Genomic DNA, 279,512 nt, shown 5'->3' with positions numbered 1-279,512 from the left:
CAGCCTTTCCCCTTGGGAATGTGCCTAGCAGAAGCCAGATCCCAGCACTCATCTTGTTGAATGCTGTTTGTTGATGTTTAGAACCAGATTGGTCTTGGAAGGCCTACCAAGAAGATCACCTTTGTTGCCAATGGACTGGTCAACAACCTCAGTTCTTACGGAGCAGACATCTTCTCTATGTGCAGTGGACTCACCACCTACATGGCTTACGAAGTTCACGGTGAGTGCAAGCATTGGCAGTTCCGCCTCAAAGTCACCTGGCCTTAGTTTCCCGTGGGGAATGACGGACGCACAATTGCTGCTCTTCCACTTTGAGACACACAGAAACCAAGGGCTTCAGCACAAATTGTTTGGCACCTCCACCAATCAGAACTGGAAGAGGGTGGTGTCAGTGCCACCATAAATGATCCAAACCCAACCCTGACAGAGCCTTTCAAGGAAGCTTCAGGAGGCTTCAATATAGGCCCAGAGTATTTGAGCTCCCACAGAGCAGCCCTGTAATGCGCAGTCAAGGAAAAGGGTCATCCTAAGAACTGCTGTGCCAGAGCTCAGAGCTTGCTGAGGCGTTGAATGGCAGCCAAGGTCTTAGGCATAAGCTCACAGGGTTTTGTTTCTTCCTTTCTTGTTTTCCAAGGAGTCCAAGTGAACCTGGGATCATGCATTACCCTCAATGTCCTGAGAGTCGTGGATCTGAAGTACTGCAGTGGCAATGGCAATGGACAAGTAAGAAAAGCTTAGCCCTTACCTTTCTTGAACCACAGGGGAGGGCCTTCAGAGCTGCTTTCCAAAGCCAACCCTGATGCTCTTTGTGCCTGGCATCTCGTGTTTTGAGAGGTTCCTGCTTGAGGGTGCAGATGCCGAAACAGAGCAATGGGTCAGCCGATGTTTATGTCCAGGGCTTTAAGCACGGATTAACTGTGGCCTGTCCTCTTGCACGCATCAACCTCTAAAGGCACCCGATGACAGCTGATCAGATGCGGCAATGATCCACTACTGAATGCGGGAAAAGAATTCCTACGGTCTTTGCCCAAAACCACAGCCGTGCTTCGGGGTCCTTTGGAAAAGACTGAGGGCAGGGCTGGCACTTCCCGTGGGGCAGCACTTCTTCTGGTTTAGCAGGGATTTTTCCAAAGCTTTGGGACTTCACTGTCTCCCTTCAAAGGCAAAATGTCTTCTTTCCCTTGGCTTTTTAAGTCTCAGCAGATTCCCGGCGACATCGGCAACCACACGTCACAACAGGTCATCATTGCTGGCCAGTCCCAAATTGTGACCATCAACAGGCAATGGCACGTGGCAATCATTGAGAAAACCACCGGCAGCGGGTCCTGGAAAACCATCTGGAACTACAACACGGTGAGTGGCACACAAGGTGCTTCTTGGCAGAGCATCTGAGGAGACTGCCTCCAGGCAGATGTGGCCCAGAGATGGGGCTTCTTTCCTTTTTCTGACCGTGTTGAGTGCACGATTTGGGGCAGCACCTCTCGGAATTGGTTCCTGTTTTAGCAAAGGGTTTTCCCCAGTGCCAGGGCTTGAAAGAATGAAGTGCGAGTGCTCAATAACTTTCTTTTACAGGGTGTCATTGCAACCAGAGTCACGCAACAGAACGCCTGCTACATTTCCATCATGAACAGAAATGAGATGCCCAGCTTCAATAATCTGGCCCGCCTGGCACAGGAGAGCAGGGTAAGACTCCCAAGGAGAGAGCAGCAGAGCCATGACGCTGGAGATCATTGGCCGGTTTCTTCATGCGCTTTTTCTTTCTGGATTTGTCCCAAGTTTGTCCCAAGTGGCAGGATTGTCTTTCTCTCAACGGTAGTGGGGCTTGGGGAGTTTTCCATAGGAATGCTTGACTGAAAGAAGAACGGGACTGCACCATTGCCTTCCTCGTCTTTGATTTTTGGGAGGCTTTAGAGCTCTGCAGTTTGCCGGGAAAAGCCGTTCTCTGAGAAGCCCTTCAAGGGCCGCGATTCTCTTGGCATGCCAAGATCTCAAAGCCCTAAGCAGACTATTGACTATTCAGTATCAAAGGGAATTGGCCAGCTCAGAACTCGGCATTGCAGCTGCTCTTGGCTAGACCTGTGTTCCCTTTGGGGGGCAAGACAGCTACTCCCTATTCCACAGCCTTTCCCCTTGGGAATGTGCCTAGCAGAAGCCAGATCCCAGCACTCATCTTGGTGAATGCTGTTTGTTGATGTTTAGAACCAGATTGGTCTTGGAAGGCCTACCAAGAAGATCACCTTTGTTGCCAATGGACTGGTCAACAACCTCAGTTCTTACGGAGCAGACATCTTCTCTATGTGCAGTGGAGTCACCACCTACATGGCTTACGAAGTTCACGGTGAGTGCAAGCATTGGCAGTTCCGCCTCAAAGTCACCTGGCCTTAGTTTCCCGTGGGGAATGACGGACGCACAATTGCTGCTCTTCCACTTTGAGACACACAGAAACCAAGGGCTTCAGCACAAATTGTTTGGCACCTCCGCCAATCAGAACTGGAAGAGGGTGGTGTCAGTGCCACCATAAATGATCCAAACCCAACCCTGACAGAGCCTTTCAAGGAAGCTTCAGGAGGCTTCAATATGGGCCCAGAGTGTTTGAGCTCCCACAGAGCAGCCCTGTAATGCGCAGTCAAGGAAAAGGGTCATCCTAAGAACTGCTGTGCCAGAGCTCAGAGCTTGCTGAGGCGTTGAATGGCAGCCAAGGTCTTAGGCATAAGCTCACAGGGTTTTGTTTCTTCCTTTCTTGCTTTCCAAGGAGTCCAAGTGAACCTGGGATCATGCATTACCCTCAATGTCCTGAGAGTCGTGGATCTGAAGTACTGCAGTGGCAATGGCAATGGACAAGTAAGAAAAGCTTAGCCCTTACCTTTCTTGAACCACAGGGGAGGGCCTTCAGAGCTGCTTTCCAAAGCCAACCCTGATGCTCTTTGTGCCTGGCATCTCGTGTTTTGAGAGGTTCCTGCTTGAGGGTGCAGATGCTGAAACAGAGCAATGGGTCAGCCGATGTTTATGTCCAGGGCTTTAAGCACGGATTAACTGTGGCCTGTCCTCTTGCACGCATCAACCTCTAAAGGCACCCGATGACAGCTGATCAGATGCGGCAATGATCCACTACTGAATGCGGGAAAAGAATTCCTACGGTCTTTGCCCAAAACCACAGCCGTGCTTCGGGGTCCTTTGGAAAAGACTGAGGGCAGGGCTTGCACTTCCTGTGGGGCAGCACTTCTTCTGGTTTAGCAGGGATTTTTCCAAAGCTTTGGGACTTCACTGTCTCCCTTCAAAGGCAAAATGTCTTCTTTCCCTTGGCTTTTTAAGTCTCAGCAGATTCCCGGCGACATCGGCAACCACACGTCACAACAGGTCATCATTGCTGGCCAGTCCCAAATTGTGACCATCAACAGGCAATGGCAGGTGGCAATCATTGAGAAAACCACCGGCAGCGGGTCCTGGAAAACCATCTGGAACTACAACACGGTGAGTGGCACACAAGGTGCTTCTTGGCAAAGCTTCTGAGGAGACTGCCTCCGGGCAGATGTGGCCCAGAGATGGGGCTTCTTTCCTTTTTCTGACCGTGTTGAGTGCACAGTTTGGGGCAGCACCTCTCGGAATTGGTTCCTGTTTTAGCAAAGGGTTTTCCCCAGTGCCAGGGCTTGAAAGAATGAAGTGCGAGTGCTCAATAACTTTCTTTTACAGGGTGTCATTGCAACCAGAGTCATGCAACAGAACGCCTGCTACATTTCCATCATGAACAGAAATGAGATGCCGAGCTTCAATAATCTGGCCCGCCTGGCACAGGAGAGCAGGGTAAGACTCCCAAGGAGAGAGCAGCAGAGCCATGACGCTGGAGATCATTGGCCTGTTTCTTCATGCGCTTTTTCTTTCTGGATTTGTCCCTAGTTTGTCCCAAGTGGCAGGATTGTCTTTCTCTCAACGGTAGTGGGGCTTGGGGAGTTTTCCATAGGAATGCTTGACTGAAAGAAGAACGGGACTGCACCATTGCCTTCCTCGTCTTTGATTTTTGGGAGGCTTTAGAGCTCTGCAGTTTGCCGGGAAAAGCCTTTCTCTGAGAAGCCCTTCAAGGGCCGCGATTCTCTTGGCGTGCCAAGATCTCAAAGCCCTAAGCAGACTATTGACTATTCAGTATCAAAGGGAATTGGCCAGCTCAGAACTCGGCATTGCAGCTGCTCTTGGCTAGACCTGTGTTCCCTTTGGGGGGCAAGACAGCTACTCCCTATTCCACAGCCTTTCCCCTTGGGAATGTGCCTAGCAGAAGCCAGATCCCAGCACTCATCTTGGTGAATGCTGTTTGTTGATGTTTAGAACCAGATTGGTCTTGGAAGGCCTACCAAGAAGATCACCTTTGTTGCCAATGGACTGGTCAACAACCTCAGTTCTTACGGAGCAGACATCTTCTCTATGTGCAGTGGACTCACCACCTACATGGCTTACGAAGTTCACGGTGAGTGCAAGCATTGGCAGTTCCGCCTCAAAGTCACCTGGCCTTAGTTTCCCGTGGGGAATGACGGACGCACAATTGCTGCTCTTCCACTTTGAGACACACAGAAACCAAGGGCTTCAGCACAAATTGTTTGGCACCTCCGCCAATCAGAACTGGAAGAGGGTGGTGTCAGTGCCACCATAAATGATCCAAACCCAACCCTGACAGAGCCTTTCAAGGAAGCTTCAGGAGGCTTCAATATGGGCCCAGAGTGTTTGAGCTCCCACAGAGCAGCCCTGTAATGCGCAGTCAAGGAAAAGGGTCATCCTAAGAACTGCTGTGCCAGAGCTCAGAGCTTGCTGAGGCGTTGAATGGCAGCCAAGGTCTTAGGCATAAGCTCACAGGGTTTTGTTTCTTCCTTTCTTGTTTTCCAAGGAGTCCAAGTGAACCTGGGATCATGCATTACCCTCAATGTCCTGAGAGTCGTGGATCTGAAGTACTGCAGTGGCAATGGCAATGGACAAGTAAGAAAAGCTTAGCTCTTACCTTTCTTGAACCACAGGGGAGGGCCTTCAGAGCTGCTTTCCAAAGCCAACCCTGACGCTCTTTGTGCCTGGCATCTCGTGTTTTGAGAGGTTCCTGCTTGAGGGTGCAGATGCCGAAACAGAGCAATGGGTCAGCCGATGTTTATGTCCAGGGCTTTAAGCACGGATTAACTGTGGCCTGTCCTCTTGCACGCATCAACCTCTAAAGGCACCCGAAGACAGCTGATCAGATGCGGCAATGATCCACTACTGAATGCGGGAAAAGAATTCCTACGGTCTTTGCCCAAAACCACAGCCGTGCTTCGGGGTCCTTTGGAAAAGACTGAGGGCAGGGCTTGCACTTCCTGTGGGGCAGCACTTCTTCTGGTTTAGCAGGGATTTTTCCAAAGCTTTGGGACTTCACTGTCTCCCTTCAAAGGCAAAACGTCTTCTTTCCCTTGGCTTTTTAAGTCTCAGCAGATTCCCGGCGACATCGGCAACCACACGTCACAGCAGGTCATCATTGCTGGCCAGTCCCAAATTGTGACCATCAACAGGCAATGGCAGGTGGCAATCATTGAGAAAACCACCGGCAGCGGGTCCTGGAAAACCATCTGGAACTACAACACGGTGAGTGGCACACAAGGTGCTTCTTGGCAGAGCATCTGAGGAGACTGCCTCCGGGCAGATGTGGCCCAGAGATGGGGCTTCTTTCCTTTTTCTGACCGTGTTGAGTGCACAGTTTGGGGCAGCACCTCTCGGAATTGGTTCCTGTTTTAGCAAAGGGTTTTCCCCAGTGCCAGGGCTTGAAAGAATGAAGTGCGAGTGCTCAATAACTTTCTTTTACAGGGTGTCATTGCAACCAGAGTCACGCAACAGAACGCCTGCTACATTTCCATCATGAACAGAAATGAGATGCCCAGCTTCAATAATCTGGCCCGCCTGGCACAGGAGAGCAGGGTAAGACTCCCAAGGAGAGAGCAGCAGAGCCATGACGCTGGAGATCATTGGCCGGTTTCTTCGTGCGCTTTTTCTTTCTGGATTTGTCCCAAGTTTGTCCCAAGTGGCAGGATTGTCTTTCTCTCAACGGTAGTGGGGCTTGGGGAGTTTTCCATAGGAATGCTTGACTGAAAGAAGAACGGGACTGCACCATTGCCTTCCTCGTCTTTGATTTTTGGGAGGCTTTAGAGCTCTGCAGTTTGCCGGGAAAAGCCTTTCTCTGAGAAGCCCTTCAAGGGCCGCGATTCTCTTGGCGTGCCAAGATCTCAAAGCCCTAAGCAGACTATTGACTATTCAGTATCAAAGGGAATTGGCCAGCTCAGAACTCGGCATTGCAGCTGCTCTTGGCTAGACCTGTGTTCCCTTTGGGGGGCAAGACAGCTACTCCCTATTCCACAGCCTTTCCCCTTGGGAATGTGCCTAGCAGAAGCCAGATCCCAGCACTCATCTTGTTGAATGCTGTTTGTTGATGTTTAGAACCAGATTGGTCTTGGAAGGCCTACCAAGAAGATCACCTTTGTTGCCAATGGACTGGTCAACAACCTCAGTTCTTACGGAGCAGACATCTTCTCTATGTGCAGTGGACTCACCACCTACATGGCTTACGAAGTTCACGGTGAGTGCAAGCATTGGCAGTTCCGCCTCAAAGTCACCTGGCCTTAGTTTCCCGTGGGGAATGACGGACGCACAATTGCTGCTCTTCCACTTTGAGACACACAGAAACCAAGGGCTTCAGCACAAATTGTTTGGCACCTCCGCCAATCAGAACTGGAAGAGGGTGGTGTCAGTGCCACCATAAATGATCCAAACCCAACCCTGACAGAGCCTTTCAAGGAAGCTTCAGGAGGCTTCAATATGGGCTCAGAGTGTTTGAGCTCCCACAGAGCAGCCCTGTAATGCGCAGTCAAGGAAAAGGGTCATCCTAAGAACTGCTGTGCCAGAGCTCAGAGCTTGCTGAGGAGTTGAATGGCAGCCAAGGTCTTAGGCATAAGCTCACAGGGTTTTGTTTCTTCCTTTCTTGCTTTCCAAGGAGTCCAAGTGAACCTGGGATCATGCATTACCCTCAATGTCCTGAGAGTCGTGGATCTGAAGTACTGCAGTGGCAATGGCAATGGACAAGTAAGAAAAGCTTAGCCCTTACCTTTCTTGAACCACAGGGGAGGGCCTTCAGAGCTGCTTTCCAAAGCCAACCCTGATGCTCTTTGTGCCTGGCATCTCGTGTTTTGAGAGGTTCCTGCTTGAGGGTGCAGATGCTGAAACAGAGCAATGGGTCAGCCGATGTTTATGTCCAGGGCTTTAAGCACGGATTAACTGTGGCCTGTCCTCTTGCACGCATCAACCTCTAAAGGCACCCGATGACAGCTGATCAGATGCGGCAATGATCCACTACTGAATGCGGGAAAAGAATTCCTACGGTCTTTGCCCAAAACCACAGCCGTGCTTCGGGGTCCTTTGGAAAAGACTGAGGGCAGGGCTGGCACTTCCCGTGGGGCAGCACTTCTTCTGGTTTAGCAGGGATTTTTCCAAAGCTTTGGGACTTCACTGTCTCCCTTCAAAGGCAAAATGTCTTCTTTCCCTTGGCTTTTTAAGTCTCAGCAGATTCCCGGCGACATCGGCAACCACACGTCACAGCAGGTCATCATTGCTGGCCAGTCCCAAATTGTGACCATCAACAGGCAATGGCAGGTGGCAATCATTGAGAAAACCACCGGCAGCGGGTCCTGGAAAACCATCTGGAACTACAACACGGTGAGTGGCACACAAGGTGCTTCTTGGCAAAGCTTCTGAGGAGACTGCCTCCGGGCAGATGTGGCCCAGAGATGGGGCTTCTTTCCTTTTTCTGACCGTGTTGAGTGCACGATTTGGGGCAGCACCTCTCGGAATTGGTTCCTGTTTTAGCAAAGGGTTTTCCCCAGTGCCAGGGCTTGAAAGAATGAAGTGCGAGTGCTCAATAACTTTCTTTTACAGGGTGTCATTGCAACCAGAGTCATGCAACAGAACGCCTGCTACATTTCCATCATGAACAGAAATGAGATGCCCAGCTTCAATAATCTGGCCCGCCTGGCACAGGAGAGCAGGGTAAGACTCCCAAGGAGAGAGCAGCAGAGCCATGACGCTGGAGATCATTGGCCTGTTTCTTCATGCGCTTTTTCTTTCTGGATTTGTCCCAAGTTTGTCCCAAGTGGCAGGATTGTCTTTCTCTCAACGGTAGTGGGGCTTGGGGAGTTTTCCATAGGAATGCTTGACTGAAAGAAGAACGGGACTGCACCATTGCCTTCCTCGTCTTTGATTTTTGGGAGGCTTTAGAGCTCTGCAGTTTGCCGGGAAAAGCCTTTCTCTGAGAAGCCCTTCAAGGGCCGCGATTCTCTTGGCGTGCCAAGATCTCAAAGCCCTAAGCAGACTATTGACTATTCAGTATCAAAGGGAATTGGCCAGCTCAGAACTCGGCATTGCAGCTGCTCTTGGCTAGACCTGTGTTCCCTTTGGGGGGCAAGACAGCGACTCCCTATTCCACAGCCTTTCCCCTTGGGAATGTGCCTAGCAGAAGCCAGATCCCAGCACTCATCTTGGTGAATGCTGTTTGTTGATGTTTAGAACCAGATTGGTCTTGGAAGGCCTACCAAGAAGATCACCTTTGTTGCCAATGGACTGGTCAACAACCTCAGTTCTTACGGAGCAGACATCTTCTCTATGTGCAGTGGACTCACCACCTACATGGCTTACGAAGTTCACGGTGAGTGCAAGCATTGGCAGTTCTGCCTCAAAGTCACCTGGCCTTAATTTCCCGTGGGGAATGACGGACGCACAATTGCTGCTCTTCCACTTTGAGACACACAGAAACCAAGGGCTTCAGCACAAATTGTTTGGCACCTCCGCCAATCAGAACTGGAAGAGGGTGGTGTCAGTGCCACCATAAATGATCCAAACCCAACCCTGACAGAGCCTTTCAAGGAAGCTTCAGGAGGCTTCAATATGGGCCCAGAGTGTTTGAGCTCCCACATAGCAGCCCTGTAATGCGCAGTCAAGGAAAAGGGTCATCCTAAGAACTGCTGTGCCAGAGCTCAGAGCTTGCTGAGGCGTTGAATGGCAGCCAAGGTTTTAGGCATAAGCTCACAGGGTTTTGTTTCTTCCTTTCTTGTTTTCCAAGGAGTCCAAGTGAACCTGGGATCATGCATTACCCTCAATGTCCTGAGAGTCGTGGATCTGAAGTACTGCAGTGGCAATGGCAATGGACAAGTAAGAAAAGCTTAGCTCTTACCTTTCTTGAACCACAGGGGAGGGCCTTCAGAGCTGCTTTCCAAAGCCAACCCTGATGCTCTTTGTGCCTGGCATCTCGTGTTTTGAGAGGTTCCTGCTTGAGGGTGCAGATGCCGAAACAGAGCAATGGGTCAGCCGATGTTTATGTCCAGGGCTTTAAGCACGGATTAACTGTGGCCTGTCCTCTTGCACGCATCAACCTCTAAAGGCACCCGAAGACAGCTGATCAGATGCGGCAATGATCCACTACTGAATGCGGGAAAAGAATTCCTACGGTCTTTGCCCAAAACCACAGCCGTGCTTCGGGGTCCTTTGGAAAAGACTGAGGGCAGGGCTTGCACTTCCTGTGGGGCAGCACTTCTTCTGGTTTAGCAGGGATTTTTCCAAAGCTTTGGGACTTCACTGTCTCCCTTCAAAGGCAAAACGTCTTCTTTCCCTTGGCTTTTTAAGTCTCAGCAGATTCCCGGCGACATCGGCAACCACACGTCACAGCAGGTCATCATTGCTGGCCAGTCCCAAATTGTGACCATCAACAGGCAATGGCAGGTGGCAATCATTGAGAAAACCACCGGCAGCGGGTCCTGGAAAACCATCTGGAACTACAACACGGTGAGTGGCACACAAGGTGCTTCTTGGCAGAGCATCTGAGGAGACTGCCTCCGGGCAGATGTGGCCCAGAGATGGGGCTTCTTTCCTTTTTCTGACCGTGTTGAGTGCACAGTTTGGGGCAGCACCTCTCGGAATTGGTTCCTGTTTTAGCAAAGGGTTTTCCCCAGTGCCAGGGCTTGAAAGAATGAAGTGCGAGTGCTCAATAACTTTCTTTTACAGGGTGTCATTGCAACCAGAGTCACGCAACAGAACGCCTGCTACATTTCCATCATGAACAGAAATGAGATGCCCAGCTTCAATAATCTGGCCCGCCTGGCACAGGAGAGCAGGGTAAGACTCCCAAGGAGAGAGCAGCAGAGCCATGACGCTGGAGATCATTGGCCGGTTTCTTCGTGCGCTTTTTCTTTCTGGATTTGTCCCAAGTTTGTCCCAAGTGGCAGGATTGTCTTTCTCTCAACGGTAGTGGGGCTTGGGGAGTTTTCCATAGGAATGCTTGACTGAAAGAAGAACGGGACTGCACCATTGCCTTCCTCGTCTTTGATTTTTGGGAGGCTTTAGAGCTCTGCAGTTTGCCGGGAAAAGCCTTTCTCTGAGAAGCCCTTCAAGGGCCGCGATTCTCTTGGCGTGCCAAGATCTCAAAGCCCTAAGCAGACTATTGACTATTCAGTATCAAAGGGAATTGGCCAGCTCAGAACTCGGCATTGCAGCTGCTCTTGGCTAGACCTGTGTTCCCTTTGGGGGGCAAGACAGCTACTCCCTATTCCACAGCCTTTCCCCTTGGGAATGTGCCTAGCAGAAGCCAGATCCCAGCACTCATCTTGTTGAATGCTGTTTGTTGATGTTTAGAACCAGATTGGTCTTGGAAGGCCTACCAAGAAGATCACCTTTGTTGCCAATGGACTGGTCAACAACCTCAGTTCTTACGGAGCAGACATCTTCTCTATGTGCAGTGGAGTCACCACCTACATGGCTTACGAAGTTCACGGTGAGTGCAAGCATTGGCAGTTCCGCCTCAAAGTCACCTGGCCTTAGTTTCCCGTGGGGAATGACGGACGCACAATTGCTGCTCTTCCACTTTGAGACACACAGAAACCAAGGGCTTCAGCACAAATTGTTTGGCACCTCCGCCAATCAGAACTGGAAGAGGGTGGTGTCAGTGCCACCATAAATGATCCAAACCCAACCCTGACAGAGCCTTTCAAGGAAGCTTCAGGAGGCTTCAATATGGGCCCAGAGTGTTTGAGCTCCCACAGAGCAGCCCTGTAATGCGCAGTCAAGGAAAAGGGTCATCCTAAGAACTGCTGTGCCAGAGCTCAGAGCTTGCTGAGGCGTTGAATGGCAGCCAAGGTCTTAGGCATAAGCTCACAGGGTTTTGTTTCTTCCTTTCTTGTTTTCCAAGGAGTCCAAGTGAACCTGGGATCATGCATTACCCTCAATGTCCTGAGAGTCGTGGATCTGAAGTACTGCAGTGGCAATGGCAATGGACAAGTAAGAAAAGCTTAGCTCTTACCTTTCTTGAACCACAGGGGAGGGCCTTCAGAGCTGCTTTCCAAAGCCAACCCTGACGCTCTTTGTGCCTGGCATCTCGTGTTTTGAGAGGTTCCTGCTTGAGGGTGCAGATGCCGAAACAGAGCAATGGGTCAGCCGATGTTTATGTCCAGGGCTTTAAGCACGGATTAACTGTGGCCTGTCCTCTTGCACGCATCAACCTCTAAAGGCACCCGAAGACAGCTGATCAGATGCGGCAATGATCCACTACTGAATGCGGGAAAAGAATTCCTACGGCCTTTGCCCAAAACCACAGCCGTGCTTCGGGGTCCTTTGGAAAAGACTGAGGGCAGGGCTGGCACTTCCTGTGGGGCAGCACTTCTTCTGGTTTAGCAGGGATTTTTCCAAAGCTTTGGGACTTCACTGTCTCCCTTCAAAGGCAAAACGTCTTCTTTCCCTTGGCTTTTTAAGTCTCAGCAGATTCCCGGCGACATCGGCAACCACACGTCACAGCAGGTCATCATTGCTGGCCAGTCCCAAATTGTGACCATCAACAGGCAATGGCAGGTGGCAATCATTGAGAAAACCACCGGCAGCGGGTCCTGGAAAACCATCTGGAACTACAACACGGTGAGTGGCACACAAGGTGCTTCTTGGCAGAGCATCTGAGGAGACTGCCTCCGGGCAGATGTGGCCCAGAGATGGGGCTTCTTTCCTTTTTCTGACCGTGTTGAGTGCACAGTTTGGGGCAGCACCTCTCGGAATTGGTTCCTGTTTTAGCAAAGGGTTTTCCCCAGTGCCAGGGCTTGAAAGAATGAAGTGCGAGTGCTCAATAACTTTCTTTTACAGGGTGTCATTGCAACCAGAGTCACGCAACAGAACGCCTGCTACATTTCCATCATGAACAGAAATGAGATGCCCAGCTTCAATAATCTGGCCCGCCTGGCACAGGAGAGCAGGGTAAGACTCCCAAGGAGAGAGCAGCAGAGCCATGACGCTGGAGATCATTGGCCGGTTTCTTCGTGCGCTTTTTCTTTCTGGATTTGTCCCAAGTTTGTCCCAAGTGGCAGGATTGTCTTTCTCTCAACGGTAGTGGGGCTTGGGGAGTTTTCCATAGGAATGCTTGACTGAAAGAAGAACGGGACTGCACCATTGCCTTCCTCGTCTTTGATTTTTGGGAGGCTTTAGAGCTCTGCAGTTTGCCGGGAAAAGCCTTTCTCTGAGAAGCCCTTCAAGGGCCGCGATTCTCTTGGCGTGCCAAGATCTCAAAGCCCTAAGCAGACTATTGACTATTCAGTATCAAAGGGAATTGGCCAGCTCAGAACTCGGCATTGCAGCTGCTCTTGGCTAGACCTGTGTTCCCTTTGGGGGGCAAGACAGCTACTCCCTATTCCACAGCCTTTCCCCTTGGGAATGTGCCTAGCAGAAGCCAGATCCCAGCACTCATCTTGTTGAATGCTGTTTGTTGATGTTTAGAACCAGATTGGTCTTGGAAGGCCTACCAAGAAGATCACCTTTGTTGCCAATGGACTGGTCAACAACCTCAGTTCTTACGGAGCAGACATCTTCTCTATGTGCAGTGGACTCACCACCTACATGGCTTACGAAGTTCACGGTGAGTGCAAGCATTGGCAGTTCCGCCTCAAAGTCACCTGGCCTTAGTTTCCCGTGGGGAATGACGGACGCACAATTGCTGCTCTTCCACTTTGAGACACACAGAAACCAAGGGCTTCAGCACAAATTGTTTGGCACCTCCGCCAATCAGAACTGGAAGAGGGTGGTGTCAGTGCCACCATAAATGATCCAAACCCAACCCTGACAGAGCCTTTCAAGGAAGCTTCAGGAGGCTTCAATATGGGCCCAGAGTGTTTGAGCTCCCACAGAGCAGCCCTGTAATGCGCAGTCAAGGAAAAGGGTCATCCTAAGAACTGCTGTGCCAGAGCTCAGAGCTTGCTGAGGAGTTGAATGGCAGCCAAGGTCTTAGGCATAAGCTCACAGGGTTTTGTTTCTTCCTTTCTTGCTTTCCAAGGAGTCCAAGTGAACCTGGGATCATGCATTACCCTCAATGTCCTGAGAGTCGTGGATCTGAAGTACTGCAGTGGCAATGGCAATGGACAAGTAAGAAAAGCTTAGCCCTTTCCTTTCTTGAACCACAGGGGAGGGCCTTCAGAGCTGCTTTCCAAAGCCAACCCTGATGCTCTTTGTGCCTGGCATCTCGTGTTTTGAGAGGTTCCTGCTTGAGGGTGCAGATGCTGAAACAGAGCAATGGGTCAGCCGATGTTTATGTCCAGGGCTTTAAGCACGGATTAACTGTGGCCTGTCCTCTTGCACGCATCAACCTCTAAAGGCACCCGATGACAGCTGATCAGATGCGGCAATGATCCACTACTGAATGCGGGAAAAGAATTCCTACGGCCTTTGCCCAAAACCACAGCCGTGCTTCGGGGTCCTTTGGAAAAGACTGAGGGCAGGGCTGGCACTTCCCGCGGGGCAGCACTTCTTCTGGTTTAGCATGGATTTTTCCAAAGCTTTGGGACTTCACTGTCTCCCTTCAAAGGCAAAATGTCTTCTTTCCCTTGGCTTTTTAAGTCTCAGCAGATTCCCGGCGACATCGGCAACCACACGTCACAGCAGGTCATCATTGCTGGCCAGTCCCAAATTGTGACCATCAACAGGCAATGGCAGGTGGCAATCATTGAGAAAACCACCGGCAGCGGGTCCTGGAAAACCATCTGGAACTACAACACGGTGAGTGGCACACAAGGTGCTTCTTGGCAGAGCATCTGAGGAGACTGCCTCCGGGCAGATGTGGCCCAGAGATGGGGCTTCTTTCCTTTTTCTGACCGTGTTGAGTGCACAGTTTGGGGCAGCACCTCTCGGAATTGGTTCCTGTTTTAGCAAAGGGTTTTCCCCAGTGCCAGGGCTTGAAAGAATGAAGTGCGAGTGCTCAATAACTTTCTTTTACAGGGTGTCATTGCAACCAGAGTCACGCAACAGAACGCCTGCTACATTTCCATCATGAACAGAAATGAGATGCCCAGCTTCAATAATCTGGCCCGCCTGGCACAGGAGAGCAGGGTAAGACTCCCAAGGAGAGAGCAGCAGAGCCATGACGCTGGAGATCATTGGCCGGTTTCTTCGTGCGCTTTTTCTTTCTGGATTTGTCCCAAGTTTGTCCCAAGTGGCAGGATTGTCTTTCTCTCAACGGTAGTGGGGCTTGGGGAGTTTTCCATAGGAATGCTTGACTGAAAGAAGAACGGGACTGCACCATTGCCTTCCTCGTCTTTGATTTTTGGGAGGCTTTAGAGCTCTGCAGTTTGCCGGGAAAAGCCTTTCTCTGAGAAGCCCTTCAAGGGCCGCGATTCTCTTGGCGTGCCAAGATCTCAAAGCCCTAAGCAGACTATTGACTATTCAGTATCAAAGGGAATTGGCCAGCTCAGAACTCGGCATTGCAGCTGCTCTTGGCTAGACCTGTGTTCCCTTTGGGGGGCAAGACAGCTACTCCCTATTCCACAGCCTTTCCCCTTGGGAATGTGCCTAGCAGAAGCCAGATCCCAGCACTCATCTTGTTGAATGCTGTTTGTTGATGTTTAGAACCAGATTGGTCTTGGAAGGCCTACCAAGAAGATCACCTTTGTTGCCAATGGACTGGTCAACAACCTCAGTTCTTACGGAGCAGACATCTTCTCTATGTGCAGTGGAGTCACCACCTACATGGCTTACGAAGTTCACGGTGAGTGCAAGCATTGGCAGTTCCGCCTCAAAGTCACCTGGCCTTAGTTTCCCGTGGGGAATGACGGACGCACAATTGCTGCTCTTCCACTTTGAGACACACAGAAACCAAGGGCTTCAGCACAAATTGTTTGGCACCTCCGCCAATCAGAACTGGAAGAGGGTGGTGTCAGTGCCACCATAAATGATCCAAACCCAACCCTGACAGAGCCTTTCAAGGAAGCTTCAGGAGGCTTCAATATGGGCCCAGAGTGTTTGAGCTCCCACAGAGCAGCCCTGTAATGCGCAGTCAAGGAAAAGGGTCATCCTAAGAACTGCTGTGCCAGAGCTCAGAGCTTGCTGAGGCGTTGAATGGCAGCCAAGGTCTTAGGCATAAGCTCACAGGGTTTTGTTTCTTCCTTTCTTGTTTTCCAAGGAGTCCAAGTGAACCTGGGATCATGCATTACCCTCAATGTCCTGAGAGTCGTGGATCTGAAGTACTGCAGTGGCAATGGCAATGGACAAGTAAGAAAAGCTTAGCTCTTACCTTTCTTGAACCACAGGGGAGGGCCTTCAGAGCTGCTTTCCAAAGCCAACCCTGACGCTCTTTGTGCCTGGCATCTCGTGTTTTGAGAGGTTCCTGCTTGAGGGTGCAGATGCCGAAACAGAGCAATGGGTCAGCCGATGTTTATGTCCAGGGCTTTAAGCACGGATTAACTGTGGCCTGTCCTCTTGCACGCATCAACCTCTAAAGGCACCCGAAGACAGCTGATCAGATGCGGCAATGATCCACTACTGAATGCGGGAAAAGAATTCCTACGGCCTTTGCCCAAAACCACAGCCGTGCTTCGGGGTCCTTTGGAAAAGACTGAGGGCAGGGCTGGCACTTCCTGTGGGGCAGCACTTCTTCTGGTTTAGCAGGGATTTTTCCAAAGCTTTGGGACTTCACTGTCTCCCTTCAAAGGCAAAACGTCTTCTTTCCCTTGGCTTTTTAAGTCTCAGCAGATTCCCGGCGACATCGGCAACCACACGTCACAGCAGGTCATCATTGCTGGCCAGTCCCAAATTGTGACCATCAACAGGCAATGGCAGGTGGCAATCATTGAGAAAACCACCGGCAGCGGGTCCTGGAAAACCATCTGGAACTACAACACGGTGAGTGGCACACAAGGTGCTTCTTGGCAGAGCATCTGAGGAGACTGCCTCCGGGCAGATGTGGCCCAGAGATGGGGCTTCTTTCCTTTTTCTGACCGTGTTGAGTGCACAGTTTGGGGCAGCACCTCTCGGAATTGGTTCCTGTTTTAGCAAAGGGTTTTCCCCAGTGCCAGGGCTTGAAAGAATGAAGTGCGAGTGCTCAATAACTTTCTTTTACAGGGTGTCATTGCAACCAGAGTCACGCAACAGAACGCCTGCTACATTTCCATCATGAACAGAAATGAGATGCCCAGCTTCAATAATCTGGCCCGCCTGGCACAGGAGAGCAGGGTAAGACTCCCAAGGAGAGAGCAGCAGAGCCATGACGCTGGAGATCATTGGCCGGTTTCTTCGTGCGCTTTTTCTTTCTGGATTTGTCCCAAGTTTGTCCCAAGTGGCAGGATTGTCTTTCTCTCAACGGTAGTGGGGCTTGGGGAGTTTTCCATAGGAATGCTTGACTGAAAGAAGAACGGGACTGCACCATTGCCTTCCTCGTCTTTGATTTTTGGGAGGCTTTAGAGCTCTGCAGTTTGCCGGGAAAAGCCTTTCTCTGAGAAGCCCTTCAAGGGCCGCGATTCTCTTGGCGTGCCAAGATCTCAAAGCCCTAAGCAGACTATTGACTATTCAGTATCAAAGGGAATTGGCCAGCTCAGAACTCGGCATTGCAGCTGCTCTTGGCTAGACCTGTGTTCCCTTTGGGGGGCAAGACAGCTACTCCCTATTCCACAGCCTTTCCCCTTGGGAATGTGCCTAGCAGAAGCCAGATCCCAGCACTCATCTTGTTGAATGCTGTTTGTTGATGTTTAGAACCAGATTGGTCTTGGAAGGCCTACCAAGAAGATCACCTTTGTTGCCAATGGACTGGTCAACAACCTCAGTTCTTACGGAGCAGACATCTTCTCTATGTGCAGTGGACTCACCACCTACATGGCTTACGAAGTTCACGGTGAGTGCAAGCATTGGCAGTTCCGCCTCAAAGTCACCTGGCCTTAGTTTCCCGTGGGGAATGACGGACGCACAATTGCTGCTCTTCCACTTTGAGACACACAGAAACCAAGGGCTTCAGCACAAATTGTTTGGCACCTCCGCCAATCAGAACTGGAAGAGGGTGGTGTCAGTGCCACCATAAATGATCCAAACCCAACCCTGACAGAGCCTTTCAAGGAAGCTTCAGGAGGCTTCAATATGGGCCCAGAGTGTTTGAGCTCCCACAGAGCAGCCCTGTAATGCGCAGTCAAGGAAAAGGGTCATCCTAAGAACTGCTGTGCCAGAGCTCAGAGCTTGCTGAGGAGTTGAATGGCAGCCAAGGTCTTAGGCATAAGCTCACAGGGTTTTGTTTCTTCCTTTCTTGCTTTCCAAGGAGTCCAAGTGAACCTGGGATCATGCATTACCCTCAATGTCCTGAGAGTCGTGGATCTGAAGTACTGCAGTGGCAATGGCAATGGACAAGTAAGAAAAGCTTAGCCCTTTCCTTTCTTGAACCACAGGGGAGGGCCTTCAGAGCTGCTTTCCAAAGCCAACCCTGATGCTCTTTGTGCCTGGCATCTCGTGTTTTGAGAGGTTCCTGCTTGAGGGTGCAGATGCTGAAACAGAGCAATGGGTCAGCCGATGTTTATGTCCAGGGCTTTAAGCACGGATTAACTGTGGCCTGTCCTCTTGCACGCATCAACCTCTAAAGGCACCCGATGACAGCTGATCAGATGCGGCAATGATCCACTACTGAATGCGGGAAAAGAATTCCTACGGCCTTTGCCCAAAACCACAGCCGTGCTTCGGGGTCCTTTGGAAAAGACTGAGGGCAGGGCTGGCACTTCCCGCGGGGCAGCACTTCTTCTGGTTTAGCATGGATTTTTCCAAAGCTTTGGGACTTCACTGTCTCCCTTCAAAGGCAAAATGTCTTCTTTCCCTTGGCTTTTTAAGTCTCAGCAGATTCCCGGCGACATCGGCAACCACACGTCACAGCAGGTCATCATTGCTGGCCAGTCCCAAATTGTGACCATCAACAGGCAATGGCAGGTGGCAATCATTGAGAAAACCACCGGCAGCGGGTCCTGGAAAACCATCTGGAACTACAACACGGTGAGTGGCACACAAGGTGCTTCTTGGCAGAGCATCTGAGGAGACTGCCTCCGGGCAGATGTGGCCCAGAGATGGGGCTTCTTTCCTTTTTCTGACCGTGTTGAGTGCACAGTTTGGGGCAGCACCTCTCGGAATTGGTTCCTGTTTTAGCAAAGGGTTTTCCCCAGTGCCAGGGCTTGAAAGAATGAAGTGCGAGTGCTCAATAACTTTCTTTTACAGGGTGTCATTGCAACCAGAGTCACGCAACAGAACGCCTGCTACATTTCCATCATGAACAGAAATGAGATGCCCAGCTTCAATAATCTGGCCCGCCTGGCACAGGAGAGCAGGGTAAGACTCCCAAGGAGAGAGCAGCAGAGCCATGACGCTGGAGATCATTGGCCTGTTTCTTCGTGCGCTTTTTCTTTCTGGATTTGTCCCAAGTTTGTCCCAAGTGGCAGGATTGTCTTTCTCTCAACGGTAGTGGGGCTTGGGGAGTTTTCCATAGGAATGCTTGACTGAAAGAAGAACGGGACTGCACCATTGCCTTCCTCGTCTTTGATTTTTGGGAGGCTTTAGAGCTCTGCAGTTTGCCGGGAAAAGCCTTTCTCTTGAGAAGCCCTTCAAGGGCCGCGATTCTCTTGGCGTGCCAAGATCTCAAAGCCCTAAGCAGACTATTGACTATTCAGTATCAAAGGGAATTGGCCAGCTCAGAACTCGGCATTGCAGCTGCTCTTGGCTAGACCTATGTTCCCTTTGGGGGGCAAGACAGCAACTCCCTATTCCACAGCCTTTCCCCTTGGGAATGTGCCTAGCAGAAGCCAGATCCCAGCACTCATCTTGGTGTATGCTGTTTGTTGATGTTTAGAACCAGATTGGTCTTGGAAGGCCTACCAAGAAGATCACCTTTGTTGCCAATGGACTGGTCAACAACCTCAGTTCTTACGGAGCAGACATCTTCTCTATGTGCAGTGGAGTCACCACCTACATGGCTTACGAAGTTCACGGTGAGTGCAAGCATTGGCAGTTCCGCCTCAAAGTCACCTGGCCTTAGTTTCCCGTGGGGAATGACGGACGCACAATTGCTGCTCTTCCACTTTGAGACACACAGAAACCAAGGGCTTCAGCACAAATTGTTTGGCACCTCCGCCAATCAGAACTGGAAGAGGGTGGTGTCAGTGCCACCATAAATGATCCAAACCCAACCCTGACAGAGCCTTTCAAGGAAGCTTCAGGAGGCTTCAATATGGGCCCAGAGTATTTGAGCTCCCACAGAGCAGCCCTGTAATGCGCAGTCAAGGAAAAGGGTCATCCTAAGAACTGCTGTGCCAGAGCTCAGAGCTTGCTGAGGAGTTGAATGGCAGCCAAGGTCTTAGGCATAAGCTCACAGGGTTTTGTTTCTTCCTTTCTTGCTTTCCAAGGAGTCCAAGTGAACCTGGGATCATGCATTACCCTCAATGTCCTGAGAGTCGTGGATCTGAAGTACTGCAGTGGCAATGGCAATGGACAAGTAAGAAAAGCTTAGCCCTTTCCTTTCTTGAACCACAGGGGAGGGCCTTCAGAGCTGCTTTCCAAAGCCAACCCTGATGCTCTTTGTGCCTGGCATCTCGTGTTTTGAGAGGTTCCTGCTTGAGGGTGCAGATGCTGAAACAGAGCAATGGGTCAGCCGATGTTTATGTCCAGGGCTTTAAGCACGGATTACCTGTGGCCTGTCCTCTTGCACGCATCAACCTCTAAAGGCACCCGATGACAGCTGATCAGATGCGGCAATGATCCACTACTGAATGCGGGAAAAGAATTCCTACGGCCTTTGCCCAAAACCACAGCCGTGCTTCGGGGTCCTTTGGAAAAGACTGAGGGAGGGCTGGCACTTCCCGCGGGGCAGCACTTCTTCTGGTTTAGCAGGGATTTTTCCAAAGCTTTGGGACTTCACTGTCTCCCTTCAAAGGCAAAATGTCTTCTTTCCCTTGGCTTTTTAAGTCTCAGCAGATTCCCGGCGACATCGGCAACCACACGTCACAGCAGGTCATCATTGCTGGCCAGTCCCAAATTGTGACCATCAACAGGCAATGGCAGGTGGCAATCATTGAGAAAACCACCGGCAGCGGGTCCTGGAAAACCATCTGGAACTACAACACGGTGAGTGGCACACAAGGTGCTTCTTGGCAGAGCATCTGAGGAGACTGCCTCCGGGCAGATGTGGCCCAGAGATGGGGCTTCTTTCCTTTTTCTGACCGTGTTGAGTGCACAGTTTGGGGCAGCACCTCTCGGAATTGGTTCCTGTTTTAGCAAAGGGTTTTCCCCAGTGCCAGGGCTTGAAAGAATGAAGTGCGAGTGCTCAATAACTTTCTTTTACAGGGTGTCATTGCAACCAGAGTCATGCAACAGAACGCCTGCTACATTTCCATCATGAACAGAAATGAGATGCCCAGCTTCAATAATCTGGCCCGCCTGGCACAGGAGAGCAGGGTAAGACTCCCAAGGAGAGAGCAGCAGAGCCATGACGCTGGAGATCATTGGCCTGTTTCTTCATGCGCTTTTTCTTTCTGGATTTGTCCCAAGTTTGTCCCAAGTGGCAGGATTGTCTTTCTCTCAACGGTAGTGGGGCTTGGGGAGTTTTCCATAGGAATGCTTGACTGAAAGAAGAACGGGACTGCACCATTGCCTTCCTCGTCTTTGATTTTTGGGAGGCTTTAGAGCTCTGCAGTTTGCCGGGAAAAGCCTTTCTCTTGAGAAGCCCTTCAAGGGCCGCGATTCTCTTGGCGTGCCAAGATCTCAAAGCCCTAAGCAGACTATTCAGTATCAAAGGGAATTGGCCAGCTCAGAACTCGGCATTGCAGCTGCTCTTGGCTAGACCTATGTTCCCTTTGGGGGGCAAGACAGCGACTCCCTATTCCACAGCCTTTCTCCTTGGGATTGTGCCTAGCAGAAGCCAGATCCCAGCACTCATCTTGGTGAATGCTGTTTGTTGATGTTTAGAACCAGATTGGTCTTGGAAGACCTACCAAGAAGATCACCTTTGTTGCCAATGGACTGGTCAACAACCTCAGTTCTTATGGAGCAGACATCTTCTCTATGTGCAGTGGAGTCACCACCTACATGGCTTACGAAGTTCACGGTGAGTGCAAGCATTGGCAGTTCCGCCTCAAAGTCACCTGGCCTTAGTTTCCCGTGGGGAATGACGGACGCACAATTGCTGCTCTTCCACTTTAAGACACGCAGAAACCAAGGGCTTCAGCACAAATTGTTTGGCACCTCCGCCAATCAGAACTGGAAGAGGGTGGTGTCAGTGCCGCCATCAATCATCTGAATCAAACCCTGACAACTCCTTTCCTGGATGCTTCAGGGGCCTTAGCCCATGATCTGGCATCCTCCTCACAGTGTAATACCCAGCCACTGGGACTCAAAGTATCTAGCAACAGAGCCTCGATTTCTGCATAGGAAATCCCAAAAGGTTTTCCAGAACATGTTTTTGGAACATTCCTTGCAGAACCACAGAGTTTGTGTGGTTTAGCAACTCCAGGAGAATCTGTCCCTCACACAGCTCAAACATTTCCAGTGCAGAAATTCTTCTGAACCTGGCTGGCTCTTAGCAACAACAGTACCCTCCTGTAGAAAGGCAGCCAATGTTTTAGGCATTACCTCATGTAGTTTTGTATCTTCCTTTCTTGCTTTTTAAGGACCCCAGGTGAATCTCGGTTCATGCATTACCCTCAGTGTCCTGAGTGTTGTTGATCTGAAGTACTGCAGTGGTAATTTCAATGGCACTGGACAGGTGAGAAAACCTTATTCCTTACCTGCTTGAATTAGTTTGGGGGTTCCAAAGCTGCTGCCAAAGTCTACCCTGATGCCTTTCTTTGCTGGCATCTCCTCTATCGAGCGTTTGCTGCTTGAGGGTTCAGATGTTTTAGAAACGCAAGGTGTAAGCAGAGGTTTCTGTCCAGGACCTTGAGCATGGATTAACTGTGGCCAGTGGTCTTGCGTACTACAACCTCTAAAGGCACCCGATGACAGGTGTCAGATGCAGCAATGATTCAGTGAATCCATGAAAAAGAATTCCTGCAGCCTTTCCCCAAGGCCACATCCTTGATCCTGGGTCCTTTGGAAGTGACTCAGGGATATGCTGGTACCTCCCTTGGGCAGCACTTCTGCACTTGTAGCTGTGATTTTCCTAATGCTTTGGGGACATCACTGTCTCTCTTCAAAGGCTAAACATATTCTTTCCCTTGGCTTTTCAGTCTCAGCAGACGGATAACAACTGCCATTTCTCTGGTGCGTGTGTTTTCCAAAATATGACCCTCACACCCTCACATGTGGCGATTATAGAGCAAAGGAGCAACCGCTTCTCATGGAAAACCGTCTGGAACTACAACACGGTTAGTGGCAGGGAGGGTGCTCATTCAAAAAGTTTACATGGAAACCAACTCATGGTATAGCTGTCCCAGGAACAGGGCGTGTTTCTACATTCTGAGCATTCTTGGTCCATCATTAGGGATTAGAAACTCTCAGCATTTTTTACTCTTGTTAGTCAGATTCTATCCCATCATTTAAGTGGAAAACCAAACTGTGAGCGCTCAACAACTTTTTGTTACAGGGCATCATTGGAACCAAAGTGGTGCAAGAGAGAACTTGCTACATTTCCACCATGAACAGAAATGAGATGCCCAGCTTTGATGCTCTTGTCAGATACGCTCCAGAGAACAAGGTAAGATTCAAAGTCAGCAATTGCTTGGACTATTCTAGTGTATTTGAAATGCCTTTTTTTTTTTTTTAAACACTGCTGTTTTCAAAACCCTGTTAACCAACTGAGAAATTAAAAGTCATTTTAATGGTTATTTTCGTGGATATTTTCAGTGATATTTTTCAGGTACATAATTTGAAAGCTTTCAAGTATTACAATATCGTCGTTTGGATGCCTTTAGTGCAGGTTCATCATGTTAAGTCTAAGTCCCAGATTAGTTAGATTATTTTTACAATGATTTAAGTCACTATTTCAATTGACTTTTTTTACTACCTTAGTAACCAAGACTTTCAATTCTTTGCTAAATCCATTTCATAAAGTCTCGTTCTAAAAGTCTGGAAAAATATATTTTCTTCAGAAGATCTAATTGAGGAAGAAAAAAAAATTCAATTTTATAGAAAAAATATTTTGGTAAACTTTCAAACTTTTTGAAGAGGACTGTATACCATGTTTCTTTAGTTCAGCTATCTAAAATAGCACAGACATTAAAAAAGTGATCTCAGCATTCAGCATATTCACCTTTGCTAAACACAGGCTTCCTTTGGAATATGAAAAACCCATGCTTTAAATAGCAGGAAGACTTGTAGGGCAGAAAGAAATCAGGAGATTCTCCTGCCAGCCAACAGCCCGAGTGCCTCTGGGGCAGGCAGAGGGCAGGGGTGAGGGCAGAGACTGAGCAAAGGCTTTGGAAGGAGCTTTGGCTCTGCAAAGCGGGCAAACTCCTCTTCTTCAGCGCTTACCTTGCACTGCCACTTCCCCTCCGGCTCCCTGCACCTTGACTCCCTTAGAACAAGCTCTGCCTTTGCTGCTGCCTTCAAGGCTTGCCAGTGCTCCCACAGGCCCCCAGGGCATGGAAAGGTGTCCCTAAAGGCACTTGGGACTCAAACATCCAGGCCCGAGTCATTCTTCCAGAGCTAGGAATAGGCCCAGAAGCAGCTCCTGACACTGAGCTTGCTGAATGTGCTATTTGTTGTTTAGAACCAGGTCAGTCTTGGAAGACCTACCAAGAAGATCACCTTTGTCACCAATGGATTGGTCAACAACCTCAGTTCTTACGGAGCAGACATCTTCTCTATGTGCAGTGGACTCACCACCTACATGGCTTATGAAGTTCACGGTGAGTGCAAGCATTGGCGGTTCTGCCTCAAAGTCACCTGGCCTTAGTTTCCCTTGGGGAATGACCAATACACAATTGCTACTCTTCCACCTTGAGATTGACTCAAAGTAAGCAACAAACATGCATCACTGTAGAACAGCAGCCATTGTTCTGGAGATGTGTATAAATCTGCTGAGTTGCTGTCAGTTTCTTCATCACAGAAATTCTTGTATTGAGGTCAAAACCTATATTTTTTTGAAATATATTCAAATTTTTTTTTACTCAGAGGAGTTAATCCTGAAGCACCATCAAAGTCTTCTGAGCCTTTCTCCAAACTGATTGTCTCCAACCCTCTTTTGGAAAACACTTGTCCTGGTTTAAGGCAAATTTGGGAGAAAACCTCCGAATTGTGTCCTTCTGGGAATCTAACCCAAACAGCCCCTCTCCCCACTCAGTCCAGGAGAAAAATCTCATTGGAGGAAAGTGGAAAAAGATATTTATTTAACAAAGTGCCCACAAGCATAAAAAATTAATAATATGAAAAAATAAAACCTCTTGCTGCTCTGAAGAGAGAGAATTTGAGACAGTCCTTGCTGTGGGTGTAGCTCAGCTCGCTCAGTCTCTTATCAGTCTCTCTGGCACTACTAAATGCCATCCTGTGCCCGGCTGGGCCACAGGTACGAGCTCCCGGTGCTCTTCTGGGTTTTCAGTCCAGAGCAGGTTTAAACAGTCCCAAGAAAAAGGGAAAAAAACCCCACAGTCCAGGGAGCTTCTCTGCCACAGCTAAATCTGACTAAAAGCAATGGAGCTCTCTGTCCCGCTGTCTGTCTGTGCTTCAGCTGACACAGTCCAGGAGCAGAAGGCAGAGGAGTGAGCAGTTTCTCCAAAACAAACTGCTCCTTTCTACTTTCCCTGCCTTCGCTCTCAGAACCAGTCTTAAAGGTACAGAACTTAACATACAGCATAAACAGATCAGACAATTGGGGATACAAGCATCGAAAAGTCACCCATGACAACACCCTATTGCTTAGCTCCAGCTGTTGCAGTCTGGCTTAGCAGTAGTTCCATGTACTCACTGCTTGCTTTGCTTTAAGCTTGCTTTGGCAGCTGAAAGGGCTCAAATGTGGTTGAAAAGGCAGGTGATATGTGCCAGATATTAAGGGCTGTCAACAAATGCACAGAGCACTTAACAGCATCTAAGCCAGTGCCTCTTTTTGTTTGTTTGTGTGTATTTGTTTGTGTTTGTGTTTGTTTGTTTTGTTTGTTTTGGTTTTTTGATGTTGTTTACGTAGGACCCCAACTGCACCAAGGATCATGTATCTCGCTTGATGTCTTCACACTTGTGAACCTGAATTATTGTGGTAGCAGTATCAAGGCCTGAAAACCTTACCTTTCTTCAATTAAGTACAGAGGCTCTAAACCCTGATGCCATTCTTTGCTTACATCTCCTCTGGGAGAGGTTCTTGGGAATTTAGATGCTGACACAGATCAGCTGGTGACCAGATCTTTCAAATAAAGTCCTTCATTGTAGAATAACTCCAGCTTATTGGTCATTACTCTTTTTCGTCTATGAACATCTCCACAAAAACATTTTTATTGTCTCCCTTCTGCCTCACTTGAGCCCTTCAAATGCCCTTTTCATTGCCAGCTCTCAACACAAGGCACACCCAGAGAGCTGGACAAGCCCCAGGGTGTGCATGGCACAAACAAGGCATTCACAGTTAGGATCTTCCTTCTCTGTTTGGGGAAAGATGCCTCACATTAAAATTCTTGATTCAGGGGGCACAAAAGGCAGAAGGAAAGAAGGGCAAAGGAGTGAGTTTGCCTTTTTTAGGGGAAGGGAAGTCTCCTTTGAGGGATTTAGAGTTGTTTTGTTCCTAAAATAAAGCAAGGTTGGGATTTCTGTTGCTCAAAACTTTAAAATCAAGATGGAGTATTTCCTCTTCTCTAACAAAATGGCAGGATGCCCCAGGTTATCTGGGTGAATACAAATCTGTCTTTAGTACCAGTCATGCAACATCCCTCAGTTTCTGGCATACTGAAATCAGTCCTGAGTCCATAATCAGGTGCTACTCTCCTGAGGAAGCTCTGTAAAGATTCAGGGCCATGTCTGACAAGAAGAAAGCAGATCCTGAATGAGCTCAGAAAGGAAGGTCAGCAAAACAGCTCAGCAATTTCTATGATTTAGAACCAACCTCACCATGTCTAGGGACTCAACATTTTTAGCATAGCAAGATTACTACCCCCTTGGTTTGAATGGTGCTTTTGGTTAGAGGCACAACTTCAGACTTTTGCCACATTGGCACAAAGCATCAATACAAGTTTACTGGGAATCTGTGCTCTGCTTCCTATAATCATTGTTTTCCATTTAAAAGTGACTGCTAAATACACTGAGTTTACCATGACCACTTTTCCCCGACTTCCCTGTATGCAATGAATTCAATCAGGCAGGTATCAAAACCTCTTATCAGAGCACTTCCCCAGGAAACTCGTCATGCTTCTGTGAACACAGGGCACCTGCCAATAAGGTAAACCCATTTTCAGATTTAACTTTGGGATATTATGTATAAAAAGTAAGAGTACACATCAATTAGCAGCAGAGCTGGCCTGGCCTCCCATCCAAATGAAGTTCCCTGTAAGTATACCTATCACTGTCTCATAAAACTCTTAAAGCTGGGCAGCTTTTAAATGGTTTTGAGCTTTTCTTGGCACTGAGCAAACTCTCAGTGATTTCAGCAGGGCTCACAAAGTGAAAATGCCAAAGGGGTGGGGACTGCAAGGGTGAAATCTCCCTTTTGGCAAGGATGGAATTCCAGATGCCTGCTCAAACATGAAAGAGAGAAGTGCTCTGTTCCAGGGGAGACACACACTTGTGCAATGTCCACAGGACAATATTCTCTCCTTCACGACCCAGAGGCAAATCAACAGTCTCAGCAAGTCACATAAAGTAAGGGCTCAGCTGTTTGCTGAGAGCATAGGAGAACCTCGAGAGAACCATGTGCACTCAGATCCTTCTCATCAAAACCCTTTAAAATGAAAGTTTGGACCAATTTTGTGTTCAAGGGAATGTCTCCATGATAATAATCGTTCACAATAGTTAACACAAATGAATTTATCAAAACATATCATTCTCCTGCATATATAAATCCTCTTCAGCTGCAAAAAGTGCTGAGCCTGTACACAAAGTAAACTGGAAGTCAGAATTATTTTAGGACAGAAAACAATTTGATGCAAGATAAGCAGTCACGATGTTAAAATGTTGTGAATTTCAAATGCTCCTTTCAGACTGATTGCTTCTCTTCTTGGTGGTTTCCTGGCTCTAGCTCTTGCCAATAGGGTGTTGTGAATGAGTGGTTTCAGTCACTTAAGGAATCAGCATAACAAGTATTGGCAAAAGCCGGTTTCAACATGAGTTTGTGAAAGTACAAGTTAGCAGAATTCAATGGCAAGTCTATTGCTTACTGCATGGATGAAACCTGCAAAGGAAAATCAAATTAAAATCACTTTAGAATGGCATACACAGCGTCCAGGGGTGCAAAGGGTGAGGGTATAAAGGGTTTAAGATTATTTAATCACTGACTCATTTACAAGGTGATTCAATAGTGTTTACTACAATTATAACAAAGACTGAAATACAGATTCAAGATAGCAACATTCATACCCTTATCACTCCTCATGCACACACACAGGCCCAGAGCTGTCCACATCTTTATCTATGTGTGCAAAAGTACCTGTTAAAAATTCCCCTTGAATTCACTGAAACAGGTCAAATGCCTTTGCATTTCTCAGTGGGTGAGGGTTGAGTCTCGAGGAGTGGGGGAATACCAGCCCAGTCTTCAGAAAGAGTCTGTTGAGTATTGCAAACCTGAGGCTTTGCAAGCTCCAGGAGATATCCCACTCCAGTGGAGATGCCTGTGGATCCCACTGCAGTCCAGGGCAGCTCCAAGGCCCCTCTTAGCGCTGGTGTTCATGGAGTCAAGAGATGATTGTCCTTAGTCCCCAGGAGATTTCCGCCCTGGCCTACTCCATGTTGGTAACAATGGTCCCGTTCTACTCAGGCTGTGAAACAGGTAAATAATGTTCCAAGGCTGTCAGGGGATGAGTGATTATCCCTTGTTCCCTGCCTGGGTCAGGTAACCAATATTCTTGAAATAATCAGTGTCACGCCCACGTTTCCCTCTAAGAGTTCCCAGTAAGGTCCTGGATACCAGGTCGGGGTAAAGCCTGAATGTAAAGTCTGACACAACAGCACTGATGGCTTCCCAGGCTCCTCACTGAGGCCAGAAATCATCTCCCTTTTAAGCTGATCTCCAAGAACAATAATTCCCCAAAACATGGCTACTGGAGCTAATGCTTTATTGAGTGAAACACTGCTGGAAATCCACAAAGCTAAATCCTTACTTCCTTTAATCTATTCCAAAAATTGGAACATCAAAAACAGCTCAAAGGAGCACCACAATAAAAGTTCACACCACTCTAGCGGCGGGGTTATGCTTGAGCAGGAGACCACATCATACAAGTGGCATTGCTGGAGGAGGCAATAAAACTTTTTTTGTTGGTTTTCTTTTTTTTTTGCCTACCAACAGATTCCACCTCATAATCATCAGACTCCAGCAGGTCAAAAATTCCAAAAGTACAATCCCCATGTTTATCAAGTAGTTACACCAGGAAATAATTTTCAGGGACAAGTGAAAAGGAAACAAATGACAAAATAATTTTATTGCAGCATTCAGCCCTTCCACACCTAATTCTGAAAACAAATAAAAGGTGGGAGGTTCACATCATTTATTCTGCCTTCAGCAACATCAGCTCTGCAGTCAGGATGAATCTCCCTGTAAGTATGCATGCTTTTCTTCCTTATAAACTGAAATCTTGATTCAAACCCCCTCCTTTATCCCTCAGAAGGGCTTCTGCCTCTCTAGAGCACTAAAGCTTTCTCTGGGGACATTTTGCTCCTCCAGAATGAGCAACTCAGCCCCTGTTCCCCAGAGGAGCTGAGGAGGTAAGGATTTTTTCACGGCTTGGCTGTAGTTACTCAGAAAACAGGAAGCCTAATCCATGTCCACTATTGTCAGTGCTTTTGCCCAGCTGGAGCACTGCACTAGTGGATCAAGCCCTTCCCTGTAATGCCAGAGCAGAAGGAATGGAAAAGCTTTCTCCTCACTCTTGTAAAATACCTGTGTGTGCCTGCACAGGTCTGAGAAACAGCTTGAGATTCAGCTCTTGAAAGAGCAAGTGTGAAATGTGTCTACTTTGCAGCACCCTGGGGCAAAAGCAAGGGTGACCCTTTTGGGGCACTGATGCAATCCCAGGATGAAAGCAAAAAAGCATCCAAGGAGGACCCTTAAACATCAGATTAAGAAAATGGAAGGAGGATTAGATTTGTCTGCCAGAGCTGCAGTTACACTTTTGTGTTTGATTTTCATTTCAGATTTTGACTGCAGTCCTTCTTGGACTTGTCCTGACTCCAGCCCTTGCTGATTACGTGAGTACAAGTGAACAATTTCCACATGAATGGCAGCTCTTTCTATGTTCCCTGCTTCATGAGATCTCCTTGAACCTTTCATTTTTCTAAAGCCTTGGGGAGATAATAACTTGAAAGCCTAAGTATTCTCTCATTTGTTTTTCTAGCATCAGCAGACTGAAGTAAGCAAGAAAATCTCCATTAGTGGAGGCTATCAAATTATGACCATCAATAGGAAATGGCTTGTGGCAAGTATTGAGCAAAAGACCAACCGTGGGTCCTGGAAAACCATCTGGAACTATGACACAGTGAGTGCAGGGAGGGGGCTTGTTCAGAGACTGGCTCATACATTCAGTAAAAATGGTTTATTACTTTTTTTAATATGTGTGAAATTCCAATATTAATTATTAAATTCCAAGTGGTCAATAACTTTACTTTACAGGGCTTTATGGCAACCAAAGTGCTGCCAGAGAGAGCTTGCTACCTTTCCATAATGAACAGAACAGAGATGCCCAGCTTTGATGCACTCCCTCAACTGGCTGCAGACATCAGGGTAAGATTGAAAAGGGGCAGTTACTTGAAAAATTGTACTTAATTCTAAGTAAACTGATATATGAGACCTTGCTATTTTCAAAATGAACAAGTACTTTAAAGACCAGGTTCATCACACCATTAATTAGATATTTTTTAAATTTCAATGGCATTTTAAAATAATGTGAGTTTAAACTCTTGAAAATTGGAATACCCTTCTTCCCATGCTTCCAGTGGAGGGTTTACATATTTGGCCAATGTTGTAGCTCAGTTAGAGTATCCTTAAAATGTTCATAACAAGTAAAACTAGGAATATGCCTGCAGTTAAATGGATCAGGGCACCGATCTTGCTGAATGCTGTTTTTTGATGCTTAGAACCACAATCGTCCAAGACCCCCTATAAAGGAGATCACATTCACCCTCGTCAAGAGAGTTATTCGTGACCTTGAATCATATGGACCAGACACCTTCTCTATGTGCAGAGGACTCACAACTTATGTGGCTTATGAAGTTCATGGTGAGTGCAGGCAAAGGAATTCTGTCTCTAAATGACCTGGCCTTTGTTTCTCTTGGGGCTTGACTAAGGCACAATTGCTGCTCTACCACGTCGAGTCAGACTGAAACCAAAGGCTTCAGCAGTTGCACAAAGAGTTGCACCTCCACAGATCAGGACAGGAACAGGGTGGTGTCACAGCCCCCATAAATGACCCGAACAAAACCCTTACAGCTCCTCTCAGGGATGCTTAATGGGCCTTCAATTTGGGCCCAGAGTGTTTTGGCTGACACTGCACTCCCCTGCAATCCCTAGAGTAAAGAGGAGGGGTCAGTCTACAAACCACTGTCCTTCAGGTGACAAGTTGACACAGGCAGCCAAGAAACTCCTGTGCTTCACAACACTAAGCCAAGTGGCTTTGATCCCTATAGGTTTTTCCCAGGGTTTTAATGACCTACGCTTGGTCCGATTCTTTCTCAATGTCACAGCCCATGCGACTGGGCCCATGAACTGGCAGCAGCCTCACCATGTCATGCCCAGCCCTTGCGACTCACACCAGCCAGTGCATAGAGCTGTGATTTCTGCAGGGGAAAGCCCAAAGGGTGCTCAAGAGCATGTCTTTGTCAGCATTCCTTGCTGAGGCACAGAGCTGGTGATCTTTGGCGACTCCAAGAGAATCTGTCCCTCACACAGCTCCAACAGTCCCAGCGCAGCAATTCTTCAGAACCTGGCTGGCTCTGAGCAACAGCACCACCCTCCTGTAGAAAGGCAGCCATTGCTATGGAGATGGGCATAAATTAGCTGAGTTGCTGTAAATGCCTTAATTGTAATTTGATCACTTGCAATAGAATTTCTTGTACTAATGGGAAAAAACACGTTTGTTTTAAATATATCCAAGGAAACTTAGTTTTATTCAGAAAGCACTGTCAAAGTATTCTGAACCTTCCTGCCAGGTGATTGTCTCCAGCCTTGTCATGGAAAGATGCTTTACAGCTCAGGATCTTACATTCTGGCATAGCAGGAATGCACCTGCTCACTGCTTGCTTTGCTTTAGGCATTGACTGACACCTGGGAGGGTTCCACAGGATTGAAAAGGGTACCTTAATACCTGGCAATATGCACCTTAGTCTGTGTCTCATGGTAACTGTTTTTCTTTTCTTGTTTTTGAAGGACCACAATTCAATCTTGGATCATGCATCAAACTTGATGTCCTTCAATATTTGGCCCTCACGTACTGCCATAACGATAACTTTGTGTAAATCACACCTTTCTTGAACCTTGTGTGGATGCTCCAGCAGCAGCCTTGTAGCTGCTGTCCAAAGCCAGCCATGATGGAGTTCTTTCCTGGCATCTCTTCTTTCAAGATATTCATTTGTGAGGTTTGAGTACTGAAACAGATCAACTGGTGAGCAGAGCTATCAATTAAATCCCTTCATGATGGAATAACTGCAGCCTGTGTGTCTCTACCCTTTTTCATCTAAGAACACCCCCACAAAAATATTTTGCCCCACTTGAGCCCTTTCATTGCTCTTTTCATCTCAGCACACCCAGAGAGTTGGACAAGCCCCGCGGTGTGCATGGCACAAACAAGGCATTCACAGTTAGGATCTTCCTTCTCTGTTTGGGGAAAGATGCCTCACATTAAAACTCTTGATTCAGGTAGCACAAAAGGCAGAAGGAAAGAAGTGCACAGCAATAAATTTGCCTTTTTTAGGGGAAGGGAAGTCTCCTTTGTGGGATTTACAGAGTTGTGCTGTTCCTAACATTAAAGCAAGGCTGGGATTCTTATCACATCTTGCTCAATTCTTTACAATCAAGATTATTTCCTCTTCTCTAACAAAAATGACAGCATGCCCTGAGCTGAGCCACTCAGCCTCTGCTGTGCTGCCTCACATCATGGTATCATCAATGTACTGGGGGTGTTGAGGAGCCTCATCATTGTTATAAATGTTCAGCCAATTCCAAATTAATAAATACTTTTATTAATTAAAGAATTAACAAAACAAAATTTAGGACAAGCCAGCAATTGAAAGTTCAGTGTTGAGTCCCGGGATCAGCACTGGGTGAACCTCAGCTACGGCCTCTAGCGCACCATAACTGCTCTGTTCACAAAGTCCAGTCTTTTAGGGATCTCCTTATATACAGTTTATTTAACTGGGGGCAGAGTATTTCTCCATAGTTCTTTGTCCTCCGTCTTCTTCTTCATATTCATAGGAGTCTCTTTCTGCTGTCAGGTCTGTTGAATGGTTCTTCTGAAGGAAATTGAACAGTAATTCAGTTTCTCGGAAGCCTGAATGGGGAGGTGGAATCGTGAATGGAGAGGCATTTTCCCCAATATTGATGCGAGATCCATACCCAAGGGGGCCAATCTGTCTCCCAGCCCATCTTATTTTCTGTTGTAAATTTTGTATTTCCCGGGTTCCAGCAGGGGTATTGTTCATCCTGGATTCCTGGCAAAGGCTGTTGTTCATCCTAAAATTCATTTGTCTCAAGCCCGACTAGCTTTCTCATTTTATTTTACAGAACATATCTTAAATCACATTTTATATACACAATAACGTGAATTATTTCATGTCATTTATTACATCACCTTCTGGGGAGGTCTGGATCAGCCTAGGGAAGTCACTGGAGACGTTTCCCCCCTCAGGGAGCTCTTGATCCCTTGAAAAATTAGAGCAGTCCGGCAAAGAAAGAAATCCTCTTGGCCACTGAGTGTCAGCCTCGAGTTGCACAGCTGAGATGGAAAAGGCACCCGATTCCCATGCAGGGGAGTGTGCTGTCCCACAGCACCAGGAGAGTGCAGTGGTGCCAGTACCAGCACAGCTGTGCTGGGTTACAGCACTGGAGATACAGCCAGGTGTCGGGAAGGATGAAATAGGAAAGCCTTATAAATATGATTGCTTGGCAAAAGATTTTAAGAATGTGAAACCTATAATCGAAGTAGAAATGAAGGTGAGCTTTGAGATGTAAGATGCCAAGCCATTAGTTACTGAACAACTGGAAAACAATGTTTGAGTTGGCTGAAGGAGAATCTCTCTTTATTGAACAATACCCTTGGCACATAAAGGGATGCCAAGGGTCCAAAGGTTGGGGAGACCCTGCCGATGTGGCAGGGAAGAAAAAAGGAGTCTAGAAACCAGCTTTTAAAGTTTAAAATGTAACACAATATGGTAATGTAGTAAGTCTTATAGGTTGTATGTAAATTCTATAAGATTTGTGTCTTTTACTGGTTGGATGATTGTAAATTAGCATATTCAAGAAAAACATATAATGTAATGTAACAAGAACTTACTCATCATTTTCCTTCTCTCTCTCTCTCTTGCTCTCTCTCTCCTGGGCATGCCTCTAGCTGTGGCTGGCAGCTTTAAGCAGAGCTCTTGTACTCACGACCCCGTGCAATAAACCGCATGTTTCAAGAACTGCCCAGACTCCAGAGATATCTCATGACCACCCCCGAATCTCCTACAGCCAGGGACTCTAAGGATGTGTCTGCACCGGACAGGAATTCCTGTGCAGTGATAATTTAATTGTGAGAATAACACTGGGGAGTGTAGGGAGCTTCCACACGGTGCTGTAACAGCTTCCTCGAGTCCCCTGAAAAACAGGGAATGTGATTTTTGGATCTTGACAAAAGCCATCACCCATCACCCATCACCCATCACCCATCACCCAGGTCAGACACCTGGAAGCCAAAAGGAACCACCCACGGAGTCACCCAAAGGTGCTCCCAAACAGAAGGGCACCAGCTGGAGCTTAATTACCCTTTGAACAGCTGTGTGCAATTAAAACACCTCGTTATTGTCCCTCACACAAAGACTCACATACACTCAGTCCTCCCAAGCACTGGTAGGTCTCTCACACACAACCTGCAATCTTCATAATGTTTTTGTTTCTGGCATTTTTAGTGAGGGGGAGGGCAGGCAAATTCCAACACCCCTCCTGTGTCCCACAATGAGCTCGAGTGTTGGTGCTGCTCTTAGCAGATCATAAACAAAAATACACACTCTCAAGGCAGCCATATGAAGAGGATTAGTCCTCAAGAAATTCAGAATTTCAGGATAAAGCTCTTTGTTCCACTTTTTCAGCAGCTCCCTCCATCTCAGAGCACTCACAGCTTCATCTGACGCTTCATTCCTTGGCTTTTCCCCAAGCTTTCCTGAGCCTTGTGTCAGTCTGAATCCACAGCTACACAAAGAATCTGGTGACCTCCTCCAGCCTTTATTAAGCATGTTTTAAAGACAAATGTAATGCTTTAAGCAGTGCAGGGCAGCTGGAAAGCCTGAGTTAGATGCATTGCATCCCCTGAAACCCCCAGTGAGGCTGCTCCACTCACCAGCTGTTGGCCCTTAGGAGATTGGGTTTGTTAATGTGGCCTGAGGGTTTCCAAGGTAAGTTTGAGAGCTCCTGGTACCTCCAGTTTAGCTTTTACTGGTACAGGGGCTCCCTCACTGGGGAATGGGGTTCCTTTTGAGCTGTCCTGCTCTGCTTTTAGAGCCTGTGGTGCTGTTTGTGGAAGGAAATAAGAGAGGGGAGCATAGCTTAATTTACATTTTCTATTGAGTTTCTTTGGAAGAGGGAGAGTTTAGGCTTTAGAGGCTGAACCAAGTTTGGTGAGGGTGGTGAGTTGGGGCCGACTTTCATAAGCACTGCTGAGTACTCCTCAGGACTGGGAAAGTGCAAGGCATGAAACCTGGTCTGGCTTTTCACTTTTATGAAGCTGCCTTAAGTTTTTAAAGGTCTTTAAACTCAGATGTTACCTATGTGGGAAGAAAAGATCTTTCTGCACATCTCTTGTGTCTGTGTGGGAAACAAAGGTGTAGTGAGAGAACAAGGGGGAATGGCCTTAGGATGGAGGGTTAGATGAGATCTTGGGAAGGAATTCTTCTCTGTGAGGGTGGGATGGGGCTGGGGTGGAATTGCCAGAGAAGCTGTGAATGCTCCTGGAATGCTCCTGGAAGTGCCCAAGGCCAGGCTGGCCAGATCACCCTGAGATAGTGGAAGGTGTCCCTGCTCACGGCAGGGCTGGGCTGGGATGGGACAGGCTCTAGGTCCATCCCAGCGCTGTGATTCCGTGCCCAGAGCTGGGTCCTGCTGAGGGCACTCAGCCTCTGTCCCTGTACCTGGGGCTGCTCTGGGCTGTTCATGTGCTCAGTGCTCAAATCTGCTGCAAACCAGACTCAGAGTTCTGGCCACGAGATGGCATTCTCCGAGCTTCTTTTGCTAAGGAAAAGCAGAGCTTGCCATTTTTAATAATAACAATAATAATTAAGGGAGGGGGGGAAGCCACAAACCCTCCCTGTATTTTCTGAAGTCTGTGTCAAAGCAAGATTTGTGAGGCGGTTGCTTCTGCTCATGGCAAACAATGATGCTGCTTTCTGAGAGCTGCAAGGGAAACTGAGGGTCAAGTCCCTTTAAAAAAAAAAAAGTGAAATACAGTATTGTGCATCTTGAAATCTGAAACCAAGAAACAGAAGTGCGAGGGAAACAAGGGGGAAAGTCTTGCAATTCCTGTGGACAACTGTTGCAAGTGGAGTTTTAAGGAATACAGTATACATCTATACATTTTAAAGGTCACTGAATGGCTTTTGTGCAGAAACCTGTAAAATAAAGGAACCTTGGAAGAAGAGATTTCTTTTTCTCCTCCTCTCTGGATATAATGGCCATTGCAAAGCAAAGCATCTTGAGATTTGGCTTCAAGTGTGTCTTCCTAGCAATTTTTACACTCACCTGTGATGGACACGGTGGAAAGAGAGAGAATGGTGGTCCTGCTTGCTACGGAGGATTTGATTTGTATTTCATTCTGGACAAGTAAGTCAGCCCTACTTTGTTCTTTTTCACAGCGTTCTTTCAATAGGCATGAACTGGAACGGCACACACTGATACCAAGGAGGTTTTCTTTGGATTTGGGTTTTGTAGAAGTCACTGTCCCCAAGGGACCTCTGCAACTCCTGACTGCTTGATTTGTTATTGTTGTGGTAACTTCTTTGGTAGGTCTAGTGCATGAATCTTGTTGTGCTCTCTAATCACATCATTATAAATTTTCCCGAGACGGGAGCTTTGTGTGTACTCAAACTTGAGTGTGCACTCGAGTTTCTTAAAACAGCAGCTGGGAGCAGGGCAGCACCCTGGTCCCGTCTGGTTTCCCCGTGAGCCAGGGAGGTTGAGGCTCTCACGAGAGCAGGGAGTGCAGAATTATTCCTGCAGCACCAGTTCCAGGGCTGAGAACGTGCAGGGAGCGCTCACCCGCAGCTCTGCTCGTGCCCTGCTGCCCCCGAGCTGTGTCCCTGCTCCTCTGTCCCTCACCTCTCTGCCCAGATGAGCAATTCCAGGTATAAACCAGCCCAGAGAGGGGCTATTCCCTGCGGAAGGGGCTGAATTCAGCTGCTAGGATGGAGAACAGCTCGAGTGCCTCATTTAAAGAGCTTGATTTTCCCTAGCTGAGTCACACTTTCTTTGTTTCTTCTATTAATCAAACCCGTATTTTGCCTGTTTAGCTGTTTGTGCTGAAGATAACTCCCTAGCTCACTTTTTCATCACCAATTGTGGCGGTGTCATCTCCTTGGCACTGTAGGAGTGCTGCTTTTTTCAGATGTGGATGGAACAATGTGAAATCATTTTGTGCTGAGCTTTGGAAAGCTTCATATTAAAACAATACAACAAAATTTTTTAAAAAAACCAAACCAAAACAAAAAAATTTCAAAAATACTAGCTGAAGTGATTGTCCTGATTTTCTTGATCAAGAGTAGTTATTTTGAACGAAAGGCTTGGAAATGCTGGAGGTGATGCCTGCCAGAGCCATGGCACCGACAATAACCATAAATTTCAGAGACAGGAAAGTATTTGCAAGTTGCCAAAAGCGCTCACAGATGAAGTTTCTGACTGATCCTCTGGAGTGTTTTGCAGTAGCTCCCACATTCCATTAGTATAAATGACTTGGAATTACATAACCCTTTATTACAAAATACTGGGTAAAACCAAAGACTGAGACACTGGCTGCTTCAGTGTGCCAGTTGTCCTGATGCTCCAGGGGAAAGATTTATTTATTTTATTCAGTGGAAAGTTCTACCTGGCTTATTCATTTTGCTGCTCTTCAGTCATTAGTTGGAATAACTCTGTTGCTACAAATGGAAAAACCTCAAACCCAAACAAACCCAGGGCATGATTTGCAGAGAGCTTTTGTCAACTGCATTTCCCTGGAAGCTGAAGCAGGATTGAAGGTTTTCTCAAATCTCATGGATGTGGTGTGTTACACCTCTGAGCTAATGTAACTTCAGCAGGCCCTTAATTCAAGTTCTGTGCCATTCCCTCACTAAAATCCATGACTTCTGAGCCTCGCTGATGGGATTATGGATTTGGGTGGAAACACAAGCCTTGGCACAAGCTTTAAAGCAGGCAGGCTGGCTCTGGTGTACGTATCAAGGTATCCAGTAAAAATCCTGCTTTGTCAGCTGCAGAATTCCTATTCCTGGGATTTTTGGTGCAGAAATGAAAAGGATCTGATGTAAAAATTTCCTTGGTCTCCAGTGGAATTTTGGAGGAGCATTGTGGCTTTTCAGCTGTTCCTGAGTACATTACATCCCTTAACTTCTGATGAGAGATTTACTGTGGTGGAGTTGGTCATCACATCTCCTTTAATGCAATCACAGAATGGTTTGAGTTGGGAGGTCTTTAAAGATCATCTGGTTCCACCCCAAGTGGTGGTGAGGGACCTTGCACAGACCATGCTTCTTTGCAAAATCTCAAACTGTGTCTATTTTCTCAATTTAGTCTCAAACTGCATGTTCTTTAGAGTAGCTTTATGTCATTTAGGGTAGCTATTTGCTGTTTGGAGTTGCTTCTTGCTCTTTGGAGTAGCTGTTTGCTGTTCAGGGTTCCTTGTGTTTGGGTCTTTGCTGTTTGGGTCCTGTGCAGGTGCTAAGCACCTCAGGGTGAGGGTCACACCAAGATAAGCCCAGTGCTGTGGGAAGTAGGCCTGGCTTACTTTGGGAGAGCTGGTCTATGGTGGCCTCTCTTTTTCTGTTCCTGTGGTGCTGAGAGGGTTTGTGGATTCAGGCTCCCACACACTGGAGGAGTTGGTGCCAAGGCATTAACAGCCTGGTGCTAATTAAGATACACAGCCTTCATTAAGAATGAAGAATGAGGAAGCAGTGAGATGTTGCTAAAAAACCCAGACATTTGTCTTTGCTGACAAATTGCCTAATTATTCTAAAAATATTCTATAATATTTTTCTAAAAATATTCTAAAATATTCTAATAATATGTGATTAACTAATGCTGACTGTGACCACCCCAAACTGACATGGTGCCCAAACACTTCCCACCAGCACAGCTGGAACATGTGGGGGCAGCTCCCAAATCAATTTATTTGCAGGTAGGGAGGAAGGAATAACACCTGAGTCTTCTGAGCAGCCTTTTGCTGCAGCCTATGTGTGTCACAGGGATTATTCTGTGGCGTTCAGATAATGGGGGATTTCTACCCAAGTGCAGAAAACACACAGGGAACTGTCCATGTGTGAAAGGAATGGCTCTGAGAGATCCTTGGCAAAATGAAACAAGGAATGCAAGCTCTGGATCCCTTCCTCACGCAGCCAGACAAAGGATGTTTTAACCAGTTGCATTGAAGTGAAGCTCCTGCTCTGGAGAGGGTGATGTTTGTTTCTTTGAGTGGAGCTTGAGTAGCTGTAATTACTGTGATTTAAGCAGGATTCCAAGTCCAGACTTGTACTCAGAGTGTGGAAGGCACAGGGCCACAACGGGATGGGAACAGGCAGAGCCTGAGCCTCAGGATCAGCTCCTTCCCCTGGGAAGGTGAGCCCTGGAGCAGAGCTCACCACAGCACTCAGAGCTGCAGAATGTTCCAGCTGCTCTCAGAGGAATGAACATGAGCCTGAGGTAGGGAATGGTGACACTGAGGGTCTGCAGAAGGAAATTCCATCCCTGCTCCTTGTTGACCTAGGGAGTGATTCCCTGGGATTTTCCAGGATCACAGGCCTGCATCCAGAGCAAGGTGTGCCTTTTGTTGGGATGGCAGGAGCTTACAAGGATGTGGAGGGGTGATTTTCCTCTGTGTTAGCATGGGGGCTGAGGGATGCCAGCAAGGCAGGGTGGAGAAATTTGTGCAGTTTCGGTGTCTTTTTGCTTGTTGCCTGAAGGAATGTAATTAACTCCCAGTTCTGCCAAGGGCAGGCTACTGCAGTGAGCTGAGCTCATGTGTGAAATCCTTGCCAGTCAGGGCCTGTGGATGTGCTTTGTACCCAGTGATGCATCTTAGATAACCATTCCTTGGTAAAAGGAATGGGCAGGAGCTCCCTTCCAGCCAGGACTGAGTGTGTGCCTGCAGCACTCTGCAGTTTATCTGCTGATTGATGTACATTAAGTCCATAGCTACTTGTTTATTAGTTGTTTTTTTGCATGCCCCCTGCCAGCCAGGAGGAGAAGAATGTTCTTGGACTGAGACTGAGCTTAGAGGCTTGTCCTGCTCTGACCTGAGCCTCTGTGGACCCTGTGACCTGCAGTGTTTGGCAGTGTCCCCGTGAGCTGTCTGGTGTGAAGCATGGCATAAGATAACAGCATTCCCTCAAAGAATTGCATCACCACTCAGATGCCTTTGTTCCATGGAGGGCTTTCAGAATTGCTCCTGAAGTCTTTGGAAAGACAAAGGATGCTTTTGGGCTCATTTGTGTCATTTTTGAAGAGCTCAATAAAGAGATGCTGCACAACTTTGTAGATAAATGCCATCTCTGAGAGTCATGAGACTCCTGGGATTTGGTCCAAACCCAGGAAAGCTTAAGGAGATTTTTGGATCAACATCGTCCTCTGAACCAAGTGTCTTTATGTCCTCCTGTCAGCTGCAGAGCACATAACTCAGGTGAGGTCTTTGTGTAAGAGCGTGGCCTTGATTCTGTGACTCTTCCGGTCTCTGAAGTGAATAAACCCACGGGCATTCTGAGAAGGTGCAACAGCAGAAATGGAAAAGTGGAGTCTAAAAAGTGCGAGAAAGACCAAGTCTAGGGAACTTTGAGCTGCTGCAGCTTTGGATTCTGGAGCAGCTTGTCCCAGTGAGGAGGAGGAAGGCACCTGCTGAAGGGCAGGGCTTGGCTGGAGCCACAGAGCCACTGCAGTGTCTCTCAACACTTGCATTCCCTTTAGAGGTACAAAATGCCAGGGGAGCTGACCACAGAATGTATCTTTCTCTTGTTAAGAGAAAGGTTTACTTAGGCTTAATTTCCATTTATTGGGCCCTGCTCCAGAGGAGATTTTGGCATCCTCACGATGAGCCTTTTCTTAAACTGCAAGTTTATAGCATCAACCATTCAGCTGCCAAGCGTTGGCTTGCTGATCATCGTGTTTCTTTTGGGAATATAAAGAGAGAACTATTTGAAAATTGGCTTTTCTTATCTTACAGTTGGACTTTAGAAATACTTGTCCTACTCAGAGTTCTTGGCCTGCCTCACTGTACAAAGGCAGTGTGGCTGCTGAATGACACAGCTCAAAGAGGTGGGCACTGTGACGTGGTTTTGTAAACTTTCTTCTGGCTGCAGAAAGGTTGGTTGTATTGGGTTTGTCCATTTTATGCCAAGTGAAGAACGTAAGAAGTGTGAAGTGTGTTTCAGAAAATGCATTTTATTTACAAGGAGTGCTTTTCTTAAGTGCAGACCTGGGCATTTCTGGCCCCGGACACCAGAGGGAGATATGAACTCCAGGCAGACTGAGCTGTCTGCCTCAGGTGGGAATTGCAGTGCAGGGAGGACAATGTGTGCTCAGCAAAAGTGAGAGCCTTCATTTTGGGCCCCTGTTACAGCTTCCTCTGGTAGAGATGGGGAGAAACTGGATTGCAGACTGTTCCCATGATCCCACTCCTGAAACTGAGCAGAAACCATCCTCCCTTTGTGGAGAGAGTGGCTTTGGTTTAATGACTGTAGCAGTGAAAGAACTTTCCTTAAAAGTTGTTTTAGCTGATGGCTGGGAGGAGGTTGGGCAGGGGCTGCTGGTCCCAGCTCCATGTATCCCAGATGGGTCAGGAGATGTGGGAATCTTCACTGAGGTGTGGTTTGGGGAGGTGAATATATGGTCTGAAGTAACATTTGTTTCACTGAAACAAGGACTAATTGGTTTATGATTAACAAAGCCTTGGCTTTCCATGTCTTCTGGAGACTGATGCAACCTTTGCTATAAAGTCAAGGGTTTCTTTTATGCCTCACCATCTAAACACAATAAATACTTCTTTTCCAGGCCAGTTCTAGGAAATTATTTGGGTCATTTGGCACTGTTGGGATTGGAGTGCCTGTGGAATTCAAGGTCTCAGAGCTATCCCATACATCCAAGGGGAATTTGCACCTGGGGCTGAGCTTTGTGTGTCTCTGTTCTATCAATTTAGGGTTTGGATGCAGCAGGATTTAAATTTCCTGTCTGAGAGCAAGTCCTGATGTGTGTCACCCCTCATCTCTTACAATACCAATTTTCCCACTGTCTGTGGCTTAATTGGTTTATCAAGAGCTTTGCTATTGGTGTTCCTTTGGTCCTCTTTGAGACACATTTGTGTGGAAAAGAAGCCACCATGTCATGTCCTGGTCTGAAAGAAAGAAATAATTCAGGACTAAGAGCATTTGCTGATGATCCCTGCTGCTCTGCCATCTGCCCTGCAGTCATGCCCCAAGCAGGGTGTCTATGAGGCCATCCTTGAACTGATGCTGAACTGATGCTTTTGGGGTCGTGTCCTTTGTGCAGCAGGAGCTGGCAGGTCACAGTTTCTGCACAGGGCCTGGATGTTTTTGTACCTGAGCAAAGCTCCTCAGTGCATGGACAGGTGGTTGCTGCACAGAGAAGGAGAAGCTGCAGGAATCAGGGAGCAGGAGGGAGAGGCCAAGGCTCTCCCTGAATGGCTGAGAATGAAAAACAGGTGTGGGGAAAGGGGGCAGAAGATGTCTGTGACCCACAGGACGAGCTCTGTGTGCTCCTCGTGCCTCTACAGGTGAGGCAGTGCCCTGAGCAGCCAGGCTGGAACCTGCTCTGGCTCTCCACTGGCATACCCAGCGCTGAGGTACAACAGCTCATTTGCCTTTTCTTCCTGTGGAGTGAAAAACCATCTCAAACATTCATCTTTCTTCCTCAGGCTGCAGATCAATGCAGTTTCTGTTAAAGCTGGAATGGTTATTTCCCCTATAAAGATTTCTAATTGTACTCAATGAATTAAATAAGTGATGACACATTTATTTTCCAACTCTAGGAAAGAATTTTTTTCCAATATTAATATTCCAGTGTTCACAGAAGTGTTTATGCCAGTAAGGGGCATTTTGTGCTGAAAGATTCTGATTAACCTAATTTTTGACTTGTTCTTACAACATAAAGATGAATAATCCAACCCCATTATAGCCTATGGTTTATTCTCCTGAGGAGAAAAATTAGTTTGTTTTGTCTTTAACTGAGGGGTGAAAGAATTAACCAGAGCAGTTGAGATGTGGACTAAGGTGTTTTACTTGTCATAGTCTCTGGCACAGTAGAAACTCTGGAGAAGTTTAATAATCTGTTCCTCCAACTGCATGTAGTTCTCAGAATAGGCTTGAGCTAAAAGCTCTGTATAATGGTTTGGAAGTGAGTGGGTGGAATTAAACTAAAACATTGTGCAGAGAGACAGTTCCTCACTCACATAGGGTTTATTTGGTTAAGGCTGTGTTAAAGTCCAGCCTAACTGCCATGAGCTACTGCCAAGGGCAGCCTCAAACACTTGCATGGAATGGGAATTGTTCTTGCTTTTTAAAGCTGAGTAGGAAAAGTCAATTACAGTTTGATCTCCCTTTAAAGGAAGAGCATGGGCAGTGAATATTGAACAAAACAGAAGCAAATGCCTCACTGAGCAGAGTGGGACAGAACTTATGGCTGGGAAAACTTAAACTGATGTGTCCTGTAACCATTGTGTCCCTAGATCAGGAAGTGTTCTGCATCACTGGAATGAGATCTATCACTTCGTGGAGCACTTGGCCCGCAAGTTCATAAGGTAAGGAGGGCTGAGGTCCCTGGGTGGGATCTGGGGGGTACCAGTGGCTCCCAGTCCCAGCATGTGCTGCTTCCCAAGGGGGGATGTGCTGGAGAAAGGGCTCTTGATGCTTTCCTCAGATCTTCCATTGACTGCTCTTCCCCGTGTCCCTGTTCTGTGGGAAATGGGGAGAGATAAAACAATTCCATTTATTCCTGCCTGCCTTCCATGGATCAGATCTGTGGGGGAGGAATCCTTCTGTCTCTGAGCTGCTGCCTGAGGTACAGGAGTTTGGGGCTGCAGGGAGAGCCTGTGGCTGTGGCTTTCAGGCCCCGAATGACCTGAGCTTTGATGAGGAATCTCTCGGGATAGGGAAAGGAATGTGCTGTGACAAACACTTCTCCCTTGTCTCCGTGGTGACACCAGGATGCATTTAAGCCTGTCTTGCTTTAGCAATCCTAAGGTTGTGATACAAGAGTTCTCTTTTACAAGGATTCCCCAAGGTTTCCCTGGACTAAGAAGGCCCAGGGCAAAATACATTTTTATGCTGTTGAGCTGTAACTGGGATGGCAATGTCCTGTGTGATTGTGTTACACACTCAGAGCTCTGCTCTGGACCACCAAACTAATTCACTTTTTTTTCTCCCCTCCAGCCCTCAGCTGAGGATGTCCTTCATTGTTTTTTCAACCAGAGGAACAATTCTAATGAGGTTAACAGAAGACAGGTAAGAAGAGGTTTAAAGGTCAACAGCAGCTGCTGTGTCCTTGTAGCTTCCTTTGCCTTCCTCAGTGATTTCCATCCCCCTGGGAATGGCGTTGTGGCACCTCTGTGCTTCTCAATTTAATTGGTAGAATCATGTGCCCATTCTCACCTACTAGAATGCACTAAGGCCTCTCAAGGCAGAGGTTCCCTGCTTAATTTCAGCTTCTAAATGTCTTTGTCAGCTGTCAGGGTTTTAGCTCACGTTAGTTTCCTCGAGGGAGCCTGCACTCCCCAGAGATTCAGGATTTTGTCAGAGACTCAGTGCCTGTGAAACATCCTTTGGGAGTTTCTTCTGCAAACAAATAGGTGAAACTCCCTTCCTATACAAGCAGGCTTAGAAGCCACAGGTGACACCCACACCCCTGGGGCAGAAGGGAACATGATTTCCTGGAAGGTCTGAAGGTGTGTCTCAGACAAACAGTGTTTGGGATGGATTGCAGGGGTGTGGATGTTTTGGCAATAACAGATTGCCTTGTTTGTGAAGTGTGTTCCTGCCACCCCCTTACAGACCCCAAAGTTAATCCCAGTAAAATCTACAGGATGGAATTTTTTTTATTATTTTGTTCTGACTTCCAAGGAGAGCTGGATGAGCTCCTTAAATCGCTCTCGCTTCCTCTGTTAACTTCATTGCCACGTGGAGCAAAAATATATGTACCACATGTGTGGAGTGTATAAGTCAGCATGTGTTTTACATATTGGATGTCTGAAATCACATACCAGAGCAGCTGCCACAGGGAGGAAGCTGGCTGCCTTCCTACAGAGCAGTGCACACTCACACCAGCCTTGAAAATGTCCTTAAACCCAGCCAGTCTGAGCATCTCCTGCCCCTTACTGCAGCAACAGGGATAAAGAGAATGAGCCACATTTATTTAACTGGGTGCCAAAGGAAAACTTGTTCCCTGCCTCTTGCTGTGTCCCACCCTAGGAACAAACCCCAGTGCAGAGTCCTCCTTTCTGCTCAGGCTCTGAGCTACGAGACTGAAATGTTTCCCGTGTGGGAATGGATTCCATATTGACCCAGCTGTCTGTACTGGTTTGAAAGCAAAACCAGTGAGACTCCAAGTCAGAAATTTAATAGAGGGAAAGGAAAAGAGAAAGGAAAAGAAAAAGGAAAAGAAAAAGGACAGTAGTACAAAGGACCACTGACAGAGTCAGAATGCGACCTGACACCCTGTTGGTCAGGGTGTTGGGAGCAGTCCAAGATAAGTCCTCCTGGAGTGACAGATGTGGCTCGATTGGAGTGGAGATGATCCTCAGGAAAGGGTCCAGTCATCCTCTGGGAATCCAGTGGGAACAGGCTCCCTTGGTGTTTGGGATTGCTGTTTTATCCTGTGGAAAGGCTTTGGCTCCTCCCACTGGGTGGAGCATCCCACAATGGGATGAGGTGATGTTATCAGTCATGTGAGAGGCCTTCAATGGCCCATTCACAGGGGATGTCCCTCGGAGGAGGATGGGTGGAGGAAGAGATAAGGAGGCCCTGCCTTATCTGCTGTTATCAGGTGTCCCATTAACAGAAGGCATCCGCCCTCTTTCCCCCCTAGAGTTACAAGAGATAAAGAACAATACCTCCCAACTGGCTTCAGTAGATGAAAATAGAATACACATTTTTGGTTACATTTTCAACCCCAGGCACTGTCCCAGAAACACTGGCGGGGAGCAGGATGTGGATGTGGAGTTGGTGTCAGAGCCAGCTGACTGCTGGGTTTTACTGGGCACTGACAAACAAGGTGTGTGCTCTGCTTTGGCTCACACTGGCCTCTCTCAACTGGGAGAACTTCCCCTGCCTCATCCCTGCCTCTGTGTGGTGTTTCAGCACCTGCATGGGAGAGCTGAGGGTGTTGAGCATTCCTTTTGGGAAAACTCTGTGTATCTGATGGGGCTGGATTGACACATTTTAATGACTTTTGCTGCGTATTTTAAGATGTCAGTATTAACCTCTGAAAAATAGTTTTGATCACAGGAAATGCTCCATTTTGTACCCATGTGTATGAGTGCCTGGGTATGTGCATTGGTGCTTGAGAAGAGGAACCTTGTGAGAGTGTCTAACTAGTTTGGGATATCACAGGTACAAAATGGGTTCTTGGAAGTTTGGTAATTCAGCCCTTGAAAAAAGCAGACTTTGCTCCCTAGGGAGTCTCTGCTGTGCAGACTGAGCAGTGTCAATGCTCACAGTGTGAGCTCTGAGTACGTGATCACACCAACTGGCCTTTCTGAAATGGTTAAAAATGTAGAGACAGAAGTGGCCCTGGCCCTGCCTGCAGTGACTTCATCCCTTTCCCATGGAGACTGTGCAGTTTGCTCAGATACACCCCACATTCTGCGGGGTTTTATCTTGTGTTAAAGACTCCTGGCCTCTGCTTGGCTTCCAGAGTTTGGTGTCTGCCACTCAGAGGAACCACAATTCACTGCCCACCCCACAGAGCCTGCAGCTGATCTGTCACTGCACCTGGCACTCCTGAAAAGAACTAAATCACATACCCTGAGTCACAATAAGCATTGGGAAAGACTTCAGTTTTCCAGTCAGCTTAACCAGGAACTGAAGATGTAGCCCCACATAAACTGAGTTGCCAGGATGGTCTGAGTGCCATTTTGTGTAACTGTTTAATTATGTTTGTATAGTCAAGTCAGCAAGTGTGTGAGGAAAGTGAGCCAGGTGCAAGTCAGCTGCTGAGGTTTGAGCAGGGAATATTTATTTAGGAAGAAATGTATGAAATGTGTGGCTACTGACCTCGGGGATGGTGCTGTTGTGATGCTTTCCCCAGGCAGTGGGTACACTGGGAGCATAACTGTGTGTTCCACATCCTTGGAGAGGCATCTACCCTGTGCAAACTCTGGGTTAACTCCTTTTCCCCTCTCTCTGTGCCTGGCTCTGCCCTGCACGTCCCCACCTGGCTGTCAGGACATGCTGGTGGCTTTGCTCCCGGGTCTAACAGAGTGCCTGCCTTATTGCAGGGAGCAGATCCGCCAGGGCCTGGAGGAGCTGCAGAAGGTGCTGCCAGGAGGGGACACGTACATGCACGAAGGATTTGAGAGGGTAACTGGTGCACACTGAACACTGAGCAGTGTCTATGCTCCTCAGGAGCTGTAGAACACAGGGGGCTGGTTGAGAACTCTCTGGTGGGTGAGTGGGACCCTGTCTCTTTGCTGCAACGAGCACAGGGAGTGCAAGGGTTCAGTGCTGGAGCTGCAAACTCTACTAATTCTCTTTATTTCTGCCTTCAGCTTTATGGGCAGAGCTGCCTCTTCTGCTTAGGAGAAGGCAGTTGCATTGAGTTTCCCCTGGCTCTGTGTCCAGGAAGGTGGGAAGCTGTCAGTCCTACCTGTGCTGAGTGGGGTGAGGTCACAGTTCACACCTGGCATGGCTGCAGACCTTATTGCCTGCTCAGACTTTCTCCTTCTGGGCATAATTTTATATATTTTACAAGCTCAGGAGTTTCTCTAAACCTGCATTCCCTCCCTGTCCTATGTGGGTATTTGGGACCGGTTTGAACTGTCTGCCTGCTGAAGGTGCTGCCCCATCATCGAAATGGGAACACAGCAAAAACTCAGGTGACCTGATAGAGCTATTGGTTTGTTTGCAATTGGAATAGTTGATCTGGAGGTGCTGAGGAATATTTTGCATTGGGCCTAGGATGTTTCTCAAGGATGAAAGTGAGTAGGATCTTCAGAGAGCAGAACAGTGGGAGACAACACTGGGCTTGGTTTGGCTGATGGGACCTTGCAGCAGTGCAGTCAAAACCCCAGGCAAGAACCTTGCTCTGTTTATCAGGTCTGAAAGCAGAGCTCATGTGTGAACTGCAAATGTGACATCCTCACTGCCCTTGTCCCTCCCTTTCTGCTGCACAAGTAGAAGTTCACAAGGTCTTATTATTGATTTATTGCTAATAATCTTCTGATTTGATTTCAGGCAAGTGAACAGATTTACTACGAAAATGTTCACGGTGAGAGGCCTTCTTGATCCATTGGATGTTTTTCTCTTTCTTTTTGACTGATCTTTAACAGATCTAAAATGCAGCTTCACTGTGGGAAGGGTGGGGGTGGCTTCTATTCTTGCAGGGATGTGGTGCTAGTCAGGGAAGTATTCCTGAAAGGGAAAAAGAACAAGTGGAGCTTTAAGGAGCTGGAATTAAAGTGTTTCAGGCCAAAAGAGAGAAGCCAGTCTGGCTGCAGGTACCCACCCTCACCAAAACTGTCTGGTACCTTACTTTTGCTGGAGGGCTCAGGCAACCATTTCTTCTTCCTTTTGAAACCCAAGTACATGGAGAAGATGTTAGGTAAAAGATTTTTTTAACCAGCAATTATTAAAACCAGTGGTAAGTGCAGACAACTGGAAAAATGTTTGTCCTTTCCTTCCCTGTAATTGATGTAAAACTTTTTGGTTTGGAAGGGAAGGCTGCAAAGTTTAATGATGTTCCTGAAATGTTACTTAGGAATCTTGAAGATTTTAGGCCTTTTTCCCACCATCTTAATTTAAATTCCAATTCAGCTTTTTATCACAAGCTGAAAAAAATCCCTCTGGATTTCTTGAATTGACAGCATTAATAAAATCAGGAGCTAACTAGGAACAAATTGGTTTTTCGATGGCTGCACTCTCATTTACTGATGTGAAATACCACCACAGTTATGCCCTCTGAGTATGCTCACAGGCAGGATGTTTTCTGAGGTGGTTTGACAAACACAGCCAACGCCAAGGGACTAAAGAGGTTTGTGTGTTCAGGTTACAGAACTGCCAGTGTCATCATCGCGTTGACAGATGGAGAGCTCCACGAAGATCTATTTTTCTACTCTGAGAGGGAGGTAAGTGACTTACACATTTGTAGTCAGGGAGACAGTGAAATGTCTGGGCCTGCTGCTCTGAATGCAAAAGATAAAGAAAACCTTTTTCCCTGGTGAAAAAACTCCACTTTGGTGCCAAGACATGAATCTAAAGAACAGCCACTGACAGCAGCAGCCTCTGACTCAGTGCAGCTGAGGCTGTTCAGGGGAAAGGAGAGGGGTTAAAACTTCCAATTAAAAATGACCACTGGAAGAAGGAATTGTTCACAGCTGAAAAGTTTCAGTATTTACTGCATTGCTCTGGGAAATGCTGAATAGTCTCACTTTCACTATTTTTTCTCTCACAAAAAGTAACAACTGCAGAAAGAGGGTGGCCTCTGTCGCATCAGAAAATCTTTCAGATCATCCAGTCGAACATTTCCACAAATATCTCCAAGATTCAAGCACATGTTCTCAACATCCTCATTAAGTTAGTGAACTGTGCAAAATGTTAAACAGTGGGATGAGCATTGAGAGCTTTGTTGCAGAATGTTCCTGCTGCTGTCGTTTGGACATTCTCCCTGGAGAGATGAACAACTGGCACTTGTCAGTCAAAGCAGGATGGTCTAAACTGCAAATATGGTATTTCTACATGAATTTACTATGGACAGAATTGTTCCTCTCAGTCTGCCCAAAGTGCAGCATTAAATCCAATAACAACAAAAAGAATGGGTTTGTAGAGTAAAACCAATATTGCTCCAGTAAACGTCCTGAATCCACAGCTTCCCTCCTTACAGTTCATCTCTTTTTATTTCACTTCTGAAATAAAAAATCCACAAGAAAAACAAGTTTGTTTTTAGAGGTGAATGAACAAGTTGAAAGGTCAGAAGTGTTATATTTGTTTTGGTTTGGGGAGGAACAGTTATGGGCTGGTGGAAGGAGATCCTGAACTCAGTCCTTGCTCTGCGAGTTGCTCCAGTTGTTTGGGTTGAAGCTTCCCAGAGTAAAACTGGAATGGTGCTTTTCTGCTAAAAAAGCTTCGCTGTTGAACATCTTGCATTGCTGGAGTCCTCCCATTCAGTCTGACTCACCAGCATCTCCTCTGGGAAGGAGTTTTCAGTCAGGTCAGGTATTCTTGTTCTGCTGAAATACAATTAAATTGCTTTTGGAACAGTAAATGCAACTTCAATGAAGCAGCCTGGGAAAATCAAACCTGTGGATGGTGTCCCTTTAGTTCAGAATGCTGTGCAAGCACTGGGAGTGATGCAGTTTTGGGGCAGATGGAATGGGGGGTCTCTCTGGATATCGGGAGGCCAGGCACACCTGTCTGAAACAAAACACACAAAAGCATTTTAGGTTACTGTGATACTGGGATGTGCCCTAAAGGATGAAAAGAAAACTGACTTAGGCCAACATCTTTTGGGAAGCTGGAGGAGCTAGAACGGTGAACTAATTAGGTTTTTAAAATCCACCAAATACATTGGGAGTTCCTTTTCTAAGCAATAGCAGCTCTAGCAGCAGATAAAACCTGATTTTACAGAATCGGGAAGGAAAACTTTTCGAGTCCTCTTTTGCTAAGCTCCCCCTTTGCTCATTTTACAGAAAAAGAGTGAATTTATGATTAAGAGCTCTGAGGAGGCTGTATCCCCCCCCCGCCCTGTTGGTAACCGTGTCTTGCCTGCTCTCCTCCTTGCAGGCGAATCGCTCGCGGGACCTGGGAGCCACTGTGTATTGTGTGGGTGTGAAGGACTTCAACGAGACCCAGGTGAGGGAGCCTCGTGGTGCCTGAGTGCCTGCCAAAGCTTGGACAGCCCTGGATCCCCTGCTCCAAGCTTCTCCAGGGCTTTTCCTCTCCTTCTGTTGCCTGGCTGAAGTGAGCACCTGACGTGGCTGGGTCTGGCTGTTGGCTTTTGGTTCCTTTCTGCTTGAATCTGCCCCTCTGCCTGCCCCAGCTACTCTTGCTAATGCTGGAGAAAAGCAGGGGAAAGACACAGGGAGAACAGCAAACTGTCTGGCCTGAGCTGCAGGCAGGAAAAAGTTGTGGGGATATTTTTCCCCAGAAAAGTGAAGTATTGCCATATAACCCTTCAGTGCAGCTTTTCTTTCAGGGGAAAAATATGCTGTAAAAAGCAAACAGCTTTGTTAGGGACAAATATTTCACAGTGTTTCATCTGACTTCTAAATTTCTCATTTGATTGTTATTATGCCCATGAATTATATTTCACACAGTAACAGTTGACATTTTTCTGACAAGAGTGAAGCACTTACATAGCCCCATTGCACACAAGTAGAGGCTGGAAGACTTTTTCCAGGTTTTTCAGCTTTCAGAAAAGGAGTCAAACCACACTTGGTTTAGAACAATCTCCTTTGAATCAACCCCAGAGACTGGTGTAACCCAAAGGAAGTCACAGAAAAAGCAAAGAGGGAGTAAAAATGGCACAGAGACCAGACCTGAAGCAGACCTCAGAGAGCTGCTCCTTGAAGGCATTTAGATGGTGAAAAAATTAACTGGAATTAGATGGCTGTGCCTGAAGTCCTGGATGAGGAGGACTGAGGGGAATGAACTGAGGGAGCTGTGAACACCCAGGTTTTTTCCAGCAGCCTCTGCAGCTCTGGCAGCCAGCAATGAGCTGCTTCCCTGTCCTCCTGGAGCAGCAGGGCAAAGCTGCCCCAGGATGGCTCTGGATGCAGAGCAGGGCTTGGGAGCTGGGGGCTCTGAGTGACAGGAAGTGGACAGGGCCAGCCCGTGGGGTTTGGGAGGAATTTATGGCTGCTCTGCTGCCTCCAGGAAGCTCCAGAGAGGCTGCTGGTAGCTCTGCCAGGGGAGATTTACTGGAACAAACCTTGGCCTTGCAGCACTCAAATTGAGTCTGCTCCAGCAGATGCATGGAGAGCTCATTACTGCTGATCTGGGCTTAGAGTTCTGCCTTAACCCTTGGTGTGCTCTTGGCAGATGAACCTGCAGGCAGCTCTTTGCAGGTGATGTCCTGAATTCACCACCACCTCAGGAAGGCACCTCCTCCTCGTCACAGAGGTTTCTGAATGCTCCTCTGAGACTTTCCAATCTCCACTCAGAAAGTATCCCCTGGTATCTCCCTGGCTCCTTCTTTTTGCCTCTCTGATGGTTGAACATAGGCCCAGTAGTCAAATCTCTGTCCTGACAGGAAAGGTGAATCAGGACTGTATCTCCATGTGGGATATCATTTTGAAGAATTGTGCATGAAAAGAGTTAAGGTTGGAAAAGGCCTCCATGATTATGGAGTCCAATCTTTTTTGGGTTCAGCCTTTGCCCTGAAGGTCATTAGCCCCCAGACACCAGTGAAAACCATGTTCTGTCTTGTCTCCAGGTCCTTTCTGATCCCTGATACAGAGCTTTATAAAGTCAATCAGGCTAACAAGATAAACATTTTACTGCTCAATAAGCCAGAATACAGTGGCAATTCACAGAGTAGTTGAGTATTTGAGGGTTTTATTTGCAAGCGAGTTAATCTGGAGAAGTCTTAATTTGCTGCCTGCTGGCTAATTGATCTCGTTCTTTGCATTTCTGTTTCATTTCCTCTCCCTGCTGTGTCAGCTGGCCCGGATTGCTGACAGCAAAGATCACGTCTTCCCCGTGAACGATGGGTTTGAAGCCCTGCAGGGGATCATAGACTCTGTGAGTATTTTCCCCCCAGTGTTTGCACTCATGCACGTTGGTGTTACCCTGCACAGATCGAGTTTTGGGTTTCCCATGCTCGCAAGAACCTGCTGGAAAAAAAATCACTGAGTCATTTAGTCCAAGGGAACCAACCTTGGTTTGTACTCAAGTGCTGCTTCAAGGTCGAGTTTATCAATAGATCCTTGGGTTTCCCTGTTCCCAGTTCCTGGCATTTCCTGCAGGGATTGGGGTGCAGCATGTGAAAGCTTCAGTGATGGGCTGATTCGAGTATTTCCCCTGCCTCCAAAGCATGGGAAATCTGTTTGGGGCCCGTGTGTTCTCATTTTGGTGCAGGCTGCTTGGGTGACAACCCTGATGAAAGCTACAACGTGGAGCTGGGGGGGCATTCACTGAGGGGCTCAGATTTCTTTGTTTGCAGTGGTTACACACTATTTGGACAGTTCAATTCCAGCAAAACTGTTCCCTCAGCACAGGCTCAATTTTCCCTGGTGCTCTCGCATGGACATGGAATACAATCCCTGGTTTACTGGTTTTCCTGGCACTGTCTAAGCGTGGATCTACTGCCTCAGCTCTCTTGGACAATCAGGTGCTGCATGTCATTTAAGAAAGCAACAAAACAACAACAAAGCAATCGTTTGCTTCCCAGCCCTGCATTCCCTTTGCAGCTGTTTTTAATGAATTCCAGCAGCAGCTCTGACTCCCCTTCCAGTTGTACTGAGCAGAGTGGGAAGATTTCAGCCTCCAGGCAGCCAGTCAAGAACTGCTCCAGCTGAGTGGTGCAAGATTTCCCAGCTTGGGAAGGAGGGTCACAGGGAAATGCAACTGCAGTGATGAATCTGTGACCTGAGCACTTGCACTGGAGTCATTGCAGTAGCCTGGCAAGAAGGGAAGTGGTTTTGTGTGTGAAAGGAATGACAGGGAGGACATTAATCACTCCAGAGAATAACAATCTGTAGATTCCTGTGCTAGCTGGAAAATCAGGTTCCTCTTCCCTACTTTTTTCATCCTTGCCAAAAGCACCCCTGTGCTGGAGCAGACGGAGCATCTGTGGTCACAGGGAATGTTCATGGTGAAAGGGCCCTGGGGTTTGGAAACTTCCTTCAGTTCCTGTGTAAGAGCTGGCACAGCAAGGATGCTCAGCCACGTGGAGGGAGGATGGATCAGGCTGATGTCACAGGGGAAGGAAAGATCCAGCGATGAGTCTGGGGAGATGAGTGTTTGAATTAACTCTGGAGATGTGAATACCTGCGTTTGTGTGGGTCTGCAGGGATTTAGTGTGAGCTGCCATGGCTTTCCCCTCCTGACTTGTCCTGAGTGGGTCTTTCCTGGCCCTCTGCGAGTGCAGAGCTGGTGGACTTGGAATTCCCTCTGGAATAGGAAAGAGGAGGGAGCTCAGGGCTGGCCTCAGCTGGATCTGCTGACATAGATGTTCAGGGTGGTGGGGCTGGGAATGTTCCTGAGCACCTGCCCTTCCTTTTCTGTGGGAGCCAGAGGGTTTGGAGTGAGCAGCTGCAGGAGATCTGCTCCCAGCGTTCCAGGAGGGATTGCCTCCTCCAAGCCTTGGAAATGAGAGGAAAATCCAATCCCACACTGAGGTCATGCCTAAAAACATGATTCTTAAAGTGGGAGCTGAGGGTGTTCAGTGCACTGTGGGGTATGGGCCTTTCCCTGCCATGAGTTCCAGTGTGACTTTTTTATTAAGAAAACCAATTTTTTTTTCTTCCTCATCATGCAAAAGCCACTGCTAAAACTCCAGCTTCCCCCATTAATGACTGAGGGGTTTGAGTTTGTCAGGAGGAAACAATCTGGAGCAGAAGCAGATTTGACTGATTGCTGCAGGCTTGGAGACTAATGGAAGGAACTGAATTATTTTATTAAATTTTCCTTTGCTATGAAAAATTTCTGCGGATCATGATGTGTCAATTTAAAGCAAATGAAGCAAGTCTTAGAAGAAAACCTGAAATTCAACTTCATCTCCTGTCCAGTAGGGCTTTGGTAGGAGTGCTGGAGGCAAGGAACATGAAGCAATGGGAAAGTCAGGATGGGATCCTGTCATCACCTTGCTTTGGGCCTGTAACAGGAGCAGCTCTTGGAACAGGAAAACTCCCTGATCCTTGCCATGTGTTAAACCATGGCACCAGCTTGGAGCTTCTCTCAGAGCTCTAACCCTTAGCAAGGGGTCTGAGAGCTGCAGGGAGCAGTTGTGATGGATGAGAAATGAAGCAGCATGAAGTAGTCTGTGGGACTGTCTCATGTCTGTAGGAATTGCACAGATGGTTCATCCTTTCAAGCTGAATTTCTGTCAGCTCCTTTTGGATCGTCTTGCAGCTGCTCTCAGTGTTTTTCAGGTCCTATATCAGCTCTTAGGATTGATGCAGCAGCTCAACTGATGTGGCAGTTCAAGGTGCTCCTTCACCCCAGGAAGTTTTAGCTTGGGAATATACTGAATTTTTCTGTTACACAGATGTTTCCTGGGGCAAACTGCAGTGCTGGATGTGTGCAGTGTGGGGAATTTGGAGTGAACTCGATGTGAGCATCAGTGAGGCACTGTGAGAAATGTGGTGGTGGCTTTGTGTATCCATCCTAAGCTGTCTGTCCAGATTGCATTGGCAGATGAGTCCCTGCAGATTCCCTGGAGCAGGGAGAGTGGTGAGACCCCCTGAGTGGGGATAGGGATGAGAGAAAGTTAATTCCAGGCATGTCCTGCAAGTGCAGACTCCATAACAGGCACAGAACATGCTTATCAGCTGATACCCCCCAGTCTCAGCTCCACTGTGTTCCTTGTTAATTTTAATGGTGTATGATCAGCTTTCTACTTCTTTCTTTCCCCAAATGCATCTTTAAGAAGGACTTTAATATATTTATTTTACTTAGCTCACGTACATATTATCGGACAGGAAACAATAAATAAACGGCTGTTTTGTAATTGGCAACAGGCTTTGGCATTCAGTAATTGAACAGAGCTTGCTAATGAGCACCTGGCATCAGGCTGCAGGTCATTTCCACTGACACTGATTAGGCAGTAACTTTCTATTACACTTCAGCATCCTGTTTGCTAATTAGAATTCCCAGATTTGGTGGAAGGAATGTCTAAGGAATGTGCAGCCTCTGTGGTGAAGTGATCTGGCTGTGTGCTCACTGTGAGCAGAATATCAAGTGAAAACTTCCAGCAGCTGCAGAGTTTCACTCCCCTTCTTCCCTTGGTTTCCAAAAGGGCCCAGGACCTGGGCCTCTCCTGGCTCTGGGCCCTTGGTGCCTCACCTGGCAGAAAGGGAAATGAGTCAGGAGATGGCATCACCACCCTTCCTTGGGATTTGCTTCCCTGGGAAGTTGGACCACAAGGATGAGCTGCACCTCCAGCCCAGCAAGGCTGTGCACTCAGAAAACGACAGATCCTGTGGAATCTTCTACAATGAAGACATCGAATCCTTTTTGAATGTGTTTTTTAATGAGGAAGAGACATGAAGGAATTTTTTTTTTTTGCAATAGTTCTGCCATTTGCAGTAATCTGCCTGATGTTCACTTTAAGTAAGGGTGTGTGCTTTTGGAGCGTTGGAATCTTAATCTAAATCAAAATAAATATTGCAATTGGCACCGTAAAAGTGTTTGAGGCCAGGTTTTATAGTCATGTAAAGGGATTTGACTGGACTGGGAGATCTGCATCATCTAATTGAGACACCTGCTATTCCCTCCTCTGATCTGCCTTACAGCAGCAGTGTTTGCAAATACTGAGTAGAAGTCATTAATCTCACATTTAGCCACGTGAGGGTTTGCTTCATTAAAAAAAGTACTGATTTTATTTTACATTCTCTGTAAAGAGAAATTATTCTGTCTATTTTAAAGTCTTCTGCTTCTCAGTTCTGTTCTCAACTGTTGACTTTATCTTTTTTTTCCACTTGACAGTTCCTGTAAAACCTTGTTCCTGCAAATCTTCTCTCTCCTCACCTGTCAGGCTGCCACCAGCTCAGACCATCCTGCCTCCTTCAATCCCTTGGTACTTTCATCCCTGCTTTCTGAGTAACTCAAACTTCTGTTTAAGTGTTTTTAAAAACAAAGCCTGGCTCTATGAGTAGCTTTTGCAATTAGGTATTTGAGGCAGGGAGCTGTGACTGTGGAGAAAAAAAAAGTTATATTTTTCTTACACGGTTTATTGTGTTGGTTGCTGTTCTTTCCTTACAGATGTTTCAATTTAAAGTTGGGAAAATAGTTTTCATGTTGGATTTGAGTCATCAAATGATGCTTGGCTGACATTTGCTTGCCTCTTCGAGCTGAGCTGGATTTTGATCAGTGTTACCTCGTGCTGGGGCTGAACCCCCCAAGCTCTCTGCCCCAGGGTGCCAGGCACTGGCACAGCTCTGGCTGTGCAGGAGGAGCAGGGCAGAGGCTGGTGCTTGCAGGGAGCAACCTGAGGAAATTTAGCACCATCAGGGAATAAAGAGTGTCCAGCCCCAGCCTGCTCCTCTGCCTCGAGCCCTTGCCAAGCCCTCACCTAAGCGTTTGTGTAAATCACTGCAATAGCCCTGTCTCGGTTTGGAAAGACAGGTATCCGTCAGGGAAAACTGGAGTTTCCCCTGGAACGGAGACTGTAAAACCCCCCTCCCTCCAAATTCTTACAATTTTGCAATTAGGAACTTTCAGGCAAAAATATGGGAATAGGAATAACAGTTCTTTACTAGGAATATTAAAAAAAAAATAAAAAGGCAGTAGTACAAAAAACAAACAAGCAAACAAACAAAAGTCCTAGAAAACCCTGACAGAGTCAGAGATACAACCTGACACCCTGTTATCAGGGTGTTGGAAGTCCAAATAAGTCCTCCTGGAGTAGCAGATGTTGTTCTGTGAAGTAGAGGTGATTGTGTAGAAAAAAGGGTCCAGTGCTAGTGAGATGAGTCCAATCTTTCTTCCAAGGGTTCAGTAGTAAAACCCATCTCCTCTAGTGTTTGGGATTGCAGGTTTTATCCCGGTGGAAAGGCTTTGGCTCCTCCCACTGGGTGGAGCATCTCACAGTGGAATGAGGTGATGTTATCAGTCATGTGAGAGGCCTTAAATGGCCCATTCACAGGAGATATCCCCCGGAGGAGGATGGGTGGAGGAGGAGGATGGGTGGAGGAGGAGAGAGCAATATCTCCCAATAGGTTTCAACAGATGAAAATAGAATACACATTTTTGGTTACATTTTTCAACCCAAGACAAGTGCTTAAAGCCAGGGGCAGTCCTCCAAAGACACTCTGCTTTGGTTAAGCCTGGCTTAAATGGAGAAGAATTTTGTCTGAAGTTGCAGAGCAGCCTAGAGCAGCCTTGGGGATGCCCTCAGGTGAGCTTGCATAAATCAGGTTAGAAACAGAAATTGCAGCCCCTCGGTGAGAGTTGGAAGTGGTTCTGTCAGTATTTCTGGGATGTTTTAGTGCAAAGCTAAACAGTTTATCTTAAACTTGTGATGTTTGATTTGGAGCTTTGGATCCAGAGTGACTTTGGAGAGGGAGGTGTGGCTGCAAAGGGAGGACAATGATGGTGCCTCCACAGCCCTTTGAATGCCCTGTGGGTTTGTAGATCATGAACAACTTCAGATCATGGGGTGCAGAATCCAGGGCACAAAGCCAGGATTGCCCTGGGACAGGGGAGAGCCAGGCATCCCTCACCTTGGCATCCCTCACCTTCCAACCAGCAACAGCTCAGGGAGGGCAGTGACACCTGCTGGGATGGCTCCGAGTGGAAAGTCAAGAGCTGTAATTGTGCCACGAATGCAAAATGCTTTGATGAGTTAAATGTTTGTCTGAAAACTGTGCACACTCACTCACCTTTCACATCCCTGTTTCTATGGAAACACACCTGAGGTACTTCACTTTGTCTTTTTTAGATTTTGAAGAAGTCCTGTATAGAAATCCTGGCAGCAGAGCCTTCCAGTATCTGTGCAGGGGGTAAGTGTGAAAGGGGCCACGGTTCTTCATGTTGCCTAAAATACAATTTTCAGTTCATCTCTAATTGCTGGAGAGTGCAAGATTCACTGATTACTGGGGGCTGAATATTTCATCTTTTTGGGGGGTGAATTTCTTTTTCACCTTAGGGTAATTTGCACGTGTCCCACTTCTGCCAAGTGATGTCAAATGGGATTTTCTTACAGAAAAGGCCTGAATTCAGAAGTTTGGCATAAATGTTCTTCTGTCGACCAGTCTGTCCTACTGGCTGTGCCAGACTTGAAGTAGATGCACTGCACTTAAAAAGATATTTACATACTTATTCAAGTGATAAACAATGATGCTTATAGTCATGGGCCAGAAATGGCTTATAATCATCATTTATAGACATCTTTAACACTTTCGAAGTGCTTGATATTATCATTCCCAGTCATTGTGCCATAATGGGAGGACAGGGTAGGAACAGCTGTGCCCAGCAGAGCAGCTGAGAGGAAATGCAGAGGGGTTTATAAAAAATGTTTGCATCAGAATTTGGCCAGAACTTCACAAGAGGAGCAATCCTTGGAAAATGCCATCAGTCACTTGGATCCTCAGTTCAGGGCTTCATCTCCAATTTTGGGCAAAATTGGAGATGAATCCCTTGCTCTTGGCCTGCAGGTAGTTTAATCACTTAGGGCTTTGAGACTGATGAAAGTGCCATTAACTACACAAATTATGTGCATTAGTGTCCTTAAAATCAATGTTTGCAGGTATGGCTGTGACACTTTGAGTTTTCATGTTGCTGTGCACATCCTTGAAGGATGGTGGCCGTTTTTTCCTTGATGTTTGGTTTTTGGTGGGGTTTTTTTTGTTTTGTTTTTTGGGGTTGTTGGTTGGTTGGTTGGTGTTTTTTGGGTTTTTTTTTTTTTTGGGGGGGGGGATTGGTTTTGTTTGTTTGTTGGTTTTGTGTTGTGTTTTGTTGTGTTTTGTTGTGTTTTGTTGTGTTTTGTTGGAGCAAACCTGAGGGCTCTGTGTTACCTGAGGCCCCTCTTGCACTTGTCCAAGACACTGCAGGGATGGATTTCAGCAGCGCCATCATTCTGAAATGGCAGTTTCTGGGTGCCTTGGCCAAGCGCTGGGCTGTTCAGTCCAGCCCCAAGCAGAGCTGGGTCCTTGTGGTCTTGCTGATATCTCTGATTTCTATTCTTTGATTGTATTTGAACCCTCATCCCCCAGAGTTTGATACTTCTGTGATTTCCCTGTGAGCTCTTGTGCTCTTCCCAAGCTGTCCCCCAGTACGAAGTGGGCCTGGAGCAGCTTCCCTGGATGTGCTGGGATGATTTGCAGCTTGGCTGCAAACGAGTGGGACCTGGAAGGGAGCCCAGATTCCAGAGCAAATCTGCTTTTCTTGACAAGTACAGTGTGCAGGTCCTCAGGGGAGATGAGAGAAGATGGGGGGCTGTAAAATGAACAGGGAAAGATCTGAACCTGCAAAAAACGAGGTTCCGTGTTGCTCCTGGGGATTTTAAATCTGGTGTGGTGTCCCTGATGCATGGAAGTTATTCCTAGTTTGTCTTGGACAATTTTGTGTTCAAATCACGTTCCTCAGCCAAAGTGTGGTGGGGATGAGCTGACTGTCCCCCCCACAGAGAGTTACAGGAGTAGTGGGGGCTGCTTCCTTTGCAGTTACCTGGGAAAGGAACACTTAAACTTCTCCAAATTATCTGTCACTAGAAGATTTTTTTTCCCCTTTTCACCCAAAACTTTCTGCCATTTAAAAGGGCACTAGGAGAGGGCAAAGCTGAGTGTCCCTGAAGCGTCACATTTCCACTGCAGGCCAGTTAAAATGTGTATGTGGTGAATTGTTTCCTGCTCCTAAAAATTCAAGTTGAACTTGGGTAGGGAGAGTGTGGAAGTTACATTTTCAACAGGTTTTTAAACTAAATTGTGAAACTTCTAATTTTAGCAGTTGAAAACCTAAGTGACCATTCCCTGACTTGCTCTGCATCAATAATAACCCAGTGCCTGTTTTGGCAGAGTCCTTCCAGGTGGTGGTGAGGGGAAATGGCTTTCGCCACGCCCGCAACGTCGACCGGGTGCTCTGCAGCTTCAGGATCAACGACACAGTCACCCTCAGTAAGCTCCTTGGATTTACTTTCTTTTCCTTTCTGGCTCTGCACTGGCAGGCATTTGGATCTTCAAACACGTTGGTTGTGAGAGCAGTAGTTATGGGATGAGGAGCTTTTAGTCTGCAGAATGCAGAAGGGATTATTTTTTTTAAGAGGCAGGTTGCTGGTGGCACTGTGTGCTGTCACTGACAGCGAGTGTGTGAGCAGATGATGAGGGAGATGAAAACACAGAAGACAAGAACCTTGCTTCAAAGAGCATCCCTCAGTGCCTGCCTGGGCTGTGGGCAGGGGGATCAGGTGTGTTTCTCTCCTCCCCTGTGTTTTGGGGTGCTCAGTGCCCTGCTGATGCAGCTCTGCACTCCCTACTGGCGGGAGCTGTGCTGGAGCAGGGGCTCAGGCTCTGCTGTGCTGCTGGGGAAGCTTGGGAAGCTGTTCCCTCTGCAGTTCCCCCAGCAGGAGAGCTGAGGTAAGAGAAGTAAATTATCCCCTGAGAGTCTGGTCTGTTTGAGATATACACTGAGAGCCACTGAGCTGGCAGCACTGAGGCCCTTCCTGCTTTTCTCTAACCCTTATGGGAACACAGAAAACTCACAGCTGGCACCACCAGTGACAGCAGAATTCATCCTTCCTCACATGGGATTTGTTCAGAAAATGCCTGATTGTTTTGGAGGTAGTCCTGACCTTGTTCAGTATTAAATAAATGCATTAATTACCTCTGAAAAGTGGAGATCTAGAGGTTCAGTGTGTTTTGAGCATCTGGGTGACTTGTTCTTTGGGACAGGGGGACTTTGCTGAGCTGCTTACCCTGTGTGGGATGTCAGTGAGCCCTGGGGAGTTGTGGGACAGTTGTGCTCTTGCAGTGGCCTCCTGTAGGAGGAAACCCTCTGGACTTGCAATTCCTATGTCACCAAGCAGAAAGCTTGGCTGGCCCTGGTTCATATTTGCTTAATTGAGATGTGGTCAGAGCTGAGGATGTGAGGAGCAGAAGCTGGAGGGCTCTGGAGCAGGGCACTCATTCCTGGGAGCATCCGAAGGGAGCTGGGAATGCTATCCCTCTGCTTCCCACTGCTGAGGGGAGGCACAAACACAGGGAATGCTGTGTGAGGGTGCCCTCACCCCAAACACTGTGTCCTGCTGCTGAGGAGGAGGAGGAATCCTTCCTCCCTCTGTGCTGACTGCAAGTCCAGCCCAGTCACTTTTTATGGTGTCTGTCATCACAATTCCATTGTAGCTTTCAGGAAAGATCAGCTTGTCCTAGTGCAGCCCCTGGGCTTTCTGGATTCGAAGCTGTCTGCCTGTGTCCACAGAATGGCTCTGGAAAATGAGGATAAGGGCCAACCACATTTCCTGCCCTCTGACCCGATGCATCCATGGTGTCCTCAATTGCTGCAGAGGTGTAGAGTGAGCTCACCCTCTCTGGCACTGCACCAGGACCTCTCTAGGTGCTCTGTTGGAAGCTGTGGTGTGGCAGGAAAAGGCCACAAACCCAAATTCTGGCTTCAGCTCCTCCCTGCGTGAGGGAACCCAGCAGTTCCCAACCCCAGGTGTCTCCAGGTGGGACCTGGCACAGCTCTGTTGGGTCTGAGCTGCTGTGGGAGATCCCAGAGCCTGCAGCCCCTGCCTGCTGCTCCCAACTCAAACTCTCTCTCTGAGACAACTGAACCAGGATTCTGTGGAAACCTCATGGAGGTTGGAAAGCTCAGCTGTCTTTGTTTGCTTCAAACCTCTGTGCCTCTGATTGTATCAGGGAGGGAGGTATTTTTAAAGATAACACTAAGCCAACAGTTCCTGAAACCTTAAATTATCCCAGATGAGATGTAGTGAGCACGGCTAGGACGTGCTGAGGTTAAAGGCATGAGCTAATGGGGTTTTATTGGGATTATTGGCAGGGAAAAGTGGCAGCTGAAGAGAGCATGGACTCATAATGTTCATAGCTATGGGATAAAAAAAAAAAAAAGGGACATCTGTAGAAACCATGAGGAACATTTGGCTGAGCAGAGCTGTAATCAGATGCATGTTCAGCAGCAGGGTGTTCTTGCCAGCAGCAGGACCTGGGAGAATTGGGTTCAGCCTGCACAGAGTTAAAAGTAATTATCCAGTGCAGTGACTTATGACTGCTCTGTGGTGCTAAAATGTCTGAGTCTGCCCAGATTGTGCAGGAGCCAGCAAAGATAGCTCTGGGCAGAGAGGCTGAGCTCTGTCCTAAGCAATTTAAAGCTGAATGGAGAGATGAAAGGTTGGTGAAGGAACAGGCACCACAGCAGAGCTGGGCTGGATCTGCTGCACTCCAGTGAATGCTCTGGATGCTTGGCCAAACCCCAGCCTTTGCACAAACTGGCCTGGATTTGCTTTATTCAGACACTGGGAGCAGGACAGTGCAGGGTATCAACAGTGGGATGTATGGGGTACTGCATCCCCAGACTGCCCAACAAATGTCTCCTAAAATTGTCTCTGTTTTTAAAGCCTGACAGATTTCCCCCATCTTTCGTTTCTCCTGGCAACACAGGACTGTTCTTGTGATATCCTCTTTACTTTCTTGCAGCCCTGTCACTCTCAGCACAGGAATGTTTTGCTTTGCAGTTCCACTCTCTAACCCCTGATTTCCCTGCCTGATCACATCACTGTGAACCTTCACTGAATCTTTTCATTTTCTAACAACAGCTTTTCTCTTTCTATGATGGTGCTAGAGAATGTCCCTCTCTGTACCAACTCCCTGGGGTGTTCTAGGGGCTGTGACCTTTATGAGGGACAAAATGTTAGATTGGATGCCTCTAATCTTCCTGAGGTGAGAACATGCACCAAGGAGGGCTTGGCCTCTGATTTTGAAGGGAGGCTGAAGGCATTGCTTGTCAGAGAATATGAAAAAGGAAGAAAATGGTTGTGCTTCCTTCAAATGCTGCCCCAGCCTCCAGCAAGCTGCAGTGACAGAATTTTTAACTCAGGCTCCCTGTGCCTTTTTCTCCAGCAGAGCTCCCTGCAGCTACCCAGGCTGAGTGGAGGGATGAGGCCAGGGCAGACAGGGGGTTTGTGATTTGTACTGAGGGAGGAGCAGACCCCTCGTGCAGGGTGGGAGCTCTGCTGGGCACCAGGGTGGTCCCTGTGTGGCACCAGTGAAGAGCTGGTTGTGACAGCTCTGGGGCTGGAGCCGCGCTGGCCCAGGGCTCCTGCAGGGACCCCGTGATGGTCCCTGAGCAAATCAACCCTGGGGTGGTCTGCCAGCTTCTCCTGTAGCCTCAAAGCTCCTTGAACAGGCTCAGCACATGAACCCCTCAGAGCAAATCCCTGCATCCAGAGACTGCTGGGAGTGTGATATCACTGCTCTGGCCTTATCTGTTCCCCATCCCCTCACTCTGCTCTGCAAGGCTTTGGCACCCAGAGCTCATGTCTCTGCACAGAGCAGAACAATTACAGCTGATCTCAATGTGGTTTTCATTACAACATTGACAAAACATTTCTTATTTATGGCTCTTTGTCGTAGGCAGTTTCTGTAGCTCAGAGAGTGTTCCAGTGTCTTCCTGCATTGTCAGCTCCCACAAAATGGGTTTGAAACACAAACTTGGCTTGCAGAGTGTCACAAGAGTGGCATGAGAGGAGGAGTCAGGCAGGGGGAATAGAGACCCAGCTTTGGTAGCTGGGGCAGATAATTAGGGAGGTGTTTCGGCTCATCTGAGGTGACAAAGGGACAATGGAAGTGCTCAGGATGACTGGAAGCTGCCATTTCAGGTGGGACAAGGTGCAGAGTCCTCTCAGAGCAGCAGCTTCCACCCCAGCCAGGCTGAAGTCTCCCCCTCCTGCAGGAATAGCAGACCAGGGCAGAGCATCTCTGAGATGAAATTCAGCTGAACGCAGACCATGAGTACGGGGAGAGCAGAAGGAAATTGTTGGTCTGCGATATATGGGAAGTTTGGCAAACAGCTTGTGCAGCGTTTTCTGGACCAAAGTGCTGCTGATCCTGCAGGACCTGGAATCTGCACTTGGTATTGCAGTGGCAGTTTGGAATGTTGGGTTTTCCTAAACCCTTCTGTGAGGGATCCTTGCAATCAGATTTCAGTGCACCAATGAGTTCTTGGGTGAGCCATTAACCAAAGGAAAAGCTGTTGATTTTGGCATGATTATATGGCTACAAAAAAGTGCTACTATCACTTTAATCCCTTTCTTTGGGTTCTTGTATCTCATATTTTTTGAGGCCTGCTCTTTTGTGTTAAAGCATCCTGCATATATTGAAGCTTTTATTATTATGGTTAGGAAATATTCCAAGTCCTGGCTTGCCAGAAGGTTACACCCTGCTAATGGCATAAGAAATTATTCACCGTTGCTGGGAATAATAGATTTTCCAGGCTACATTGAGCTGATCAGGTGCAGGAAAACTGAGTATAGAATTGCAGGAGTCTGAGCAGTATCAAGTACCTGCTTGAAAGGGCATGCACAGAGCTCAGATGTTTTTGTGGGAGATTTGACCCTCCTCTGTTCCTGCACACTGCTCAGACCCCAGGACTGGCCAGTTTGGGTCATCTAGGGGGGTTTATACAGCAAGAGCCTTATTTTGCTTGAAGGAGTGATGCTCAGGAAAGTTGTATCCATTACTGTGGGCAGCCTTTCTCAGAAGAGAGGCGTTGAGCTGTTTCCTGGGGGTGTCCAAGTCCTGCTCGTGGTTGGTGCCTGGGAGGTGATCAAGGCTGGGCATCCCTTGTAAAATGTCCAAGGAGGCAAAGTGATCCCAGCCCCTGGCCAGCCCCGAGCCTGGAGCTGCACTGACATCCAGGGCAGCAAAGCCAGCAGCGCGCTGAGTGCTCCGCCCTCCCCTCCCAGCTCTGCCAGCACCGCTGGCAGCAGTGCAAACCATAGAATCCAGCCTCTGGCACGAGATCTGGAGCTGGGGAGCCTTCAGCCCATCTCAGGGATGCAGAAATGTGTCCTGCAGCAGAGCAGGACAGCCCCTTGCTCCCCAGTGCAAGCACAGATGAGAAGTGGTTTTCTGTTTTGCTTTCCCTGTGTAAGTTTTCCAGGCAGGAGTCAGATGGGCCAGAGTTATGCAAACCAAATGGATGCTCTTTTGTTTAGAGCTGAGGGAAACAGTCACTCATTTTTGTGGTGAAACACAAACATTCTCCAAACAAACTAATCTGTGCCTGCAGCCAGCCTGGCCAGCCAGGAGCTCCCCCGGGGCACCCAAGGCTGATAAACTTTCTAGAGAGGCATGGACTGATGGGAGTTGGGAGTGGGAAGGGAGAGAAAGGAACAAAAACCTAATCTAAGTAAAAGGCCTTGCAAGATGAAGCAGCTTTTGTTCTAGTGAATACTGGCATGGAGAAGCCTTTGGCCTTGGCTGCCAGAGATAGCAAAGGAGAAAACAAGACACTGATCTTCATTTTCTTGGCATGTGTGCACTGAGACAATGTCATAAATTCATGGGAGTTAATGATATCGTCATAAATCAGGGTGAGAACAGCACTGTGGGACCAGATGTGCCACCACAGCACACCCAGTCAGCTGGAAAATGAGCTGGGCAGTTCCTTGGGATCCCCCCCTGTCTGGTCACCAGTGGTGGTACAAAGCTTGACTCAAGGCTACAGAAGAGGAATATCAGTCAGTGTTCCTGCTTCTCAGGCGATTGCCTATTGGTAGTTTCTCTCACTCACTTTTAAAACCAGTGTAACTCAGGCTGGAAGATTTAACTGAAGGTCAGATGCTTCTGTTTAAAATGCAAAATTTTCCATAATATACAACTTTCTTAACTTGGATATCTCTGTTGCAACTGCACCTGGGCTCCTGCACAGAGCGATTCTGTACTCTGACCTTCCAAAGAGCTCCACACCTTCAGCTCAGCTGTGGCTCAGACAAGTGAGGCAGCTCTTCATCCCCCATCTCAATTATGTATCAAGAGTGAGGAAAGCCACTCTTTAAACTTGCTCTTTAAGGCCTGTATGACTGATTTGGCAGTAAATCCTACTATTTCTCTTTTGCAGATGAGAAGCCTTTTGTGGTGGAGGACACCTATCTGCTGTGCCCAGCCCCTGTGCTGAGGGAAGTTGGCATGTATGTTTTTCCTGCCCAAATATTCACTCTGCCTGTGGGGGGAGGTGGGTCTGGGTCTCCTCCCTGTGTTCGGATCCCAAGGTGCCATTCTCCGGTGTTCAGTGGCAGCTGTGGAGCACAGGGGCCAGGGCACCACCAGGGAATTGTCTGTACAAGAGGCTCCTCTGAGCACCAGCAGCCCAGGGCACAGCATGGTATCAGACAGAGGGCTGTGCATGAGCTGCCCTGATTTGTTTCTTGGTTTTTTTCAGGGAAGCAGCTCTTCAAGTCAGTATGAACGATGGTCTGAGCTTCATCTCCAGCTCTGTCATTATCTCCAGCACTCACTGTGTAAGTTTTGATTCCTGAAATGCTTCTGTGGGATGCTGGGATTCTACACCAGGGGTGTGTGTTCTATCAGCAATAGGGCTGCCAGGTGGGGTCTGCCTAGTGTGAAGGACATGTTCCCCCCTTGAAGGGGAGTTGGAAGGTGTGGCAATGTGACATTTCAGGTGTCTTGGGTGCCGTAATGTGGCAGTGAACGCCTCAGGCTGCAGGGACAGCCAGGGGCAGGGACCAGGGCTGGGCTCGCAGTGCCCTGGAGGTGTCTGTGCCTACCTGGTCACTGCCCAGGGAACAAGGAGCAGCTCTGCTGCCTTCCTTACCTGGGCTGATCTCTGTGCAGCAATTCCAGCAGCTGTGATTAACCTGTGTACACAGAAACCAGCACAGGGCCAGAAATGTGCTGGATCTCCCCCTTGAAGTGGGTGGTTTGTGGGGGCTGCCAGTGGGGAATTGCTGCACTCAGGCTCTGCTGGGACTAGGATGATGAAATTTGTAATTCCCAGTAATGCTGAAGATGCTGCTTCTGCTGTGTGCTGGCTGTTGGGAACAGGGCATGAAATGAGTCGTGCTGGGGGGGCAGTGAAGGAATTCATTTGGAATTCCCAGCTGTCATTCATGCTTCAGTGTATTCAGCTTTATTCATCTGCAGGCAGACCTATCATTGTCCAGGCCAAGGGTGAGGCACTGCTTTAATTTTCCTGTGAACTGGCTTAAAGTAATTTTTGGGAAACCAGAGCAGTGATGCCAGAAAGGCTTAAAAATGTGTCCCCAGCCTGCTTTTGTCCCTGTGCAGCCAAGGCCACTGGGTCCCTGTGCAGAACAAGGGAGAGGCCAAGCACAACATCAGTTACCAGAAGGGTTCTGTGGCTGAGGCACCAGCTGAGAAAAGGCTTTTGTGTCACTTGAGCTTGATCCTCGTTTAACAAGTACAAGATTGTGTGGAGAGAGTTTTCAGAGCTTACACAAGAGGTTATATTCCAAAACTGACAAAGATTTCCTTATGCCTTAAAAGAAGGGAATTTATTTTATTAGTCAAGTTTTAATTTCTGGTTCCTTGATCACTGGCAAAAAAGGATTTGCCTGTTGTCAGCACACAGGGGTTTGCTGTGTTTTACTCACATGAGGCAGGACCTGGGAAAACAATTCTTAGAGAAAAATTATTCCTTCCTCATATGCTTTCCTCTGGGGTTAGAATTATTGTTTGCAGGTTATAGGAGATGAAATACCTGTTTATCTTCTGTTGATTAACAGCTCTAAGGAAACTTTTGAAAATGCCTGTGCTTGAGAGCACTGCCTGTTACTCCAGTGCCTCCAGACTGGGAACCTGGATCTGCCATGCACTTGAGCAGCCACAACTCAAATCTTGCATTTGAAACTAGATGCAGAGACATTCAGTGGCAGCTTTGCAAATTCTATCTCAGGCTTCAGTAACCGAGGACATTCCTTCTGGGCAAACACACATTTTGTCTTTGTAGCAGTGTTTTATGTTTTTGAATCCTTTTTAAAGATAAAACTGTTTACTGAGACTGCAGTGCTCTCTTTAATTAAGGTTACAAGGGCTCCAGTCCTGGACATAGCTCTATACAAAATGAGCACCAAATTGTTTAATTGACTTCAGACCTGGAATTGGGTCTGTTGGACCATCTGCAGCTCAGGTGGGAGAGTGAGAGCTGGGAAATGAAGTGATGGTAACACAGAGGGAAAAAACAAATACTGTCTTCCTTTTGTGTATGCCAGCCGTCAGTGCTTTGGGTTCCCCTCTGTGCTGTGTTTCTGGAATGGTCAGGTTTGGGAGCAGGTCTGGAATGGCCTCTCCAAAAGCCCCCCCATGGCAGCAGTGCCACACTCACCTTGGTGCCAGTGCCCTGAACCTCAACCCCTTTGCTCCCCAGGAATGGGTGTTTAATGGAGAAGGAGCAAAGCCAGCAGCTCCATAGCCTGAAAAGCTTTGCCATTTATATTCTGGTGCAGCTCCACAACAAACCCTTCCTATCCAATGTGTAAATGATCTGCACAAATCCCATTTTCCCTGCAAGCAATAGCTGTCATTTTCTATCAACTTTCCATTTTCAAGGACTCTCTGGAGTTAATCCAGAGAAGCAAAAATTCAGTTAAGAGCATAGCTGAAGCAGATAGCTGCTTTCCTGACAAGCAAAAACCAAAAATGAACAGTCAGAAAAGTCAGCTGGACTTTGGCTCCCTGCTGGAAGAATTAGCAGGTGGTGGCTGGTGGAGTTGGGAAGCTCTTAGAAAAGGAATTACTCCTGGTGCTGTGTCAGGAGTTTGAAGAACTGGAAGAGAGGAAAGTATTAAATGCTGTGTTGTGAATGTACAGGTGTCCCCAGGCACTGCACACCAAGCAATGTAGGAAAGGGAATGTACAAGAGAGGAAAGAATTGCCAAGGCCGTGTTTGGGGGCAGGAAGGCAGGGCCAAGTTCTGCTATGCAGAAAGAACATCTCGGAGAGAAGCCAGGATGGGAATTGAAATAAGTCTTTGTTCATTTTCTAAAATGCTCCCAGAAGAGGAAAAACCACTCATGACTTCTTGCCCTGGTAGCTCTCAGACCCAAAACTGCAGGGACAGCATAACTCAGCTCTTCCTGGGCAGATCTTGGCCCAGAGAGCAGAGAATGTCACCAGATCAATAAATGCCTTGGGATGTTGGCTGAGGTGTCAGGTGAGGACAGACCCCACTATTTGGGGTAGAAACAGCCCCTCTGGTCTGACAATTCCAGCTGAAAGGTGTAGGAGCCATCAGACTCAACTAAAGCTTTGGTCTTTTAACCTGGAGAGGTTTTGCAGCTGCCAGAAGGAGGTGGGGGCTGACACAGCCTCACTGTAGCTGGGTATCCCGACTTTCTTCCTGTGGCACTTTGAAAGAATGAAGGAATTTGCACCTTTGTGTTTATCAATAGTGAATGGATTTGACCTTTAAATGCAGAGAAAGTAAGAAAATCAAGCAAGGACTGCAGCCTAGTAGTAAAAACCAATGACCTTTCATGGAAGGCTTGCTTTTGTTGGATTTCTTAGTTTTTGTTTTCAATTCAAAAGAAGTGTAATTCAGTGTTAATGTAATGTAATTCAGAGTGGGGTTTTCTCAATTGTGACTTTGTTCTGGGCTGCACAATTAGGGCTCTGCCAGTGATCAGTGCCCCTAAAGGCACTCCCTGGGGTATCAACAGAGGCTTTTTGAGGCTTCAGAGTCCCTTTAACGAAAATTTCCTGGGCCCTTGACCTGGGTGCTTATTAACTGAGGCATTGCTCCATGGGAGCTCCAAGGCATTTCAGGTTTGCTTCTACAAGAAATTGCTCTTAAATGCTGCAAGTGTAATAGGCAGGGAGTGTTTTTGTTCCATGGGTCACCTGAGGAGTTAAACATGCAGAGATTATTTCACTCTGATGTTGCTGCATGAGCTGGTTTGTAATACCCTGAAGTGTGGTGGTCATATTGCAAAACCCATGTTCCTGTGGTTTGGGAAACAGGGAGTCACAGAAGAGACAAATAAATTAGAGGTGGGGGCAGGACAGGATGGAAGTTTTGCAAAGCTTTAATTTGAGAACATCAGAATAGTTTGTGGCTGTGCTCCTGTGACAGTGCTGAGGTTAAATAGGAAATGCAATCCAGGATCTCTGCACACGTGTGCACGCCACTTAATAATGAGGTTGAAACAGAGCACTCTGAAACAAAATGTTTTATTTTATTGAAATGTTTTTCTGTGGAAAATGTGATTTCAATTTAAACTGAGTTTCAGAAGGAAACTTATCCCAGAGCTGTTGTTGTGTGTGTCCAGGTCATGCTGGCAGGTTCTTACCCCATTAGAGTCCTGGGGAGCTGCCTGTGAGGAGCCTCTCCTGCTCAGCTCAAGGGGCTGGAGGAGAAATTCAGTGTTTTCATAAGGATAAACACAGTGAGCTTCATGAGGATAAACAGCAATCAGGGGTTAGAGAATTGCTTTCCCCAACCAAAGGTTTTCCTTTGTCACAGAGGGTGCAATGATCACTCCTCCTTCCCATCAGGTGTTTGCCTGCCCTGTTTGAAGTGTGTACTCCTCCTGACAGAGGTTGTCCCCTGTTCTGGCTTTGTCCCTTGCTCTGGGTTTATCTAACCCGTGGGGAAGGGAGGCTGCAATGCTGTTTGTTTGGGTTGTAAAGCAAATAACGGGATGCTGGAGAAGTGTTTGCAGCTCTCATCTCCTTTCAGCTCTGGAAGGAGATGAGGGAAACAAATCATTGCCAGAGGGGCATTTCATGTCCCAGCACAGAGAACAGGGGGAAAGGAGCTGAGAACAGGAGAAAGAACCTTTGCTGGGTGACCTCAAGCAGGTGCTTCGTGCTCACATCCCCTGCTGAGCTTGGCTCCTGCTCAAGCAGCTCCATACAGACACGGACAAGAGGCTGACCCTGCAGAGCAGTTAGTTTTCATTTCCTTTTAGAAATCAGGCCACATTGTTTCTGTTATATTAAAAAATTCCTGGATGTGATGAGTGGTGGACGTCAGTTTCTGTTGCTGCGTGCACCGTAAAGTGAGAAACTAGGAAATAAAATCTTAAACAAAAATAAGATTAGAAAAAACAAAACAAACCCAAATGCAACAAAAAAAAAAAGCCTGTCTGCTGTGTAGCAGCATCTTTTGGAAAACCCTCAGGAATAAGCCATAGTTCCATTGAGATTCCAATGAACCGATTTCTGGTTTTCTATGAACTGATATATTTTTGTTTCTGTGTTAGAAGCATTGAGGATGTGTAAGATGAAAGAGGGTCTTAGTACTGTGGATTCTGCCTCAGCTATGTCTTGCCTCATGATTGCACCTGCGCTTCCCGGGGCAGAATTTTGGGAGCCTGCTTGGGCAGCGATCTCAGCAGGGAACAGCAAAGGAATGCTGAGGATGAGTCATTTCCTCTGTGGCACGCCATGGCTGGAGGGGCCATTCCTCCTCCCTGGGCATTAAAGGAACGGGCACCTCGTTCATTGTTCATACTAAGCTTTGGTATGTAGATTTCCCCAGGTTCCGTGGGTCTGCCTCGAGGGAGTTGTTCCCTTCTGGACATATCCCAGGGTTTGTGGGTCAGTGGTCATCAGGAAACAGCCCAGGGAAGTTTCTGGACCTTCACCATCCCTTCTCTTATAAATGCCAATTTTATTGTAATTAATAAAATATAATTTTATTAATTAAAGAATTACAAGATCGAAATTTAGGCAAAACCAACAATCGGAAGTGCAGCGCCAATACCCGTGATCGGCGCTGGGTGAACCAGTCACAGCCCCTAGCGTGCTGTAACCCCCTCATTCACCAATTGGCTTGTGTCGGGGTCCTGGTTTTATACAGTTTATTTGGCGCACGGCAGAGGATTTCCCCACAGTTCTTTGTGTTCGAGATGGTTTTTCAAATTCATCTCCTCTGCCCCGTCTGCTGAATGGGGCTTCCCTGCAAAAGGATGGGTGTTCATTTCTTCCCTCCCTTGTATGAATGGGAGACAATTTCTGAATGGAGAGGGTCCCCCTGATAGTATCTCTGGGGATAGCTGAGCAGCTGAAGTTCTGCTGCCCCTGGAGGACTGATTTCCATCTTGATTTGCCTTTCATTGTGATGTCAATAGGGAGTCCCGATTCCCAGCAAGGCATTGTCCTTCCCTGAATGGTGGTTCCTGGGTGTCGCCTGACTTGAGATTTGCTGGTTTCGCGCCTGACCTGCTGGCATTTTTATTTTACAGAACATATTTACAGTTTACATGCACCAAAACACGAATTAATATACCACATTTATTATATTTCCCTTCTTTCTTAAGGAGAACCTGTACTCCAAGAGCTGGGTCAGGCCAAGGAACTCCTCCAGTCCCAGCCCAGCTTCTCAAGTCCCTGGCACTTCCACAGCTGAGTGGAGGCTGGATGGGGTTTGGAGCAGGCTGGGATAGCAGAAGGTGTCCCCGATGATGGGAGGGGAGCAGAATAAGATGAACTTTAAGGTCCCTCCCAAGCCAAAGCCCTCTGTGATTCTGAGATTCTCTCTCTCTATACATACACACCCCCTATACATGAGGAAATGCCTCCAGCACATCCTGCTCCAGATTTCCTGCCATCTCTCTTGTACAACATCTTCCAGAGGTTCTTTTCCATTGTACTTCCACTGCCAGCAATACTTGCAGCCCTTTCTTGGCCTTGCTAGACTCTGGCAGGCCAAAGGAGTCTTCAAGGCACAGCTGCCTCTCTTTCTCCACAGTTTATTTGTTTCAGAGTCTGCATGGGGGAGTTTTGACACATGAGATGTGGGGCACCTTGAGAGGCCGTGCAAAGAGCCCACTATTTTTTCTATTACTGTTTCTTGGTAAGATAACAAGGTGTTTCAAAAGACCAGCTCCAGGCACTGTCCAGGTCTCCAGCAGCTCTCAAGAAACAAAGTGCTCAGGTTTTACAGTAATTTGGCACAAGCTCTGAGAGCACCTTTGTGGTCTGGCTGTTGTCAGCTGTTCAGGTGTTGTGGAGTTTTAGGTTGTTGATCTCCCTGGGGGTACCAGCTCCACATTTATCTGTGTAAGGTGAATCTCTATGACAGCAGCACCCATCACAGATACCTGTGTGTATTTAGGGGCTGGCTAAGCTTTTCTCCACTGATCTTTTCTTATGAAAAAGCTTCTAGTTTACAGTAAAAATTCTCTTTTTAAAATGAAAGTTGTTTTCCCAGTCTAAATTGCCAGCCTGTATTCAATAAGTGTTAAACACACTTATTGCATTATTCCATGGTTCACTGTTTCCATGAGCATTTGCATTGTTCTTCCAAATTTTGATTTAAAAAAAATAGAATGAAAACAGACATTTGAAATGCTTCAGCCCTTGTTCATCAGCTATATAAGACTGGGACGAAGATCTCAAAATACCAGTGGAACTTTTGCAAACTTTTTGAGCAGGCAAATTTTTGTTCCTGTTTATCATTCAGCTTGGCTAAGTGGCACCTTCTATCTCAGCACAGTCCAAGCTGTATAAAACCATAGACATTGCACACAGTGACAGCTAAATTCTGAGTGAGACTGGGAAGATCTGGCAGCTCCAACCCTGCCCACTTCTCTGGACTGGTTTGCTGCTGTGATACACAAAACCCCAGCTGGCCAGGCCAGCTGCACTGCAGAGGAACAGATGTACTGGGGTATCAGAAATTTGCATTTACAGGTTGTTCCTGGGGAGAGGGAAAGTAAAAATAAATTCTGTTTTTAACAGTAAACAACAACAAAAAAAACCCTAGAAAATAGTTTAAATGCCACTTTAATTTATTTTGTATTTTTGAAAATTGATTTTAGAATACTCTTAATGACCTAATTGTTTTAATATGAGGCTAAAGGGGCAGATAACGATTAGACATAAAAAGCCTGATTTATTCTACAATTTCAAGGCAGTAAAGCATTGACATCACATTTTTAAAATGTTGAATACCAGCAGCTTGCATTTTGCAGATGATGAATGTACCTTTATGCTGCTTGTCTGGAGGAATAGCCCCAAATATACAGCTCTGTCTTCTCAAATAAGCTTTTTTTTTTTGTGTTTGTTGGGGTCCAAGTTCCATTTCCAGACATGAAATTCCAGGTGAATTCTTCTCCTGTGTGGATTACCTCCTCTTGCTTTCAAGTGTCAAAGATCAGGTTGCCTTGATCTAAGTTCTCCAGAAATTCTTTCTGCACCAGCAGACAGTTTGGAAAATGCTCTCAACCTGGTTGTTCTTCCATTACTCTGTGTTCTGGAATGATGGGAGGTCATCTGGCCCTTGAGTTGCAGAAATTTAAGGAGGCACACATTTCTCACACCCACTGGGTCAGTCTGTCCCTGGACATGTCCTCAGTCTGGCACTGTGACCTTGACATTGGGATTAAATGTCTGGCTCTTGCAGCAGGAGCATCTCAGAGAGGTTTAGGTCAGGCCTTGCTGGTCTGGGAATAGCAGGATCCTGGGGAGGAGAGGGACAGGGAGGCTGGCACACCTCAGGGACACAGGGACATCTGCTTTGGGTTAAATCTGAGCAGCAAAAAGTGATGCACATTTGGGGCTTGACAGCTGAGCTGAGCTGGCCCGTGCAGCAGTTTGAAGTGCTGACCAATACCGGAGAATTGCAGATGTGTTTTAACTGGGTAAGTGTCCCAGCTGGAGAGGAGGGGATCTTCTGGAGTTAATGATGGGGAAACTCCCTGTGTGTCCTTGTGCTGGATGTTCAGATCTCTTGGAAAGCTCCTGGCAGAACTGCTCTGAGTCAGCACAGCTGAGAGGAGCAGGAGGACCTGGGTCATGGGCCCCTGGAGATCCCTGCAAGTTTTCTGTTTGGAGCCAGCTGTAACACCAACATTGCTGTCGTGTTTGTACTGCAGGAGGGAAGAGCTGCAAAGAAGTTGCTCAAACTACAGTGAAACCTTGCCAGTATTGTGGCTGCTCCATCCCTGGCAGTGCCCAAGGCCAGGCTGGATGGGGCTTGGAGCACCCTGGGATGGTGGAAGGTGTCCTTGCCCATTGCAGGGGTGGGACTGGATGGGCTTTGAGGTCCCTTCCACCCCAAACCACTCCGTGATTTTGTGAGTGTGTTGTGAGCTCGTCTTCAAATCTTTATTTAAGCCTTCACTTGAATATTTTTAGGAATGTTACATTAATTTTAATCTGAATTAAGTGTTTCATGTAACTGCGAGGGTCAGAAAATTGATGCAAAACCTGTGAAGTGAACAAGAGGTCTCAGCCTCTCTGCAGTGAGCTGTTGGGGAGGGCAGGTGCTACATTTGATGTATTGAGGAGAGGAAAGCTGCACCTTGTCTGAAAATTAAACGGTGTGTGACATTGATAACCATCATTAATGTGGCAGTAAATAGAGAAGGGCCTTTGGGGCACAGCTGGGGCAGGGTGCACAGGAGGTCTGTGTGAGGACAGCTCTGTGTCACAGGTATCACATGCTCTCTGTGTTCTCCTCCAGTCCGATGGGACCATCCTGGCCATCGCCTTGCTGATCCTCTTCCTCCTGCTGGCCTTGGCTCTGCTCTGGTGGTTCTGGCCCCTCTGCTGCACTGTGGTAAGTGACAGAAACCATCAGCACAAAGCAGCATTTCAGTGCTGCCTGACAGTGAGAAATGAGGGGGAAGGCGGCAGAGTTTTCCACAGGACAGATCCCAGAATGGGACAGCATTTCTGCCAGTGCTGGCTCTGCTTTGGGCTTCTGTTTCATCTGCCCAGCCATGGATTAGACCCATGCAACAGCAATGTTGCTGACACCCAAACCTTGTCAGGAGCCTTTTAGTCTTGTGTTTTGGTCACAACATGGAAATAGTTTGCAGAAATGTATTCTTTGCCATGCCTGTTCTGGATTTTCTAAACCTGGTGCCAGCATACCCATGCTGGAGGGCTCCTGTTGAAGGGCAGGACTGATCAACCCACCCTGGAGTCCTGGTTCTGCTTCAGGTGCAAGCAAGAGACATTTGTAGGTGTCCAAATTTTTGCAAGATGAATTGTGTTTCCTGGATCACCATGTCTGAAAAGCACTTTGAATATCCCAGTGACAGTGGAAGTCTGACTGTGCCTCACTGAGTGTTGTCTTTCCTCCAGGCTCTTTCACAGAAGTTCAAGAGCACAATCACAGAGTTAATGCTTTGAAAGGGCAGAGAGAAATCAGGAGAAAACAGAGGCAAGGAAGAGGTCAAGGGGGGCAAGAAGGAAATCACAGGACTTGAGATGAGCTCTCATCTCCGGTGACTCTGCTGTCTGTCTGCACAGACCTGTCACACCCTGAGCATCCCTGCTGAGCCCTGGCACTGCCTCTCCCTGTGAGGATCAGTGCAAGGGCTCATTACTGTGGAACTCACAATGCAGGGAAGCTCTGCTCTTGTTTTGGATCTTGTTTGTGCTGCAAATATAGAACAAGAATTGGGGACGCACAAATGTCAGCAGAATTGGAGCCTGGGTTTCTGACTGGCTGCTTGTAACATTTCAGAAACTGCTTTTAAGGCTGCCCAAACTGGCTTCAGTTTCTGGGTCACCATCATGATTCCTAATTTCAAATCACAGACCCAATGTTGTAAATTTGTACCATGTTGTACCAAACCTACAGTGCAGAGCAGAGAGCTTTGGAGCCACAAACTGCAGGAGCCACTCACTGGAGGATGAGTCTCTGTGCTGAGATGTGTTATCCAGAACAAGGATGGAAATCTTGCAGGAAAAATCTCAGTTGTCTATTTCTGTTCCTGGCTGAAAGTGGGGATAAAACGCTTCTCTTCACAGTAGTCTGGCACCTCTGTCCCAAGATGAAAACCAGAATGGAAAAAATATTTATTTGGACTTTCAGAACAATAAAAAAAAAATTGTTCTAAAATTGGCCAAAGGATTAGTAGCATGGTAGGTTGCTCAGAGTTATTTGTCTAAACTAGATGGCACGTTCCCAGAGGAGCTGGGCCAACTTTTTGTTGGCACATCTGCATGGAAGTCAGTGGAGATGTGCCCTGTGCAGACGTTTGCACTGGGATCTGGAGGAGAATTGAGGGAATAGAGGGAAAATGCTGTCAGTGATGGTGCTGGTTTAAAGTTCTGTTAGAGCAGAAAGATGAAGCTGATGAGAAAAAGGCATAAATAAAAGCAGCAGGGCACAGAGGTGATGTGGAGCTGTCATTGTGAGGGCACTGTGGCTCTGCTGCAGTGGAATCATGTGAAGACAGTGATCATGCAACATGTGTGAAAAATAGTCCAGATAAGCAAGGAGGGTGCAGCAGAGAGAGAGAGAGAGTCTCTGGTCCACATGAAACTTTATAAGCTTAATATTTTCCAGATTTAAATTCTCCACTTAAAATGTTTGTTGTAGATAAAAGCTTTTCCTCACTCTCCTCCTTTACCTCCCACATTCCCTCCTAACAAGGTCCACAAGTGGGGACTATCTCACTGATATTTTTCCAATGTAGTCAAACACTTCCCTGTAGCTGTTGGAAAGATTTTATTCCAAAAGCCTGTATGAAGTCTCTTCCACCTCTCCAGGAGGGCATCCGGTGTGCTTGGCAGAGGATCAGCAGCCAGGATGCCTCACTGTGCACTGCTCACAAAAAATTCTGTGAAATTAAAGATAAACCTGTGGAAGAGTGCCCAGTCTGTGTCAGGCTTGGGGCTGGGGACAGGGAGCCCAGCAGAGCTTTGTCACTGGTCTGGAAGTGGCACAGGGAGGAATGCAGTGTTGTCAGAAGTGAATTAAGGGCAGAGGAACTGCTTTGCACAACAGACCAGAGCTCCAACCTCGAATAACCAAACCACAGACCCGGAGACATTGCTGTGGATTTCAGCCCAGGGATGTCTCAGAGATAATTGTGGATGTGTCCAGGGCAAAAAGGAAAAAAAAACCACAACAAACTCTTGTCTTACCAAGTAAATTTGTTTCTGAGTGACAAGCACATTTCTAAACCCTGAAATTCCTCTTGGCATGCTTTTTAATTAAATAGGAGTCATTACTATCCAGCAGTTCTTCAGGAAAGACACTGAGCCAGCTTCATCCCTGGAGTAAATGGACTGGAGTCAATAGACTCACTCTGGAGGTTTATCTGGAACCCAGTATCTGCTTGGCACGTTCCCACAAAGGAATGCTGTTTCCAAATGTATCCAAGTTTATTGGTCTCAGAAGTATTCTGGGATGAAGTCTGGAATTTACCACTAGGTTTACAGTAGAGGCAATTGTAGATCAGAACAATAATGACTCTTTGCTGTGCCTGATATACCAGCACAGGCAAAATTTCCCTGGATACCTGTGGAGGATATTACAAAAGCATGGGAGGCAGGCACTAACCTCTCCAAAGGTTGTAGGAGGTTTATTGTATAACAGAAAACAAAGAAACAATTCTGCTGTGCTGAACTCCCCAGCTGTACTCATAACAAGAATGAAGACAAGAAGGAAACAAGTACACAGACACCTCTAACAGGGTGACCCCACCTTTCCTGAGCTGAGCAGATCTGCCAAGCAGCAGATCCCAGCCCCTGGCTTCCCCCAGTCACTGCTTGTCTTCCCATTCATCCTCTTCCCTGAGCACAGCACAACCTGGAGCAGTGCAGACATCCACACCAGGAACTGTGTGTGCAAGAGGCTGTTCAGCTGCCCAAGGGTGAAATTGTTCTGGGTAGGAGGCCAGCATGAGCCTCAGGTTTAATGTTGATATAAATCAAAGACATTTTAATGTAGAGGTAAGCCAAAGAGATAATAAACCTCCAAAACTGTCTTAAGGAGGACTTTGCAGGCACGCTGTTAGATTGGCTTGGGAATGGAGCTGCTTAAAGTGTTTGGATGTACAGTGAAGGCAGAATTAATGTAATAGCTGGAAGGCTTGGCTGTGCTGGGATGGTCTCCCTTGCTGGGATGGTGCTCATCCATCACATCTCCTCCCAGGTTTGAGTCTTTGCCTCCCTTCTGCAGCCATCCAGGGTGGCCTGAGGGGCTGGGCTGAGTTATTTGCCCATGTAGAAAATCTGCCCCACCTCACTCATTTTCATCCTACAGTGATTTTAAATGCAGGGGTGTGGCTGGCAGATAAATGAGGTGTTGGTATTTAAGCATCTAACACCAGTTTTTAACTTTAAAGCTGTTTTCTGGAAGTAAGCATGGAAGAACCCAGCAATCTGTTTGGCTCTCAGTCTGCGCTGCAGCTGACCAGAAGTTTTGGAAACAAAAAACTGGATGGAGAAAATACAGAAAATATAGATTAAAACCACATGGCTAAACTGGTGGAAGAGAAAGGGAGGAAATGCATAGGCTCTGCAGCAACCATAAAGAGCTATAAAATGGCAGAGTCCCCGTTGGCTGGATGGAGATTTGTTACAAAGATCCGTGGATTCTGGTTCCCACCCGCTCCCAGGAGCACACGAGGCACAGCTTCTCTGCAGTTGTGCTGATGTAAGGAGAAGGAAGAACAGGATCACTTAACCAGAAAATTCACCAGGAATCCATGAGTGAGGGCAAGGGCTCCTGTTCACAGCCCAAAGTGGCCACCATGGTTTTCCTTTGCCCAGAAAAGGGATTTCATTTCTATAGTCTTCCAAAGAAAGTGGGTCAGACACTTGGAACACTCCCTAGTGGCTCTGGCCTGGTTTATCTGTGTGAGTGGAACAGCCCAGAAAAGGGAATGACCTCTGCAGACACTGCATTTTTGCTTGCATTCCCTGCACTGCTGCATGCCAGCCCCATTCAGCTCCAGACTGTACCAGGGTTAATTAAAATAGAGCTTTTTTCTCTCCATGATGTCCTGTCTTTCAGAAGTAGATGATTTTGACATGTGCTCTGATCCTGTATTGAATTTGGCTTGTGCAGTTCATCTCCAAATCTTAGGGATGAAGCAGCCTTTTCTTGCAGTTTTATTCGGTTAAAATTGAGCTTCCTGAATCTGCTCCCAGGCTGACAAGAGAAATGAACTTAAAAGGATGAGTTGGCTTTCCATTAGATTTCCTTTACCTCTTACTTGCATCTCTAAAAAGAAGATTGTATTTTATTGCAGGTGAAGAAATTGGAACAGGCCCCTGCTTGTGTTAGCTTTGAAGTGTAGAGCAGATCTCCAAGGATTTAATGGATACTGGGAAGACACAGGAGATATGACAGAAATAAAAAGGAAATGTTACTTTACCCAACTCATGCCTCAAATATGAAACAGTCACAGGACTGAGAGGTCAAAACTATAAATATGTAAGGGAAGAAAAATAGGAAATAAGGCAGATGGATCATAATTAATGCTATTAATATCCTTGTTTATTAAGAGAGCAAGAATATACATTCGGTGCTTTCCAGAAGAGTGAAGGTAATTAAGGACAAAAGTAATCTGGTCAATTAACAGTATCCTTCCAAACTGTAGTCCTAATTAGAGGCAAAGTCCTTTATTTCTTATTTTGTACTGTTTGCTTTGTTTTAAATGATGATCTGCCCCATCCTAAAGCAGATACACTCCTCTGACAAGAAACATTGTCCCTATTTATCATCTAAAACTCCAGGGATCGTTGCTGTGTGATTGCTGGACACTGAGAACTGGAGGAGATTTATGGGCTCCCAAGACGAAAAACATTCCAGACACATTCCTGGAATATGCAAAATTTGGATTCATCATGTGCTTTCTTATATCTGAGTGGCTACAGAAATGTCAGGGCAACAGAAAATTCATCCTTCCCAATGTTTTTAACCTTCTAGGAGGTGGCTAATACCATTCCTCTGTGTTGCCACTGGGTTATCAATCAGAAAGAGCTGCTTCTCCACGGATCTGAGACATGGAGTGGCTCAGCTAACAGAGACCTGTCCTTCACATGCATGTTGGGATCTGGGGTGAAAGGCAAAGAATTACTTCACTGTCCTGAATTTTCACAGCTGAGCGTGTGGAAGTGCTGACAACTGCTCTCAACATTCCTTCCTGTGCCAAGGAAAGCCAGGGGCCACCTCTCCACCCCAGGGGCCTTCACGCTTGGAAACAAAAGAGCCTTGCCAGGTTTTTGTTAGCACGGTGATGGTGTAGAACCCCTCAGATGTTCCTTACCTAGAGAGCAAACCCAGAGTTGAACCATCGTGTTCTTCTTCTCCCAAACACAGGGACGGGAGTCCCAGCACTCCCAGGGATGGCTGGGGGCCATCCAAGTCTCAGGGTTGTAGTTTTCCTGAGATTCTCCTTGGGGTTGGTGTTCCCCAAGGTAATAAGGGTCTCCCAAGGTTGCTGTTCCCTAGGAGTTTCCCCTGGGTTGCTGTTCCCAGAGGTAATCAGGTTTTCGGTCTTCTCTTTGCCCTAAGTGTTTCACACCAGAGGCAGAGACGACAAACTGAGTCCGCCGGTGCACATTTCCAAGGTTGTTTATTCTTCATTATCTCAGTCCTTTTTCAACTCTGCCAGGCCTTCCTGGCAGGGTACCTTATCTTAGTTCTTTCTCAGCTCTGCAAGGTGTCTCCACAGAGCAGGACACGCGGCAGACTGGGCGGATCAGAGAGCCCCGTACCTTATGTACAGTCCCCTTGACCCAACCACTGTCCGAGACGTATTTTTTATTTACAAAATTTTACCAATACCTATTACCTATACTAACATGTCAGTTCTACTCTAAACCAATCTCTAAAACCCAACTCAGCACAAGATGGGGGACGAGAACAAGAACAAGGAAGACAGGGGCCACTCCCCAATTCCTCCATCTTGTCTCTTCAGCCCCATATGCTAAGAATCCTAATTTCTATATTTATATTCTACAACAAACCATCCACTACTTATTTCAAATTCTTAGGATTTGTGATTCTTCCTGCATGTGAGTGTTCACTCCCATGGACAGGAATCAGAGTCAGTGTCCTCCTGGGACCTGTGTGGGTCTAACTGACCCCCCTGTACAGATCCCAGACCCCCCTGTCCGGTCTCCAAACCCTCCAGGGTGGCCAGAGGGTTGTTCTAGACTCTGACATCCAAGCACTTGTGGCACACGTGGACAAACACTGCGGCCCGGCCAAGCCAAACTCGCCGGAGCTCTGTGCCGGGCCTGGCCCCAGCGGGTCCTTCTGCAGGCCCTGGGGATCAAATGGCCAGGCCAGAACCAGGTGGCCACGTGGGCTGTGTCCTCACAGGGTCCCTGTGATGGCGTTTTCACTCTTTTAAGTTGTTTCTGGTTGTGTCAAGAGAGTGCGCATGGGATCTGTGGGCCTGTGCCCTCAGCATTGCCTGGGGCTCCTGCTGTGCCCACTGCTGTGGGATGGCACCAAGGTGCCATTGGCTTCACTGCCTTCCATGTGCCAGAGCAAGGGTCTCAGTGCCCCAAAATGAGGGTCTCAGTGCCCCAAAACGAGAGTCTCAGTGTCCCAAAAATGAGAGTCTCCGTGCCCCCAAAGCAAGAGTCTCACTGCCCTAAAATGAGAGTCTCAGTGCGCCAAAATGAGGGTCTCAGTGCCCCAAAATGAGGGTCTCACTGCCCTAAAATGAGAGTCTCAGTGCCCCAGAGTAAGAATTTCATGCACACAGAGCTGTATCTGTAAGAATCCAAAAGGGAGAAGGAAAAGATTTGTGCTGTTTGAAGGCCAGGGCAGCAAGTCAGAAATGAGATTTTTTTTGTAAGACTTGAACTTTGAAAGGTCATAGCAGGCTCAAAGGGACAGGAGACTGAACTCCCCCATCTCTAGGCTTGTCCAAATTAACCAATCCATGCTGCCAATTTGTGGGGAGTGCAGTTGCTCTTAGAAGTGCAAAGCACTCAAAAATTGAAGGAATGTCCTTTTTTCCCCCTCTTGGCCTGTGATAGAAAATACTTGATCTGTTTACAGAAGTCAGTCAGTTTGTGTGTACGTGTGTGCATATGGGAAGGAATGTAAATGTATGAAAAACAGCCATCTCCTCACTTCCAAGTATATCATCTTCAGTGATACTAGCTTAGAAGTTGTGTTTTGATGCTTAGCTGGAGCAAATTTGGATGGCTTATTCTGATGTTTCATTCCAATGTAAATGAGAGAAACTCCACTGGAACCCATGATGTTCCTTCCACTAGAGCAGGGGATGCTCCAGGAGGGAACCAGGCCGCTTCCAGCAGGTACATTTTGGATCAGCTATCTGAAGTTTTGCAGTGTCTGATGGGTTTGTGTTCAGGGATTTGGTTCAAAAGGAGCTCTGTTGACAAATGCCACCCTTCAAACTGACAAAAATTAATCTGAAAAGGTCTCCTGTGTCTTTTGGTGTGTTGCACACTCTGTCGGTATTTACTGTATCAAGGGACACAGAAGAGATGGTGCTGTCTCCATCTTACACCTCTGATGATGCTGATATCCAGGGTTTCCTTTCCACAGAGTAGTACTGGCATGCAGACAACTTTTCATCCACTTTTCACAGAATCCCAGAATTATTTAGGTTGTAAAAGATCTCTGAGATCACCAAGTTCAGCCTGTGGCTGATCCCCACTTTGTCACCCAGCACAGAGCACTGAGGGCCACCTCCAGGCCTCCTTGGACACCTCCAGAGACATCCTGGGCAGCCTCCCTGGGCACATATCATCCACTTATCATCTACTTTTCATCATTTTCCATCATTTTCATAGTTTTCATCATTTCTATCCCGCCCAAGCTGGGAATCCCAGGATGGGCAGGGAGATGGATGCTGTGTCATTCACTCCCCAGCTCTGGTCAGCTCAGGCTCCTCACGGCCATCCCCCCTCCTTCCTCCCTAACAGGGTCCATCAGCCACACCTGACCCACGGTTCTGTGCTGTGCCAGGATGGGGGATGAGCAAGGCTCTATCCCACACTCCTCCTCATGAGTCATTTTGTGTTTCCTTGTGTGCTTTGGCTTCCTATGCATGCCCACATTCAGTGCTGGATCGTAAAGCTCAAAGTCTCTTTAGCAGGGGTTCCCTGAGGTGCTGAAGGCCACCAAAACAGAAGCCTTGTTGCCAGGAGCAGGTAATTGCAGAGCCCAGCACTCATCACTGCTCTGGGCTGGGACACAACTGCTCCAGCCCTGTCTCCTCCCCAGCAAGAGGCACATGCTTCTCATTAATGGCCACATTGCATGACTCGGGCTTTGCAGAGGAAAATAAAAACAGTGAGCTCATCACAGGAGGAAAAACACGAGTGAGAGGAATTGCTGTAAATATTTATATCTTTAGGGCCTTTAATATGATTGCAATTTTCCCTTTCTGCATTTAAACAGCCAAGCTGTTGCTGTTTGGGACTGTATTTTGGGGGTTTTTTTCAGTGTGATTCTGAAGCTGACATGTGTGTCCCCCATGCCAGGGCAGTCTCTGCCCTGACACCCAGCGCTGAGCAGAGCTCAGGACACTCAGTGTCACCTCCACTGGTGCTCAGACAGCCTCTGCCTCATGGCCTGTGTGCACAGAACGAGCTGCCTGGTCCAGATGGACTCAGACCCATCCTGGGGCATGGCGCTGCCATGCTAGGGCTGGGGGTGTGCAGGGTGAGGTGTACCAGGGGTGAGGGACAGGGTTTGATGTGCCTGGTGTCGTTGCCCTCCCCTTGGAAACCTCTCTGTTGCTCTTGGATGCAGGGCTCTGGAAGCAGCCAGCTGCCTGCCAAGCCCTGGATGCAAACTTTCTGCATGAAATAATGGCCTCACACCCACATAAACTGAAATGGTTTCTATGGAGAATATCCTGGACCAGGCTGCAACCTCACCCTGCTTGCTTTATTAGAAACCTCAGTGAGCCATATATGTATATATATATATATTTATATTTTTTGAAGTTTATGACAGTGAACTATATTAACCTGATAATGTGAAAAGCATGAATGTGAAGAGTATGAGGTGGCAGAGCCTTCTGGGATGAAAAAGGAAGAATGATCTGGGAGACAGGCTAGGGGTTATCACTGCTTTGCAATGTCCCCAAGGCATTTTGGTTCATGTTGATTTTGCTTTCCAGCCTTTGTGCAGACTGTAAATTATTTGAGGCAGGATTTGTACACATGTGCAGAGGACAGGAGGAGGAGATGTTGATTTTACTGTAGTTGTTCAGGTGAAGCATCAATGCTTAGAGCCAGCACTGACTGTGACAGCTACTGGGATTAGGAGAATCAGGGATATCAGACTTTGAATGTTCTGTTGCCTCACACAGGGCAGAGGTCACCTCATGAGCAATGAGTGTGGAGCTGTCATTAGAAATGTCTCCGTGGCAGGGCTTTGGGACACCTCCTGCTCCCCCTCAGTGACAGTGGCACCCAGAGACACGCCATGATTACACTGTGTTGTAACAGAGGTGTTCCAGCAGCACATCCTCTTGTGTTCTCCTTTGGATTTTTTTTTTTTTTTTTTTTTTTTGTGACATTTGAGTCGTGCTGAAGAAGAAAGCATTGTCTTGGTTTGGAAAGACAGGTATCTGTCAGGGAAAACTGGAGTTTCCCCTGGAATGGAGAATGTAAAACCCCCTCCCTCCAAATTATTACAATTTTGCAATTAGGAGATTTCAGGCAAAAATATACAAATAGGAATAACAGTGGTTTACTAGGAATATTAAAAAATACAAATGCAGTAATACAAAAGAAAACCAAGCAACCAAACAAACAAAAGTCCTAGAAAACCCTGATGGAGTCAGGAATATGACCTGACACCCTGTCGACCAGAGTGTTTTAAGCAGTCCAAATAAGTCCTCCTGGAGTAACAGATGTGGTTCTGTTGGAGTAGAGATGATCCTGTAGACAGGTTAAATGGTGGTGAGATGAGTCTGGTCTTTCTCTGAGAATCCAGTGGCAAAGAGGAATGTCTGGGGTCCCTGTGTCTTCATTTTTATCTGGATAGGGAATGGTTGGCTCCTCCCCCTGGGTGGAGCATCTCACAATGAGATGATGTAATGTGTCATGTCACTGGTGAGCCTCAATGGCCCATTAACAGAAGATATCCCCCAGAGAGTGGACAGTTAATGAAAGCAATAAGAAACACTGTCCCATCTGGTTTTAACAGATGGTCTATTATCAGAAGGCATCCACCCTCCCTCCCTGGAGTTACAAGAGATAAAGAAAAAAGAAACCATCCCCCAAATTATTTCTACAGACAAAAAAGAATACTTTTTTTTTGTTACATAACCCAAGACAGCATGAATTTATGATTCCCTTTCTCTTTAATCCTTCTAGATCATCAAGGAGCCTCCCCCACCTCCTGCAGAAGACAGCGAGGTGAGTGACACTGACCCCTGGTCACCTCTGTGTTTAGGACAGTGTTTTGTTCAGTCTCCTCACAAAAGGTGATTAAATCTGTAGGTTCAAGTGCCTCCACTGAGCAGGTAGGAAAGGACAGCTCAGACAATACCTCACTTGGTCGGAACAGGGACAGGCTGTGATTCACACAAGGGACAGCCCTCAAGCCTGTGTTTAACTCTGAAGTTAGTGGAACCTAAACATGTGCTTAACTGCATTCCTGGAATGGCATGGTAATGATTTTGGTGGTTTGGGATATATAACCACTCCTGGCAGAAGCTCCCAGTGCTGAGCCCTTGGAGCACAGTTGCTGTGAGAAAAGGAAGCTCCTGGTTCTTGCACTGTCTGGGGCACACTCAGAGCAGATGTAAAACCCCAGCAAAATCCTCTCAACATCAGCAGAGCTATACAAGCCAGGGAAGTTTTAATGGAGAGTAATCAACAAATGCTTAATCAACATTAAAGCTTCCATCTTAACTCTGCATACAAGTTTTAGATGAGTCTTGCCACAAATGGTTAAAGCTCTACCACCATTCCTAGGCAGGATGTGCCCAGAAATGTGCCCAGTTTTCCATCTGCCTCTTTCTCTGTGCTCCTGCTTTCAGCACACAATGAGTCTCTGCCTTGCTCCCAGTGTTTTCCACGTGGGATTTCACTGCATCCCTGGGCTCTGTGCAGGGCACTCTGATGGCAATGGGAGTTTTTCCATTGACTTCACTAGGGTTTGGATCAGTTCCTCCTAAATATGCAAGTAAAATTAGCCTTAGGTCTGTGCTCAGAGTGATTTGGTTCGGTAGTTTGCCTTGCCTTCTTCTTCTGGAGACAAATTCATTGCTTGCTTCAGCTTGCAAGTGGAAAAGTTTGTGAAATGATGCTCTCCACTCTCCATGAAGCCTGGCCCAGGGAGTGTGAGCTGAGCCAAGGTTCAGGAAAGCTCAGGCCCCTGCAAGGAGCAGGGATCCAGCCTTGGTTCTCCCTGCACTGTCCAGGGCAGTGGGACCCAAGGCCAGCCCTGGAACCTCCACCTTGGGGCACTTCAAAACAGACCTGAAGCAAGCTCCAAATCAGATCATTCCCAGACCCAAGGGGGGTTTACATTTGGGCTTAGTGGGCCCTATGCCTCTGCAGGCACCTGGCCCATTTTCCTGAGCAGACATTTGTTTGGGCTTTGTGCAAATCCACCAGCTTTGTCAGCTTCTGTCCTCTGAATGAGAAGGAAAATACTAACCTCAAATTGCACATGCTTTGTTCTGCATCACACATGCCTCGAAGCCAAGGGATTCAGTTGCTGAAATTAATTAAAATACATCATTCTGGAATGCTGGCTCCCTGGCCAAGAACTGGAGAGGGAAATTACATCCCCTAAGAGGGAAGATGTGCATCACCTATAAGGAAGTCTTTTGTCAACCCAGTAAATGCTGCAAAAGCAGAGCAGTCATTGCAAAATCACAGCTGCAGCTTGAAATTCAACTTGTCCAGGCTTTGGTTGTACCCTGAGAGGGCCCTGCACAATGATTGAAAATTGACATTCAGTAGGACCTGTTCTTTACCTGCTGCCTCATGAGTCTAAGAGGTGATCTGGACATTCTTTTGGGTGTTATTCTCCTCTTCGGGGACCTTGGGATGGCAGGATTTCGTTACAACAGTCATGGATTGGTTTGGGTTGGAAAGAACCTGACACCATCCCATTCCATCCCCTGCCATGGCAGGGACACCTTCCTCTATCCCAGGTTGCTCCAAGTCCCATCCAACTTGGCCTGGGAAACTTTCAGGGGTGGGACATCCATCTGTGCAATATGCCAGCTGCTCTAGTGGCATTTCACCTGTGCTTCCCACCAGAGCACCTACCCTAAGTTCGGTTATCCCAGAGCCAACTTGCACATTTAGCAGCCAAAAGATTTTTAAGAAAGGAAAATGCAGTTCATTCTATTTTAGAAGCTGTACAGCATCAGGGCAGTGCTCAGAAATCAGTAAGGCTTGAAGCTGTGACTTGCACTGTTTTTTCCCAGACAGAAGAGCTTCCCACTACTGACAAACTAGAAGAAGCTCTGAAAAGATGCATTTTGTTGGTGCATTTACTGCACCGAGAGGCTGGTCCACAGAGTGAGACTGACAGTGGTGTGATGCATTTTCAGAAGATTAAAACCTCAAGATTTTCTACTTTGCTCTAAACTAATAGAAGATGGAGTTGATTTTCTACAATCCAGTTTTTTAGGTGTTGCAGATATCCTCTCCCCTGCAGGAATCCAGCACTGCTCCTCTCCAGCAGGAGGGATTGCTGGTCCCTTCAGCAGCAGGGTTACAGTTAGATTTTTTCCTTCTCACGAAATTCTTGGCCATAAAAAAAAAAAAAAAAAAAAAAAAAAAAAAAAAAAAAAAAAAGGAATTCTTTCATCAGCAGGTTTGGGAGCTGAAGCCCACAGGAGGAAAGAGAATGCATTACACTCCAACAATGAGGGGGAAGCAACCTCTGCTGTCGAACCCGCCAAAGGTTTTACTGAACTCTGTTTCAGAGGCCCTTTGAGACACATTGGAGACACTTCACTGTTGGTGAAGGAAATCATTATTGGCCAGAAACTCCCAATTAATTCATTCAGAAATTGCAAATGTTGTCAGCTTCCACTGTTCTGCTCGAGGAGCTCAGGATGCTGAGGGTGAAGCCCAGGGAAGGACAGATGGTTTCACTTAGGCCAGGAAGGATTGAGTTAATGCCAAGCGGAAGAGGTGAGTGCCTGGAGGAGCCAGGAGCACCTTTCTGCCCTGTGATTAGTCACTGAAGGTGGGTCAAAACCACATTCTTCTACCTCCAGTGAATAGGAAGGCTTTTTCTAGCCCAGCTGGAGGAAGACACAGTTGCTTTTATTCCTGTGCCCCATCACCTTTATGCTGGGTTTATTGGAAACAGCTCTGCCCAGCTCAGCGCAGAGGTTCACAACAAGGCTGAAGCTGGTTCTGCTATAGCAACCCATCCTCAAAATTCACTTTAAAAAACCCAACTGCAGGGGTCTGCAGCTTCCAACAATTCCCTATTCACTCCCTGGCCCAGGCCTGAGTTCTGCTGCTGTCAGTCCTGGACAGACTGGCTGCAGTCAGAGGAACCCCCAGCTGGATCTGTCCAGGCCCCATTTGTTCCCACAGCAGCAATCCAGGGACACAAAGCTCCCTGGAGTCTGGCAAAGCCAGGCAGGAGATCATCCAGATGCCCACAGCTTGCCCTTTCCTCATCACTCAGTCCCTTTCTTTCCCTGCCACTCTGTCACCCAGCATCCACGGACATCCCTGATGTGGCACCAGAGCCAAGCCACCAACCAGCCTGTAATGGGATAATTCTTATGTCTGTTGTCCTCTTACCCACACACAGCAAAACCTCACAGGGAGGTGCTGAGGGGAAAGGGCCATTCAGCAGCACTAGCACAGACCCTGAGGGGTTTTAGCACTGTTCTGGGAGGCAGCAGGGACAGGAGGGACTTCACTCCCTGCAGGGCAGCTGCTGTGGAGCCGAGGGATGAACCCCCTGTTCAGCTGGATCCACACTGATTGTTGAGATCTGATCTCTCCCACAACATTCATGAGGACAGAGAATAACTAAAGGACATCCAGCTGCTTGGAGAGCTGCTTGAACTCTCACTTATCATGGAATGGTTTGGGTCGGGAGGGTCCTTAGAGATCATTCTGTTCCACCCCCTGCCAGGGGCAGGGACACCTTCCACTAGACCAAGTTGTTCAATTACTGCTGTTCATTATTCTTTTCCAAATTGTTTTCCTTGCTCCTTTTGGAAAGCCATGCTGGGGAGATAGCAAAATAAGCTCCAGAGAAAGGATCTGATAGGAATTTTTGTAGACACCAAGGCAGGAAATTTATTCCTGAAGTGAAGCCAGGTCCCAGTGGTCTGCCAATGCTTCTCCTTCCCTGTATTCCCTTTTTACAATGAGTTGTGCAAATATGGGAGGAGGAGAAAAGGTACCTTTCAAGAGACAGGCATTTAAAAGAAAAAAAGTGAGGCTGTTATTGGCAATAGATGAGGTGCAGGTATTACACCATGGAGGTGTGGAGTTTCATAGCCAAATTTCAGTTTTATAGCAAATTTAATGTGAAATATCCAGGCAGGCCCCGTGCAGAGGCTGTGGGAGTTGGGTTTGATCCCATCTTGGTGTTGATTCCCGTGACCTTGTAGGAACTTCACCTTCCTGCAGTTTGGTGTCTGAACTCTGGAGTGGGAACAGCTCAAATCCTCCGTTCACCAGAACCAGGTCTCCCTCTTACCTGTGCACACATGGTGCTCTGCCCTTGGAGGGCTTCACCTCAGGCAGGACCTCCAAGGATATGGACCAGGATAAATGGGGATTTTCTGTGATGATCAAGGTCACCAAAAGCTGGTTTGAGAAACACTTGTGTCTCAAGGATGAGCTTGTGTGAAGCTGAAGTTGTTCAGGCTGGAGAAGAGAAAATTCTGGGCAGCCTTTAGAGGTACTAAGGTACCAAGCAAAACCTTCCCCAGCAGAAGGAAACAGTCCCTGAGAACAGCAAGGTGTCTCCAAAGTGTCACAAAGCAGCTGAGAGGTGGCCATAGGATTTGGGAATGACTCCAGTGTTGTGAGAAGGGGTAGAAAGGAGTCTTGAGGACAGCTGGATTTGCCTATGTGTTCTCTCAGCACTAAAATTTGATGATAACATCTCTCATACACAGAAACTATTGTCACTCTGCCCTTGGTGCAGGCAGAGCTCTCTATAAATGCCGAATTCTGACAAAATTCAGGCATTGCAGAGACAACTGGGAAAATAATTATAAGGGTGGGGAGAGGAGTAAAAGTTGTCCAATTTTTTTTTTTTTTAATGTCTGGCCAAATTTCGTTTGAATTCTTACCCTGAGTGGTTCAGATGTCCCTTGTGGAGCCTGAATTATCCTTGTGTTACCCACAGATGAGGTTTCCTCAGGTCAGGGTCAAAGTATCCAGAGCCCGGCCTGGCCTCTGAGATAAACACAGATCTTTGTTTTCTGCAATCCAGCACTGGATCCCTGACTGTGAAATGCAGCTCTGTCCTGCTTCTTCTTATTTGTTATAAGAAAGTCTAGCTCCATCTAAAGCAGATTTGCAGGGGAAAGTTGCCAAGTTCTGTACAGTCAATTTCCAGCATCCTTAAATGCACTTGGATTTTCTGGGGCTGTTTTTGACACTGCAGCTAGGTCAGAGCTGGAGCTCCTCGGGTACAAACCCCGTTGTGGCCACGTGTAGAAAAATACAGGTGGGAAATGAGAATTAATCCCTGGCTCGCAAATTGGGGTGCTGGATGTGGGGTTTGGGTGCTTCTTTCTTCCCATTTCCCTGCTCATCCCAGCCCTGCCCCCTGTTTCCAGTTCCTCCAGCTCCTCACGAGTGTGAGCACATCACTCAAGTGTGTAGGACATCGCTGGCGGGGGCTTTTTGCTTGTATTGCAAAACCTCCCCTGCCCTTCAAACATGTAAACAGGCTCATTCTGCAGAAAACTTGTGACTCCTTTGTTTTTCAAGTGTCCGTGCTGCCTCTCTGTGCGTGTGCTGTTGTCCTGGCTCCCGGCTCGCAGCGAAGCGACTCGCAGGGCTTTAAGGGCTTGTGGGGAAGATTTCCTAAACCTTGGTATTTCCTGTTGTGAGAAGTCCAGTCTGTGCTGAACTGAAGAGAGAGAATTGCTGAAGGAAAATATTTAGATGGCTTCGCTTCCACTTTTGGGGAGAAAAAAAAAAGTCCTCATGGAAAACCTCATGCAGCGATGTTGAGTTCTTGGTTTGCAACAGAGAGCCCCAGCAGCTCCGCCCAAGGCCAGAGAGAGAAGAACCTGGTAGTTGTGACCAATTGTTCACTCTGCCCTTAGATCAGGACATATTTTGCAGCCCAGTTTCTGTGTGTTTTGATAAACTGAAATGCTTTTGGTTGCCGTGAAAACCGAAGTTTTTCTTGGATTTCCGCCCCCCCCCCCCCCCTCCCAGTTTTTCAGTTTTCCTGATGGGGAGTTTCAATTTCAAAGTATTTTTGGCTTTTCCAGTTTTGGAAAGCTCCTAAGTTTTGGAGTTTAGCCAAATCCCTGTGAAAAATTAAAGAAAGAAGAAGAAAAAAGAGAGAGGGACCATTTTTCTTTCCTCAAGGAAAATTTTTCACAGGAAATACTTCACGTTTTTGATGAACTCTGCTTTTCTGCTTTGCCAGTTCACAGCCTGAACTGCAGAAATTAAAGGGAAAGGCACTATAAGAGCTCGATGTACATTCTGAACTTACAAAATGTAACAGAGAATTTAAAATAGCTTGAATTTTGCTACAGCTTTAGCAGGCTCATTTTAAATAAACTTAAGGGCATTTTCTTGATCTGTTAACTCACCCATATCTGAATGTCACCATGAGGTGCTGAGCACGTTTAGCGCTGGGGCTGGTGATGTGCCTGCAGCAGGCAAGGGCAGGACACAGAATTTAAATCTCATTTTACACCCAGAGCCTGTGTCTCCCTGGCACAAGCCACAGGGCTTGCTGAAGCCACATGGACTTCCCTGGGCAGCTGTCCCAAATTCATTACAGGAGCTAATTCCATTCTTGTGACTTTACCACGAGGCTTTTCCATCCTATTCCTCTTGGCTAGCTCCTCTCAATAAACCTGGGCATTCCCGCCAGGGTTGTTTCCAAAGGTACCCTGAATTTGCCAGCACTCAGGAGAGAATTTACTCATTTTCTTATTCTTTCCCTGCATCCTGTGAAACCAGAAGTCCCATATGGGGTTTTACCTGGGCCCTGGAGGGTCTCTGCAGCACAGGGAGCCACGAGCAGCAGCTGCCCAGTGCCAGGTGAAGGGAAGGGGTGGCAGAGGTGAAAAGTACTGGACAGTACCTTTCAAGTGGTGGTGTTTATATCATGAAACCTTGTCCTTTCATGAGTGTACATCCTCTGGAAAATAACAAGGGAGAGACCAGAACCTTACCTGTCCTGCAGGCCCAAAGGACAACACAGCCTGGGACTGTTTATTCCTTTCCATCCCCGGTCATTGTTCCTGCCAGTGCCACCCCTTGCTGCTGTTTTGCAGGAGGAAGATGACGATGGGCTGCCAAAGAAGAAGTGGCCCACAGTCGATGCCTCTTACTATGGTGGGCGAGGAGTGGGCGGCATCAAACGGATGGAGGTGAGGAAATGCCAGGCCAAGGGTTGGGTCTGGGCTGGGACATCCCCCTGCAACCCACCGAGGAGGGGACTCAGGAGACAGGCACAAAATTCCTGAGGGTTTTTTTGGTGCATCTGAGTCCAGATTGGTTTTGTATGGGAATATTTAAGAGCGAAACATAGATTTCCGAAGTTTGGGACCATCTTTGTCTTCTAGTACAGCAATGTCCTGGTCCATGCTTGGCATACAGGGGCAGCACTGCCATACAAATTACAAGGAAATGGTTTTAGTTTTTCTGAAAAGTTTCCCCACTCCCACATTTCTCTTAAACCACCACAAAGGACAAGTTCAAAATTTGGGGTGCAGTCTAGAAACAAACCTCCCAGCCCATGCATTGCTCTTCAGCTTGGTCTGGACTCTGGGAAAACGCAGAGGTAGGGCTCTGTTTCTACAGCAGGTCTGTGACACAGCCTGATCCTCCTTCCAGGTGCGCTGGGGAGAAAAGGGCTCTACGGAGGAAGGTGCCAAGTTAGAGAAGGCCAAGAATGCCCGGGTGAAGATGCCAGAGCAGGAATATGAGTTCCCTGAGCCCAGGAACCTCGGGAGCAACCTGCGCCGACCCTCATCCCCTCAGAAGTGGTACTCCCCCATCAAGGTGAGCCCAGCCCTGGCTGGGATGTGTACAGGAGATCTTTTTGTTGTGATGTGCGTTCACATCCAAGGATGAGATCTGCCCCCAAAGCCGTGATCCCAAGTGCTGCTGGAGTGGCTGTGCCTCAGGGAGCCCCCTGAGCCCCTGGGGAGTTGCTGTGGGAAGGAGCCACATGGGGCACTGCGAGTTTCCCACCTGCTTGCTCAGGTTTGGGAGTTGTGTTGCTGGGGAATGAGAAAGTGCCACTCTGAAGGACAACAGAGACTTTACTGTCCTGTTTCCTTCTTGCCCAGCAGCAGCCAGTGGGGTCAGAAAAAAGCTGTGAGACAGACTGGAGATGTCCCACTCTGCAGAGCACCAAGGGCTCCCTGCACTGCCTCTGGTTCCTGACCTGCTCCATGTGGTGCCCAAGGAACCAGGGCAAGCCTCGTGTCTGTACTCTCCTCAGTCCCTGATCTTGCAGCTGGTTCAAATCCAGGGGTAGGAATGGCAGAAATGCTCAGGGGAGCCCAGGCGGTTTCTGGAGGATCCAGAAATGGGAGCCTCCATGAAGATTTGGTCCAGCACCTTCTCTCGTTTCCCACTGGAAGATTATCCTCTCATAAATAGAGCCTCTCAACAAGTCATTTGCAGTTGTGTTGTAATGACTTCAGCACTTGTCTGTGATGGTTGTTCACTCCCACAGTGGGACAGGTCAGAGACAGCAGCCCCAGCTCTGAGTGGGGAATGCAGCACACCCCAGCCCCACAGGGCAGCTCTGAGTGGGGAATGCAGCACACCCCAGCCCCACAGGGCAGCTCTGAGTGGTGAATGCAGCACACCCCAACCCCACAGGGCTGCCCCATGTTCCTGAATGAGCTGCATTGTCACTTTGCGTCAATGCACTTGGAAAACACACCAGGCCCACCTGGGAGTTTTTCCTTGCTCCTGGAAATTACCTAATCCAGCCAAGACACAGCACAGTTGGTTTTTGCAGCTGAGCTGACAGAAACATTGATTTTAGGACAAAGAGCCCCAAATAGCTGCTCAGGCAGCTGGAACTGTGTGGGTGCAGCCACCTGAGCTCATTCCTTGAGAGCTGGGTCCTTTTGCACAGAAGATTCTGCTGAGTTTCTCCCCTTCCCCAGCTGATGCTGTTGATCCCAGCCCCAGGACATTTTCGGTAAATTTTCAGGATTTATTCTGCATGATGGGAAATCAGCTCTGAAAAGAGGAATTAGGTTTGTTGCAGATCTGTGTCCAGGATGGAAATTCTCCAAAGTTCAAGAGAAGCTTGGAGAAAAGATTCAATGTATGTAGGGCTGAGGTTCAGTTCTGACTCTGGAACAGCTTTTGCTTCATAACAAGAAGAATTCAATTATAAGAGTGCCTACAAATATTAGCAGCATCTCATGGGTGATATTCTTAATTCCTTTAGAAATATCTCTCTTATCTACCATTCCAGTTTTGTACAGGATAGGGACAGTTCCAATCCAAAATGCTGTATTCAAATACTCTCAAAACTTTGGAGTGTTCCACATCTGGATAGTATTTAGCAGCCTGGACAAGAATTTACCTAATTATTAATTGCCACCACACCCCTTACTGAGCTGCACCCAAAAAGTGTATGGAGACAGGATAACTGTCTCCAACACTTTCCTCATGGACAATCATTAGCACTCACGAAACCCAGGAAGGATCATTCCTATGGAGCAGAGTCCTGCTGTTGCTCTCCCTGGGCATTGAGGAATTAGCAAAGTTGGCAAAGTACATCCGTAGTCTTGGCAGAAAGTTGTGTCCTGGAGGTGTGAACACAGAAGATGCATTTGCAGGGAAGGTGGGAACAGCCTGGGAGCTGCCTGGGACTGGACTCTCATCCAGGGCAGCACTGCCTGGGATCCATCCTGCTTTGTCCAGTCTGGATTTTAAAATAACAGAAAGGCTCCCACCACTTATGGTGGGAATATTTCACAGACTCCCAGAACTCACCCATAGGAAATGCCTCCTGATAGTCGTCTTGAATTTTCCCTCATCCCCATCCTCCAGGTGCACTGTGGTTAAAGCAGATGTTAAATTTCCAGCCTCTCCACGGGGCTGGTTGAAGCACCCCTTTGGGAAGCAGATAAACATGGCTGTAATAAGCTGCTTTAAAAATCCTAGGTAAAGGAGAAAGGCAAGGAATTAAACTTCAGGAACAGTGAACCAAAGGTGTTTGAATCTGGTAAAGAGCCAGGAAATTCACATTGTAGGACCAGTCATCCTGCTGGTCAGAGGCCTTCTCTTCTCCACACTGCACAAGTACAAGCCCCAGCTTAGAATATTCTGCCTTTCATGATGGAGTTCTTCTTCCCTCTATTTTTCAATCTTCCCAGAGTCATGTCTATAAGTAGGTAGACAGCTGAGAGTGGATAGATTGTTTTTGTTAAATTCTCCAGAGATTTATTTGCTACCAAATGTAACTTCTGACACTTAACAGATTGGGGTTATTATTGTTGTTATTCTGATTTGTTGCTGTTACTTCTTAGCATGGTGCCAACTGGATTATCCTGCTTTTAAAATGTCATTTCAACTGTTTGAAAAGCCAGTGCAGATAATCCAAGGGGAATGACAAATTTGAAAACTTCTTAAGAAACTCGCCAAACCCTCGGTTCATGTGACAGCCAGAGGCAGCACAAAACGTAGATGGAAGTGAATCAGAGTCACAGAATTACTAAGGTTGGAAAAGCTCCCCAGGATCCTCAAGACCAGCCATCCATCCAGCACCACCATGTTCACCATTAAACCATGTCCCTGAGAGCCACTTGTACAGGTTCCCAGGAATGGGGACTCCACCACTGCCCTGGGCAGCCTGGGCCAGGCCTTTCCAACCCTTGCAGTGAAGAAATTTTTCCCACCATCAAACCTAAACCTCCCTAGGCACAACCTGAGGCCATTTCCTCTGTCACTTGCTACCTGGAACAAGAGACTGCCCCCAACCTAAGGCTGAAGCAAAAAGTGGTGCTCTCCAAAGGAAACCTCAGGTGAATCCCATGTGGAAGCCACTCCAGCATTGCCTGGGCCATGTGTCCCTGGCAATTCTCCAGCCCTTGTCCCTCCTGTCCCTGTTCACAAAGCTGCCATGGCACAGCAGCCTGGTCGGAGAGGCACAAGTGCAGCTTGGGTTTACAGACAGCTCTAAAAGTGCCTCTACCTGACACCAGCAGGTCTCAGAAGCGCTGAGATAACCCAGGGTTAATACAGTGCTGAATTAATCATGAATTCAGAGGAAATTCCATGGCTGGAACTGTGCACTCCTTCATTTGTCACTGTCCTGACTGTTTCTTCTCCCTGGGCTTCAGATCTACTAGGACTCAAGGTTTTATTTGCCTTCAGACCTTTTTTTTTTTTCCACCAAGTGACCTCGTGCTTCAGCTGCGGAGGAGTTCCAGACATGGACACGGCCCATCCATGGGAGAGCACAGAAGTGTTTCTGTTTCCAAGTGAAAGCGTTGCCATTTCATTTCTTCAACCATCATTCTTTCCATGATGCACACTCCCTCTCTTCCACCCAGATGTCTCAGGCAGACCAGAGGCTCCCAAAGATGGAGCTCTTGGCTTTTCCCAAGAAATCATGGTAGGCTCTTGGAAATTAGGACTGCAGAGTAAAAAGGAATTTTTTTTTTTTGTTCCATGGAAAGTTGTCATTTTGCCTCTGGTTTCCTAAAGGAGAAATGGAAGAAAACAGTACTAATTTCTTAAGCTGTCAGAGTGGAGAGGAGATCAAGAGCTTCAACCAGCTCTGCTGTAGAGGAAAGATGGATTGGAATAGAAGGGATGGTTTCCCTCAGGTCTAAGGAGTTCTGCTGTCCAAATGCAGAAGAATCTGACAGAGAAGTTTCTTGCTTCTTCCTTTGAGAATCACAGACTTTCCTGGCTCTCACCTTCCATATCCTATGGAAACAAGTTCCATGCAGTCATTTTACGTGTCTGCCTCCACCCATGTGTCCCTGCAACTCCCAAATAAGCTTTGAACCATTGGCTGAACACACTGGTGGAGGAATAGAGATCCCAGAGAGGATTATGGCCCTGATGGTTCCTTGGAAAGGGAAGAGAAGCACTCTGCCCCCATGAAAGGGAGTCTTTAGTTAGGCACCATAGACCTGGGGTCACAAAGGACCTCCCAAACACCCCGAGTGTAAAGTCTGGCCCTCACAGACGCTGGAGTTCACACACCCAGAGCAGGCCCTCAGGAAAATCAGCTGCCTTACTCTGAATGGAGATACTCACTCTTTCTCCACCACCTCTGCAACATCCAGCTCACATTTCCATTTGTTAATCCTGTCCCACGATAGTTACACAAGGCATTTCTGCTCTCCCAAGAGTTTTGGAGTCCTTATTTCCAGGAAAGAGTGATCAGACCAGAGTTCCTGGATCCAGTCAGGGGTTGGTCTTTGGGTTCAATGCTCTTATCTGCAGAAAACAGTTTTCTACCAAGGGATAACTTTGTACGTTCTCAGAGTGGCTTATCTCTGCAGGTACAGTAAAGTGTGCTAATAGGGATTTTGCTCATGTTTCCTGCTCTAATATCACAGCACTCAGAGCATTTGGAACAATAGTCATGGAAACAATAATAAATAGTCTGTTGTAGACAATACAATAGAAAGCAATTCTATTTCTCCAGAAAACAGAAATTCCTACATATCTCAGGATACTGAGTTCTTCACAGACCAAGGATCAAATGAAGTGAATGTGAAGAGAGTTGGATCAAATAATCTTGACTCATTACCTGTCTGTGGCCTTGCACTGAGGCAGCCAAGGAGTGCCCTTGTGCAAACCCTCCCGCAGCTCTTCCAGGAGCTGTCCTTTTGGGAAAGAAAACCCTGACCTGTTGGAGTGGAGGTAGAGCAGGAATCCAGCAGGAGCAGATGGATATTTCAGAGCAGGTGATTTGGTGACTATTTCTGCATCGCAGAGCTCTGGGCTGCTCCTTCTGGTTCCTTCTCCCTCATTCAGGGAGCACCCTCAGGCTTGGCTGCTAAATTCCAGTCAGGGATGAATGCTTGGGCTGCACTGCAGGGAATGTCAGGGAGGGTCCGACCACACATCAGCCAGACTCTGTCTGCAAGAGCTTTCAACACCTTGGGTTTGGAGCAGACCTCGCCCGGGTCTGTGTCTGTGTGTGGGGTGTGAGACCACCCAGCGACAGGACAGCTGCTGCCCCTGAGCTCAGAGTGGGGCTGGAGGGCTTGGAAAGACAGGTATTACTGTCTGGAAAAGGTGCAGATGTGAGCTGCCACATGGGGAGGGCCTGGGGTGCCTGGCTGAGCCCTCCCTTGGTGGCTGCCAGGGGAGGTGACCTGGCCTGACCTGGCCATCGGCCCCTGGCTGGGGCTCAGCTCTCCTGGCACTGCAGAGATGGGGTTTCACTCAGTTCTCCCCAGCAGGTTGTTTTGAAACATAAATGAGATTTCTTTCTCATGTCAGTGATCACCTAGGGATGGAGAGGAGCTGCTTAGCCAGAGGAGGAGACGCAGCAGTTCAGAAAGGCTTTGCGTGAGTTCACTGCTCACTGTCTGCACTGATTTAATGTTTTGCTGGCTGTGATGCCTGGAGCTGAGTAGGTATTAGTCTTTCTCTGAGCTCAGAAGATGTCTGAGTCACACATTACCTTTGGAAAGGTCAGACACGCTGTTATCTGTCAGACCGATATCTGAGTGCTCCTCCTTTGGACTTGCAGCGAGTTCACATCGAGCGTCTGTGAGAGACAACAATTGTCCTCCAGCATCTCCTACAGGCACTGGAAATGATGGGGTAAAACCTACCGGGTCTGCCATGCGCTTGGCCCAGAGCATAACAAACACCGTTTCCTTCCATTGCAGGGGAAGCTGGATGCCCTCTGGGTCCTGCTGCGGAAGGGATATGACCGCGTGTCCGTGATGCGTCCCCAGCCAGGAGACAAGGTACCAGCGCTTCCAAACCCTCCCTTGCAGCAGGGAACAGCAAAACCCTCTGCCCGCCTTTACTTTGGGACTGAAGACAGGCACTCCTGAAGCTCAGAAGCAAACTCTTTGTCATATCTGTCGGCTTTATTTGCCAACAGTTTGTGGGGTTTGGATGCTGTGGTTTCAAGCTGAACTGTGCAGGTGCAGGGACCCCTGGAAGAGCTCAGCAGAGTCTGCTCTTGCAGCACGGAGCTGCTCTCCACCAGTTACAGGAGAAATTCTCATGAATAGTAATATTATTAAATATAGCAGATATTCCTGCATGTTTTGACAGGACCCAAGGTAATGGATGGAGCTGTGTCAGTGGAGGGCCAGGTTGGGTATCAAGATATTCTGTTATTCTGTGATTTTCATTCATTAAATTGCCGAACTTCATCACGATGCTGCAGGGGACCAGGTCACCCATCACTCCCACCTCAGGTGCTCCCAGGAGTGTTGGGCTCTGCTTTCTGTCCCTGGCAGGCCCCCAGAGCAGTTCCAGACTAATCAGCTCTATTCCAAAGTTCCAGGTGGATTTCTGAATAAACACCCCCAAGATATCCATAGCACCAGCCCTGGACAAGCTGCCAGCTGGGGCCATGCCCTGGGAATAAGAGAACCAGGGGTTAGCAGAGCATCTCACAGGAACCAGCAGCCTCAGAGGGAGCCACAGATCAAACGTGGAACCTTCTCAGGCTGGATAAATACTCAAACCCTTGCAGGCAACATGTATGGGTAGTAAAGAGGAACTTGAGTTTTGCATGCAGGAGCCTCTGACCATATGATATTCCTGAGAGCTGCAAGGAGGAACTGTTTTGATAGCAGTTTGTACCTCCTTCTTTCTCCCCTCTTTCCTGGAGAAAGGGAAGCAGATTTCAGACTCAGTGCTGTTGAATGGGTCCCCTGATCAAGATAAAAAAGTGAAGCCAGATGAAAAATAACTGAAAGGCATCTCTGTTTGCTTTGGAGCCTGGAAAGGAGTTGGACTGAGTCCCAGGGTTACATCATTTTCATATATAAGCAATGCCTTGCTATAATCAGTGACTTTATCCCCTCCAGCACACGAGCTGAGCTGTTCAGAAGATTCCTTGCATAGAACAAAGCATGGGTTCCACCTCAATCCCTGAGCTGAGTAATTGCTGCTGTTTATCTGCTGCAGCCCACGCAGCTTCCAGGGATCCGTGGAATTGTCAGGAAAGATGTGCCCTGCCCCGAGGGTCATGTCAGTGTGGGACCAGACACTGCTGCAAGGGCAGCAACTGCCACAGCTCATAGCCATGGCACAGGATAACGTGGGACTGAAGATTCCAGTCCTCTCCTGCTCCCTGTGACCTCAGACTGTCCCTGTTCATGCCCCAAGGTGGGGATGCCTCGTCCTGGGGCTGTTCCCTCCCTGCAGCAGGTCCAACCCCAGGAATGACTGGGCAGGGAGAGTGGGATCCAGGGTGAGATGGGGTTGGAGGCAGAGCTGAGACCTCTCCAAGAGAAGGGTTCCCTGCCCAGAGTGTGGCACCCCAGCTTCCTGCAAAGCCCCAGTGTCCCCAGCAACAGCAGGACACTGTCATTGCTCCTGCAGCCCCTGCCAGCCCCTCACTGGCCCAGCAGGAACAAACCAGGGAGCAAACCTTGGTCTAGTGTGCAGGAGGCTTTTAACAACTCCTCTCCTTGCTCAGAGCAAAAGGAAAATCCAGGGGTGCTCAGGATCTGTTTTGAAGTGCACCCAGAGAGGCTGAGATGCACAAAAAGATGATGAAATTCTGGTTTTTTGGAGTTAGACCTGGGGATCGGGGGTCTGAGGTTACCAACAGACACAGATGGTTCCAATAAGGCAAGGATGTGAGATCACATGGGATTCCTGTGGTCTTCTCACATTTTCAAGGGACTAGGTTTGCATTCTTGTCAGCATTAATGAGGTTATTTTTATATTGGAAACATCATTAGAGAGAGGTGACGTAAACATATATACATTTTTTAGAGAATTTTATCCCTTTTATAATGGAATACAGGAACCCTTATTTGTGCAAATTGCTCACAGGACCCAAACAATTCATGTTTCTCTGAAGTGCCAGTGGCACTTCCTTGATAAATGTTGTTCTGTCAGGAATTTGTGAGATTATTAAAATGTGTTTCAAGCTCAGACTTGGCCAGGAACTCTCCAATCAGGGAGTAAACTGTGTTTTAATTAGTAATTGCATTGCATTAATTACATTTTCATTTTGTGCTTGAATAGGTGAATATAGATATAGAATGGTATAAAAAGAGGAAAGGTATAACAAAGCCATGTGTAATTATGTGTAAAGATGTATCCTACCCATATTAATGAAGATTTAGGGAAAAGAGCTTTTTTTTGGAAGTTTACTGGTGGAATCACTCCATGGTGGGCCCACAGTAAGATTTCCTTCTTCTCTGTCCTTTCTTGTTTCTTTGAATAACCTTTAATCTGCTGCAATAATGGGGTATTTCAGAGAGGGATTAGCACTGGCTGTTGCACCGCCTGAAGAATTTGGATGGCTCTCTATTTCTGGCAAATTCAATCCTTTAGAAAATCAAATCTCCTTTCCTTGACTTTCCCTGTCTGCTGGAGAATGCAAATGTAATTGCAAAGACCAGTCTGGGAAAAAACTCGTTGTCTCTCCCTTCCCACACAGTGCTGAAATGCAAGGAAATAAAATCTGAAAAGCTGAAAAGAGTGGGACAGTGCTGCCCCACACCCTGGGGCCTCATTCCCTGTGGTGGTGTGTTCCTGTGCTCCATGTGTCAGCTAAAACAAAATCCACCATGCTAGCAGCTGTACAGGTGTAAATTAAACCAGAATTCAGCCTTATCCAAGCAAGGGGAAAGAGAAAATATGGGCAGCTACAGGGAAAACCACTGGGACACTGTGGTGGTACTAATTCATTTGAACTCTAAACAGGGGATCTGTGAGACCAGCTGGAATATTCTGTTAATGTAGTTCAAATCCTCCCCTAACCACAAGGAACAGTTTTTCTTGCTAGTTCATTTTCCCATGCACAGCTCCCATGCAGCATCCAAAGAGGAAATGAGGAGGAAATTCTTCCCTGTGAGGGTGGGGAGGCCCTGGGACAGGGTGCCCAGAGCAGCTGTGGCTGCCCCTGGATCCCTGGGAGTGTCCAAGGCCAGGCTGGGCAGGGTTTGGAGCACCCTGGGACAGTGGAAGCAGTGCCTGCCCATGGCAGGGGTGGAACTGGGCTTTAAGGTCTTTGCAACTCATCCCATGGCTCTGTGGAGAGTTCTCTGAAACCATGAAATGTGTTTTATTATTGAGTAGCCACAGTGAAGGGTGATGTGGGGATGGCCAGGTAGTGCTGATTGATGAGGAACATCACAAAGCACACAAGCAAATCTGTTATCCTGGAAAATCCCCTGGCTCCTGCCTTATTTTGAATTAGGAGCCTGTTTTAGAGACAAAGAAATTGGGCTGTAAGGAATTGTCTGATTTCAGTGTCATGAATGGAAACCTCCTGAAACAAAGAGCAGAAAGCAGGAGATAGGATTTCAAATCCCCCTGGTTTAAACACTAGACACAGTCCCTTTTCAGACCTGAGGGTAAAACCAGCTGTGCAGCCCCCCAGGTCACCCCTACATGTGTCCCTGTGAGGATTCTTGTTCCTGCAGACCCAAAGCCACCCAGGCACTAACAAGGAGCTGCTGTTTAACCCATCCTTATGTCCCAGCTCACAGATTTCTCCTGACAGGCAGCAGAGCCTGAGAACAAAACCATAACCTTTCCACACATCCTGCTGCAGTGTGGTTTTCCATTAACAGCCATGGAAAAATTAACCTAAACATTAGCTCCTTTTCCTGGAACTAACAGCTCCAAAGCCAAAAGCCTGGGATCTGCTCCTGTACAGTGCTCAGGGCTGGGAGAATGAAGCAGAGCTGGCCCTTGAGCTCCTGAGGCAGCTCCTAAAGGGTCCAGTGAAACCTGATCAAGGACAGGATTTATCCCAGGTAGAATTGAAAGTTATGCCTTTAATACTGATGTCAGAAGCTGAGGCAAACCCAGCCCCAGGGGGTGTGGGGATGAGAGTTATTCCTCACCAAATACTGTAGGACAGTACGCAGTGGGCAGTAATTCCCACTTCCTTGAGCCATTAGCACTGCTCAGGGTGATTGTGCTGAGTCATGGAAGGTGGAAACCCATCAAGCTGTGTTCTAACGTTCACATCATGGAAAATCCTGTTCTGAATCCTGCCCTGTCCTCTTTGCCCAAGCTGCAGGCAGCGAGATCCTCCTCAGGTCACTGATTTCTGGAGGCTGAGGCTCACTCTCCCTCTCCAGAGGGGTGTTTACCACTGCCCTGGATGAGTTGTTCCAGTTGTTGCTGCCAAAAGAATGTGCTTCATTTTTCATTGGAGTTTTTATCTCTCATCCTCTTACCCAGTCAGTTTTGTTATTCAGCCCCCAGGTGAAAAGTTCCAGCCTGGCTGAGGTGTGTCTCTGATGTGTCACTCAGCATTTCCCCAAGCCTGAACCACCTTTCCAGAAAGGCAGCAGGAAGAGCCACCAGAACTTCCTGGAAATGACACCCACCCCACAGCAGGAAGGAGCCAAAATCGGCTGCTGCAAAAGCCATCAGGGCTGCTGCTGACATCCACATGCCCACTCATCCCTGGGAGAGCCACGCTCCCGAGCTCTGGCACGAGCAGAACCTGGGGCCATCGAGCTCATTCCCACGCTCGAGTTTGGCAGGGTACCAGCCTGTATCATCTCGTTTCACTTCTTTTTGGAGGAGTTTGCTCTGATTGTTTCCTCTTCAGCAGTTCCCCCAGCTGGGTCAGTCCTTCATGGTGTGGGCAGAGGTGTCCAGCCCCAGCAGCTGGCAGAGCAGGGGGTGTTGTCAGGGTGTTACTGGGGCTGTGGTGGGTCTGGAGAGCCAGGTGCAGATGAGAAGTGATGAGTAAACTCATGAGTAGGATTGGAGGCTCGATTGGCAGAGCCCTCTGTGCTGTGAACCCTGAGAGTCCCATATGCATAACTATAGACATTTTAGTTATAGTTATATTGTTATGTTCATGTTTATATTTATCTATTTCAGTCATAAGCCAGCATCACTGTACGGATGCTTTAAAGAAGCTGTTATTTATTTAATTATTTTAAATTCTTCATTATCTCTAATTTCTTCTTTTCTCCAATAAGTCCAGCTTTGGGGTTGCTGGAAGAGAATAGGATTAGGTAAATACAAATATAAATCATTGCTTTAACATCTGGACAGACCAAACCACATCAAGACATCAAAGACAGTTAGGTGAGTGTCCTGCTGATTTTTCCTGCTAAATTTAGGCAGGATAGTTGTCTGTGGTGGAGGAAACTGCCCCTGGTAAAGCTGGAGTTCAGTGTAATGTCACTTGTTACCAGTTTTGATGTTTGTCCCCTTCCTTTGGGGTAAATCCCACCTCCTTCAGAAGGAAACCCCATTTTGTACCAGTCTGTTCCTGGGAGTTAAAAAGTCGAATCTGTGATGGTTTGTAGTGCTGAGACCTGGCAGAAAACTGGATCTTGCTCCAAGTTATCTCACCCTGCAGTGCTTTTCATGAAATCTTTTCAGGTCACCCATAAGAGCCCAGTTTTCAGTGCTGCCTCTGCCATAAGAGACCAGGTGATTGGAACCCCGTTGCAGTGATGATTTTATCAATGCAATTCTCCCTCTTAATTTGGGAGAAAACAGGTGAAGTCTCCAACTTTTTATTTATTGAGTGGTCAAGGTGGCAAGACTACCTTGGGATGGGCAGGTTTGATGAGCAAGGCTGAGACCAAGGCTCTGTCTTTAGGAATGTGACACAGATGAGAATGGTTTCATTGTGGTGATGTTTTATCAAGACATGAGACAGATTTAATGCTCCTTTGGTGAGTAAGAGGCACAGAGGCAGCCAGGTGTTCACCCAGCTTTGCTGCAGGACTCCTGGCAGTACCAGGCACATTTAGGCTGTGCCTTACAAAGCCCAGAAGAGTTAACAGCTTCCTAAAATGGTTCCCAGGCAGATTTAAAAGGCAGCAGGCTGCCAGCTCAGGTTTGCAAGCAGGGATATTTCAAGCTCCCAGGATCCTGCCTTGTCACAGAATCCTCCTGAGAACTGGGGGTTACCTTGGCAGGGGTTCAGAACAGCAACCCCCCCTGTGAGCCTCAGAACCAGCGCTGACCCCAGGTGACAAAAGGCTGATGAAATGTTACTCATTTGGCCAGTGCCTCCTACAAGTTTTTATGAATGCTTGAGTGAGAATTAGGTATCAAATCACAAGTTGTTTATTAAATTTCCTTTTCCCCCTTCTCTCTCCCTCTCTTTTTCTTCTTCTCTTTCCTTCTTTTTCCTTTATTTCTATATTCTTCCCCTTCTCATAACAACAGGGTAAACCAGGATTTTTTTATGCAAAGTCTGAATTACCAATGACCCATACAAAACAACATTAAGGATCATATCTTTTCCAGAGCCTCCCTTTAAACCAGGCAAAAGAAGCCAGTCTCAGTGTTTTATGATCTTAAAATGTTGATATTTTTCCAGGTATTAATTCCAGCTTGATAGGAAACCAAGAGAAACAGAATCATTTTTCATCTTTGCTTCAGAAAAAATGCTCTCCCTCTGTCAAAGAGATATCTCCTGGGTCCTGGAGAGGGCATGCACTGCCCTGGGAGCCCTTCCCTGCCCTGAACTCCAGTTTTATTTTCCTGCTGCAGTTAGAGATGCAAAGCCCAGCTGTGACTCAGGATCCCCTTTGGCTGATGCAGGTGGGCAAACACAGCTCTGGCCACGAGCCCAGGGTGAGCCGGGTCCCCCAGAGCTCGGGGGTTCCTGTTTGAGCTCACACTCTCCATAGCACAGCCTCTGCACCTTTGCACTATTAAACCTCGTGCTTTAATATACAGCTTTTCAGCTAAAGGAGATCTCTCCCTCCTGGGCCTTCTTTGCATTTGTGCCCAGGGCACCAGTTCAACGTTTTCTGCCCCTCCTGTGTAAGGGAACAGTAATTTGTTTCCTGGATATCCCCTTGCCATTCAGTCTGACAGTTCTCCTCCCCGAGGAGCTGTTGGCTTCCCCCTCTCCTGTGAGGCAGTGGAGCTGCCAGAGTCCATCTCAGCCCATCTGGGCTGCAACACCTCCCTGGCACTCGGCTCCATCTGCTCGGGCGAGAGCAATGCCAAGCCCTGGAGCACAAGAACTGCCTCACTCTGGCAGCTCTGAGCAGAGAGGAGGAGGCCTGGGCTGCCTCTGCCCTGCACACGGGCTGGGTGCCCTGCCCTGAGCACAGCACAGGAGAAGGTCCCTGTCAGCCCAGGGCAGCTCAGCTGGGGGAGATGGGGAGGGCAGTGTGAGCTGATGGAGCACACTCCATCCACTGGGAAGGAGCTTTGAACCCTGATTTAGAGCAGGGGAGAGCACAGAGCAGTGGGGCAGAGGGATCTGATGATCACTGGCTGCTGGGCCAGCTCTGCCTGTCACGTCTGCTCCCAGGTTGTTCCTGCATCTGTGAGCACCAGAAGGCTTTTAGTCCTCACGCCCTGCCCCAGCCCCAAACCCAGGGATTTCTGAGCTTCAGTACATCCTCCTGAATGCTCTCAGGGCAGTGCTCAGTTCCATTTGGATCAGCAGCTCCATAACCTCACTCTTGGAGCATCCAGACAGAACATCTCTCCACACAAAAACAACTGCAGCTATTTGTTCTCTGGCTGAGATTTCTGACTGCTGCTTTTTTTTCAGGTTTATTTTATTCTCAACATACATAAAGAAAACAAAACTAGTGCAAATAATAGTCTGAACTCAAGTTGCATGGCAGGAGATGTGGCACTGGAACAAGGAAAACATTCTTACAGGGGTTTTTTCTGAGTAGAAATAGTTAATTTCAGGTTCAGACTTTCCTTCACTCAGCAGGACTGTCCCACAGTATTTACTTAAAATCTCAGCAAAGTGCATTAAAGCAACATTAGAGGTGAGGCAGGAGCTCATGAGAGCAAAAAGGGCTGGGTGTTGTGGGGTGGGGCAGTGTGTGGGGCTCACCTCAAGCTCTGCTCTGCCTGCCCATGGCAGTGCTGGAGGTGCTGGGGGGAGCTCAGGGCCCCTGGTCACTCTATACTTCATTTTGTGTGGGCACTTTGTCCCCAGTGAGGGACAGCTCAGGGAATCGATGGTGACAAAGCTCTGTGGGGAGCTGGGCACATCCCTGTCCACCCCACAATGACCTGGTGTGGGGACAGGCCGGACAAGGGACACCATTGACCCCCAGGAGGGCACTGCCACTGCCATTGCCATGGCCACTGATCCCCAGGGTGGCATTGCCATGTCCATGGTCACTGATCCCCAGGGTGGCACTGCCATTGCCATGTCCATGGCCATTGATCCCCAGGGGTGGCACTGCCATTGCCATGGCCACTGATCCCCTGGGGTGGCACTGCCATTGCCATTACCATGGCCATTGATCCCCTGGGGTGGCACTGCCATTGCCATCGCCATGGCCATTGATCCTGAGGGGTGGCATCGGCACGTCCATGGCCATTGATTCCCAGGGGTGGCACTGCCATTGCCATGGCCATTGATCCCCTGGGGTGGCACTGCCACTGCCATGTCCATGGCCATTGATCCTGAGGGGTGGCATTGTCATGTCCATGGCCATTGATCCCCTGGGCTGGCATTGCCATGTCCATGGCCATTGATCCTGAGGGGTGGCATTGCCATGTCCATGGCCATTGATTCCCAGGGGTGGCACTGCCATTGCCATTGCCATGGCCATTGATCCTGAGGGGTGGCACTGCCATTGCCATGGCCATGGCCATTGATCCCCTGGGGTGGCACTGCCATTGCCATTGCCATGGCCATTGATCCCCTGGGGTGGCACTGCCATTGCCATTGCCATGGCCATTGATCCCCAGGAGGGGATGGGAGGGCTCAGCTGCCCCTCCCCAGAGCTGGCCAGGTCATCCTGAACTTGGTGCAGTTCAAGGCTCTGTGAAATCTTTGTTTTCCATAAAGGGCCTCTGCTTGTCCAAGCCAGGCTGAGCTCAGCTGGGGCTGCTCCATAGCTTCACTCAGCCAGGAAGTCTTTTCCCTCTGCTGAACGGGGCTCAGGCAGATGTTTCTCCACATCCACGGCTGGCAGAGCTCTTGGAGAGGAGCTGTCTGGACATCTCTATGTCCCTTCCACACCAGCTCCTCCCATTCCTGCCAAATCCTTCCAGGACCTTCCTTCTCATGGGTCCTCCCTGCAGAGCATTTGTGCCAGGCTGGGGACAGCAGGGAGGAGACGCAGAGCTGTGCAGGGGATTAAAAATGTTACCCCAACAAATCTGCTCCAGCCCACAGGGGCTCAGTGCTCCATTTGGCATTTTTCACCAGGAAAAACATTTACTTTGGGAGAGGAAAGAGTAAAACAGAAAATTAGCTCATACTCACCAATCCAAAAATAAAGAACGGATTCAGAAATCCTCCAGTGCCTTTTTGGATGATTTCATATCTAAAGGAATGAATCCATAATACAGTAATGCTGATTCTGACATTTGAGTATTTACAGTGGGATCTTTTGCAGGTGGAACTCTTAAGAAAAGAAAAAAAAATATAGCTCAGAGGGCAAAGGTTTTGTTTAAAACTGTACAACAAACTGTAGCTTAGCACCAAAGAGCAAGTTTATTGGCTTCTCAGAATCACTGGGATATCAAGACATCCTGACGAGGAACGGATGCATTTCAGGAAAAATTCTGAGCAAGAAAATGTCTTAGTTAAACAAACCTTCCCTTTAGCCTGGTAAAAGGTTGGAATGGGACACAAAAGCCACATATTTGAAGGAGAGAGAGGCTCCAAAGGGGGAAATCCCAGATTTTGTGCTGCTGGAAGTGAGGTGTGGGAAGAGGCATCAGTGGAGGCAGGAACCATGAGTCATGCTCTGCCTCCAGCTCAGATACACAGGAGTGAAGGACAGGACAGAGGGGAAGGCAGGTTTGTGTTCAATATGACGAGGAAATTCTTTATTCATGTGCTGAGCCCTGGCACAGGGTGCCCAGAGAAGCTGTGGCTGGCCCATTCCTGAGAGTGTCCAAGGGCAGGCTGGATGGAGCTTGGAGCACCCTGGGGTAGTGGAAGGTGTCCCTGCCATGGCAGGGGTGGGATAGGGTGGTCTGTGAGGCCCCACCCATGCCATGATGGTGAGAATGCCTCTCCCAGTAACTCCTCTCCTCCTCCTGTTCTGTTGCAGGGCCGCTGCATCAACTTCACCCGGGTGAAGAACACGGAGACCACTCCCAAGTACCCCCTCAACAACTCGTACCCCTCTGCGCCCCCACCAGCACCCATCTACACCCCCCCGCCCCCTGCCCCCATCTACACCCCCCCGCCCCTCAGCTCTCCCCACACCCCCTCCCCCTCCTCCACGCTGCCCCCGCTGCCCCCCCCGCCCCAGGCTCCCCCCCCCAGCCGGGCACCCCCCCCATCCCGGCCCCCTCCCCGCCCCACGGCCTAAGGGGAGCCCCCCACTCCTCCAGAGGTGTCCAGGGGGCTCTGTCAGCAGTACTGTACCACACCCAGCTGGGGGGCCGGGGGGGCTGCAGCCCTCTGGAATGGGTGACAGCAGCACCAGCGACCCTGCAGGCGTCTCCTCCTTTCGTTTTCTTTCATTTTTTGAACCCCTTGAGTATCAGTGCCACCAAACTCTTGAAGCAAGAAAAGCCAAGAAGAGCTCCAGTTCCATCCCAGCAAGGCTGTGCCACCTCTTGGTCCCCAACACCTCCCTGTGCCTCACCACGGTGACCCCAGGACTCATTGGAAAAAAGGAACGGGCAACTAGAGCAAACTCTCTGCCAAGGGAATTCTCCCCAGGGAAGGACTGCACAGGACTCTTGCCAGTGCAGAAACCCAGCCAGCAACCTGGGGACATCTGCACGTGGGACAGTGACAGCCCCTCAGTGCCACCTGCCAGTGACACCAGCAGCTCTGCAGGTACAGGAACTCACACACCTGGGGAGAACTGGTGACAGGTAGCTGTTCCCACCCAGCAGGAAATGCAGACGGGAAGATGTTGTCACCTCTGAGGGGCTGGGAAGGACAAGGGGGTGTGGATTGGAGGATGTTGGTTTGTGAAAGTGCAGGTGAATGGAAACAGTGTCACTAGGAAATCGGATTGCATGGGAAAAGAAACCCCATCCCTGAGGACGAGGAATAATTGAGGACAGGTCAGCCTTCAGTGTTCCCAGCAGGACAGAGGAGGGCATAACCATTGAGGAATTTGAGAAAGGTGTGGTCAACAGAAGAGTCTTGGCATTGGGTTTAGGCATCTAGTCCATTATTCCACGGTTCTGCAGTGTAATTAAATGCTGGTTTTCAGTTCAAAGGGAAAGACTCTGATGCAAACCAGAGATTTGGTCTCAAGTTCCCTTAATCCAGCCTGCTTGGGCTCCTTGTTGCCATCAGTTTGAAATGGTTGCCACTGATGCGTCCGTCCCTGTTTTTCTGTAAATTGAATTCTTTCTCCTTAAAAATATTTTCACGTGGATTTTTGTTTTGTTTTATTTTTGTTTTGTTTTGTTTTCCTAAACAAGTAGCAGCTGCCTCCCCAGCTCTGAGTGAAGAAGAGCCAGTGTGCTTACTCACTCTTGTCAGCTCTCAACAGCATCACCCCTATTAGCAGTATTGACTGAGGCAAACCCCCTGGGACAGGCCAGATGGGAATCAGTCTGCCAAGAAATGCACTGGCTGCATTTCTCTTGCTTCCTCCTCACCTTCAGGGGACCCCCAGCACACCCCAGAGCATCTCCTGCACACTCCTGTATCCTACAGCCCCCCTGAGCACCTGCCTGCAGCCCAGGGCCAGAGCCAGGGGAGATCCCTCAGCCCCTCAGCCACAGCTCCCTGATTGACCCTCGGGATCAGTTCTCACTAAACTCTCTCTGGAGAGAAACCACCTTTGTAGCTGCAGTTCTATCAATAGCAAAGGGTTCTCATCTCATTTTTTACCAGATAAAGAAATGCTTTGCCAAGTACTTCCTTCAGTGCTTCTGGAAATATCAGTTCTAGCTTTTCTACCAAAACAAGGAAGGGAAAAAAAGAAAAAAAATCTCAAGGAGGAGAGGGAACGGAGGAAAGAGACTCAGTGGAGACCTGCCCTGGGCCCCTTTGGGCAAGGGCAGCAGGGAACCCTTGGCACAAGGCTCTGGGTCCCTCCCGCCCTCTGCTAGGTCAGGGTCATCTCTTACGTGAGATAAATCCATCAGTCCTGAGGGGCTGGGACTGAACCCAGGCCGAGGCTGTGCTCCCCAAGGCCTTTTGATCCCCCCACTGTTCTGTCTGCAGGCAGCACGGAGCAGTCCCTGTCCCAGAGCAAATTCCCCTTGTGCTGCCCCCTCATCCCAGTTGTACCAGTTACAGGCCATGGTTGGTTCCACAGGAGGGCACTGGGAGGTGGGAGGGGAAGCCTTAACACACCCACTTGAGTTGGGATGGGCTCCCTCATGGATGGACGGGATCTGATCAGGCAAAGAACTCCTTGCTTTGCTTTGTTTTGGCTTCTTTTGGTTTGGTCTGGTTTGGTTTGGTTTGGTTTGGTTTGGTTTGGTTTGGTTTGGTTTGGTTTGGTTTGGTTTGGTTTGGTTTGGTTTGGTTTGGTTTGGTTTGGTTTGGTTTGGTTTGGTCTGGTCTGGTTTAGTCTGGTTTGGTTTGGTCTGGTCTGGTTTAGTTTAGTTTGGTTTGTTCTAGTCTGGTCAGGTTTAGTTTAGTTTGGTTTGGTCTGGTTTGGTGTGATTTTGTTTGGTTTGGTTTGCTTTGATTTCACAGTGGAAGGTGTGGAAACTGGGAGTAATGTAACACAGGATCCATGTCTCCAAAAGATACTCAGCATTTCAAATATGTTTGGAAAGGAAATTGATTTTTAACTATATGGCATTGAGAATTTTGGTTTTTTAAGTGTCAGTTGCCAAAAAGTTGGTTAATTGATTAATTACCCATAAACCTACTGCTGGGGGAAAAGAAAGAAAAGCAGTGTGTTCTCCATCACGTTTTTGCAGATGTACATAGAAATTCTCATTCTCCCAAACTAAGGAAGAAAAAACAAAACAAACCCTGCAGATCCAAAGAAGCAAAATAAAGCCTAGATCAGGCTAGAAAAAATCAGGATTTTCAAATGCTCCCTTTGTAATCATCCAATTTAAGAATAAAAAACAAGCTCCAAATTTTTTGTTGTACATATTGTTGCTGCATGCTTACCATATGTTAGATGGAAGCATTTCCTATCCCTTGTGGATAAAAGAACATTTTTCAAGTTGTAGTAAATTATTATAAAGCCAATGACATTTCATGGCATGTTATTGTATCAAGCTGTGCTTGTTTTTTTTTTCTTTATGGTTGTATCGCTTTTTTTTATAAATGTACAAATATTTCCTGTAGTGACGAGCACCTGTTTTACATGGCATTAACTGAGGCACTGCAGCTCAGGCAACCCAGGCCATCCATCCATTGGCAAAGGGTTTTTCACACGTGGATCTGGGTGGGATCTGGCTGGAGTTCCTGAAAAAAACCCACACAACTCTGCAGAGGATCGACTTTGGTCACCCTTCCTAATGTTCCCACAAAAATTAGAGCACATCTGGTGGTGAATTTTGTACCTGGTTTGCATTTAGGAAGGAATCCCTCCCTGTGAGGGTGGGAAGGGGCTGGGATGGAATTCCCAGAGCAGCTGTGGCTGCCTTGGCAGAGCCCAAGGCCAGGCTGGACAGGGCTTGGAGCAGCCTGGGGCAGTGGGAGGTGTCCCTGCCAGGGCAGGTGTGGCACTGGATGGGATTTAAGGCCCCTTCCAACCCAAATCATTCTGGGGTTTTCTGATTTCGGACCAACCTAAATCTGGCTGCAAAAATGGCTCCCAAAAGTACCTCACGTGCCTTTAAAAGCCACACTCCCTTTATGCTGGACCCTAAAGATTATTTTGGAACTTAATGGAAGGCCACTGAGAGTGGAAACTTGGTCCTGAATTCAAACCAGATCCCACTGACAAATAATGCCATGTAAATGAGGTCGAATTAGCTGGAGCACCACCCACTGCTCTATGGTGCCCTTTGTACTCTCTGTCTATGAACCTTTCCTAGTCCACACCAGCCAGCCTTTAATTAAATGTTTTTAATTAACATTAAAAGGAGCTGAGAAATGCCACAGTTGCTGTGCCACCTTAGAACCCTCAGCTGGGCTGGTGTGAGCAGCAGGTACCAGATGTCTGGTGGCATTGAACAAGCCATCAGCTGTTACTTTTGCTCTTTGATTCCTCCCCTTGTCTCTTATTCATCCAAAACTCTCTGTCAGTGCCTGGCAGCCTCCAAGGGCTGAGCCTTTGACAAAGGTTCAGGTTCTGTTTTGTTTTATTTTACTTGCCCAGTGTTACCATGTGCTGCTGGCTGTGCTCACCCACATGAACTCTGTGCTCACCTCAGTTCTCTCTCTGCTCCTTGGTGTGCAAAGGCATCTTCTGTCACTGTTTATTTTGGGGAAGGGGCATGTCTGGCTCGGAGGGCTCTGGCAAGTTTTGGGGGTGACAAATGGGGAACATTGCCTTGTTTGTGGTGCTGGTGCAGGGGAGGAGCAGAACAGTCCCTGTTTTGATGTTGAATTCTGTGTTGTCAGTTCAGCCAGTGCTGTGCCATGATGTTTTACTCCCCCTGTTTGTTGCATGTGTCATTTGTTAAATTCAGTCATTACTCTTGCTGACTTTGATGTTATTATTAAAGAACTACACAAATCTCTGTTGGGCTCTGAGCAATTCCTTGCTGAGGCAAAGCAAATCCTGGGCAACAAATTTTCATAAACTGGTTTTTCATTATCTCGGGGAACTCAAACTTGGTGGTTTCCTTCCCAACAGCCCAGAGCACTTCTGACACAAAAGCTGTTTTCTTTGGGATGTGACAGAGCCTAAACTGTCCATTCCTCCCAGAATCTCCCATGTCACACAAACTGGCTCAGGAACCTTTACCAGAGGCACAGGGCACAGCCACTACCAGCAATAACCACACTTAACTACCCCAGCTCATCTGGATTTTGATACGGTTGTTTTGATATTCCACAAAGAAGAGCATGAAGAAGTTCAGCCTCTGGGTCCAGCCAGCCCCTGGCCAAGCACACAAACCTAGGCTTTACCTGCCTCTGAAAAGGTGAGCTGCCAGTTCCCTCAGCACATCAGAGCCTGCAAGCCTGGGCTCAGCCTGCTTTTTTCTTGCTGTGTTTTGTTTAAACCAAACTTGTACCTGGTAAATGCAAGAAGGAAGTCACCATGCTCAGCAGGTCCTGCTGTCACTCAGACAAAAGGTGCTTTTTAAATGGAGACTCAAAGAAAATCTCAGTTGCTTTGCTCAGAAGAGGTCAGGTGAAAAAACCCAAGAAAGTTAAACCTGACGTAGCCTGACCTCAGAAGAAAGGATGCAAACCTGCTTTGATGGAAGCTCTGGGTCAGTCAGGGCAGGAAAATACACAGAAGTGGCTTCACAGCTCTGCCTAAAGAACCATCACTGCTCTAGGGAGAAAAACCCAGGAAAGCACGGGGACATGGGCAGGGTGGTTTGAATTTCCACCAGCTCCAGCCCCACTGCCCCGAAACCCCTCGGCCCCCTGAGTCCGAGGGAGCCCCACTGTGCTGCCACCAGACCAAAGCAAGGTTTGGGCAGACCAAACCTTCCCCAGACAGAAAGTTTATTTTGGAGCCAAGTGTCCCCAGAGCACCACGAGCACACGGCTGGTCTGTGGCTGGGCACTGCCAGCAGCTGGACCCAGGGGGAGCAGGGCTGGGCTCCCAGTCTGGGCTCCCAGTTCAGGGTGCTGAGGGCACTGGGGGGCTCAGGGAGGGTTTGGGGTGGCACAGAGCCTTGGGAGCAGCTCCTCTGTGGAGCAGGGGACTCAGGGAGACTGGGATGGGGCTGGGGCAGCTGCAAGGAGCCCAAAGGGGGAGACCTGGCAGGGATTTCTTTCTCTTGATTTTATGCAGAGGCTGCTTTGTCCTGGCTTTGTGCCTCTATGCAGAGGCTGTGCTGGAAACACAATTCCAGCCCAGGGAGCCCAGGTGGGGCCAGGGAACAGCAGGGGCTGGCTGTGGGGGCTGTTCCCAGGGCTCTCCCTGCAGGTGAATCCTGCTTGTTCCCCATCTGCCCTGGGAAAGCTGAGGAGCTTCTCACTTGGAAGGGAAAGAAATTGCTTTTTTTCTCCCTAAATTTGGCAGAGAAAGCCCCATCTGAGTCATAGATGAGGGTTTGTGTGGGGCTGATGGAAATGCTGGGGGACTCAGACAGAGCATCCTCTCTGCTGCAGTACTGCTGGAGAGTGTAACACATCCTTTTATTTCAGAAACAGCTCTAAAATAACTTGTAAAAATAACATGAGCTGTAAAATAAAGCATCCTGGATGCTAACAGTGGCTGAAAGTCTGTGGCACATTGCCAAAACTTTTAGATTATTTAAGTATTTTTTAATAGTTAAAGGGTCCTTCCTGGTAATGTGGGAAGGAAAAATATTGTGGAAAGGTGCAGAGCAAAGTTTTCTCATGCCACAAAGTCAGTGCAGTTGTCCCCCCAAAGTGAGGTGTCCCTGATGGTGGAGGACTTGTCCCCTCCACCCAGGGGACATCCTGGCTCATGCTGGATGTGGCCAGAGCTGCAGCCTGAGCAGGGAATTCTGTGATTCTTCACAGCCATTAAATCGTGGGGCCTTTTCCAGAGCTGGAGGAATGAACAGGGATGGAGAAACCATAGTGTGCAAAAATACCACAGGGAGTGGAAAACTGAACTTAGCAATGAGGTAACTCCTACTCGCAAGAAAAGCTGGGGATTTCTAAATTCCTCTCTCCATCTCCATTTCAAATCCTCCCTGGCATCTCCTCTGGGTGTGAGAATCTTCAGCTGCCTCCAGATGATGCTTTGTGCTTCTCCCCTGCTGCCCGTGAGGCCCTGTGGTCAGTGTGGGCTCACCAGGGAACAGAGGTGCTGGGATCCTTTCTCGAGGTTTTTCTTACTCAGTGGAAAGTCTCTGGGAAAGGAAAAGCCAGGCAGGAGCAGGGAATGTCTGCATTCCTTCAGTCTGTTCCTGGTGACATGTGAAATGTGAGCACCTCTGGCCTTGGCAAGCTCTGCCTGCCTGTCAGCATTCCCATGGAATATCCCAGCTCACCATGGCTGTGACCTGTGGGGACAAACCTGGAGCTGTTTGAGGGAAAAGCTGGGAAAAGTCCTCTGAGAAAGTGAGATTTTTGGACTCTGAAGTGCCTGGGGTCAGACAGAATGAAAATTTCTGTACATTGCAGATGCTCCTGATTGAAGGGCCTGAGGAGAAGGCTGGCTGGGATTCATTCCTGGGATTTATTTAAGGCATGGGCACTTGTGAGCCTCTAAATACCTTAAACAAAAGGATGCAACACCTGGAAATACCTTCCCCACGTGCAGGGCTTCCCCCTCCCTGCTCCAAAGGGCTCCTGAAACCACAGCAACAGAAGATGTGGAAAAACAACACTGGGAATGAATGGGGGTATTTTTAGCTGTGTCTAAGGCAGGGGAGGCAGCCTGGGCTGCAGGGGCAGCATTCCATGGACTGCCAGAGCCGATCCCACGGGACAGACCTTGGGAACTCCTGCTTTGGTGTGAATCTGACAGTTGTTAACTTTTCTGGGGGCAGGATGAGTGTCTGGGGGTGTGTGATGCTGAAAGTGATCCCAGCCGCCTGTGCCACAGCCTGTCATGGAAACTGGAGAGATTTCCAGTTGCTGAAAACACATTGAAATAGCTGCAGTAGCATCAGACAGTTTCTTGTTTGTTTTTTTAAGCAGTCCAGCTCAGAAGGTCAAATTCTGAAGTCATCCTCACTTGTCTGCCTCTGCCTGTTCCTGTCTGGGGAGGGGTCCAGGCTGCTCACCCAGGCTGAGATAATCCAGCAAAAATAATCCACTTGCAAAATAAAATAAGTCTTTTTTTTTTAATTAATGAAGGATGTTGAGGCAAATCATCTGTCAAGGGTGAAAGAGGGAGTTGTTGGCAGAGCTGTCACTTGTGTCCTGAGTGCTCTGAGACCCTCCTGTGACAGCAACTCCTCCTCCAGGCATGACAGCAAAAACCCTTGCTTGCTCCTTTGCTGCTGCAGGAGAATCTCACAAGATACTTTTTTGGAGACTGAGGAAATTTGCATTGACCCAGATAACACAGAGAAATGCAGTTTTAATTCCTGACTGTGGCAATGGGTGAACTGAGGGTACATGTGACACCTCCAGCCTTCAGAGGCAAAAAGAAAAAGAAAAAAAAAAACACAAGAAAAGTGTTCAGCAAATTTGTCCCTGGTCCCTCTGGCTTTACACTTGATTCTGTTGTGCTCCCTTTGGGCTGGCACAACTGAACAATTTTGGGGGCTTTTTGACAAAGAAACCCAGGATTAATTCCTGTTAGCAGATTCCTGGTTCTTTAAACATCCAAATGCTGTTTAGAGCAGGCAGGGGAAGTTTAGGTATTGCTGCAAGTATGGAGGTAACTCTGCTTGTCTGAGGCCAGTTTTGCTCCTGGTGCAGCAGCATCCCCCAGGTTCCTGCAGGCCTAAACCCCCTCAGTGCCTGGTGGCACCAACCAGAGGGGTCCTGTGCCATTTTCCAGCCCAGATTTCTCTGTTTGGTTGATTTGCCCATCTCCAGGACAGGCTCTGGCTGTGAGGGGCTCTGTCCCTCCCTGGCAGCTCCTGCCTGCCCTGAGGAACAGCAGGAGCTGTGTCTGGGGACAGCTGCTGGTGCTGGAGGTGCTGGGGCACCCTGCCCTCTGTGCTCTGCAGGGAGCTGTTATGGAACAAGGGCTGTGGGGTTTGGCCTTCGCTTTCCACCCCTTCCAAAATGATTTCTGAGTGCAGCAGCTTGGCTGACTCAGGCAGGGCTGAGCCAAGTGTGGGACCACCCAGGCCACCAGCATCATCCACTGTGGCACATTTCTACATTCCCACAACACAAAATTAAACAAATAAGAAACAGACCCAAATGCAAGGGAGAAAAAAGAAGGCACAAGCTGCTGAAAAATAGCCAGGGAATCCATTGGTTCAGGAGGATAAACAGAGATCTTTGTGGGGAACTGCAGGTAGGGATCCTGTTGGCTTAAGGGGTCTTTGGTTATTCAGTGTTGGCAGGCAGGGGTCATGGAGCACCACAAATAATTCACAGTGAATCCAAATCTGAGCTTGGAGAAGGAATTCTGACCCCTCTGAACTCCCACAGCAGAACAGCTCTGGAATCACTTTGAAGAGGAGAAATCACAGAAATCACTGTGTGGGATTGCCAGGGAGGGAAGAAACTTCCCACTGGTCCCAGAGGTGGGACACGAGGGCCACGGGGGACACGAGGGACAGGGGTGGCACTGCCGGGGTGTGCAGGGCAGAGCTTCTGCCGGGAGATCTTCACCTCTCCATGTCTGCTGGGCTGTTTAAGGGAGGAGAGTGCTGAGTCCCCAGAGGAAATATTTTCATTTCCCTATGAAGTAGATTTAGGCTTTAAACAAGATCTAGGCTTTAAACTTTTATTTGTTGCGTTTATCTGAAAACAACAACGGCCAATTATTTACCTGAAAGGAATATTTACTGAAAACTGTGATCTGGCCAAAACTGAAAAATAAACTGTTTTTATTCCCTCCTCTCTGTCCACTTTTTTTTTCTTTCTTTCTTTTTACCAGAGGCCTTTTTAAGGTCTAATGTATTTTTCAAGCTGACAACTGTTATTCTGTGCTCTGCTGCAGACATCTAAAGCATCTTGGCAGGATCACATTTGGGGACAGCCTCACGGATCCCTTCTCTAGAGGCCTGATCCGGTGGGTGCTCATGGCTGGAGGCTGTGCGGTGGTTTCTCTCAGTTTCCTCCCCAGTTATCCCAGTGACAGCTGGGGACAGCCCTGGCCCTGCAGTGATGGGCTCCTCCTGCAAGGGAGCTCTGCTGCCACCACCAGTGGCCCTGGCCCTTGGTTCCTCCCCGCTGCAGACAAACCCCAACAGGAGCTCAACAAGTTCAGTGCAATCCTCTTGAATAATTCTGAGCTCAGCCAACAGAGAAGAGGCTGGAGTTCATTTCGGGTGGTTACAGCAGTGTCCGTGTGCCTGTCAGGGAATTCTCTGAGCTGTTCCTTTCCCTGTGCTCCCCGCTGTGTTTGGAGAAAATGCCTTTGGATTCAAGTGATGCCAACTCCTTCTGGGCTCAGCTCGGCTCAGCTGAGCTTGCACAGACCTCGGAGAGAGGGGTGCCACCACCATGGGGACAGGAGTCTGTGGCAACGGGGACCCTGTGGGTGCCTCCCCTTTTCGCTGCAGGAGAGGACAGAGCAGCGAACTGGTCGTGTCCCTCACTCTCCCATTTAATCCTTTTCCCTCCTCTTCCCATCTATTTCCTGTCCAGAAATTCCTGACTGCTTTTTTTCCTCCCTCTCTGCTCTCATTGGAATATGATTTAATCGCTGTGAAGTCCGTGGGGAGACAGCGAGGCAGCATCATCTGCACTGGGGCTGTCTGTCTGTCTGTCTGTCTGTCTGTGTGCTGTCTGCAGCCAGCTCGGTGACAAATCACTGCACTGGACCCTCAGGGTGTTGCTCTGGGTTGGGTTTGACGCCTCCTCCTCCCTCCGTGCAGCAGGGAAGGGATGAGCTGCGGGATGCTCGGTGCTGAGCCCGGAGTGCTGCAGTTTGTGATCCACAGGGTCCCAGAGCTGCTTCCCCTGCCCCAGGGAGGAGGGAGGAGGCTGCTGGAGGAGTGAAGGGATCTCCAGCCCAGGGAGGAAGGGAGATGCTGTCTCAGGCAGCAGTTTCTCAGAGCTGCACCAGTCTGCAGCAGGAGTGGAGGTGCTGGTGAGGAGCTGGGCCAGCCCTTGGACACGCTCTGCACTGGTGCTGCTTTGGTTCTGTGCAAAAGCATCAAAGCTTTTCCCAGCATGGCTTTGTCAGTCCAATTAATGGTGCAGCCTGGAACATTTTTGTTCTGTATTAATTTTTAAATGCACTTCTATCAGAGGAGCTGATTCATGCTGGGCTCTCCAGGTGTGGACACCAAACCTCTGCTCCTCTGCATCCCACATGGGCCTTCCTCATCTAGTCCTGTTGAAGGTTGTCTCTACTCCCAGGAGCTTGCTATGGAGATCTCAGAGGATTTTTGGGTTAGATTGGGGTATTTGTGACTAACTGTCCTTGTCTCCATGGCTCTGGGGTGCTGAACAAGGTGCAGGACTGTCCAGCCAGTCTCCTGTGACAAAGCCACCACCAGGGCTGAAGGCCCAGCCCTCAGCTCTGCCTGAAGGAGACACAAGGGGGGAAATTTGAGTCCAAGCACTCAGAACTGTCAGTGAACAGAGAAAGAAGGGGGAGCAGGGAGGGATCATGCACTTGGCTTTGTTTCCTGGGCTGCAGAAGCCAAGGAGGGAAGGAACCATCCAAGAAGAGACAATCTGGCATTTCTAAAACAAAACATTCCACTTTTGGCAATTGCTCTAAAAATCTAGATAATCTTTGGAGAATTTTATTGTTCAAAACCTACAAACAAGACAAGAACTCCAGGGCTAAACACAACCAGCAAGCAGAGTGCTCTCAGAGGCACCTCTGAGAGCACCTACCCAGGAGTGGCTCCAGGCTTTGTTGAGTGCTTAACACTCACAGTCAGGGGGCTGGGCTGGGCTGTGGAGCAGAGACTGGGGCCTCAGGGGGGCCTGGGCTGAGCCAGGGGTGCTGTCACCCTTGGGATGGTGTCACCCTTGGGATGGCATCATCTCAGTGCCAATGTCACCTTTGGGCTGGTATCACCCCTGGGATGGTGTCACCCTTGGAATGGCATCACCCTGGAACGGTGTAACCCTGGGCATGGTGTCACCCCGGTGCCAATGTCACCCTGAGGATGGTGTCACCCCAGTGCCAATGTCACCCTGAGGATGGTGTCACCCCTGGGCAGGGTCTGGCTGCCCCTGCTCACCCCTGGCTCCTGCTCCTCCAGGCCCTGGGGTGCTGCAGCAGCTCCGGGGGCAGTTCTGGTGCTCAGTCTCTGGAGGCAGCGATGCGATCGACCTGCAAAAGGGACAGGCAGCCATAAAAACAACAGCCCTGGGCACAGGGAATGATCCACCTGAACAGGGACAGGCAGCCATAAAAACAACAGCCCTGGGCACAGGGAATGATCCACCTGAACAGGGACAGGCAGCCATAAAAACAACAGCCCTGGGCACAGGGAATGATCCACCTGCAAAAGGGACAGGCAACCAAAGAAACAACAGCCCTGGGGACACGGAATGATCCACCTGCAAAAGGGACAGGCAACCAAAGAAACAACAGCCCTGGGGACACGGAATGATCCACCTGCAAAAGGGACAGGCAACCAAAGAAGCAACACTCCCTGCCTGGCTTGGCTGGGGCCCTGTGGGACATCCTGGAGCCACTTCATTCATCCTGGGGTCCTGTAGGGACATCCTGGAGCCACTTCATCCATCCACAGAGGCAGTCAATTCATCCAGCAATTCAGGCTCTGTCAGAGCCTTCCTGAGGGCCTGAGGGAGGGGACGTGGCTGTGCCAGGCTCAAGTGGAGACGAGGAGGGTGAGAATGGCCATCCCCTGTCAGAAAGGGCTGTCACACACTGTCACACACATTCCCTGGGTCACAGAAACTTGTCCCTCCTCGTGGTTTTGCCCGGTGGGAATTTTTCCTCAGTGCATCATTCTCAGCTTTGTGCAGGTCTGAAATCCCCCCTGGGGAGGTCGGGGGTCACCCTCTGAGCGTGGCCATCCTGTCCTGGTGTGGGGCAGTTTCCTCAGGCAGGGCCAGCTGGGGCTGTCCGGGCAGAGGAGAATTTTCATTGTCAGCAGTTCCAGGGCTGGGGAAAGGAGCTGCTGCAGGAAATGCCAGCAGGAATGTGAGTCCCTGCCACAGCTCGGAGTGGCCGTGACCACAGGGGCCGTTCTATCTGTGCTGCTCTCGTGCTGGAGAGGAGCTTTTGTGGCTCCAGATGGCTTTTCCCATATTCCATGCCCTGCAGGGTGGCTTTGGTTACACAGGCAGCTCCAGGCACATCCCTGGGTGTGCCAATGATCCCCGTGCAGGCCGAGTGTCCGGCCCAGCCCCAGGTGACAAAAGGACCCAGCTGGGAGCTCAAGGACAGCAGGGAGGGGAGGAGGCAATTCCTCCTCCAGGAGCTCCCTCCTCATGGGCAGGAGAGGCTGTGCCACCCCTGCAGTACCTGTGTGTCCCCTGCCCTGCCCTGCTGGGGACACGGAGCTGTGCAGGCAGGCCTGGACTGTCCACTCTGCCTGGGAGGCTCTGGCCATCCCTGCCCTGGTGCAGGTCATGCTGGAGAGAGGGGGAATGAGAGGAGCTGGGGGGGAATGGAGGAGCTGGGAGGGAGCTGTCCCCAGCTACTCCCCTGCAGGTTTGCTGATTGCTGCTCTTTGATGCAGCTGGGGTTGGCCTGTGCAGGTAATTTGGTAATTTTGTCCTGAACAAGGACCTTTGGTGACCTCCCCCCACTCTGGCCAGGCCTCCTGTGCTGGCCCCATCCTGCACACGGTCCCAGTGCCCTGGGGAGCCTCACTGGGCCCAGCCCGGGGCTGTGGTGTCACCCTGAGTGTCCCAGTGTGCCCAGGCTCGCTGTCTTGCAGGATCTTGGGTCCCTGCACAGCCTGTTTGTTTAAGCTCATTTCCATAGGAATTTGTAAGAACCATGGGAACATATTTTATCTGACCTAAACAACAAAGAATGAGCCTGAGGAGGGGGAATAAGTCCTGTCCTGTCTGACTTGTGGGTCTGATTTTCCAGGGGGGCTGGGTAACCTCCTCAGCACCGAATGGACCATCCTGGTGAGGCAGCTTTTCTTCCTTCAGGTGCCTGTGCTGTATTCCAGCCACAGGATAAATGCATGGAAATAGGTCAGAAATGGCCTCTTTTGAGCACACAGAGCGGGTTTGGGGTCAGGCTTGCAGAAACACAGCTTTTCTGCTGGGTTGGAGCTGAGGAGGCTGGAGCCATGGCTGTGCAGGTCCATTCACATCTGGCTGTGCCACCAGAGCAGGAGCAGTGGGTTTGGGAAAGGACAGCGCTGTCTCCTGTTTCCTGGAATGGCACTGGGCTGTGCAGAGTTCAGCTGGAACGGGCCAGGATGCCCCACCCAGGTGAATTCCCATCCCCATGCAGCATTTTTCCATGTTTCCCAGGATGTCCTGTCAGCTGTCAGCTGAGGCCCTCAAAGCTTCCTGGCTGATGCTGTGAGTGCTGAAGGGCTGCTCTGGCCCTGGGGATGGTTCCTGGGGGCTGCTGAGAGCACCCAGGGCTCAGGAGCCACAACTCCCCAGGTCAGGGCTGCTGCTCCTCTCTGTGCACAGAGGGCTGGCTCTGTCACCTCCTGTGTCCTCATCCCACGGGCTGGCTGTGGCTGTGCCTTTCTGGGGAAGTCAATTAGCAATATTATTGCAATTAGCAATAGTTTTTAGCTGTCCGAGGCAAGGAACAGGTGCTGCTTCTACACCATTCTGGAGCAGTCAGTCTAATGTAATTTATTCAGACCAAATGTTTGTGCCTGTCTGGAAGTCCCACTTGGCTTCTGGGAGTTTATTTGTCGGCTTATACGAGACAAACTGTGCAGAGTCCTGCTCCCAACCTTCCCTGTGCTCCCATGGTCACACTGCAAGTCCCAAGCCCTGGAGAGGAGCCTCGAGACCTTTCAATGCTGGTTCTTGTATAGGAAGGGTCTCTGAGAGGAGAAGCCTGAGCTTTTTCTTAGCCTTTGTCTAAGAAAACAAACGCTGGAGTTTGATGCTGCTCCCCAGGAGAGGCGAAGATCCCTGAGGAAATGGATCCATGAACGGTCCAAGGGAGTGGAATTCCAGTGTTTTGTCACCATGGGATTTCCCCACAAAACCACCCAGGTGTGTTTCGGCCCTGACCAAGCCCTGAGCCCCCAGCACTGATCTGACCTGACCCTCGTGGTCCCAGCTCAGCCTCACCCACACAAGGCTCCTCCTTGGAAAAGCAGCTGAGAATTCAGAAGTGGAATGTGAGTTACATGTACTGAGCACGGGCCAGGTATGGGCTGTGCTGGCTGCAGCTGTCTTGGTGATAATTAAATAAGGTAATTAAATAAGAATTAAGGTACAGCAACAGTTCTGGCTTAGGGGGATTTCACAAACTTTCTTGTAGAGTGGAAAAAATCACAGTTAGGAAAGGATAAGTGAAATATGAAAAAACACACACAGGCTGAATCTCTGACCTGAAAACAGCCTCACTGGTCAGGAGAGGGGTGAGTTAAGCCCTGAGGGTTTCTGCTTTGTACATCCAGCCCTTAACTTCCAGAGGGGTTACCTCTGTTCTTAATGGATTTAACTAAAGACCAGTAATTCAGTTTGTTTAATGTAGGGCACTTGATTTTATTCAAAGGGTGAGATACAAAAAAAGTAAGCAAAGAGACAAAACCCAAATTATAGAACACTACAGACAAAAGTAAGACATCTTCTGCATACAGCACACAACAGAAACACGGTACAGTCTGGTCCCCACAACCCACGCCAGCTGAATATGTACAGCAGAGGCAGAAAATCTACAAGGGAGGAAATGTGGGTTTGCCACTCAAATGTCTATTTACAGAAACTGAATTGAAGACAAATAGTTTTCTTTTCTTTCCTTTTTTTTTTTCCCAACCCAAATACTTCTGTTTCTTCTTCTTCCTGTTTCTGGTGAAGAGGGACTCCATGCTTTGAGGCAAGTTTGGTACATTCAGGTAAGATCTAAAATTAGCCACAGCTAAACACTGATGTGCTACTTCAGCTACTTCAGTCTCTCCCTCCATGCAACACAGCCACCAGGCACCTTACTTGTGGCACCAAGGACTCCTAGGGACAGCCAGGGAGGGGAAAGGCCCAATTCTGCACTGGTGTGGGTTTGATTTGTGCCTTTAGAGACTTCACTCTGCAGCTCAACCAGACCTCTGTGCCTGGCCTGGGCTTAAGGCTCCAGACTGAGGGTTCTGTGTGAGGTCCATGAGCTCCATTCCCACGTGGCTGGGAAAGGCTCTGGGTGATGTTTTGGCTCTCTCAGCACAGAGGGTTGAGCCTGACCCAACAAAGGCTGTCCAGGCAGCCTCTTGGACAGGAGAGTGTCCCCATCTCACACAGGAGATGGCCCTGCCCAGGGACAGCCCCCATGTACTGGTGGGCTCTTGGTAAGAACATGCATAGAGTGCTGACTATGGCAAATCTGGCAAAAAGCTGCCCACAGCCCTTCTGCAGCAGAGCCAGGGGAAAAAAAAACCCTTTCTGGCTGCAGTGTATTCCATGTGCAGCTTAATTTCCATGTGTGTGGAATCTGTGTGAGAACTGCTGGGCAGAAACACGTGCTGGGAGCTCTCTGGTCTTTGGTAATTAAAACCCCCGCAAGACCTCAGGGCTTCCCTCTGAGTCTCTGCAGGTGAGGAACAGAGTTACACCAAAATGAACTGTGACCAAAGTAGGCAGGAATAGAAGCTGATATTCCAGATGGCAAAGGCTTTGATCTGTATTTTGTATTTACCTGTGGCTCAATTTTAGAGACAGGGCTACTGAATTTTACAACACCTCAGTAAGGAAGGAGAGAATTTCACTGGCTCAGTAAGCAAAACATTCATTTGGGAGAGCAGAAGACTGGTTGTTAATAAATACCACGAGACATCCTAAAAGTTTTCTAAGGAAAAGAGAAACATCATCTGTTCATCGAAATGCAACATGTGGACAAAATGAGGTAAGGAAAGCTAGAAAAGTCCTTTGTACATTCTCACTTCACACTGCATGGCAACAACAACAACAAGATGCTTAACAGGTTCCCTGCCCGATCAGCAGAGAAATTCTTCATACAGGAGTGCTCCAGAGCATCTTTGAGACTGAGCCAACAGCATCCATCAGCCCCACCGCAACAGCTCCAAGCCCTCAATTTTGGCAGGCAGAGTTTGACACTCCAGGCAGTTTGCTGGCAGGAGGAGGGGCTGGGCACTACCTGTTCCCCTGACCCATCAATGCCTCCAGCTACAAGGAACAAGGATTTGTCTGGCACAGCACAAACCCAAAGAGCTCAACAAGACCTCTACAGCCCCACTGTCAGACTGGACATTTCTAACTCAGACTCCTGTTCTTTGGTCCTCTTTGTACACAACTTTCACAAACGTGTAACAGCTTGCACTAAAAAACTTCTACTGAACAGCAGCTTGTGTTCACAGGGGTGTCTGCCCCCCTGCCCACGGGGAGCCCTCTGTGCAAGGCAGGGTAAAAGCAATGCTGGCTGCAGGCAGAGAAAAAGCACCTTAAATAATTCCCTTGTGGGGCTGTTTCATGTGAGATCCCGTTCTGAGAACAAAGCATGGGACACTGCACATCCCTGTGCCAGGGGGATCCACAGCCAGGCCTGGATCCAGCCCTGCACAGGTTCTCTTAAGCAAGCTGGTGGGAGGAGGAGGAGGAGGAGGAGAAGGAGAAGGAGGAGGAGGAGCTGTCTCCCACCCCTGAGCATTGCACCTGCCTTGTTTTTTCCTTAAGGACAATTACCATCCTCCAATGAAGCAGGGAGGGCTGCAGGTTATGTTTAGGCAGAGGCACAGGTTCACAAGGCAGTGCCTCACACACAGCATTTGCTGAACTAAAATGCAGCATTTACTGCTTTGTTCTTAAACAGACACTGGCAGCACGATGTGTTCATAAATTAATAGTCTGAATACAACAGATTAATAAACACATACTCTGGCTTTGAGAAGCTGTTTCCAGGCATGCAGCATTTCATTCTCATAATGAAACTGAGCCTTGAGCTGACACTGAATTGAAGTGACATAGTCCCTGTGGGTTTATACAAAGCAGAATTGCCACAGAGTCTTTGGGAATACCTTGCTCAGGGCAACCAGCCTGGGTTGTGGCTGCTCAGCACTGTCACCCTGTGCCAGGGGAACTGGGCTTGGCAGGGCACTGGGCAGTCCCCAGGCACTGCATTTGCTAAAGTCCTTCTTCATGGGCAGTAAATGACCTGGAATATTCACCAGCACCATTTTATACCTTGTGGCATGGTTCTACAGTGCCTGTGTAAAGCTAATTAAAAACCCAGCAAGATGGAAGGAAATTCACCTTTTCACATTAGGAAATACATAACTGCCCTTTGATGACTCTGAAAAAGTCAGGTTTTGAGTCCTGAAGATGTATTTTCTGTGTAATTTTTGATTCTCTTCAAGCTTGTTACAGAAAAATTACCCAGGTATTTATTCCTGTCATGTTTATGGAGCCTTTTTATCCCCTTCAGGTGTGTCACACAGCTGGGTCACTCAGGTGTGTCACACAGCTGGGTCACCCAGGTGTGTCACACTGCTGGGTCACCCAGGTGTGTCACACTGCTGGGTCACCCAGGTGTGTCACACCGCTGGGTCACCCAGGTGTGCTACACAGTGCCCCAGTGCCCCTCAGTTTGAGAGGAAAATCCTCAGCACAGGAAAACTTCCACTTGTTTTAAAAACCCCAAACAGCCACCAGCACCAACAGGCACCAGCTCAGAGCAAGAACTGGTCACTCTTCCTTGCCCTCACCCCACTGGTCAGCCAGAGCTCCCAGTCCCACTGGCCATGCTGGGGTCACAGGGTGCCATGGCCACCGTGGCTACAAGATTGTCACCTGCTATGTTTTTGGCATAGATAAAACCCTCTGGAGCAGTGTTATCTCCTTTTGGCACATTCACCACGTGCCCAGGAGCAAGGAGGCTGTGACAGCTCAGCTGAATTCCCTTTTGCACCTGAGGCAGGAATTCACCCCAAAGGCTTGCCTGCAGTTTCCTTCACTGGTAAAATATCTGCACAAGCGTGACCAGTACCAGCTCTTGTTCCAGTTGTGTGTTCTGGTGTCCTGCTTCACTGCCTGAGAGCATGACAGGGCATTGATTAATTCCTTCAGAGGTTTCTCATCAGTGACTGGAATGAGCCACATTGGGTAAGAGACAATGATATCAGCTCAGAGTAAAGTGGAGGGCCCCTTACCTAGAAGACTCAACAATCTTTAAGGAAAACCATTTAACATCTTTCACGGAAGTCTATTGATCAAAAAAACCCAGAGCCATTGACATAGTATGTGGAATCAACTGGACAATCACTAATGTAATGGAATTATGGTGATCTTATACACAAACAAAGATTTACCAAAATAAGATTTACCTAGGGGGCTTTAAAATCGAGTTATTTTGGTACCAAAAAAAGTCTTTCATTTAATTCCCCTTTGCCCCTATGATTCAGATGATCTTTCACTCTACAGTTACGGACTTGGCCAGATTTCTTGGAAAATCAACCTGCAGAGAGGGAGGAGAAAGAACAGGCTTGTGAGTATTTACACACTTTGTTTGTTTGTGTGTAACTTTGTAACATGTGGAATGTCTGTTCTGTGTTTCAACTGAAAACAATCCAACATATCCTCACGTTAATTAGGACAATCAGTGCAGAAAAAAGTCCACAACCTTAATTGTTACAACTCCTCTGTCAGAACTAAGGAGCGAGTCCCTTTTGTCCACCAGTGCTCAAGTGCTAAGAGGTCACTGATAACAGGTGGAGGCCAGTGTCTGTATTAAGATCAAACAACTTACACCAAACTGTTTGCCAAACACCCTTCTGAGGATTGCCACCTTCCCTTTAGCTCCCTACCAGCCCTCCAGAGCCTGGCTGCTCCTTCCAGACCACAGACACACGTCCCAGCTCAGCTGCACCAGGCTCAGCCGCGTGGACTGGGCCTCCTCCCAGTTCTGCACTGGCCATGGCTACCCCTGGCCTGGGCACGCCAGCAGCTCAAGCAGTGGCACAGACACCCCCCAAGCCTTGCAGCATCACCCAGCACACAGCAGCACATGGGAGGGCAGGGAAGGGATGCTGTACTCACATCGTAGCCCCTGAGCACAGCCAGGTGGAAGGCCAGCAGCTGGAGGGGGATCACGCTCAGGATCCCCTGCAGACAGTCCACTGAGTGGGGAACTTTGATTGTTCTTTTGTTGTTCTTGATGGTCTCAATGTCCTCCTTGTCACAAATCACCACAGGTCGGCCCTGCAACAGAGGGAAACGCTGAAGAAAAGCAGATCTGGAAGGTTCTTTTCTCACTTCTGTGCAGAGTGCCAATGGCAAAATTTATTACTTAATTTAGAACCAAACAGCTTCACATGCCTTGGGCAGCCTTGTGGGGTATTTAGAGGTTAAACAGACCGTGCCAGGCTTCTGCAATTGCTGCAAAAACTGCTGTTGAAATGCCCACAGTATTCACTGAACTCACATGTGGGCAGTGACACCAAAGTGAACAGTCTGGGTGTCTGTAACTGCTTTTCTATTGAAAGCATCACCTCTGGTGCACTGCAGACCTCGCCAGGTCCTCACCTGCCGTGCAATGACCTGCTGGAGAGCGTTCTGGCACTTGGCATAGGTGTGGTCTCTCATGATGATCATGATCACAGGCATCAGCTTGTCCACCAGGGCCAGGGGGCCATGCTTCAGCTCCCCAGCCAGGATCCCTTCCGAGTGCATGTAGGTGATTTCTTTAATTTTCTAGAGGGGGAAAAGAATTCATAAACCTTTGAGCAACCTGGTAATGTTTTTTTAACCATCTCTGTGAATTCTTGCACTTTGTAAAGCTCAGTTCTGGCTCTTCTCAGACGCAGACGAGTCAGGCCAAAAACCCTGATCCAAGCAGTGTCCCTGGGCTAGGCTGTTCGCAGCCACCAACGCTTTCAGTTGTGCCACCAAACCACCACAGCCCTTGGAACTTGCCACCAGCCACCATCCCAGCCTGACTGGGCAGGCACAGGCAAAGAGGACATGTTTGCATGGCACTGGGGACAGCACTGAGAATAACAGGAATCTCCTCAAATGTAAAATCTGCAATACATGGGTTTGGCAAGTACACACTCAGTTTTCCATTTATTAGGGTGCCCAGTAAAGCATTCCCAGTATGAACATGAAAAATACACCCTTCCAACCCACTGCAGGCATGGGAATCTTCCAGCAGCAGCATCAGCAATGTTACAGTGATTTTTAAGTATTTGTAACCATAGCACATTTTGGGTTGGAAGGGACCTTAAAGCCCATCCAGTCCCACTGAGCAGGAACACCCTCCACTGTCCCAGGGTGCTCCAAGCCCCAGTGTCCAGCCCGGCCTTGGACACTTCCAGGGATCCAGGGCAGCCACAGCTGCTCTGGGTACCCTGTGCCAGGCTCTCCATTTAACTCAGTGCTGGCCAACACACCAGAGCCATGGCTGCATTTACAGCTGCACTTGGAGCCAGATGTTGCTCTCTGTGCAGAGGTCTGAAGTCTGAGCCAGCTTTAAATAAAGAAATCTTACCAAGGCTCCCTCCAGACATGTGGCATAGTGGTAGCCACGTCCCATGATGAGGACAGACTTCTGATGGTACAGCTCTGTGGCCAGCCTCTGGATCTCATCATCCATGCTCAGCACTTCTTTAATCAAGTCTAGAAGGAAGGAGAACAACCCAGACTGAGTGTGCTCATGTGTGTGCCTCACACTGCACACCCCACTCACTCCTCACTCACACAGCCAGCGGTGACCTGTAAAACCCCTGGGCTCAGAGTTTTACTGGTCCCGTTTGGTGGCCTGAAGACACATGAGAGAACGTGGCTACAAGGAACTGTGAGAGCCTCACTGCCCTCCCGACCCCGCCAGCCCCTCTCTTCAGGCCCACCCTGCTGAGCTCCCCCTGCCCAGGGTCCTACCTGGCAGCCCCTTCAGCCCCCGCATGATCTCCTTGCGCCGCTCCTGCATGGAGATCCTGTCATCGCACATCATCAGGGCAAACATCACCAGGGACACAAACTGGCTGGTGTAGGCCTGGCGAGGGGCACGAGAGAAACGTCACTGCTGCACCAAGCAGGTGAAATCCTCGGCTCAGCTGAGCTTTTGCTCTCAATGTGACACCAAGTGGCAGCTTTGATTTCCAGTTAGCAGCAAAAATGAACTTGGGCTCACAAAGCAGATCTCACTTGAGCACGTTTCAGTGGAGGCACATGATTATCTCCTCATGCTCCAGGAGATTCAGACACAACATCCAAGATTTTATATTCTGAGATTCCTTGGTAATTGCTAAACCCTGTTTTGTGACCATGCCCATGTCCTCCTTTACTGCAAGTGACTCCTAAGAAGACTGGAGAGCAGCAGGGCACTGACTGGAGATGTTTGGTGGAAGCCCACGACAACCAATCTCAACCAGTTGGGATTGTTTTTGGACCACGCTCAGGGAATATAAAGGCAGGTGTGATTTCTCACCTCCCTTCTTTAAGAACAGACTCTCCTCAACTCCTCCCATCTGCAAGAACTGTCCCTGCCTTTGGGGGGAATTCCTGCACAGGCAGGTGACAGGAGGGCTCACATCAGGGCAGCTCTGGTCACAGGGACACCTGAGGGACACTGGAGCAGCAGCTGCATCTTGGCCTCTGAGATCCTCGCAAGACAAACGTTATGAAAAGGACTTGGGGCCAGCCTGGCACTGAAGTCATCCAGAGGCAACATCAAGGCGTGGAGTATTTTTGTCCCTTCCTAAGCAATGACCAGACAAACTTCCATGTTGCTGCACTGGAGGAGATTGAAATGGCTCTGAAGGAATCCGGAAAAGCTGCAGTTATGCTGCCTGGAGGGGTCTGCTATGGAATGGGAGCTCTCTGCTTTGTGCAGCTGCAGGGTGCAGAAGTCCACAGCACCCAGCAGCCACATTAACATGCCTGGGCTGTTTAGAATATTCTCAAAAGGAAGTTCTGGGCAACCTCAGGGCAGAAACTTTTCAAGTTCTTATTTCATATATGCACAGCTTTGGTAACTCCCCACATCATCAGAGAAAAAATCCCATTTATTTCCAAACTGTAACTGTTGGCCATGTGAAAACAACAGGGACAAACAGCTCGTTCAAGAGTTTCTTGTAAGAGACTCATGAATTTTCCATGATCAAATTCCCCAATGAACTATTAAACTCAAATGTGGTTTTTGGCTGAATTTATGTAACAGATTGACATCATCTTGCCTCTAAATATAACTAAACCAAAGCAGATTTCACCAAGCAGAAGCACTTCACCAAAATGAAACGCAGCAAAGTAAGTTATTTTATACTGTATCACACATAGCCAGAATAATCCTGTTATCTGGACACAAATGGTAGGTTTCTGTAAAAGACCATTCCCCCATTTGTTAGAAGTATAGTTTTAACATCCCATTTTCTTTGGTAAAGCAGAGCCAGTGAGGGAGTTACATGCAGACAAAGTTTCCATTATATTCTGTATTAATTTCCTTTTTCATCTCTGACCTTAGTTTAAACTGAGCCTGCACCTCAAGACAAACAATGGCGAAGAGAATTCTGTACTCTTAGGGAATCATTCCCTCTGAGACCTGTTCATTTTCAATGTTTAATGTAGTTTCCTTACATCATTTCATTTTTAAAAGGGACCAAAAAAAGCCCTCTGCAAGCTCCAGGACAGAGAACACCCAGGGTGCTGCTGGTCTGTACCTGCACAGCCAGCAGCAGCAGCAGGTAAACAGGGGGCCCTGTGACAGGCAGGCCTTTCAGGAGGGGTTCCAGAGGCAGGAAAATGCAATCAGGGAGGGCTGTGGGCTGTGGCTCACCTTGGTGCTGGCCACACCGATCTCGGGGCCCGCGTTGATGTGCACCCCACAGTCGGTCTCGCGGGAGATGGAGCTGCCCACGGTGTTGGTGATGCCCACGGTCAGGGCTCCCCTCTCCTTGCAGTACCGAAGGCACATCAGAGTGTCTGCTGTCTCCCCTGGAACACGGAGAACACAGGGAAGCACAGAGAACACAGGGAGGCAGAGGGATGGGTACTCAGTGCTGCTGCCACTGTGGGTGGGAAATGCACAAACTCCCCAAACAGAGCCCCAGGGTTTGTGCTCCCTGCAGCCAAGGAGGTAGAAGCAGCCACTTCAGCCCCAGCACACCCAGTTTGAACCCTAAACACAGTGACACTGTGACACTGGCAGTGACACTCAGAAAACACAAAACCTATCTGCAGGCATTTGGTGTAACGAAAAGCCAGTGTTCTGCTACAGCTTAAAAAAAGGCAGTTCACGGGTTATCCCTTTAACAAAAATCAACTTTATTCGTTTTCCTGGTTAATAAAAATTCATCTAGGCAGGGAGTTATGGGGGAAAAACACATTTCAGGGATGTCTTGAGCTGCTCATGGGCTGAGCTCTAGATGGGCTGTGAATGGAAGCTGCTGTGCCTTCCAGCTCCTGTCACCAGTTTGCTTTAGTCCTGAGAGGACACAGCTCTGAGCACTCCTGCACATGCAAGGTGACAGGAAAGAACAAAACACTCCAAGTGAGGTCGGTACCTTTGTCCTTAGTGCCCAAACCTGTCCTGCACAGTGCTCCACTCAAAGCCAGATGTGCAGGGTGGGAATCTACTCTAAAAACAGATTTATGGGTAGGAGGAACAAGGTATTTGAGCTCAGTGTTTACTTGAGGTTTGCACTGCCTGATGAACAAGATCAGGGGTTCCAGGAAAATCTTTGTTAGTTTGCCACATCCAACACTTGAGGGAAGGACAGAGCCCCTTGTGTGCCCTCAGGAGTGTTCCCTGTAGGCTGGGACAGGACTGGCTCTAAGGAACACAAAAACCTGTCTTCAAAAACCCAGGGAGAACCTGATCCTGAGCCCCCCACAGAGAGGATATTCTGAGATACTTCGTGCTGAAAAGAAAAAAATCACTACAGAGAAGAAAAAAATTGCTCCCAAAAGGGTGTTTTAACCTGTGGAGGCAAAGTACTGACTGGTTTTAGTGTCGCAGCTGAAGATCAGTCATGAAAACTTGAAATGCAACTAAGGAGAAAAAATGAAGTTTTGTATCACAGTTGTCATTAAAAATATGAAATATCTCATATAACTTTTTATGCTTCAGTGTGCCTTTTATCTCCTACTCCATTCCAAGTTAGTTGGATTTTTTGTTATTCACATCTGAGCGTTTCATTTCTTCTGTGGCTCCACTCCACCATATGGTGGTGCTTTAACTAGAGACTCAAACTGTTCCAAAGAAGCCGTGGAGCTGCCTTCATCCCGAGCTCAGCAGCACTCTGCAGTGTGCTGAGTGATGCAGAGAAAGGAAACAAAACTCCTGTTACACCTGTCAGCCACAGGAGCCCTGCAGCAGCTCCAGAGGAAGGGAGCAGAACCTCCCTGGTGCTCCCACCCCTGGAATCTGAGTGTCCTCCCTCACATCACCACAGACAGGCACCAAAACGGGCCCTGCTGCCTCAATTTTGGGTAGGAGGGAGTGAGGGCTGGGGAGGGGAGCCTGTACCTGACTGGCTGAGGAAGAAGCAGACATCATCCCTGAACACAGGGGTGTTCCTGTCCAGGAAGTCACTGGCCAGCTCCACCATGACAGGTAACTCAGTCAGCTCTTCCAGCACCTGGCGGGTCTGGCACAAGGAGGGGCAGGAAGTCAGGTATTACATCATGTTTATAAGTGTTTGCACAAAAAAAGCTTTCTAGCTGCCACATGCTGGAAAATATTACTGTTAAAACCCCTTGTGAGAATTAGTGCTGGATTACACTTTGCTCACTCAGTATTGCCCACACCCAGGTCACCAACAGCCCCTGTGAGAATCAACCTTGCCTTGGCACCACCACCACCAGCCTGTGAGGCCAACTCCTCCCTCAAATGGAGATTTCTCTTAAGTAAGTCTCACTTACTATATAACCCTCCATATAAATTATGGAATGCTGAGTGTCCTGTGTGTGTATCAGACTGCAGCCCAAAGAACTCAAACCACCACCCACATCCAGGCCAAGCCATCCTGGCTCCTGGCAGTCCCTGCCTTGCTGCAGTGTTTGCATTCTGCTCCTGCATCGCCCCTCCCCTGCCAGTTGCCTTTTTTAACAGAGCAGCTTTTATTTGCCAAAGCCTTCCACAGCCATGGAGGTCACAGGAACCACTTCCCTAAGTTCAGGTTCATCAGCTTTTATTTCCTCCTGCTGCTCCTCTGAACTGAGTCTGGCGTTTGCAGCTTTCACAACAGCCCTCCTTCATTCACCTCTGTGCACTTGCTTACTCTTAACCTGATTAAGAATCAATCCCTAACCTGAAATCAATCCTTAATCTGCTTGGCACACTCCATACACTCTCCAGGGAGGCCTCAGAGCCTCTTCCAGTGCCTAAAGGGGGACCAAGAGACCTGGACAGGGACTTGGGACAAGGGATGGAGTGGCAGGACAAATGGGAATGGCTTGAAACTGATGAGATTATTAGGACAAAACTCTTCCCTGAGAGGGCAGCCCTGGCACAGGCTGCCCAGAGAAGCTGTGGCTGCCCCTGGATCCCTGGCAGTGCCCAAGGCCAGGCTGGATGGGGCTGGGACCACCCTGAGACAGTGAGAAGTGTCCCTGCCCATGGCAGGGGTGGCACTGGGTGAGCTTTAAGGTCCCTGCAGCCCACTCCACTCTGATTCTGGCACTGAGCCCAGCACTCACTGCCACTCCTGCGTGGTAACTCGTGCCACAGGCGATGAGGATCAAACGCCGACACCTTTGGATCTCCTTGATGTGGTCCTTCAGCCCACCCAGGTTCACTGCGAGCAAGATCAGGGAGGAAGATCAGGGTGGCAAGGTAAGAGAAGTTCCCTCACTGGTGCTAACAACACATTACCATCTCCATCATCCACTGTGCAAAAAACCATCATAAAATGGGACCTTGCCACCAGCACATGGCATTCTGGAGGCACTCTGACACACGCTTCATCTCACACCAGCAAGGTTTCCATCCCCCACTTCCTCCCCTGTAACCACCACGGGTAACTGCTGGATACTGAGCTGTCAGGAGTGAGGAAGGCTCAAGCTCAATTACCAGTGTAGTCATCAAAGTTGACCCTTCCTCTCATCGTATTAACAACAGATTCTGGCTGTTCAAATATTTCCTTCTGCATGAATGAGCTGAAGTTACCTATGAAGAAAGACAGAAAATAAATCAGAACACACTACCTCCTGGTAACTTGAATTTTAAACTACCTCCTGGTAATTTAAATTTTTTTCCTGTGTATGTAGGAAAAAGCTTGGACCAGCCAAAGATGATTAAAGTAATACTTCTTTTTCTGCCTAAACATCAGCTCATGATGAGAGCTTGATTCAAGTTTCTGGAAGGTGTCAGTGAAGGGTAGATCCAGACTGGCAATCTGTGAGGGATCAGTCTTGGAAAGAGCAGATGGCTCCAAGCAGGAGGCAAAACTCTCAGCCCCACAGCTCTCCTCAGTAAGGTGCCAACAACTGCAGGGAAAGTCCCATTACATGGAAGGACTTGTTCCTCCACGAGGGTGATACAGCACTGGGCCAGGCTGTGGGACCTCTGTCCTTGCTCCAGACTGCACCGAGGGGGGCATGGATGGCACCAGGTCCTTCCACCCACCCCCCAGGTGCCAGGCAGCAGCTCTCACCCTTCATGATCTGCTGCAGCTCCATCTGCAGGGTCTGCACGGCCCGGCCCGGGTGGTCGCCAGCCGTGCGCTTGACGCGGTGGATGGACAGACGGCCGTCCACCACGGCCGCCACGTCGTCATCCTCCAGGAAGATCACGCGGTTGGTGTGCTCGATGACGGCGCTGTGGGGACACGGGGGACATCACACCCTGCTGCAGCCCTGCCTCTCATCCCACATGCAGCCCTGGGGTAGAGGAATCTCCCCATCTTTTAAAATCAGGCCATTCCTGTAAAGCGCATTTCCACCCTGCCAACGGAACGGGATTTTTTCCACCTGGCTCATTACTGATTTCAGGGCCTGCTTTAAGGAGAAGCTCTGAACTGCTCAGACAAAGCAGCGTGTGCAGCAGTGGGATCTGTCTGGAGCTGTGAGGTCAGGAGAGCAGGGATTTGTTTGAGGCAGGCTGCTCAAACACAGGAACAGGTTCCTTCCTTGGTGTTTCCAGGGATAAGCCATTGTCCCTCCCTGTACTTCACTTTGTCCCCTGTTTAGGCACCCAAGATCTGCCCAGCAGCACTCCCTGAAGTGTCACTGAAAAGCTCTAAAACCAGAACACATCAGGGTGTTCTGAGAATCTCCACAATTCTCTGATGGAAAGAGCTGCAGAAGACAACCACAGCGGTATTTTTACATTCCTGGAGCAAGCACTCATTTCTCTTGAACCAGAGAATCCCAAAAACTCTGCTAAGGCTGCTGACAAGTTGGTCTCTCCTCACTCCTCTGGGACTACAATGTGCCACCTTCAATGATGAAGGAACCGCATGTGTGCAGAGATCCCTGGAGAATCAACACAATTATCCTCATCATTAGCATCTGTCCTGATAATTTAGGTCAGTACTCTCTCAGGTTTCCTATCACTGGGGGATCTTACCAACAGATGAGCCTGAAGAATGGTAACACTCTATTCCAAGCCCAGTGTTCACTACTTTCACAGCAACTCTGTTTTGGTTAGTATTTGTAAAGTAACGGCCACATGCACACAATTTACTTTATTCACAAAGAAACCACAGCCTTCCCATCTCCTGTTCAAGAGAGCTTTAAACAGGATATTGCTACATATACCAGAGATGCTGGAAAACCCTACCTGGCATCAGAAGCAAAGTAATATTCCACAGCTTTCTCCTCCACAGGGAAGAGGCAGGTGGTACTGTCCACTCGAGACAGGTTGCAGCTTCCCTTCTTGTCTTTCCCTAGGAGACAGGAGGGTCAGGGGTTGCCCGGTGACACACCTGGGCACAGGTGACACCCAACAGAGGCCCCAAGCAACAGTATCAACATGAAGCACTATTTTCATACCTGCAGCTGGGCACAGCAAAAGAACAGCAGCACTTGTGCTGCTGTGCCCATTCTTAGTTCGCTCGCAAGGGTTTTGTTGCTTTTTAGTAAGTCTGCAAGTGTGTTACTAGTGCAGTTTGAAATTTAAAGGAAAGTAACAGGAAAAATCCAAATTGAAGTTTTGTGTGGCTCCCCTAGCAGAGAATTCAAGGTGCTTCAAGAGCAGCCACATTTCCCCATTAAACCTGCCCTGTTCCTCTCTGGTGAGACTCTCCTGAGACCCCAGAAATGGAGCAGCATTGCTCTCTTTGTCTGTTACTCTCAGCACTGCAGAAATTCTTCCAGAGCTGCCACCTGTGTGCCCAACCCTGCTCCCCTGAGCACTGCAGGTGGAACCCAAACCTACTTCTGTTTGGCTGAGCTCACTGGTCAGACAGCTCAGGCAATCCAGGATTAAGAGCTCAGTGTTGTTCCTGCACTACCAAACACAACCACCTCATCCTGATCAGAAAATCAGACCTGTGCTGTTGCCAGGGAGGTATCCAGGAGTGCTGGAAGACACAGGACTGAGAGTCAGCTTTGGAAAAATCTGTCCTAAAAGTTCAGCACTTCACCAAGGATCCTTTCTGGAGTACTCTGGCAATTCCCAGTACTGTCTCATCCACCTCCTCCAAACTGCTTCTCAGTGGTGAAGCTCATCAGGGATGCAGATGAGGCTCCCAACACCTACTGCTCAGCACCAGCCTCTAGCAATATTATTTGCCAGTCATTGTGCAGGGTATGGGGAGGGTGGGGGTGGATTAATCAGCTTATCTCCCAAAATGGGACTATTGCTGAAGAACAGTAACACTGAAGTTACTCCATTCTATATTTATTCCATAATCCTTATGTTGTTTCACCTACTAGATACTGATCTGATTCAGTGATGCAAGTAGAGCTCGTGGTGTTCTGATTTGCGCTTCCGCAGATGAAAATGTAAAGGAAAAATACTGCTTTCATGTTGATACTCAGTGAAAAAGGTCCACTAAGTCAGCGATTTAGAGCTTTCCAGTTCAGTTATCAAGTCAGTAAATGAGGAAAACAATTCCTTTCTTGTTGAGTTGGAACAGGACAGACTGATTTAGTGCTGAGAAGGGACAGAGCTGTAAGTGGCCACTCCCCCACAGAAGCACCCAGACCTGATCAGAACATGCAAATTTGGTTTCTCAAAATAGAGCATTTCCCTGCATTGGCTTTATTATGTTGCATTGCTTTCCTGCATTACAGATTCTGCACTGGAGGGTGTTTATGCACTGTGTGTGCAATTACCAAGGCTGGGTTGGGGAGTTGCAGTGAGCATTATTAGTTAGTTATGGGTTTCATTTCATCTGTGGATTTGTCCACAGATTGTCCATTTATCTATAAATAATCTGATTGTTGCTCTACTTCACCAACCCCTCATTTACTACAATTTAGAGGCAACACAGAAGGAACCTTTTAATCTCTTCCCTTCTGCACCAATGAATGGAGAATTAACCCAGGTACAGTAAAAATGGGCAGGGGGGGCAATTTCTCAGAAAAGCCTCAGTGCCTCTGAGAGCTGAGGGACTCGGGTCCTCAGAGCCCCTGGGAACTCACCTGGCTACAGAATTTTACTTGAAAAGCTTTATACAGAGAGAGGTACACTGGGCAAAGAGAAAACAAAATCTCACCTGATGTTTGGAGTCAGGTAAACCAGCTCCTGGCAGAGAACACAGTTCACCTCCCAACAAACCCAGGTCTGCTTTTCCTCCAGCAAGAGAGATCTCAGGTATTTTACCCAGGGAGTGCCTGAGGCCACTGAGCCTCTGCTGAGGGTGGAATCCCATTTATTTACAGTCACCAGCAACCAGATCCTCCCCCTCACAGAAAAGGGCTCTCCTGCTTCAGATATGAGCTTGGTTCATCCCATCATGTGATGGGCTGGCCTTTAAAGCACTTCAAGTGAGTAACAGATGCTTCTCCCCAATAAATGAACCGGGGAAGGAAGTCCCAGCCTCAGGCCAACCTTAGTGCTGCCACCAGAGGCTGCAGCTCAGACTCACACCACGGTCAGGGGGAGGACACAGCTCTGACAACCCAAACTCCAGAAAGAATTTTGGGCAATGCTTGCATTAGGATTAGTAGCAGCCTCCTGCTTTAGTGAGGTTTATTTTTAAGGTAATTCACTGTTTGCTTCTGTAGCCAGAGCTGCAGGAACACTCAGTACAACCTGCACTGTCATCAGTTTTTGCACATATGCTGAGCATTATGTCCCAATATTTGAAATGGGATGGGTGGATTTTCCTGTGTGTTGCTCATGGTGTTTCTGATCAAGAAGGAATTTTGATTCTCCCATGTGTTTCGCTACACTACACGGAAAGCAATAACCACATATTAAAAAGACAATGCATCTTGATCCCATTTATGATTCCTTTCCTAAGGAACTAGAAGATTTGCCTGAAATTTCAAGGGTTAGTTTTTTCTCTGGTCGGCACCTTCCTCCATTTTTATGGATATTCCATCAAAAGAATGATCCATAGATTGTACAGCTGAAAGTGCAATTGGAAAAAAAACCAAACCAAACTTGAGATAATCAGTAAAAAATACAGTGTTACACAAATACATTAACATTTCTGCTAATCATTCAATCCAAAGGCAAAGCTTCTGGGACTGGTTCTTGCAGCAGGGGATCAGCAGTTATTGTTAGGAAGCAGCAGGACAGGAGAGCAATTGCTTGGATCCCTGCACTGCTAAGAACACAAGCCCAGGTCCCAGGGACTGAACAGGTTCAGACCCCTCTGACAACAGTGAATTACACAGTCATTCTTAGTCATTTTTCATTTTCAAGGATGTCTGCGGTGGTAGAACACACACGTGTGAGAGCAGGATGGACACACCACATGAACAGACATTGTCCCACAAGGCATCTAAAAATGACATGGGCTGGCAGGGCAAGGTCTGTGACAGTGCCCAGCTCCAGCCTGCAAAGCTCTCTCATCTTTGTTCTTGAAAACCACCAGACTCACAAATGCCAATGCACCACACACAGAATAGAGACTTCAGTTTAACTGTACTGTTTAATTTATTATACTGAACTATTCCAACACCCTTGGGAGTGTCCAAGGCCAGGTTGGAAGGGGTTTGGAGCACCCTGGACAGTGGAAGGTGCCCCTACCCATGGCAGGGGTGTTGGACCAAGATGAGCTTTAAGGTTCCTTCTAACCCAAACCATTCCATGACTAGACTTTATTCTACCACACTAAGATGTGTTCTCCTTGCAGCAACTGGACATTAAAGCTTTGATTACAACACTAGAGGCCAACTCGGTGTGCAGAATGTGTGGTTAAAAATTTGCTTTTAAAAAAAGGTCTCTAACAATGACTCCATTTCCAATTTCCAGCTGGAAGCTGTATTTCAGAGCACACAGCCCGAGGGGAGCTGCTGCCCACTCACCTGTGCGGTACAGGATGGGGATGTGGTCGGTGGAGAGCTTGTGCTCGCTGCGCACGCCGATGAGCAGGGGGCTGCCTCGCCTGCAGGGACACAGGGACAGCCTCAGCACTGGGGACACTCCTACGCCCCACCCAGCAGTTCTGCCCCCCAGCAGCAGCTCAGCTGCACCAGGGCACAGCCAGAGCCTCCCAGAGCAGCTGCTGTAAACACGGAAAGGATCGCGGGACAAAAACCACAAGGACATGAGGAACCTGCATCAGGGTTAGACAAACTTCTCAAGAGTCACTGCACACCTGAACCAGGGACTGTTCCTCACTGTACATACCTACAGACAGGTTTTGGCACTGAAGTTCAACCCTGGTGAAACCACCCCAACCGATGCTGGTGTTTAAAAAGTGGGATAGAAAACCTGAACACGAGGCTGGCCCAGATTCCAAAGGCCAAGTGGAGGACTTGTCCAAGTGCTGTCACAAGGGCAAGCACAAAGAAAAAGGTAAAATCATCTCCTTTCAAATCATAACCAGAGGATACAGGTGTGGTACAGGTGCTCAGTAAGAAATTTCCAAAATATTTCTGGGAACTTTCTGTTATGATAGATGGAAAACAAGAGAAAGGAAATTAAAAACAACCACCCTCTCCCCAGCATATACAGCGTGATGAGAATGATCTCTACTCTGTCTTCTAACTTGGGGGTACAAAAACAAGTGACAGACAGGGTGCAAGAATGTTCCTTCCCACAACAACACTCACCTGGTACCAACTGCCTGCCCAGGGTAATGAACACTCTTGAACACAAGGGCAAAAGCACCTTCCTGCAACAAGAAAAACAAACTGTTTATCCCTTCAGCTGAGGCCCGGGCACTATTTCAGTGTTCCCAGCACAGAAAAAAAAAAAGCTCTCCTGTGTTTCTGTGGACACAGAAGAGACACCAAAGAGGTTTCACAGATGTTTCCAGAAGCGCCTGTAGCTCCAGGCCCCCCATCCTGGAAGGATGTCCCTCCCCTGAGCCTGGCAGCGCATCCTCAACCACAGAATGAGTCTCCTGAACCCCCAGAGAGACACTCAGACTCCCCTGGTTATCCAAATGGCTTCTGCTTTAGCTCAGGGTGAAGTGAGGGGACCCGCAGAGGCAAAGATCTGCTAAAAGAAGCATTAAAACTTCAGGGTGTCTGCTCAGGTGAGGTGCCACAACCTGCCAGCAACACGAGTTCTTGGCTTGTTCCTACAACAGCTCCTAGCAGGTAAACCACTCAAAACTCAGCTGAACCAGGTGCTGTGGGGTGAGAGGTGAACTGTGGTGGATCCTGCTCCTGCACACAACCACTCAGTAGAGGCAGAGGCTTCGCGGAGCTCCCACCAGGGGTCAGCAGCAATCCCGGATGGAGCTTTGGGAAGAACTGGAAGCAGCACGGACTCTCCCAGGCCGGCTCCCTCCCTGCTCCCACCACTCCAGGCAGGGGCTGGCAGTCTCCAGGTGCTGCCATGCCCAAAGACCGAGACATTTCCCAGATGAATACTGACAAATGTTCAAGAAAACCAAATGTACACCTGAGATGAACAGTCGGAGGCAGGAGAGACAAAATCATGTGCCCCAGAGATCCTGCAGCAGTGGCATGGCTGGTGCTGCAGCGCCCTGGCAGCACTGGGGTGCAGGGGTTGCTCCTAGGTGTGTGTACCACTGTGCCCACCCCCAGCTGCCCCCGTGCCCCCCACTTTACCAGCTGCTGGATGACCCTCTCCACCAGCGTGGAGAAGCTGATGTCGTCGCTGTCACGGTTGTCGTACATGTACTTGACCAGCTTGACAATGCTCTCTGTGTCCGTCTCTGACTCGAAGTCGTAGCCCTTGCTCTCCTGCAAGGACAGCCGGTGTGGGTGACCTGCCCTCTGCCCTCCCTTCCACCTTGCTACGCCCTCATCCTTCCCTGCCTCCTGACTTTTCCTTCCTTCCCATCTGTCCTTTGTTTTTACTACTCCCTTTCCTTCAACTTGCCTTTAACTTTTTCTTCCTTCTTTTTCTCATGCTTTTTCTTTTCTTTGCTCCTGCCTTCCTCCTTTATCATTCCTTTTTCCTTCCCTTTTTCTTGCCTTTCCTTTTTCCTGCTCTTCCTTTTCTTTCCCACCTCTCCTTTCCTTCCTTTTTACCCTCCCATACTGCAGTTGTTCTTACTCTTTTCTCCCTCTTTTTTTTTCCCATCCTTCACTCTGCTTTTCCTCTTCCTTCTACCTTCCTGCTTTTCCTTTTTCCTTCTTTTTCTCCTCTTCTCACACTTTCCTTCCATCCTTCCTGCCTTTTAAATTGCAAGAATGTGAGGAGAAGAGGAGAGGGCAGCGAGTGAGAGTGTGAAGGGAGTGGAGGAGTGTGAGAGTGAAGGAGTGCGTGTGAGAATGTGAGAGGGAGAGTCAGGGTGGGAGGGACACAGGGAGGGGTCTGAGTGGGAAAGTCTCAGTGGGAGAACGAGTGGGAGAGGAGGAGGAGGCAGTGGAAAGTGTGGGGTGTGAGCAGGGTGGTGAGTGTGAATGTCAGAATATGAGTGGGAGTGAGGTAAGGAGGGCATGGGGGATGTAAATGTGAGAATGTGCTCACAGTAGGAGATTCTGTGAGTGTAAGGGAAGGAGTGAGTGCAAATATGGGTGGGAGTGCAAAAATATGAGTGGGGGAAGATGAATGGAGGTGAGAGGTAATGTGAGTGGGGAAATCACTGTGAGAAGTGAGTGGAACAACATGAGTGAAGGAATGGAAGAGTGGGAATGTAAATGGGAAAGTGAGAGTGAGAATACAAGAGGGGGAGTGAGCTGGGAAGGGTGTGAGAGCAAAGGGGAGTGAGAAAGGAGGGAGGGTCTCGCCTCCAAGGGGTCACTCACCAGGAATTTCTGCAGGTCCTTGTAGTTGGTGATGATGCCGTTGTGGATGACTATGAACTCTGGGGACAGAGGAAAGGCCCTGCTCAGCCCCGTGCCAGCCCCAGCCTGGCAGCAGAGCCCACTCATGTCACTGTGGGACAGGCCCTCGGCAGAATAAAGCACATTTCCCCTCCTGGTGCCATTCTCTGTTCTGTCCCCCTGGCATGGCTGGGAATGGGGGGGATAACAGTGACGTGGGTGGTACCAAGGCCACCCAGACCCTGCAAAGCCTGTGGAGGCACCTGAGCTTCCACCCTGCTGGGAGCAATGAACTGCACGCTGCTGCTGCTGCCAGCTGAGCACTGCTGTCCCCTGGGCAGCCACACCCAGCACAGACCACCATGACAGCCCCAGGCTATGACAGCCCCAGGCTATGACAGCCCCAGGCTATGACAGCCCCAGGCTATGACAGCCCCAGGCTATGACAGCCCCAGGCTATGACAGCCCCAGGCTATGACAGCCCCAGGCTATGACAGCCCCAGGCTATGACAGCCCCAGGCTATGACAGCCCCAGGCACACCAACCCTTTTCCCTATAGGGATTAGTGAAAAAAAAGCTTACAAAATTCCATTCCAAAGAACAGCCATCCCATTTCCTTCTCCTCCTTGTTCCATGCCTATGCAACCATCCAAGCCCTGGGCACCCACCCCAACCCTTCCTGGGACCCCTCCCTGCAGGGAACACTCCCCGTGGATGGAACCCGAGTCCAAGCCCTGGGGCTTCACCACAACTGCGCTCAGCACCATAGCCTGAATGGACCCAGTGCCTGTGTCCAGCAGCCCTCCCGGGACATGGAGGAGGCAGAGGCTCTCCCAGAGGCCCCAGGAGCTGCTGAGAATGCTGGGGAACACTGACCATTGTTCTTGTCGGAGCGCTGCGGGTGGGTGTTGACAGGGTTGGGCTCCCCGTGCGTGGCCCAGCGCGTGTGGGCGATCCCCAGGTGAACGTCAAACTCGATGTCCAGGTCCATGTCCTGTTGCTCTGCAGGAGAAAGTTTTAGTCCTGAGAGGTTGTCCATATGCCAGGTCAGGCTGTGAGTCTCACCAGGCCTCAGGGACTACAGGACAGCAATGCTGACAGGGCCAGCAAATCCCACAGGACACAGAATCCCAGAGTTGTCAAGGTTGGAAAAGACCTTTAGGATCATCAAAGGCTGACCAAAACCTCAAGGGGTTTCAGGCCAGGGCAGGTGCATACAGAAAACAGCCCTGCATTCCTCACTCTGCCCAAACAAAAAGCCTTTAAAGAAGACTCCAACCCTGAGCTGTCCGTCAGGGGTGCTCCCTGCTGTCCTGTCACCTGAGCCAGCCCCGCACACCACCAGAGTTACTCATGCATCCCCAAACCCCCGCCTCTCCAAAGTCTACCACGAGCACGAATATTTTTTTGGAAAAATATACCCCTCTTACTCCACAAGTGTTTCCACAATCTCCTTAAAACTGTGTATCCTGACACTTTCTTGAGCAGGTAAACCTCCCTTCAGAAAGTCCTCTGTCCATCTCCAATTTCTGTACCACACACCCCACCTTGTCTGGGCTTTTTGGCTCCTGGTTTACACTAAAATTAGACCAACCCACCTCCCTCCGGGACACTCAGCACACTGTGCCTCAGGTGAACACAAGAATGGGTTAAAAAGACTTGAATTACACCAATACGGCAGCTTCTGAATGTGAAGCTGAGATCCTGACTGCTCTGAAAAGCATCTCCCTGCCCTCAGACAGTCTGTATTCCACTTCCAACAACTTTGTGCATCTTTGCATTGAGCTCAGATTAAATGAATTAAGGTTTAAAAAAAGGGAACAGCAAGAGGCAGAAAGAGATGCAGAAGCCCTTGGTGTCTGCAGTCCCATCACTGTGACAGTGACACACACCAGTGCCCTCCTGAAGCCACTGCAGAGCCCAGGCCCGCAGCAGGGACGGCTCCAGCTGGGATGAGCTTTACAAGGGAATATTTAAAACCCAGCTGGGGAGGGTCCTACAACATTTCTCCTTCTGCCCAAGCTCTAGGTCTTGATAATTATCTCCTGCTAATTCCTCTAGCTGGAGCTCAAGGAGATTTTTGGTTGTTTGTTTTGGAATTTTTCTTGTCTGTTTTCCACGATGTATTTCAGGTCTATTTTACTTTAGTAGGATGCCACTCATTTGTCTTGAAAAAATCAGGATTTCTCTGTAACTTCACACCAACAATCACAGGATCACCAGGCTCTTCACAGTTCATCCCTGAGCACTAACACCTCTTGCTCTTTACACAAGTTGCTTGGAAATTCATGTTTGTGGGTAAAACAGGTGATACTCAAAACACAAACGAGGTGAGAGGACATCTCAAGGGAAAGGAGGAAAGGGAGATACATACTGTGAACCTCTTCATCCAGAGCCTTTACTTTCCCCGTCTGCTTGATAATGTGGATTTTGCAAGCATTGGCTTCCCAGTCCTTGTCATTTCCGCCGTCCAGTCCCACACCTAAACACCACCGTGCAATGTGCATAAAGAGGGTCAGGTGCAGAAGTTATTACAATATTTAATGTAAACAAATTCTTCCCTTTTGGATTCCTCCTGAGCCCTTTCTCCAAAAGCTGGCCTGTTGCATAAACGCAAGAAACCCCTTAGATAAGTTTTCCCTTTGTCATCTTGCCAGTATTTTTAAAGCTTTAGGAGAATAAAACAAAACATTAAGAATGCTTACAGAAATCTGTATATTGATGTTAACCTCTGACCACAGGCACATCCAGTTTGTGTTCCAGCTTTCTTCTAAAGCAGAAGGTGGGAGAAACCATTCACCAGGAATGGTGACAGGACCAGGACAACCATCACTTAAAGCCCAAATTCCCAAAAGAGTTCAGAGAGAGTTACCTGCAGAGTCATAGCCCCGGTACTCCAGGCGCTGCAGCCCCTTGATGAGGGTCTCCAGGATCTCCCGTCTTGTCCGGGGAACATGGTAGTTCAGGTAAGCAAAGATGCCTGTATGGGGAAAAGAGAATTATCTTACACCAAAAGCACAGCTGGGGAAGCTCTGTGTGAGCACCAGGTTCCCACTCCAGCAGTCTGTGCCTGCGGGAAGCTCCCACTGCACTCCCAGCTCTGCCTGCTATAACCAAGGCTCAACAGAGACATCACTGACAGTCAAGAGATTAAAACTACCCAAGAACACTGATAGCAACTGAGCAGGATAGGCCTGGGCAGGATGGGAGAAGGAATTTCCATGTAAGGTGGATCTATGCAACAGGATAAGCTGTCAGGAGACAACACAGGGCACAGGAAATTCATCCCTGCAGGTGAACAAGTGGAGGTTCCCTCACACGGAGCTGAAGAACCATCAGGGAAAGGAGTTCTTCCTCCTTCTCTTGGAGGAATAGCTTATTCCAAGTCCCTCCCACAGACTCACTAAGAAAAAAATATTTTCACTCATGCAAACTAAGACTCCCAAACTAATGGAGCTCTCTTTTTCCTGTAGGTTTCAAAGGAAGAGGAATTGTTGCTTCTCTTTTTACACAAATTCCTCAATTTTGAATGCCAGCTCTGGCTCAGAACAATTCTCCTTGGTGCCACCATGGAGCAGCAGGATGAGAAGACATTTACTGGATGCTACAAATATCCATCAAAACCTATAGCTTCACCTAGTGACATTTGAAAGGAGAAAATAATCTGTGTGGAGTAAAAGCAAGTCCAGTTTCACACAAACATCTATCTGTGTAACTGACTGTGAATTCCAGGTTTGTAATTTAAGAAACTTTATCAAACCCTCTGGAAAATAATGAAATTCAGTCAGACATATACAGACACAAAGCCCTTTTAAACACGTCCCAAATCTTTGATATTTTCCTGAGGGTGCTGCCATGCAGCTCCCAAACTTTTATTCATAGAGTTTTACTCCCAAGGTGGCTTTTGGAACATAAATCCTTACGTTTACTCACAGAACATTTGAAAAACTGCACTCTTAAGCTGTTTGTGTTTTGGAACTAAACTAAATAATTCAAAGTCTGTCGATGTCTTTATTTTATAAGTAGAAGTATGGGCTGCTCAATGTTGAGGGACCATGGACAGGTGTCAGGATAAGTTTGTCCTCAGCTTCCCATTCCCGTTCAAAGTTACATCTTCCCACAGCTGTGCTGCCAACAGAGAACACCACAACTTGCTGATTTTCTTCCATACTGCTGGAAAAAAATCAGATGGACATTCAAGTGTCCCTCTTTCTTAATCCTAGTCAGATGAAGGAAAAAAAATGAAAAGGAGCTTTTCACTTTGTTTCTTAAGCTTCTGCCTTCATTACCCCAAACCACCTGTAAGATTATCAAGACCAAATTTATAAAAATTCACAGTTCCATTTCCATTGCTCCTGACATCCCAAACCAACAGGGCACACAGGGCTGCTGCTGTTCTGTTCAACCTGAGTGTTGAATCCAGTAACTCCATGGACAGGGTGAGCTCCTTCTGCACAAACCTCCCTATCCACAGCTCATGGTGCAGCAAACAAACCCCTGAGAGGAAGGAACCACCTCTGCTGTGCTCCAAACCTCTGAAGGATGCTTTGTCCCATGCTCTCCATGTCCAAACCCTCACCCCACACCATCCTTCTGGGAAAAAAACCAGAACAAAAATAACCAACAACCCAAAAACAAACAAACAAAACCCCACCCCACAAAAAAAAAGTTTTCCAATTTGAGTACTTTGTTCCCTCTGTTTCTAAAAACTGCCAACTTCAGACATACAGCAGCCTCCCTGTTCCACCTGAGCTGACTCCAAGCAGCTGAAGGACAGCATGTTTCAGAGCTATATCCTGGATGCCTCAAACCCTTAAATGGCTTGCAGGTTTTACAGCAGGAAGGAGCACAGAGCAGATCGCTTTGTTAGCAGGAGTGGGAGCAGGCCCTTTCCTTGTGCAGACACCCAGAGCAGAGGCAGAGCCACACACAAAACAAATGCACCACAAAGCAGAGAACCAGCACGTGGGAACTCCTCCAAAGGCAGCTGGGCTGTCCCTGACACCATCCAAAGTACAGCTACTCCAGAGACTCCAGAACCAAGGCCAACCTGAGTAACTATGGCTCATGAACGCTGCTTACACTTTTCCAAATTAGCCAAACCATTTGAGTTGTACCCCTCTGAGTTTTATGTACCTCGGATCCCATTCCCACCCAATCCCTTGGAGCCTCACACCTCGCTCTGATGCTGCTGGGCCCTCCATGGAGCTCTCCAGAGGCACCTACAAGCCCTGCACCCCTCAGTGGCATTTCAGGTCCCCTGCCATGGGACAACCACCCGGGAAGTCACTCCAGGGCACAGCACCAAAGGCCACCCCAGCGGGATCACAAACAGGGAGCCACGAGCAGTGCTGAGGTGCACTGGGATGTGAGCACTGAATTCCTTTTGCTGCGGCCAGCCTGGCTCCTGCACATCCTTCCCACAGAACAGCACCAGCGTGAGAGGCACAAGGGCCCCATTGATGGAGCACAGACAGGGCCTTCCTCCCAGCAGGGCATGGCCGGGACACGGACGGGACAGACTGCAGGGAAAGGCTGGGGAGGGAGCATGGGACACCTGTGGAACATGCCAAGAGGGGAGAACTCCAGGGGAGGTGCAGGGGAAGCAGAGAACACCAAACTCACTTTGTGTGCTCTGCCACATCACACCTGGCTCAGCCAGGCTGTGTCTCCAGCCTAGGCAGGGAGAAGCATGTCCAAAGGGTGTGAGGGAATGGACTGGGATCCAGGGATGAGGAGTGTGAGGGAATGGACTGGGATCCAGGGATGGCAGGGATGAGGAGTGTGAGGGAATGGACTGGGATCCAGGGATGAAAGGTGTGAAGGAATGGACTGGGATCCAGGGATGGCAGGGATGAGGAGTGTGAGGGAATGGACTGGGATCCAGGGATGAGAAGTGTGAAGGAATGGACTGGGATCCAGGGATGGCAGGGATGAGGAGTGTGAGGGAATGGACTGGGATCCAGGGATGAGGGGTGTGAGGGAATGGACTGGGATCCAGGGATGGCAGGGATAAAATAAAGGGTGTCAGGGAATGCTCTGTGACCACGGGATGGCTTCTGGCAGAAGGACTGAAGCTTATTCTGAACCAAAAACTGGCTCCCTCCAGAAGGGTTGACTTTGGATACCTCCGTTAAATCTGAACCCAAAACAGACAGTGACATGAGAAGTTGTTTTCTCCACAGATTTCAGCAAGTTCAGCCACACCTGAACTAAAAAAAACCCAACCAACAGCCCAAACCCTGACTCCTTGTCCCAGCTCCCAAACGCTGGCAGTGTACAACAAAACAGGCACTAAGTGGCAGTGGCCTCCCCACAGGGACAGGTGGCCCAGCTGGGAGGAGAGGGAAAAACCAGTGTTTATCCCTGCCTGTACTGCAAACATTAAACACCCATCCAGAAAGGCGCCAACTTGGCATTTGTCTCAGGCACCGAAAACAGCTATTAATTACAGCATAATTATATTAAGATTATTCATGAGGTCTGTGGAAAAAAAATGAATTCAAGACTAAGTATGCCATGAAAAAAACCCTAACCCTCCCCAAAAAAACAACCCAAGGAATTCGGTGCTTCTCAGAAAACAGAGACTACGAAAATTAAAGAAAACAGAAGAAATGCAAACACAGAGTTAATGCTGTCAAGTATGGACATGCTCTTCCAAAAAACAGATCCTGGGAGATTCAGTTTTGATTCAATTCAGCTTTTAAATCCTGAGAGGAAAATAGCTAGAATGATAATGGAAATGCCACTGGGAAAATCAAATTCTAAGAACTCATTTGTGAGCAACACATTCTACAAATGAGAAGGCAAGTAAGACAGGGAAGTTTAAAACTCACCTTGGAGAAAACAGGAAAAATGAAATAAAAATAGAATATGCATAAATGATGCATCATTAAAGTAAAAACTGAGACAATAAGGCTGCTGTAAAAGAACACAAGTCTTCCTAAATGCATGACTTACTAATCTGCAGGCTAAAATCCAATATTTGAAGGCTTATCACCCATTTGTGATACTTATCAGAATGAACTATGTGTTAATAAACTTCATTTATTGGAAATATTTACAAATGTGCTTTATTTTCCCCTTTACAAACATCCTGTAATGATGTAATTCTTCATAGTCAGGAAAGTTTGAATCCCCATGTAGAAAACAGCCTTTTTACTGTCTCTTAACTACCAGATCATTCAGGAATATCTGAGCAATCACACCTTGTAACCACTTCCAATTTTAAGTACAGTTCCACTGCCCATGACAGAAACACTGACGAGGAAAAATAGATGCAAAGTGCTCTTGATACTTCACTGATCCAAGAGTATTTCTGAAAAATGTTTCCTTCTCCCAGCAGTCACCCACAGGGCACTGAAGAGAGAAGTTTTCTCTGGAATGAGACCTCGAGCTGCGGGTCTCACGTGTGTCACTGTGCAGTGAGGATCCCCACAGCGCCCGGGTGACACAATGTCCCTTCAAGAAAAATCCTCCTTTTACTCAGACCAAGTGAACAAAGGGTCACTTCATGCAGCCACAGAAGGCAGCTGAGGCAACACACAGAACACACAACTCTACATCCCAGCTCAGCCCAGAAAAAGCCTCTCTCACACATCAGACACATTTTCCTCTGAGCCACAGTGCCCTGTTCAAGCCTTGCTCTCTCCCTCCCTGAGCTGATATTCAAATCAATCAACAGCTCGAGACATGAAAAGACATCAAGTGCACAGAGCTTTGTCAGGAGCCCTCTCAGGAGTGACAATTCCTCCCTCAAAGTGACAGTTCTTTGAAATTACTCAATGGAAACATTGTTTCTGATGGAATCCCAAGGCAAATCCAAGGAGTTCCATCAGGGTCCCACATGGTGCACCACAGCCCTGGATGCCAGGTGCTGAAAATGCACAAACTTTGAGCAGAATGTTCCCCAAACCAGCCCACCATGAGTTTCAGGTCCCCAGCAGACCCGAGAAAGGAGTTTTGGTTTGAGTGCATATTTAGATGCCCTTCCACACAATGCTTTCAGCAATAACGTCACACCTGCCCTCTGTAACACTGCAGAACGAGCCAGCAAGAGGAAGCACCCCAGAAAACCAGGATCTGTAATGACATTTAATCACCCTGCCTTGACGAGCCCTGAGCTGGCATTGTTCAAGGTGAAATACACGTAACAAAAAAACCAACCCTGAGAACTTCCTTCTCATCCAGCACTGTCTGTAATTGTGAATTCCCAGCTACAAGAGGAGAGCAGCAAGGACACTGCAGGAATTCCTACCTGGCAGCCTCAGAAAACATAACACCCGTGTCTGGAACACACTGACACACCTCAGGACCAGACACCAATGCAATTCAGAATTAGAACAGCAGTGACACTTCACAGCATAATAAAACATTTCAGCTACCAACCTGACACAGGACTTTGCAGGTGTGCACTGGAAAGACCAATTCAAAGCACGTCAGCTTATCAGACAATTCTTGAATCATACTAAGATCCATAGTAATAAGTTCTCTATGCATTTCTCTCAAGTGAAATGCCTTGAACAATATAATCTAGAATATAAAACATTTCCTTTCTTGCAGGTTTGCCTTACATGCCTTACCTGGGGAAACACTAGAACAGGCATTCAGCTGCTTCTGACACTCAGCTCTCCCATTTTAATGAGCTGATTTTTAATACTCAAGTATAACTCCTAGGCCTTCTTAACACCATCTACGTAAAGAATTCCCTATAAAGAGTTGGTAATTTTAACAGAATAACATTTTCAACAAACGGACATTATTGACTTCTAAAGCTGAGAACTTTATTTTCCCTATGAACTTCTTTGGAGCTCAGGTTCCTTAATTTCATGGCACATTCACAGGCAAATGGAATGAAACACCCCTTCCAGGTAAATTACTGTCCCAAGATACATTTAAGAATTGCTTCTTGCAATCCTTTTCCTACAAAACTAAAAAAGCCCTCTGGGTTTACTTCCAAATTCTTTTTCCTGTTACACTTAACTCATTTCCATAGACCTTGTTATGAGTATATCCACCCGGCAATTCCAAGGAATCCTTTATCCCATAATTGCTGCTCAGCCCCACTGGAGGAGCTCCTGTTGCTGCTGCCCGGCAGTTCAGGGAGGTGCCAGTGCCAAAATATCCCCTTTTCTGCCCAGTCTGAGGAGCGCAAGGTGAGGCCCAAGCTCGCTGCTGTCATTGTTGTGTCTGGGAGCTGCACAGGGCAGAGCTGACACTCAATTCATCACCTCCAGGCTGGGAAAAAAGCAAAACAGAAGAACATCCACTCCGTGGGGATACACATTTGTCCACTGGACACCTCTCTCGCTGCCCACGCACACAGCTTCCTCTCCAGCTAGAAAGGGCAGGATTTACTGCCCAGAGTAAACAACCAGAGCAGCAATTCTAGGGACTCACTGTGGGCCACAGCCCCTGCTCCACGCTCCACTCCAAGGCAGACACAGGTGTGACAGATGTGGAAGGGCTGAAATGTCTCCACTGACATACACGTAATCCCAGAACTAGAAACTCAAGTCTTTCCTAAACCCATTTTTATCTTCAGTAATCAGTAGTAAACCAAGACCTAAATTCAACAATTCCTTTTTGTCATTAAAACCGGTCATGGCATATGAAAGGTTTACTGATTTACAGAACGGTCTATGGAGCCTGGCTCCCTTGAAAAACCTGTTTCCTGAACTATTTCACAGATGCCATTGAACTGGTTTGGTGCACTTGGACCAAAGCACACCCAACTCATACCTAGCCAGGTGTTCAAACTGCAAGTGTCTAACACACAACCAAGGACAAACCCTCTTTTTCACTAACATTATTAGAAAAAAACCCCAGCACATCTAAACAGTATTCATAGCAGGCACCAAGGCACTGGACTTTGAGGCTCCCTTCCTTTACCTGTCCAGCAGCATAAGCCCATCAGATCATGGGGTTTTGTAAGGTCATAAACCTGAACATCAGGCTGAAAACACCGTGTTGATAATTTCAGTCTGGAAGCTGCTAAAGCTCTTCCTTCAGTGTCACAGACTGAGGTATCTGAGAATTCAGGTAACAACAGCAGTATTGTCATATTTATTTCTTTTAAAACTCATCTTAACAACTACCTTTCTGTGTGAAGTGAACTGGATAAAACTCAGAACATGGATGGGCACCAACCAGACAGCAGGGCAGGACAAAGCAATGCTTACCCATCTCCACTCACACTTCCACGACAGAAATGTTGTGTCTGAGGGCTCAAACACCAAACCAGGCCCTGCAGCTGCCGCAGCCTGGGAAATTGGGGCCCTCTGCTCCAGACAAACCAGCAGCCACTCTCACTCCAGGATACATCCCCAACTCCCAGAGCAACGCTCAGCAAGCGAGACAATAATCCCTAATGCTTTCCTCACTCTTTCCATAAAATGTTTCAATATCCAAGAAGAACTTCACTTCAGAAATAAGTTAAACCCTGAACACAACTGAGTAACTGTCCAGTGTTTTCAGGGCTTATCATGGCAGAAAAGACAAAGAGCAGAATGCTAATAATGCACATTTCAAAGGCTAAACCTCAAATAAGGCAAGTAAGAGGCACCAAAACCATCCCCAATCTTGCAGCAAGCTATTTATAATAATTATCCTTTCTATTCTTAGCTTTGCTCCACTTTTTACTTTTAACACGAATTAACACAGTGTTAAATATGAGCTGAGGTATGAGTCTGATTCTCCACAGCTTGACAGCTTGAAGGCAATGCTGGTTGGATCCCACAAAAACAATGAGAGAAATGGCAACTTGCACATTAAGTGTAAAACCCACAATCTCGCTGAGAACATATTATTGCACACAAAAATACAGGGGGAAAAAAAGAAGATAGTGTGGAAAGAAAACAGGAAAATCCAGCAGATCAGTGTTGCATAAATTTCCATGGAAAAACATGAAGGCGACGGGATAGGAAGAGAAAGGATAAATGACATTCCTGTGTGTAAAGGATGAGGCAGGGTAGCTGTATTGTCACGGGAAGCAGAGGAAGGCACGGAGGAGAACCAGAACCAGCCCTGGCCCGAGCTCACCCCGGGCTAGGGCCGCGCTCGGGGCACGGTCCCGGCACAGCCGGGCCAGGCCGGACCCACGGCCCCTCTGTCCCGAGTCAACCCCGAGCCAACCCGGACCGACCTGTGGCAAACAAATTATCGGGAACTGTAACGCCTAAAAAACACCACCACCGCTGGCACCCAGGCTGGGAGTGGTGACTCCGATAGGACCACAGCCACGGCTGGGAGCCAGCGGAGCGCCCCTTCTCACCCGAGCCGGGGCTCCCCTGAGGCACAGCGGGATTCCCCCGGCCTCGGGCAGGGAGTCCCCGGCAGCACCGAGCCCACCCCACCGGCACAGGGCGCAAACCGCCCGCTGCTGCAGGGCTCGCACAACCGGGGCACCAGCCCTTTGTCCGCTGCCGCCACATCCCCTAAGTCTGGGGACAATTCGCCCCTTAAGTCACTAACACGGTGCGAGCCGCCTCCCCGCGGCGCCGGCATTCGGATAACGGGGCCGGGCCGCCTCTCGCCACAGCCGGGGCGGCGGTGCCCTCCGTCCCCGCCCGGCCGGGTCCGCGCCGCGGCCACACAACGCCCGCCCGGGAGGCTCCTCCCGCCCGCTCGGAGCCGGCGCGGGCCCTGCCGTGCCCCCGGCCCGGTGCTCACCGCACATGGCGCGTCCCGGTCCGCAGCCGCGCTGTCTCTGCCGCCGGGGCCGCGCCCCTCGCGCCAGGCCCCGCGCAGGCCCCGGCCCGCCCCGCCCCGGCCCGCGCCCGCCATTGGCCGCGCCGCCGCCGCCCCGCCCGCCCGCGCCCGGGACGTGGCAGCCGCTGCCGGGGCCGCGTCCGCCGCCGGGGCGGCCGGGCTGACAAAGCGGGGACGGGCACCGGGCGGCGGAAACACCCCCGGGGCACGGGGATGGGCCTGTTCCCTGAGCGCCCCGGTGATTCCCAGCCCCGGGCTGGGGGGAGCCCTTTCTCCGACCCTTCTCCGGAATTCCCAACCCCAGACCGGGGGCTGCGCGTTCTCAGACCCTTCTCGGAATTCCCAACCCCAGACCAGGGGCTGCTCGTTCTCAGACCCTTCTCCTGAATTGCCAGGCACCGGAGGGGATGGGCCCCCTCCCTGAGCACCGCCGCCGACCCCGGCCAGGGATATGCTCATTCGCAGACCATTCCCGGGAATTCCCACTCCCAGACCAGGGATTGCTCGTTCCCAGACCCTTCTCGGGAATTCCCAGCCCCTAGACCGGGGTATGCTCGTTCCCATACCCTTCCCGGTAATTTCCAGCCCCGGACAGCGGAGCGGAGATGTTCCCCCGCGGTAATTCCCACTGAAGCCAGGCAGGAGCAGCAGCCCCGGGATCATCCCCAGGCCTTTCCGCAGCACTCAGCGTCTGGAGATCGCCGGGTGACGAACCAAGGCTGCTCCGGGCTAGGGCAGAGAACAAGCGGCCCCGTCAGGCTCCCAGAGCCCCGTGACACGGGCTGCATCCTTCCCCCGTCCACGCGGCCTGGCCTCTGGTTTCTTATTCTGGCTGTTCTACAACAGCGCCCATTCAGAAGCAAGAGAAAGAAACCATTAACATGAATCTGCAAAGCAAAGTGGGACAGTATAATTGACCAAAGCATGACATCCGTACAGCTGGAGAACTCAGTAATGCCGTCTGCAGCCACACCCATCAAACCCTGCTTGGAAACTTATTAAAAGCCTAAGACTACGAAAGAGAGCAATGCCTTAAGAAAAATGCCATTCATTCAGCTTTATATTACATTAAAAAGTCAATCAAGAAATATTTCCTTAAAAGCACAGAAAACAAGCCACAACATCAGGACACACCGAAGAACCGGGATGGGGTGTGTTTTGAACTTGCTGCAGAACCTGGCTGGACACAGAGCAGTGAACAGGATCTCAGGATCTCAGGAACACGAGAAGCCCGCAGCCAGGACACAGCCCCTCCCGGCCTTTGTTCCACAGCGAGGACACACCGGGACAGGCCAAGGCAGGTATCCCGGGACTGGAGCGTGCGGGGCAGTGCTCTCCCCTGCCGCTCTCAGTGCTTTGTCTCCTCGTCACTTGTGGAGCTGGACAGGGGCTGGCCTCACACCCTGATTTCCAGCAGGAAGGCGAGCGCCTCGCTACGGTGGGAGCCGATTTTGCAGGTGAGCAGGGAAGCACTGAGCCCTGGGAAGGTGTGAGGGGCAGAACACACACCCTGCAGGCAGGCACAGCAGCGCGGCTCCCCTCCGAGCTCACCCGGGCATTTCTTCTCTGCCCCGCAGCAGGGAATTCTGTCATCAATACACTGATCAGGCAGTGTGCAGGCACCGTGTAGTTCATCAGAGAGTACGAGAAAACATGGTAATGTCACACCGATTTCCAGATCCTGAGAGGGTAATTCAAACAACTGTGGGTTATTACTCTCCCTGAAAGCTGAAGAAATATTTAGCTGAAATATTTATTTTTCAAATTTATACCAAGTATTATGAAGTTTATGGCTACCACATGCTGATGCGGTGCTATAGAGGAGATTCTCCACCAGCTGAACTGATCCTGTTTAGGGACTCTGGAACAATTACACTAGCAAGGCATGAAAGAGGGGAACACACTGGAGACTGTCAAGCCGATCATAAGCCAAATGAGGACCACAAACTCAGCTCCACGGTGGCACCACAATGAAGGAACAGAATTCCTGGTTACAAAGCCATTTGCTAAAGCCAGGCACCAGGAAGAAATCATTCCTACACACAAAAGTAAACACAGCTCCTTGCAGAGCCCCATTTATGTATTTCAATGTCAGAACAGCAAATACTTCTCTCCCATGGTGTGCAGGACTGAAGGAGCCCTGCTCGGCCACATCCCCCTGCAGAGGCAGCCAAGAAAAGGCCGGAGAGCAAACAGGATACAGCAGGAGTAAACACAAACACAGTCCCTCCTTCCCTCTGCCACCCTGCACAGGCAATCCGTGCCTTCCAGCAGTGCACCGTCCTCCTGAAGCTGGACAACTACACTGAGACATCAGCTGTTGCATGTCTAAACAGAAAACTAAAGGTGGCTGAACCATTGTATTGCTAAATGAGCTAATTAGTCTCTCTACCTACTGAAGCTGATAAGGATCATTCTTTTCTAACATTTACTTTAGAAGATATGATTTTTATAACAAACATTTTTTGTTTCTGTTGCTATGGTTTGCACAGTGGTAATGAGCAAGGAGGTAGCTTTCCACAAGCCATGCCAGTGTTACATCCTCCAAAATGAACTGTTGATGTTGTTGATGTTACAAGTTATCTTTCACACACAAAAATTTGATAGGAATCAGCAGCTTTTAAATAAGACTTGATAAAGTTAACATTCCTGAAGCTCCCATTTACAGAGTAAGGGCAGAGTCCTGTCAGCCCCACAAACTGGGGGAATAAACATTTAATACTGCTATTGCACAAAAAAGCCAAGGAACTTCTCTGCCTTCTCTTTTTTCAATATTGAAGTTTTTGTATGAAATACAGAAACACATCACTGTTTTCTGAGCCTACCATTTCTTTCTAAAGACAGCACAAAGTAAAGCAAAACATTTTTTTGTAATACAGGGCATTTAATAAATTAGCGGATGAACTGTTTAAAGTGATGGTACATTCTCACAGTAAGTACAACTATTTTTCTCACAAGGCAGATTTTGCTGTTCCTCAGCACACAGATGGTTTACATACACCAGGAAGTAAATATTTATTTGGCCACACATGACGAAGCTCAAGTAGAATTTGCTTCTTTCTCCGCGTCATCATCGTCATCAACAACCTGAAATCAAATCCAGAAGTAGTTTAAGCTTTCGGTCCTGCAGGCTTTATTACATTAAATCCCTGCTGGACCCAAGGAGAACAGTAGTTATTCCACACCGCTGTATGACAATGGGCTCAGGAGGAAGGCAACAAAAACTGGCAACCCAAAATGCCACGAGGAAATGAGCTTTAATTATAGGAGCTGGTCAAGTTACCACAAAGGCCATGAAAACAATCGCTCCAGAGATCAGATATTTAATGAGAAAGCCAAATAATCTGCATTTCAGGGGACTAAGCGCCTTGATTTTTATCACGTCAGGTCACCACAGCACAAAAGTATCTGCAATCACCTGTCCATCTCTGGGTTCCCCAGCAGAGGAGGGGTGTGGCACATGGGGAGAGTCCAGCGAGGGTCACCTCCCTTTCCCGCTGCCAACACCACCAGGCAGCCCTGCCCCAGGGCCACTGCTGCTGCTCAGGCCAGCCTGGCACCCACAGCACCCAGGGCTGCTCCCCAGCCAGGCAGTCCCAGCCCATGGGCTGCTACAGCACCCTGCAGAGTTCTGTATCTTTGCCAAGATACAGCGACTGACTTGGAAAACCTGCATCTATACCCCCCTGGTTTTCCCTAATTGCCAACCTCTTCCTGCTGGAAAGGGACAAAGAGCTCCTTTTCCACTGAAAAGGAAATCTCTGTGATCTCTCCCCGACCCACCTGTTCAACGCCTTCCACCTCAGGGATGTAGAACTGCAGCATGTTCTGTATCCCATTCTTGAGGGTGATGATGGAGCTGGGGCAGCTGGTGCACGACCCCTGCAGCTTCAGCTGCACAATCCCATCCTCAAAGCCCTTGTAAATAACATCACCACCATCTTCTTGCACTGTGGGCCTGATGGAACACAATATTCAACTTAAAGCTTGTAGAGCTGGAACATGGATCCTTCCAGAAACCCTCAGTAAAGCAGTATTTAATACTCACAAAAACCATCAAGATAGAGGGATTTAGTCACTATTTCTCTACAACAACCTGGTTCACATTTCCAACAACTCCTGCTGTGCTGGACTATCTAACATAGAAAGTTATTCTGTAGGACAGTAGGCAAAACATTTTTGCAACGAATGCAGCGGAGTACGAAGGGAATTGCTGAAATTTTAGGGCAGAGTGTGAACACCCTGGAGCAGAGCCCAGCCTGCACAGACACCCTGGCTTGCCTGGAGGCTCTCTGCACGCCCCATCATGGCCTCAGTTACTGCCAATCCATCAGGGGTGTGTCCCCCACAGGGTGCAGTGCAGCTGTCACCTGTGATAAGAAGCCCTGTTTCCATAAATAAATGCACAGTTCTCCACAATTTACGCAGGACAGAAAATAGCTCCAACTATAAAAGCTTCATCCTGCTCAGGGGTGAAGGAACCAGCTCCTGATAAGCTCACCCCAGTGCCACGAGAATTTCTGCAGCTCGCTCTGCCAGCCACAAATGCCCAGCATTGTAGCTCTGTCCCCATAGCAACACTCTTCCAGACCAAATTAAAACCATCAAGTTACTCTAACAGAAGCTCTTTATACTGATTTCCAAAATAACCCTCTGAGAACTACAGCCCTAACAGAAAAATCTGTGAACCTGACACATTTATAAACTCACCGCAGCAAATTACCTCCATTCCAGAAAGCCAAAGATCATGATTTAAAATTCCATTCTTCTTACTTGAATTAACACTTTGACACACTACAGGATCTTTCAGATGTACATTCCCTCCATCCTGCACTTTCTGACAACTTCTCTGCGTTTAATTTTGATTTGCTGGACAATAAATGCTCTATGTGTAGCCTGGTTTATGGATAACTTCTGAGAATACCCTGCTATAAAATGAAGATACACCACTGCTGATGTTCTCATATAGCTTTTTGGTGCACTGATGGGTACAGGGGGAGTAAATTGAAGAAATGAAAAGGTGGGAAAACCAGAATTTTGGGCAGAAATTCCATGCCTGTTAAAAAAGGCCCCTGGGAAATCAAGGACTCTCACCCCAGGGAGCTTAAACAACCCAGCAGGAGCAGGAACATTGCTGTCACAGCTTTATACAACATTGTACATGGCTCCTGGTTTCAACACTTAGTACAAATGTTTGGCAAAGATGTTCCTGCTTATTTCTACTTTTCTTGCTTTTTCAGGAAAATTAACCAGCACTGTGTACCTGCTCTGAGATAAACAAATTTTTAAATTATGTGATATCACTTTAAATGCAGCATCTAAAAAAAAAAATTCTGGTTCCTGCAGTTTGTGAGCTAGGGAAGGTGTCACCATCAGATATCACAAACACATCAGACATCTTCCCCTGCACCTCAAATGTCAAGTTGCTTATTGCTTTCAGTTCACTTTGGAAGGCAATTAATAAGCACAAAAATACTCTTCAGGTAAACAACACGATCCACAGCCACTCTTGAGACTTCATTAGTTGCCACCAGTTTCTAAATTCAAGCTGCGTTAAAGCACCAATAAAATCACAATGGAGTGCAAGGCCAAAATCCGTTGAGGGCCAGGATTTTCCACTAGGAAATCTTCCTTTGGAGTATAAACTACTTTGGAATACTTGGAAGGGAAGGACAAGAACAATTTTGACTGACATTAACAGAGAGAGATAAAGGTGTCTGTAAAAGCAAAGCCTGTGCTGTTTCTGCCCCTCAAAGCAGCCGGGTTAAAGCCATGGACCTGTCCAAGGCACTGCAGAGGGCGAGCCCTGCTCTGAAGTCACTCAGCAAAGAGGACTCTGCTCAGCACAGGAGCTTCAACATGAAAACCAGAGAGAAACTTTTCAACTGAACAGCATTCTCAGGTCTGGCCAGTTCTGCACTTGAAGCCCCTCACATCAGATGCTGAACTATGCCATCACATTCCCAAAGAAAAACTCACTGTTCCCTAAATAACCCCAAACCCCAAAACTAACTCACTCATCCAGCAGCAATGATCCCTGCTCACCTGATTCTTGTATCCAGCAGTTCCTTAATCATCAGTACAACTTCATCATCTTCTTCTGAAGCACCTTGGGAAAATAAAAATGTGCAAGTCAGAATACTGAGAGAATACCAGGTTGCAAATTCCTGCCTGTATTCACCTTAATAGGATTTAAATTTAAATTCTCCTGCATGCTTTTCTGAGGGAGAAGTGGAGGCTCTTCTGGATGTCACAAAAGCTAGACCCAAAGGCCTCTCCCTGAAGATTTGATTTACCTGTATCTGTCCTAGGTGCCTCGTCAGTAACTACAGGTAAGCCAGAGGCAAAGAAATCCATTATGGTTGCATAAATATCTGGTTTCATTAAGTTCCAATCCAAGTCTTCACTCTCCTGTAAGAATCAAAAGAGGGGAAATAAAAAGAATGAAGAAGGGTACCTGCCTGCTGCTGCTACGTTATACACAGATTCTTACATGAAAAATGCCATCATGGACTCTCTAACTCGATGCACAGACTGGTCTTCATGTTCTGTCAAGTTCAACTTTGCCAAAGACATTTAGTCAGGCTCAGATTGTGAACATCAAAGAAGGGTCTCCTTGTTTGCAAAACGAGCAAGTGCTTTTACAATAGTAGCTAAAAAGGTGTGAAAGTCTCCAAAATACATTATTATTTGACAGATATTTTTATCAACTGTTTCAGAGACTCAAGACTGTCAATGTACCAGTTTATCATTCCCTGAAGTGATTTTCTTTTGTATTAAAGGCAGCTCCCTTTGGGCACTTGTGGACACTTCTCTGGAACATCCACTGTGACTGAAAGTCTGGCTGGATCTGCTCTGGGGCCATTTCCACACAGCTCATCTTTGAGCACAGCTGAATCCCTGCTCTGCTTACCTTGGTGATTGTGATGAAGTCTGGCCCAAAGAAAACACTTTTAACTCCTTCAATCCGGAATAACTGTCTGTTAAGGAAACAAGGGGGAAAAAATGGGCAAAAATGAACCCAATCTGATAAACTGAGTTTTAATTTTAACAATTAACAATATGGTTAACCCAACAATTTAATCTACAGAAAAACAGAATTAAAACTCTGGTGAACTTGGAGGGAAACACAATGTAAGGCTGCAAGAGTGTTTTTTGTAACTATGGGGGAAAAAATATATTCTCTTGAAAGACTGGGAAACATCAAAAATGCAATGAATGAAAGAATCAGAAATCCTACCACAAAACCACATGTAATGGAAAATAATAAAAGTGATTTCACAATACCCACCTGAAAGAATTTCTACACATGAAACAGTTATATGTACAATCAGCTGGATTTTGAAGACTTAAACCATGGAATTATACAAGTGAACCAAACTATCTGAAATAATTAAATAGTTTTCTTCCCCCCTCTCCCCCCCACCAAGCGAGCTTTTGTTAATTCTTCAGAAATTTTTATTCTAAATTATATTTAAAAGACAATTATATTCCTTTTCAAAACAAAGTCATCCCACTTACAAACAGCATGATCTAGGATCAATGACACACAGAGCAGACAGTTTTTCCCATGTTCCTGCACAATACACACAACCAGGCTGGTTTGCACTGCAAACACTGCAGCACATACATCATCTTGGATGAAAATGTCTTTTTGCAGATAAATGACAACAAAAAGCCACTTTCTGACAGTCAATTTCACTCTGCAACCTGATGCACCTTGTCACAATGAGATCCTACAGCTTCCTCTATCCTCTGCTAACAGATGTGATGTCCTCAGAAACCTTTCACATTGGATTTATTACCGCAAGTCACAAGCTCTGCCTGAAAAGATCCTGTTTGCTCTCAAACAGGCCTGCAAGAAACCTCTGGAAACATCAGAGCTGCATGTTTGATAACTCTCAACTCCTGGAGGGAATGCCACAGCCCACAGATTCTGCTTTTGCACAGAATTCTGCCAACGTGCACAAAGCTTGGTGCCTTGGCCTGGGACCTCTAGGGGTAACTACTGCAGTACTTCTGGCTCTCATCCCCCGCCCAAAGCCCTTCCACCCACAGAACACACAGGGTTCATTTTCAGAGACTGACATGAAAGCAGTGACACAAAATGGGTGCCTCTAAATATTCCCAGAGACTCATGATGGTGTTCCAAGCCCCTTCTGCACCAAGAACTGATTCTTACTCCAGATCGTGCATTTTGGTTACTGAAAGCTGCACTCCCAAGACCTGTTACAGATCCAGCCCAGGACAGTGGCCTTTCTTTGAGTGAAGCATAAATCTTCGGTGAAGGAAAAATCCACTGGTTTTGAAGGTCAGGGAACCCCCAATACCTGCCAAAGAGAGCTGCTGCATTTATTTCAGAGTATTTGGGGGCTATTCACTGACTGTTTCCCAATTCTAAACAATTACAGGATTTCCAAGTAACTACTTGAATGAAGAGTGTTCTGAGGGGAATTAATTTGACAAATCAGGGCAGAGGTCTCGATGATGCAGCAACTGCTCACAAATACTGATTTGTATCCCCTCTCAGTCCAACTGCACAAACCAGACCGTGGTGCCTCCTGCCATACAAATAAACAGCTCCAGCAACAACTGTCCCAGCTTTCACCTTAGGCAGCATTAAATCTCAAATCCAACCAAGATGCTCCAAAGGAGGAGCAGAATGATTGGAAGTTGTTCTTAAAAACATCAGCTGCAGGCACAGAGCCCAGACCAAGCCCCTAACCATTCCTGATGTGTTTATTAATACCTTGCTAAAGGTGAGCAATAGGCTGCAGCTGGTGTGGAAAACTCCATAGTCCTCGACTCCAGCACTTCCCTTCCTGGAATAAACTTCAAGCTGTTTGGATTTGGTGTGTCCTGAGTTTGAATAAACATGCCTCTTACTGCAAAGACAAAAAACAAAGAAGAAAAGTAGTATAATCAAACCCAAGGAGCTTAAATGAACATCAAATCTTGTTTACTCAAGCCCCAGGTCATCCCTCTGCTCCAGAGAACTGCAGTCCAAGCAGCCACGAGGCCTTAAGAACACAACCTTAGAGCCCCAGAGCCACAGGAACACTGCTGAACACGGGCATGTCATCTCACAAGAGACAGCAGGATAAAAGGAACCTTGGATTAGCTTTTTTTTTTTTGCTTTTATTTACTAAAAAGCATCATCCTCAGGATGAACAGCAAACTTTCAGTGTTACCACGGGATATAAAAACTCACATTGTGCTCATCTGTTAATTTTTAACTGGTATTTACCTGCACGGTGCCATACTGCAGATGGAAGAGATGGTTTCTTTTGCAGAAGCTGGTGGAAAGGCTGTCGAGTTGTTAGATTATGATCTCGTAACAGCATATGACAGAACCTAGAGAAAAATAACTTTACTAACAATTTCCAAATTCTACATTTTCACTGTTCCAAAGAAAGCGTATTGCAGATGCTTTTAGCTGCTTCAGGGACTCAGCAAGACACACCTGGGGTGGTGTCATTGGCTCAGATGAAGGTAAAGGGGGGAGAGCAGCAGGGAAAAAGAGAAAAATATTAAAAGGAAAAGCAAGACAAAAGTGGTGGAGTTAACAGGCTTCAGTGTCACAGCTGTGAATACCTGATTTCTGTAACTGTATGCACAGCCAACAGCACTGGGGTATTTCAAAGCAGAGTGAATATCAGAAAATGAAAACAAAACCCACATCACAGACTAATTATTACATACTAAGGATCAGTTATTATCTAGTTCCTCTCCTCCTTATCAGCTATACAGGAGGAAAACTGATAAACTCAGTAAATACCATCTGCAGGGCTGTTCAGTAAGAGGCTGGTACTCTCTGGGGGTCATAAACCAAAACACAGGTGCTGCAAAGGCTCAGAAGCCTCAAACATGGAACAGGAGAGAAGCTCTGTCTCATGAAATGAACATCCCTCCCATCAGCACAGGAGACGTGAACACAGAAAAAGTCTAAATCGTGTTACCTGCTTCCTTTTGTGGCTTGGGAGCAGGTAGAAACCACAACAGGATGTGTGAGGAAGGTCCTGCGGAAGTTCCCTTTTCTCCCTTTAGCTAATAATGATTGTACCCCATTTTACAGTGCTCAGCACAGAGCAGTGTGCCCAGTGCCTTAGGGTCCTCTCAATTCCCCCTGATTGCTTGATCTTGAGTAAACCGGGAAGGAATTTCCTCTTATTTAACTGCCGTGAAAATACGGCTGTTAAATGTGAAAATGTATGTGAAAATACGTAGGGCGTGGGGTGTAACAGCTCCTCATTGCCTGATCCTGTGCACATACGGGGGTGCGGAATTACCCCTCATTGCAGGATCCTGAGCACATGTGAGGGAAATTACTCCCGGCTGCAGCGCCCTGAGCGTGTGGGGAATTACGCCTCGGTGCAGGTCGTGAGTAGGTGTGAGGGGAACTGGCCCTCGGTGCAGGGTCCTAAGCCGGGTGTGAGGGCAGTCACCCCTCACGGCTCTCCCCGGGTGTGCAGGGCTGAGCGCTCAGGAGCGGCGTGTGGGGAGCACTACCAGCTCGCGGCTGCGAAGGGGCTGAGGAGAAACAGCCTCTCGCTGTCCGCCAGGAGGAAGCGTCACCCCCGTCCGCGGCGGAGAAAGGAAAAGGAAGAGCAACCAGTACCGGGGACGGCCCTGGCGGTCGCGGTGCCGCCTAACTGCGACGCGGCTCCTTTTCAGTCCCACGGGGAAGGGGCGAGAGGGGATACGCCTCTGGGAATACGCCGAGCCCCCTCCGGGCCAAAGCCGTGCCAGGACAGCGGGAGGCGCGGGGCCCGCGTCACCTACCGCCCGCCCAGCCCCGCCGCCGCGCAGATCCGCCGCGCCGCCGCCATCTTGGCGCTCCCCGGGGCCGCTCCTGCCACAGCCCGGGCCCGGCGGCGCCCCCTGGCGGCAGCGCCGCAGTGGGACAGCGGCCGTGGCGGAGGCGGCGGGACCGGGACCGGGACGGGGACCGGGCTCCGCGGCTCCGGGACCGGGATCGGGACCGGGATCGAGACCGGGACGGGGACCGGGATCGAGACCGGGACCGGGACGGGGACCGGGCTCCGCGACTCCGGGATCGGGACCGGGATCGAGACCGGGACCGGGACGGGGACCGGGATCGAGACCGGGACCGGGACGGGGACCGGGCTCCGCGGCTCCGGGATCGGGACCGGGATCGAGACCGGGACGGGGACCGGGCTCCGCGGCTCCGGGATCGGGACCGGGATCGAGACCGGGACCGGGACGGGGACCGGGCGCCGCGGCTCCGGGACCGGGCGGGCGCCGCGGCTCCGGGACCGGGCGGGCTCCGCGGCTCCGGGACCGGGCGGGCTCCGCGGCTCCGGGACCGGGCGGGCTCCGCGGCTCCGGGACCGGGCGGGCTCCGCGGCTCCGGGACCGGCCGGGCTCCGCGGCTCCGGGACCGGCCGGGCTCCGCGGCTCCGGGACCGGCCGGGCTCCGCGGCTCCGGGACCGGCCGGGCTCCGCGGCTCCGGGACCGGCCGGGCTCCGCGGCTCCGGGACCGGCCGGGCTCCGCGGCTCCGGGGCCACGGACCGCCGCCGCTGCCGGCCCTGCCACGGCCCTGCCGCCCCGTGTGCCCGAGTGCCGCACCCACACGTCTGTTAAATCCCCCCAGGGGCGGCGACTCCAGCACTGCCCTCGGCAGCCCGTGCCAGGGCTGGGCAGCCCTTCCCAGGAAGGAATTTTCCCGATACCCAACCGAAGCCTCCCTGGGCACAGCTTTGCGCCGTTCCCTCTCCTCCTGTCCCTGCTCCCTGTGAGCACAGCCCGAACCGCCCGGCTGTCCTCTCCTGTCAGGAGTTGTGCAGAGCCAGAAGGCAGCACAAAGTCTCTCAATGGACATTTACACCAAGACGGAAATGAAATTAAGAAGTGCAGCAAAGCCCAAATAATATTTTGCACTTAGAGAGTCTTGGCAGCTGAATGATACCGAAAAACACGTTTAATCAGCACAGAGTGAGCCTCCACATCTCCCCGTGCTCCAGATGTCCAGATGCACCAGCCCTGCATTAAAACCGCTGAGGAGCAGCAGCTTTGCAGGGAGAGCTCAGGGCTCTGTCCTACCCCAGATGGCAAGGGTTCTCTCTGGAATATAAACTGAATATAAACTGAAATATCCTCTCCTTAAAGCAGCAAGATCTGTTTGACTTTACAGCTGCCAGATAAAACAGCAGGGCCAAACCCAGTTCAGCACTTGGGTAGGAAGAACTCATTAAAACCCAGAGTCCTGGTATCCAGCGAAAATATTTTCAATGGGGAGGGGAGAAGGAAGGCACTATGGAGATAGTGGTTGTCATGAGATACAGTTTTAATAAAATGTACATAAGTTTACAAGTGGAACATTTCTTCATGATTAGCAGGAACAGATGATCCCAACTGGAGTGCAAATCTTGAGCCCAGGGATCTGCCAGGCAGGGGGAACACGGCCCATGGGGCACAAGTCACCGTGTGTCACCATGTGTCACTGTGGGGACCACAAACACTTCCAGCTCTGGCTCCTCGTGGACACAAAGGAGTTTCTCCCACCACCAGACCCAGGGTGTGGGATGCTCCACCTGCTGCATCCCACACCAGAATGAGCCCCTGCCCTCCCACCCCATCCCTTTGGAGGCAAGGGATCAGGAACTCTGGATCCACATTATCCCTCTAACTTCACAGGGGGTACTTCTAGGTGTGTGTGAGGGGTTTTACCCATCTACAACAGAAACTACAGGCTGTGGGTTATTTCTAGAAATGCTAAGGCAGCTGATCAGGTTTCAGGAATGTGTTTCAGAACTGGTGCAGAATTTCACTGTCATGATACTACTGTAAAAATGCTTTGGGGTCTGTCAGCATGCTTGAAGGCATTGATTTAACACCGTGAGGAAAGAAACAAAAACCCACAAAAATTCAACTCCCCAACACAAGTGTCTTTGGTGGAAGCTGAGTTAAAGTAACCAATTACCACTTTGGAGTGATTGACTTTAGCAATTAAGCAGATCTCGCCAGGTTTTGCTGCTGTGGCACTGAGGACATGATCAGGCCACGTTGCTGTGCTCACAGGGAGTCGGGGTCACGACAGGAGAGGGGCTGGCTGATAGGAGAGAGGACACGGGGACAGTCCCCAAAGTCCTGCAGCAGCTGGGGGGAACAGTCCCCCCCAGCACTGGCCACACGTCAGGGCAGTGAGCACAGGGCCAGGTGCTTGTTTTACTCACGTAGAAACTCTGATTATCACTTTGAACAGACTTTAGTGCATTCGGTGGGTGAGAACCAAGAGCCAGTCCCTCTCCCAGCAGGAATCCGGGATTGTCACAGGAGGTGATAACGCTCAGGGCCTGAAGACCCAGGGCACTGAACACCTTTCACTACAGCCTTACAAAAGACATGAAACCAGCGGTTCTTTTCAGAAAACTGATTTCAAAACACCCCATTGGGTCTGTATAAGTCTTATTTCATTAAGATCACTGATTGTGTGGCAAATAATTAGCATATTCTTCCCCATTCATTAAAACAGTAAGCTTCAGAGGCTATGGAAATGAAATTTCCACTTACATCTCATCACACTGAGGCTGCAGCAGTGGTACTGCAGGATTAGGAGGAACACAGGCTGGAAATGAGAAGGGTATTAGAGTGACAAGCATTGAAATTGAGTTTTCTGACCATAACCAGAAGTCCTATTACTTTATGAGTCACATGCAGAGATACAAATGAGCTGCCTCCACCCCCAGAAGAGATTTTAAACCGTTTAAGCACTGGACGTGTCTGGCAGGATCATGACTTCTGGGGCACAGTTATCCTGCTCTTTGTGTAAAGTGCCTGAAGCGCAGAAAAGCTGCCAAAATGCCAGCTGGAAATTCAGCCTGACCTAAGCCGAGCAGGGCTGGAGCGGAGCCCGCAGACCTCAGTGCACCCTCCTTTTCTCTGAGCATGAAGGGAGAGGCTGATGCTCCTCCAGCATCAGCTCTGTGGGGCCTGGACAAGGCAGTGACAGAAGCTTCACTGAATTATTCAGAAGCAACTTTTCAAGTAAAAATGAAGAGAAGGAAGGAGAACCTGAACCCAGCGAGCAGAGGTAACACCTTGAACCCACATGGTTCTCACAGGGAACCTACTCACTGCAGCAAAGCATCTCCCTGTTTTACAGGTTCATCCCACAGCACCAAGGCCTTCACTTCCAGCAGCTTCTGAGCAAATTCAAGTGCTCAAGTGCAGCCCCTGGCTCAGTGTGGCTGTGACACAGACTGGTGTCTGGGCTCTCACACTCACTCTCCTTGAATTCACAGTTTGCCATCACAGTCATTTCTGTGTGTCACTGATTTCATCCAGCAACAACTGACTTGAGGGAACATATATTTAAACAAAAAAACACCTTCTGGATGTATATTTAAACAAAAACTAAACAACAAAACATACTAACAGCGTCAGCTTTGTTGAAGAAACATCCCAAGGGAAACCCAGAAACTTCTTTACAGTACTTCTGTTTTCACGAGGTGGTGATGGGGGACAGAAAGACCCATGACCACCACTATGCACCAATATTTATTAACTCCAAGCACAGCCATGCAGGGCAGGAGGGTCCCAGCTTCACGAGCCCCCTCGACCTCAGCTTGGCTGGTCACTATTCACCAGCAACTTGTGGGAGCCAACGTGGCCTCCCTGCATTCCAGTGTTCTCCCTCCCCACCCCAACACCTCCAACACCTCAGCCCAGGCTTTTCCCTCTCCCTTCCAGGCAATCCCCACATCCAGCAGAATACTTGTCTCATCCAACTGGAGGGGAACTGAATTAAGGGAAGGGAAAAGAACACAGAGCAGCTGGGGTTGGAACTCACGGAGTTCAAGGGAACATCAACTCCAAACAACACCCCCTGGCCCGGGAGAGATAAGAATGAGGACCTAATTAACACCGGACACAAAGACTTCTGTAACCAAGAGGAAACCAAATACTAAGAGCTACATAACCTGGAACCAATGAACATTGAACCAATCAATTTCTATGGGGTTTTGACTGTATAAAATATGTGAGAAATCTAATAAAACTCATGTGTCGTAGGTTTCCTCTGCACCCCCGGGCTGCGGATGAAATGTTTTCTACTGCACATGCTGGCCAGTAGTACTGCTCTGATTCTTTAACGCTCAGAATGTTGTTGGAGGGGTTTTGTTGTTCCTGCGGTTCGGGTGACACGGGAGCGGGAGGAGGAGCCGGTCCGGACGGAGCAGCCGCAGGCACAGCCCGCAGCGCGGCGCCGGCAGCGAGGAGCAGAGGCGGCAGCATCGCAGTGGCAGGGGAACGAGGAGAGACATCCATCAGAGCGGGAGCGCTGACCGGGACAGGCACAGGGACCGCTTAGACAGAGGTGACAGGCCGGGAGCTCGCGGCCACGAGCAGGACACGCACAACCTGCGGGAGCAGCAGGCACAGAGGGAGATCTACAATGAGAGGAGCCGAGAGCACCGGCAGGGCACCGACGGCAGCGGCGGCCAGAACCAGGGGCTCCGGCAGTCCGAGAGCAAACCCAGAGAAAAAGCTGCTGGGAACAACCAGAAGCCAAGCTTGGAGCTTTCCGGGGCGATGCTGGAGGACACCGACACGTTCCGAGGGGTGGTGATCAAGTACAGCGAGCCCCCCGAGGCGCGCATCCCCGACACCCGCTGACGCCTGTATCCCTTCAAGAACGAGCAGTTCCTGCCGGTGATGCACATCCATCCACAGGCAGAGCGCCTGCCTGCTGGGCCGGCACCGCCGACACCCTCACCGACCAGCCCTCCTGCTCCGAGCAGCACGCCGTCCTCCAGTACCGCCTGCAGGAGCACACCCGAGCCGACGGCACCGCGGGGCGAGGCCGTACCTCACCGACCTGGGATCGGGGAACGGCACCTTCCTCAACAGGCAGCGCATCCAGCCCCTCCTCGCCTCCTCCTGCCCTGCCGGGCCGGCCCTGTCCCGCCGCTGCTCCTTCTGCACTGCTTTGAGGCTTTCTGCTGCTCTGTGGCCCTGCCCTGCCCTGCCCTGCCCTGCCCTGCCCTGCCCTGCCCTGTCCTGCCCTGCCCTGCCCTGCCCTGCCCTGCCCTGCCCTGCCCTGCCCTGCCCTGCCCTGCCCTGTCCTGCCCTGCCCTGTCCTGCCAGGACATCCCCGCCGCTCCAGCCACCACCGACAGAGCTTCTGACACATCTCATCCACCAGCCCGGCATTTCCCACCGCTCCAGCCTGGTGCTCTCCGAGTCCCAAGAGATCAAACTGCCCCGGGCTTTGTGAAATCAAAGCCCCTTGAGGTTCTTGGTTCTGTTTGCACGTCCAGCCCCAGCGCTGCTGGCAGCGGAAGGAGAAGGACGTGCTCTAGTTTGGGCTCAGCAGCAGGGAGTATGTCGTGTTCCATGAAGCCTCAGATAAATCTGAGATCAATGCAAAGGACGATGATGGGGAGGAGGGGGAAGAGTCTGACAGATAACAGATGAAGAAGCAGTTGGGGAGGGGCAGAGGAGAGAAACTCATTGCAGTTGAGTGGGCCCATAGTACTCTCAAAGTCCATGTTGTTAAACCAAAAAAGGGGGAGTCCAGGGATGGGCCCCCATGAAAGACTGCAAAAAGCCTTACATGTATCTTAAATTTTTGAATCGCATTCAGAATGACCTAACCCCGGTCCAATGCCATTTCAGTGGATTGCAAACTCACCTAGAAAATGCTCAAGTACTTGTTAAGAATCTTAAAAGGGGAAAATAGGAAGGCCCCTTTCCGTTAATAACTTGGGGACGAGGATATTCCTGTGTTTCTACAGATTCCAGTCCGTACTGAGTACCTGCAAGGGTGGTCTGTCACTCCAACTTCATCATCAGCTTGGGAAACTGAAGGGACAAGATAAATGGAGCTTGTTGAGTGACTGGTTCATGGGGTTTGGGCTGTAACTTTCAAGATTTTTACAGAAGAAACAGTTGGAATGATTGGTGATTCTGAATATGTTGTTTATATTGTAATGCCAATACATGGAGTTTTCATAAAGGGATTGAGCTGTAAGATAATTATCTGATGTTATTTATAGCCTTTGGTTGTTTGCAGGTTGTTCATGTTACCATTGATTACCAATAAGTTTGTTTGTAAGATATTTTAGGGAAACCCTCCCAGTCAAGGCCTAGGCTCTGGCCAAGCTCTGGCCCTGGCTGGTGGGGAAGTTTGCCATCAGAGCCAAGTATTTGTGCTCTAAAGTTGTCATCAAGTCCTTTGATTTGCTGGTTTGGTCTTACAGAAGTGGCAATGTGTGTCGATTAGTGAGAGTTATCATGTGAGGAATATTGTGTCTTTAGAAGAGTTTTTGCCTTTTGCAATAAACGTTTCAGTTTTTCTGCCAGGCTGAGTCTGTGCCTCAGTCACCTCAGTCCTGCTCTTTGGAAGCAGTATAGAAAACATACCTTTTCAGAAGGAGAGCAAATGGGTTTTGCTTAGGATTTCATTCTTAACCAACAGGAAAGCAATAGGCAGAATTCACTTCAAGTCAAGCTCTCTGCCAGTATAAACCAGTCTAATGGGGCTGTGGCCTCTGCTGAGTCACACTACATGAGATACACCAGGACAGTTTTGGAGCTGTTTACATCAGAAATTTGCCCATGAAGTCTACTTTTAATACTTGTTGGGGGTTAGATTTGTTTCTTATTTTACTTATAGCATTTTCCCATAAGTTGCTAGGAAACTACCTACTGGGTACTTGTAGGTACTTTAGCAGAACAAAGGGGCCAGAGGGGAGCAGTTGTAGCACCTGGCTGCATTTCTTTGGGTCTTTGAGAGTTTCTCTAGTTGTGGAGGGGGGGAAGGAGATAACACAAGGTTTGGGGGCAGGTAAAGGACAGGGCTGGGGGCACCTTCTCTCTCTTGCTCTGGGCATCAGAGAGAGAATGGCCAGGCTGCTGCTCGCTGCAGGAGGAGTTTGCTGTTACCTCCCCATCTGGTCCTGGGAAATCGAGCACCATCCGCTCCTGTGCCCAGGAACCCTGAGCTCGCCTCCCCCTGCCCTGCCCCGCCGCTGTTCCTTCGGCGCTGCTTTGAGGAGGCTTTCTGCTGCTCTGTGGCCCTGCCCTGCCCTGCCAGGACATCCCCGCCGCTCCAGCCACCACCGACAGAGCTTCTGACACATCCCATCCACCAGCTGGGATTTTCCACCGCTCCAGCCTGGTGCTCTCCGAGTCCCAAGAGATCAACCTGCCCCAAGCTCTGTGAAACCAAAGCCCCTCGAGGTTCCTGGTTCTGTTTATTATTAATGCTGTAGTTGTTGTTTGCTTGCCTTGTTAGACACACTAGTAAAGAACTGTTATTCCTGTCCTCATACCTCTGCCTGAAAGCCCCTTTAATTTTCTAAATTATAATAATTTGGAGGGAGGGGATTTGAATTCTCCATTCCAAGGGAGGTACTGCCCCCTCCCTAGCAGACACCTGTCTTTTCAAACTGAGACAATACCATAAATACACATCTCTCCTTCACCATAAGCAGATTTATAGGTCCTACACTTTGGCATAGACCCGACAGGAAATACATGTGTAAAAGGGAAAATTCTGCCTGATAGTTTACACGACCATTTGATTTTCCAGCAACAGTAACAGCCTGATTGCTTCGCTGTGTTCACAGTGAGTTTTTCCCTGCCTCCAGTCCCAGGGCAGCAGCACTGCCACATGTCCCAGTCCAGCTGTGCTGCTGCCCTGTATCTGCTCTCACCAGCACTGCCCAGACTGGCACCAGACATCATGGCACAGCTCTGGCTCCATGGGCACATCACCCACCAGTACACCTAGAGCTGTGGCTGCCACTGCTGCCGAGCAGCAGGAATATCACTGAGAGCAAAAGTCACAATAACGCTTTAACCTGTGAAATCATGTCCTTTCCAGAGCATTAGCAAGTCCCGCTTGACTCGCTCTGTAATTAATAAACCTTTTAATTCATCTTGTAGTGCATTTCTCCACCCAGGACTAGAAAATACGGAATACTGCTGGTTTGAGAAAAGCATCTAAAAAAAGAAATAAATGGAGGGAAGACAGTAAGAGGAGGAAGGTGAGAAGCAACTGGAAAAGATACGAGGATCCTGAGAGCCAGGCATTCGGACGAACATAACTTAAATGGTTCAACTATATATCACTGCAAATAAAGTTCTGACCGAAAATAATAATTACTTTATATATATATATGTATATGTGTATATATATATATATATATATGTATATATTGCTATGTCATTCAGTTCAGCTAAGAGGTTTGAGGTCCTGCACGAGGTGGTCCTGCAGGAGCACAGCCCCCAGCTCCTGGCACGTTAAGGCTTCTGCTTTGCTGCTTTGGAAGGGAAGGGCGCCGAGGCGAAGGGATCCGCGCTGGGCAGCTCTGTAGTCCTGGAAGACAGCGGGACAACAGAGACAGAGCCCGCTATGGCCTGTCTGTTGGTCTGAGACACCACTTTGTAAGCAGCGATGGGCTTGGCCTCGAGGCCCAGCCCATCCTCAGGACTGTAGTGCCGGGAATACTTGGACAGGGACTGCGGACGGAAAGGCTTGGTGGCCACGGTGCCCAGCGCGGCGTCCGGGGGCGGCGCGTGGCCGTGGCTCCTCTCGCCAGCCACATCGCCCTGCTCCGGCAGCACTGCTTTAGCAGGGACGCTCTCCTGGGCCTCCATGGCTCTGACAGAGCAGGGATGGAGATTGCCTGGCTGAGCAAATCCAGCAGAAGGATACGGAGCTCTCACCGAGGCCACAGACCCATGTGCTGCCGAATCCAGGCACGGGAACATCGGCTGAGCTCGGCCATCGCCTCCTTGACTCAGGAAAACAGGCGGAGTGAATGGCTCCTTATGGGAAGTCAACTCTTCCATGCTTTTCTTCTTAGTGAAAGGCGCTCTCAGGAACACATCTGCTTCCTCTGGATGTCGTAGAGCCATGTTGCCCTTACAGATAAAAGGAGCTTTGCTAAAGACATCCACCTCATCGGGCACCTTCCTGGAGCTTCGGAAAGGAGCCGTGGCAAACACATCCGGTTCGTTAAAAACCTCCCCAGTGTGCGACTGGAAGGCCGGGAACAGCATCTTCCCTCCTCTGGCCTGGGACTGGGGATCTTCTTTGGAGTCCTCATGCCTGGGCACAGGCTGCAGGAACCCTGGGCACAACTTGCCTGTCTCCTCCTCCTCTTCTGAATCCATAAGTAAAGGCCTGGACCCGCTGCAATCCAGAATATCTCCCTCATGGTCTGTGCCCTCTCCTTCACTGCTGTAGAAGGAGCTGTTGCTTGAAGGACCATCTCTGGCCAAGTACTCTGGCTCTGAGTTGTGCTGCACTTTCACATCCAGCATCTCGGGCTGACGCTTGTACAAAGCGAATCCATCACTGCGAGAATCTCCTTTACAGAGCTCAAGAGCTACAGCTGGGAACTGGCCCAGATCCCTCTGCAGACCTACAAACACAAGAGAAGAGTGTTACTGAGCCAGCTCCATCTCCTCAGTCAGCAATCACAATGAAAGGTACATTACACAAGAATGTCACGCTGCTCAGATGGAAACCACCACCATGCATGGAAAATGGGCAGGAGAAGGAGGGCAAATCAATGAAAAAATGCCAGGGAAGGTGTTTGCAACACAGCCCAGGGACACCATGGGTACCACTGCTCAGAGGATGGAGATGTCTGACACAAGCATGGGCACACACAGCACCCTCAGCACCATCCCACCAGGTTTCTCTCCCACCCACCCATGACAACAGCCACCAGCGCAGTGTTCCCCTTCCCAACGCTGTTGCCCGAGGGAAGCTCCAGCAGACAGACAAGTTCTGTCATTCCATCCTGCACTGCTGCTCTCCAAGCACATCTATTGCTTGGCATAGCCTCTTCCTGTGGGCCAGCCCACAGATATGTGGAATTGCTTGTGAAATATGTGGGGGTGCCCCAAACCCTGCTAAAATAACAGGCCCATTTCAAAGACTGAAGGTTAGCCTACAGCTTTTAGTAAGTCCTGAGTATTTCAGTTGCAGCTATTCTTTTTAACCACTGCCAGAAAATGGATTTTAAACACTCCATACCATGGCTTCAAATCAAGGATCATGGCTCCAATGACCTGGCTTGTTTCTGCATTAGCATAACAGGGCAGTGCAGGGAGAGGCTGTCCTGCCCTTCTCCAGCTCTAAGAGCCCAGCAGGAGGCTGGGTTTGCCTTAGGACTCACACAGACAAAACAGAAGATCTCTTACCTTCACAGAACTACTGGCAGGTTAGAAGTGTGTCATTGGACTCGTTAGCAATAGGATAGGAGAAAATCACATGAAAACTAAAACAGCAGGAATTGCAGGAAGAACGAGGAGGGTGAGGAGGCTGGTTGGTACCCAGGGTCAGCAAGGCACCAACCAACACACCCTGCAGTGACAGAACCTCACCCAAGGAAAACTCTGCTCAGGTTAATTGTTCATGTTTACACACCCATCGCAGCCCTCAGGCACAGCTTCTCCATCACACCCATGGATACACAAATTATCCCCTTCTCCATCACTGCTCACAAGTAAAGACACAGCAGCCATTCATTAGGCATCAGAACCAGTATTTATTGGGAAACTCTTCACCTGGGTACATCACACTGCTAAATAGAGATAGCGCAGATATGCAAACATTTGACCAGTTACTCTACAAAAATCCCTTCTCGCTTCTGAAGCCTGTGTTGCCCACACTGGTTTTTCCTCAGGTACCCCTCTGGGATTTGAGGAGCAGCACAGCTCTGGTGGAGCTCCCTCCCAGGAGGCTGGTCCCACACTGGCCAGGGGTCACTGTGACATTCTGAGGCCCAGGCTGAACCAGAGCAAGACCAGCTGCCACATCATGCAAATGCCTCTGGATCCCCTAGGCCACCCTGATCCACAGGAAAAAGGCATTCATCATGGAGAGCATGGTCATGCAGACCAAGGGCCCACTCTGCACAAGAACAGCACATTTGGGTGGAATTTTTTTTCTAACTTTGACGTGCGTTAGCAAGTGCCTGTGCCCACACAAGCCATGATATTTGGGACAGAGTAAGAGAGGGAGGACAGGATCTAAACCCATCTGCTTAGTAGCATGCAGCTCTGAATGTGGAGACACTGCACAAGAAGCAGAATGCCCTGTTCTGGGAAAATTACTTTTTCTGACATTCTCTCTGCCCATTCACGTGAGAAGGGCACCAAATGCTCAGCAGCAGTTCTCTCCCTTGCCAAGGCCAGTACAGGAGCCCTGAGTTACTCTGGGAGACAGAATCTAAGTGATGCTTCACCAGGAGCAGCTTTCAATCAGAGCCGCCGAATGACACCTCCAGAGAAGGGCCACAATGACCCGAACACAACAAAACCGGGCACAGGGATGGAACCTGGGAGGCTGGGGACTCACTGACAAGGCAGGAGCAGCACCTACTGCCAGGGAATGTTTCTCTAATGCTGAATGAGGGAGACCTGGCACCTCCAGATCCTTCCCACTGTAATTGGTCTCAGCAGCTTTTCTTTATCACGTTTCTTGGTCCCAGAAGGAGCTACAGCAGCATCATTACAACAAGGAAGACAATATCATAGCAGCATTTCACCTTAGTTAACATCTGGTTGTGGGATTCAGACATCTCCTCTCCAGCTGTGATTATCATGTTAAAAAAGGGTTTGGGCTACACTGACCCTGAAATACCCCATCAAACCAAAACCCAGTCCCAGTGTATGAAGTTCAAGGAAGAGATAACAAGACAAGGCCAGTGCTTCCCATAACAGGCCTTGTGAACCAGCATTGCAGAGGTGTCCTTGACTTACAGGACCACAGGGAGTTTCAGTTTGCCAGTGCTGATGGATGCTTTGGCAGGTCTGAGATCAGAGACCAGCCAGGCTGAGGCACTCAAGGGACAGTTCCCTGGGAAAAGACTTGGATGCAATTACAGAAAAGGGGTCACTCCACAAGGTAGTGACAGCAGGAGGGTGAAAGACAAATCTCACTGAAGTGAGGCGGTGCCTATGGGTCTGGAGCCCTGGCCCATCTCTGTGGGGTCTCAGACCTGTCACAGAGGGCCTGACAGAAGCTGGCAGATGATTTGCTTGGATTGACACAACAAAGCCCCACAAGTTCTCTGCAGAGATACCCCTCTTGCAGAGGGAGCACTTCCCACCATCTGCCTCTCCCGAGACTGGGCAGCTCCTGTCTGTCCCCTCCTTCTCCAGACTCCCAAGATCTGGATGTTACTCTTGGGGAAGCAGCCCTCAGGTTTTCAGTGAGTGCTCAAGGTTTAAGAAATGCCCACTGCAAACAGCCATAAGCTTTACAGCAGAAATCTTTACAGAAGCTGGAGCATGGAGATGAAGGTTCTCCCCTGCACAACACCAGTGTGTAATATTTGATTCTAGGGTCAGATATACATACTAAAAAAGATTCCAAACTATACTCAGCTCTTCCTCAAAAGGAAGAGTCTTAAAAAAACCCTCTCCTCACTCAGTGTCCCAGGAACACACTCTGCAGGTATTCACACAGCAACCTGAAAGAGCTTTACCCCAGGTGACAGTCCTGGCAGCTGGAGTTTCCCCAGCTTCCAAGGAAAACAGTGTCCTGAAGTGGCAGAGTCCAAGGGGAAAACTAGAAAATATTTACTCCCTATTTCAAGAGGCAGAACAGTCACCACAATGGTGAGGATCTCACTTCTGGAGCAGAGCCCAGAAAAATGGTCAGGGGAAACAAATTCCTGGAGCCTAAAGCTACTCTTTCACCAGGAAACTCTCCTGATTTCATCAAGCCAAAGTCAGGCGGGACTCAACATCCAGGAACAGGTAGCTAAAGATCAGCACAGTTACCAGTGTGAAGAACTAGTTTGGAATTTTAAAGGGGTCAAAAGTCTTATCACTCCTTCATTCTTGCACTGTGGAGATTTTCCTTGGATTCCAATTCTTTGAAGCAAACTATTCCAATTTCTAGAAGCAATCTCATAAAACAACAATACAGAACTACGCCTACACAGCACTTCCAGCAAGGAGGTACCACAGCATAGCACCAAAGGTCAGTGACACCTGTGGCACTGGACAATTCGCAGGATTAAGTGTTTCTGCTCAAAGCCACTCACAGTGGGAGACCTGGAGGCAGATCCAGAGCCTTCAGTTCCAGAGGATAAGGAATGTAATGCTGCAGTTCTGGCACACTTGTACAGCATCAGGCAGGAGTTGAACACACCAACCCACATCCCACATTCCAGCAGCCCATGAACCCTGCATAGCAGGGGCATCCTCCAGCTCCCCCTCAGCTGTGCTGTGCCCCAGCCAGAGGTTACATGAGTCCTGCTAAAGGCATAGGCAGGGACCCTCTCACAAAAATACAAGGGCAGCTCCACAGGGTGGCCCCTGCATCTGTGCTGGGCAGGAGCAGCAGTCCCATAGCAGAGATGTCCCCAGAACAAGCACAGCCCTACAGCAGAGATGTCCCCAGAACAAGCCCAGCCATCAGCCCTCCCTCACTCCCCAGGGACAGCACAGTGAGTGAATTTTAAAATAAGATGGTTTTGCACAGCCACTGGAGGCAATACCCTGCAGGCTTTTAGGCCAAAGAACACCACTATCATTCCTTAGGAATCTCCCTCTAAAAAGAATTTTGTTCCACACAGATTGGCTCAAGCTGCCCTGGCCTGTGATGAGTGGGCTGGAGGAGGATGCAGATCTGCACAAAGCCAAGGTTCTCCCACCCACTGTCCCAGCAGGTTGCACAGTACCTGAAGCCCTGGCCAAGGAAGTCCCAAGGGAGAAGACTTGGACAGTCCAAACTCAGGAAGCTGCACCTTCTGTTTTGGGACAGATGCTCCCAACACAGTGGACATTGTCAGAAACAAGGTGGCTGATTGAACTTGTGCTCATCTGGTTAAAGATGAACAGGGAGGTTTCCAAAGGCAGGGGCCCTTCCCAACTTGAGCCCCTCAGAGTAGGCAAGAACCACCACCAAACTTCCAACTCTTCCTTTGAACCTTGGCCACCCAAACCCAGAGTTTGTTCCTGCAGCCAAAGCACATGAAGGGAAATTGCTCCACACTGTGCTGTGGTTGTGTTTGCAGTACTCTGACAGGAGATCCACCAGAACAGTCGATGCCAGCTCCAGCCCCCACTGCCATCCCAGAGCACAACAACCCTGCTGGGATTCCACTGAGTGCTGATGTCACTCAACACCTCCTGACCCCACAGCCCTTCAGAGGGGACAGGAACACGGCCCTGGCTCCAACCAAGCTACAACACTGATTCTTAGCCCCTCAGGGGAATGCCAGGCACCAAACGTGTCCCATGGGACACAGGAGGAAGTTCAGTTTGTGTCCTCAGAGCAGCAGCTTTGACACAAACTCCTCAGTTCTGAGCAGCATCAGCACTAACCCAGAGCCCGTGGGACACTCTCAGTTTCTAGAGAGTTTAAAATTAATCCCCAATCTCCACTCATCTCTCATTTCCATTCGCTCTGCAAACACATGGTGAATATTTTCTGATGAAGGAGGTCTAAGAACAGACATCTCTAAAATATCATATTTCCACCCACACCCATGAAGAGCTACTTGAAAAAGCAATAAAATAAACATTCACATCTGCTTATTTAATAGCATTATTAACAACCCAGTGCATTTGTCATTTTTTCCAGAACCCTTGAACAAGCGCCATTAGATTTAAAATCTTAAACATTCTTTAAAAGTACTTTAATTCACAGAAATCTTTGTTTCTAATATACAGTAGATGGTTACTTTTTAAAATCCATTCTCTTTTCATATAATCTGAGTATCTGACTATACAATAACTTTCTATCTATAGCGTCTTCATGTTTTCCAGTCCAGCTTGCCTGTGCTTTAGGAATATAAAACAAAAAAATAATAAAGTTCTATCCACAATTTTACTAAGGTCATTTCCATAGTTCTCATGTAAAGCTTCTCTTGGAAAGTGCAGTATACACATGTAATGATACAACACACTTAAGCAATACTTTTATTAATAAGTGTAGGGTTTAAAAGAAGAGTAATGTAGAGACACAACTGATGGGAGTTCTATGTACAGAATTTGTTAAACTAAGTGTTGGGGTGGGGAGGAGATGGGAGGGAGGAAAGGAGGAGTCACAAACTTGGGGTTCTTCCCTTCTCAGCGAGGTCAGCACAGACACATTCAGTCGCTCACACTTTCGCACATGGGAACTGCACTGTTACTAATACAGCTACAAACACAAACACAGGGAGCAGGAAGCTGGGGAGAATTCCACTACAGAGAAGAGTCCTTCTGCTCAGAGAGGGCTTTCAAATACGAAATAGAAATTCCGGACTTCATGGTAAGCCAAGGAAAATGAGTTGAGCGTATCCAGCATTTGACAAACCAAGCATGTGAAGGGGGAAAGAAAAGGGAGAACCCATTGAGTTGTAGCAGCACTGATTTCAAACCACCTGAACCGAGTGCATGCGTGTTCACAGAGACTGGGGTGGAGAAAGGCCCACAGGAATCTTTGTCTACTAAAACAATGGCTCCATACTGAACTGGGGTGCACTACAGCAGTTACAAGAGAAAATGGAGAACCCAGAACAGATACTAGATGCTTGACTAAAACCAGGATTAAAAATAGACAAACAGCCTTAGGACAGTTTGTTTCATACACAATTTACAGAAGGTTGAGGGGATTTTCTTTTTTTCCAGTCAAACACAGAAAAGAAGTCACAGAAAATACATCTGCTGCTGCCACAGCGCCCTTTTCACCCAAAAACGGTCAGTGAAACACTATTCACAGCCATACTCACATGGGTTTAGTTCAAAACCTTGTTACGCTTCACTTAGGGTCATTTCTCCAGCTTTAGCAATCTGGGGGTTTTTTTATTTTTCCTTTTCTCTGGTTTTCACTCCGCCAGGAAGCACAGTTTGTTCCCAGCAGGATTGTTTAACAGCCAACCATGAGCTGGGAACAGCTGGAAAACTCTTCATGTGCACCATCACCAGAGTATGGCCGGACTGCTCCGGAGGAGCTTGGGGCTTCCTCCTCCTCTGAAGCAATTCAGAGCCACCAGCTCTCCTAGCCCGTGTCCTGCAGCTGAGGGATGTCCCTGCCACTGGCACCTGGCCCCTGCTCCTGCCCAGCCACGGGAAACGCAAACAGAACCAAAACCACACCCAAGAGCACAAAGCAAAGACTGGGACGCGCTGTTCACACCCTGCTCCGGGGAGAGGAGGCTGGGGCAGGGTCACAGAGCAGCCACAGCTCCCTGAGCAGGGCCAGGAGGGTTCTCCACGGTGCTCCCCTGGACACAGCCACGGGACAGTGCAGAGGGAACCCCACAGGGTTTTACCAACTTTACAGAGAACAGGCTGCCTGGAGAACTGAGCCAGTCTTCCCCAGGCCATGGGAAGACAGGGAGAGAGGTGGGTGACTGTCTCCTGTTGGCAGATTTTTCTCTTAATTAAAGGGGAAAAAAAAAAAAAGCCCCAAAGAAGCACAATGGAAGGAAACTCTTCTGGCAACGACACCGGAGGTCTGGGTACGTTACAGAAACTGCGTCTGCTACTGTGTCACTGCTACAGGTCTATGAGCTGATCCACCAGCAGCAAAGACCTGGCTATGTTGGGAAGACTGGACTCAGAGCTTCCACTGTTGTTTCTAGAATGCCCACCTGAAAGTGTGAGAGATAGGAATTCAGTATTGAACAGGACACACACACACACACGACAGTTTCAGAAGTTCAAGACCAAGAAAGAAAGAAAAAAGTCAAAGCAAAACAGAAAATCTGCTCAAGCTCTTCTCATTATTTGCATCATGATAGAAATGAATCCCCTGCTTGCTATTCCACCCTCTCCCCCCAAACCAAACCAGCACAGCAGCCAACAAATCCCTACAAACCCATTCTTTCACAAAGTTTAACCAGAACCCCATCCTTACTAAGGGATATCTAAAACAATTCAAGGATCCCTACAGGCCACAGAAAGGACAGGTCAAAATTTGAAACCTTGAAATCTAGTTGCTATTTTAGGAGCATCTTTGGGTGCTTTGAGCTGCTTCCAGGAGAACTGGGCTATCGTGGGACCTTCTGTAACTGGGACTTGGATACTAAAGGAGAGAACCACAGAATGGTTTGGGTTGGAAAGGACCTTAAAGACCATCTGGTTCCAACCCCCCAGGAGGCTCCTCTGCACTCAAGGTGACCAATCTTGGCCCAGCCTTGGGAGAAATCTCTGACTTCCAGCAGAAGCAGAGTGTGTAATGTCTGAATGAGTGTCAGCCTCTGAAAGCCAAGACTAGTGCAGAGCAGGAGTTCAGCACATTGCTGCTGTGACCAAAAATGGGAATTAGGGAAGCCAAAAGGTTCTGTGACCAAACTGAAAAAAAAAAAAAAAAAAAGGCAAAAAAGCCTTAAAAAAAAAACAAACCCCAAAGAAATCCTGGATTTGTCTTTAAACCTCCATATGTACATCAAAGGCTGTAATCAAAAAATCCTTTCAATGGGGTGACTGCAGAGAGGGGACGCACTTCACTGATCCTTCCCTGGCCAGGTGTGAAATGCTGCCTGCTGCTGTCCCTGAAGAGCTAAAACCACAGCACAATTGCTGCTGTTAAGCCAAAAGTGCTGCTGGTTCCTCATAACCCCCCAGAGGGTCTGGGACTGCTGGCAAAGATCTCCTTAAGGGGATCTGGTGCCACAATGGTGAAAATGAGCAGCTGCCCAGTCACTGCCCTACAGACTGCCTGCTCAGAGCTCCTCAAAGGAGGTGGGGACCAAACTTCTCACACTCAGTTCCCACCTCTGAAAGACACCAACCAGAAGTCAAAAAAACTCACTTCCAGCAGGAGTTTGGAGCTATAAATGATTATCATCATTAGCATTCTTTCTTGTGCTTCATGCCAAGCTCACTTAAAAGACCAAGGGCAATAAGTAAAAAGGTGGGAGGACACAGTTCTCACTGCATTCAGTCACTGAGGGGTCTGTGCCCTCCTGGCAGGCTGGGAGAAATTATCCCATGGGAACTCAAGTATTGCATGTCTGGTTTTGGACACCGAAATCTCCCAAACAGAGAATCTACAGAAATTTCAAGGCTAAGGTATCTCACTAAACACCACACTGATAGTATTTCACAGCTCAGGATTTGAACTAATCACATGTGCTGCAGCACCACTGCCCCAAAACTAATTTATATATTCACTGTTTGCCTTTTTTCCTTCCCTTTTTCACTCCCACATCCTGGCTTACCTTGTGAATTTTTGGATATCAACACTGGAATTGGGTCAAACTCATCTTCTGTCACTTTTTCAGAGCCCTCAGGAGCATCAAAGCCTGATATCAGGTTAGTATCTTCTGCAGCATAGAAGAGAAACAAGGGTAAAGAAGCAAAGACAGCAGAGAGGCTGGTTAGAATTGCCAGGAAGTGTTAGAACATCTTAATGTTTTCAGAGACAGTGTTTAGAAGCAGGAGTTTTATTTAAAAGGTGAAATAAAGTTGGTAAGTCTGGGTAGGAAAGAAGAGAGGCAACAAAATACAGAAGTGGAAGGGATCAAACCAAACCAAGCAAGGCAAGTGGCAAGACCCAGAACAAAACCTGACCAGTCTGAAGGCTCAACTGGACAGTTAGAAGCTGTGGCAGAGGCCTGGGGTAAGCTCTCAAGGACTGAAGGTGTTCTTTGTCATGAGTGAGGTGTGAGAGCTCAGTCTGGCTCTCTGGCTCCCAGCTCTCATGCACAGGGGGAGGAAAAGGGCTGGGAAAAAAAAAAAACCACAGAAGAAATTCCAGTCATCTACATGAGACAAAACCCTGAGCTTGCACCTGCAGCAATAAAACAAGAAGGGCAACATGAAGTCAGATTTCTAAGGAGTTTACCTGCCTGGAGAGTACCCAGATGCTGTGAGAGGTTTTTTAGAGGTCCCTAGGGTTGTTCTGGGAGATAATTCCATTGATTTCAAACCACATCAGATGCAGGTCAAAACTTGGTGGGATGCACTTTCAACCATCTCCAGAGATGAGATGATTTATCCACTTCATCAGGCAATTATGCATCTTTAGACCCTCTCACATTCCCTGGCCATCACTACTTGTGCCTTTAGACACCTCAAATACCCTCCCAAATCTGCTCCTCAGCTCCTCCATTAAGTATTTCTGAAAGCCCAGCATGAACACATCAACCTGACAGTTTTCATGAACAGGAACATTCCTGATTGACTCCTGCTGAGAATAAGAGATTTCTACCTAAACCTGACCAAGATTTAACAGGTCTGGGGAGAGGTGAGGCAAGAAAGCACTTGTGGAACTACTCTGTGATCTGGAGGATCAGACCCAGGGAAAACAACCCCCAAATGTCACAGGAGAGCAGTGCAAAGTGTTAAACACACAAAGGTTCATCTGAACAGGAACCTCTCTGTCCCCAGAGTTATTTATCTGTGCCTCTTCCCAACAGCCTGGGAGCTCCTGCAAGGATCCCACTTCCAAGGCATTTCTGCACACAGCTGCCCACAGCTCCAGAGGCTGCTGCAAGAGCACTGCCCAGCTGTGGACAACCCTGAGGAGAGGGACAGGCTGGCCAATGTCCCCACCTGGGCACAGCCCCTCCAAAGCTCTGGAACTCAGCTCAGAGACACATGCTACCCCAAGCAGAAACATCCTCCCTCCTCTCACACACAGAGCTTGGTGCTGAACCCAGCAAATGCAGATTCAGGAACCCTGAAGGCTCAGCACCAATTCCAGGGCTAGCAAAGGGCCCAGTGAAGGACAAGGAGAGGCTGCAGTGGCACGGCTGAAAGATCAGCCTGCTCAGAGCCTAGACCCCATTGATAGGAGGATCAGAGCATGGCTGGTTTTCCCTGATCCCATTGATAAAAGGATCAGAACATGGATGCTTTTCCATGATCCCACTGATAAAAGGATCAGAGCACTGCTGCTTTTCCAGCCCTCCTGGTCCCACTGGCACCAGGAGTACTGCAGCTCCACACGCTGATGACACCCAGGGACAGCAGCACCTGCCCCAGGGGTGTTTCATATCAACACCAGGACTGGATAAACTAAGTAAAAAATAAGGAGTGAGACTGATGTTCAGTTAAGAACCTCACCCAGAGCTAAAAATGAGGGTTTGAAAACAAGCCATCAGTGACTTCTGGAAGATTTTAATACCTTGCCCCCACCCCCCGCTAACAGAGTCTCACTTTCCTCATCACACATGAGCCTTTCCCATCCTAGAGGGAAAAGCAGGACAGCCCTGAGAGAGCTATGCTGTAAATTGATTTTCTCATTAAGCCACACCACCACATCTGGGCTTTGCTATGTCCCAGGATGGAGCAGTAACTGCTCCACACACGTCATGCAAAGTGAAGTGGCACAGGAGTGTATTACAGCACTGAGCAATTAGAATGACTGCTTGTTTAACCCAAAAGCTCTATGGAAAGCACAAACTCGTTCTGAAGTGCCATCAAGTGTAAAAATTGATTACAAACTGTCTTTGCAGCAATTCCTCCAAGGCCAGAGCATTTCTGTTGCTATAGGGACACTCACCAAGTGAGCAAAGCACACCCCAGCTCCCGGGGGCACCCAGGAATCAGCACTGATGCTCTGGGCCTCTCTTTTGAGGAATAGGCCAGAAGTCCTGACCTCCCCACTTAGGTTCTCATTCATGTTTGCTGTGACACTACAGCTGGACTCAAGAACTCCTGATAAGGACAACATTCTCTAGGGCTGGAAGGCTCATCTGCCTGGGATGCTAACTCCAACAAACCAAAAAAATTTCATTTTGTTCCAAAAACTTGTGACAGGTGATTAGCAGGCTCCCTTCTGGAATTAATAATGCAGAAAAACCACAAGTCTCAAATCCCAGGTGGAAAAAGCAAAGCCAGAATGCATTCACTGAGGAAGGGCTGCACACAGAGCCCACCCTTCCTGCCTGCTGGATCCCTTCTGCTGCATCCCCACTCCACAGAAAACAACATCATTTTTGACAAATTCTGTCTTTACAGTCAAGGTGAAAACTTGATGTTTTTCCTCTCTTAGTACTTCAGTGCACATTCTATGTTTGAGCAGCTTGGGAAGAAAACAAAGCAGTGGCTTGGGGACAATAAAACACCACAACAGGTCAGAGCATCGGTTTCTGTAAACCAGGAACAGCTTCATATCAGCTCCAGACCAGGGGCAGGAGGGCCAGGGCTGAGAGCAGAGGACCAGTTTACCTTTGTGAGGCTGAGCTGCGAAAGCTACGGGAGCAAACTCATCCAGGAGGTCAGCAGCAGGGTTAGAGAGCAGAGAACAGTCAAGCAGAGAGTCTTCCCCAGTGAGAGAGTCTGGATCCAGGTGAGCATCCCAGGGTAGCATTGAACAGGACACAAACAGTGTTAAGCTCACGTTCCCACATTCCCCTTCACCCACACACAGGGTACAAGCACAGCTTTGATGCAAAGCCAGCACAAACACTGCCATTTTTTGTGATGGAAGAGATTCCACTGCTCTCAGTGAGGGCACAGAGTCCCAGCACCTCCAGCTGGGGTTTCTGTTTCTCTGAAGCTGAACAGACCAAGGAATCCCACAGAGCCAGGTTAAAGTGGGAGCTCTGCAGAGAGAGGAGCTTCAAACCCAGGGCACTCCCACCAGATACCTCTAAGAGCTTAACTCCATCTGCTGTGGGAAGTGGCCCAATCAAGGCTGCACAATGAGAAAGGGCCAGGAGTGGCTTCCTGCCCCACCCTGGGACAAATCAGTGACTGCTCCTGAGTTCTAAACCATTTCATGGGAGCAATGCAGCAGCACCCACAGGTCTGTGATGGTCGGCTCAAGGAATCACACAATCTCCTCAGTGGGAAGGGACCCACAGGGATCACAGCCCAGCTCCTGGCCCTGCACAGACACCCTAAAATCCCACTCTGGGCACCCCTGGGAGCAGTGTCCAAAGGCTCCTGGAGCCGTGCCCATTCCCTGGGAAGACTGGGCAGTGCCCAGCACCCTCTGGGGGAAGAACCTTCTCCATTCCTCCCAAGGAGATGAGGAACCACAGAGCAGCCCCTGAGCAAGGCCCCCAGGCAGGCCCAGGAGCCAGCAGTGGGAAGAGCAGCCCCTGTGGGAGCAGCCAGAGCTCTCTGGTGCTCAGAGTCCCCCAGCCCCTCCTGCCTCACCAACCTGTTCTGTTGGAGGCCACCGACTCGCTCTGGGACACGAGGCGCTGGGGCAGCGGCGCCTCCAGCCCCGGGATGAGGCTCTCCACAGCTATGTCAGCTTTTCCTTTCCAAAGGGGCACAACAGCACAGGAGAAGCCAGAGGTTAGTTTGCAAGGAAAAGCAGAAGAACTGAAGCAGGAGTTGTCTGAATCCTTTATTGACCCTGTAGTATGTGTCAGCTCAAGGGTTTGTTTGGTTTTGAACCCTGGTTTCAGCTTTTATTTGGTTTTATTTGGTTTTATTTATTTTAATTTGTACAAGCCCAATTTGAAATACCCAGAGAGTGGAGCAGCAGGTTACTAACACCTGCCCTGCAGCTGAACAGGAAGAAAATATCCACAAGATCCTTGTCCAGCAAAAGGAAAACAGTGACCACTGGAGTCCCCTCCCCTTGCATTTAGAGTAACTGATCATTAAAATTCAGACAACTGCCAGAAACTGCCAAAGTAGAAGAAGTTTTACTATTACAGGGAGTCATGTCCTTCCTTTCTACCACAGAAGAGCCACAGGTCACACCCAGCTGGTCACAGGAGCCCAGCTGGGACCCCAACCCACAGGAGCAGCTGATGGCAACAACCTGCAGCCTGCAATCACTGTCTTGAGTGCACCTGGCATGTGGATAAAAACACAATTCTGTAGCACTCCAAAATCCTGACCCCACCTGGAGCCTGCTGCGTCCAGGCTCACAGCAGCCTAGCACGTTTATTCCCAGCACTCCCCAGGTCTAGGGAATGCTGTTCTTCCTTCCTCATCCTGCTGAGGGTGCACAGAGACAGAGCAGCTCAGTGCTTGGCCATGGTTAAACACAAAATCTTGACAAGAAATAAAGATAGTTTTGCCATCTTCTTCTTCAGTCAGCAATTAACTTTCTTCTACCAAGAGAACACCCAAGGCACAGCTGTGCCAGGTCAGTGTACCTGGAGTTCAGGTGCTGACATCAAATCCTCACTGCTCAGTGCCCATCTCTCAGAGAAAAGGGAGAGCTGTCTCAGCATGACCCATTACTTCCCTCATGCTGTCTCCCCAGCAGCAGGGGCTGTTCTGGGAGCCAGGGGTGCACGGGGGTGAGCATGCAGGGCAGGACATGCTGTGTGACAGGAGGGGACAGGGCTGGGGGCTTTACCATTGACAGCATCTGACGTGCTGCCGAAGGGGTCAGCCAGAGGCAGGAGCTCGGGGAGCAGGAGCGCAGGCTCGGGAGATTTGAGTCCCTCAATCAGTTTTTCTGGGGCAAGCAGGAAAAGGAGGAAGGGAGGCAACAGAGAGAAAAAGCAGAAGAAAGAAAAAGACAACATTAATCAGGTGCTCAGTTCATGGATCGCCGTGCCGTGTGTGAGCCCAAGAGGAGCATCTGCACCACGGGGTGTGCAAATGGCTCCAGCACAGAACCCAGGGTGGCCTGGGCGGCAAAGGACCTCTCAAAGCTCATCCAACCCGTGCCACGGGCGGGCACACCTTCCAGAGGCGGGCACACCTTCCAGGGGCGGGCACACCTGCCACGGGCCCAGCCTGCTCCAAGCCCCGTCCAGCCTGACCTTTGACACTTCCAGGGATGGGGCAGCCACTGCTTCTCTGGGCAGCCTGTGCCAGGGCCTCACCAGCTTCATTGTAAAAAGATTCTCTCCTTTATCTAAAACCCACCCTCCTTCAGTTTAACACCATCATCCCTTGTCCTGTCACAACAAGCCCTGCTATGAAGTTTGTCCCCCAGTATCATCAGAGGGCCACGGCCACCTAAGAGAGGTGAGAACATCCTCACCCACCCTCTCCCCAGGGAGCCACTGTAGAACAGCCCACAGCTCTGGCACTGCCACCCGTAAGTTTATATACTAAACTCCTAAGTTTAACATGCTGAACACCCCACATTTAAGAAATTATTTTGCCCTCCCTCCCCTCCCTATGCTGGGAATCTTTGTCAGTGTTTGTGTAACGAGGAGACAGAAGAGCTGAGAGCCTTGGGGCCAGCTCAGCCTGAGGAGAGAACTCAGCCCTGAGGAGCTGGAGCAGAACCGAGCAGTGAGACCCTGCAGCACAGCCTGCCCTGGGGTCACACAGTTGCCCTGGGGTCACACAGCCTGCCCTGGGGTCACACGGCCGTCTCTGGGGTCACACAGCTGCCCGGGGGTCACACGGCCTGCCCTGGGGTCACACGGCCTGCCCGGGGGTCACACAGCTGCCCGGGGGTCACACAGCCTGCCCTGGGGTCACACAGCCTGCCCTGGGGTCACACAGCCGTCTCTGGGGTCACACAGCCGTCTCTGGGGTCACACGGCCTGCCCGGGGGTCACACAGCTGCCCGGGGGTCACACAGCTGCCCGGGGGTCACACAGCCTGCTCTGGGGTCACACGGCCTGCCCGGGGGTCACACGGCTGCCCTGGGGTCACACGGCCTGCCCTGGGGTCACACAGCCTGCCCGGGGGTCACACAGCCTGGCCTGGGGTCACACAGCTGCCCTGGGGTCACACGGCCTGCCCTGGGGTCACACGGCCGTCTCTGGGGTCACACGGCCTGCCCTGGGGTCACACGGCCTGCCCTGGGGTCACACGGCCGTCTCTGGGGTCACACGGCCGTCTCTGGGGTCACACGGCCGTCTCTGGGGTCACACGGCCTGCCCTGGGGTCACACGGCCGTCTCGGGGGTCACACGGCCTGCCCGGGGGTCACACGGCCTGCCCTGGGGTCACACAGCCTGCCCTGGGGTCACACAGCCTGCCCTGGGGTCACACGGCCTGCCCTGGGGTCACACGGCCTGCCCTGGGGTCACACGGCCTGCCCTGGGGTCACACAGCTGCCCTGGGGTCACACGGCCGTCTCTGGGGTCACACGGCCTGGCCTGGGGTCACACGGCCTGGCCTGGGGTCACACGGCTGCCCTGGGGTCACACAGCCTGCTCTGGGGTCACACGGCCTGCCCTGGGGTCACACAGCCTGCCCTGGGGTCACACGGCTGCCCTGGGGTCACACGGCCTGCCCGGGGGTCACACAGCCTGGCCTGGGGTCACACGGCCTGCCCGGGGGTCACACGGCCTGCCCGGGGGTCACACGGCCTGCCCGGGGGTCACACAGCCTGCCCTGGCACTAAGCAATTATTTCAGCACCAGGTTTCAAATCACACGTGTCACTCTCAGCAGCACAGCTCCTGAGGTTCCCATTATCCTCACAGAGAGCCTGGGCAAGAAGCTAATCTCAATTATTCATCTGGTGGATGAGTGATTTCCCAATCACTAACCAGATCAGCAGAAATGAGATTAATTATTTAGCTTTCATGAGGGTTGCTTCCCAGAACAAGAAGGTAAAGAACAATTTCAGGGTTTACTAGAAGTAACCACCTGCAACAGAACAGCTCTGATAAAATTTGCTCCACATGGACAAATCTGACCATTTAATTTCACTGAAATTACTCCATTCATAATCTAACATTAGAATGTTATGAAACTGTTACATCTATATTTTAATTTTTGAGTTCACAGATTGGTGTTATTATCCAAAGAAATCCTGCTCACAACTGCACAAAAGCACAGGAATCCTGCTGTATAAGACTTGGCATGCTGAGAACACCAAAAAAAAAGCTTAAGTTACACTGCTACATATGTGGGAATAATATCCATCCTTTTCTATTGCCCTATTATTATTATTATTATTATTTCTATTATTAATATAAATAATAAAATAGTCTAGTGGTTTTGGAACTGCTTATTCAAAGCAGGACAAACTCTACTCCCCATGACAAAGCCAACAACTGAAGTAACCAGGAGGGGAAAGAAACCTAAAAATCAGCCCAAGAGCTACATCATTACAGGCCTGAAAAAGGTCAACTGAAAGGCAAATGTGATGGAAACAGCAGCCCCAATATACAGGAACTCTTCCTAACTGTAAGAATATCTGTTTTAGATGCTGGATTTGCATCCAGGTGCCATCCCTGGCTTCTGTGGCACAGAGAGGGGCAGAGGGGACAGGCTGGGAGCAGGGGCACCAAGAGGTGTTAGTGCTGTCAGAGGTGGGCTAAGGAGGAATTGGTTGTGGGGTGTTGGGAAAACAGCACAGGAGAGCTGTGGGGACAAGGAGACACAGGGGAACATGCTCCATTCCAGGCAGACTCTTCCCAAGGGCCTGCAGTGCCCAGCTCTTCCCAGGGCACCCCCCTGCAGCTTCAAACCACACTCCCAGCAAGCATTCCTGTCACATCCCACTTCCAGGTGTCCCGCTCCTCCTCCCTTACCTTCACAACAGTTTCCTTCTGTTCCAACAGTGCAGATTTTCCCTGTAACACACTGGACTGCCCCACACAGGTGCCAGAGTTGCCTATTGAGCTCAGCCATGTTTTTAACCACGCAGATTCAGAGAACAACCGTGGTATTCTCCCCACAAGTCCCTTTTCCCTCCTGCCCCAGGGCACAGCTGGTTTTATGCAAAGCTTTAGGCTGTCAGTGGTTCTTTGCCCAATTTTGTTTCTTGTCTCACAAGATATCCTTTCCTGCCTCCTCCAGTGCTGGTGCTGATCTGCCAGTGCTGTTCCAGGCAGCCACTGCACCCCTCAGTGCATGATTTAAAGGAACTTTTATCCCCTTTCAGTAAGGCTGGGGAATTCAACAAAAACAAGAAGGTGTCAGGATGAATGGGAAGGCGATAAAGTCCAAACAGACAAACCCAGATAATTCCTGTGCAGACATATGAACAAGCCCCAGCATAAACAAGGTTACGGAAAGGTAACCCTTTACAGAGGTATTTGATCTCATATAGCTCCTCAAGGGGTCTCAGGGTGGGCCTTCAACAATTCCGTGGGAAATGCATGTTTTACCCCAGTCACTGTGCTCCCACTTGCAGCTGCTGCCTCTTGGAGACCTCCTCTTCCTCAGTCACCCTGTGGAAAACCTGCCAGATGCTTTCCAGCCGCAGGGAAGTGAGTCTGACCCAGTTCAGGATAAACTGACCACTGTTATTTCATTTTCTGTTGGGTTTTCTGCTTTGCTCCATTTCAGCCCTGCCAGGGCAGGTTTGCTAGGGCTGTGCAGCAGCCAAGGAGACAATGGCAAGCTTTTAGAAGGTGTCTAAGCTTAAAAGCACAGAGGGGATTAAAAAGTGCCCTCTCAGCTCCTTCCTGAGGTAGAGTCCAGCCACACACTGCAGCCTTTAAGAAAGAATGTGAAACATTTGTCAAGTTCTCTGTCCCTCTGCAGTAAGAAATTACTGATTGTTTCCTGTCAGAGTAAGCAAAACAGCTGCAGAAAATGCAGAGCAAGAGCCTGCAGCTGAAGGGTCTTGGAGGATCCCCAAGAGGCTGATGCGGGCGGCTTCAGAGCCTGGAAAACCAAATCACTTCCTCCAGGAATGAAAGCAAGAGCCTCTCCTCTGATTTGTACCAACATAAGAAGGAGGTGAAGCCATTGAATTAACTCTGGATTTGTATCTTGGGACAAGCAAACAGGCCAAACTCCATGCACTGGTTGAGTAGCACAGCTTTGGACAATCCAGTGAGAAAGTGCTGACCTTTTCTTCAGATCCCTTTTCTAACACATGCACAGACCTGATGGAGTTCACAGTCAGTCAGTTTGCACAGACTTTGCATCTGCAGCCACCACTGCCAGAGACTCTGCTGCCATGCTGCTTTTATTGCTGGCCACACACCCCTTCAGCTGCAAATACGCAGAAAGCGTTTTAAGAAACACCAGAGTTAGAAAAAAATATCAATCAAGAGATGAGGGAGGCAAGGGGGCTTTGGGTTAGAGCAGGCTACTACGAAGATCAAGAACTCCTGAAAACTTGCAAGTTAAAAGGGAGCAGAGGGCAGAGCTCTGTGCCCAGGTGAAGACACTGACCACGAGGCACATGCCCAAGGCAGGAGGGGCAGCAGCACTGCACACACAGGGCTGGTACTCACTGCAGGGCTGGTACTCACTGCAGGGCTGCCCTGGGACAGCACACACAGCTCAAGAGAGCACACAGCAGAGTCCTTTCCTTCGGGGGCCAGCTGGGAAAGAGAGACACGGCTGTGAAAATCCTGCCAGGTCAGCAGGTGGGAGGGAAATCACCAGCGTGGGCAGAGATTTGTCACTGGGAAAGGTTTCTGCCTATTGACTGATCAAGAATCAGCAGATTAAAGGAGGCCCTGCATGATATTCAGCAACAGAGCACTTGGACTAGTCCAGAGAAGGCACTGCATTTCCATTCTCCTGATGGAGTTGCTGTGAAATGGGATTGGTTCTTACATAACATGAGCAGAAAGAGAAGAGGAATCAAGGCAAATGGAATGCTTCAAATGCACAGGGCTTTGTAAACACCATGGAGGGTAACATGACAACACTTAACAGTGCCTCCTTAAGAGATCAAAATCAAGCAATTTTAGTTTCATGTTCAAGATCTCAAATATTTGTAAAATAATAAATTCTCCCTCCTAAGATCAAATTCAAAGCCCAGACAGAAGAACACTGGATGCTCTTTACACTCACTTAGTTTGGATTCTCATGGTCTCCTGGTTCTGTTGCTCTAAATCATCACAACACCACCGTGTCCTCTCAGTAAATACAGCAATAAATCCATCAAGTTCCTGCATGAGCAGTTGCCCTTTTGCACCTTCCCAACTCAAGATGTAAACTTGGATCATTAGTGCACACCCACAGCTGCTGTGCATGCCTAATTGTGCATGTGCAATTACTTTATCTCAATTTGTCATCTTGGTACAAATCAATTCTCAGCAGAAATACAGTTGTTCATTACAGTTGTTATAAACACCCAGGCATGGCCAGGCACCCAATTATCTTCTCAGAATTTACAGACCTGGAGTAGAATTATGGTGATTAAAAACATCTCATCAAGTATTTTGTTCCAAAAAAAATTAATTTCCCTCCTACATCAGTCAGAGTGATCCCACAGGCAGAGTTCCCCTGACCAACACCCCAGGATTAGTCAGTGGTGAAGCCTGAAATAAGCTCATCAAGAACAACTTGGCTCATTTTCCTGCACATACACAAGGAAATATGTTTTCAGCATGAATATTTAATTATTCCTTATTTTAACAGATGTTTTACCATATTTTTACATCCCTCTTGCCAGCTTCTCTTACTAGTTACAATTTCATTAAAAACTGCAGCCATTACACAGAGGAGGAGGGACACACTGAAAACCACCCACTGCCACCTGACTGCATCTGTCCCTCTGCAAGGTGGGAGAGGCCAAGGACTCTGACCAGCCCTCAGGTGATGCCACCTGCACTTCCAGGTGCCATGGGAAGGAGGTTTGTGGCTAAGCAGAAAAAGCAGCCGAGCTTTAGCCAGGCCCTCAGCTGCTGCAGGATAGGAGGGCAGAGTCCCCAGGACTGGCTCTGTAGGACAAACAGGGCAAACACCCAATAAAACCTCACCCATGTACTAAAACCCTCCCTGAACAACACTGTCCTGTAGGCTCAGGGTGCAGGCTCACTTCCACTTCTGAAAGGGCCATGCCCCCTCCCAGCTGAGAAAGACACAGGTAAAATGTTTTCAAAGCAAGGAGATTCACTATCAGAGCTTTCTCAGGCATAAAAATATTCCAAACACAAAGCAAATATTCAGCTGCTCCTGCACAGAACTGAGGCAGCTGGCAAGGTGCTGTGCTGGAGCCTGGAGTCACTGCCAGCTCTGCTGAGCACTGGAAACACCTGAGCTGCCAGGCAGCACAGCCTGGGCCAAGCCCTCTGTGCTGGGGATGTTCCTGCACAGGTAACACTGACATGGAAGAACAAACACGACACTGCTGGATGACACACACAGATGAAAAGCTGAGTTCAAATCCAGAAATTTGAATCTTTTCTGTTGAATTTACAAGCAGACAACCCCTCTTAGTTTCAAAGCTAAGGACTGGTCTGTAGCCCTAGTCCTTGAAAATATTCATGAGCTCCTGGCCTCCAGTTTTACTTTAAAAAGAACAAACAGATGAAAACGCCTTTGCAGGAACCCTCATGGCCAACAAAGCCAGGTCTCCTGCATGTCCTGGCCCCCATGGAAGGGGATTCAGTGCACTGAACAGAACCACAGGCAGCAGAGGGGGCAGCAAGAGCAGGGTTAGCACCTGGCTGCAGATATCCACAACCAGGCAGGCTCAGATCTGCAGGAGAAGCAACCTGGCACTGCAGAGCCTCCATCACTGCTGCTCTGATGAGCTGCCCCAAGGGCAGGGCTGACAACTCCTCCATTTTTCTACTAGCAGAAATTCCAGAGCTCCCACAGCTGAGGCTGCAACTGCTGCTCCTTGTGGTCCTGCTGGAAAAGCAACAAGGGAAACATCGTGGTGTCCAACTGTGAGCTGAGGATGATGGTGGGGAAATAAATGGCCTGGGTGACTTCAGTCAGGACAACCAACACTTCCAGTAGCATTTGGGGTGGATGAAGAAGGAAAATGTGCAGTCAGCTGCCTTCTGTGGGTTGTTTTCAAGGCAGAGCTGGGCAGGTCAGCTCCTGGCAGTGCTCACACAGGGAACAAAGACTCCAAGTTTTGCTTCTACTCTCAAACTGCATTTACGAGTAAAATCCCTTTTGGACCAAACCACATTTCTTCTGCTCTTCGAGCATCCACCAGAAGGAAGCAAGTTCCACAGAGTTATGGATAAAAGGTTTATTTTTTTCCTGAACTGCTCAACTCTCCATGGAGAGATGTCACCTTCACAGCGCATTTTGAAGCTTGGGTCCTCCAAACCACCAGCGACCCAGAGCCTGGGCTAAGGACAAGGGTGGGAGCTGCTGTTGTGCTCTGGGGCTCACTGACGTGGGACTTGCCACACACATTCACCAGAGGGCTGAGAGAGGTTCCAAGATAAAAATATTCCCATATTCCAAATCTCACCAAATTGCAAATAAGCTCCTAAGCGCTTACATAATCTTGTGCTAAAAAGTGTTGGCTGCTGCAGTCAGAAATGTGCACAGAGGAGAAGGCTTAGAAGCAGCACTGCAAAGTAAATGAAATAGCACCAACTGCACTAGAAAATCTTGCCAAATCAGAAAAGGTCACATGTAACTTCTGCTTCACAAGATGCTCAGATATGCAACAGACTTTGGAAGCCAAAGGAACACTGACTTTTACAGGAAAGAAAGATTAACAATAATAAAATCTACAATTTCAACATTGGAGACAATTTGAAAACAGATTCAGTCAGAACAGGTAATTAATTACCTGGGGATTATTTCTCAAAGAATCTTGGAATGGTTTGTGTTGGAAGGGACCTTAAAGCCTATCTTGTTCCACTCCCTGCCCTGGGCAGGGATATCTTCCACCATCCCAGGGTGCTCCAGACCCCATCCAACCTGGCCTTGGGCACTTTCAGAGATCCAGGGGCAGCCATAGCTGCTCTGGGCACCCTGTGCCAGGGCCTCCTCACCCTCACAGGGAACAATTGGGAACAATTGGGAACAATTCCTTCCCAATATTCCATCTCACCCTGCCTTTGGCAATAGGAAGCTCTGTGTCCTGTCCCTCCAGGCCCACATCCCCAGCTCTCTTGGAGCCCCTTTAGGCACTGGAAGGGGCTCTGAGATCTCCCTGGAGCATTCTCTGCTCCAGATTGAACAACTCCTACACTCTCAGCATTCCCTCCTAGGAGAGCTGCTCCAGCCCTCCAACCACTTTTGGCTTTGAATGCTGAGCCTCTAAAGACACCAACATTTTTGGCATTAGGAACAATGAGATAACCCAGGCTCTGCCATGAAAACCATCCCCACTGCCAGTGAGCCCAGCAGAGCCTGGCAGTGCCCAGGATTTCAGTGTGCCTACAAACAGAGCCAGAAGATTAGGAGGACAAAACAAAGCCCAAGACTCTGCCCCCCTCCACCCCCTCAGTCCTGGTTACCTGGCGTGTCAGATAACGGGAGAGGAATGAAAGGATCAGGCACAGTCAGGAGAGGAGGGCTAGAGTCCAAACTCAGAATGTCTTTCGTTTTTTCAGCTGGTAGAGAAGAGGAAAGGAAAAGAAAAGGCAGCGTGAACAGAGAAGATGAAAGGAGAAAGCACAGAGCAAAACCCCAGCACAGGCACAGCCCCAGCTCTGGCCTGACACAAACACACACAGGCACACTCTGACCAAGTGTACTACTGAAACAAACAAATAAACCAACCAACCAACCAACAAACCTACTGTTACCATGTACTGCTCCTACACAATTTAACCCACAGATCTCAGAATATTCCCTGGCAGGGAAGAACTGTTATCTGCCTTCACAGCAGCACAAAAGGTGAAAGGCCTCACAAGGGACACACAGCCCATGTGGGGCTTCTGTGTCTGCAGTAAAAGCTGCAGCATCTGGCACCAGCCAGGCTGGGACAGGCTCCTCTCTCTGAGGAAAGAGAGAGAAGGGCTGGAAGTGCCCATGCCAGCACCAAGATTTCCAAGATACCTTTCTATGCTAAACCTCAGGACTGAAAAGTCAAGGAGCACATTTTAAAGACAGACACTGCAAGAACTGACCACGGTACAGAAACCACAGGGCACACAGATGCTCCTTAGGCTTTGCAGAATGTGCTTTACAGCTCAACGTGGAGCTGCTGCTGCTCAGCATCATTCACAGAGGCTGATGGAACACCACAAACTGCTCCCAGCTGGACAAATTCAGAAAGCAACTCCCCAGGAGCACTCCTGTGTCAGGGCCTTCAACTCCTTAATTCTCCGGTAAGAACCAACATACCAAGCTCAGTCATAAGCATCCCTAAATATCATTTTATAAACAGAAATAAGCATCAATAGATTTGTCACTCCTTGTCCCACAAAGGATTCTTCAGCCTCTTCCCAGACTCCTCTCACCAAGAGTTGTTTCACTTCTGTGGGGTGCATTTTCACCAGGGGGGAGGATCCCTGGCATTTGGAGCTCCTGGAAGCAGCACCTCTGTGCTTGGCAGCTCTGAGCTGCCCTCAGTGAGAACTGATGCTGAAGAATTAGAAATGAGCAGCAGCACTCCCCAGGGGTCTTTGGCACAGAAGGGGCTGCTCACAGCAAAACCTTGGGACACAAGGACCAAAGGAAACACTAGACAAGGTCCACAGGCAGAGGTTGCTGCAGAGAAACTCCTCAGACCAGCCAAGGGCTCTGGAGCCACACAGCCCAGCCAGTGCAGAAATTACTGCCTTCATCACCTAATGTGTCAATTATGAGATTGTGCTCTCCCCCGAGGACTTCCCCTGCTCACTCATCCCTGCTGTCCTCCTCATGCTGCAGCAGAGATATTGTTATCTCCGTTCCTCTGCTCCTCCAAACAGATCAGCAGGTCTGACCAACACCTCCAAGCCAGTTCCTTCACTGCACATGACAGGTTTTACTCTTTGTTATGAGTTCCATGGAACTTACACACACTAAGAAGCTTCCTTTGGAACTTAAGGGGCTCAGTTTCTTCTGTCACCACAAATTCCACCTCTGCCTCCTCACAGTATCCTGTCTGTGCCACCCAACTGTGACGAGGGAATGTACCCTCTGTACATTCCCTCCTCTCCTGAAGTGCCAACCCTGTTCCATGCAGCTCTAGTGCCAAGGCCTAGCTCAGTTGGTATCAGTTTTCCTACCCTTTCAAAGAGGTTCTGTCCAAGAGCTGCCTTCCATGCTGTTCATAAACTCACCTGGCCCAGCAGTGAAGGAGGAGCCACCAAACGCATCTGCCGGGGCTGTGGATACAGCCGGCTGGAAACCCGGCATCAGGTTCTCTGTGGAACTGCCTGCCTTTTCTGGAGCTTTCCCTGGAATGCAGACCCAGAGTTAGGGGAAAAACTTCTATTCTGAAAGTAGGCCGCTTATCTGTATTTTTAGGATGCTGTTCCACTAAGTGATTTAAGTCTTTTCCTGCAAATCCCAACATGCAGATGAAGCAGAGTTTAAACTGCAGCTTCCACAGGACCTGAGTAGGGGTACTGTCAAAGCAGCTCATACCTCTGCCTTTGCGGCACCACTGAACTGCAAACAGAAAGAAGCAGGAAGGATTTAGCCAGAGCACTGTTATTATATGGGGCAACCAAGCAGTCCCTGCCCAAAAGCATCCCAAATCCATGGCATCTTCCCTTTCCAGAGCAGGCGGGTGTTAAAGCACCCCATGGACCTACCATCCCCCAGCTTTGCAAAGTCCTTGTTCAGCAGCTCCTCAGCTGTGAGCTTGGAGAAGTTGTCATCATCAAAGGGGTTCCACGTGGACAGGTCGGGAGGGTTGTAGACATTCTGCTGCGAGGTCCTTGGTGAGCCCGAGGGTGTGGTGGATGCAGATCTGGATTTGATCATCCCAAACAAGAGCCATTAACCACCCATCTGAAATCCTCTGGCCAGCACTATCAGCTGGTCCAAGCTACTACACTCTAATGATCTCCCAGTTAAAATATCCAGTGCAAATTACTGCAGTCCCATTCTCTAAAGCCTGGGAGCACTGAGGCTGGGCACCCACATCTCAGGGGTTAAAACTAGCATCCCAAGCATCCCACTGGGAACAGCAGTGCCCACGGGAAGGCTTCTTGCCTGTAGACACTGTAAAAGTGATCTAGCAAATACTCTTAGGGAATCAGAGCTCCATTAAGATCTCCAAGACCATCAAGTCCAACCTTCAGGAAGTGCTGGTGTCAAGCACTGAGAGTGAAGTGCACACCAGGGCCGTGGCTGAAATGACACTGCCTTTTGTGAGCCAGAGAAGGCCCTGGTCACCCAAAGCTCTTTGGGAGCTCAGACAACTCATGAGGACTTTGGGACAAATTTTCCAGCACTTCCTGCCAAGCCCTAAACTGAGGTCTTGAAGCCAAAGGCTTACTCAGAGTTTGGTGTGTACCTCCATTCAGAGGTTTGCATCGAACACCTCCCAGAGCCTGACCCAGCTCCACACCCCATGGGGGCCCTGGGCACCTACTTGGACTTGTTGAGGCCGACCCCTCGCCCCAGGCCCTGGGCACCTACTTGGACTTGTTGAGGCCAACCCCTCGCCCCAGGCCCTGGGCACCTACTTGGACTTGTTGAGGCCGACCCCTCGCCCCAGGCCCTGGGCACCTACTTGGACTTGTTGAGGCTGGCCTCGGCGGCGGCGGCCTGCAGCAGCTGGGTGGATTTGCTGGCGGGCACGCCGAACACGGCGCTGTGGGTGACGTCGCTGAGGATGCGGCGGTGCCCCGCGCGCTGCGCCTTAGGCGAGGACGGAGGCGTGAGCGAGCCCAGCTTCTGCCCCTGCGCCGTGCCCTGAGCCTGCTGCTGCCTCGCTGGAGCCTGCGCCTGCCGGGGGAGAAAACCAGTCAGAACGGCAGCCAGGGGAAAAAACAGCTCCTGCTGGAGCACACAGCACTCCAGCCATGGACTGGGGATAGTCTGGAGGGGAAAAAACAGACAAAGGGAGCGTGGGGAGGGGATTTGCTACTCTGCAGTATTTCAGGATTACTGCACAGGCAGAGTCTCTTCCCTTTCTGTAGTGCAGCTCTGGAGGTAAAACCTCCATCAGGACTTTGCAAAGGCAGGCTGGGCTCAAACCTGTTCATGCATAGAGAGGCCGAGCTCCAGAGCAGAGGTGGGAAGAACTCAGATCACAGTGCACAGGAGTCTTGTCACAGGGACACAGTGAAGGGCAGCACTGCCTTCAGCATGTAATGTGTGACCAGGGTCAAATGCCTAAAGGGGTGGAGTTCTCTTGCAGAAATCTTGTGAAAAAAACCTTTCTCTTAGGGGAAGGAAAAAAAAAAGAAAGCAAAGACCATAGGAGCAACATATGTCATTAAAATGTGGAGGAGAAAACCAAGCACATTTGGTTTAGGTGTGAGCCAAGACAGCCAGCTACAAACCCTGTGGAAACTGCAAAGGCTTTCCTCACACTGATTTTATTTTTCCATTGCCTTAGTCTTGTGTTACACTCACAAACACAAATACTTGAAATATGGTTTTGTAGTGGTAAACAGCAACACTTGTGATTGCGTGATTTTTCACAATATGTCTGTCAGGGAGATATCACTGCTGGATTTAAAACAGGAAAACTGGAATACAAGGAGCAGCAAGCTGTGCACGTCTCCTCCCCTGCCTGGGTACTACCTCCCTGTCCCCAGGCCTTTTCCAACCAAGATTAAAGGCTTGGAAAGACCTAAAAAGGCAACAGGAGAGTGTTGTCCAGTGCTGAACCCCAGTGGCAGAAGGCAAACAATGGGCAGCTGTCCTGTTTTTCCTCCGGCATTCCAGCACACTCATTGCAGAGAGGCAGAAGCGCCCTGCCTGCTCCCCATGCACCCAATCCCCTATGTAGGTCACTGCAGAACAGGACATTTGCTGCTGAGAGATAAAAGGCAGCGCCAAAATCCTAGCAGGAATGAAGGCAGAGCTTATTAAGCTGGAATCTCCCAATGTGAAAAGGTTCTGACAGGTCCTGGCTAGGTGTCTTCTGCTCAGAGACTCTGCTCTGCAGAGACTGGGCTTCACTACCATTTTTTAAATGAGCCAACCACTGTTTTTCCCTCCTGACTGCTGCAGGAGCAGGAAAGAGTCCAGATGTGTCCATTCTTATCAGTCTACCAGGGGAATAAGGCTAATTTTCAAGCTAGCTGATATTAATAAAATTAAGACTGTACTTGTGCTAGCAAATCACAGCAAAGCTCTATTCAAGGCTCCATTTGAGGCATTTCTGCCCTAAAAGGAACAGGGCAATAACAGGCATCACTCAAAACCTGTCTGCACATACTGACACTAATCTCCCACCAACTTCAACAAACTGACCTGCCCCAGGTCATTCACCAGAACAGGAACACAACAGCTCTGAGCATGTCTCCCACCCAAACCAGGGCTGGAAACACAACAGGAAAGGGGATATGGCAGAGCCCTGAGACACCTCAGAGAGCAGAACAAATAGCTGCCCCAGCACTGCTCAGTTCATGAATTATGGCGTTTATTAGTCAAATGAACTCCTGATGGCACTTCCAAGGAAACAAGGAGATGGGAATTAAGCGTCAGCTCACAACAAGCCAGCATAAAGTGACCCTTAGCCTGGACTCAAACAGTTGTGTACCTCTGAAACAACAGAATCATGGAATGGTTTGAGGTGGAAGGGATCTTAAAGGTCACCTAGTTCCACCCTGTGCCATGGGCAGGGATGCCACTCACCCCCCATCCAGCCCACCCTGAAGATTTCCAGGGCTGTCATCAGACAGCTTTGCACACCTGCAGCCAGGTACAGCACAAACACTGGCAGCCTCCTCCTGCCTGATGTCCAGGATTATTCCTAGCACACAACCAGAGTTAGGGACAACCCTCTGAGCTCCCAAAGCCAGGGAAGAGCAGATGGGATTGCCCAGAAATGAAAGCACAGCTTCCTCCCACAGCCCTGCAGAGCACTTTAGCCCCCTGGCACAGCTCCCTGCCCCTCCCTGTGGGCAGCTGCCTGTTCCTCTGCATTTGGACACATTTTCCATCAAGCAAAGAGCATTTATTTTAGGTGCACATTCAGATCATTAGTAAAGTGGATGACGGATTGATTGATTTTTAGATATGGTGCTTTCAAAAGTCTCCTTTGAAAAGTCTCCCCCTCATTATATTTATTAAAAAGTTAACCCAATGCTAGGAACAACCAGAAAGCTGTTTGTGCCTTCCTCTGAGCATCAGGAAAAAGTTTTCCAAACAAGCAGCAACATAAAGTAGCTCTGGTGCCTGGTGCCCATCCTGGTGTGTTGAGTACAAATAATGTTTCAGAGAGTTTCTCACATGTCTTCTATGGCAACATGACAGGGGATGGAGAGAAGCTGCATTAAGCAGCTACTTAGATCTCCTCATCTGCTTTCTACTCATCCATTACTCATCTCCTTTCTGTGGATCCAGTGCACAATTCTGGAGTCCAGCATCCTGCTGGAATGAGAAATCCAAACAACTGCACATCTCTGAGGCAGCAAGGTCACCACTGACATCTGTGACTCAGGAATAACTGAATTATTACTAATTAGGCCCCAGAATCATGGAATTGTTTGGGTTGGAAAAGGTCTCTAAGATCATCAGGTCCCAATATTTCTCCAGATCTACCAAGGCCGCCACTATCCCATGTCCCCAAGTGTCACATCCAGGCATCTGTTAAATCCCCCAGGAATGGGGACTCTACCACTGCCCTGGACAGCTCTGCCAGGCTGGACAACCCTTTGGGTGAAGGAATTTTCTTAATATCCAACCCAACCTCCCCTGGCATCTATGGTCTGGGCTCTGTGGGTCTGAAAAGCCAACTCAAGTGTTCCCAGCACACAGGAGCTGGCAGAGGAGCATTTGTAGCCTACGTCCCAGTGCCTCATCCCTTTCCCCAAGGTCTCACCCCCTGCTCCTGCGGCTGCGCCGGCGGTGCCGCGCTCGGCTGGGCCTGGGGCTGCGTTGGTGCCAGGGGCTGCTGCTTCTGCTGAGCTGCTGCTGCTGTGGTCTTCTGCTGCATAGTTGCCTGCTGGGCCATCAGCTGCTGCTGCTGCTGCTGCTGCTGCTGCTGGTAGTAGTTCTGCATCAGCTGCTGCTGCACGGGTGCTCCTTGTTGCATCACTGGGAACTGGGAAACAACCGCTGGTTGAGAGGTTTGAGGTGTGGTGGACCTAGACCAAATCTTGCTAGAGGACTGGGGATGCACTGGAAAATGCCTAAAAGCTGCACCCATTCCCCCCAAAAGAACAGGAAACTTGCCATAAACACAAAGCTACAGCAGTGCAGACACAGATGTGATGAACCCGGCGCACACACCCACCTGCTGTGCCTGCATCATCTGCTGCTGCTGCTGCTGGAAGTAGGCAGCCTGCTGTTGCTGCTGCTGCTGCTGCTGCTGCTGCTGCTGCAGGAGCTGCTGCTTCAGGAAAAGCTGCTGCTGATGCTGAGGGGTGGCCTGGGGCTGTGTCGAGGGGACCTGGGGCTGTGCCTGGGGTGCTGCTGCTGGCTTGACCTGGGGCTGGGCTGGAGGCTGCTGGGGGGCTGCTTTTGGCTGGGGGGTGCTGGCAGGGAGTGAGGGCTGGGCACTGCCCAGGGCAGCTGGACCTGCAACTGGGACAAGAACCCAAATGGAAAGTTAGGTGACTGCCCTGAGACACACGGGGGTGCAGGGACATGCAGACACATCGCTCACCCTGTGGCTGAATGGCTGCCTGGACTGTGGCTCTCTTCCTGGGCGTCAGGGCTGGCTGGATAGGCAGAATTCCAGGGTTGGGCTGGGTCTGTCCTGCTTTAGGTCTCTGGCGGGGTGCTATAGATGTTTCTGTTGTAGGGATGGGGTCTGTGAGCCTGTTAAGGAAGGAGGAGAAGGAAGGGCAGTGAGCACAGCCTGTGAGTCGGGCAGCTGGTGCACAGAACACACAGCAGGGTTAAACACCCACATTTCAGCTGGGTGTGACTGACAAAGGTGAAACGCTCATGGGCACCCAGACACACCAAGCACAGTAAAACCTCCTGGATGTGTTCACAATTAATCCAACACTACTGTTCTGACTTCTCTGCCAATCGTGGCATCTTCTCCTGGTGGACAGCTGGGACTTGTCAAAACCACTCAACTTATATCCAACTATTTTCTACAACATATTGCTTGAAACCACTCAGACTTCTGAATGAGCACATGAAGGACACAAATCAGCTCATGAGCAGCTGGTACCTTTGGGCAGAGTTTTCTAAACTGCCATCTTTAGATGTACTTTAACTTTGGTACATCCACCTCAGAATCAGGTCACTGATCTCTTCTGATCTCTGCTCAATGTTTACCGAGCTCTAAAAATGCACAGCAAGAGAGAGGAGCAGTCATCCCCCCAGCCTTCTGTAAACATTGTGGTTTGTAGATACCAAATGGTTCTTGATAACTAATGAACCTGCTATCGGATTGTTTCTGATAGCTGAGACACCTGACTCATGGGAGAATAACTGTGCTTGGTCTCCATTTGGCAACTGAAGTCCCCAAGGAAGCAGATAAATACATCTTTGCTACTAAACAGCAGAGACAACAGGCAACAAAAGGAGTAAAAAGCAGGTGGGGTTACCTGGCCTTTGGCTGACTCTTCTTTGCAGCAGCTTCACTTGCTTTAACTGGGTCTGGGAGTTTAGCAGGGATTGGAGAGTTCTGCAGATCCCAAAAACACCCAATTTGGTATTTTGAGGGCAGAAAACAGAGTCAGAAATAATGTGCAAAACATCACAATAAAACAGGGAGATCTAGGGATTCCCAAAGCAATTACTCCTCATGCTGGACACATAACAGACACCACAAGGTTCACGTCATGGGGAGACAGGAGTTTGGGACAGTCTTTGCACAGGAAAAAAAGAGGGCTCAGCTTTTTGAACGTGGAATATGAACACAAAGTTCCACAGTACAACCTAGGCATTTTTAAAAGACAACCAGGAGACAGTAGTGACAAAATTTATAAATGATGCTATAAAAACACAGGCATAATAGAACCCAAACTATCTCTTATTCATGAAGACCATAAATAAGTACCTGAACATGGGGAAAAAAACCAAAGTTTCTATTTATGTAGCAACAACACAACAAAATGTCTGTCACAGGTGTCCATAACAACATAAGAAAGTAACTGTCAAGTCCATTTTTCAGCTGAAGTCTCTAAAGACACACTAAGAAGGGGCAGATGGTTGTGTAAAGTCTGATGTAGTTCAAATTCCAAGTCCCAGCCAACAAACCCAGAACTGCTGTGTTCAAACCAATGTGCAGGCCAAATTACACATGCTATGATGAGTGTGCCTGGGAATCAAATTGGTTTCCCAAGCATGGCCTAATTTTCCATGTTCACATGCACAAGATCTCTTGGTTGGCCTCACACTGGTGACTGGGTGAAGACGTAAATCGGGGACAAACAGAAATAAGTAACATGAGAAACCGTGATCTCTGACCCCAAAAAAATCCAAACCAAACTGTGCTGTTACAAACAAGACCCTCCTAATTACAGAACTGGGGAACAACCAACAGAACAGAGCCAAACACTCAGTATTCAGCAACTGCCTTCCCAGCCCCTCCCAGAGCCCCCCTCAGGCCACCCCTCTGCTCACCTGGACATTCTGCACCGGGCACTCCTTCTTGGCCAGTTTGAATGCAAAGTAGGAGACCTGATAAATGTCAGGTCTCTTATCAGGGTCTGGCTCAAGCATGTACCCTTGAAGAGACAGAGAGGCTGAGATCAGAGCCACAGGACACACAGATGCAGGGCAGCCAGCTGTGGCAGCACATGAGACTTGATACAAAAAAGGACTTTTTTGTGCCGAGGGTGGGGAGGCACTGGCACAGGGTGCCCAGAGCAGCTGTGGCTGACCCTGCATCCCTGGATACGTCCAAGGCCAGGCTGGACGGGGCCTGGAACAGCCTGGGACAGTGGAAGGTGCCCCTGCCCATGGCAGGGGTGGCATTGGATGGGCTTTCAAGTCCCTCCAACCCAACCAATTCCACGACTCCACGTTTGGTACAACCAGGTGCTCACAGGGTGTCCTGTCTCCTTTGAAGCACATGGCCAGTGCAGGCTCAGCAGGGCTGAGCTGACTGTGGGCTCAGGTGGGAACAGGGCAGGATGGATCAGGACAGACCTTCCAACAGAGCTGCGATCTGCAGCTGCTCCCGAAGCCTCTGGGGCAAGAAGGGAGAATGCTGCCTGGCCAAGGAACAGCTTTGGGTGGGACTGGGCACTTCCAAGTGAACCCACAGGAAAAGGGATTGATCCAGCCCCGGTGTGCCACCAGGACAGGGAGACAGGGCAGCCACAGGCACCACTGCAGATACCTCCACATCAGCAAAGAAAATACCAGCCTGCTCTGCAAACACATCCAACTCTGTGTGAGTCAAGACTGTGGCTAGGGAAAGAAAAAAAAATCAAAAGCTGTGCTGGAAACAAGAGAGCTGCCCCAGCTTTGCCAAGAGTAGTGCATTGTACACTTAATTACACATTCACTCTAGTCAGTGGGATATTTATAAATCATTTCAGTTCTGTTTCCTAGTTCACAGAAGATGAATTCTTATCACTAGCCTAAGTCACTGTAGTCTTTTCAGTTCCTTATCCAAACAGATTTATTACTGCAGAAATACGTTTCCGCATAAATAGGCTTATTGTGCAAGTTTCTGTAGGACTCAAACCAAATGGTTGTCTGTGCTCCTGCCTTTCCACAGAACTCACTCCAGGCTGGCCAAACAGAAATCTCTTTGTCATGACTGTCTCTCCAAGAGTGATCTCCTAAACTAGTAAAAGATCACTTTAACCACTTCTGTGTGCAAGCAAGCCTCCAAAAACGAGAGAAAAACTCGTTTTACTGTAGGGGCAGGGGCTGTAAGGGCAAACCCCCCGTGCTGTTTTTTAGACCTGTGGCCCTGTCAGACACTCACGGATGAGGCAGTGCATGTCCTGGGAGTGCCGGGAGTTGTCTGGAATGGTGAAGTTGCCATCACAAATGGCCACCTGGCTCTCCCCAAAGGGCAAGGTGAAGTAACACAGCTTGTACAGCAAACAGCCCAGGGCCTGCAGAGACACAACAGAGCAAGGATTCACCAAACTGAGCCCAGCAGGGCACAGCACAGCTCTGAGAGCATGGCAGGGAGCAGGTGGGTCCTACTGATGTCAGGCCTGCACCAGCACCCTGTGAGGGACCTGAGACAGGCACAGCTGCAGGGAAAGATGAACACATGCAGAACTCTCCCTCGTTAGGTGATCTAGGGGATTGCTCATCATCACACTCCCCACAGCTCCGCTGACCCTTCATGTCACTGAACAGGCAAAGCCTTTCTGCCACACACTGGGAGGAAAGAGCAAAGTAACAGCACAAATAAATGGCAACCATCATTATTAATACATCCATTCTGACAAAGAGAAACCCAAACTCGTTCCAAGATTAAGTTCAAACAACCTTTCAGCTGCTATAAATAAATGCCAGGGAAGTACAGCTCATTCTGCAGGCTGCCAGGTCCTACCACCCTTCCCTCTTACTGCCATAATGCTTTTGGCAGCAAGAACCACCATCTATTGCAGAAGAAAACAGTTTTTGCACAAAGGGCTAATTATGAAACACTCCCACTGTCTCAGAGGGGGGAGCAGGAAACATTTCCTAATCCTAAAAACTCATCATCAGCTCATCTCTTCTGTGACAGGATTTCACAATGAAATTGCACTCTGGCTTAAAAAAAACTCAATAAGATTTAAGGTAAAGGGAGGTTTCCAGCAGGACAAGGACTGGAACAGGCCTGGAAACTGAGGCCCCACTGTGCTCACCAGCATACACTGCTCTGGACATGATCTAAGTGTCCCTGGAACAGAACTCCTGCCATGCCAGAAGAGCAGAGCCTTTGGATCTCCCCTTTTCCATACTATCACAGGAAGCAGTGCAAATCCTGGTTGTCCTCTGGCTGCCTTTGAGGCCCTGTCCTTTCCCACTTTCACAGCTGTGACCTCCCTTCCCCACTCCAGGCCAGTGACCCTGCACAGTGCAGGGCTGATCTCAGACCCCTGTTAAACCTGCTCCCACAGGAGCTGCTGCTTCCCCAGCGCCAGCCAAGGCCACTGAGGGGACTTCCAGCAGATGTCACACCAGCAATTCTCCCTCTTGTAGATGCAGAGCTACTGAACATACATCAAACCTCTCTTTTTCTGCTTCTACCATGTTACCTCCTAGCTCAGGGCTCCAAAATACACAAATCATGCTCACAGTTAGCATTTTAAACACATGTGCTGAACTGTCACTCCAAACAGCACAGACTCTTTCTCACCTCTGCCCCACCCAAAGGAGCCTTCCCCACTTGACAAGGTTAGCCAGGAATGGATCCCACCACAGCTGGATTCTATTCTCACCATGAAGAAAGTGCATGGTAGGATTGCCTCAGAAATAGTGCAGAAGTTTGGCCTTTGGCCAGTTTGACAACTCAGCCCTGTGTTACACAGGATCAGCACACTGCTGCTTCCGGGGGCATTTTCTTAGGTTTCTACTCAATTCTGACCAGAACTTTGATTCTACATACTAACAACTCGGCCCAGGCACAACGAACACTGAATTTTCTGGTTTAACTCTTAAGATATGAAATCACATTTGCCCTATTCAACCCTGGAGTTCCATCCATCTCTAAATTCAAACCACACAGGAGGAGTACACGTCTGCTCTACCAGCCTCCCTGCTCAGCAGGAACTCATCAGACACGTCATCAGAGGAATTCTTCATTCAGAAACTGTCCAGGCTCTCAGAAAACGAGGCCAGTCCTGTTTCCCTGCCATGGCAATGAAAGCAGCCTGGCTGGAGGATGCCCAGTGGTTTCCATACATACCCAAATGTCTGCTTTTGTAGTGATGAGTTTGCCGCTATACAGGTTCACCATCTCTGGTGCTCTATAGGATAACGTTGTGTACCTGCAAGGGAAGGTGGATCAGGGAGTTCAAATGGGGTATATCAGTTATGTCATAGTCCCAAATAATTTAAAATTCACTCTTTTCCTATTCATTTTAAGGAAAGGGATGCTCAAGATATCTACCGGAAAAATCTTTTAACAGCATCACCTGCTACACACCTCAAACAATAAAACACCCCTCAAACTGCCCTGGGAAGCCAAAATAGTAACCACAATCCTTTCCAAAGCACAGAATTCACTACTAAACTGTTGCAGTCATTTGAAAAACATTCAAGGATTCAAAGCACTAACAAGGTGAGTAATCAAATGTCCTCTGCAATGCCCTCGCTGCAAGGCTGTGGCCAACTGTATTACAGAGATTGTAACTGGATATGTGGCTCCTAAAAAGTAGATTTCCACACCCAGAGTCCTGCTTAGAGACATTGTAGCAAGGGATGGGTCACTGTGTACCTCAAGCCTCATCTTAACAGATCACAACAAACACAAAAGCTGGAAACTGCTCCACAGATTATGAGGCTCCTCTGATAAGATTTCCTACCAGCAGGTCTGTCATTTCTGCCTGCTGCTTACCCTGATCACAGGGAAACGTTGCCAAAGGCAAAGGGTTTGTAGGGTTAAGTGTACAAATAGGGCACTCCAAGAGCACTGCAATGCTGGATTAGAAGCACTCTGAAAACTCCAAACACATCTAGGAAATCCAGGCAGGTACAGCTGAATCCCAACAAAAAAGAGGCATCTGTACCCATTCCTAACTAGCCAGAAAGTTGTACTAACAGGAGTGGCAAGTCTGCAGCAGTAATGTTGTTAGAACTAAAGCAAGGCCAAGGACCTGGAGCGTGCTCCACCCCTGATCCAGGGCTCACTGAACTGCAGGTGAACCCCCCGTTTTAAAAAGCACCAAGGGGCACCAGAGATGCTGCCACGACAGCCGGCAGTGTGTGGGGCAGGAGGAGGAGCTGGACTGAACACCTCCAGGATCTGACACTTCCCATGCAGAGCTGGGATCAGCCTCAGTCAGTGCCTGGATCCGTGAGGAGGGGAGCTTAGTGAGGATGGGATTGTGCCATTCCTGTCTGAAGCTCAGAGAAGCCAAGACAGATGAAGGACAGAGACAGCCTGACCCTGCACAGGACAGAACAGGTCACTGCCTCGCCGAGCTGGGGCTGCTTCTCTGCATTAATCTCAGTCTTCCTGGTCCAAAGCAATTACATCAAGCTCAATTTATTGTTTCATCTTCCCCCGGGCACTCATTCACCTGCAGCAGACACTGCCATGCAGCACAGCCAATCTGCTGCAACAGGCACAAGAAAAAATTACCCTTCAAACACAAACTACAGCTGAGCTGAAAAGGCAAAGCACACTTACTTCTTGATCTCCTCCTCAACTGCATTCACTCCTTCTGCTTGAGGGTTCTGGAATTTGTTAGTTGCACTTCCAAAGTCACACAAGACGTAGTGGCCACGGTCATGCAGCAGGATGTTTTCAACCTGGGAGCATCACAGACAGACAAAAAATGTTCAGGGTCTGGGTTTTTTTCAGATGAGTTAAGGTTTTATGTGCCTGAAGACATATCAGACACATCTGACACCAAAGCCTAATGTGACAGCAAAGAAAACAGGCATCAAAACTCTGTCACATCTCCTAAAATAAAAGCCAAATCATGGAAGCACAGTTGTAACACTGCCTTCCATCCTGCCACCCCTCCCTTCTCCTCCTGGCAAGCACATTTCTTTGCGTCTTGTAAGACTTCAGTGCCCCAGTACCTTTGGAGATCAAATTCCTGAGCTACTGTGCCCCTGGTCTAGCATCTGAACTGGGGAGAGGAAATCCAAGCTGTCTTAGCTTTACAAAGGGCTGTAACTCCTCACTGTCCATGGGGCAGAGGGGAGACGAACAAATAACACACACACACTTCATATTTATGAAATTGAAACACATCCCCAGGTCTTTGCCTGCATTTTACCTGTCCCTGTTTACCTATCGTTCAAAACAAAGCTCAGCTCATGCTCACATTTATTAGTTTGTTCTCTGAGTCTGCAGGGTGCCCCACAGTCCCTAAACAGGGGCTGTAGGAGCAGAGGCTTCCCCAGACTGCTGAGAGAAGACTCCTTTCTTTCAAGTATTATTTGGTACCTTGAATCAGGAAACAGAAACAAATGCTGAAACAAATAAAATCAGCAGAAATCTTCTCAATACTCACAACTATGCATTAACAAAATTCTACCTTGCCTTCACCTAAGAAAATTGCCTGTTTCAACAGTGACTTAAGATGTGTGAAACCCTGTGTTCCATTCTTTGCTTTGGCAGATCATGCCTGTGTTCCAACTCCTCATCTGTACAGCAGCACTAACAGCATGTTCTCTCGAGGGAACACACCATTTTTCATGTCTTTATCTTCAATCAGTGTCAAATTCTCAGATACAACAATGAGATAAAACATATTGCTCACACAGTTAAAAAAAAAAAATCACCACATAAGCATTTGCTAACAAAACCGTTTGGAAGCTGAGCTCCCCATCAAGGATGATCTTTACAAGAAGGAAAGAAAAAGAAGGAGTCAGCATTTTAAGCATCAGAAAATGCAGCCAAATTAAAGCAGCTGAGGGGGAGAATGTTGGCTTGAAACCAAGGGTTAAACACGCCCCTTCCCCCTCTGCCATCCATCTGCTTTGAATAAAGCAGCACATACAGATGTTCTCCCCAGCAGATCAACACTGGCAGCGTTATTCCCTGCTCCCTGCAAATACTCCTCCAACATTTCCCCAAGAGTCCTCCCACTTTATCTGGCTGAGGTGATTTTTCTCAAACACCCTGTGACGCTGGTAAAACATCAGCACAGGACTATCCAGCAACCAGGTTTGATCAGCAAATGCCAGGAGAAGGAAAAAAAATAAACACAGCAAAAGAAATTACTGCTACCCACTGCCAAACCAGAGAAAAGTGTCTTTAAAAGGAGTATGAAGGTGTCTTCTTCTGGTCAAACACTCAAAAAGCTGCACTCCAGCTTCCAGCACTGCTAACTCTGCCAGCAGCCTTTGACGCACCCAGCACAGTCAGATTTAGACACCAAACAAAACCTTTAAAAGGAGATATGAGTTGTCTTCAGTTTTGCTGGTTATGGAGTGTAGTCAGCCTCAGTCCTTCCAAAAGAAATGCTTCTTTGCTAGAACAGAACCAGAGTAATAAAAACCACTGCGCAGACATGCTGGGGAAGGACGAGGACAAGTTTTCTTTAGCTGACTTATTCAACACGTGTGCCCCTCTCCTGAGAGCAACAACTTCAGGGCCAGTATTCCTGAGCTCAGGCAGTGATCTGGGAGGGATGCGTGACCAGGGCACACTTCCTGGCTGCTCTGCAGCACTGTCGGGTCTCTTCAGAGACTTTTCCACTTCTCTTTCTGTCCTGGCACCACTCACTATTTACCTGTGAAAGCTGATGCAGTGTTTGATAGCACAGAGTGAGAGCCACGTGCCAGTGACTGATTTTGGCACAGGCACACTCCTGACATGGCCAGCACGAGGGTTCACCATCAATGAGGGGACTGCACAGTTTTACAGATCACACTCAACAGACCCCTCCAAACAAATTCCAGGCAAAGTCTCACTGGTGGCATCAGGGCAAGACTTGGCTTTGCAAAGAGCAACAGAAGGCAGTGAGATGACAGCAGCACAGTGGGACTGTGTGATCATGCCACAGCAGGGCAGCACTGTGAGGGCTCCTGCTGGAGTAAAAGCAGGAGAAACTACATCTTCATCCCGAGAGAACAATTTCCTGTGCACTGCAGAAAGTAGGGAAAGGAAAGAAGCAGTTTGGATCAACAGCATACTTTGGGTTGACTGACACAGTTTTTGGGTGTGTCCTGCTGTGTGTCTGCTGCAGTAAAAAATTATCCTCTCATCTGCCATCCAGATATATACAACCTGGTTTGTGGTAACCAAAGCACATGAAATAAACATCACAGCCTGTACTGCACAGCAGGCAGTACCACAGCACCTGAATCAACCACCAGCCTAGGAGGGGACCCCTGAACACGCCCAGGGGTGACACAGGATCTTTTTGTGGTCCTTACTCACAGTGCCATGTCCCCCTTTGCCTATAGACACAATGGGTAAAGGTGCTGCTGTCCTCAGCTGCTGATCAGTCCCCACCAGCTGGGGACTGTGCCAACAGGAGGCTGTTCTGTTTTAAGGCAAAGACTTTGGTTTAATTCAAAATCAGGGGCCACTGAAACTTCTCCAGCTGCACTTGTCTGAAAGGGCTGAAAGCTCATTCACAGCATCCCTTCTGCTGGCAGAGCTCTCCAGGCAGGAGCCTCCAGCACCAGAACAGCATCAAAGAGCTGGAAAGCAAAAAAGGCCTCCAAGCCCCAAGCAGCTGCCTGCAAAGCCAACATCTGCCCCCTCTTCAGCAGGGTTGTATTGACCCCAAGAAAACATCTACTCAATGGATGTCCCTCCTTACATCCATAACTTGTACAAAACTTCTCTGGCCCTTAATCTCTCTTGGGTTTACAACTCCCCCTTGACACTATTACATTTTAACACAAATAAAGTCAAAATATATATAAATATTAAATCCATGTTAGTATTCAGATCTCCAGAGGTCACCATGACAGAAACAATACACTACTCAAGCAGAAAACATTTCTCCAAGCAGAGAAGAGCCAACTCTGACTCTGGGCACAGCTTACCAAGAGTCAGGCCTTGCAAAACCTCCCCTCACCTAAGCAGGCAACAGTGGACACCAGCCATAACAGCCCATTTCAACTGCAACTCAGAGCAGAAAGTAACACTCCAGATCAACTCAGTAATCTAGCACAGATGTCCCAGATTTATTCCCCTGCAACACAGTAAGTTTGTTCTTTATTAAACCCCCCAGATTCACCAGAAAGGTAAGGGCAGGGGTTAATGTTAGCTGGAGAGGTTCCTGTTCCTCATCCTCTCACCCTGTTTTCCTGACCTATACAAACTCCTGCAAGCTGCCCACAGACTTTAAAGCTTTAAATCCAGGACTCAGATTGGTAAGAGATCACCTGTTTCCCCCTGAGAAGAGACACAGGAGTTGTTTCTATATCCAAACCGACTGAGTAGTGGCATTGTTGTTATTTCACACACGCCAGACCAAGCCCTGAGGAGATCTTCCCCTGCTCTACCTGGCTCTCTTTGGTACATGTGGCATCTCTGGCTCATGTAAAACAATGGCCAGTGGCACAAACAAACATCTGTGAGGGCTCTGAAAATAGAACCTGCCCCACAAAGCATATCTGAATTTCAAATGCACACAGCAGCCTCCTTCTTGCCTGAGTATTTCATTCCAGCATTTTATGAGCTCATTGAGAGCAAAGGGAATATCTTTTTGTCTACTGGATTACAGGCATAGGATTTTTCCCAAGCTGGCCCTGCTGGCCCAGCTCTGTTCCCAGCTAAGCACACAGAGTTTTACAACACACTTTTATGGTCAGAGCTCCAGAGGCCACTTTCAAAAGCTCCTACGGATTTCTGCCCCAAGGCCAACACTTCTGGAGTGCTCCTTTTAATCTGGGTCCAGAAAACAATGTAACACACTTGTGAGCTACCTTAAATAAGCAGTGTTTCAGGTCACTGTGAATAATTCATCAGGTACTTTCTGGCACACGTGCAAGCCAGAATTATTCACAAACATTTGTGTTTAAGTAGATCTATAGACAGCAAACATATGGTAAGTGGCACGGAGAGGCTCATTTCTTTTTTTATCTTCCAGTAGAGAGGTGTGTTTATGCCCACCTTCCCTCATTATCAACATGAGAAGCACAGCACTGGGGCATGGGCAGACACAAGGACGATGCAGCTCCCTGCTGCACCCCTGGAGCCACAGCTCACCTTCAGATCCCTGTGGATGATGGGAGTCTTGCACTGGTGCAGCCTGGCCACGGCCTCGCAGGTGTCACAGAAGATCTGCAGGACCTCGCTCTCCGTGAAGCCGGTCTGCAGGCGCTGGTTCATCAGGTTCACAACCTGCCCCCCTGGCAGGACAGAACCACAGCAGGGACAGTGAGCTCTGGACTCTCCAAATGACAGCAGGGACAGTGACCTCTGGACTCTCCAAATGACAGCAGGGACAGTGAGCTCTGGTCATCCCAAATCACAGCAGGGACAGTGAGCTCTGGTCATCCCAAATCACAGCAGGGACAGTGAGCTCTGGACTCTCCAAATCACAGCAGGGACAGTGAGCTCTGGCCATCCCAAATCATAGCAAGGACAGTGAGCTCTGGGCTGCCCAAATCACAGCAGGGACAGTGAGCTCTGGCCATCCCAAATCACAGCAGGGACAGTGAGCTCTGGACTCTCCAAATCACAGCAGGGACAGTGAGCTCTGGGCATCCCAAATCACAGCAGGGACAGTGAGCTCTGGCCTCCCCAAATCACAGCAGGGACAGTGAGCTCTGGCCTCCCCAAATCACAGCAGGGACAGTGAGCTCTGGCCATCCCAAATCACAGCAGGGACAGTGAGCTCTGGCCTCCCCAAATCACAGCAGGGACAGTGAGCTCTGGCCATCCCAAATCACAGCAGGGACAGTGAGCTCTGGGCTCCCCAAATCACAGCAGGGACAGTGAGCTCTGGCCATCCCAAATCACAGCAGGGACAGTGGGCTCTGGCCTCCCCAAATCACAGCAGGGACAGTGAGCTCTGGCCATCCCAAATCACAGCAGGGACAGTGAGCTCTGGGCTCCCCAAATCACAGCAGGGACAGTGAGCTCTGGGCTCCCCAAATCACAGCAGGGACAGTGAGCTCTGGGCTCCCCAAATCACAGCAGGGACAGTGAGCTCTGGGCTCCCCAAATGACAGCAGGGACAGTGAGCTCTGGTCATCCCAAATCACAGCAGGGACAGTGAGCTCTGGGCTCCCCAAATCACAGCAGGGACAGTGAGCTCCCCAAATCACAGCAGGGACAGTGAGCTCTGGCCTCCCCAAATCACAACAGGGACAGTGAGCTCTGGGCTGCCCAAATCACAGCAGGGACAGTGAGCTCTGGCCTCCCCAAATCACAACAGGGACAGTGAGCTCTGGGCTGCCCAAATGACAGCAGGGACAGTGAGCTCCCCAAATGACAGCAGGGACAGTGAGCTCTGGCCATCTCAAATCACAGCAGGGACACAGTGAGACCTCTCCTCCCCACATCATGAGGCACCCCAGCTCTGGCCACCCCAACCCAATCCCCCCAACATCCCTGATCCTGGGCTGCTCATCAAACTGGGGCTCCACCGTCAGCACATGAGGTCAAACCAAATTCATAAAAAACCTTCCCTGGAGGTTTTTTGCAATCTGCTTACTCAGCTTGTTTCATTCCCCTACATTCCAGGGGTCTGCAGAACCTGCGGGCAGGTGTTACAGCTCACCTGGGCTCTGAGCAAACCTTCACACCAATTCCCACAGCCCACCTTGCCCTGGCTGTGTCAGCACTCAGGTAATTCTAAATTTTCTTTTTTTCTTCCAAATAGGACTTTTTTTGTCTGACTAAAGGACTAAAAGTCTGAATTTGGGGCACCCAGAGTGCCCAGATTAGTCTGCCACATGTAAGCAGGAGGAGGGAGGAAGGGAGACACTCAGAAAACCCACAGGTTAAGTAAGTGTCTTGGCTGAAGTTGTCAACTGGCAAAGAAATTAAAAATCCATCTGTAACAAGGGAAACTCTGGACAAACAAAAGTAAGTTTTCATTAACAAGTCCTGAATTTATCTCAGCTTTGGGGTTTTGTTGCTGTCAAGGCCTTTCCAAAACAATCCTGAGTTTTTTTCTCCTCTAAACACCCTAGACAGATGGAGAAAAACTCCTTTCTGAAGCTCTGGCTAAGCAACACTGTATCATTCCACATCACAAGTGCTGGAAAACTTTCATGGTAGGAAAGAAAAGCTCCGTTTAATGAATACTACAGCTGTGAACGTTTTACACTCAAAATGAATGCAGCCCTGCACACAAAGACGCTGATTTGGTTTGGAAACTGTTGGCCACAAAAGGAAAGTAACAAGGGAAAATCAGCGTGTAACAACCATTGCAGTGGGAAGGCTGCAGACAGCGGCCAGCGTGTGCTCGGCACAGCATCTGGCAAGAGCCACGTGAGAAATGCCACCCCGCAGCTCTCCTCCTTTCACACAGAAGGAAACTCCTTAGAAAGAGAGATTTTACTTCATCAGCCCAAAATTTGGGGACTGGAGCTGGAGGGGTGCATCTGAACAACTCAGGTTTGTACCTCCCTCGACAGTGGGCTCTGCACATGGGGCTGAGCAGGGATTTGCCAGCACTGTCAGGTCTCATGCTTACAACAGCTCTTGTCATGTTCAGATTGAAGCCTAAAGAGAGCTTATGGAAGGATTCCTTCAGCAAAACTGCACCCAAAGTTCTTTCTCTCACCAGTGAACAACCCAGTGCAAGGCAGTCAAGATTCCTGCAGCAAACAAAGCAGCAAGGAGGACATGGCAGAACAGAAGCCTGCACTGGGCATGTTTACACACATCTACATGTCTTTGCTACAATGCTTTTGAGTTCAAAGCCAGACAGGCCCAAAAATACCAATTTCTATCAGCTGTCACTATCCAAATCAGCCACAGGCTCCTGAAGTCACCTGGCTAAAATATTATTTTTGCTCAAAACTCTTCCTGTACGAAGCATTTAAGCCCAGCACATGCATCTTGTTCCAAACATCACATCTCAGCCACAAAGATCAAAGCTTTGGGACAGCTGGAAGAGTCTGTCTGGCTACAGACAGCCAAGCAAAAAGGTCAGAGGTAAGAGGAATGCTTTTTGGCTTCCCATTATCCATTTCATGCTTCTTCCAGAACAAACCTCAGCCATGCTAATGTGGAACAAAGCTTGCAATGAGACCAAAGGGAAGAAAAATTACATTCCTGGTAGCTTTAAGAGGAGCCACTTCGTGTGTGGATCATTCTAAAGACAACAGTAAGAGGGTTCTCCTTCACAATAGAGGGGACCTGGGACCACCTTGGGCAGTAGCAAAGATGGTACCAATGCCATTAGGACAGTCACCACATCCTCACGGGACATCCACTTCTCCACTCCTAGTCCTGACTTTGCTCAGCTCAGAACAGCTTCCTGGCAGCTTAGAGAGCTCTTTTTTCAAAAGGAAGATGGTGTGCAAGTTCCCTGTAAGCACAGAAGGACAAACCCACCCATGACCAATATGCCCTCACTCACCCCGGCAGAAGTCCATGAGGATCAGCACTTCCCACACGTCCCCGCTGCTGACAGAGTTGATGCTGGAGTCGATGTAGCCCACAATGTTCTTGTGGCCAGACAGATCCCGCTGCAAGACAGACAAATTCACACCATGGACCAGAGCAAGCAGAGCAAGCAGCATTTTCATCTCGTTCCTCCACACTGCACAAGCTTCTGTCACTTGAGATTAATCATCACTCAGAGCTTGAACAAACCTGAGGTTTGTCTCTAACTGTTTTCCTTCCAGAAGGATCTGAGACGAACAGCAGAGAAACACCAACAGCCTAACTTGTTCAGGCCTGGTCCAGATTTTGGCACATTCTCCGAGGTGGCCCAGGCCAGGAACCAGAAGCTGCTCCTCCTCTACAGGAGGGGAGAACAGGGCACAGGGTGGCAGTGGCCATGCAGGACTTGTTGGCCTTACTTGTCTCATCTCCTTCCAACTTTTCTGCTGACAAAACGTATCTCAAATCTTCACATACTCAAAAAACCCACTAAAACAACAAAAAAAATCTTAACCTTGCTTTTAGAAGTGCTTTATTTTAAGTAACTTGATGGATTAAAGCACAAGTTCTCATACTGACAACTTATCGCAGACTGGTTTGGGTTGGAAGGGACCTTAAAGATCATCAAGTTCCAAGCCCCTGCTATGGAGACACATGCTAAATTGCAGGGAAAACTTGTTTCTTTCGGACTGCCAGTTTGTTTAATGCTCAGCTTCATCAGTAACAGAAATCAAGGTTCTGCTGGGCACATTCTGCTGTAACACTGTAGGGCTGCAAAAACTCCAGTTAAGTGTAAAATAATTCCTCATTGCAGAAAAGTTGGGAAAGAAGTAAACATTTCCTTTTAGGGATGCACTGGTTCTTCAGGACACAAATGCCTGGGACAAAATTCAGCCCAGGAGCAAGCAGCCCTGCACCTCCTTACCCTCACTTTCCATGAGCCACCATTCCAAAGGTACCAAAGACACAGAGACAAGAGAAAGCAGCAGCAAGTGAAACCCAAGTAAACAAGATTAGTGAGCACAGCTAAACCTTTGATGTGAGATCTAATCTCACCTTTTCCCATGTATCCACAGGGAAACCAAGCCCAAAGCTTCCCTGCACTACCACAAACTACAGCAGTTCACTTAAAAGGTATTAACCTATTTAAAAACTACTTCAGAAATCACACATAGGATTGCTATAGGTAGGCGTGTGTGATATGAAGATCATCTACCCCAAACCTGTACCTTGTGTGGTAAATTAACAAAATGAGGATTTTGTATTTCCTTCCTCACCTGGCAGTTGCTCTAAACGCTCATCAGTATCTTTGAATACAAATTCAAAAGTAGCACTTCCCGTGTTTACCATGCTGCAAACAAGATTAGGCAAATCTATCTGGATCATCTCCATTTTGTCTTTGTTTAGAGAAGCTAAGTTTAAAACAGCTATTAAAAATAGCTATCCCATCATATAAATCCTTTTGTCCAATAATCTAGAGAAATATCCCAGAGCTTATTACAAATACTTTACATTTCAAAAGCCCTGGCAGCAACTACCCCACAAATACTGTTTTAATCTACCAACCTCACCGATGCAGAGATAACCTTCATCCAAACCCAGAAGATTAGAAGATGTTGTGATACAGATTTATCTCAGGATGGAGGTCTGCCATTCATGCACTGATTTCAGTTCAGAGATATCAGAATCATCACTCTTTTCTCAACAAGTTTAAAAGGCCCAAGACTTGAAATCCCAATTGAAAATTGTGAGACACTGAATTTCAACACCCCCAGCCATGCTCACATCTTCAGCCCTTCCTTTTCCCATTAAGACATGCAGCTCTCCCCTCACTTTCCTGGAACTCCCTGGTTTTTTTTCAGGTACCAGGTTTTCCTTGTCCACTGGACAGGAAATAGCTCAGTACTAGATTTTCACACAACTCCAGAGGTCAGGTCTTTCCACTGGAAGGCCATTTTTGCTAGGTGAACACACAGTTTGTGACCTGATGCCACAGAGCTCACAAGCAGAAGGTGACCAGGCTCCCACCCCCCTGCATTCCAGTCTGGGGGCCCAGCACAGACAGGGACTCACCATGATCTGGATCTCTCTCTTGCAGACCTGCAGGTCATACTCATTATTGACGTACATCCTCTTCAGGGCACACTTCACCCCATTGCTTGTCCTCACCAGGAACACGATTGCAAAGCCACCTATGGAAGACACAAAATCACCCGTTCATTAACAAGAAACCTCTTGGCCTTTGCCCAAACTCTGACCCCGCCAGGAGAGTACAGCAGGAAGAGGGAGGGCACTGAGCACCTCCAACCACTCCACAGTGGGAATGCTCCTTCCCTTGCCCATCTCCAGAGCTTCCAGCTCTGCCTGGACAGTTATCTCTAGGAATTAAAAGAGATCCAAGAGGGTAATCTTCAATTAACGGCAACAAAGTTAACAGTTAACATCTCCATAAAAACAAGCAATTACTCCAGTTCCTGGTCCTGCCAGACAGTCCCTCATTGCTCCATTAATTCCCATTATCAAGAAGAAAGCTGAAGGACAGCAACGCTGCCTTGGACAGAAATCAGAGCTACAGATCACCCACTGAACCACCAAAGGCCTAAACTTAAAAGGCTCTGCAACTTTGAAGGATGTAAGTTACATTACAAAGCTGATTTGTGCAAGAAGCAGAAGAAACATCTCCCACATGCGGTTTGATGTTCGTGCTTTCAAATCAGGACAGAAGAACAAGAGAAAAACCCACAATTCATTCTGTGGTCATTGCTATTAGTAAAGTCAGGACTCCCAGGATAAATTGACTTGCTTCAGATGAAAGCCTCTTATCTCTGTCAGCTCTCCATCCAAATACACAGGTTTACATTTGTAGTCCTGGCAGAAATAGGAAGCTGATGGAGGATGGAGGGGTAGAGGCGTCAAAAGTTTCACATCTGGCTCAGGAGATCAGAATGAATTTGGTCAGAGTAGCATAAATCCAAGCAGCCAGAAGTGCTGCACACTAGTGAAAAGGGAGGCACAGGAACCAGAGCACAGTTTCCAAGGAAGCCCCACTGACTTTTAGAAGCAGCCCCAGAGATGCAGCAGAAAGGAGAAACCAAGCAAAAAAGTAACTCCTCCACCCTTCCCCCCCCCCCAAGAAAAAAAAAAAACCACAAAAAAATAAGCATCAAGACTTTAATTAAAGGTCTTGAAAACTATAGCAAGGCTGCAAAATGGACACTCAAATTCAGAAAACTGGGACATGGCCCTGGGATGCAGCACATCACAGCTGCTCAAACCCCCTCGCAGCTCTGGAGGGGCCTCTGTGCACACTGCTCGATTCAGACCCAAAAATAACCCTGACTCTCTCCCTGAAGCTGCTTCAAGTTGAGGATCTCAAATTACAAGTCATTTTTAAGGGCTTCTGAACCCACAGCAGTAGTCTTATTGTTCTCCCCAGCCACATTTGTCTGTTTTTGGAGAACAAATCCACACATCCCGCTGTGAATCTTTAGCCCAAATGGTGGCTGTAGAAAAGAGTAACATAGCACTGCACTGATTTTTCTTTCCCCTCTTATAACCTACAATGGAGCCAGTAAGAAATAAAGGACCATAACCAACACAATTTTCCCAAATCCTACTTTCCTAACAGCCTACATTTTTCAGAATTATTGGAGAGAGCACGTCTGGAATACTTTTTTTTTAATTTCTGTACAATACTTGCATGGATTGCAGAAAAATGACAGAGAAAAAATAAATTTAAAAAAACAAAAAACCAAACAAAACCCCAAAGAGTTAGTTTTTCAAAGGTTATACAGTCTCAGGCATCCTCAAAACTTTTTGGTAATCACAAGACTTTTGGGTTTCCCTCCCCTCCCCACAATGAGCAGTCACCCACGAGATGCCGCCACTCCACCCCGGGAAACAGTTCCTTTTTCCCAGCTCTGGCCAGGCCAGCAGGATATGGGATCTCTGTTTGCAGTGCTGTGCTCAGCAGAAAGAAACACGTGCTGAGCAGCAAAAATAGACCAATTAAACATCTTTTTTTTAAAAAAAAAAAGCAGCTTCACTAACCTCAAGAACCTCCTCCTCCCAAATCTTTGATTCAGCTAAGTGGGACTGGAGCTTCTACAGACCAACTGCTAATGCCTCATTCACAGGTCCCTTCCCTCTATCAGGATCCTGGGCTAATTAACAAAGTCACCTCCAGAGCATCCTCATTAGAATATGCACATCATGCACAAGCCACCTGGCACAGAAAAATACAGTCTGTGCAAGGAAGAACACAGATAAAGCATCCCAAGAGCTCCGAGGAAAGAGATGTTCATAATATTAAAAAAAACAACAGTAGAAATTGAGCTAATGGGTTCTGATACAGGTCTGAAACATCAACACAGACTCGTGGCCTGGAGCATTTTCCAAATGCAGCAGAGAGACAAAAATACATCAGGTGAAGCCACATCCAAGGAATAGGAACCTGCAACATCTCTACTAACAGAAGTCACAGTACCTTCACCTCGTGTCCTTCTCTCCCTCACCTTTGACTCCTGCAACTTCAGCTGACACCACCACACACGAAGATGTGCAAAACCACTGAATTTATTTTGTCTGCAAACAAACCCACCAATGTGGTTACTTTATTATTAAGCTCCCACTGACTGGAGATTAAAGCATGACAATTCTGATACACGTAAAAGCAGCAATACTCCTTCCAGAGAAAATAAGGATTGGTTCTATTGGGGAAACCCCAGCAATTTTTACACAGCAATCTAGAGAAAGTGACTGTGCCATCAGAGGAGCAAAACTTCATGATCCACATCCATTTGAGAGTTGTGCTTTCTATGAAATTCCTATGTCATCTGGTCCAGTGCCTCAGCCAAAATAGAGCACAGCATTCCTTCCCAAGCTTTGCCTGTACCCAGAATTCGGTCCAGAAAGGCACAACACAGTCAAGAACTTCTAACTGCCCTCAGGTGGTCACTTCACATTTAAATCAGGTGTGAAAAATACCACCTGAATTTGAATTTATCTGCATTTATTACACCTTCCATTGCTAATTTGCTTCAGCACTCCTAGTCTGGCAGGAAGAGAATGGGATGGCAAACAGGAAAACAGTAGGAAGAGAAGAGGAAGAGGAAAAGCACAAAGGACAGCTGCTTGTTGCTGCACTCTTTGTATGCCTAGAGCCCCCTGTGTCTAAGATCCAAGTCCACCAGCAGCACACTCACGTCAAATTTAAGATGACTGAGAACCTTCCCTTCCAACCTGGCCTCTGAAGGAAGCGCAGACAGGGAAGAGAAATCAGGCCACTGACTTTCACACAAATTTAGAGAAACACAGCTTGGGCAGATCCACAGGCTGGAGCAGGAATCCTGCTCCTTCCAGGAGTGTTGGGGCTGCAGGTCCTCACAGGCCAAAGATAGAGCTGTAGGTACATCTGCTCATGGGCTTCTTGTGCCACAACCTCTGTTACACACATCTATCTATCTATCCATCTATCTATCCATCTAATTTTGATTTTAAAGTATGTTTTAATTTATATATGTTATTTATTTATATATGTTTATATATATAGATAGGTAGACAGACAGTGGCAGGAATGCTTAGCACTCCACACCCAGTCCTGAGATTTTCCTGTCAAGCTCCTTCTTTGCACAAGAGAGGAGTCTGGGAGCTTTGGCCCATCCTTCATCTCCCAAATGCCCAAAATGTTTATTACTGACTGCTCAAGAACTGCGCAAAGATAAAGAAAATGGCCACAAACTGTTGCATTGCAGAAAAGGTGCAGAATTTAAGGCTGGGGGCAGGTGCATATACAGGCTACTGGCAAATACAATCAAAGCACTGAAGTACTTGAAACCTTTTTATGGGCAATAGAGGCCGTGACATTCACACCGAGAAGCAGTTCAGAAGGAGCTGGGCTCCTCAGGCCCTTCAGAAGCTGTCAGAGTCCAGGACATCCCTCTGGACGCCCTGGAGGGTTTGGAGACTGCACAGGGGGGTCTGGGATCTGTACAAGAGGGTCAGCCAGCCTCACACAGAGCCCAGGAGGACACAGCCTCTGATCCCTGGCCATGGGAGTGAACACCCACAGTGTATGAAGAATCACAAGCTGAAAGAATTCAAAATAAGTAGCAGTTAGTTAATCACAGAATGTAAATGTAGAATTTAGGATTTTTAGTATATGGGTTTGAAGAGGCAAGATGGAGGAATTGGGGAGTGGTCCTGCCCTCCTTGTTCTTGTTCTCGTCCCCCATCTTTTGCTGAGTCAGATCTCAAGGATTGGTTTAGAGTAGAAATGACATGTTAACATAGGTAGTGAGTATTGGTAAGATTTTGTAAATAAAAAGTTTGTTGTGGACAGTGGTTGGGTCAGGGAGACCATACAGAAAGTCCGTGACCCTCTGACCCACCCAGTCTGCCGCGTGTCCTGTTCTGCTGGGGACGCCCTGCAGAGCTGAGAAAGGACTGAGAGATAATGAAGAATAAACAACCTTGGAGGCACAGACTGGCAGACTCGTTTTGTCTTCTTCAGCTCTGGCATGGGACCTTTTGAGCAAGGAAAGCTCGAAAACCCTGTATACCTCGGGGAACAGCAACCCCGAGGAGAAGCTCAGGGAAAAGCAACCCTGAGAAGAAGCAGCACTGTTTACAGAGCAAACACAGCTCAGGTGTGACAGCAGAGGGGCAGCAGGACCCACCAGATGGCCAACAGTGTCCCTTGGCAGCATCAGCCAGCCCACAACAGCCCAGGGAGGGACTGAGCTATGCAGCACCTGGGCTGCAGCCAGCACTGCTTATTCAGGAACTTTCTGATCGACTCCAGAGTTCCCCTTCACCCAGCACTTCCAGCAGAGGGGCCGTTCCCAGAGGCTGGTGGGTGTCTCCCGTGGGCTGCAAGGTGACGATGGCTGCAGCTCTGCCTTGTCACTGCCCACTCCATAGCCAGGCTTTGCCCACACGTCATCCATCTGAACTCTGTTTTTCAGTCAGCATCATGCTGAAAATCATACACTTACCTTATCTTTTAATTGTTGACAGCTGACCCTTTCTCCTTGCCCACTGCACATCTACACCACCACCTCCTCAACCTCAAGGGCTTTCAGCTTCCAGAGCTGCAGACCACAATCAATTTCTCCCTCATTATTCCAGTCCAACCCCCAACTTGACTAAATCTGGGTAAAGTTGAAAGGAAAGAGGTCAAAGACAAATTTACAAGCAATTATGATGAAGCCCTGCCAGATACACATTACAGGGCCATTTATTTCTAATCTCAGGGAACAGCAAAACAACAGCCAGGCACTGACAGCTCCAACATAAGGATGATCATCCCAGGATCTGAGCGGCTCCCAGCAGCCAAGGTCAGCTCAGGAGCCTGTGCTACACGTGGCCAGGGAGGGTGGGTCACACACAGGCACAGCTTAGAGGCAAAGTATTCCAGGCACCAGGAATATCCCCGTATCTCTGCTGGTAAAGCCTCTTTTCCAGTACACGTGTGGAAAGTAAAAGGCACGAGACCAGTGCAGGCTTCAGCTGCAACAGAATAAATAAATCCAGAGACTTGCAAGCACCAGAAAGGGTAAAAGCAAGAGCTAAGCCTGAGAGTCACCTCAGAGGACAGTTTTTCCCTACACATGTGCCTGTGATTTTAGGTTCTGAAGGAAATTCAACTCTCTTCCCACACCAGCCAGCAAAAGCTAAAATACCATTCCCATTCTAAAACATGGTAAGTCGTTGCTGTGTTCATTCTTAAGACATATTAATATTGAGCAGGTAGCACACAGCCAGCACTGGCACCATCATCACGTTAGAGCCACCACCAGCTAGCTACAGGAGTTTCTCTGGGGAAACTTTTTTTGCGTCTCTTTGGCACTTTAGGCCTGCCTCAACAGCATGGAAATATGGTTAACATGCTACAACACTGCTGCCTGACTGTTGTTCTTGCTGTTCTATCCTAAAAGGTTTTAGCATAAGCTGAAAAAAATACTGGGAAGTTCCAGCTATCTCCAGTCAATACAGATGCCAAAGCAATTTTCCATGCATGTTTGTGTCAGGGCACTGGCCAGCTGCCAGCTTTGGTAGTTATGTTTTCAGCCCTTCTGTAATTTCAGCAGGATGCAGAACTCCTCACAGCCAAGCAAGCACTTCTAAACTAGGTAAGAGCAGCTGCACAGAGCTGCACGTGATCCCTCTCAGCTCCTCCAAGGTAAGGAGATAGCGCTGTGCTGAGTTTAAGGGATTCACGTGGATTGCAAGCCTGGAATCCTCTTGCAGCCAGCAAGCCACAGGCAGTCAGCAAGGCCAACCTGCAACCAAGCACAGCATTGCTGCTGCACAGAACCAATGCAAATTCAGGGAGAACCAGAGAGACACAAGCTCCTTCCCTCACCCTCTGCTGATGAGCACTTCCAGAGCTGCTTTCCACTGGGGTCACACAAATCAGCTGAGCTGTGCTCTGGATGCCACCCCTCACCCTCCACACACCCACCTGGTCCTTCTGGGATGGCACCACTGGGGAGGTGGCAGGGAAACCACTCCAAATGTCTTGTCCTGAGAACCCCCTTCCTAGCAGCACCACACCTGTACCATCACACCTCAGGCCTGCTCCAGATCTTCCCCCACCCCCTCTGGAATAGCAGAGAGGAAAACCAGGCACGTCCACAGGCAGGTGCTGTGCCTGCAGACAACACCTAGGAAAAGCCTGTTTCCATAGAATCACAGCATATCCTGAAGTAGAGACACCCACAAGGACCACCCTGGTCCAACCCCTGGCCCTGCACAGGACAGCCTGAGAATCCCACCCATGCTCAGTCCATGCCAAAATAAAGGAAGTTCAGCTGTAGCCAGACAGTTTTTGAAGCCCCAACTCAAGAGACCAGTTCACTCAAGCTAATAATAGTCTAGGAGCAGGGCTGAACTCTGCCCTGTGCACACACAGAAAAGCAGGTTGGATTTCACGGGATCTGCAGGACCAAAGGCACTTCCACAAGCCATCAGTGCTCCCAACACACACGGCATTTCTGTGCTGCCCAGCTTTGCTGATCCAACAGCCTCTGCCAGAGACAGCAATTACACTGACAAAACAGGAACAGCCTCATCCAAACACAGTTAGGCAGAACCTCCTCCTAAAATCCTTCTCAACGTTCCTCCCAGAGATATGAGACACACTGCTCTATGACCTACCAGCTGCACACCTGAGCTCTGCAGCTACAAAAACACCTCTGTGGATGTGTCTTCCTTCTGCAAACACTGTCAAGGTTTTCCTCCAATCACATCCCTCGTTTTTTTCTGAGGCTATGTTGGGTTTGAGGAGGAATCACTTTTCAGTTAAGGCACTCAAATCATCAGGCTTGAAACTGTCAAGTCAGCAATTTCCACTTTCAAAAATAAATTTAAAAAATCACTGTTTCATTTTGGATTTTCTCCATCACCCTTCCAGAAACAAATTACAATACCTAGAATTACCATAGCTCCTGATAAGCATTGCGGATGCCACTAAAAACTTTTATTCCTCAGGGTGAAATTCTTTTCTGAGATGGACAAACAAGACATGGTTTTCCACTGAATTGTTCCCATCTTTCTGTATTTTAGCTCCATCTCATCCCCCTCAATGCTCTGCATGCAGACAGTCCACTGTGCTTCAGCACTGCAGCTGAAGGGAAGTCAAGTGCTGCTCAGATGTCCCCAAAACTGCCCCGACAACATTCAGCCTCCAGGGACAGCCAGTGAGGCATTTTAAGCTCCAGCTGTACCAGCAGGCACTTAAAAATAAGTGCTCTGCTGAACCAGGCACAAAGCCACTCCATTTGCACAATTCCAATACTTACTGATCCTTATCCATCAAGAATGATGTCATATTTTGCCTTATCTCATCAGCCAGAAGAACTTCTTTAGCACTTACCTTCCTAAATACAAGGGCAGGCTCACTTAGGTTTTGTTTTTTTCCCCCCACAGTCAGGATGCTGTGATCCAGTTACAGGAAAACCACAGTGACTCCCTTGCACGGGGTGTTTCCAGCTCACCATTCCCAAGGCTTTACTAAAACACAGTAATGTGTTTTTCCCCCAGTCACAGCCACAAGCAGCTGTCACACAGACACTGCACATTACCCATCACTGGACATCATCACCTGGCAACACCAGAACCATTTTCTTTCTGCTGTTGTCCTGAGGAAGCCATCCTGCACCTCTGGCTCCTCTAAGTGGAGCAACACACAGACATACAAAAAAAACCAGACCAAAACAAAACAAACACACACACACAAAAAAAAAAAAAGAAAAAAAAAAGGAGAAAAAAACCCCAAAACAAAACAACAAAAAACAAAACAAACAAACAAACAAAACAAAAAACCAAAAAACCAACCAACCAAAACAAAAACAAACAAACAAACAAACAAACAAAAAACAACCACCCACACCACCTTTCAAAACTTTTCCCCAAGTTGTGTATATACAACAGTCACTCTTTTCAACCGAAACTATTCTATGATGTGATTCTTGATCCTAAAGCACCAATGGTTTGGGCATCTTTTCCTGAGACATAGATGGCTACAGCAAACCTCAATTCTGGAATCACTTAAAAAGTGCTGTCACCACAAAGAAAAAAGACCAAGGAAAACAGTTTGACCAAAGTTAAACAATACAATAATCTGTAATTATGTCAGACAACAGCCAAGCTCAGCAGAGTCCTGCAAGCATATCAGGGAAAAGCTCTCCATGTGCCAGTGCTGCTCTCCTACAGCTCTCCAGGTCAGCTTTCAACAAAGCTGAAGGGGTACCCTAAGCCTGGTTGCCCACACTGCAAACCCAGGATGAAGCTGGACAAGCGACTCCTCTGTAGGACAGGCAAAAGAGGTGCCCTGGGACCCTGTCCTCAGAGAATGCTGGGGCTGCTGAGACCTCCAAAAAACCTTCCTCTGAGTGTCGGGAAGTGCCACTGGGACCACACCACAAGTCTCGAGGAGACTCCCCAGCAGCTCCTATAAAAAGCACCACACTGTCCCACAAACCCAGCACTGACAGGGAGGAGAGCCAAGGAAAACAGTCCTGCTGATCCTGCCTCGTGTAATGATCTGGTGTGACCCTCCACACAAGTAAATATTTGCTGGCATATTTTAATATGGGCTTTTTATTTCAATAATAGCTCCCCATGATTTGCATTAGGATTACAGTGCTATTTCTGTGGCTATTAATCTGCACCGATGTATTCTTTCTGCTGCCTTTATTCCACTCTTCCACTGCCCAGCAGGAGGGTATTGCTGCACATACCTGCTGAACACACACCATTTCAAATCCCATTTTCCCCGTTTTTATGCCACTTTTGCATCACTTCTGAACTCTTTGTTTCCAGGACAGGATATTTCACCCCAAATTAAGCTTTTTGTTCCAGTATTATTCCTTGTTATTGCCAAATGTGCCCACAAACCAGAGGCAGCATTGTGAAGTGTTCTACGGTGATACATAACAAGGGGTTGGAATGAACAGGATCACTGAGCATTGCTTTTTCTGCTTTATGAAGCATCTGGAACACCTTTAAAGTCACAGTCAGCATTAACATCTTTACAGAAAAATACAGCTCCCTCATCTTGTTTCTAAAGTCATTTGAGGCATAATTCAGAAGGCACAGTAATGAGGCAGACTTTGCATTAGGGCTGTAATTTCCAAGACCATGAAAATATCAAAGAAAGTAAAGACAAGACTGGTACAATCCATGATTTACTGAATTCAACCTGGAACATTATCTATGCTCACCTTTCTTTGGATGGAGACAGTCAGAAACACAAGCAATTTGCAAGTAATTTCTCTGTTCTTCAAAAGCCATGGTGTGAAAAGGATGTTACTGGGGTGAAAACCCATGACTACCAGAAAAGGGCAAAAACTTTAGAACGCGACCAGAGAACATTTGGGTCAGTTTGCCAACACCACTGAGAGCAGCAGGGTCAGGTACAGGTCCTGCTCACCCAGCTCACATCCCCAAGACCTCCTCTCACACAGGGGCTCTGCAGCCTAGCTCCAGAAAGCAAATTTGTGTTAGAACTGCACCTTCAGGTGGTCCCAGCCCAGAGCAGACCCCTCAGACCACAGCATTTCCTAGTAAGAGATAGCCACAAGTCATCCCAACAAGATAGGACTGAAGGTTCACCCTCTCATGACATTTTGGTTATGGCAGAACATGTTACCAATAGGAAGAAACATTTCTAGAGGTTTCCCAGCATTGCCAGGTACCACAAAGGATTTCATCTGATTCAGCCTCTCTCTGGCAAAACTGACACTGCCCACAGTCCCACCCAGCACATTTTCTATCCTGTTCTTTCACCACTCGACTCACACTCCCCACATGCTCTGCAGCAGTTTATTCCTGGATGTTGTCACCCTGTCACCACTGGGAAGCCTCACCAAAATCTCCACTGGATTTCAACCCCAAATTCTTCCCCTACACACCAGTGTAGCTATAACCCATCTTCTCAGCCTCCTGGGTATGGAGATGAGGGATGCTATCCAGAGTTTTTTCCAGGTGATCCAGCACAAGACTAGAAGTACTCACAGCAGTGGTGGTTGTACTAATGTTCTCCTTTGTGTTTGCATTTTGTTGTTTTAGTACTACATGTTGGAGATACACGACACTTGGGGTTTGGGATTTAATTACTGCCTGTGATTCACTCTCCCACCCAATTCCATAAGCCTCTGGTTACAGTAGGGTATTTACATGCCATCTTATATCCATATAAGTGAAGATTACTCACCTTCAAGTTGCAGGCACAGAAAACACGCAGTCTATGCCTATCCCAAGGCATAGGCTTGCATCACCTCTCAGGAGTACATGGACAAAACCAGTGTTTGTTCCCCACAACCCAGGCTAAAAAACCCAGGACTTTCTGTACCTAGGCTAAACTGTGTCAACAGTCAGCACGCTGAAGCACAAAGCACTGACAGGGTGTGCTCAGCCACAGGCTCACACACACACCCACAGGTGTAAGTGGTACCTGCACAACTGTCTGAAGGTGGCAGCTGGGACAGAGGTGACACTCAGGACATATCGCACACACAACAGCAGCAGGCTCTGCTACAGGAAGGCCTGAATGTGGATCTCCTTGTCTTACTACACCCAAATGTCTGTAAATAGTGCATGTGTTTGTGTACATGTGTGTTATAAACCAGAGTCCAGTTCTGAACAAGAACAAAACAAACCCTCATCCCCTGCCAACAGCCTCCCCAGCTGAGAAGAGCAGATAATAACACTAAATTAAACAGGGCCTCTCTCAGCCCAGATTTTCTACCTCAAAGGAAATAACAAGCTCTACTTAGTTGTTTTTTGTTAAGTCCCTTGACTTATCTAAAGCATAACAGTGCCAAGTTTAAGGGACTGCTTCAATCTCAAGGCCTGTCCCAGCATTTCCCAGAGCAGTATTTGGAGCGAGCTCTGCATATCAGGAACACAAACCACCGGTCTCTGCAGGGCAGTCAGGAGGGCTTTGGGAACTGCTGCTCTCCTTCAGCTCAGGGCTCTGAACCACCAAGAGTGCTTACAGGGCATGGCAGGCCTGAAAGCTACAAAGTAAATGAGACTGCAGAAACACTGCACCACCACACTTCCTTCTATCACAGTCCCTGGGAAGCTCCCCGTGCTCATTTCCAAGAGGAGACATCCATCTCCCAGTGCCTGGCCTCACCTCACCTGTACAGGGAGTTAAACACACTAAAACCAAACAAAAATCAGTGCACATTCTGGGTGGTTCACTGAGCTTTCAGTTGTGGCTTTGTTTGTTCCTTTGGGCTGTTTCCATTGCCTCTAAACAGGATTTTAAAAGGTTTCGTCCTGGAGTGGAGATAGAACTGCTCTGGGAAACTTACCAAATCAGATCTTGAAACATCAACTGCCAATTATATAGTCTGAACATTTAAGTTTTATCTTGAGGGCAAAAAAGAAAGGGCACACCACTAACTCCAGCTGAAATAGCTTCGTCTATGTAAGGAGCAATGGCCACAGTAACCCAAATTTCAAGCCTGTTCTGGCCATTTCAAACATCTGTAGGAGGCAATCAAAACTGCAGGAAAAGTAGAAAAGCACTTAGATAAAGCATAGAGGACATCTAGTATTTCATGACAGGAAACCTGAAACGTGCATGGTATCAGGAGAATCAGCTGAATCCTGCATCTCCCCAGAAAGAAATTAGCTAAGCAGGCATTTTTGCAACAAGGTCAGGAATTTAATAATGAACATACTCTAAAGAAGATTGTAACATTTACAACTGTAAAAAGTCAAGAGAGCTCAGAGCTAAAGTGAACATACAGGAAATGCAGCTATTTTACAAGTACTTCTAGTGATACTTTAGTTGAAGAAACCTACAGAAGGGACACAGATATAGGTTGTGTGTCAAGCTAGCCAAGGATAGAATCCTCCTGGCATAAGACAAACTCTTAAAGAATATTCAAACTTTGCTGGGCAAATCACCAGCTCCCCTTCCCTCCCTGCAGAGCATGTGCACAGCTTGTTTCCTCCTAGCAAATGCTAGGGCTACCCAGGCTTCATCCCACTGACAGTGGAAAGCAGTGTTGCGAAATTGAGGTGGATTCTGCCCTTCCAGGTTCATATTCACAACAACAGCAGCTCTGAGCAGGGCAGGTACAACTCTCTGCTTCACACAGTCCATAGCAGAGAAATGTATGTGCAGCCCTACACCTCCACAGCAGCCAAAGTTAGGCACTGTCCTTCCAATAATAAGCATTTTAAGCAGCCAGAAATTCTCCACGCAGCTCACATTCGAGCTGGGAAGAATTTGATCTGCACAAAGTCAATCTGCACACAAGCAACAGTTTCCACATTAAAGGAGGAAGCAGAAGAGCCCCATGGCTGGCCAGCAGAAATCCTTCAGGCAGCCTCACACTGAGCAAGTTCTCCAGGCACAGAAAACCCGGCATCTGCGTCAGCCTGGTGCCCACACAAAATGCAACTGGGATTCAGTGGGAGGCGGGAAGCAAAAGGGGAAAAAAAGTAAACAAGCAGCTTCAAAGATACCTCCAGAGTCCATCAAACACCCATCATCAGGGCAAAGGTCTGCTTCCAAGACAGCAGAACAGCCCAGGCAAAGCCCGGCTTATCACAAACCCTTCTCACTACCAACTCCAGAAAGCAGCAGCTCTTCCAGTTCTAGCCGCAGCACTGCTCAAGCTTTAGGCTCTAAATACCATCAGGAAAACTTTAATAGAACATCCAGCACATCTGAGTAAAGGACTTCTCCCCAGGTACAACAAAGGCCTAAGCTTACACAGAGCTCGTGATCAAACTCTCAGCCAGGGAAAAGCAGGGCCATAGTCAGCCCTACACAGATTTACCATAGTTGAGAATCCTAATGTGATTATCCAATGTTACCTACATAATTATAGGGCCCTTGCTTAATGTCACTGCTGCAATATCTAGGCCATGACAAGACAGATTTAGATTTACAAGCTCCACCCTCTCCTTTCAAAAAGGCAGGACATCACCATCACTAATGTTGGTGTGGCAGCCCTAGCCATGGGTGCCCTGAACTGTGCAAAATAATACAGCCAGAAACCTCATCCAACACACACCACCAGCATAGCCTTTACCTCTCCTGATTTTAGGAGAGAAGGACTGGTTGTGTGGGGATTGTGGCAGTTTTGGGAGTGAACATTTAGTCTGTCAGCTATGATGCTCGCTCACAAGGGCAAACAGACACAAAATAATTATACAGTTAGAGGCATTTTCACTGCATGGATGACATGGGAAAAGCATAACTGCCTCTTGTCACTTCTCTGGGGGTTTATTTCAATAGAGCTGATTTAAAACCATTCAGCTTCATTTCTTTGCATGTTTCAGGACCCCATCTCATTACAGACCTCTTCCCCACATAATCCTCCTGCAACTCCCAGCCAGATCCATGGAGAAAGACAAAAGAGGAAGCTATAAATCACAACACAGCAGGGAAAGGAGAGGAAGGGAACTAATCTCTGCCATGCAAGAGCATTTTAGAAGCCTAAAATAACCAGTGGGCAAGATCCAGGCTGTGCATTAAATCCACACTCTTGTAAGAAGCTCCAGTCCAAGGGCAGCAGTAGCTTGGTTCACCTAGAGCAGTGGCAGAGCACAGCCCAGACATGCCAGTTCAGGGATATTAAGGTCTCCCAGTATTTGCAGTATTTGTGACAGCAATTTCATAACAAACAGCAGCTCACTGGAAGCGATGAAACTGTTCTGGCTGTCACAGCAGGAAGCACGTTTAGGTGTTCACGTGGGTAGATTTGCTGGGCATGTGCTCTGCTGCACAGCCCTGTGCATCCACTCCATTACTCCCTGACAGGCAGACTTGGAAAACCAAAGCTGATAGAACGGTGTTCTATTACTATGCAGCAAGACACAGTGCCTCCAAATAGATTACTTGGCAAGGCAGACTCAGTCCCTCTCTATTGTAACAATTTTAGTCCTTGAACTTCCACTGTAAGCCTGAAAAAAATTAATGGGTCATGAATAACTCATGTCTTAAAAAAAAAATTTAAAAATCATTTGTTTAGTTATCAGTCAGCCCTTTAAAAAGCACATTTCAGCTGCTATTATTCCTAGCAGCTGCTAATAGCATCTGAGCCCTTGTTCATCTCCAAGTGAAATTAGCACTGGCATCAACATGCTGTAGAGCACGGCGGGCTCTGAGTGAACACGACTGGAACTGCAAAGCCAGCAAGAAGCTGCAGCAACTGCATGCAGCTGAAAAGCTTCCCTGGAAAGGCAAGGAAGCCGTGAATCACATCGGCAGGAGAGGAGAGAAAAAAGCAAAACCAGTCAAGCAGAGAGCATGTTGTAGATGGAGGTGTAGAGGAGGCAGAAAGCAAGATGAAGGCCAGGGCTGGGACTGTTCCTTAACTGGACTGGCTTGCAAGGGCCAGGCAGGACAGGCCATGGGGAAGTCTCATGGTAACAGCACACTCCATTTGGGAAGCAATTATGCAAGGACCTGAGGACAGCTCATGGCAAAAGACAAGTCAGGCACCTAGGAATTTTGATTCCTAGGCAGCACGCAGACACACCTCCTGAGCACAGCAGCAACAGAACCACAAGCACAACTCCACATATTCCAGAAGAGCCCGAGCTCACAGCCAACAGGACCCTGTCAGAGCTTCACAGCAGTGTATGGAGGATTCTCTCCAACCAGCATCCTCTCCTTAAACCCAGGAATCCAGAGTTCAACCTTTCCAGGAATGCCAGATAACTACAGGTTATGGGTAGCTGTGTAACTACAGGTTACAGGTACCCTTGGGCCACTAAATGCCACCTCCCTGAGTAAGGGAGGATACTTTGTGCCCCTGACTGTACCTGGGGGTTTAAATTCCCTGAAACCTACCTGGTGAGACAGTGGATACCTCTTTCCATGTTTATGGCATGTACTCAGGAGTTGAAAAGTTCATTGCTGTCTTCAGGAGTGGATTAGCATATGCCCTCCAAGGAATGGGATATATCCTTAAATTGTGTTTTCCTGTTACTTGTCTGTTCATTTGTCAGATGTTTAAGAACAGGAAACAGTTGCAGGGGTCCAGAACCTGCAGTCTTGTGACTGTTACTCACCAAGCCTGTAACCATTGGGGATTGAATTAATCAGTTCAAAGGAACTGAACTTAAATAATTGCTTTATTTATTTATATCCGAACTTAAATAACAAACATATCACTAAATGCATCAGTTGCAGAAAAACTTTCAAAGGTACAGTGTAAGGGCTTATGCTAAGTTTAAAACAAAAGGTAGAAAACAACCATCTGTCCCCCTTCAAAAATAGCATTTTAATTAAAAAAATCCAATACATTTAATCCTGTCACGTGCTCTGCTGAAAGCTGGGTGACCAAGGCTGAGTTTGTGTGTTTCTGAATAATATCAGATCTCCAGAAGATCCTGTGTCGACTCTCACACCATGATCAGCTGTACCATCACAGCTGCTTGCACCTCACACCCTCTCTCTGAACACGCCTCCTAAGGCAGCAGCACAGAGTGTATCCTGCTACCAAGCACGGTGCTGGCAATCAGCAGGCACAGGGAAGGGCCAGGAATCTCCAAGGAACAGGGACAGGCTTTGTCTGCATTTGCATTATGTGACATAGGGCCCTGATCCACGATAAAAGTTCCTGGATACTATGGTGATATGAATATTAATGACCCTGTGATTAAAACACCATGCAAGGAGTTATATTTGCATTTAATACAAGACTGTCCCTGCTCTCCTAAACAGCCCTTATCAAATGGCTTAATCTTAATGAGCTGCAGCTTCTCATTTGTAAAATTATTTGATAAGACTCCCTGCCACCCATCTGGATGGGCACAGAACCACAGGTTGTGTGACACCTCACACACAAAACCTTTGTGCTCTCCAGAGAGCACAGACAGCTCAGCAGTTCAAACTACAACTGGTAATGGAGCACAGAAACAGAAGGGTAAACTCATATGCACATATCCAAGTACAGCTGCTGACTCAAAAGCAACAGGTAAAGGCCAAAAGAAAGGCTCTGAAATTCCACAGATTTTTTTTCTCAGAAATATATGCCCAAGGATCACAGGACCATGTGACCTACTTGTATTGCCCCCTCCCCTTCTCTGCCACACTGTCCCTGCTCCATCCTTTGGTACCCCACAAACCATACATCAAGCCTGTGATGCATTCCTTTTTTTCCTTACAAACATAACTAATAAAAGCCACAAACATAAGAACCAGCAGGATCTCATCATCTGGGTGAAAATGCAAGCATGGCAGCACCTGAGACCCTGCACACATACAGGTGCTGTCACAGATCCTTCCAATTCCAGAGAGTGTTTTCTTTAACAATCTCAATATATTTATTGCTCATGCCACCAGCCATCTGCATACCCCTGGTATTAAACACTTCTTGCCAAAGGTCATGAAGAGAGTCATTAGAGCAGAGCCCTGGGCCAGCAGCAGACACTGATAACCTTCATGCGGCCACACTGCAGCCATAAGCAAGGATTTCCCATCAATCCAGCTCCCTCCTCCCAAGCAGCAGCTCAATGCCAGAAAAGTCTTTATGGCTGAAGCACTTCTCAAGTCAGAAGCCATTAATCCTTCAGAGGGTCACAACAGGTAAATGAAGTAACATTGAATTAGCAGGTAGGTCATGCAGAGAAGGCACATAAGGCAAAAGGTGTCCATTTCTGCGCTTCTCACATCAGCACTGATTTCTTGTGCTCCTTTCAAGTATTTCTAACCACTTTGAAAGTCCAAATTTTGCATCATTCTCATAAATGTCTGAATAGCACCCCTATACAACCTGGGATAGCAGCGAAGTCACAAAAACATGCATAACACACCAAACCAAGGCTTCCTCCCAGTTGCTCTGGTGCCTTGAGGAGACACTGATGTTCAGTGACAGCCACAGGAACCAGGCACATGATGTCCTCATGGAGCATACTGCACATCTTTGAGACAAGCCTGAGTTTATTTTACTGCTGTCATTTGTGCAGTAACAGCACACATCAACCCTGCAAGCATCATTTCGCTTACAGGAGAGACAAGCAAAGATGATATCTGAACAACAGCTGTGCAATTAAGAGAGCCTCAAAAGATCTTGCATTTTACTCTCACACTCCCGAGAACAGCTTGTCAGATTGCTTTGTAAGTTCACACACAGGCACATTTTGGGGCCCCCTAACACAGGCCTATGGTCACCTAATGGGAAGGGAAACTAGTGTGTGACCAACAGGGAACGAAGATCAGCTCTACCTGCCCTCATCACGGCACCAGCCAGCTTCCAGCTCAGCTGTAGGGAGATGCACATGCAAATCCCTGCTCAGGGAACTCAGATGCTGATGGCTTTTTTTATTTTTAATCTATGAGATCACCCGTCACTGGTACGTAATTTGTTTCTGCAAAATCATGAAGCAAACCAGATGCTATGAGCATCTTGTTCCAAAAATGTCTTTAATCCAATCCTGCAACACATGGCCCAGGGTCCTGGTGTCAGCAGGGGTTCTGCCACAGAGCAAGCGTGAATTTACACCCAAATCACACGTATGCAAAGAGCACATTTGCTGAAATCACAGAGGCAGCACTTGACAGGAAACACAGACTGCAATTAAAGCACCCAATCTGGAAGGCCAGAGATCAATTCCTGACTTGGCTACACATGCTCTGCATTGCTTCACCTCCCTGAGTTCCCAGCAGCCCTAAAAGGGGTGGAAGGACACATTCACAGACTGTGCCAGGGCTCAGATACTCTGGGTAGAGAGAGCTGCTCAGATTAGAGGAGCTGCAGCAGCTCCCTTCTGTTTCACTCTGCTGCATCACACTGTGAGCAGCTAACAATAACCTTCATTTCATTTAGTGGCAATTCCTGGACCTCCTACAAAAGGAGAAAGTTTCCATAATGACAAAAAGCCACAAATGAGAATTACCTCGCAGTGCCTCACTTAAGCCTTTCCAAATCTTTTCCTTGTGCTTGTAAATCACTGTCAGTATTGTTCCTACTCTCAAGAAGTACAGCAGCCAGTATCTGATCCAAGGAGGTTTGCTTCCAGCATGATACCACCACAAGGACATCCTGTGCTTCCCCATCCAAGGAAGCCAGCATTCCTTCCAGTGAAACTGGCTTAGTTACCTCTTGTTATCACAAGATAACTCCTCCATGAACCAACTTTGCTTATGGCACGTTCTTCACAGAGACTTCCTGTCTCCTTCCACATGTAGAACACAAGTAAACACCTAGCACAAGTGAAGGCAAATTGGTTGTGACTTTCCAGAGAAGCAGTACCAGCCCTGCAGCTGGCATGCTGCCTTCCCAATAGGCACAGCCTCAGCCTGCCCAGAACATTTACACTGAAAAAAAGTCACCTTCAGGGGAAGCAGCTCCCAGTCCCCAAGTGTGCAGCACCTAGCCAGTTCTGACCCCCTTATTAGCCATGATTAATGCAGGTGGGTGAGCTTGGAAGGCAAGAAGTGCTAAATCCAAAGTGGATTCCAGCCTGTCTTCAGCACATTTATAACTTCCCACCTGCTCTCCTCAAGCTGCTGACAAGTTCCTGCACAAAGGGGAGAAGGCCCACGCCACAATAAAAACATTATGGCAATGCACGTGCAACCAGAGGTTAGCAACCTGTTCCTTTACAACTACTAGAACACTTCTTCAAGACCCCAGCTGGAGAGTTAAACCATGTATTACCCACAGCCAGAATCCCTAAACTTTCTCATACTAACTGACAACTTCATAGCAAGACTGCTTGAAACAGAAACTATTTTGGTTTAACGTGGAAGGTTCCTTCCTGGGATGATGACTGTGCCAACACTGCCTTTAAACCAGCTTTAGCTACCACAGCTGTTCCATAAGGAACCAGCACCCCTGGGTACTGGGAAGCCAGATCCCTTCTGTGACAGGCTGCACAAGCCAGGCCAGTCTCTGGCCTACACAACTTACACACTTAAATCCACTAACACCTGCTTTTCCTCCCTGATTACATCTCAGGACACAGCACACACTGTCCCAGCAAAAGCTGTGCTGCTAAAAGCACCAAAACACTCGGGATACCTCAACATTTACCAAGTAACTCCCTTGGGATTCTTCACAAGTTCCCCTGGCTTCTACTCTTAGAAAAACAGACCAGCTAGAACACAGAATCAAACATCCTACCTGGCAGAGCAGAGTGCAGAGTACATGTTCTGCCTCACAAGAAATACAGAAAAAGCAACAGGGAAAAAATGAAAAAAGTAAAAATCACATGTCCCATTCTAAGAGGAGAAACAGTTTAATTCCTAATCCGAATGTCACCAGTCAGCTGATTAACAGCTGGACCTTGGCTGAAGCTAGAAAGCAGTAACTCACAAAATACACTTCAAGGCAATGTCTCGAACCCAGCCACACTGGAATTGGGTTGAGGGTCATATAAATCTGTAAAATGTACCTGAGATGGGGTTTGCTTTGAAGTGAAATTATTTCAGAAGAAGCTCATGTGTATTTTCAGTGACTTCAGATTATGGCTGAAGGGAAAGGAGGTGCCAAGGGTAAGCAGGGCAAGGGTCAGCAGAAATCCTCTGCGCTCAGGCCAGCCACACCACTGGGCACCCCCAGTGCCCAGGGAACCCCCACCAGACTAGGCATGGGCTGGGCATTCACAGCCTCTCCCAGCTGCTTCCTAAGTGCACTGGCCTGCAGGTCTGCTAAGGAATGTCAGGATGGATCCCACAATGTCCCTCTTTTCAAAAGAGAGGAAAAAATAGAGCTCGCAAACATAAGATGATTTTGTGACTTTGCACTGGTTTGTAACACCACCCATTAAATGCTTTCAAATCAACACAAGCTACCAGCACACAGGCACCTACTTGAAAAACTTCACTGAGTATCCAACAATTATTAAACCTGAATCCCTTACTCACACACTTTAGGGGAAAAGACCGTCAAAAAAGTACAAGTAATTTTAAAAGTAACTTTTCATAGACCTGCAGAAACACAGCCTGTACCTTTTGCTAGAAGCAGAGCAAGACAAACAAAACCCTGCCCAAACATATGCCCCATCAATGTTTACACACGTTGGGTGGGCTCAGCACTCTCTCACATCTTTGTCACAGAGAGTCACACAAAACACAGAGGCCCTCAAAAATGGGACATGGGGCAATCCCCAACCTGTTTCAGCCCAGAGGAGTACCCGTGCCTTGTGGTACTTTGCCACACACAAATATCTCTCAAACTCCTTAGCAAATTCCTCATTTATGGCAACATCCTTCTCAATGTTTCTGCTGCTTTGATCCCCATCAGCGGGACACCAACCTTCTTAGAGGGTTGTGGGGCTCTGGCGTGAGTTTTTGTTGTATTGGTTTTTCCCCTACACACAGGCAGAAACAAAGAGCAGTATCTGATTTGGTCCAACACTGTTTTGGTTTTTTTTCAGAAAGAAAACAGCAAGACAGCAGCCTGACTCAGCTCCACATTGCATGAGCTCCTGGGCATTCACTTCATCACTCACCCTAAAACCAGTCACAACACCTGTCAGCCCATACTGGGGCACTGCGCAACTTTGAACCTGGCCCTGCAGAGCTCCAGGGCCAGCAGTACTGCCCTCCCACCACAGACAATCCTTGTGCAAACTTTGAGGGGAACTTTTCAAGAGATTATTTGTGCTATTATATGGATTAGAGCGGGACAGCTACAAAGACCCAACAGGAAACATCTATTGCAACATCCTGTTTGTAAAAAAAACACTGATTCACCAGTATCGTAACACCACAACCAATCCCTCAAATTCCTTCTATATTATTCCCATCTTCTTCCTTCCAAAAGGAAGGGATGTTCCTCCCTGCCCAGGAAGGCAAGTATCCAGATAGAACAGGGGTGCACTTAACCACAGCAGGTATTTTGGAGGATCTACACAAGAGCCCAGAGGCACATGGATCCAGTTGCCACTTGGCACAGGCAGTGCTGCAGCCAGGGCACACTCCTCATCAGCAGAGTTGCTCAGCAGAATTCAGGGTGGCCAGGCACAGCTGTGACAGACAGAGGCAAATCCTAACACTTCAATTCCAGAAGTTCTGGTTCAACTCAAGTCTCCTCCACACCATTCATTACTTCATTGATTCTCTCTTCTAAGCCACTTTTACATCTCTTTTTTTTTTTCATTTTTCACATGCTGCACCTAAACACAGGCCTCTGCACTCCCTCCTAAAGCAATGGGGATGAGAGGTCCTTTCCTTCCCAGACAGGATATTCCTCCTACAAAGTGCTTCCCAGGGGACTTCTCCTTTTAGCAGAAATAGCCACGAGTTGCCTCTTCAGCACTGCTGAAACACCAGTGCAGATACAAAGAGGTTTTCCAGCCGAGGTTTCAGACGTCAGGAGCGCAGGGACCAGGCTGCCCACGAGCTCCCCAGGTCTCCAGCTGAGTCAGGGAGAAAAGGCTGTTTACCAGCACACTCAGCCACTGGCATGCAGAGCTGCAGCACTTCTGACCCACACTGCTCCCCAGCTGGCCCAGCTTTCCCACAGAGGAAACATTTTCACTGTTCCCAACAAAAGGTGACAACCTGCAAACCAACATACCAGCTTGCTCCTGTCCCCTCAGAAGCTTCAGTGTGCACGCAGAAGGATTTCAGACTGCTCACAGCAGTCTCACTGCGAGGGAGATACCTGGGCAGCACCTCTCACCAGAAGAACTCCCTCTGCCTCACAGGAACAGAACACAGCACCTGTTTCAGGTGTGCTCAGCCTGCATGTGAGGAGCCCAGAGCTGCAGGCTCCATCCCACAGCCAGTCAAGAAACCAGGAGTTGCAGGGAAAAGCTGCCACAAGCAGCAGCTCCCCCAGGACAGAGACAGGGAAGGGAGGTTCTTCTCTCCCAGGCAATCTGTGCTCCTACCTCTACCTCTGCTGCAGCTCAGCCCTGCCAAGCAGGAGAGCCCAGTGACACACGGCTTCACTTCCCAGGGCTGTCAGCACAGGGCAGAACCTGCCAGCAGATTACTCATCAGCAAAAAAAGCCTCTGCCTTCCCATGTTACAAGGATGAGGCCACCCTGCATTAAAAAGAGACTCTGACAGCTTCTCAAGTTTAGCTCATGTAGGTCCTAAGCTTCCAGGGCCAAAAGGGCCTCGGAAGTACCAGTCCAGGCAAACCTATATTGCAAATTTCAAGGAAAAAAAATCACTATAGCTGCTGGTTAAAAGCCTGGTTTCGGTGCTCCTCTCAGCAGAACATATCAGAAACCAAGTCTAAAAAACAGTCACAGAGCTATTTTCTTGTACACCATGTTGAATTCTTATAAATCTGAACACAGGCAGCGTACACAGAGTCCCTTTTCCATTTTAGGGCTCTTTCTGTAAAAGCCAACACAGGTCCTCCCACTCAGCTCTCTCCCAGCAGCTCCCCTCTCCTTATCCATCAAAACAAAACACTGTTTCAACTAAATTTGCCCAGGATGCTGCGCAGGAGTGACCAGGAGCAGGTCTAAGGAGGCCAACATCTCTCTGAAGGTCGAGGCTAAGGTTACCAGCCAGAGCCATTCAGGAGGTTCCTTACAGCCCCAACAAATGAAATGTAAAATGATAGTTCAAGCAGCAGAGCTGGTTACAATTAAACAAATGCCACCAGCAGCTTGCTGCACTGCAAGGCCTGCATACGTCATGAGTTCTATAACCCCTAGAACTCATTTTTAGGTCTGTAACTGTTTTATTTGGGAAAAAAAGAAAAAAAAAGTCACAAAAACATGTGACTTTTGAGGCAATTGGGATCACCACTTCCCCTTGCAGAAACCCCATACAAAGAAATCCCTCATCCCAGGTCACAGCCAGTCCTGCTCAGCCTAGGTACATAACACAGCTACAAAGAATTTACTCCGGTGTTTTAATCTTCTCTGCTTCGGGTAGGAAAGGAGGTAACAACTGAAAAAAGTTTAAGAGTGAAGGACACTGTTTTCTTTATTTACAGCACCTGGCTGTGCACCAAAATATTTGACAATTTCGGTTTGGGTGTTTTTCTTGGTTTTTTAACTCCCAGTTTAGGAGAAGTGGGAAACAATTAACTTCTGAAAATCTCTCAATTTCTAAAGCATTTTTTAAAAAAAGCTAAGTCCAGCAAACCCACATTGGATTTACAGATGGGAAGATCAAACATGTCAGGCATCACTGGACAGCAATTCTGTCAAGGACAATGAAATATTCAAGAATCTGGGGGTCAAGGAGGAGGCTGGGTGCCCGGGACAGCTCAAGGCCTCCCTTTCGGACTGGGGAGGGAACGGGGGAGGGAAAAACAACCTACGTCGAGCGCTCAGAAAGGCACCGGGATCCTACCTTCCGCCAGCACCTCGTCCACAGTGACCTGGTGCCGGCCGATGCTGAAGACCCGGCCGACGTAGCCGCTGCCCGGGCCGCTGCTGCCGCCGCCGCCGCCGCTGGTGCCCGACCCGGGCCCGGAGCTGCCCTGCTCCCGGCGCGAGTCGAAGAACTTCTTCATGTCTCAGGAGGCGGCAGCCGCCGGCGATGGGGGTGATGCCGGTGTCAGGTCCCGAGCCCCTCCTGGCTCCTGCCGCAGCCGCTGAGGGGGGCTCGGGGCCGCTCGCCTGGCGGGGCCGAGCCGCGCTGTTCCCCGGGAACTCACACCTGCAAAACCACAGGGGATAACGGGGTTGCGGCGCTACTCCCGCGGGCCCCTCCAGGAGCCCCGACCCGCAGGGACCCTGCCCGGTACCTCGCAGAGGGCGGCGGGCGCCTCCATGCACCCCGCGGGGCCGGCGTGCGCAGCCCCACCGGGTCACGGCGGGGGCCGGCTGCCGGCAGGGCCCGGGGCCCGCATCGCTGCCTGGCGGCGTCACCGGTAGCCACCGAGCCCGTCAGGGACACGGACCAACCCCGCCGCCGCCCCCCGCCGGCCCCATCCGACCAGGAAATGGGCCGTCACAGGAAGTCCCGGCTGCCGTCAGGAGCACCGCCCCCGCGCCTCCGCCAGCTGCAGGGCCCAGCCTCGCTGCCCCGGGGAGTCCCGTCCCGGGCTGTCCCGTGCCGCTCCGCTCCGCTGCGCCCCGTCCCGGGATGTCGCGTCCCAGAATGTCCCGTCCCGCAGCCCTCGGAGCGACCCCCGCCCCACGGTGCAGCGAGAGGGGGAGCGGGGCCTCGGCGGGATGGCGGCGGGCGCGCGGCACGCTGGGGGCGGTAGTTCCCCGTCGCCAGCGGAGGGGGTGCCCTGGAGAGGTGGGGACTACAAGTCCCGGCATGCCGCGCGGCTCTGGCCGGCAGGGGCCGCTGTGCCGGTGAGGCCGTGAGGGGGCTGTGGCGGAGCGCCCGGGGCAGGGTCCCCCCTCAGACCGGCGGAGACCGGACGTCGCCTCAGGGACAGTGGATGGGGCCCCGGGGCAGGGTCGCCCCTCAGACCGGCTGGGACCGGAGGTCGCCTCAGGAACAGTGGACGGGGCCCCGTGGCCCTGCGAGGGATGAGTGCACAAATTCTGTCCGTGAGGAAGCACGACCCACATTAGGGTTTTGCATGGTGACAGGTATTTACATTTATATTTGAAATAATGCGCTGAGCTTGATGTTTTTGTGATATAATAATAAAAGGCCACTGCTGTGACATCACGGGATTAACCTGAAGCACGAGGCTTATCTTCACACAGGCCCTGGCTAGCTTTGAGAGCCTAAGAAAACATTCTAAAAGCAGAGATATCCCAAGCCCTCAAAATGTCTTTAGTGTTTTACACCTGGTTTTGTAAAACCTGTGCCTTGGGTTTGCTGATAAATTACAGCTTTCTTCTCCTTCCTGCCCAAGTATTGGCAAGATGCTCATCAGGGGCATTGCAGCTCCTCCAGAGCCCAAAGCCATTGGGTCAGGCTTTGGAAAGGTTTCGTTCAGCTCAGGTTTTAGGAAACTTACTTTAAATGCACTTTGGGATCTTTTCAGCATTTTTGTCTCAGAAAACAGGAGATTTTCTCAGTGTATGGCATCCAGAGCAGCAAACTCCTCTCCTCATGCAGTATTGAAGGCCAGAGCTGGGATTTCAAACAGCAGAGGGAAATGTTGAAATGGTAAAAAATGTTTTTTCTGAAATGAAGCCCCAGGATACAAAACCTAAGCAGCATGTGGCTGCCAAATGAATACCTCTATGACAACACTGCTCTCTTTCCTCCTCTCTGACTGGGACGGAAGAGGAAACCAAAGCATGGTCCCATTTTCCCAATGACTATTATTTCCTGTATTATGGTAATAGCTACAGCCATCCTGCTGCCAACCCCGGTCCCCAGCGGATAGGCCAGGCCTAGTTGCTTTGGGATGACAAAAGTGTTCACCCTTCACACAGCCCTTTTCTTCATCCAGCCTTGCTTTGGTCAGGGCGTCCGGCAGAGGCAGTGAGATAGAATCAGCATGTTGTAAATGGGTGTAACTGGGTTTTTCCTCACAGTGTTTGAAGACTTTTAAGATGCATATGGCTCTCCAAACAGGCAGGTGAAATTGTTGGTGGTAACATTTAGCAATACACAGATCTCACAGCAGTCACTACAGTGGTTTTTCTGCTGAGCTACTGTGTCTCTTCACTGTGGATAATGCTACACTTCTTCTACCATCCTTGGCTTCAGCAGGTCTTAAAGGTATGGGGCTACAAGCCCACAATGCAGACCCCAAAGTCCTCCTTTGACCACCTTCAGTCATCCCATAATTTGTGGGATGGCTCCTGACTGCACCTCATTTCCAAGTACACCCCAAGTCCACACAGCTGGAACTGCAATCATTTCAGCCAGGCAGCCAACACATGTGTGAAAACAGTCCTTTTTCATTTGCAGGCTTTAATCTGCATGAAACATGCTTGGCTTTGCTCTGGGGCTCTGTGATGAATTAACTGGTCAATACAGAGGGTTCACGTGCCCTTTGGAATAAATGTGAACTGAGTAAAGTCTCTGTTGCTTCTATCCATTATTTTAAATTATTTTTTAAATTTCTCTAACTTGTGAAAATCCTCAGGCATCTCTCAAGACAGGTAAAACACCCAGTGCAAAAATTTGGTCCCACCACAGGGGCTTTCTGGGGACTCTGCAGAACTGAACAATTTCCAAAGAAATTGTGCATCTCTGTACAGTACAGGGAAATGACTCATTTCCAGCTAAAGAAGATAAAAGCCACTGCATGCAGAGAGCTGCAGATGCTCTGCTGAGCCTCCTCCCTGGCTCTGAGAGGGCTTTTTTTAACTGTACCTGCAGTGCAATGCAGGGAGTGTCAGACCCACGCATGGCTGGGTGTTCTGATGTTCAGCCCACGGGTACACAAACCCCACCCATGACCATTTTGGGGAGCAAAAGCACAGCAGCAGCCATCCCCAGCTGCAGATGCTGAGAATATTCTTTATTCCAGAAGGCGCAAGGCTTGGCTGCACTGCTGCAATCCCAGTGACCTTCACAGGGATCAGAGAGAACTGAGCCTGAAAGCTCCAAGTGAAAAAGCTGATCAGTGGCTGCAGCACAGACGTGGCCTGGGCCTGATGCTTCTCCCATGTCAGAACGACTCCAGAGTGCTTCCAGGCTTGTCCTGCTGCAGAGAGGAACATCAGTCTGACTAATGCGCTCAATCCTAAACAATAAATTTTAAGCTACGAAAATCCCATGATGTGAGGTTTAAAATATCCGAGTGTGGTCAGCAGAGCTGCTTCCCTGCACATTGTCTCTCTGATCCCTGATCCTCCTGCAGTGCTCAGAAAATGCATTCAAATCCCCAGGAAAACGCACATTAATACAGCTGCATCCCTCTTCATCAAACTTTCCAGACAGTTCAGCATTTTCTAAATAAAAACACAGGCCTGGACAGGTTTCCTGCGGTCCCCGAAAGGCGAGGGCACACTGGCCCCTTCTGGAGGGCTCGAGGAGCAGCAACGACTGAGAACAGAGCTGGTACAGCTCCCTGTGCTTGGTGACACTGAACTTTCTAGGGGAAGCAAAGCCATGGTCACATTTTCCTGAATCCACCCCATAACAATTAAGTCTTAATCACATGGCTATCCACAACTCAGATCTGTATTTTACATGTTCAAAAACTGGAAGTTTCCACCTCCTTGGTGCTCTTGTTTGCCCTTGCAGGACATCCTCACTTGCTCCAGCAATGGCTGCTTCCTGTGGCTGGAAGCCAGTCTCCCATCCACGGTAATGGCACTCTGGTAGGCACACCCAGACATAATGGAGCTGACTGAGCTCTGCAGGCTCATGCACGTGGGATGCAATGGCCCGGATTGACCCTGTGTACAGCCAGGGGATGGAGCACTGGGTGGAAAAGAGCTGTGTTTCTCAAGGAGCATGACTTTGCACCACAGCTCCACACTGTCCTTTATAGCAGCTGCTGCTACACTAAGGGAAATTTGCGGGTTGGGTTCTCCCTGAGAAGGGGTTTATCAGCTGTATTTCCAGTGTCAGGATCCTGTTGGGCCTCCTCCTGCCCCAAGCTACCTCACCTGGGTCTGCCCCCACCCTTTGTTCACTTGTGTCTAAATGCAGGGTTAGGAAAAGTCATCCTGAGCTGGGCAGTCATAGCTCTGTTTCCATCCCCTACAGATGGGTTATGGCCAAATTACAGAGCAGCTAAGTAAGATAAACTTCATGGAGGCAGATAAGAAGAAAAAAGTGAAAGCGACTCATTTCCTCTTCAGAACTATATGTGTGCTAATTAAACATTCGTTAAGCCCCCACCCAATCTAGAGGTATTTGCTGACACTCATTCCCATTTGGATGGATTCATGGACACCAGCGAAGCCATCAGACCACTGATGGCCCTGGACTGTTTGCATTTCTTGCTGTTTATAGCTTTAGCGAATAAAAGAAAACAGCAGACTGGGCCCGTGGCCAAATGCAGCCTTCAGTTTCTCTGTGGGAGAAAGGCAGAGTGGGTGGACATCTCTGAGGCAGTGTCAGCACAGCATATGCTGGGGGAAAGCAGTGTGGAGAGCCCCCTGCACCAGAGATGCTGCTAGAGCTGTCAGCATGAGGAGCTGTGAGAGCATCCGGGATCCCCTCCTGTGTGCCTGCCTGCAGAACACACGAGCATCCCCACCTTGAGAACCTGGTGATTGAAGAACACTTGAAATGGGAATTCGACTCCTGGCTGTTTCATCCTTGCAGTGCTCATTGCTGTCTCCCCTTACAGCTTATTGTCTGAGGCATGTGGGCTCCCAGCTCCAAGTGGTCTCTGGTTTTAAAGGCATCTTGGGTTACAGGAACTTTTTCAGATCAGTTTGTTCCCCAGTTCCTTCTTGGCCCTGTGTGACATTTATGTTTATGTAATCTACCCAGAGAGACTTTGACTTGCATAGTAGTGCTCAGGGTTCTAAATCCTGCCTGGACTGCTAAAAGCGAGAGCATTCCCCTGATAATACTGAGTGCAGAAGCAATGTTCCTAATGGTTATGAAGAGTTAAAAACGCTCCATTTCTTATGTGAATTGGAATAGTTCCACTTTCCCACCTTATATAAGCACTGCTTACCCAGGTCTGGGAGTGTTTCATCTTCCTTCCTCTCTTTGTGTTAAAAGGGTTCTACTCCAATCATAGATAACAGCTCCAGGCTGCCTCTTCCTAAGGTCTTCCCCAAAACACCTCTTCCCAAAACATCTCTGAGTTGTGGAAATGGCTGTTTCACCTTACACGGTGCTGAACAGCAGGTAAGGACACTCCCTTGCTCTAAGGGTCAGAAGTGCCCCTGGATGTCTGCAGCGAGCCCTAACAACAGCAGTTCACTTTGGGACTATTGTGATATTATTACACTGAATGAGAGAATTCTTTAGCCTCTTACAAGCACACAGAAGTCAGTGCTTTAGAAAAGCAAGGGGTGGTTTTCAGCCTCCACCCTACCTTCGGGTACTGCTGCTATGGAGACAACATTGAGCTACAGCATCCAACACACTCCCACAGCCCTTGTGCAACCATTAAACAACCCCATTTCCAGAGGCTGCTGCTTGCAAACTCAGGTATGAAAATGAGCGCTTCCCTTACGAACCTCCTAAAAACACTGGCCTAATCCCCAAAGGCCCAAATTTTGACCCTCACTTGCTGAATTACTTCATTAATGTCAGAATTTGGAGCTCAGTGAATAAGGTGAGGCTGTTTCTCTAGAGCTAAAGGCAGGTACCTGCTAATGAAAGGGCACACTGAAAATCTCCTAAGCATAAGGCTCCTTTGCTCTCTGAGGTGCAAATTTAAAAGGTCAGGTCCTTCGGGCAAAAACAAGTGCTGCCATTTTCTAGAGGTTCAGCTCTGTTCTCACTGTGGGACTTGGAACAAATACCCCTTTCCTAATGGGCTGCTGCTTGAGCTCAATTTATTTACTTAATGCACACTGCCCTCCCTGTTTTTCTATGACCTTTAATTTTTATTAGGTCTTTTGTAGATGGGAAAACAGCAGGATGAAATGGGAATAGAAAGCATGTGTGCAATTGAGTAAAGTCTGAGTGGTTGAGAGATTTGTAACAAAGGTGGTTAAAATAATTGATGGGACAAATGAAATACTTGTGACCAGAAGAGCAATATGCTCTGTCACTGCATTGAGCTGGGACTGTAGGGTTGTCCCTTGCTGTCCATCTTTGGATGCAAGGACAGCAAAGCTATGCCAACCAGTGCTTCAGCTGGAGATACTGGAAGATAACCATAGTCTTTCCATCCTTTCATAGATGAAGATAAAGCTGAAAGCTGAGCAGACCCTGCACAAAGGGCTCCTTTGTGCAGCTTTGTCACCTGAACCTTGTCTAGGAATATACAGCAACAACCCTGCGCCTTCCTGAAGTGAGCAGCTCCTGTAGCAAGTCATAACAGGGTTCCCTAAATCCCCTATTCTATCCACCTTCCAGAGAAGCTCAGCCAACTCTCAGCATGCTCAGAAGATTTTGTGCCTTTTTTTTTCCTTTCTGGTCCAAATAACCGTGATTGACTCAGATGGCTCAGGAGCCAGCACCCATAACCAGCCAAGATTACAGGGAACTTGGCTGTGTGATGTGTCAGGATCTGGCTGCTGAATGGACTGCACTTACATGACTAATTCCAGGTGGCCAAAAACACCCATGCAAACACTTTGTATCTTCAAGTATTCCTCCTACTTGATGCCTCTCCCAGGGGAAAGAAAAGGTTAAATTATTAAAATAATGGATGACAGGATTGGTGCAATATTTAACTAATTTGTAAAGAAAAATAATAACTTAAGGTATTCAATAATTACTATTGCATATACCAGTGACTGCAGTGACAGAGCCTTCCAGTCCTGGGGGCTGACGAGACTGGGAAGCAAAAAGAAGGATGAAAATACACAGGCTAAAGCAATCACTGGCAGTGTAAGATGGAGAAACATGGCGGTTCTGCTGGTGGACTAAAATGGGCCCAGAGCAGGGACTGCTGACGTGAAAAGGGATGAGAATAGAAACTTTCACAGATGTAGGAAAGAGAAGAGTTTCTCCTTTGCAACAGTTTATAATATGTGCTGATCCACACTGAATCCTGGTCAGGGCCAAGTGCCAGATTTTGCAAGGAAAGAGGCTCTGCAGTGCAAAAGGAGAATGCTTGAGGCTCAAACCTGGTTTCTCTGTTCCCCTGGCCCATGTCCCCTTGCATCAGCAGTAGGTGCTGGGCTCTGTGGAGCTGTTTGGGGAGTCTGAGCTGCAGCGGGAGCTGTAATAAATAACCCACACAGACATGCTCACTGAGGCACAGCCTGCCTGCAGCCACGCTGCTAAATTTAGGTCCCTTCCAGCAAACGAGCATGTGCAAAGAAGCACAGGGATGAGCCAGAGCTTGTCGTATGAGCTGGAAGAACATTGAGAGGGTTGATTTAGCCGCTATAATAACAGCACTTCTGGCATCAGAGGAGAACAAAGTTCCTGAGGATAAAGACTTGAAGACAAGATACAACTATTGGAAGCTGATTGCCCTCTGTCAGCCTTGTGTTCATGTCCATGGCTGACCCCGGCAGGGTCACATCGGGGTAAAACTGAAGTCCCTTTGCCTGAAGGGTTTTGGCTTGAGGGCACTGCCATTTATTGGGGCAAAGGGAATAATCTTTATGCGAAGAATCATTCTTACTGAAATCATGCCTGTTTGCAATGCAGAATTCTTAGACAAGGGGTGAGAATGCTGAAGACTCAGAGAGGTGCTGTGGGAGCACAGAAGGCGATACAGATAAGAAATCTCCACAAACACCGGGGAAGGAACAGGACTTCTTGCTCGGGGATGTTGCTGGCTGTGTGCTCCATTCCGTCGTCCCCCTCGCTCCCCCCTCCGGTGTGCCCTGCTGCAGGCAGGAGTGAGATCAGAGCCTGCAGCCAGAGTCCCTCTGTTCCCGGAGATCTTTACAGGGAATGCCGGGGAGCGTGGAAGCCGTCCCAACCTGCCAGCCCTCTGTGTAATCCCAAAAGTGCAGTTTGGGGGTTACATCCCAAACGTGCAGTGTTGACTGAGGCTCCCTGGGGAACTTCTCCCAGCTCTGGATCACAACCAGCTCTTCAGAGATGGGCAGGGCAGGGCAGGGCTGTAGCTCCTTCACGTCACTGCCGCGTGTCTCCAGGGCGTGGACTTTGCCACCCAGGACAGCCACCAAAGCTCTGCCTGTCTCTACCAGGGACCCGCGCGGGACAGCAGGTGAGTGCCAAGCGAACGGGGCATCCCCCTTGTCATGGGAACGGGGCTGCACGGCTGGAGGTGCCCGGGAGAGCGCCAAGCGCCATCCCCGCTTTCCAGCGTGTAGTGACGGCAGTGCGGGAGTGGCAGCCCCGGGCTGGGGCGATGCCAGCGATGCCACGGCACTGGTGCAGTCCAGGGACTCCGGCCGGGGCTGAGGAAGGACGAGGGGCAGTTGTGAGATGGAGGAAGGGCTGACCTTTTCCGGGTACAAGGAGTGCGGGTTTTGGTTCCTGTTTGTGCCGTGCCCAGGCTGGCATGTCCTCCCCGCTGGCCGCTGGAGCGCCGAGGGCATGGCAGGAGGGTGACTTGGCGTGGGAGCACAGGCTGAATGAGGCGTACAAGGCTATAAAAGTCATAATTTTATTCCTTCTGAGAGCAGTGGCCAGATAAAGGTTATTGTGTGGGAGGCGCTGGGATAGTTCAGCTGGCTCGGGGCTCGCGGCAGACAGGAGATCCTTTCCTGAGCTGCAAACTGGGAGTCAGTGGCGCTGCGGCGAACTCCAGCCCAGCCCGGGCACCCCGGGAGCACAGCCAGGATTGCATCCTGCACACCGGGAACAGCTGGCGGGGACGGAGCTGTGGAAAGTCTGATCGGGCTCAGGGTGTGGGTTGTGTTTGGGTAAACGTGCACCGAATGAAGGAACTCGTCGGACAAGTCCAGTGTTTGCCTCGCAAGGAAAAGGGTCACAAAGCGGTGGGTTTCCATCCAGATCCAAGGGGTAGGACTGGCAACCCTGCAAGCTCAAACTTGAGGGGGGGAAAAGCCCTGTGTTTATATCCTCTTAAGCGGTTGGAAGCTTTCCTCAGTGGTCCCTGTGTGTATGCTCTGAGCACAATCAGGAAAACCTGATTGTGTGCAAGCCTAAACTTGAATTGGCCAGCACACGTGATAGTGTCAGAACTTTCCTGATAAATTAAGTTTATTCTGGATTCAGTTTTTAGAGGATGTTGATATGGACTTTTAAAAGGCTGTTTAGCTGATAAAACCTGCCAGGAAAAAATCATCCATGGAAAAATAAAATCGAGTAATGGGAGGGATGCCTCCTACACTTGCACTCTGTGATCCAGGCATAGTGTTTTGAGCTTGTTCTAAGCCAGGTTTACTGTACCAAGCAGGCCTTTATTCTGGGGTGAAGCAAATAACATCAGGACCATAGCACTGGCTGGCTGACTCTTGCATGCATAGTTAATTCTTCAAAACACAGAGCAAAGTATTGTTCCTGTCCTGAATCTGTGTTTCCCTGATTGAGCTGTAGGCCAGGAATTGTGTTAAACTGCTGAGCACTGGCAAATCTGCTGAGCAATTACCTTCTCTCTCTGCTTGTCAAGGGGTGGCTTAGGAGAGTTTTCATTCATCTAAAGCCCCGGCATGAGCAGTTCCTGCAGACCCCTTCAGCTGTGAAAGGGTTACAGGGGCCACTGCTGGACAGCCTGGCTGAACTGCTGTGCTCTCCCACCTGTAACCAAAGTGGCTCATTCTCACACAGAAATACACCAGGAATAAACCAGCACTTGCAAACTGAGCAGCGGGTTTGCACTGCTGCCTTTCCAGTGCTCCGCTCTTTCAATTCCCAGTGGTGTTCCCAGGATGAAGAAATCAGTCTTGCAGTCAATATTCAGTGTGGTATTTCTGCTGTTAATGGATGTTGCGAGAGCATTTGCCCTGAGTGCAGTACATGTGGCCTCTCCTCATGGTCATTTGCACTCAGAATTTTTCTGCTTCCCTTTTCCTTGCTACTGACCTTTATTTTGCCCTCTAATTGACTTGCTAAACCAGCCTGTCTGATATTCCTGCTTCTGTGTACAAACCAGCTGCATTATAAAAACAGCAGTGAAATTTGGAGTCTTCATTTAGTGTCTGACTAAAGGGAATAAAATTGGCTTTTTACTCCCGTAAAAAGATTAGACAAGAGCAAAGATAACTTTTCTGAGGTCTAGCTCATACTGTGAGCACTAGAATTCATGATCAGATGAAAGAAAGCAAACTCAACACTAATAATTGCCATATGTTGCAATTATTGATTGCACAAGGTGTAGTAGAGATGCACGTGGGAGTGCCTGTGTGTAACACATCCATGGCAAGTGCTTCACAGAGTTAACTGGCCTGAACAGCTCGCCCTGTGCATTCCAGGTCTGTAGGAGTCATGTGGAGCAGAAGCAAACACACTCCTGTTCTTGCACAACTCTCTGGGTTCGTGGATAGCAGCTGTTAAACACCACGAGGAGAATGATGCCATGGTTTAGTTGAGCTGTTAGGGCATGGGTTGGACTCAATGATCTTGAAGGTCTCTTCCAACCTAATCGTTCTGTGAATTCTGTGAATTCGGGAGAGATGTCATTCACTGCTGGCCCCTCTGCTTCTGCTTCAGGGCTTTAATGAGAGAACTCACTCAACCCTGGAATAAAACGATGCATTTGGTGGGTGGACTTGACTTGCTGCCCCTGTGTTTGCATCTTTTGGATTTATTTTTTATTTAATTCAACTCTACTGTATGTAGGTATCTCTTTGAGTCTACCTTTCCTAACTCCTCTCCTGTGATACTGGGATGAACTTGGATTGTGAGGAAGTGAACCTTGTCATGGTACGTGACATCCTGACAAGTGATCAGAGACACAGGAAAATTTGGGTGTGTTCATGCAAAGGTTCTCTGAAAACAAAATTATGAACAGAACTAATGAGCCTGGACAGATAGCAAGGAAGCTTTGCAGTTTTCCAAGGGCTTTGTCAGTTAAAACTACAGCCCTACAAGGAAGGACACAGTGCACCAAACTGAGGGAATGCTGAATATAAAATGATCTGTTAAAATACTAAGAGGGAAAATAATTCTCCTGCCCAGTGCTCAACTGAGGTTATCCTTTGTGTGCTCACCTACACCACGATGTCTCTGGCTCCCAGGCAGGATCCATGAAGGGTTAGGGGTGTGTGGGCAATCTCATGCTACTTCATCCTCACCCTGCTCACCCTCAGGCTCTCACTTGCCAAGGTCAAAGCCATGCATTTTGAAGGACATGGGAATCAAGTCTATTTTCTTTGGTCCCAGGGCTGCACTGTCTGCTTCTCCTTGTAGTCTCAGCCAGGCTGTCATGCAGGCAATAGAGCAGAATCATTAAATTACCAGTGCTAATCACCTGTCTGTCCACCACATCCCTTCCAGGCTGGCTCTGGCCCTGTGCTGTCGTGATGCAGCCTTTGCTCAGCACAAAGCAGGGCTGGACACTCCAGGAAGCTGCCCGGGCGTTCACTTGGGCTGCTCAATATTGCTTTTAGTCCTCAGAGAATTAGACAGTTACTTAACCAGTTTCATTAACCTTCAAAGGAAGGTGTATTCTATTAATTATTTGCTAGAAAACTAACACTCCCAATGTTTTTTTATTACAGCTGCCTAAGTGCCCCGGACACAGACAATAACAGATTGACCAGATCCAAGCACGATGGTGAGTATGTTTGCTGTGCCAGGCTGTGCCGAGCCTTTGCTCTGACCTGATAAACGTAGGGAGTGGAGCTCAGATAAGGACACAGCAGGAAGAACACTGTCACTGACTGTGCCTACAAGGGGATGAATTTATCACCTCTTTCTGCTTCCTCATTGCAGAGGAGAATGACCCACACATACAGGAGGGTTAATAGAAAATTGTATCAGGTATTAATTCAAAGAACATTCATTTCTCCAGATAAACTTCCTAGGCATATTATTCTTTCCAGGTTGAGCCTGCAAGGCAGCCATTTCTATGGCCGTTATTACAGAATCTTGGAACAGTTTGGGTTGAAAGGAACCTTAAACATCATCCAGTTCCACCTCCACCCATGGGGAGGGACACCTTCCACTAGACCAGCTGCTCCAAGCCCTGTCCAACCCTAGAACATTTCCAGGGACAGGGGAACATTTTTCTGCCCATTGAATGTTAAGTGGTATTTTGCTGATGATTTTCTTGGGAGCATGAAGAACTTTGCAAAAAAAGAGTATTTCCCCAGAAATTGCACTAAGCCAGAGCCAGGAGAAACCTGTTTGTGAATCACCATTTCGGGTAAAACACTGCACTTCCTTGTGTGTTATTTAACTGAATGATGGTCTTTGACTGCTCTTAGAGAAGTCAAGAATGGGGCTTTGATGGATGTGGATGCATGGCTGGAAAAGCAGGGACATGTGCAAAATCCTGCTCTTAGCCTAAAGGATGATTAGAAGCTGAAACATCCTTGAACTGTTCTTTAGATGGGATAAGGATGAAGTAAAGTTTGAAGCAATAGCTGTAACAGGATGCTAGACAGGATGTGTTGACCATAAGTTGGGGAAGGCTCACAGAATCCAGCCGCATGGACAGAGCTTCTAAGCCAATCATGTATACTGCAAGGACGTGTGAACACTGTGGTTTAACCAATGATGTTCAGAGTTAGGTGCATGATATGCTTAGCACAGTATAAAAGTAAGCCAAATAGCTGAATAAAGGAGCAAGATTCTTTAACTCATATTGAGTGCTGTCTTGACTCTGGCTGATTCCCGGCAACATTCTGGCGCCCGAAGACCTTAGATGAGGAAATGGGAACTCTCAAATCTGTGGATAATTAAGAGGCAGATGGAGAGCAGGGATCAGAGTGAGAAGGTGTCTCAACAAGGGAGATAGCAGGATTTCTGACTATGAGCTCAAGTTAGACCTGCATAGAGGGAAGACCGCTAACCCTGAAGGATGGAGTGGGAGGCGGCCCTCAGTCTGTTGAAATGTATCATTGCCAAGCAAGGGATAAACACCAAGGAGAGACAACTCAAAGAGCTTTTAAAATGGGCTAAAGAACATGGATATATGAAAGACGTATCACTGATCTTTAGCCCTGAAGAATGGAGGGAGGTGGGCAATGCCTTATGGGAAAAGATGATTGAAGGCAGTAAATTAGCTAAAGAGCTGGGGAGCTTGTGGCCCAGTGTAATCAACACATTACCGCAGATGAAAGCAGAATGTAAGGTTGCTCTGGCAGCTACAGAGCACGCTACGCCCTCCAGCCACACCCTCCCCAGTCCCTGAAGCAACGACTTCTCAGATCAGAAGATTTTTTGGCACTGATCATATGCAACTGATAAGAGGACTGCAGCAGCAGCCAAAAAACTCTTGTGGAAGCAACAAAAGACGAAGCGGCTGCCCGAGCACCTGGTGGTTCTACTCACCAAGACACGGTGCCTGAACCCGTGCCAAGTCATGATGTATTAGTGCAGAGTGAAGCGGCTCGCCGACCACGAGCTTATCCTCCGCTCCCAGCCAGTGGACAAACAATGCCCTTTCTCCCCTGCTCATATGGATCATCATCCGTCAGTGGGCATGCATCACCCTCTCCACCCTTTCTTCCTATGGAGGTTACAAAGAATCCACCTGGTATAGAATCAAATCCATCAAGTGAAACTGAGCAACTAATGAAAGAAGTGCTGAAGAAATTACAAGAGCTTGCACAACAGAAGAGTGCAACAAGCCAAGCAATTGATTCAGCTGGGAGAGACAAGGGTCTCCCACAGAGACAATAGGAAACAGAACAAGAAATGATGAAGCATATGCATGCTGAAAAACCCCCTCCGATGAATCCTAATCACTTTAGCAGACCAACGGCTCTGCCTGTCGGACCACTGCAAGAAGCTGTGCTTATGTCCTCGTCAGAAAGAATTGTGGTGAAGCCTAAACAAGCAGGAATAGATGGTCGGGTGTCATCCACGATGCGATCCTGGAAGAGGAATGGCATGCAGCCTCTGCAGAAGCAGCAGGGAAAGAGAGTGAAGGAAAGCTGGGTTGCAACTTGCACCCGAGAAGATTCAACAGAACAGCCCTTGGAAATATTTGAGTTGGCTCATAACTGATGCGATAATCACTCCGCAAAAAGTCACCATTAAAACTCAATTTTCCACGCTCACAGATGTGCAAATGCTACTTGGTGATCCACAGTGGGTTTGAACTCTAGCTGGCCTTATAAATGATGAATTGTACCCACTCTTGGCACTACTCAGAGATACTGATTCAGATCAACGTACAGAACTTACTCAAGACAGAAAAACTGATTAACCGCCTTGGTCATCTCATTTCCACTCGATGGACTTCAAGTCATTTGTTTGTGGTGACACGACCCACGACTGTGTTTGCTGTGATTTGTCAATGGCAAAAGAAAAACAGGGAAGAAGGGAGGCCTAAGACAATAAGTGATGCCATTGACAAGCTGAACGTCAGACCTAACACGGTGTATTTACATTGTTTGTGACAATCTTGTTATGCATGTGTTAATTGTGATTGGTGGGCAAAGATTAAGTGTGGAGGTTGCCAGTGAATTATTTCGATCCATAGGAGTCGCCTCCATTTGATTGCCTGTTGTATTAGCTGTAATGGTAATTTTCGCCCTGGAAATCCTTGGGCAGCATTAAGAGAGTATTTAGGAGAAGTACAGTTAGACTTTCACAGTTTAGAGGGTTTGTTTGAAAGCGAAGGAGCCAGACAGAAAGCCTGGATAGTTTGGCTCAGCCAGCAAACTTTGAAACATGTAGTGATCCTTAGGGATACACATATTTTGGAACAGCAGTGTAGTAGGGAAGTGAGAGTCCCTATTCAACATGGGGTTCCTGAAGATAGTTGGGAAAGGACATGCCGGTACTGGCAGTGGCACCATAATGGTCGTCACAATCACCATCTTAGCCACACTACACAAGGTTGATGCTGTCACAGCAGACCCTGGGAACGCCTTATTTGACCCCAGAGAAAATGTTTGGGTAACGCTGCCACAAAGCTTGAATACTACCTCCTTTTGTGCCAGTTTGGCCGTCCCAATGTCACCATTTGTGACATGCTTGGTACGTGTTCCGATAAATGATTCCAACATAAATGTGTTGACTGAAACCCCCTTAGAAGATTTTTGTAGCAGTGAGGTAAACTATTATGAAAATGGATTGGTGATCAGTTTTACCACGATAACTGGGAAATGTATGTATGGAATCAATTCATGGATCCTTACACTACCCTTTTATCCAGGTGATCCTCAAGAGATTGAAATTCTTGGGACACTTACTGCTCCTTCATGTTTTTATTTTATGCATCAGCATATGGGTGGCCATTGGGGATAAAGGGTGACAATCATATAAGGCCTACTTTTGTTACAGGGTCAAATGGATGGAATAATGAATCCTTATGGTGCTTGGAGCTGACTCAGAATAAAAATAACCCCAGCGTCATTGGTTTACCCTAGGCAATTACCAGCTGGCCTATTTTTAATATGTGGCAATAGTGCCTGGACTGGGATACCTCCAGAGCCTGTTGGTTGGCCATGTACAATTGGACAAATAAGCATGGCAATGCCACACCATCATCCTAATGTCAGTCACCCAAAGGTTAAAATACAATACAGCCGAACAAAACGCACAGCCACTATATCCCTTGGAGAAAATTGCAATGATGAGGTAAAGTTATGGAGTAAATGGCAAGTTGTTTTGTCAGCATTGTTTCTCCCTGGAGCTACTGCTGGCAATGCTTATAATAATTTAGAAAAGTTAGCTTGCTGGGTTGTTAGACAGGCTAATGCTACTGTTAATGTTTTATCTTTATTAGCTAAGGACTTATCTAGTGTGCAGCATGCAGTGTTACAGAACCACGTACAGAACCAATCACAATTGACTTCCTGTTGTTAGCTCATGGTCATGGTTGTGAAGACTTTGATGGAATAAGTTGCATGGACCTTGAGGATCATTTTGAGCCTATCCACAAGAAAATACAGAACTTACAGCAACATGTTAACAAGATTCAGCAAGATGTAGAATTCTTTGGATTGAAGTCATTATGTGATTGGTTGGGCCTTGGTAGGTAGATAAGGGGATTAGTGAAAACAGGAATTGCTGTGTTATTAGTGGTTATCTTGGGAATGTGTTTGGTTGGTTGTTGTCATGTGTGCGTAGAGTATTTGCAAAGGTGACAGAACAGGCATGGATTGTGCAAAAAAGAAAACGGGGGAATTGTGGATGCATGGCTGGAAAAGCAGGGACGTGCACAATCCTGCTCTTAGCCTAAAGGATGAATAGAAGCTGAAACGTCCTTGAACCGTTCCTTAGATGGGATAAGGATGAAGTAAAGTTTGGAGCAATAGCTGTAACAGGATGCTAGACAGGATGTGTTGACCATAAGTTGGGGAAGGCTCACAGCATCCAGCCGCATGGACAGAGCTTCTAAGCCAATCATGTATACTGCAAGGACGTGTGAACACTATGGTTTAACCAATGATGTTCAGAGTTAGGTGCATGATATGCTTAGCACAGTATAAAAGTAAGCCAAATAGCTGAATAAAGGAGCAGGATTCTTTAACTCATATTGAGTGCTGACTTGACTCTGGCTGATTCCCGGCAACAGATGGGAACAGCTAAACTTCTATGATTTACATGGAAAACTGCTGGGAAGAAGCTGGACTGAGCAGTGATGTCAGGCTATGTACCCTTATTTAACTGGAAAGCAGATGTGCCATGTGTAGGTAGTTGGGGATAGGCGACCGGAAGACATTGCATTGTACGGGTAGACAGAACCCCTCCTCCAACAGTTAATGTTGCTTAACCCCCTCAGTTAGCCAGTAACACCCAGTTTATGATGTCAGCAGATGGGAGCAACGCGGTAAATCCAAGTTATATAAACCCGTGCAACCCGTTAATAAGCGCCATTTTGCTGTCCACCACATTGGTGTCTGTGAGCTGATGGCCCGAGCAGCCTGAGGTTGGTCGCCGCCCTGTTCCTGAACCAGGTCACCATGCCTTGAAGAAGGCGACAAGTGGTGCTGAAACCCAGGAAATCATCCGGGAAACAGGAATCGCCTGGACGGATGAACAGCAGCCGGAGCAGCTGGACCAGCCTGGCGGGGAGGACGCTCCCAGATCAGCAAGGAGGATGGAAGCTCTCGCAAAGGTTGTATCTCAGATCCACAAGCAATGGGGTATTGATTGCAAACCAAAAGATTTTATTCTCCCTTTTGCGAGGCTTTTGGAAATTGGGGTCATTGACCGACGGATGGATATACTCCACCCAGAAATATGGGATAAATGTACTAAGGCTCTGGCCGAGGAAACAATGTCCTTGGGTTCAGGGAAGAATCTTAAATCATGGGGAAGACTTGTACAGGCTTTGCAAAAGGATCTGCAAGAGCAAGAGACCTGGAAAGCCACACAAAACTGTCTGCTGGCCACACCCAGGTTGGGAGTTGGGGCGACCACGCAGACTACGAATGAGAGCGATCTTGCCGAGTGCAAAGACCCACAAGAGCAAAGGCCACCTCCATAGCCCCGGAGCCCAAGCCTACCTAAAAAGGGACAAGAGTGGGCATGGTCATTCTGGGACGGGCTAGCGGAGGAAGCCAGGAGCACCGCCATTAATTCAGAGCCCGAAAGGACCAGGGAGGGACCCCCGCCTTATACACCACAAAATGGCGCCAAACTGCAAAAGGGTCGGAGGGGCACAGACGCGGCCAGCAGGAACATAGAAGCTCCGTTAGACACTGCAGATGCACGCGAACAGGAAAGAGGGGAGAATCCAGAAGGGGGAAAAAGGCCAATCAGAGCACTTGCCTGAAAACATGCCTTTATAAGGCAAGAGCCTCCCTTAGCAGGAGGTGGGGCGAGTCTAGGGGGAAGGAGCGGCCCAACCCTAAGAGGAAGGGGCAGGGTCAAAGACCGACAAAGAGGTTCCAAAGTCTGGAACTATCCAGTCAGTCGACTTCCAGCTCCGAGTCAGACACTAGCTGGAACGAGTGGCTAGACAAGTGGTCCGTAGCTGACTCCAAATCCAACGAAGAGGACATAAGGGTAGATAAAATCAATAACCACAACACTCCTACTTGGGTCAAAGGGAAGTTAGAAAAAGAACAAATTCCGCTTATGGACTGGAGGAAAATAAAAATAGCATGCGCCGACTGGGCCCCATCAGGCACGCTGGCATTCCCAGTCTGACTAGGAGGGCAAGGCAGAAACCAGAGGATTTACTCACCAATAAATCCCAAGGATGTGCAAGCAATTGTTAAAGCAATTGCAGACAGAGGGATTAACTCTGCTATGATTACCACCCTCATCAACAGCGTTTTTGGAGGGGACAACATGCTCCCATTTGACATTAAACAAACCTGCAGACTAATTTTTGATGGGGCGGGGATGATCGTTTTTAAACAAGAGTGGGAGGACAATTGCACAAAGCAACTAGCCTTAGTAACTGGGGCAGAACATCCACTACACAGTTCCAGCTTACAGCAGTTAATGGGCACGGACCCAAACATGATCACCCCCCAGGCGCAAGCCAAGAACCTACAGGCCCATGAAGTCATGGTAACTACCCGCACCGACAGAGAAGCTATCCGCTCTGCTTCCAGATTTATTGCCAGACCATCGCCAGGGTCCATAATAGAGCAAAGAGAGAGCGAAAGTTTTACACAATTTGTGGACTGCCTCCAGGCAGCAGTCGATTCCTCAGCTTTGCCCTCGGAAGCGAAGGGCCCTGTAGTGGTGGAGTGTTTGTGCCAACAATGCAATTCAGCCACCAAAGACATTTTGCGGTCATTACCAGCCGGGTCCAGTATCACGGACATGATAAGGCATGTCACGAAAGAAGAACATCTAGCCCCAATCCAGGCAGCCATTCGTACCGTGATAACTAGTGTAATGGCATGCTTTAAGTTTGGCCAGGCAGGCCACGTCGTAACAAATTGCCCCAGTCAGGGCACCCATCAGCAGTAGTCCCCCCACGCCAGACGCGTCCTGGAGGGCCATGCTAGGCATGCAGAAAAAAGGGGCACTTTGCCAAAGAATGCAGATCTAAGCCTCAGGGAAACAGGAGGGGGAGGGAGCATCCAGGCCGCACACAACTCCCTCCCACTTGGAACATGAAGTGGACCAATTATGCCAATCCCTGATGGGGCGCAGAGCTCCCGCACCCACTGCCCCCCCGGGAAATGACCAATTTGGTAGCTCAACCGATGGCTCAGCCAGATCTGTCTACGCTCCAAGAACACCAGGAACGACCCCTTGGGAGCGGGATCCCTGGGTGGCCTTGGCCATGAAAGTGGGTAACAACCCACTGATAGTGTGGGGAGTTCGCTATCTTCACAACAGCTCTGATGACTCTGCTATCAGTCTCCCCTTCTGGGTTGATACAGAATCAGATGTTACCATTGTCCCAGAAATGTACTGGCCTTTGCATTGGAAACTAGAGGAAGCCCCCATGGTGGACGGAGTTGGAGGGCTATCTTGAGCCCACAAAAGCACCCAATTGGTAGCGATAACGCTTCACACGAAAAGAGGACCAGAGAAAACTATCACCCTTTTCCCGTATTTTATGTCAAAATGTCCACCCTTGTTGGGGAGAGATGCCCTAACCCTGCTGAAAGTCAGAGTGACAAATTTATTCTAAGCGCCACTGCTGCATACCTGCTGTTACCCATCAAACTAACATGGAAATCAATCGACCCAGTGTGGGTTGACCAGTGGCCTTTGTCAAAGCCTCGAATGACCGCCCTTCTTGAGGTAATTGGCCGCGAGCTGCAGCAGAACCATATAAAGCCCTCCACCAGCCCATGGAACACTCTGGTCTTCATAATACCCAAACAGTCTGGTGAAGGCTTCTGCCTCCTGCACGACCTGCGGGAAGTGAACAAGAGAATCCATCCAATGGGTCCCGTCCAAACTTTGCTGCCCATGAACTTGATGATACCATAAGGGCAGCCCTGTGCTGTGCTTGACATTAAAGACTGTTTCTTTTCCATACCCCTGCATGACAAAGACAAAGAGCAGTTTGCTTTTTCCATTGTCTTTCCAAACAACCAACGGCCCAACCTGCACTTCCAGTGGAAAGTATTGCCCCAAGGAATGGTCAACTCCCCCATCATCTGTCAGATCATGGTGGACCAAGCACTAGCGCCTGTCTGGCGCAGTGACCCAACCGCGACCATTATTCAATACATGGATGACATCCTGATTGCCGTGCCGTCAGTGAGCCAAGTAGACCGACTGGTGTCGGCAGTCTCAGAGACCCTGAAAACAAATGGGTTTGAAATCACGAGCGCAAAAATAAAAAAGGGACTGTGTGTAACCTTTTTGGGAGTAGGAATCATAAGCTCCTACGTAACCCCTCCCCAGATAAAAATCCATCAAGACATCAAGACGCTCCATGACATGCAACAGCTGGTAGGAACCCTACCTGGTAGTGGCTCCGCAACATCATCCTGATTCCTCCTGAGGTCATGGACCCCTTAAATGACCTCTTGAAAGGGAAGAATTCATGGGAGCAGAAAACTCTAACACCAGAAGCGACAAGCTCACTCAATTTTATCGAACAGCAGATGTCCGTAAGCACGCTCACTAGGTGGAACCCTGGTGCACCGCTCAATTTATATGTCCACTTTACAAAGGAAGGAGGAGTAGGAGCGCTAGCCCAAGGGCCCCCCGCGAAAGCCCAACCAATACAATGGGTAGTCTTGGGGAAACCATTACGCGCATTTTCCCCGGGAGTTGAGTGTCTTGGCAACCTCATCATGAAAGGCAGGAAACTTGCCCCAAGGCACTTGGACACTGAACCCCCCATGATATACCTACCCTTCCGCAAACAGCTCTCCACGCAATCAACAACAGTATCAGAGCATCTAGCTCTAGCCCTTGCTGACTTTGGAGGGGAGATCCGCTATGCAGCAAAACCCCCTTGGACTTGGCTGCTAGCGATCATCGACATTGGCCTCCCACTGAAAATCATTGACTGACCACAACCAGGACCAACGATCTTCACAGACACATCTTCGCTAACCTCAGCTGCAGCGGCGGTATGGCAGTCAGGAGAACAGTGGCAATGCATTAAAACAATCAACCCTACGCTTTCGGTCCAGCAGCTTGAAGCAGCGGCCTTGGTACTGGCATGTGGTCTGTTCCCAGAAGAGCACCTCAATGTTGTAACTGACTCCATATTTGTGGCCAAGCTCTGCCTAGCCATGTCAGGGCCTGGCGTAGCAACGTCCATGGCGGCCGTGATGCTCGAAGAGGCACTCTTTTCACTAAAAGGTACCATATCCGTCATCCACGTCAACAGCCACAATCCAATCAAAGGATTCTTTCAGATCGGCAATGGCAAAGCAGATGCCGCCACTAAAGGACTATGGACACTGAGAGATGCCTGTCAGCTACACAAGTCGCTCCACATCGGGGCTAAAGCACTAGCAAAAAGGTGCGGGATTTCAACTGCCGATGCAAAACATATTGTAGCTACATGCCTTCGCTGTCAGAAATCACCACTGTGGTCCACCAGAGTCAACCTCAAAGGCCTCAAAGTCTTGGAAATATGGCAAACAGACTTTACACTCTGTCAGCTGCTAAAACCCCGAGCATGGCTTGCAGTGACTGTAGACACATGTAGCGGAGTGATTGTGGCCACACAACACCTGAAAACTGACTCCAAAACAACCATCCAGCATTGGCTAACAGCCATGGCGTGGCTTGGCGTTCCAAAGCAGATCAAAACAGACAATGGCCCAAATTTTGTTTCAAAATTGAGCCAGGCGTTTGTTTCAAAATGGGGTATCAGTTTAGTGCATGGCATCCCGTATAACAGCATTGGGCAGGCCATTGTTGAGGGAGCAAATCAAACCCTGAAAGCCAAATTAGAAGTACTGGCAAAAACAGAGGGCTTTGCCAATTCCATTCCCCTGGGAGACCAAGGTCACATACAGGCAACCGCTTTGCTAGCACTGAATCAATTCCCTAGGGGGAGATGAAACAAACAGTCCCACCCAACAACACTGGGCCACCCAAGCACTAGAGGAAGGCCCGCAGGTTATAATTAAGAACAAACTGGGTGAATGGGAACAAGGCTGGAGACTAGTGCTTACAGGGCGAGGGTACGCGGCTGTTAGAAAAGATGGCAGAGTCAAATGGTGTCCACTTAAGTCCATCAAACCAGACCTTCAGAATAAAACTCATGAGAACAGTGAAGTTTTATTTGCAGGACTGGATCTTTGGACGCCCCCGTAACTCGTACATCCCGGTACCAGACGAAAGCAACAAATCGTCAAGCAGCCTGATTGTGCCCAAGAATCCCATGCCGGTGAGATCCAGACAACAAGGGTGGTTTTGTGTAATTTTGCTTTTAGGGTTCATTGCCAGAGGGCAAGCCGATACAGGGCATAACCCTCATCAGCCATTCAGGTGGGTCCTACAACATCTTTCGGGCGACAAGGTGATCAAAGAAACCACCACACCGAGCAGCCCATCTTTTGTGTTTAGGCTGAAAGACATATTTCCTTCACAATTAGGATTCCCTAAGTTTAATGATTTCTCGTTGTGGCAAACCTATTGGTGCCCTGACTCCAACCCAGGAAAAAGTTATTGTAATTATCCAGGGTATGGATACTGTGGGTACTGGGGGTGTGAAACTATCGTGACAAGCGATAGATGGCAACCGCAACAAGCGGATAAGTTCCTGCAAGTCACGTATGCACCCCATGGCTGTCGTGAACCGAAATTTGCATTTGACAAGCAAATATACACGCCCCAAGATGGGAGGAAACACACTTGTCAGAACTACAATATGACAATTTTGCAGCCGACCCACGCGAGTTGGGCCATGGGCAAAGTGTGGTCAGCGTTTGTTCGCATCTTTGGTCGCGACATTTGGGTAAACATACAAATTATCAGGCTCTTACCGCCAGAATCCCAATCACTCGGACCCAATCAGATTCTTAAACTAAGCAGACCCAAGATAGAAACCACAACTGGCCCCAATGCCACGCTTACAAAAAAAAATACTTAATTCCACCTCCACCCCATCCGACCTTGTAGCCACTCACCTGAACCAGCTCCTTACAATCCATTTCTTAGCGTGTTAAATGCTACCTTTTTGTCATTAAACCAATCAATCCCAAATCTTACAAGCTTGTGCTGGTTATGTTATGATGCAAAACCCCCTTTTTACGAGGGTGTTGCCCTCAATGTTTCCTTTAGCTACTCAGCAGCTGCCAATCCACCCCAGTGCACAGGTGGGACACCCCCTGGAGAGGAATTACTCTGAATCAGGTCACAGGCCAAGGCAAATGCTTTGGCAACGCCACTTTAGCAACATAGAAAGGCAATATCTGCACAGAAATTGTCAGGCCTGATAAAACGACCCATAAGTGGGCAATCCCATCCACATCAGGAATGTGGGTCTGCCAGCAATCTGGAGTGAGCCCCTGTGTATTCCCTGACAACTTCAATGACTCTGCTGACTTTTGTGTCCAAGTCTTAATTGTTCCTAGAGTCCTATATCACCAGGAAGAAGAAGTGTACTGCCTTTTAGAAGAACCCGGCCAGCTCCGCAAAAGGGAAGTAATAACAGGCATAACCATCGCAATGCTGCTTGGCCTAGGAGCAACTGGCACAGCCACAGGTGTTTCAGCCCTTGTGACTCAACAACAAGGACTTTCTCAGCTGCAGATAACCATTGACGAGGACTTACAGAGAATTGAGAAATCCATCTCCTTTCTGGAGAAATCTGTCTCCTCACTTTCAGAAGTCATCCTGCAGAACAGGCGAGGACTAGACCTCTTGCTCATGCAACAAGGAGGCCTGTGTGCCACCTTGAAAGAAGAATGCTGTTTTTATGCAGACCATACCAGAGTCATACGAGACTGAATGACCGTACTAAGAGATAGGCTAGCCCAAAGAAAAAAAGACAGAGAAGCCCAACAGGGATCGTTCGAGTCATAGTTCAACCAGTCGCCATGGCTGACCACCCTGATCTCCACTCTAATGGGACCACTTGTCATGATACTCCTCACATTGATTTTTGGACCTTGCATACTAAACAAATTGGCGTTGTTCGTTAAAAGCTGTTTAGAAAAAGTTAGCATTTTACTCGTTGACTGCCAGCAATTGCTTTGATGCGCGCTTATTAACTGCAAGTTATACCACATTTTCAAAACTTGTTATATAAGTTTAAATAGCTTTTGCAATTTATATAACGTTCACACTTTGTAGTTTTTTCAGTTAATCATGGGGGGGGAGGAAATGTAGGTAGTTAGGGATAGGCGATCGGAACACATCGCGTTGTACGGGTAGACAGAACCCCTCCCCCGACAGTTAATGTTGCTTAACCCCCTCAGTTAGCCAGTAACACCCAGTTTATGATGTCAGCAGATGGGAGCGACGCGGTAAACCCAAGTTATATAACCCCATGCAACCCGTTAATAAATGCCGTTTTGCCGTCCACCACATTGGTGTCTGTGAGCTGATGGCCCGAGCAGCCTGAGGTTGGTTGCCGTGCTGTTCCTGAACCAGGTCGCCACAACTTGAAGAAAGCGACAGCCATGTGCAGCTGCATTAAGATATTTTCTCCTTTCAGTTGAGTCGCTGTGGCTTATTTCTTATGTGGCTGGGAAGTCCCTCTGGAACAAACCATTTCTTTTTAGGATAGGATGGAATCTGTTTCAAAATCACTCATGTTTGGGAGGTGGACTTTATTTGCTGTCACTTTCCAAAAGAGATATTTGCATCTTTTGAATTGTCTTTTATTTTTAATTCAACTCTACTCTGTGAAGTCTCACTTTGTGACTGCTTTTCATAACTCCTCTCTTATGGGTTTAGGCAACAGTCAAGGGCGTCTCAACTTTCAGTGCTGAGCAAGAAGCACAGGCACTAAGGAAGGCCATGAAGGGATTTGGTAAGTTATCTCCCCCCACTGTTAAACTTTTTTAGCTCTGGCAGTTGAGAAGGTTTTTACTGTTGTTTTTTTGGAGGGGAAGTTTAGCCATTTGCATCACCTCACTGCCATGTGAGGGCACTGGAGGGAATTGGGCAAGTTGAACCCCACTGGAAATCCAAGTCTTGGCCATAAAAATGTCTTTAGTCAGGCTCTTGTTTTCTGTGTCCTGTGGTGTGGTGCTGCTGGGCTGAGGCACTTGTGCACAAATGAGACCCAGGTTGTGGAAGGATGTGTGTAAGATTGTGGCAATCCTGGGCAAGGCCAGAGCAGGCCTTTGGTTCTGGTGTAAGCAGCTTCACTGGTTTTCATTGGTTCCTTCCAGGCACGGATGAAGATGCCATCATTGAGACCTTGACCAAACTGAACGCTTCCCAACGTCAGCAAGTTCTGATCACCTATAAAAGCACTATTGGCAGGGTAGGTGCTCTTCAGAGATCAGTGGCTGTGGCTCTAGTTGGGAGATGTGGACTTTTTTGGGTTGTACCACTCGGGTGAAATGTGAAGAACATCCCAGTCTCCACAAGAGTATGGTTGGCACTGAGCACAAGCTTTCCCTGGTCAAGTTGTTTTGGTCTTGTTCACTTCAGAGTAACTGTTTGTCCAAGGAGGGCTGGAGCATGAAGAAAAATGGTGAATGAGTTTTTCCTCCTCTCAAAGGCCATGTATTTTCTCCTTTCTTCTCTTTCTGTCTTCTAGGATTTGATTGATGACTTGAAGTCTGAGCTGAGTGGGAATTTTGAAAGAGTGATCGTTGGTTTGATGACTCCTACCACCATGTATGACGTGCATGAACTGAGGAGGGCTCTAAAGGTTTGGAAATCCTTTTTTATGTCGCATGACTTATAGTCAATTCAGTATGCAGTGGCATAATTGTATAGTAGTTATTAATTTCTTATTAAGCTATCTCTAATAAACAAAAGTCATAGCTGCCCTTCAAAACAGTTGTCACAATCTTGGCTCTTGTCTCTGTGATTCCCTAGGGAGCAGGGACAGATGAAGGCTGCCTGATTGAAATCCTGGCTTCTCGCACCAATGCAGAAATTCGGCACATCAATGAGAACTACAAACTCCGTATGTAGCACACTCTGCAATTTCATACTGGGTCAGAAGCCACTTGTGTGTGTGCACGTGTGTGTGGAGAGGCAGGAGAAGGGTCTGTCAGCATCCAGGACCGGAATTACACACAGAAATTGAGTCAGTGTAAATATAATGGGGTAGGGTAGTTTTGTTTGTCAGCTGAAGGTCTATCCATGGTGAATCTTTTGCCAGTTTTATACTGGCTGTACTTCTTAATTTTGCCCTGTACCCCTCAATATGATGGCTGGATTGCTGTGATGAAAGCCAAGAAGGGCAAGGGCATCCTGGCTTGTCCCAGTCACAGTGTGGCCAGCAGGACATGCCTGTTCCCCTGTGCTGCACTGCTGAGGCAACTCGAATCCTGGGGACAGTTTAGGATGAATGTTAGAAAAAGGTTCTTTACCCAGAGGGTGGCTTAGCACTGGAACATGCTCCCTAGAAAAGTGTGCACAGCACCAATCCTGACAGAGCTCAGGGAGTGTTTGGACATCATTCTTGGGCACATGGCAGGACTCCTGGGGATGGTTCTGTGCAGGCCCAGGAGTTGGACTTGGTGATGCTTGTGGGTCCCTTCCCACTCAGCAAATCCTGTGATTCTGTCAGCTGTTAGTAACAGATGTGCTGTGTGTGTGCTCTGGCAGAGTATGGCTCCACCCTTGAGGACGACATTGTCTCTGACACGTCCTCCATGTTCCGCAGAGTCCTCGTGTCCCTCGCCACGGTGAGTCCAGGACTGGGGAAATAATGGGGGTGGATGCACTGTTGGACATCTCTCACTCAGTGATGAGGTGCTTCAGGCTGGCTGCTATCTCACTTCTCTTGCATTTCACCTTGCCAGCATTTCACACCAGCTTCTACAGGGAGGGCAGCCTTACTCTGCCATGCCTTAATGCCATATGCTCTTTTTAAATTAAAGTGGGTGGCTTTTTGTTTCAAAAGAAAGAACAAATCACATCTGAATCATGTTTTGCTGTATTTGTAACCCATTACTCAATGTTAAAAATCCCATTATACATCTCCAGTAACTGCTTTTGAATGGGGAATTTGCAGGACTTCCATATGTGCTCTGTTGAAATGAGTTTTTCATCCTTGTATTTCCGCAGGGTAACAGAGATGAGGGAACATTTGTGGATGAGGCCCTTGCTCAACAAGATGCTCAGGTGTGTAGCAATTTGCTTCTTTGCAAGAACTGTCAGGGTTTGTATGTGTGATGTGTGGTAAATCCCTGCTGGTTTTACCTCTTTTTCTCAAGGTAGATGAGTAAGCCTGAAGTTGTAGTAGTCAGCAGTGCCCCAGGTGGAGACTAGATTGAATATTAGGAAATAATTGTCCAGCTCTGGCACAGGCTGTCCAGGGTAGGGGTGGAATCTCCATCCCTGAGGGGATTCAACAGCCACGTGAATGTGGCACTTGGGGACATGACTTAGTGGTGGCCTTGGCAGTGCAGGGGAAGGGTTGAACTCAATGACCTTGGAGGGTTTTTCCAACCCAAATGGTTCTGTGAAGTAAAAATCTCATTATACACATCTGGTGTTCTCAATTATCCTCACTTCGTTCATGTCTTCAAGTGCCTGTATGAAGCTGGGGAGAAGAGATGGGGAACGGATGAGGTGCAGTTCATGTCCATCCTCTGCACACGGAACAGGTGCCACCTGCTTAGAGGTAGGACCTCTCTGGTGTCCTGGGTTTTTCCTTTGTTTGAGGACAGTACTTTTGTAGAAGCTTTGTATTGTTCATTAACTGATTGCAATCCCTTCCTGAGAGAACAGATATTCTTAGGGCCAGTTGTTTCAATTCTTTTAGACCATTTTATTCCCTCCTGAGACAAAATGGGAGTTGGGAAAAAAGCCATACAACTTCCTCTAGCTGTGGAGATAATGAAGTGTGACTCCCATGGGACAGAGCTAAGCATGGAAACTGCCTGCATTAAATAGCAGTTCTGGAAAATACTAGCAGCAGTGGTAGGCTAATTAGCAAGACAGCTGATAATTAAAATTAATTATTTCTGAGGGGCAGCCCTGATTTAGCTTACAATGTCACGGTAATGGTGCAGTGTTTGTACAGGGTATGAGGAGCTTGATCTTGCAAAGTGATCCTCGGGGGTTACACACTGAAGCAGCTCACTTGGCTCTTTTATCCAACTCTTCCTCCTAGTTTTTGATGTGTACAGAGTGATTGCTAATAAGGACATCACAGACAGCATAAAATCTGAGATGTCAGGAGACCTTGAGGATGCTTTGTTAGCTGTGGGTGAGTTCCCTGCTTTTAAACTTTGTCTACAAACTAATTAAATAATTAAAGATACTGTCTCTTGCCCTGTTTGCACAGCTTCAAGAGGCAGATTCTTTTTCACAGTTTTACAAGTTTTACTGTGTTTTAATCTTTGCAGATCCAAAGACCTGGCAAGGAGGCTCTGTGCTTTATATTTCTCTGCCAAGGGATGCATTGGCAGATGACATTTGCTGTGTGGAAGCTTTAAAGCCTTAAAAATACTTTATTGCTGTGCACAGGGCATGGAGACATCAATTGACAGCAGGTCACTGACTCTGGATGTCTGCACTGTGCTTGTTGAGTTGCATTTTTACAAAATAAACGTCTGCACTGAGAAAGTGCTGGAAGGGTTTGAAAGACCTTATCCTTCAGTGTTTATTTGTTTTAATTCTCTTGTTCTTGTCTCCCTTACAGTAAAGTGCTTGAGGAATAAACCTGCTTATTTTGCTGAAAGATTGTACAAATCCATGAAGGTAAAGAGATTTTGGTATTTTTCCCCCCTGCCTCTCCATGCTTAAGTCATGACAGCAATTAGAGAAAAAGAAACTGTGTTAACTGGGGGAAAAAAAGTCTGAAGTTTTCTGCGGTTCTCTTTTCCTTCCGGAAGCTCAGAGCTGGTAATGGATCCCCGCATTAATGCCAAAATGCATTAAGATTCCTAATCCTGGTTTTCATTCGTTCATCATAATCATAGGAATGATAGGAATCATAATGATTCCTAATCAGAAATGGATTCCACAGAAGGCCAAACCTCTGTGCCTGTCACTGCTCTGTCCTCAGTGCTGTGCAGCTGTAGCTGTTGTTGTGTCCCTCCAGGGCCTGGGCACCGACGACAGCACGCTGATCCGGGTGATGGTGTCCCGCTCGGAGATAGACATGCTCCACATCAGGAGGGAGTTCCAGGCCATGTACGGCAAATCACTCCACTCCTTCATTAAGGTAAGCTTGGAACCTCACACAGACCTGGATTTGCTAAGCAGCCTCAAGAAGACCCTCTCAACAACATTTTGGGTATTTTAGAGGAGTGGAATTAAGGAGACTTAACATTTATGTACTGAAAATCTTCCTGAATGTTCTTGGTTGTTAAATTATTGAAAAGGATAGAAACACTACAATAAGTCATTTATGCTGAAAGGAACCATGCTTTCCATGGAGCTGCAAAATTAATGGTGTGCCTTTTTTCTTCTCTCTCTAGGGAGACTGCTCAGGGGACTACAGGAAGGTTCTGCTCAGGCTGTGTGGTGGGGAGGATTAAAGGAAGCCTGGGGAACCTGCTGGGTGATGGGAAGCAGCTGATCATTGTTTAGGTTGGAAAAGATCTTTAAGATCATCGAGCCCAATCACGATAAATATTTCTTTCTTCTTTTTTTTTTTCCCAAATGCCTTATTAATTACTCTGATTATTAACTTAGGTTAGGTTATGCTCTGGTTAGATAGTAGCCATTCTGGTTGATCCTTTTGATACACTTTTATGCTTGGAACACCTATTTGCCTACTAACTGGCCTGGTGAAGCCCATCTTACACAGAAAGCTTTAACCAAAGGTATAATTGTTTCCTGACCAGCTGCCCCTTTGCTGTTGTGTTCACCAGCAAAATGCATCAACTAAAGCAAACCTGGATGCACAGTGTGAGAGGCTACACAAGGAAAAAACCTCATAGGTACATGGAGACTGCAGAACATGGGTTTGCTTCAGTTTTTCAGTAGAATTAAAACACAAAGAAACCAAATATCTAAAATGCAAGCATGTTAATATATAAACTTGCCTCTGTTAGTGTGGAACATTAACAGCCTGGCTGTACTGTGTGTGTATGTTGCCTGTAGGTCTGTAAGTGGGGAAGTTGTCACTGGTGACATGAGAAAAACCTTTTTCTTCCCTGATTAGAGCAACCCTGTGTTTTTGGTCTGTCTGCTGGATCATGGGAGTATAAATAATTAGGGTTGTATTATAAATCCTGCTTTGGATAAAGTGATGTTACTGGAATGGTGCCTTTTAAAGAATGACTTGTCCCCAAAACCCCACCTCACCAAAAACCCAAGTTAAATTTTGCAGCAATTTTTAATTGAGATGAATATAATTAAATAAAAGGTTACATTTAAATAAAAATGTATTCCATTCTTCATAAAAATAATTTGGCAGTGAATGTGTCCGATCCGATAAAGCATGAGCAAAAGGCAGGCGCCCGGGTACATGTGCAGGGTTTAAGACCCTACCCCATGTACAAATCAAAGCCTATTTCATCTGTACTTTTATACTGTAGCCAACACACCATCTCTTCCCGTCTTCAATTGTTTCCTCCCAGTTTCAGTTCTTGAAGTCTGCGTCACCTTCTTCATCGCACATACTCCAGTTGTTATTTAAGGGTCTTCTGACTCCTTTTGGTGGTCTCTGGGATGAAGGCTGCTCCTCTTCCTTGTATGTCCTTTGTTTGACCTTGCAAGTTATACATATGTGTCAAGCTAGTGTTATACAACTAAATAGTTAAGTTCTAGTAGATATAGCCAAAAAGTAACATCTGGCTTTATCTTAATTTTCCTGGACTCTTTTCAACCTCTTTTTAGCATCTTCAAGGACACTACTCCCTTACTAACTGTTCTTGGTCTAATGTCCTGTTTTCTCATGTTATTTTGCCAAAGAAAAAGAAAAAAAGGGGGGGGGGGGCGTGTCTCTAACACTATGCCTTTATTTGAAGTTAGTTTTACTAATCTTACTAATATTGATTAAATATACAGTTACATTTTAACTAACCTACTGATATTCAGTAATATTAAGTATATATATTGTTATAGTTTAGCACAAACCATGTTCATTCATTACACCAACTTGGTGCTGGGGTAGTTCCCCAGATTTTCCTGGGACACCACCTCAAATCTCCCTAAGGTAATTCCCCAGACCTGCCTGGGACACCTGCCCACATCCCACATCTCCCCACACTGACTGGCAGCTGCCCCATGTCACAGGACCACTAAAGGATCCCGTTTTTGTGCCCGGGCCTCACATGGATGTCCACATCAACCTCTGGGAGAGACTTCTCCCCCAGACACACCTGCCTGTTCACTGTTTTCATTCCAAAAATGGGATTCTGCTTTAGCTTAGCAGTTTATTTTTTACCATTGGTGTATAATCCCGTTGTGAACCATCAGACTGAGGCTTCATTATCAAAGTTCAAACACTGAGGTGGCTACACACCAATTGCATCGCTCATTTTACTCTAAAACAGGCTGCTGCTGGCTGGAATAGGAGATGTCTCTGTGGCTTCCAATAAAATAATTTTCTTTCTCGTTCTCTGGGCTGCCATTAGAGACACATTCCTGACTTTTGCCGGCAGAGGAGGCGGAGCTTTATCCAGTTTTCTGAGGGCTCTGCCCAGGAGGGGGAAATGTCCAGCACAGCACAGCAGCTGCGGAGGTGCTCGGGCTGCGGGCGGGGTTTAATGCCGTGGGTCATTTTGGGTTTCAGTGCCTTGGGTCAGGTTGCTGAGTGATGAAAAATGAATAAAGAATTTGTTTCTATACTTCCTGTTCCGATGGTGTGTTCTGGGAGGGCGCACGGGAAGAACTAATTTTGTCCTGAACTGTGCTCGGCAGAAGCCACGGCTGCAGGGC

General features: G+C 48.4%; 14 protein-coding genes and 1 pseudogene across 32 annotated transcripts in view; 12 read left to right on the top strand and 3 right to left on the bottom strand.

The window, feature by feature from the left end:
* The window catches only part of LOC134562994 (gastrokine-1-like), a 1,689-nt gene extending 951 nt beyond the window's left edge, over positions 1-738 (top strand). The window contains exons 3-4 of the mRNA XM_063420704.1: positions 82-220; positions 635-738. Coding sequence (XP_063276774.1) covers positions 82-220; positions 635-738 — 243 coding nt within the window. The remainder of the gene's footprint in view (positions 1-81; positions 221-634) is intronic.
* A 255-nt stretch (positions 739-993) lies between these two features.
* LOC134562993 (gastrokine-1-like) lies at positions 994-2,385 on the top strand. Its single transcript, XM_063420703.1, has 3 exons — positions 994-1,353; positions 1,573-1,703; positions 2,220-2,385. The coding sequence occupies exons 1-3, from the start codon at positions 1,168-1,170 to the stop codon at positions 2,383-2,385; spliced, it is 483 nt and encodes a 160-aa protein (XP_063276773.1). The 5' UTR covers positions 994-1,167.
* Positions 2,386-2,688: 303 nt separating this feature from the next.
* LOC134562991 (uncharacterized) lies at positions 2,689-6,621 on the top strand. Its single transcript, XM_063420702.1, has 8 exons — positions 2,689-2,841; positions 3,313-3,471; positions 3,691-3,801; positions 4,318-4,456; positions 4,871-4,959; positions 5,431-5,589; positions 5,809-5,939; positions 6,456-6,621. The coding sequence occupies exons 1-8, from the start codon at positions 2,689-2,691 to the stop codon at positions 6,619-6,621; spliced, it is 1,107 nt and encodes a 368-aa protein (XP_063276772.1).
* Positions 6,622-6,924: 303 nt separating this feature from the next.
* On the top strand, positions 6,925-10,885 carry LOC134562990 (uncharacterized). The gene is made up of 8 exons (XM_063420701.1): positions 6,925-7,077; positions 7,549-7,707; positions 7,927-8,037; positions 8,554-8,692; positions 9,107-9,195; positions 9,667-9,825; positions 10,045-10,175; positions 10,692-10,885. The coding sequence occupies exons 1-8, from the start codon at positions 6,925-6,927 to the stop codon at positions 10,855-10,857; spliced, it is 1,107 nt and encodes a 368-aa protein (XP_063276771.1). The 3' UTR covers positions 10,858-10,885.
* A 275-nt stretch (positions 10,886-11,160) lies between these two features.
* On the top strand, positions 11,161-13,446 carry LOC134562989 (gastrokine-1-like). Its single transcript, XM_063420700.1, has 5 exons — positions 11,161-11,313; positions 11,785-11,943; positions 12,163-12,293; positions 12,810-12,928; positions 13,343-13,446. Exons 1-5 carry the CDS (start codon positions 11,161-11,163, stop codon positions 13,444-13,446), a joined length of 666 nt encoding a protein of 221 aa, XP_063276770.1.
* A 429-nt stretch (positions 13,447-13,875) lies between these two features.
* On the top strand, positions 13,876-17,211 carry LOC134562988 (uncharacterized). Its single transcript, XM_063420699.1, has 7 exons — positions 13,876-14,061; positions 14,281-14,391; positions 14,908-15,046; positions 15,461-15,549; positions 16,021-16,179; positions 16,399-16,529; positions 17,046-17,211. The coding sequence occupies exons 1-7, from the start codon at positions 13,876-13,878 to the stop codon at positions 17,209-17,211; spliced, it is 981 nt and encodes a 326-aa protein (XP_063276769.1).
* Positions 17,212-17,514: 303 nt separating this feature from the next.
* LOC134562987 (gastrokine-1-like) lies at positions 17,515-19,330 on the top strand. The gene is made up of 4 exons (XM_063420698.1): positions 17,515-17,667; positions 18,139-18,297; positions 18,517-18,627; positions 19,145-19,330. The coding sequence occupies exons 1-4, from the start codon at positions 17,515-17,517 to the stop codon at positions 19,328-19,330; spliced, it is 609 nt and encodes a 202-aa protein (XP_063276768.1).
* A 303-nt stretch (positions 19,331-19,633) lies between these two features.
* Positions 19,634-24,987, top strand: LOC134562986 (uncharacterized). The gene is made up of 8 exons (XM_063420697.1): positions 19,634-19,786; positions 20,257-20,415; positions 20,635-20,745; positions 21,256-21,394; positions 22,603-22,652; positions 22,871-22,981; positions 23,996-24,134; positions 24,953-24,987. The coding sequence occupies exons 1-8, from the start codon at positions 19,634-19,636 to the stop codon at positions 24,985-24,987; spliced, it is 897 nt and encodes a 298-aa protein (XP_063276767.1).
* Positions 24,632-32,047, top strand: LOC134563025 (gastrokine-1-like). 2 transcript variants are annotated; one of them, XM_063420754.1, is made up of 7 exons: positions 24,632-26,748; positions 28,840-28,947; positions 29,545-29,598; positions 29,745-29,885; positions 30,020-30,130; positions 30,484-30,625; positions 31,772-32,047. In XM_063420754.1, the coding sequence occupies exons 1-7, from the start codon at positions 26,737-26,739 to the stop codon at positions 31,858-31,860; spliced, it is 657 nt and encodes a 218-aa protein (XP_063276824.1). In that variant the 5' UTR covers positions 24,632-26,736; the 3' UTR covers positions 31,861-32,047. The 2 variants fall into 2 exon arrangements, with proteins under 2 accessions (XP_063276824.1, XP_063276825.1); XM_063420755.1 differs by lacking the exon at positions 24,632-26,748 and having other exon boundaries at positions 28,736-28,947.
* Positions 32,048-35,887: 3,840 nt separating this feature from the next.
* ANTXR1 (ANTXR cell adhesion molecule 1) lies at positions 35,888-115,172 on the top strand. Its single transcript, XM_063420788.1, has 18 exons — positions 35,888-36,409; positions 43,524-43,595; positions 44,227-44,298; positions 47,289-47,370; positions 48,244-48,277; positions 49,054-49,133; positions 50,788-50,856; positions 52,666-52,746; positions 58,607-58,667; positions 60,681-60,779; positions 66,739-66,808; positions 67,060-67,138; positions 76,069-76,164; positions 86,679-86,720; positions 93,788-93,883; positions 94,350-94,517; positions 100,352-100,432; positions 110,651-115,172. Exons 1-18 carry the CDS (start codon positions 36,258-36,260, stop codon positions 110,912-110,914), a joined length of 1,698 nt encoding a protein of 565 aa, XP_063276858.1. The 5' UTR covers positions 35,888-36,257; the 3' UTR covers positions 110,915-115,172.
* A 6,798-nt stretch (positions 115,173-121,970) lies between these two features.
* GFPT1 (glutamine--fructose-6-phosphate transaminase 1) lies at positions 121,971-157,296 on the bottom strand. Of its 4 annotated transcripts, none has more exons than XM_063420785.1 (20): positions 157,171-157,296; positions 148,373-148,480; positions 147,875-147,982; positions 146,377-146,502; positions 145,483-145,541; positions 144,337-144,471; positions 143,368-143,429; positions 142,618-142,697; positions 141,660-141,713; positions 138,974-139,079; positions 137,847-138,010; positions 137,264-137,359; positions 136,891-136,988; positions 135,719-135,839; positions 134,027-134,184; positions 132,133-132,247; positions 131,744-131,871; positions 130,780-130,947; positions 130,294-130,455; positions 121,971-122,458 (listed from the first exon to the last, which is right to left on the bottom strand). In XM_063420785.1, the coding sequence occupies exons 1-20, from the start codon at positions 157,175-157,177 to the stop codon at positions 122,429-122,431; spliced, it is 2,085 nt and encodes a 694-aa protein (XP_063276855.1). In that variant the 5' UTR covers positions 157,178-157,296; the 3' UTR covers positions 121,971-122,428. The 4 variants fall into 4 exon arrangements, with proteins under 4 accessions (XP_063276855.1, XP_063276857.1, XP_063276854.1 ...); XM_063420784.1 differs by lacking the exon at positions 121,971-122,458 and adding an exon at positions 125,778-129,712; XM_063420787.1 differs by lacking the exon at positions 141,660-141,713 and having other exon boundaries at positions 121,972-122,458.
* A 2,776-nt stretch (positions 157,297-160,072) lies between these two features.
* On the bottom strand, positions 160,073-168,147 carry NFU1 (NFU1 iron-sulfur cluster scaffold). 2 transcript variants are annotated; one of them, XM_063420782.1, is made up of 8 exons: positions 167,992-168,147; positions 166,457-166,563; positions 165,959-166,094; positions 164,123-164,189; positions 163,506-163,620; positions 163,255-163,318; positions 160,993-161,167; positions 160,073-160,296 (listed from the first exon to the last, which is right to left on the bottom strand). In XM_063420782.1, the coding sequence occupies exons 1-8, from the start codon at positions 168,036-168,038 to the stop codon at positions 160,249-160,251; spliced, it is 759 nt and encodes a 252-aa protein (XP_063276852.1). In that variant the 5' UTR covers positions 168,039-168,147; the 3' UTR covers positions 160,073-160,248. The 2 variants fall into 2 exon arrangements, with proteins under 2 accessions (XP_063276852.1, XP_063276853.1); XM_063420783.1 differs by lacking the exon at positions 167,992-168,147 and adding an exon at positions 167,828-167,985.
* Positions 168,148-172,376: 4,229 nt separating this feature from the next.
* LOC134562985 (smad nuclear-interacting protein 1-like) lies at positions 172,377-173,448 on the top strand (annotated as a pseudogene).
* A 297-nt stretch (positions 173,449-173,745) lies between these two features.
* Positions 173,746-248,180, bottom strand: AAK1 (AP2 associated kinase 1). Of its 13 annotated transcripts, none has more exons than XM_063420767.1 (22): positions 247,927-248,172; positions 247,530-247,838; positions 223,850-223,968; positions 221,751-221,859; positions 218,420-218,562; positions 213,926-214,047; positions 212,480-212,561; positions 210,557-210,689; positions 209,239-209,342; positions 208,218-208,297; positions 207,320-207,474; positions 206,948-207,237; positions 206,534-206,755; positions 203,267-203,481; positions 202,341-202,498; positions 201,864-201,980; positions 200,109-200,204; positions 191,419-191,520; positions 190,258-190,359; positions 189,318-189,428; positions 186,362-186,466; positions 173,746-177,607 (listed from the first exon to the last, which is right to left on the bottom strand). In XM_063420767.1, the coding sequence occupies exons 2-22, from the start codon at positions 247,690-247,692 to the stop codon at positions 176,481-176,483; spliced, it is 3,855 nt and encodes a 1,284-aa protein (XP_063276837.1). In that variant the 5' UTR covers positions 247,693-247,838; positions 247,927-248,172; the 3' UTR covers positions 173,746-176,480. The 13 variants fall into 13 exon arrangements, with proteins under 13 accessions (XP_063276837.1, XP_063276838.1, XP_063276840.1 ...); XM_063420776.1 differs by lacking the exon at positions 173,746-177,607 and adding an exon at positions 182,736-184,789 and having other exon boundaries at positions 247,927-248,180; XM_063420768.1 differs by lacking the exon at positions 200,109-200,204 and having other exon boundaries at positions 247,927-248,168.
* A 7,338-nt stretch (positions 248,181-255,518) lies between these two features.
* Positions 255,519-278,038, top strand: ANXA4 (annexin A4). 2 transcript variants are annotated; one of them, XM_063420660.1, is made up of 13 exons: positions 255,519-255,822; positions 259,244-259,299; positions 272,442-272,517; positions 272,882-272,976; positions 273,256-273,369; positions 273,540-273,630; positions 274,278-274,357; positions 274,740-274,796; positions 275,205-275,298; positions 275,791-275,886; positions 276,322-276,380; positions 276,724-276,846; positions 277,103-278,038. In XM_063420660.1, exons 2-13 carry the CDS (start codon positions 259,297-259,299, stop codon positions 277,160-277,162), a joined length of 948 nt encoding a protein of 315 aa, XP_063276730.1. In that variant the 5' UTR covers positions 255,519-255,822; positions 259,244-259,296; the 3' UTR covers positions 277,163-278,038. The 2 variants fall into 2 exon arrangements, with proteins under 2 accessions (XP_063276730.1, XP_063276731.1); XM_063420661.1 differs by lacking the exon at positions 255,519-255,822 and adding an exon at positions 256,536-256,558.
* The last annotated feature ends 1,474 nt before the right edge of the window (positions 278,039-279,512 follow it).

This window comes from Prinia subflava, chromosome 32 (assembly GCF_021018805.1).
Source record: "Prinia subflava isolate CZ2003 ecotype Zambia chromosome 32, Cam_Psub_1.2, whole genome shotgun sequence".
Lineage (NCBI taxonomy): Eukaryota > Metazoa > Chordata > Aves > Passeriformes > Cisticolidae > Prinia > Prinia subflava.
This window is presented reverse-complemented; position numbering and strand designations above follow the sequence as displayed.

Coding starts and splice junctions, on each gene's coding strand:
- LOC134562993 (XM_063420703.1), top strand. CDS start 1,168: ATGTCTTCTTTCCCTTGGCTTTTTAAGTCTCAGCAGATTCCCGGCGAC. Junction 1,354..1,572: donor CCATCTGGAACTACAACACG/GTGAGTGGCACA, acceptor TTTCTTTTACAG/GGTGTCATTGCAACCAGAGT. Junction 1,704..2,219: donor GTAAGACTCCCAAGGAGAGA/GCAGCAGAGCCA, acceptor TGGTCTTGGAAG/GCCTACCAAGAAGATCACCT.
- LOC134562989 (XM_063420700.1), top strand. CDS start 11,161: ATGGCAGCCAAGGTCTTAGGCATAAGCTCACAGGGTTTTGTTTCTTCC. Junction 11,314..11,784: donor GTGGCAATGGCAATGGACAA/GTAAGAAAAGCT, acceptor TGGCTTTTTAAG/TCTCAGCAGATTCCCGGCGA. Junction 11,944..12,162: donor CCATCTGGAACTACAACACG/GTGAGTGGCACA, acceptor TTTCTTTTACAG/GGTGTCATTGCAACCAGAGT.
- LOC134562990 (XM_063420701.1), top strand. CDS start 6,925: ATGGCAGCCAAGGTCTTAGGCATAAGCTCACAGGGTTTTGTTTCTTCC. Junction 7,078..7,548: donor GTGGCAATGGCAATGGACAA/GTAAGAAAAGCT, acceptor TGGCTTTTTAAG/TCTCAGCAGATTCCCGGCGA. Junction 10,176..10,691: donor GTAAGACTCCCAAGGAGAGA/GCAGCAGAGCCA, acceptor TGGTCTTGGAAG/GCCTACCAAGAAGATCACCT.
- LOC134562987 (XM_063420698.1), top strand. CDS start 17,515: ATGGCAGCCAAGGTCTTAGGCATAAGCTCACAGGGTTTTGTTTCTTCC. Junction 17,668..18,138: donor GTGGCAATGGCAATGGACAA/GTAAGAAAAGCT, acceptor TGGCTTTTTAAG/TCTCAGCAGATTCCCGGCGA. Junction 18,628..19,144: donor GCCTGGCACAGGAGAGCAGG/GTAAGACTCCCA, acceptor GTTGATGTTTAG/AACCAGATTGGTCTTGGAAG.
- ANTXR1 (XM_063420788.1), top strand. CDS start 36,258: ATGGCCATTGCAAAGCAAAGCATCTTGAGATTTGGCTTCAAGTGTGTC. Junction 48,278..49,053: donor TTACTACGAAAATGTTCACG/GTGAGAGGCCTT, acceptor TTGTGTGTTCAG/GTTACAGAACTGCCAGTGTC. Junction 67,139..76,068: donor TTATCTCCAGCACTCACTGT/GTAAGTTTTGAT, acceptor GTTCTCCTCCAG/TCCGATGGGACCATCCTGGC.
- LOC134563025 (XM_063420754.1), top strand. Junction 30,131..30,483: donor AACTGGCTGCAGACATCAGG/GTAAGATTGAAA, acceptor TTTGATGCTTAG/AACCACAATCGTCCAAGACC. Junction 30,626..31,771: donor TGTGGCTTATGAAGTTCATG/GTGAGTGCAGGC, acceptor TTGTTTTTGAAG/GACCACAATTCAATCTTGGA.
- LOC134562986 (XM_063420697.1), top strand. CDS start 19,634: ATGGCAGCCAAGGTCTTAGGCATAAGCTCACAGGGTTTTGTTTCTTCC. Junction 20,416..20,634: donor CCATCTGGAACTACAACACG/GTGAGTGGCACA, acceptor TTTCTTTTACAG/GGTGTCATTGCAACCAGAGT. Junction 22,653..22,870: donor CCGTCTGGAACTACAACACG/GTTAGTGGCAGG, acceptor TTTTTGTTACAG/GGCATCATTGGAACCAAAGT.
- AAK1 (XM_063420767.1), bottom strand. CDS start 247,692: ATGAAGAAGTTCTTCGACTCGCGCCGGGAGCAGGGCAGCTCCGGGCCC. Junction 218,563..221,750: donor CCTCATGGACTTCTGCCGGG/GTGAGTGAGGGC, acceptor CTGTCCTGCCAG/GGGGGCAGGTTGTGAACCTG. Junction 209,343..210,556: donor GGACATGCACTGCCTCATCC/GTGAGTGTCTGA, acceptor TGTCTCTTCAAG/GGTACATGCTTGAGCCAGAC.
- ANXA4 (XM_063420660.1), top strand. Junction 275,887..276,321: donor GGATGCTTTGTTAGCTGTGG/GTGAGTTCCCTG, acceptor TCTCCCTTACAG/TAAAGTGCTTGAGGAATAAA. Junction 276,847..277,102: donor CACTCCACTCCTTCATTAAG/GTAAGCTTGGAA, acceptor TTCTCTCTCTAG/GGAGACTGCTCAGGGGACTA.
- LOC134562988 (XM_063420699.1), top strand. CDS start 13,876: ATGTCTTCTTTCCCTTGGCTTTTTAAGTCTCAGCAGATTCCCGGCGAC. Junction 15,047..15,460: donor CATGGCTTACGAAGTTCACG/GTGAGTGCAAGC, acceptor TTGTTTTCCAAG/GAGTCCAAGTGAACCTGGGA. Junction 15,550..16,020: donor GTGGCAATGGCAATGGACAA/GTAAGAAAAGCT, acceptor TGGCTTTTTAAG/TCTCAGCAGATTCCCGGCGA.
- LOC134562991 (XM_063420702.1), top strand. CDS start 2,689: ATGGCAGCCAAGGTCTTAGGCATAAGCTCACAGGGTTTTGTTTCTTCC. Junction 2,842..3,312: donor GTGGCAATGGCAATGGACAA/GTAAGAAAAGCT, acceptor TGGCTTTTTAAG/TCTCAGCAGATTCCCGGCGA. Junction 5,590..5,808: donor CCATCTGGAACTACAACACG/GTGAGTGGCACA, acceptor TTTCTTTTACAG/GGTGTCATTGCAACCAGAGT.
- NFU1 (XM_063420782.1), bottom strand. CDS start 168,038: ATGGCGGCGGCGCGGCGGATCTGCGCGGCGGCGGGGCTGGGCGGGCG. Junction 166,095..166,456: donor TGCAGTATGGCACCGTGCAG/GTAAATACCAGT, acceptor TTGTCTTTGCAG/TAAGAGGCATGTTTATTCAA. Junction 163,621..164,122: donor ACTTCATCACAATCACCAAG/GTAAGCAGAGCA, acceptor TGATTCTTACAG/GAGAGTGAAGACTTGGATTG.
- GFPT1 (XM_063420784.1), bottom strand. Junction 141,714..142,617: donor CCCCATCCTGTACCGCACAG/GTGAGTGGGCAG, acceptor TTGCACTTTCAG/CTGTACAATCTATGGATCAT. Junction 132,248..134,026: donor TCGGTGTGGCCAGCACCAAG/GTGAGCCACAGC, acceptor GCCCCTCGCCAG/GCCTACACCAGCCAGTTTGT.